Here is a 288,358-nt window from a genome sequence, read left to right as displayed (position 1 = left end):
AAAGTAACAAGACATGTAAAAACCAGGAAAGTATGCCACATACCCAGGGAAAAATGCAGCCCACAGAAAGTGACCCTGAGACTAAAAAGGCAAAGACTTTATACCACTTATTATAAATATATTCAAGGAACTGAAAAAACTAAATCCAAAGAATTAAAGAAAAACATTATAATGATATCTCTCCAAGAAGAAAATATTAATAAATATGTAGAAACTGTAAGAGAGAATCAATAGAAATTATAAAATGAGTTGAAAAGTACAATAACTGAAATAAAAAATGACTAAAGGGTCTTAACAGATTTGCGTTGGTGGAAGAAACAATTAGAAAATGTAGATGAGTTAATAAAAATTTACCCAGTTTCAGGAGCAGAAAGGAAATAGAATGAAGAAAAATAAACAGAAACTCAGAGACCTGTGGTACCAACTCATGCATCATGGAAATCCCAGAATGATCTTTTACAACTTAAAAAAATCAAATTAAAAAAAAATGGGCAAATCATTTGAATAGACATTCCCCCAAAGAAAATATACAAATGGCCAATAAGCCATTAGGAAAATATGATCAAAACCACCATGAGATATTCCTCCAGACCACTAGGGTGGCTAAAATAAAAGGGCAGACAATAATAAGTAGAGACAGGAAAGTGGAGAATCTGGACCCCCCAACACTGCCGATGGGAATGTAAAGTGTCAGAGCCTCTTGGGAGACAGTGGAGCAGCTCCTCAAAATGCCAGCCGTGAAGTTACTGTGTGAGTAATCAATCCCACCCCTAAGTGTTTATCTAAGAGAACTGAACACGTATGCTCACACCAGAGCTTGAGCGCGCATGTTCAGAGCCGCGCTCTTCATAGCAGCCAAAAAGTGGAAGTAGCTTTGATGCTCGTCAGCTGACGAACGGATGAATGAAATGAGATCTATCCCAACAATGCAATAGCTTGATCAATGAAAAGAAGGTCCTGACACTTGCTACGGCATGGATAAGCCTGGAAGACATTTCGGTAAGTAAAAGAAGCCCGTCACAACAGCCAACACTTGAAATGGCTGATTTTTATGGTATGTAAAATATATCTCAATGAAGTTCTAAAACAACATGAGAAAAGTATTTAGTCATTTCTCTGTTAAGTTACTCCAGATTACTGTGACATATAACATGCTTTTACTAAGACATTGAGTTATTGGAAAGAATAATGTAAGATAATCCAATAAACCAAGGGAAATAGCTAAACAAACCAAATAAGATCTTTTACTTGCCTCTAAATAATACAGTATGTAAGAGGTAAAAAAAAAAAAAAAATCAGTTAAAAGTTAGTTTAGGCATGACCCATTAAAATTAAAATTGGGGATTTCTTTAGAGTTATTAACTAAATAAACCTTTGTAATATCTTCCAAATATCTCATGATAAAAAGGAGTATTATAAGAACTATTTTTCTTTTTTTTTTGCTAAACCTACCCTACGGTTATCAACCACTGAGACTTGGATGATCAATCAATTCTAAAAATTGGGTTTAGAGCTAAAGTGCCTCTAGTGCCAAGCACCTAGAGCTTGGATGGTGAACGAGGTACACACATCTGTCTCTAGCTTAGAGTCCAAGTCGCTTTTTCTGTTTCTAGTTTCCTATTATCACTATAAACATCATCAATAAATCAGAAACCTGTCTCCTTCCTCAGTCTCATGCTGCCCTTCCATCTGTCTACAGATCTTGTCTTTCAATTTCTACTGCAACTGCTTCCCTTCAACTCTTAGCTTGATAATTTGGTAGCTCCTCCAGTGAACCTTTTACACTTTAACCAGAGTTATTTTTCTAAGACAGCAGTCTCAGTACGTTATTACCGGCTTTAATAATTTCAATGGTTCCCTGCACGCAATAAACTACATCAAAAAATCTACAGTCAACCCATAACAATAGGGGAGCCCACAGTTGCAGACTCCGCTGCCGGATTGCAGCCCTGTTTCTCCAGGGGTACCACCACCACAATCTTGGGAAAGTTACCTCACCTTTCTGAGTCTGTTTTCTTCTTTATGAGACTGGGATAATGACACCTAAGTAGAAGATTCAAATTAGATAATGCAGAGTATCTAACAGATTCTCAATTATTCTCTAAAATATTAATATGATCACAGCATTCATAGGCTTCCAGGATTTAACCAATTTCCATTCTCATGAATTTCACTTCATGAAGTGTAGGTTTCCCCATAGTGGAGTCCTGACATTTCTTTTACACTGCAAGTTTCTGGTAATCAAATTGGGGAAAATGGGATTAATTGATTAGAGAATAGAACCAGCATTCAATAGTCATCTCTGTTTGCCTGGGAGGTTCATGGTTTAGGCCTGTTGTCCCAGAGTAATATTCCTTTTTCCATTCTCAAAAGTGCCCTTGGGCTTCCCTGGTGGCGCAGTGGTTGAGAGTCCGCCTGCTGATGCAGGGGACGCGGGTTCGTGTCCCGGTCTGGGAGGATCCCACATGCAGGGGAGCGGCTGGGCCGGTGAGCCATGGCCCCTGAGCCTGCGCGTCCAGAGCCTGTGCTCCGCAACGGGAGAGGCCACAACAGTGAGAGGCCCGCGTACCGAAAAAAAAAAAAAAGTGCCCTAGTTTGGACCAAAAAAAAATTATATGGTTGCTTGGTAAAAACACGATTGTGATAGACATCAGCAAGAAAATCAAAGGAAGCTCGGGTGAGAAGGCAGTGTTCACAGAGCTGCTTTATTTAAGGACCTGGCTATCTGACACCATCTGTTTCTCCTCTTCTGTGTTTATCACTTGAATTCGTGAATTCTTCCACAGTACATTGTCAAGGTCAAGGTCAAAAATAGCAGAGGAGGGCTTCCCTGGTGGCGCAGTGGTTGAGAGTCCACCTGCCGATGCAGGGGACACGGGTTCGTGCCCCGGTCTGGGAGCATCCCGCGTGCCACGGAGCGGCTGGGCCCGTGAGCCATGGCCTCTGAGCTTGCGCGTCCGGAGCCTGTGCTCCGCAACGGGAGAGGCCACGACAGTGAGAGGCCCGCGTACCGCAAAAAAAAAAAAAAAAAAAAAAAAGTCTGAGCAGTGCTGGCATGATAAAATCCCCATCTTTAAGAGGCGTCTGGGAGTATGTGTGTACAGGAGAGCTAGGAGGGGTAAGAGGCAGGCGGAATCGCTAGGAATCTGTTAAAACAGTCTCGTCCTTGAGGTGTCAGTTGATTGAAATGTGCTTTAGATGATTTGTAAAAGCGTAAATTTAAACGTGTGGATCTATACCTACATCATAAAGATATTAGTAAATGCTATGCATCGAAAACATTTTAGAAATCAATGAATTTAATTAGCACCAAATCCAAAGACGAACTCATTAACTATGTTTATTGTTTTAAGTAATATTCATAAAAGGGTTTAGTTAGGGCAAAGTGGTAATAAAACATAGCCTAAGGAAATTAAAGTTGAAGCATATTTTACAGAAAGCTTTCAGAGTTAGCACAAAGACATGCACACACACAGAGGTTCTTAGAATCTCTCTCTGTCTCTACCCATCTATCAAATTGTCTGTCATCTCTCTGTATATCTATCATCTGTGTATATGTATATCAAAACATCACCCATCATGTACATCCTAAGAACACTAAATGAAAGGTCACCCATTGGAGAAAGACCCTCGGCCCTCTGAACACCAGCTCAATTGCATTCATGTTAAGCTACCTGCAGTCACCTTTTCCAAAGGGCGAATGAGAACCCGGGTGTCAGGTACCAAGGGTGTCCCCTGGTACCGATCAGGTACCTGTTGCCTTGGAGAAGCTCATTGGTTTACTGCCCACTTCACCTGCACGAGGCCACTTCATCAAGGCAAATTCAAGGATGATTTCTGGGATGCGCTTCACGATAATCCAGCGGTAGGTGGGACAGTGGCAGGGGTGCTGGAGCAAATGGCCTCACGTCCGTAATCATTACAACCACGTGCTGGGTCCTTGGGGTTCATTGTATTACTGGGTTCCCTGGTCCGTGTGTTTGGAAGTTTTGAAAATAATCAGCTCAGATTAAGGGGGGAAGCGTGGAGGTGAGAAGGAAGGAGAGAAAGAGAGGGGGGAACTGCCAGACTCCTGCACCGAAGTGGTAACTTACACACCCTCAGGGAAGGTTAGGGCAGCAGAGGAAAGTTTATGTCCTTGGTTTAATAATAAATTGAGTGTGTTTGTCACTGGGTACTGGAAAAGCCTACAGTAGTTTATGATCTAATGTCCTCCTCTGGAGAGGTACAACGGTTCCTCACAGGCCATATTTCAGGGTGTTTCCGTGAGGATGCTCTGATGTCTAAACTTTTCACTTAATAGAATATTCATAAGGATGTTCCTACAATGTTAGAATTTCTTTGTACACACCGACTTTAATATTTACACTCTTCCATCATAAGCCTATAGTATAATTTATATAATATTCTGCTAATTTAGGCATTTACTTTCTTTCAAAATTAGTTCAATGATAAATAATGTTGTAATATACATATGAGTGTATACACATGTTTTTCTTCATTTATTAGTATTTCATTTGGATAGCTTCCTAGAAGTGGAATTATTCGGTCAAAGAATATGACTATTTTAATGAAAATGAACACATATTATCAAATTATTTTCCCAAAAGAGTATGTTAAGTTTTCCACTAGAAGAATGGAGAAGGGCCTGTCTCACCATGCGCACACCAGCCGTGAGGGACACAACTTTTCAATCATCTGCTCACTTCATAGGTAAAGACAGTATTAGATTGCATTTTTCTGCACATTTTGCTATGAATTTTGTAGTTTTTAGCCATTTTAAGTTGTTCATGTCCTTTTCTGTGAATATTTTATTCATGTCATTTGTCAACTTTTAATGTAATTTTACTGTCCTTATTGGTTGTTATATGTTACTTAGTTAGGTATAGTTGAAAATTATTTCTAGTTATTGTTTGATAACAAACTTAATTTGTTTCATAAAGTTTAAATATATAAGCTTTTTGTTTATAAAATTAAATTGACCAGTATTTCTCTTACTATTCCTTGAGTTTATTTTTGGGAGGTTCTTATGCATCTTGATTTAAGATTATTATTCTCCCACATATGTGTCCAGTTCTTCAAAGGTTTTCCTTGTGGTCTGGTTTTCAATTTATTTTGAAAAATGTCATTTAAAATAGTTAAAATTTATTTTTGTATAAACAGCCATTTTTTTTCTCAGCATGATTTCTTGAGTAATCCTTTCCTGACTCTTCCAAGTGAAATATAATAATTCTTTTACATATGAAAATCATGTCTGTATGTATGAAGTGCTATTCACTTTTTTGTGCTCCAAACTGTAATATGTCCCAAACTTACTATCATAACTGTCATCACCGTTTTGGAATTCTGAGCAATGTGGAGCCATAGTTAGACAAGTCAACAGCATCGTCCCTAAGCCTTCGTCATTCTTTGATTGTCAGCGTAGCTACTTCGTGTGTACGAGATCAAGTATTCTCTTTATAGTGTAAGGTGTTGTTTTTCACTAGTCAAATGACTGTAAGGCAGATGTTTTCTTCCCCACCCTCTGCCCCACGTCTCAGAAATATGGATGAGGTCACTGCCCAGGACTGGGCAAACGGCAGACTTTCCAACACCACTTGTTCATCAGATATTTATCAAGTTCCTGTTTCACGAAGGCCGCACTGCAGACATAGAGGATCCAGCGGTGGACAAAACACACAAAGATCTATCTATTCCACGGACCCGAAATGAATTAAGTAAAATGTGCACAGTGGTGGAGGGTGATAGGCAGAGCTGCAGCTGAGGTCCTGGCTCAGCACTGGTGAATGTGCGAATTTCTCCCAACTTAGTGATCAGTGACGTCACGGTAACAGGTGAAATGAATAAATCTGAGGTCTGTTGTGGGAGAGTGTTTACGGAAGGAAACACAAGTTCTACAAATCAAGGCTGTTTTGTTTTGTTTTGTTTTGTTTTGTTTTGGGACAGGGAGAGCTGATTTACCAGCACAGCATTGGTGATAAGGACTAAAGAGAAATGTAAGCAGGGAGAGGGTGTAGGGCAGGCTGGGGATGGGGGCTGCATTTCAGTGTCAAATATGGGGCTCAGGAGGGTGGGTGCATTGCAGATGAGCCATTGGTATCAGGACCCACAGGAGTGAGGGGATAGTCCATGCAGGTGTCGGCGGGAAGAGGACCCAGTGCAGGAAGGACACCTGCAAAGGCGCTGGATAGGCGTGTCTGGTGTGTAAAAAGGGGCCAGCGTGTCTGGAGCAGAGGGAACAAGGTCAGAGAATGAAGAGGGCCCTTGGGGGTCTTCAATGACCTTGGGTTTCTGCCAGCACAAGGGTGGGAGCCAGTGGAATGTACCATGGTTGTTAGCACCCAAGACAGCCCCTGGTGGTCTCAAGTCTTGTATTTCTTCCCTTTTGCAGGTCCCATCCTGTGGAATCAGGGCTGGCCCGGGCCACCAAACTGGTGGTGTGTGCATTGTAAGACTTGCAGTTTCCACCTGGGTCTGCTGGACGCTCTCTGCAGGAAGCCAGCCACCACATCAGGAGGACACTCGAGCAGCCCATGCAGAGGCTGGTTCCTCTGGAGCGGAACCAGCTGGACTCTTTTTTTTTTTTCCAATTTTATGTTGATTTTATTACTAGAATTTGGAAAGAAGCCTTGTGACTGTACTAAGCTAATGTTGTAATGGGTGAAATGAAAGAGACAATTAGAACCTTGGTAGCTGGACTCCTGAATGACCTACCTCGAGGGGCATCTGCCACCCCAGACGACCCTGCCGATGACTGCGGCCCCAGACAGACCCCGAGCCTGCACCCCCGAGCAAGCTGCTTCCATGTTCCTTGCCCGCAGAAAAGGAGAGACAGTGAACTACTACCATTGCTTTGAGCTATTACGTCTGGGCTATTTGTTACGCAGCACGACGTAGCTAGCACAGACGCTGCTCAAGTCAGCCTCGCTGAGTCGCTTGCAGTTTCAGGGTGCCCACGGGTGCCTGCGTGTGTGGAGCCGCAGTGCTGGCTGCAAGTTTAGTTGCTTTTGGTTTGTTTGTTTGTTTGTTTTCTCCTGAAAGAACCAAAGCTTTGGGGTTGGGCAGACCGAAGATTGAGCCCTTCTTGTCCTTAGGTTGGTTATTTAAGCAAAACTGAAGGCAGTAATACCTATCTTGTATGATTGTTTAGAGGGTTAAATTAGATAATGTATGCAAAGTTCCTAGCGCATGGTCGGTGACCACTAAATGCAGGTTTTCCTTTCTCTCCAAGGAATTTTTTCTGTCTTGAAAATAATGGACTGAAGCAACTTGCATAAAAACAATTTTTAACATCAGAGCAGCTCGATTCTTCGCTGGAACGTAAGGTTCTCGGGACCAAGGACTGGATCCCCTTTGTACACATATTCCCGACAGCCTCTCCACCCCCAGGACAGACGGTCCACAGTGCTGGCTTCACGATGCACATGTCCAGGGACTGGCCCTGAATGGCCCTTGTTAGGGGTCCGCACCTGGGCACGTGCCCTCTTTCCCCCAGGACCGACTCAGAGCATCACTAAAGCCTCCAGACTAACACCGGACAATCCAAGTTCAGGGAACTTTCACTGCATTTGTTGAGCCAGAAACAACTGGACAGGCCCACTGGAAATGCCATCCTTCCCGCAGATGGGAAGATGTCTGTTCACAGGATCTTCACAGCCCCCTTTGGGGCTTGGGGATGAAGCGTCTGAAAGTCCACAGATTTGAAAGAGGCTCCTGAAGTATGTTTATGGTTTCAGCCAGAAGCTGGATAGTGTAAGAAGCCAAAAAGTTCCGAGTTACCTGAGGCTCTGGCCACAATGCATCCTCTTGTGTGAGAAATCCCGCTTCTTCTCCTGAACCAGGCAGCGGGGGACAAGAAGGCCTTTGTCTGCTGCTCCCTTAAGAAACCTGGACTCGGGTTTACGTGCGTGTGATGTGCATTATTATATGTAATGTTAATCATTATGAGATGGATATTGTATCAATTAAATAACCAATATGTTGTACAGGTATTAATATAACATTAATTAATATATTACAGGATTGTATACAGCCCATTAATAATTAATAAAGTACATAGTATATTTGTAGATCATATATTAATGTACTTTATAATTGTTACACTAGGCTAATTAAAGTTATACTAATGGTTAATTAATAGAGCATTAATGTATCAAACACAATTTGGCTTCATCTTTTCCATTTGGCAAATCTCTTTATCTGGAACCATTGTACCTCTCAGCAATGTTCAACTCTCCTCCTTGACTAGATGAGAAATGGCCACACCTTGCCATTTTAAACAACAATTTCAATCTAAAGTATTTATTTTATTGCCAGAGAAGTAAAAGTTTTCGTGTACATTTTGCTGCAAAAACACTGCCTCCATGGACCTGGCCCCAAGAAAGATCTATTTATAACGATAGGAAACCTTCTTCCTCATATATAACAAGTATCAATTTTTGTAACATTCCTGCAGTCACTTTGTAAAAAATAGCTTAGTAAATAGAAAATGTAGTAAAAGACCAGTACTCACAACTTAGTAGTAGTGAATTTTGGGTGAACCAAAGTCATCATTTTCGGAATGTGTGGTTTCAAATAAATTGAACTCAGGTGGTAAGCACGTAGACGTTGTCCTCACCTGCGCCTGAAGCCCCTCCTTTGTCCACACACACACAAGCTCCTCCCCTCAGATCTGCCTGGAAGGGCTAGCTGTGCCTGGAAAGGGTCCTGGGCGTGTCTGCCAGGCTCTCACCCTCTGGACAGGGGGTGGTGGGAGCAAACGCCTTCGCTCTCAGGCCGGTCCAGATCGGAGGAGGGGGGTGTGGGCTCCGGAAAGGAGGCTCCAGGGAGAAAAATGGAATTGGACTGTTATTTGATATGTCTGAGTCCTTGAGGAGATACTGTTGAAGAATCTGTTGGAACGTTTGGAAGGACTGATTATGAGAGAAGCAGAGAAAATAAGAAATGGAGAAACCATATTTGCTTTACATGTTAGTATCACGTGGACACGTGCGTGGCCCCATCGGATCCATTTTCAGTCGTACTCGTTGCAAAATACGTGCGTCTCCTAACTGACACGTCTAAAATAATTTGTTAAATTATACACGACACAGTCTAACTGTGATTACGCCCAGCAGAATTCATCTCGTCTTCTGCGCTTTTTGACCACTTCTCTTTAATCCTATTGACCACATTGTGCATTTTTATATTCTCTGCCAACACTTTTTCTAGATGATAGAGATGGGGTTTATGTGTATAAACTAGTTGGCACCTAGCAAAGTGTCTCGCACTTAGTAAGTGCTCAATGCTTAACTTGAATTTGATAATTCTGTCTAGAGACCATGCTTGGAAATATTTACTTTCATGCTAGCGTGTTTATTCGTATCTGCTGTTCCTGTTCTCCGTGGAGGTGACTAGCCCTCTAAGGTCCAGGATGTCTCCCCAGAAGTGTGAAAGGGGGTCAGGGGAATTGCTTGGAGAAGGCACCCGCGGGGCACAGAGGGGCAGAGACACACTGGACTTCCAAACACTGGTTTGGAAATGCAGACCATTCCAGGAAATGCAAACGGTTAGCAGGAAGTCCCTGTTGCAACGGTGCCGGAGTTAATTTCAGGAGAAGTTGCTGTGGAGGCGCGTGAGTCATGAAATCTTAGAATCAGGGTAGAAAGTCTGTCCTTCAGGGCACCCTTCCCTTACTTCCTGCCTTTTCCTCCACGTGTTCTCACCTCACCCTGCAATTATTCCGTGCAGGCTCGTCTCCAGTGGCTGACACAAAACAATGCTTCATCAGAGGTTTACTGTTACGGATAAGCATGTTTTTGGCAACATATCTGAATCGACCTTTCCTGAAAGTTCTAATTAATTTTATAAATAGAGAATTACTTATGAGTTTCTACTGAGATGCAGGGCAGAAATGCAGAGCTTGAATTCTAGAAAAAAAACAGAACTCTAAGAGTTGTCATGCAATGATGCCAGAAAAGAATGGATTTCCTTGGTCATAACCATGTCATAAATCAAAAGATGCTATTACTCTTGTCTTGGGAAGTCTGGTACTAATAGCAGAGATTAAGAGTCTGTGAGTCTGGCCGTGACCGTGACACCATCTTGTTTCCCTACCCCCTTCAAGACACTGTTGTTTTCTGCCAGCATCAGTCTGTGCTACCATCCTACACCCCATCTATGGGACTAGATTCCTGATTGTGCTCAGCACGACAAAGGATTTGGAGCTGAAACCCGGGCGTATCACTCATACCAGCTGGCCTCCCTTTCTCATATTATTAACAGAAAGTAAATGATTTCAATCTCAGCTTGTTCATAATTTCATAACTTGCTGACTCCTGGATGTAGATAAAGAATAAATACTGTTTTTCTTCTTTAAAACTGCACGACAAAAAAATAAAGAGTTTTCTATTTCGATACACACATGAATCAAAATCACTAGGAATTGGCACAGTTCATAAAACGTGCTTCACTGTTTTTCTCTTCTCCAAGGAGAATTGGTATATAAACTGAAAGCCTATCTTAAAATGTATCTACAAATAAAGTTGAAGTGGAAAATTGAGTCATTTGGTCAATTATCTATTCCAAAACAACTGCTGTGTCAGGGAAAGGCGAAGTATAGCTGGTGTTTGCAAAAGTATCTCAATGGGTCACGGAACAAGGGGACTCCCACCTTTCTGCCCGATCCCCCCACCCCTGGTTGAATGGATTTAATCCGTCTCCGAAAAGTCTGACTTCACCCAGCAGGACGTGATGACCTTGGGGGAGCAGAAATCGAGCCATTTGCGGCCCCTCCGAAGTCGGTGGTGCTGTCCCAGGGCCTGGGCTCCTGGCAGGTAGTGTTCATTTTCTGGGCTTCCTGCCTCGTTTCTTAGTCTCTAAGTCTCCGCTCACACTAATATCTTGGATGACTTTTCTCGTCCGTATAGCCTCCTTGTAGCCGTTACTCATATTCATCCCAGATATGACTCAACACACCCAGGTGTGGGTCCCCTTCTGATAAACCCATCACGATGTATTTCTCCCCTGTAACTTCTGTTTCCCGTGCCCCACCACCTCTCAGCTACCCAGTGAACTATCCTTTCTCGAAGCAAGAATTATTGAAGCACGAGCTGCTTGTACAAGCAGTTCATGCAGCTCAATAACAAAAAAAACAAACAACCCAATCCTAAAATGGGCAGAAGACCTAAATAGATACTTCTCCAAAGAAGATATACAGCTTGCCAACAAACACATGAAAGGATGCTCAACATCACTAATCATTACAGAAATGCAAATCAAAACTACAGTGAGGTTATCACCTCACACCAGTCAGAATGGCCATCATCAAAAGCTCTACAAACAATAAATGCTGGAGAGGGTGTGGAGAGAAGGGAACACTCTTGCGCTGCTGGTGGGAACGTAAATTGATACAGTCAATATGGAGAATGGTATGGAGGTTCTTAAAAAACTACAGATAGAACTACCATACGACCCAGCAATCCCACTACTGGGCACATACCCTGAGAAAACCATAACTCAAAAAGAGTCATGTACCACAATGTTCATTGCAGCTCTATTTACAATAGCCAGGACATGGAAGCAACCTAAATGCCCATTGACAGATGAATGGATAAAGAAGATGTGGCACATATATACAATGGAATATTACTCAGCCATAAAAAGAAATGAAATTGAATTATTTGTAGTGAGGTGGATGGACCTAGAGTCTGTCATACAGAGTGAAGTAAGTCAGAAAGAGAAACACAAATACCATATGCTAACACATATATATGGAATCCAAAAACAAGTGGTTCTGAAGAACCTAGGGGCAGGACAGGAATAAAGACACAGATGTAGAGAATGGACTTGAGGACACGGGGAGGGGGAAGGGTAAGCTGGGACGAAGTGAGAGAGTGGCATGGACATATATACACTACCAAACGTAAAGTAGATAGCTAGTGGGAAGCAGCCGCATAGCAGAGGGAGATCAGCTAGGTGCTTTGTGACCACCTGGAGGGGTGGGATAGGGAGGGTGGGAGGGAGGGAGACGCAAGAGGGAGGAGATATGGGGACATATGTATATGTATAACTGATTCACTTTGTTATAAAGCAGAAACTAACACACCATTGTAAAGCAATTATACTCCAATATAGATGTTAAAAAGAAAAAAAAAATTATTGAAGCAGCATAACAAGGAAACTGTCAAGTCTTGACATTTGCATTTCAAAAGCTGGATCTGCAAAGTAGGCCTCAGAAGAAGAAGAAAAGTCAGAGCAGTTTTGTTTGCGCCTCTTGGCTCGCTACAGTTCCCAGAGAATATGGGAGAAAAGGAGGGAAACCCAGAGTAAGTAAGAGAACTAAATGCTGACATGCATCCCTAAGAAGGGCCCTGGGACCCCAGGCCCAGCCTCTCCTGGTGCCATTTCTGATCAAAGAACCAGAGTCCCGGGTGGATGGAAGAGTCTGGAGACAGAACCCCTGAGCTCCCACCGCTGATTCACAGTCACCAAGAGGGACAAAGGTGATGTCCGCGGGGACGCGGTGTGACCAGAGCCTCAGAGTCGGTGGTGACCCCGCGCAGAGAGCTTCTGTGAGCTGAGAGCAGGCAGACACACAACGGCTGAGCGGGAGCAGGGCCAGCCCCGCGGTGATGCTCCTGGCCAGGCGGACCTCTCCGCAGCCTGGCATCCTGTGGGCAGGTGCATCCCGTGCAGATCATGGGCAACCGGCCATAAACTCAGACCTCGTTTCTACTGCCCTGAAACGTGTGTTCGAAATGAATTAAATTATAAAGGTTAATAAAATTAGGTTTCTTTTGTAACAAATCTGTGGCCTGAGTGTCCTAACCACCAGACTATTCCTGCCAGGAAGGTCATACTCTCGTGAGCAGACCCCAAACGTCGCCAAATCCTCTCACCCTGAACCCCTGTGAGGGCTGTTGACTGCCACCCATTCCCCATTTGTGATAGAATCTGGTCTGGTTTTCAACGTTGGATGTTGATCTGTCCAAACCACAATGTGCTAATTAAACTGAAGGTATTTCAGGTTTACAGCTCCAGTCCCTGCCCTCCCCCAGACCCAGAAGGGAAATAAGAGTTGGGATTGACACGTGTGCCAATGATTCTGCAAAGTGCGGCCTGGAGAAGCCGAGTCAGGTCTCCTCCTCCGTGTGCCGGCTGCAGCCCAGCACCGGGGGTGCACGAGGGGGAACAGATGACCAGGCCCTGAGTGGCGATGCCTCGGTGGGTTCGATCAGCTTTGGCCACCACGTTAGTAGGAAAAGTGAGTCGTCCCATTCAGATAATGCGTGGTCTTACCCCAACATACCCTCTTCAAGAGGACTCTTAAACAGCAGAATTAACTCCGCAGATGACCCAGAGATGGCTCCGGACGACATTCTTATCAGAGCCGTTTCCCATAAAGCGGTCAGCGGTGCTGCGGGTAGGACCAGCCCCACCTGTGCCCATCCCTCCGGCCGCCTGTGCAGCAGTAGCAGAGGTGGGGTGCCGTCCCTCAGCACAGCCTGGCCTTCAGACGCTGGCCCTGTGTTCAACAGTCAGCATATATTTTTTTAGAAAGAGTTCCAGCCTCTCATTATTGACATACTTAAGATTGTTTGATTCCTAAACCACAGCCCAAATATTTTCTTTTAAAATCTCTGTAAGTATCAAGACCTAGTCCACAGAAAGCGCAGTGTGTTCTGCCTGCAAACAGTTGCGCTGAAAAATACCTGCCTTGTTTTTGAGAAAAACACTTAAATCATTTCTTGAGGTCCAGCCATCGGGGCATTTAGATAGAAAATGCTTTCTGAAGAAGCAGTCCTTGTTAAATGGGTTTTTTAGAAAAATATGGTGCCTTTGCTAGGTATTTAGAAATTCCTCCTGCGGTGAAGTTACACGAGCCCTTCCAAACACCATCTCGGGTGAAAATGATTAATTACCCCTAATAGACTCTTTTAGGGCCGTGTTTATTCTGCCATGTGCAACACCGCAGGAGCCCAGAAATCGCTTCCAAGTCCCCCCAGCTTCTTCCAAGAAAATGGACGAGAAACGTTGGCCGGCACCCAGGTTGGTCCTCTGCAAGTCACTCCTAGCAATCTGTTTGCTCCAGGAGCCCAGAGAATTCGCAGTCCCGATGTCCACACAGCTCTGCATCTGTCCCTCTCTCGCTTCTGCCACTGCACACGTGTCTGACAGAGAAATCAAATTCCGATGGGAGCCCGAGGGCCGTTCAGGGGGCAAGCAGGCGCTGCAGGGCCAGGGTACCTGGGGTCAGAGATTGGCGGTACCCGGCCCACCGCAGGTGTCCTGCCAGCCAGGAGACACAGATGGGCTCTGTTTGGTGACCTCTGGCCAGGGCTGGCCGTGTGGGTTTGCACAGACTTTGGCTTGGCAGTCTCCATCACCGGTCCCTAAATCCTCCAGCTCAGCCCCAGCTCTTACGTTTTGCTCTTGGCTTGGGGGAAACTCTCTTTCTCTGGGTAATTTAAGACCCTGGGGGTGTATGTGGTGTTATTTCTCTCGTTTTGTCACCACATTCAATTTTCTGGGAAAGGCTCATAAACTAAGATGACAGCAGATCCACATAGAAACTTTAATTCTCTAATTTTACTTTCTGGAGATCCTGTCATTTATTTCACCTTGTTCTAGAACCACAGGCCTGTGTAAGATAGAACTCGGGGCGGAAGGACGCTCTGAGACAGACGAGGCTTTCCAGGTGAAACCTAAGCCGTTAAAGGCAGAAATTTCTAGAAGTCTCTCATTGTGTCAATAATCCGTAAGAACAAGGAAAAGAGAAGCTCTTCTTGGGACAATGTTTTATCTTAAGAAGGAGAAACAGAAATGTTAAGGAAAACAGAAAAGTAAAAAGAATTCTTACTGCATGAAAAACAAAAAGTCCTAGCTGCTGCTGATTTGGTACCAAAAATTCTACCAAATTTTCCTAACTGCACTGTGCTTTATCAATTTTCCAAGTTAACAGATGAAGACTTTCATGTTGATCGTAACAAAGGCTGGATGTTTGCTGGAGGAACGGGAGGCTTGTCGGGTGACTCTGGGGTGCTGATGTGAAGTCACATCACTCGGAAGCCTCTTGTGCAGGAGGAGGTCAGGGCTCCCACCAGGGCTGTCTCTCGGGTCATCAGTGATCCCCTGCTTGATGGGAGGTCTTAATCCTACCTTCCTGGGTCAACCATCTCGGTTCCTCCTGTGATGATCTGAAAATAGTATTTACTGTCATTCCAAAGTTTCTAGGAGAGCCGCACAAAGCAGACCCTTGAAATGACATTCAGAATAAGAATCAATTTAAGCAGGATGCCTGGTTCACACTTCTCAGTGTCCCACATGTGATTCCAAAGTACAGCTGGGGTTAAGAACTGCAAGTCCCGGGCCTAGTGACTCCAGAGTTACTGGGGGAGAGCAGAAACATGTACACGCACGTGTTTGGCATCAGACACCATGATTCAGACCCACGTTGTTACTGGTCATGTGGCTCCTGGCAAATCACTAAACAGTCTGACACTGGAAATTAAGTAAAGAGAGAGGAACGAGATTTTCTTCACTGGTTCACTGTGAATAGCAAAAAAGTCACAGGTATAAAATGGCTTCCACTGTGTGTGACAAATGTTAGGGGCTGCGGCCTGTGTGGCATCATGGACTGTCCCCGGCTCTGAACCCGCCTCTGCGGCTGCCCTGTCTTCACTCCTGACCCTGGCCTCCTAGTTGAAACTCTCCTGTGATCCAGGCTGGCGTGAATAATGTTTTAAAAGATATTTCTCTAAATCATGATTCTGATTAAATGTCTACCCTTTCAGAAAGATTTATATAACATTGTAAGTTAGTGAGTCTTCCACCTGTTTATTTACTTGTGCAATTAGTATTTACCGAATGTATACATTAGCCGGACAGTGATGTCACAGTAAAGAATAAAACGGAAATAGACAATGAGTGAGTCAACGAACGTGTAAGTAAAACAGTAACACGTTGATGAATGTGTAGTTGAAAAATTAAACCCAGGCCTGAGAGAAAGGGTGTGAGAAGAGTCTGCCGTGGAGAAGAGGGGAGGGGAGGTCCTCGGGGAGAAGGAAGACGTCCTCCCCGAAGCTGAGGCGTGGAATTCACCCCACAACACAGTGGCTTGAAGCAACATTTATGATCTCACAGCTGCTGGGGGCCGGGAGTCTCCACGTGGCTGTGCTGAGGCCTCTGGGTCGGGGTTTCTCACAAAGCTCTCATCAAAGCGGAGCCTGGGTCTGAGGTCCCCATGGCATCTGTGGGTGGGACGGGGTCGGCTCCGACCCCAAGCTCGCCCATGTGATCGCCTGAGGATCCTGCTTTGCCAGGACCATTGCCCGGAACCTGCCATCAGTTCCTGGCCTGTGGGTCTCTCTCAGGACAATTCCCTAAAGCAGCTGTTTTTATCAGAGGGAGCCAGTCAGCAAAGCTACAGAGAACCAGGATGGAAGTCCTGTGACTTATGGCTCTGTCACCTTCACACTCTGTCCATAAAAAGAAATGAAATTGAGTTATTTGTAGTGAGGTGGGTGGACCTAGAGTCTGTCATACAGAGTGAAGTAAGTCAGAAAGAGAAAAACAAATACCGTATGCTAACACATATATATGGAATCAAAAAAAAAAGGGTTCTGATGAACCTAGGGTCAAGACAGGAATAAAAACACAGACCTACTAGAGAACGGACTTGAGGACATGGGGAGGGGGAAGGGTAAGCTGGGACAAAGTGAGAGAGAGGCATGGACATATATCCACTACCAAACGTAAGGTAGATAGCTAGTGGGAAGCAGCCGCATAGCACAGGGAGATCAGCTCGGTGCTTTGTGACTGCCTGGAGGGGTGGGATAGGGAGGGTGGGAGGGAGGGAGACGCAAGAGGGAGGAGATATGGGAACATATGTATATGTATAACTGATTCACTTTGTTATAAAGCAGAAACTAACACACCATTGTAAAGCAATTATACTCCAATAAACATGTTTTAAAAAAAAGAAAGCAAAAGAAATAAATAAAATAAAATTTATTTTAAAATTAAAAAAAAAGCAGGGCTCCAGTTTCAACCCACACTCACATGGGCATGAGGCCAGGGGGTGGGGGGATGATTTAACAGGCAAGGAGGCTGAGTGGGGTAGGATGTCAGGGCAGGGAAGGACGGCAAGTCAGCTCTGACAGTTTCAGAGGGAAACCCTTGCTGCTGGTCATTTGGTGATGATGGATACGGGAATGGAGACTAGGAGAGAATGTCTGACCCTGGAGAAGAGATCATCAATTGAAACCTTCTTTTCCCCTGACAATCCTACTTTTTTTTTTTTTTTTTTTTTTTGTAGTACGTGAGCCTCTCACCGCTGTGGCCTCTCCCGTTGCGGAGCACAGGCTCTGGACGCCCAGGCTCAGCGGCCATGGCTCACGGGCCCAGCCGCTCCGCGGCATGTGGGATCTTCCCGGACCGGGGCACGAACGCGTGTCCCCTGCATCGGCAGGTGGACTCTCAACCACTGCGCCACCAGGGAAGGCCTCTACTTTTTTTTTTCTTTTTCTATTTGTTTTGGAGAACTGTGTTTTGACCCATTAGTTCACTACTCCTAAACACACCTGCTCGAAAGCTGTAACCCAAGATGCGTTAAATAGAGTTGATATTTGTTCAGCACTTCATAAACCCTTCATCATTTCATAACTGTTTATTAACTTTGCAGTTTTAGAGTTTACAGACTCATATACGTAAAAGAGCTGTGTCGGGGTTTTTTTGTGTGTGTGTGTGCTTTTTTCAGAACCATTAATATTAGCTAGCAGACACTCTGTTCAAACTCCACTTTTGAAATTCCCTTTCGTGTACAATTCTATAACCTTCAACAAGTGAATAGAAGTGCGTCACCACCGCTGTAGTCAGGATACGAAACAGAAACTTCACACTTCAAGAGTGGCTTTAGTCACAGATCCACTGAACTGTTGAAAACAACTATATAAACAGCTCTTATAATAACTATAAAGCACAGCTGTTATAAAAGCTTCCACATGAAACGCATAATACTATGTATGAGATAAAACAAGGAAACAGAACTTAAGTAATGGATGCATGCTGTAATGACTAAGGTCAGATAATCTACAGCATTACTACTTCTGAAGGCACACTTCTTGCTCTAAAATAATTTAGCAAGCCCTCATTCTAAAGATGTGGGATATTTCAAGTGAACAGCATTGAGCAGTTGATAATGACCCAAGCTCATGCACATCCTGATAGTTCTTCACTGTATTCCCTCTGCTACTGTAAATGGAAGAGGTCTTTCTGAACTTGGTCGAGAGAAAGTGCCCGGAGCTCCCTTGGGTGAGTCTGAGGAAGGATGCTGTGGGCAGACGCAGAGCGATTCACCAGGAGGCAAGACGCTGTGTGGCCCCGGAGCCGCGGACACAGCGGCCGAGCTCAGGACAGGAGAGCGCGCGGGTCTGGCGCTCACTCTCCTGGTGCAACGTGCTGAGGGTGCTCTGGAGTCGTGGGATGCTGGCTCTGCAGCCGCGATCCCCCCGGGTCCTGGCCTTGTGGACCCAGTAACGTGGCCTTGTGTCTCTGACCTCCCTGCCAATTCATCTGCTGCTGTGACACCTCCCTGAGCACCTTGTTAGGAGGATAAAAAGTGGCTGCAGATGTCAAGGAGCTGGCGCGGACCTAGGACAGAACGCAGGTTCAATTTCACCAGTGGAGAAAGAGGCCGAGACCCTCCAGGGGCCTCTGGAAGCAGTCACCATGCAGGGGGGCCTCTCTGCCCCCTGCCCCCTCCCTGCAGCCACACTGGCCAGTCCTTGCTGCTCTTGACGTCCCACCTCAGGAGTCCCTCCACGTGGGGAGCTCTTGCCCCAGGGACCCGCATGGCTTGCTGCTGGGGCCATTCAGCTCTCTGCTCAGATGTCTGACTGGAGAGCACCTTGGTGGAGCCCACTGTCCCCCATGCCCCGTGTCTTTCCCTGGCTTTCTGTTTCCCATGGCGCCTGGGTTGAGGCTGGGCCCTGATCATTCGACATCCTCACGTGTGTGTGCATAAGCGTGTGGGGTGGGAACACAGAAGGCCTCTGCTTTTCCCCACAGTGTAGCTTCCATAAACGTGGCCTGAGCTTTAAAGCTCTCCCGGCCCATTATGAATATGAGGTTCATTCTTGCCCACCAGACTCCGAATAAACACCAGACAGGAGTTTGGAAAGCCTGGGGGTGCAGGGAGGATTTGCAAGGACACGGTGGCGCTAGATCTGACCTGGAAGCAGAGCTGGGCCCTGGGAAGGTGTTCGTGTGGTGGGGCTGTGGCCAGGTGAGCAAATATGGACAGACTCAGAGGCCTGACAACATGCAGAAGGCGCCTTCCTGAGCAGCGGATGGCCTGGGGCAGGTTGAGCCCCCTCCCCAGGGACAGGATTCAGAGGAGAGCGAAGGGCAGAGGGCCAGTGAGGGGCCACCGTCCTGGGCATTTCATCCCAGGCCAGGCCCGTCTCTCGATCTGTGCTTGGTGCTGGGAGGCCCCATTGCTTCCCTCCTTGCTTTCATGTTGACGGAAACGTTCCATGAGGGAATTCACATTTTATATGCCCTCAGTTGAACATCCCCCGCCTCGGAGCCTCTCAGACAATCAGGACGGATGTACACCCACTTATAATGTCCACCAAGAACTGGAGAATTGCTTAGTATGAGAAGGGAAATTTTAAATTTACTTAAAATTTAAATTTACTTAAAAATAAATAAAAATGAAGACACAACATAACAAAGCTTATGAGACCAGGAAAAGCAGTGCACCTGAGGAAATTCATAGCCACTATTAAAAAAGAAGAAAGATCTCAAACCAATAACCTTAACTTCCACCATAAGACACTGGACAAAATAGAGCAAACTAAACCTAAACTAAACATAAAACATGCAGAAACAGGAAATAACAAAGATCAGGGTGGAAATAAATGAAATAGAGAATAGGAAAACAATAGAGAAAAATCAATAAAACTAAAAGTTTGTGCTTTAAAAAAATTAATAAAATTGACAAACCTGTAGCTAGACTAAGAAAAAGAAAAAAGAGAAAGTCTTGAATTGCTAAAATCATGAATGAATGAGGCAATCTAGCAACCCTACAAAGTAAAAGGAAAACAAGGGGATACTATGAACATGTGACGCAAACAAATCAGATGACTTAGATGAAATAACCAAGTATCTAAAGAGATACAAACTGCAGAGACTTACTCAAGAAGAAACACAAAGTCTGAATAATCCTAACAAAGAGATTAAATCAGTAATAAGAATTTTTTAAAAACTACCCAGAAAGAATAGCTCAGGCTCAGATGGCCTCACCACTGACCTCTACTGAACATTTAAAGAAGAATTAATACAAACTCTTCACAAACTCTTCCAGAAAATAAGAGAGGAGGGAGCACTTCTTGTGTTTTTCTTAAGGCCAATATTACCCTGAAATCAAAACCAGACAAAGACATCACAACAAAAGAAAACTACTGGCCAGTATCCTTTATGAATATGAATGCAAAAACGCACACACAAAAAGTACTAAAAAATTGAATTCAGCAATATGTAAGAATTATATACCATGACCAAGTGGCATCAGTTACAGGAATACAAGGTTAGTTCAACATCTGAAAGTTAATTGATGTAATGCATCATATCAATAGAATAAAAAACAAAAACCACATGATCATGGCAATAGATGCAGAAAAAGCATTTGACAAAAATCCAACACTCTTTCATGACTTAAAAAAATAAAAGCCACTCAAAATGCAGGGGATAGTATGAAACAACCTCAGCCTCATTAAAGGCATCCATGAAAGCCCCACAGGTAACAACGTACTTAGTGGTGAAAGTCTGGATGCTTTCACCCCAAGAGCAGGAACATGACAGGTATGTCTGATGCACCACTTCTATTTTGTGCTAGAGGTTCTAGCCAGAGCAATTAAACACATTTTAGTGGTTGTTTAGTCCTGCAGAAACATGTAAGGGAGCGGAAAAGGAAGATGATAGCTATAGAACCCGTGGTTTCCTTCTGTAATGAAAAGAAAGTTCTAAAACTGACTGGAATGGTCACACAACTCTTTAATGTAGTGAAAAACATTGAATTGTATACTTTAATTGGATGAATTGTATGACATGTGAGTTATATCTCAATAAACTATTTAAAAGTTCGTATGAATCCTCACAGATTTCAACAACCCGGCTAAAGCGAATTCATGTGATGCTATTCCCATAAAAGATGTGGATCAGAGCACTGATGTGAACAGGTGGTGGGACGCACCCTCTATAATTAACCTCTATCACGGCATGGTCCTCTCTCCCCGTCTCATTACCCTTGCTCCTTCATCTGCACTTCCTGGGGCCACATCTCACATAAATTACTGTACCCAAGTATTGTCTTGCCATTGTGCCTTGCACATAGTAGGTGTTTATCAATATTTGTTGGACAGAGGGATGAAGCAGGACAGCATTTCTGATGTTCTTACAGCCTCAGGGGCTCTAGCAGGAAGCACCTTGGAACCAGCCATATTTAGCCTCAACCTAATACTGCACCATGTGACGATTCATGTAGTTTTTTGTTTCTATTCTGCTATGACCAGCTGACTCTGATTTCAAACTTGCTTCTGATTGGTTCTTTTGTCTGTTGACTGACAAAAAAATGCACAACATAAGTTGAGAGTTATGTTTTATTTGGCAGACTTTCTTAGGACTTCAAGCCCAGAAGACAGCTCTGAGGGATGGCTGAGAAGAGGCAACGGGGGAGCCAGGATATAGAGGAGATTTTACAGCAAAGACCAGGTAGTCAGAACATCAAAGGATTACTGTTAATTAGAGAAAACCAAACACCTCAAGTTAAGGAATGTAGCGCTTTTCTATGTATGGGAAGATGCAAGAGTTTGGGCTCATTGAAATCGTTCCTTTGATACGCACCTCAGCTACCTGGGGCCAATATCCTGTGTTTTCTCATCCTGAGTTTCCTCAGGGGCACTGTCAGGGTGCTATAACGTGAAGGCTTGATGGCTGCGACACCCTTAGTTTACTGATACGGCAGGTGACATTTTAGTTCTCAGGTCTATCCCCAAACGGTTTCTGCTTACTGTCTTCTGTGTATGTCTCCCCTGTGCTGCTGACTCTTGATAGGTTCTTTCACTCAAAAGTCCTGAAAAAGAAGGATGGGTGAACCTCCCCACCATGCAGATTGAGCACCGCTGTGTGTAGAGTTCTGTCATCAGGACATTGCATGGGCCACTGGTCAAACCCGACCCCGGGCAAAGCAGCTGTGGTCAGGTGAGGGGTCAGGGGAGAGGTATGTGGATATATTGATCAGGATCGCCTAGAGAAGTGTTTTAGTCCCAGTGGCTGTTCTGAGGCAGGAATCTTGCCTGCACTTGGCAGAAATCCTGATAATACATCTAGGATGGAAACGGGTTAGATGTGGAATAGATCACACACACTACTGGGAAACACCGCAGTCTCGCTAAGTCTCACGTACTCCATCTACCAGCACAGTAAAATCTATTGGTCTGGGTGAAGCACCTTTTGAGGTTCTAAATGCATTCAATTAACTTGTGTTTCTTTTCCTTCCTGCCCTTCTGGAGCCCATCAGTGAGTGAACTAGAAGCAGAGAATGTCAAGGGCTCAGTCTCTTGCCATTCACATCTTATCTAGAGACAGAAACTACTAGAAGTCTTATAAAATATCCTCCAGATTTCTAATTTTCACAGGAGATTTGGATAACAGCCGATATTTAGAATGCATATATGGCCAAATACCTGTTAATATTCATCCCAGACTTGACATGAAGAGGATGTACAAGCGAGCATAATATCTGAGGTCAAATATCAGTGCTTTCAACATAGCCAGATGTTCATATAAACCATGTCTTCAGGGTATTATTTAGATTTGGTTTATAATAATACATCCTCTAATTTATATATGATTAATCATATTAATTTGTTAAGAACTATTTTGATGTGTCATGTTGTATTTCTTTCACTTTCACACTTGTTCTAACAAAAGACCTGAATTCTAAAGTCAGTGGCCAACCGTTATGATTTATGCTTACAGAAGAAACTTCAAGAAGTAGATTCGAAGAAAATATCATGTGAACATTTTCTCAGGTCTTTTCTCTAAACGTGAGTGTTGAATATCAGTTTGCTTTCTTCCTCTGGGAGTAGGATCCAAGCATCTTTCTAAATAAAATGCCACCTGGGACATGCCGCTCCCAACCTTCTCACAGTGTCACAGCTGCATCCCGTGCAAAGCAGCATCGTGAAGAAGACCAGTGCTTCACAAACTTTAATGTGTGATGAGTTTTGAAGCTCAGAGTCTCATGACGTAGTCTGGAGCGGGTGCGCAGATTCTGTATCTAACAAGCTCCCAGGAGCCACTGGTCCCCCGTCGTACTTCGAGTACAAGATTCTAGAGGGCAAGTTGTGTTCTGGTCTGCAGTTGGTCCTGATTCTGCAGAAGGACACCCGCTGGCGCTGTCGGCCCAAGTTCTGCCATCTTCAGGGAAAACGATTTTAGGGCTTTATCTCACGGAGAAAAACACACCTATATGTAGCAAAGCTTGTTTGGATTATAGACACCATACTCACCGTTGGCCAGACAACTGGAACATTCCAGATCGTCCAGTCATTAGGGCTTTGTGCCCCTAGAAAACTCCAAACCATTCCCATAAGGACTGGTTCTCACAGTGATTCTCTACAAGCCATGGTGACAGTGATCGGTTCCTGAGAGCTGGGGAAGGAAGCCATCCCACACACAGGGAAGCATCTGGCCAGTAAGAACGAATAAAAATCAGTTATTGGAAAAACAGAGAGCTGAGAGCAAGCTTTCTGCTCATCACGTGAACTGTGGTGTGCCTCGCCTTCCTGCTCTCCTGGTGGCATCTCTCCACTTCAGCCGTCAAAGCCAGCGATGGCTCTGGCTTGTGTTCTGGGAACAGCGCTGTGAAGGCAGGCTCATGCCTTTGCTACCCGATGCGAGAGTAGCTGGCTTTAAAGAACTTTTACAGTTCTGCAGAGTCTCATGCCTATCTGACTAGACTCAGCTGTTCACGTATGGAAATACATACCGCACATTCTCAGAACCCCTGTCAGCCACTTGTCTACCAGATAATCCCACTAAAGGCAGAATTTTCTGGAGGCACACGGCTGGTAATATTAGGACCGTGATCTAGATCCTTTTTGACATGGGTGAAAGTATACATACACTCTTAAATTCGGGGGTAACTAGCTTTCACCATAAAATGCTTTCACTCTACCTATATTTTAAAGGTTTCATCCCTTTAAAAAACTCAACAGGTACCAGTAATTTAGGGCAGAATCTGTCCATTTTGACCACAGGATTATCTTCGTCTTCTTATTTTACATAAAAGTGTAAGAGTCTAATGGGAAAGCAGAGCACACACACACACGAGCTGGGCTTTTACCACATAAATAAAAGTCATCATAATTATAAAAACGTGGTCAATGTACTTAATCCATCTGTTGAAGAACTTGTATTATTTTGCTCTCACTGAGTGGACAGTCAGCTCCTTTTCCTCAGAAATCACCAAAATGCAGCTCAAGGCTGGCGTTCCGCTAACACTAATCACTGAAAGAAAGAATTGCGTAGTTAAGAATTCTGTTTACTCCAATAATTCATAGATGCCTGAAATTACATAAATGTGCAGCCTCATCTCGTCAGGCCTCTGACAAGAAAGAGCAGGCTTACAGGCCAGCTACACCTGGGCGAAGACGGCGGAGAAGGAAAGCTCCTCGGTGACTTTCCGCCACGCAGTGTTGATCTACCCCTTATTCTCTTACAGATCAGGTCCTACATTCGCTCAATTTTTTCTTATATGTACTGACTTTGCATTCTTCAAATAACTTGTCAGCTCCCACGGATGTCTGATAAGTTCTAGCAGAGAGGGGTGTTTGTATCTCAGCTCGTTGAACCTGGGCCCAATCGCATCCTATTACGTCTCCCAGCCCTTCAAACGTTTTGTACTCAGACCCTGGCGGAGCATCTTCTCCCCTGACGAGTGAGCCCCTGTGTGTTCTACAGAAAACGCAATCCATGTGCTTCCCACACATTTACACTGGGCTCATCAAATTGTTTTCTTCGGGCTCTTTGACATCTAAGAAGTCACTTCGGCCTTTCTTCTTAGCCCTCTGGTCCCCACCAACAGCAGTTGCAAAAGGCTCTGAGTCTGATTTTCATCTCAGAAACCACATATGGTCTTAAGGAGCTTCAAATCCAAAAGGGGAAAAGAAACCTCTCCTCTTAATATAGGAAATTCTTGTATCCAGTTTTAGGAAAGGGTGTGGAAACCATGTGAAAAAAAATGCTGTATATTCAAGTATTTGGTTTGATCAAGTGCTCCTTTACATTGGATGGTTTATTCAGACTAAATATCAAACGGTATTAAGTAATTTTTTAAAGTGAAAACACACAAAATATCAAAAGTTTTCAGAAACAAAATGAACATGAGGAATATCTTGGTGGATATTAAGAGAGATGAAATTATAAAAACATACCCAAAAGAAAGTGGTCAACTCTGAGTCACGTAAACAGAGCGAGTTCCGTTGCATCCTCTCCAGTTCAACCCTGGCCAGGGCTTTGTGTCCACCCATGGGTGTTGGGTGTGAAGCGCCGTCCAAACCTACAGCGAAAGTATTGACATTTATCTAAGGCCAAGGCAAGCACTTGACAAATTCAGCCAAGTTCAACCTCATTTCTGTGCTGGGCATTTGGGTAGTTTAATTGTCAAGTTCAAGATGTTTTAGCTGTTTCCAGCATCCTTCTGGAAATGGAACACTGAGCTGGGTGATGGACACAGAGACGGCAGGATCCCTGAGGGAGCCGACCCCCCCATTCCCCAGGCCCCTGTGTGAGCATCATGGGAGGACATGGGCCCTGAATCCCCTTCTCCTCCCAGGAACACTCCAGGCACCGTGCATCAACAGAGGGATACTTCCAAATAAGCTTTCCGGTGTGGTCTCAGCTCCACGAGGACCAGGCGTGGCCTCCCCAGGCCAGAGGACTCATTCGGACTGTTGGCCCCCTGGGCTTTTAACTTTTAAATGTCCTAGGAAAATGCATAACAGGTTCACAAAACCACATTTCACTTTTTTCCTGAATAACCATCTTGTCGCATGAAGGGATTTAAATTTAACTCATTGAAGAACTGTGGAGGCAAGAAGACAGATTATTTTTTTCTTTCATCGCTAATTATTCCACTAAAATGTGTGTCTATAGCTGCTACATTTCTTCTGAGTTTTGATGGTCAAGAGAAATGACCTTTGTCTTGGAAAATGTTTTCTCATTAGTGAATTACACTAAGTCATGCTCCATCCTGTGAAACACTTCAAAATGCAGCCTGGAATAAATATTCTGACATCCCGGCGTTCCAGAGACTGGGAGCCTTTCAAAAGGGATGCTAGCTGTATTCAGTTTAAACTCTGCATTTAAAAAGAGTCAGGTTTTGCACTTGTTGTTAAGAGCTCTTATAATTTGTCCCAAACTGTAAACTGTGTTTCTAGTGCAGTCAGAGTCGTTGAGATCTGGACCGTGTCCTCCGAGATTGAAGGGCAGGAGTGGTTGCCGGCCATTCCCCTGCCAGAAAGCACCTCCACCAGAAGTGTGTCCCCGCAGGCGGGACTGGCCCAGAGGGACCTTCCCCAGAGGCCCTCCCTCCCCAGCAGTCCCCAGCCTGTCCCGCCACCATCCGGACGCCCTGGCATCCCGGGCCACCTGCACCAGGCTGCTGGCCGTTGGATCACAGTGTCCCTGCACTTGCCACAAAGCCTCCTGTGTTTCCTCTGCAATGAGTCAGTGGCAAACCTGGTCTTGAGAATACCCTGTGGCCCTTGCTCAGGGGGCCTACGTGCTCCGGGATACTTCTTCTAGGAGCATTGACAGCTCAACAGAGGAATTCTATCATTTATTTTGTTCTGATTATGAAATAGATACATATTTATCACACAAATTAGTCCATTAAGTTTAAGGAGAAAATTTCCTTTCATCTCAGCCCCCTGTGATCCCGGCTTAGTGCCATGTGTGTATTACATATGCATTTATATAAAATGTACGTTTACATTTTACATGCATACAGCTCTGCCTTCTTTCTGCAGCTCGAAGGATACTATAGCTGAAGGAGCTCCCAGCCAGGGTCCTGGGTTGTCAGCTTGTCACTCCCCATCACCCCGTCTGCCGTTGGCCTTGACACGGAGGCTGGAATCAAGAAGGAGAACACAGCGGGAAGTGAGGCCTGGGACTGTCCTTCCCACACCAAGCCCTCTAAGTACCCAGGATGAAAGGATCAGAGGGAAGGAAAAGTCCCCCTACCCATAGAGGCTGAGGGACAGAGAAGCAGCAGCCTGCCCTCCTTCAAGCTAGAGAGAATCCTCATTAGACTTGGGGCACTGTGCTAGGCGGAAGGCCAGGATTCATTCATATGTTTTCTATTCTCTTGGGACACTATATATATATATATATATATATATATATATATATATATACACACACATACACCAAGGAGGGAAATTGTTGAGTCATATGGTAAATCTATGCTTAATTTCTGAGCAACTGTCCAACTGTCTTAAACAGAGACTGCATCATTTTACATTCGCATCAACAACGTATGAGCTCCAATTTCTCCACATCCTTGCCAACCCTCGTTATTTTTCTTCTTCTTTAATTATAGCCATCCTAGTGGTGTAAGTAATATCTTACAGTGATTTTGATTTGCATTTAATGACTAATGATGTTGAGTTTCTTTTCATGAGCTTATTGGCCATTTGTGTATGTTTTTTGAAGCAATATCTATTCAAGTCCTTTGAACTATTTTCATTGGATCTCTTTATTTTTATTGTTGACTTGAAAGAGTTTTTCTCATATATTCTGGATACTAGACCCTCATCAGATAGGTGAATAGCAAATATTTTCTCCCACTGTGTGGGTTATCTTTTCATTTTCTTGATATTGTCCTTTGAAGCACAACATTTTTAATTTTGATGGGGTCCAATTTATTTCTTTGTTGCTTGTGCTTTTGATATCATATCTGAGAAACTGTTGCCTAGTCCAAGATTTTAAAAATATATCTCCAAGTTTTCTTCCAAGAGTTTTAAAATTTTAGCTCTTACATTTAGGTCTTTGATCAATTTTGAGTTAACTTTATATATGGTGTGAAAAGTGGCCCAACTTCATTCATTTGCACATGGATATTCAATTACCTCAGCACAATTTGTTGAAAAGACTATTTTCCGCCAATGAACAGTCTTGACATTGATGTTGAAAATCATTTTGCCTTAGATATATGGGTTTATTTCTGGACTCTTAACTCTATTCTATTGATCTATATGTCTAAGTTCATGCAGGTACCACACTGTCCTGATTATTTTAGCTTTATAGTAAGTTTTGGAATTGGGAAGTGTGAGTACTCTGAGTTAGTTCTTTTTTAATATTGTTTTGGCTATTCTGGGTCTCTTTAATTTCCACATTAAATTTATAATTGACTTGTACACTTCTGTAAAAAAAAAAAAGGCAGTTGGAATTTTGATATGTATCGCATTGAATCTATAGATCAGTTTGGGGATTGTTATCTTCTTAAAAAGATTAAGCCTTCCAATCCATGAACATGGGATGTCTTTTCATTTAAGTTTTAAACTTTTCTTTCAAAAATGTTTTGTAGAATTCAATATAGAAGTCTTGCACTCCTTTGGTTAAATATGTTCCTAAGTATTTTATTCTTTTTAATGCTATTTTAAATATAACTGTTCTCTTAATTTCACAATTCTGGTTTATCATTTCTAGTGTATACAAATACAACCAACATATATATTTCTCTTGTATCCTGTCACTTTGCTGAACTTATTTATTAGCTCTCATAGTGTGTGTGTGGGTGTGTGTGTGTGTGTGTGTGTGTGTGTGTGTGTAGGGTTTTCCATATACAAACTGATGTCATCTGCAAGTAGAGACAGGTTTACGTCTTCCCTTCCAATCTGGATGCTTTTTTACTCTGCCTAATTGTCCTGGCTACAACCTCGAGTATAATGTTTAATAGAGGTGACAAGTGTAGACAGCTTTGTTTTGTTTCTAATCTGAGGAAGAAAACATCCAGTTTTTCACCATTAACTATGATGTAAGCTGTGGGTGTTTCATAGATGCTCTTTATCAGGTTGAGGAAGTTTGTTTTATTCCTAGTTATGTGAGTTCTTTTATCATGAAAATGTGTAGCATTTTGTTAAATATGTTTTCTGCATGCATTGAGGTAATTATGTAGTTTTATTTCTTTATTCTATTAATATAATGTGTAATACTGATACATTTTTAGATGTCAAGCTTGCATTCCTGGGATGAATCCCAGTTGGTCATGGTGTTTAATTCTTTCTTGAGTATTGCTGGATTTGGTTTGCTAGTATTTTATTGAGGATTTCATATTCATAATTGTTATTGGTCTGTAGATTTCTTTTCTTGTTATATCTTTGCCTCATTTGGGATCTAGGTAATACTGGGCTCATAGAATGAGACCTCTTCTATTTTTTGGAAGAATTTATAAAAGATTTCTGTTTATTCTTCTAAAACATTTTGTAGACCTCACCATTAGAGCCATTTGGCTGTAATGAGATCTAATCTCTAATTTGGATTTTCTTTGTGGGAAATTTTCTGATTATAAAATTAATCTCTTACTTTTTAAAAATCTATTCAGATTTTCTATTTCTTCTTGAGTGACTTATGGTAGTTTGTGTCTGCTCTAATCTTTATTATTTCCTTCTTGAAGCTTGCTTTGTGTTTTTCTAGTTTCTTAAGGTAGGTGTTAGGTTATTTGGGATCTTTCTGCTTTGTAACAAAATTTGTTTAGCTTCTTGCATGTGTTAATGTTTTTAATCAAATTAATCAAGTTTAACTTATCAAATTAATGTTTTTCATCAAATTTGGGAGATTTTCAGTCATCATTTCTTCAAATATTGTTACTGGTGAGAAATTTGTTTCATCCTTGTCTCATTCCCCTGTACATGTTCTTTCTCTGCTACTAAGACTTTCTCTTTTTAACTGGTCTTGAGAAATTTGATTATGATGTACCTCAGTGTAGTTTTCTTCATATTTTTTGTGCTTGGGATTTGTTGAATGTCTTTGATCTGCGGGTGTATAATTTCCATTAAATTTGGAAAATTTTCAGACGTTATTTACTTAAATATTTTTTCTGCCCCCAAGCCATCTTCTTTTTTGATGACTCCAATTACATTTCTGTTAGTGTGCTTGCAGATGTCTCACAGTTCCCTTATGATCTTTCCATTTTTATTTATTATTCTTTTTTCTCTGTGTGTGTGTTTATTTTTTGGAGGGGAAAAGCAGTTTCTAACTCTTCAAGCTTACTAAATCTTTTACATTTCAATGTCTAATCTGCCATTAATCTGATCTAGTGTATTTTTCACTTCAGACATTGCATTTACCAATTCTTAAAATTTGACTTTTGTCTTTTTTATATCTTTTATGCTTCTTATTAGATTCTCAAATATTTGAATTTTATTACAGTAATTGTTTCAATGTCCTTCTCTGATAATTCTACCATCTGTGCCCATTACTGGCTAGTTTTAATTGATTAATAATTTCATTCATCATAAATCTTGTCTTTCTGTTTCTTTGCAGGCTTGGTAATCTTTGACTTGATATCAAACATTGTGTTTTTTACCTTATCAGGAGTTAGATTCTTTTTAATTCTTGTAAATATTCTTGAGCTTTGTTCTGGGTTGCAGTTAATTTACTTGCAAGCAGTTTGAGCCTTTCTACTCTCACTTTTATGATTCATTAGGTGAGTCTGAGGCAGTGTTTATTCTAAGAATAATTATTACCCACTATTGAAACAAGACTTCCCTGACTACTTTAACAAATGTCTCATGAATTATGAGCTTTTCCAGTGTGGCTGGTGGGGATAGGCACAATTTCTAGCCATGTGTGTCTTTCAACCAACTGTTTCCTCTAATCCCTTTGGATGGTTCACTCTTAACCTTGTGCATATGTACTAACTAGTCCTCTGAGGAATGCTCAAGCGGGGCCTCTGCATATCTCTGGATTCTCTCTGCATTTGTTGACTGTGTGTCTCCAGCACTGAGTCTTGTGCACTCTGGTTGCCTTGGTCTCACCAAACTGTCAACCTTTTCTCCTCAACTCAGGGGTCTTTCAGGTTTTGCCTGTTTTTTTGTTCCTGTGACACAGCTTAGAAACTCTCCCACGACAGAATTGCCTTGTTTTCAAAACATTGCCCGTTGTTTTGAAAATCATTTTTTATGTAGTTTGTCTGTCTGAATTTTTAATGGCTGTTTCAGGCAAAAGGGTAAATCCTGACCCTGTTACTCAACTCTGGCTGAAATCAGTCTAGTGATACCAATCTTAAAAAAAAATATTTCAGGAAATAGAGTAGGAGAGAATACTTCTCAACTTGTTTTATGAAGTTATCATTATCCTGATATCAAAACTAGGTGAAGATAATACAGAGAAAGAGAGAGAGGAAACTACATACTAATTGTATTCAGGAACATAAATGTGAAAAATTTTAACAAAATATCAGACAGTTAAATCCCATAGTATCTAAAATAGATAATACATCATGACCAAGTAGAGTTCATCCCAGTGAAATGTATACAAATATACACACTTGTGTAATCATCACCAAGATCAATGTATACATTTCTATTAAACCAGGACGTTTCCTTGTGCCCATTTCCATTCAAGTATACCTCCAGTGTAAACAAGTTTTATGATTTCTGTACCACAGATGAGTTTGCTCTTGAGCTGCTCAAGTCTGCTCTTGAGCTTCATATTAGCTCAGTAGTTACTCTTTTATGTCTGGATTCTTTTAATTAAATATATGATTATCTCAATAGATTCAGAGAATGCATTTGACAAAATTCAATCTATTCATGACAAAAATCCCTCAATGAAATAAAAATCGTCAATGAGAAACCTACAATCTAACGTTCTTTATTATGATTATTGTTAAAGAATAACTTTTATACAGTAATATTTACTCTGTGTATCATTCTGTGTTTTGGCAAATGATTATTGTCATTCTGCCACTATCAGAATCAAAACATCTAACAACTCCAGCACCAATGATTTATTATTACATTATAAGTTCAATAATATAAATGTGTTGCTTATAAAAATCTCAGCACACACAAACTTGAAATACAGGAAAACAATGCCAATATTATATATAAAATCAACAGGAAACCTACAACTCTTATTACGTATATTTTGTAATGGATACACTACACCATTGCATGTAATGATGAGATACTGAGTGTCTTCCTCTTAGGATCTGGGAGACAAGGATATCCTTTCTCGTCATTTTTATTCAACATTATTCTGAAAACTCTTCCTATTGAAATAAGGCAGTGAAAAAAGTTAAAAGCACAAAAATTAAAAAAGAAGAAGAAAAACTTTTATTTGAAGACGATAACACTTTATGTAGAAAATGCTAAGAATAAAATACTTAATAAAATAATAAAATACCAAGAAATCAGCAAAACATTTACTAGAATGAAACAACTTCTAAGGGGCAAAATACAATTATATTTTTAATATATTAACAGTGAAACTTTTGAAATATAAAATGAAATTAATCTCATTTACAGAGAATTTTTAAACATTGTTGAAAGAAATTAGAAGAGAACTAAATAAATGGACAGACATACCACATTCATGGATTTTCAGACTCAATATTTTTAAGATCTCAACTGTCTACAAATTGATCCATAGATTTAACACAATCCCTGGAAAAGTCTAATAGACTTTTTCAGAAATTGATAAGTTGATTCTCAATCTTATTTAGCAATTCAAAGGACATAAAATTGCCAAAGCAAACTTCAAAAAGAACTAAGTGGGGAGAGTCACACTATGTGATTTCATGACTTACTACAAAGGTGCTATATTTGAGACAATGACCATTAAAGTAGCTCGAAGGAGAAGGGGATCCATTCAACAAATTGTGTTTCACCATCTGGATGAACATGGAAAAAATTAAGCACAATGCCATCTTTAGATCCCTACAAACATGAATTCAAGATGAGTCATAAAAGCTGAAACTAAAGTTTCCAGAAGAAAAGAGAGAAATATATTTTTATCCCTCAAAGTAGTGAAGGTTCCTTAGAGCAAACTCAAAAAGCACTACACATAAAAGTAAAAGTTGGTAGATTGGACTTCATTGAAACAAAAAACTCCTGTGCATTGAATGGCATAATTAAGAAAATGAAAAAGCAAATCAAAGACTGGGAGAAAATATTTGCAAGGCATGTATCTGACAAATGTTTCATATTTAGAACATATATTGAGCTTCCAAAATAAATAATAAAAAGACCAAGAACCTTAATAAAAATGGGCAAAGGACTTGGACACTTCCCAAAGGAAGATGCAAAATTTGCCAATAAACACTTGAAAAGGGGTTCAACATCACTCATCATCAGAGAAAAAACAATTAAAATTACCATGAGATACCATTCTACTAACCTCAGTATGGCTAAAATTTAAGTCTGGCAATACCAAATGCTGACAGGGTTGTGGGGCAAGTGGAATTCTTACGCACTGCTGATGGATGTCTACAATGGTTGTACCACTTTGGAAAACTGGCAGAAATTTCACTCTTATCTTTTTTACCCAAATGAAAAAAAAAATCCATCCACAAATAAAACTTACACAAAATGGGGTTCATAATAGCCCCAAACTAGAAACAACCCTAACATCCATGAAATAGATAAGCAAGTTGTGGTATATTACACAATGGAACATGACTCAGCAATAAAAAGAATGAACCGATTCCCATAACTTCTTGTTTGAATCTCTAAAACATTATATTGAGTGGAGAAAGGCAGACACAGAAGAGTTCATACTGGATGCTTCCATTTGTATGAAGTTCAAGAGCAAGGAAACCTAATCTACAATGACAGCAGTCTGGATTGTGGATGACCATGGAGGATGGAGATGGAATTAAATTTAGGAATAAGGAATTTTCTGGGGTGATTGACAGGTTCTATATGTTGATTGGAGTAATGATTACACTAGTGTATTTGTTTGTCAAGTCCTCACTTCCCTGTATGCAAGTTTTATCTCAAAAGATAAGCTGAAGAATACAACTAAAATTGACAGAACATTACTATTTAAATTGAAGAAACACTCCAATAGTGATCTGAAGTAGAAAATGTAATGGAAAAACACCACACAAAGAAATATGACCTAGTAGAAAAGGAAGGAAAACGTTCAAGATTTTTCAGAACAACTTGGGAAACTTATTTTGTAGGAAGAAATCATACTGTGGTGATTCATGACTTTATTTTTAGAAATTTAGATGTTACTGCCACGTTGAACATTACAGGAAGAATAACATCTTAATGGAGACAAAACATCCACTGTATGCAGCTGACCCCACGGAATGGCCACAAACCATTGGGGTGGTTTGACCTTGGATGATGTAGTTGACATGAAGTGCCCGTCAGGGTTTATGAACAAACCCACAGGTATGAGGCTCTCCACTTCCTCAGTTCTGTAACTTGATTGTCCTAGTCAATTGTATCAGCCTCTTTCCACACTCCAAAAAGGAGTTTATGGTGTCTGTCTGCTGATATTCAAACCCCACTGGTTCCTGAGTCTTTTCTACACAAAACAAGGGGCCCATCAGCCACGGTCCCACCACTAAATGGGATAACTTAATCTGACACATTTATTGCTAAGTTGTGCCCTCATTGCAAGGCATTTTCTTAACACTGATTCCCACCCAGCATCATGTCGGCTCAGTCCCGTTGGAGTCTGGAACCTAACGTTAAGCCTTCGCCCAAATGATGTGGATTTTACTTGCTGCCCTCCTGTCTAGACAAGTAGACAACTGAGTTCTGCTCCTTCTGTTCCCCAGTGATGGACCTCCATCCTACGGTGAATGGGTTTCAGCCTCAGCCTCAGGCCCCCGACCTGAACTATTACCTGAACCCTCCCACTCAGATCATCTTTGATGCCATGTCCTGATGTGTCTGGGCCTTGACTCTCTCCCTGTGGATGATATTCATAACTACTCTTTTCCTCCCTTCTAACTCTTTCCATGCTTGGGCCACAACGAGTTGAAATTTCCACTTCTGGTTTCTTCCCAGGTGTGGTTTTCCCCCTTCCGCATAAAACTGGGAAACTAAAGTCCATGACCTTATTAGGCCTGAGGCTGCCTGAACCATAAATGTGCCACCCACATCCCAGTAGGTGATTCAAAGGAGCCGTAGGAGAGGGGGAAGCAGAGTCTGGTTTTTCCATCCACTGTCAAAAATATCCTCAGGTTCACATCTATACCATCAACCCCAAAAGGTCCTGAATACGGGAAAAGATGGGTGCGACCAACCTTCCTCCATCTCACTGTCTGCCTTCTGTGATTCTGTTCAAGTCTGACTAGAATTTTCTTGAAGACAAGAGAAGAGGGAGAACCAGACTACTTTGCAAATCTTCATGACAGAAGATGTTGGAGAATTCCTTAAACCTTTAAGATGCTGTGGTGGTTAATTGAGATTTTGTTTATCTACTTTTAAACACAATCCCATCTGTAGACATCATGCTGTGATCAATGGCACAATATTTATTTCCCTCATAAAGGGAGATTTATTAAGACATCTATTCCTGCGTAACTTGAAAAGTCCAGCTAAGGACTTCCCTGGTGGTCCAGTGGTAAAGGATCTGCCTATAATGCAAGAGACACGGGTTCGATCCCTGGTCAGGGAACTAAGATGCCACAGGGCAACTAAGCTCGCACACCACAACTACTGAGCTCCTGCACCTCAACTAAAGCCCGTGTGCCTCAAACTACAGAGCCCACACACTCTAGAACCCGTGCTCCACAACTGCAAAGCCCACGCGCCCTGGAGCCTCACGCCACAGTGAAGAGCCTGCATGCTGCAACTAAGACCCGACACAGCCAAAAATAAATTAAATGAATAAATAAAAAATAAATCTTAAAAAAATGTCCAGGGCTTCCCTGGTGGCACAGTGGTTGAGGGTCTGCCTGCCGATGCAGGGGGCGCAGCTTCGCGCCCCGGTCCGGGAAGATCCCACATGCCACGGAGCGGCTGGGCCCGTGAGCCATGGCCGCTGAGCCTGCGCGTCCGGAGCCTGTGCTCCGCAACGGGAGAGGCCACGACAGTGAGGCCCGCGTACCGCAAAAAAAAAGACACTGCACATCACGGCTGCATGAATGGACTCAAGGAACCAGAGCAATGACCATGATGTAAATACCCAGCCCGTGTAACTATCTTGATATTTTCAGTTACACAAGACCAAGCAGCTCAGAAGGAGAAGTAGGCCTCCAGGACACAGCAGACAAGACATCACCACCACTTTCACTGCAATTCTCTCTTGTGCTTGGCTTTCCCTCTGCAGCTCTGCTAAGCCTCATGGCTTGGAGCCCAGCCCAACCCCAGAGATATCTACACCACAGCGCTCAGCCCTGGGTCAGCGCACCCACCCAGGTGTCCAGACTTCCTACTGGGATCAGCCCAGCAAGCAACTGATGCGCAGACACGACGGATCCAGAAAGAAGACCGAGATGGTAACCTGACATCCTTTACATCAACCTGACAGTGAAGAGAGAACTAGATTACCAAGGAAAGGAAGGAACACAGTCACAATCTTGGCCATGTACAGGATTGACGGATAAGAACCCAGTCCTCTGCCGTGCTGTCCAACATGGTGGTCATGCACCACATGTGTATTTCACTTAAGTAAAATTAAATACAATTTAAAATTCAGCTCCTCAGGTACCCTGGGCACATTTCAGATGCTCAGTATGTCAGCTGTGGAGCACCTCTACCGTCCCAAAAGGGCTGCCGTACAATCCTGCCTCAGGGCTTCACAGAAGCCAGAGGCAGCCATTTCTGGCACATGTGGCTAACGTCCTAATCAAGAAGGATAAACTCAGGATTTCTGGAGGGTTTCCTAGTTCCTGCAACAGGAGACGTTTTGAGAACGCTTCCTCCCTTTTCTGGTTGACCCTACGTACAATAAACAAGCCCTTGGTGAACACTCCACGCGGGGATGGCCACAGAACATCACGTGTAGCCAGTGCAGTATTCCCAAGAGCTACAACCTCAGGTTTGTTTTTTAAAAAGGAACTTTATTTTCTTTTAAATCTGAGTGTGATTTTCAACTGAGTCACAGAATCTCTTGTGGCAGAAAATCTAACCTACTCACTTCCAAGTAAAAACTACCAAGTCATTGAACCCTGAGTCATTTCCAGTTTGAACTTAGCTGATTCAGAGACTGGCTCCTGTTTTTCCTCCCAGGGTGTGGTCTGTATGTTCCAAAGGGGCTTGTATATCTTCTGTGTGCCTTCAGTGGGGAGAAATGTCTGGTTTGCTACCATCCTGGAGCCACTGAGAGGAATTCTCACTCTGGTTTTGGTCATCTGTCTCCATTGCTGCCAAAGCTGTGAACTGTCACAAGGGGGGATTCTCCGTTGTCTCCCTCTGAGGGCCACTGCAGTAGGACCATCTCAGCTCTTCTGCCTAGACCCTGGTGTGGTCACTTCTTTGCTGTGGTCGCCACACCAAGGGGGCAGAGGCGTCTCTTCTAAGGCTTGCTTCCCGCTGCCCTGTGCTAGACGGTTTCCACCCCCCCCCCGCCTCTCTAAGGCAGGGCTCCTCTATCTAGAGTGCCATGGGGCTGGAGGTTAGACAGGGCAGGCAGGGCCACCGCTCAGGGACTCACCTGTGCCGAGCCCTCTTCCTGCCCCCAGGCCCCTCCTTCCCACTCTGGGAAGACACCTGTCCAGTGTGTGATAGCAGGATAACCTGGCTTTGCAACCTGTACAACCTACGCTCTGTGCTGAGCTTTATTCCTGGATTCACTGATGGAGTCTCAGAATGTAAAGCTCTTGCAAATTCAAGCCTGGGACTTCAGTCATTGCCCTACCACAGTTTTCAGAAGCTTATGTTGGAGCTCAAAGGGAAGAATTTGAATTCACAGCAGCCAAGACGTGGAAACAACCTAAATGCCCATCAACAGATGAATGGGTAAAGAAGATGTGTTACATATGTGTGATGGAATATTATTCAGCCATAAAAAAGAATGAAATAATGCCATTTGCAGCAACAGGGACGGACCTGGAGATAATCATACTAAGTGAAGTAATTCAGACAGAGAAAGACAAATATCATATGATATTGCTTATATGTGGAATCTAAAATAGGACGTAAATGAACCTATCTATGAAACAGAAATAGACACGCAGATATGGAGATCAGACTGATGGCTGCTGAGGGGGAAGGTGGGTGGGGGAGGGATGGATTAGGAGTTTGGGTCAGCAGATGCAAGCTATTACATATATAGATGGATAAACAACAAGGTCCTACTGTACAGCACAGGGAACTCTATTCTGTAACCTGTGATAAACCATAATGGAAAAGAATATAGAAAAGAATGTATATATATATATATATATATATATATATATATATATGTATATGTATAAAACTGAATCGCCTTGCTGTACAGCAGAAATTAACACATTGTAAATCAACTACACTTCAAAAAACAAAGTAAGAATTCGACTCAATTTTATAGTTGAGTTATACTGTGCCCTCAGTGGATGCTTCCTGAGACCCTCAGTGAAGCCCAGGGACCCGTTGAGAGAAAAGGCAATGGACGGAGAAGAGAATTCTAGGGAGTGAGTCGCAGCTGGAATGTGAGCTTCATCAGCCTTCGCGCTGCTCCCTCTTGGGCACAGATGCCAGCTTTTGTTATCGATCTCTTTGGAAGCAGATTTGTACGATAATTCTTTGCCCTGTGGCCTATGGAATGACCTGCACAGTTTGTAATTCTCCTGGATTGAGGGGTCTCTGATGGCTCCTCTGTCCTGGCCTGGAAACTCTCCTAACAGCTGGGTGATCGACTCTGCTTTTCTTTGGGTAGTTCTGCAATTTAGGCTAGAAAAGAAATTTCAGATGAGATTCAAGATATAAGGTAATTATGGGTTGAAGAGATTTAGCAAGGTGAATTATTATTAACACCTTAATATGGGTTTCAAATTCACGCATAACAGCATTATGTTGTACTCTACACATCCTCCTCGACTTCACCAGTCGTTTTCTCTACTGAAAGTCTAGTTTAGCAACTTTAAAAATGCTGACAGATCAATTTGAGTGCAAGAACTGAAAATATATAGATTCGTATATATCCATGTCTACAAAAATAGAAATATTCTGATTTCTTTCACGATGAACTGCTACCAAAGTCATAATCAATGCCTATCAAATGTCAACCTTGTTTTTGCTATATATCTTTCCAACTTGACTTTATTCCATATAAACAAGGATTATTGCTCAGATGACTTCTCAGAAATTTCAGACTCGGTAGAAATGACAACATGACTAAAATATTAGAAATGTATTTGCACAGAGTGAGAAAACTCTTTTTGAGTAAAGGCTGTCACTTGTTCCTTGTGTGAGCAGCATAGAGAAGTGAATTATTGTACACATTTTGGTTCTGGGCTGTGGGAAAAGAGGAAAAAAAAGTAAAGTGAGCCTTCTTTAATAACTAACTGGCATAAATTTCACAGTTTCCAAAAGCAATATAACTGATGCATAAATATTTTCAAAATAGGGCTTTCTGTGTTTGTTTCCAGCAGTGTAATGCAAAACATTGGGCAAGGACCATACCATCCTCTCCTACACAGCCGAGTGAAATTAAGACACCGTTAAGGCAGACTTACTAGTCACTCTTGCTTTCCTCAAAATAAACATGGAATTCTTAGTTTTATCTCCCCATTTCAGTGGTAAAATCACTAAGTCCTTGTTCAGATGCTCTCCTTTATAAGAATTAAAAAGGAAAAATATGATAAAAAGCATTTAAAGATCCTTGAGTATACCCATTTCCTATTTTTATTATTAAAATACCACTAAAAGCAGCAAAAGTGGATATAAAATGATCAAATGCTCTTACCATCTCCAAAGCTATGAACACATGCTTTTTCAAGTTGATGTAATTAGGACATATATTAACTGTATTTTGATGACAGAGATAGTTTTCTTTCTCTTCTCAGCCTGTATTTAGTGGATCATAAATTACCTGTTCTTTCTTCTTTGGATGAGAGTAAACCATTGTTATAACTTGCTTCATTTCTTTTGGATTTACATATGTTAGAGGTCAAACCATGACCTTCTAAAACATGACCTAAGGTGCTAAGGGGGTCTGTGGAGATTTTAAATGGACTCCAGTATAAATGAAGATACAATTAAATTCCATTTTACCCACGTGTCAACAAATAAAGGCTCTCATCTATGTTCTCTTTAAATTTCTATGCACGTTTCACCTTTATAGTACTTTCCTCTTTTGTGCTAAGTTTTAGGAATTTGGAAACTGGCATTTCAAAAAGACATAAAGAATATGTGTTAGTAAAATGCCTTCAGTCAACAAGGGGAACCTCATTTCATATAGTCGGTAGTTCTATTCTACACACCTAGCAGATTCGTTCTGATTTCAGGTACATAATGGACATACGGCTAAATCGCTGGGAATTTCACCATCACTGTTTGTGATACATGAAGAAACAATGTCCTCTAGGACATGTAGGGCCATTCGTACAAGAGCAGAAGATTGCCTTTGGGACCACACAAATCCGAAGTATTATAGACACATTTTTCAGGCTGAACTAGTTAACAATGAACTAATGTTAAGCCTTGATTTCATCCCAGGATGTTAATAGGTTTCAATTGAGAAATGCTGTGATTATCACGTAAGTTAGGGAATGAAGCAGTTGGTGCCATGATCATTTTTAAATAAGCTTCCAAGTCCCCCTGGCTTTCAGAAGTATACAGGCAATTTCTTCAGCCATCCCGATTATATTTCATCACTCACCTTACAATGTTTTCGTTTGTTGGTCATCGCCACAGATGATGAACCAGAGGGGATAAAAAAAGAAGCAACCGAGTCGTTTATTTGCCTCAAAATCAAACCAAATATTTGCTTGAGGTTCCAAATATTTAGATAATTTGCCCACTAATTTTTATTTTACTTCATGTTTTGCACATCCTTTTCCAGAGCCAAAATGCCCTTTATTCCACTTTATTTGTTGATTTAAATGTCTTATGCAAAAGTAAACAGTAACAGATGATTTTCTTTTTAATGAGAACACTTTGGTTCATATGTGTTTAGTGAAAAACTTTATTTTTCTCACTTTTCAAATATTTTCCTGTATGTTTAATTTTCAGCATCCCAAGTAGGTTGCATCTAGGCACGGTTTTCTTTGAGTTTATTCTGTTTGTAGTTCACTGAATTTTTGAATATATAAATTTTTGTCTTGAACCATATTTGGGAAGGTTTTAGCCATTATTCCTTCAAATAATTTTTCTCCAAGCATCACTCTTTCTGTCCCCACTCTGGCACTCCAGTGTTGTGAGTGTGAGACTTTTGATATTATTCCACAGCTTCCTAAAGCTGTGTTAATTTTTTCAATTGTTTTCTTCCTTTGTGTCATTCAGATGGAATGATTTCTATTGATCGATATTTAAGTTCTCTGACTTTTCAATCTACCATCTACATTCTACTAGCAAGCCCATCCAGGGATTTTTCAATTTTATTATATTGCATTTCTTAGTTCTAAAATTTCCATTTGGTTTTTTTTCATAGTTTCTCATTCTCTCCTGAGAACTTCACTTTTATTCATTTCAAGAGTGTTTACCTTGATCTCAAAGGGCATAGTTATGGCAGCTGACCTGAAGACCTGAATTGACCTGAATTGAAGACAAAGACCTGAAGTCTTTGTCTGACAATTCCAACATAGGGGTCACATTGAGATGGGCATCTGTTGATTGTCTTTTCCTTTGAGTATTGGTCTTAATTTTCTGGTTTATTGTATGCCAAATATTCTTGGATCGTATCCTGGACATTTTAAAATATTATGTTATGAAATTCTGGCTCCCATTAAAATCTTCTGGAAAATACTAAATGTTGTTGTCGTTGTCATCACTTTTAACAAGGAACCAACTCAGTTATGTTGAAAGTGTCTTACCTTTATGGGCAGTATCCCAGTTTCACTATCATGCCACCTTGCTACCCGGGACATGGGCTGTGGTTTACGTCATGGTTTGATGCCCAGAGTCTGGTGCTTTGTTAAGATGCTTTGGGTCTTTTCTGCACATGTTCAGTCTAGAGATGAGCCTAGGATTTGTGTCACTTCACACACAGAATTGGAGGGCTCCCTTCCCTGAGATCCTTCCCAGTTCCCAGGGCCGCACTGTGTTTTCCCTTGGGGTTGGAGGTGCCTGTGAAGGACCACTTGGTGTGCCAGAGGCAAGAGAAGGAAAAATAAATAATGAGTATTTTTCATACTCTTAAACTACTAGGTCCTTTTTATCAAGTTTATTTCCTTTGGCCAGAAAGACAAGTTTTCTCTTAAGTTTTTAGGTTCTCACGGAGCCCTGGGACTTCAACTACCAAAAGAACAGGGTCAGGAGAGAGAAGAGATAACCAAAAAAAGAAAAAAAAAAAAGAAAAGGGATTTTCTCCCACACTCTTAGTCTTGCAGGAGATCCTCTTCCTGGTCCTCAGACGGATAGATGGAGTTTGTCTAAAAATGCACTGTTTATGTCAACTGGGCAGTTCCTAGCCTGGGCAGCCTTCAGGTCAAAGCCAGGAGCTAAAAGAGGAAACTCAGCCAGCAGGAGGCTTCTTAAACTATGACTTCCCTCCTTAATGCAGCAGCTCTGGCTAAGTTCAGAGTCCTTGGTTTTAGCTGGTGTTTTTATGGTAATTGGTAGGAGAGGTTACTCCCTGGACAGCTGCAGGGGCAAAGTTTTCTCACATTTCAAACCTCTCATATAAAGACTGGGTAGTGATTATGAACTACAGTTAGGCTATGGGGTGTGGGGGGAGAGAGAGACACAGAGAGAGAGGAGGGGAAGGGAGGAAAGAAGAAGAAGGAGAAGAAGGAGAGGGAGAGGGAGAAGAAGAAGCGGAGGAGGAAAGGGAGAAGCAAGGGAAGGAGAGAAAGAAAGGAAGGAAGAGAGAGGGAAGGAGAGAGGAAGGAAGGAAGGAAGGAAGGAAGGGAGGGAGGAAGGAAGGAAGGAAAGAAGGGAGGAAGGAAGGGAGGGAGGAAGGAAGGGAGGAAGGAAGGAAGGGAGGGAGGAAGGAAGGAAGGAAGGGAGGAAGGAAGGAAGGGAGGAAGGAAGGAAGGGAGGGAGGGAGGAAGGGAGGAAGGGAACACAGCATATGCAGCTCTGGGGTAGAAGGACATGTACCCTGTCTATTCCTCTGGGCACAGGAAAGCAGGCACAGAGTCCTGTCACCCTGAAGGAAGAAGTAAAACCAAGCAAAACTGGAGTTTCTTCTTCTCGTATAAAAATAATAGGGAAAAAAACCATCAGTGTGTATGAGACACCTTCTCGGACGCTCAGTCTGTGCTGTCCTGAACCCGGAGCCTGGCCGCGGACTTGCCAGTTCCCACCAGAGGCCTGGGGCACCACGTGTCCCCTCAGAAGGTCCGTTTGCTCCTTGGTAGGACGATGATGATAAAACCACCCTCCTACTGACAGCCTGGTTGTGAGAATCGATCAAGATGCTCTTTGCCCTGCAACATGGGGTACAGAGAAGTGAGATCAGGAGTCGTGGGAATGTGCCCCGCACAGTGGAGGGCGCGTAAATAGATGCAGTGCCTCATCGCAAAGTCACGGATGGCTTCGTGAAGAAGCCTTTGCCTGCGCAGGCTGGGGGACAAAGTTTCCTCCTGCTACAATTATTAAGGTGCCTCACAGCAACATTTCCAAGGACTGAGCCTCCAGCAGAGTCCTCAGCTGGTGCCAGGAAGGGTTATTTCCTGTCTTCCTTCCATTTACAGTTAAAAGGGAGCTAATTGGAGAATGCCTACAAAACTGCAAGATGAGAGGGTGTAGCTTGCATTCCAAAAACATGGATTCTTCACGCTGCTCACAGAGCGACGGCAGTGCTTTGCTGAAGGGATTTTCATTGCGAGTCTAAGCACCAGGAGAGACAGAGAAATGCCAAGCCCAGTCACCAAATGAAGATCAGAGCAGGCAGTTCTTAAACTCCTTTCTGGGAAGATAATATTACCCAACACAAAACTAATGGTGACAACAGCTGCCTGCCCCCGTGGGAGTGTGCTGAATCCGGGCCCTTCACCTCCTTTGTGTTTGCTGCTGCTTCTGTGTGTCCAGTGGGCCCAATGGGTAGCTCTCCTGGCACCTTGGAGCTGGGAGGTGATGAGCCCCAGACAGTCAAGTAGTAAAACGCGTCTTACTTCACTTGTCGCCGTGGGACGCCACACAGATGTGCCTTCGCTGCTTTTGATATGACACCATGACTTGTTTTCACAGAAGATCTGCCTTTTTGGAAAACTAGAGTTAATGATATTTACAAGACCCACCCCCACCCCATGTTCTTTGCATAGTGAAACAAAACATCTGCCCTATGTCAATTTGGTTACTGGAAAAAATACTGCTTTGTTTTATTTTTATTTCATTTTATTTGCTGGTGAATTTTAAATGTTACTGTTCCCAGAAGATTAAAAGTGTTTGCATAATTAAATAGAAAACTTAGAGACACTATACCGCCCAAGTGAAACAGTATGCTTAATTCTGATATCAGGAAGCATATACCATCCTTCCTTTTCGATGGACTATTGACATTTATGATTAAATAATTTGTTTATTATTATACCGATTATCATTCTGTGAGTCTGCTTAAGACTGATACATGTCTTAATTAAATAAATATCCATTCCATTTAATTAAAATTCAAACTCAAAGCAGCTATTCTACCTCATTTAAAGAGTATCTATGAAGCTTGAGTTCAATTCCCAGATGTAGATAACAGTACCTATGTTTTTATGAAGCAATCACTCAAAAATCTGAGGAAAGAAGCAGATCATTTGATTTAGGGTTGAATAAAAAGCCAGAGAAAAGTATAAGAGGCTTCAAAACTATGGGGAGATGAGAAAATTGCGCTTCTCTTCAGATCATATAAAAATGAAAAGCTTCTAACAAATTTTGTAAACATCTGTCGTAACGAAACAATACCAACAAGAATTTTTCTTTTTTCAAAATGTAAAACGATTGCATTTTATAATAGGAGAGAAAGATTAAACAGATGACTACTTAAAATTATAAATTCTATTTTGATTCCTAACACAGGAGGAACACCTCTTGGTCTGTCTCACAGCTGGTTTGGGGAAGAGCAGATATTATGGAATCATGTAGTGAACAGCTCCACGATATTCGTTATGAGGGCCGTGCTCTGTGGCACATGGGCCACCCTGATAGACAAGAGCGAAGGAGGAGGGAAATGACATTTTCTGAAGACCTACCAAGTGCTGATCACGCAGACATACCTTTCTTCAATTGATTTTCAAACCAAATCTGCGAGGCAAAATAAAACCCAGAGACACTCGTGTCACATAGTAACGTACCTTAGTTCATACTGGACACTAAACGGTGGAGCCAGGATTGACAATCAATATCCCAAGTTCAAATTCACTGACTTGAACAAATAGGTGCTATTTTAATTGGTCTGTGACAAAATGAAGGCAAGAAATGCTAAATCTATTCAATGTAAAAGATTACCATTAATGTTTAGAATCCATTCCTTTTGATTTTGCCTTTAAAAAAAATGAGACAAAGATGATGATAGTAGATTATAGTAAAAATTTCTTTATAAAGTTTACTTGGCAAATACATAGAAACGTGGAATCGGCAACCGTATGTTGCCAATTTCAAATTTATTAGAAAATTCTGAGTCCATGAAATCTCTGTATTCTAACAGTATAACCTATTTCAAACTAAGGTCTGTCTCAGTTGACAATATATCATTTTAGTTAGCAAAATGCAAATGTTATAATTATTATTTCCACTGCGTTCTGTGAACTAAAAAAAATGACTATACATACATGCTTTTATACTATGATTCGGACATTTAAAAACGCAGCCCCATTCCTACATTCCTGGAACGATCTTCAAACTCTCCAGAGGAAGAGCTCCAAATCACTGCACTGGCTTTGAATCACGACCATGTTTTCCAGAAAAGTATTTTTAGCATCCTCCAAAAGATAATCACAACTTTCTTGGTAGAACCAACTTCTCCACTTACAAGAACACCACGTAACCACTAAAATTCCTAATCAGAAGATCAAACTCTTAAATCCATTTACCCATTTCTGACGGGATTATGGATTCATTAAAAAATCCTTACAATGACCTAGTTTTTTCTAAAAGGCAATTTTGATGAGTCCCTGAATCGGCATGTTATTGGATTTGTAATCTTGGCTTTTCCCCTATTTCCTTAAAGTATGAAGAAACTGCAGAGTCTCTCTTCACAGTGACAAAGCCCCATTTTACAGGGTCACCTGCAGCAGGACAGACTCCTGACCTGGCCTGGGCGCTGGTGCCATGGCCCCGAGATGGGCCGTGCATGTGGCACCCAGACGCACGGGTGAGGCCAGTCTGGGTCCCATGATTCCCTGGCTCCACGCAGACTTTGCATTAGTCATATTGTTACTTTTTAAATCCATAGAAAAACTAATAAAGGCACTGAGAAAATTTTGGGACTCTGAATGAAAGGGACGTTTTAGAATGACTCACAGTATATTTTAACTTCAGATGGAGTCTGTAAGGGCTGATCGCTGATCGCAAGCCTGCTGCCTGTGAGAACTGCACAGCTGACAAAGCGACCCCTGGCAGGCGGGCTGCGATTTCTGAGGGCCGGGGTGGCATCTGGGGAGCCTGCTCACTCTGGAGGCTGTTTCTGTGACCGCTAGGCTGGACTTCGATCTTTGCAACTTGCCGAAAGTTGTATCTCCCACGTATCTCGAGGCCTTCGAGTTTTCAAAGGATGCACTCATAGAACTTTCTGGTGTAAAAATGGAGAAATAAATTTAATTTTTTTTTTCCAAAACTTGCTCGTCTTCATTCAGCGACATCAGTTTGCTTTTGGTCGCCCGTGGAATGTAGGTTGAACTGGAAAATATTTGTGGTTAAGACAAATATGATTTTATTGGCGTAATAAACAAGCAGTCCTTCAGGAATGCTTTGGAACCATAAATGTTTAAACTGTTCTTCACTTGGCTTTTACCTACTTGAAGTTTTATCTTCCTCCTCACCCCCCTCCTCACGCCCATTATGCTGGAAGCCCTAGACTCCTTTCCATATGGTACAATTTCTCTATTCTTTGCAATAGGCGTTTGCTCGTTTAGATTAGACAGCTGGATGGCGAGCTGGATGTATATGTTATCTTAAAGAACAAACTAGCGGAATGATTTTCCTGTGTAGGGTGTCTTTCCGTTGCAGTGCGAAATGTGCAGTATCTTTCCTCTTCTCACAGGTGGAGTGGACTCCCAGCATCCCTTCGTGGACGAGAGCCGTGTTCAGGTGCACGCAGATCTGGATGGTGTTTTGGTGGAGAAGGTGGGTCTGTAAGGGGTTCTGAGTGTGTGTGGACATTCCTGTGTGAGGAGAAAGCGAGAATGCATTGCCCTTGGGGGTTGGGGTGTGAGGTGAGAAGGGGAGAATGAAGCCAAGGAAAGGAGGAATTTGCATCGTTCTTGATACAACTACTTCCTGCCCCTGCTTGAAACTGACGATGATATTTGTAACCTGCAGGAGGTTGGACAGGAAGATTTATTAATTGGGTACAAAGCAGGAGGACGGCCCAGCGTCACACCGGGGTTTGATAGACAGGGTGGCTGGAGAGAGAACGTGGGTGCCCAAGGCCCCGGGCCACCGCAGCCTGTGAAACTGGTGGTCGGAGCCAATTTCCCTCTGGTTCTGAGGGGCTGAAAGGGTGCGGTGAAGCTGTGGTTGTTGACCGACAGGACAGCAGTAGCCGGTGGCTCCCACGAGGCCGGATCTTCCCGTCAAGGTGGTCCTCTCATCAGAGGCTGCAGTCCTTCCTGCATTTGTGCCGCGCTAGGGCCAGCCCCTCCAGGGGAGCCGGTGGTCCCTCAGGGTCCGGGAGGCGCTTTGCTTTTCTCCCTAAGCTGACTCCCCGCGTTGGCGGTAGAAGCTGCTGGGGATCAGTGAACTAACACATCAAGGCTCTGACATGTTGTGGATTGAATTATGCTCCCAAAAGCCATGTTCAGGTTCTAACCCCCAGGACCTGCGACGGTGGCCTTACCTGGAAGTAGGGTCTTTGCAGATGCAAGATGAAGTCGTTGGGGCAAGCAATCAACTGGTACAACTGGTGTCTTCGTAGGAAGAGGAGATTAGGACACAGACAGGCACAGAGGGATGACAGCTGTGTGAAGACCAGGCAGACACTGGAGTGAAGGGGCCCCTGGCCGAGGGATGCCTGGGGCCACCAGAAGCTGGAAGAGGCAGGAAGTAGCTTTCCCTGGAGCCTTCGGAGGTAACGTGACACCTTAATTTCACGTCTCTCACCTCCTGAACTGCGAAGGAACAAACTTCTGTTGCTCTAAACCACCCAGTTTATGGTATTTTGTTATGGCAGCCCCAGGAAACTGTCACAGGATATAAACATTATGTAGAGGATTGTAAGGAACAGAAGTGCTCTGTTTTCCTCTTCACTAACCCGCAGAACACAATTTCCACGCTCCATACACAGAGTCATTGTACTCATCCTGAATAATTTTCAAATAGTGAAGTAATTGGTAGTTTGCTATACATATATTCACTTTTTTTTTTTTTTTTTTTTTGCGGTACGCGGGCCTCTCACTGTTGTGGCCTCTCCCGTTGCGGAGCACAGGCTCCGGACGCGCAGGCTCAGCGGCCATGGCTCACGGGCCCAGCCGCTCCGCGGCATGTGGGATCTTCCCGGACCGGGGCACAAACCCGTGTCCCCTGCATCGGCAGGCGGACTCTCAACCACTGCGCCACCAGGGAAGCCCCATATATTAACTTTTTATTCTAAATGTGCATTAAAAAGTATGTGGATTTTTCCCCACTTGATTGAATAAAATATATTGTTCTAAGAGCATTCCAGATGGCTAAAAGAAATTCTTCTTATCACTCTTTATGATGCGTCATGTAATGGTCAACCAAGGGATTTTTTTTAAAAAAACAAATTGCTAGAAATGTTTATTGAACTAGTAGAGGCTGGGGTTCTTTGGGTCCACACGTGGAGTACTTTTTGATAGGATTGGCAATTTAAGCCACCCTCCACCCTCCACCCTCCACCCCTGCCCCAGTGAAGTCAGTGAAACTGAGGATTTCTTGACTGACAGCCTCTGGGCTCCAGTGTACATGTGAGCTAAACGATTAGGCAATTGTTTTCCCCTTAGCGTTAACACTAAAGCCTAAATCAGTGTTTCTCGCTGATGAACGTGTATTTGAGGCTATGCGAGGCTTATTTCTCCTTTGAGTACATGTATCTGATGGAGATTTCTAGAATACCATGTTGTGGGGTGGATCAGCAGTGGCTGAGTTAGGATGATGTCTGGTTTCCAGTTCCAGCAGTGATCAGCGGGAAAAGGTTAACTTCTCCGCCTCTTCTTGAAATCAGTAAAATACTAACCATGAAATCTCTCCTCTTTCTCATCTCAAGACATCTCTGTACAATACATATAGCAAGTTCCCATCTCCATTAAACTCCTAAAACCCTCGGAAATGATAGAGGAGTCCTGGGATCCCACCACAGAGACGGATGAGAACTGAGCTGTCACTCAAGCTCAGCGAAGGTTGGACCAGTGCGGGCTCTGGGCCAGGCGCCCTGAGACCCACACGCGGTCGAAGCTCAGCGAAGGTCCAGCCTGAGCCGTGGGCGGGTGAGGGATGGACGGAGCTGGCTCTGAGCCCAGCAGGCCCGGTGAGGACCAGTGGCCAAGGGGAAGTGGTGAGCGCAGGACTTCTTGGCAATGGAGTGTGACCGACATGCTCCCCCAGCTGGAGCCCCGGGTGGGGCGGGCGCTGTCCTCCTGCACCTGCAGCACGGCCACACAGCGAGCTTGGCCGGAGCCGCTGACTCACAGCCTCCCAGATGGGAAACTCCTCGGGGCCGTGAAGACATGTGGCTTCTGTCTCCCGAGCGGCCTGTGCTGAGGCTTCTATCTGAAGAGAGGTGTCTCTGCCCCAACAGAGAGTCTGGGTCTCCCTCCACCTCCTCCCGCCAGATTCTCTTCTCTTTCCGTTTCCTACCAACGTGGTGGCACGCGATGGCCTTTTGCTTCTAAGAATTGGGGAATGTGTCTTCTTTTTTTATACCCTTTGAGATAATTGTAAAATTATCTTGTCAGACCTAAGCCATTCCAGAGGTTATTTCAAAATATTCTACCGCATTTTATCTCATGTTTACCTAAGACTGACGAGAGACAAAAGTAGCTACGCTCATCCAGACACCCCGGGAAGCAGCTCATTTCCTGCTGAGTTTCTAGGCACCGAGTTTGCGTTCTGTGAGTGTTTGAAGCACTCCTCCCCCTTTTCTCCCCGCTTTTCAACACATCTTTCTGATAACTGTCTGCTGTGTCACAACGGACAGAGTCAAGACCCAGTGTCACAAAAGCTGTAGTCGTAAAGGATGGCCCAGGGCAGAGCTCCACAGGGGCTCCTGATTTTTCAGGCAGAGATTCTCAAAGGATCAGGCGCCTAAACGTATCTGAAGGTTTTTAAATGCCTGGCGGTCCGAGGCAGGAGGAGAGAACTCGCGGGTCCGGCCCCAGGTGGCCTCTCAGAGCGGCAGCCAGACCAGACTGGCTGCCCCACCACCTCGGGGCCGACGCGCCCCGCTGACTCGGAACAGACGGCGCGGTGACCACAGGTCATCCGTAGTTACAGCTTTCAGGAGTAGACAGGCCTCAGTACAAGCACCTGGGTGCTGGAGGCTCAGCACGGCGTGATCCTTTCTGGAAATGCAGGAGGACAGGAACTGCTACCTCTCTCCACCCCTCCTATAGTCAGTCGTCACTCACCACTCTTTACACATGCCTGGAGGAAAGAAATGTCCTCGTGGTTGGAGAGAGAGACAAGTAGAGATAAAGGGCAAAGGAAATCACAGGAGCTGGAATTAGCGTCGCTTCTGTAAACTGATAAACATCACTGCACAACGGTGTTTCAGCCTGTTGGCTCAATGGCCGCTTCTGGCAGAGCCTCATCGTGTCCCGAAGAACTACCCGTGCATCCCCTTCCCTCCCCGCCTGGACGGGCGTGAGGACGTGCTGACCAGGCTCCCCCCTGGGTCCCTTCCACGTGGAGCCAGGGCCTCGGAGCACCAGCACCTCCTTCCTGGGGAAATCCAGTGCAGGGCCCTTCCTGGCGCAGCAGCTGCGGTACCCCCAGCCCTCCTCGGGGGCGGCCCTTCCCCATAGGCGGCCACACACCCTCCTCCCCAACCTCTTCTATTTAATACAAGCTCACCCTGTAGCCCCAGCTCCGGGTCAGCCCCTCGGCAAGCCTCTGAGCTCACGCAGGGTGCGTGGGCTCCTGGACCCCATTTCAGGGGCCCGGCACACCTATTCTTGTGTGAAGTGAGAAAATACACTTTCTCAGCACGCCCTGTAACTCTCTTCTCAACGTGATCTGCCCTAGAGATACCGCTCCCACCCCAGGCCTTCACTCCCCCGAGAGGCGGGAGTGACCATCCGTCAGGGACAAACCTCGTGACCTTCGCAAGGTCACCCAGCCTCACCAAGGCCAGGGTCTCCCTTGGTGAGCCGGGAAGGGGCCGGGCCATCCACTCAAGATGAGACCAGGCGCCAGACTCTCTCTGATGTTTATTTTTTAACAAGTTGCAGGGACCCCATTTGATGGGATAATTCTGTTTAAATGACAGATACTTGCTACTTGCAGTGTTGATTTAAAGGGAGAAGAGCCGGGAATCTGCTCTCCACGAAGCATCCGTGTGGTGCCCCCACTTCTCAGTTCAGAGCCGTTCCCTCCGGGAATGGGTCCCCCAGGGCCCCCCCCGCCCACCCAGCCTCTCCCAGGACCCCAGGTGCACTGGACCTCAACGCTCACTCACAAGCTACAGCCGGCCTTCACGGACTGTAAGTGAAAGAAGAAATATTAAGGGAGAGGAGAGAAAAGGGCTGACCACAAGGGATGTGTTTGCTTTTTCCCATTTAAATCACGTCGGGTTGAGAAAGGGCAATTATGGAAAACAGCAGGGAAAGGAGCTTTTCTTGTAGCTGTTCCCATGATTCTCTGAATCCCCTACAGGAAGCGGCGGTCCCCATGGAGGCACAGAAGCTGCTAAAATCCCGGGTGGTCCGAGCCCGGCCTCGTGGCCCCCAGCATTCTGAGAACGACTGCATGTGTGGCTGGTTCCAGCACAATTTGGGGTTTCTGTAGTGTGGTTTAATTCACAAAAGAAAATTCCTTTAATCAGGCAACAGGAATGCTGTCCTGCACTGGGTGCCCCCGGGACCCACTCTGATGAGCCTGGCCGTGTCTGGGAGGGGGCCTGGGACCCCTGCCCAGGGCCGGACTGCGCGGGCAGGGAGGCTGCTGTGGCCACCATCCTGTCATGCCTTTGTAGCTGGCCCGCCACCTAGGGTGCGCACGAGCTTCCTGCGGGAAGCGCACCTGTATGGGGGCCAGTCCCCTTCACGTGGGACTTCAGGTGGCACCTCAGTATCCCCGCTCAGGTGCCAGGATGCAAGGGGAGGTCTGCCCCGGGCCAGCACAGCGTGGGGCTCCAGCCCTAACCCCCGGCGTGCCCGGTGACGGCAGACCCCAGGCCACAGGAGCAGCGGTCACTGTCAGGTGTCCCCCGAGAACTTTATCAGGTCGCTGGTGCCAGTTTTAGACACGCCCAGGTGGAGGAAGGTTCCCCTGGCATCTGGGCTCTGACACTACGATTATCGGCATTTCAGCTGGCCGGCCCTGAAACGGGACATCTGATTAATTTAGTCGCAGGTGATGGTGTCAGGTAGGTGCTGCGCCCTTGCGTGTTCTCAGAGGGGCCGACCTCGTGCCCTCCAGAGGGAAGGCTGCCCGCACGGTCCTGGAAAGTAACTCCAGTCTGCAGGAGGCGGGCAACGCACGGCTCCTGACGATTCTCTGTCGCTCTGACGGAGGAAATGACTTCTCCAAAACCCCTGATTGGCAGGATAGAGGCAACGACCTACTTTTCCGGTAGGAAGATAATGGTGACAACAGTACAACAGCAAAAAGGAGGAAAAGTGGTTTCAGAACCGGAATCACAGAGTTCATCTGAATGCAACGTCGGTGAGCAGTGGGAAGCGGCGTGGCGGGGAGAGCATCTGGTCGCTTTGCGTCCTTCAGGCAACGCCTCCTCTTCACAGTCCCATCTGGCTGAGGGCTCGAAGGCTTGTGGACAGCTGACTTCTGGCCCCGCGGTTCATGGGAGGCGTTCCCCGGTTGTCAACGCCACAGCGATGTTGTTTAACCTCTCAAAGACGGGTTTAGGTAAAGACATTCGGAATCTGCACTGTTTTGCTTAAGAGGCTGAATTTGTAATAGAAAAGGAAACAACCCAGCTTTTTAGACTCATTCTTTTTTGGACCTACGTTGGTGATTACAGTAAGTGGCGGGAGGATGCGCAGATGCACGGACAGCACACACGAGCCTGGGCGTTCAGTGTTCCAGTCCCAGACGTGCACCTGCCCTGCAGGGGGTTGCTTTGTGCTCTCGATGGGCTCCCTGGTCGGAATACTTTGGGCCAAAACAAGCGTCCCGTGGACGAGGCACATGGTCCTTTGGTTCCCACTCCCTGTGGCCCCAGAGCTCGCTGTGCCGAGCGTCCTCCCACAAGAGCGTGAGTCCGTGCGCCATCGCTGCTGTCAGTGCCCTTTGCCTGCCCAACGGGGGGCTTGGGACCGGCGGGTGTTTTGTTTTCAGCTTGTCTCTCAGTCGTGGACCCTTGGAAATCGATTGCATACCCAGCAGGGTCTGGGATGGGTATTCGTGAAAGGAGGGTTTTCAAAGGTGTGCTGGTGGCGGGCAAGGCTGCTTGCGTGCCCATGGGAGATGAGCCAGCAGCTGCAGACACCCCGGAGGGGTAAGGCCAAGAGGGCAGATCGGGCCACAACCAGGACCTGTCCCCCGCCCTCGGGTCTCGGCGCCCGACAGCCAGGCTGGCACGGGGAGGGCCCGGGGCACCCTGTGCCGCCCTCGGAGAGCTCAGCTGGTGCAGAGCCAGCTGGGGGGCAGCCCCGTCTCTAAACACACCCACGTTCTGAGGTTCCGGGGTGAGGGCTCTGGCGGGATGGGACACACAGCCCACGGAGCAGGCGCTGTTCCACGGCCCAGGTGAGGCCTCTGCGCTCAGGGTGTTCAGGTGGAGTCCGCGGCTGACGCAGCTTGAGTAACGAACACTGTGGTGTCAGTGTTGCTGCAGGACCTACTGCTTCTAGAAGCTACGGGCTGAGTGTGTTTGCCCGTGTGCACAGAGCCAGCTCCGACCCCAGTGCATCCAGCCTCGGTGTCTGCGTTTCGTTCTCTAAAGCAGGCAGCTGCCTCGTAGGCTGCTCCGGGGGAGGGATTTCGCTGCTCCAGCCAAGGAAGGGTGGACGGACGAGCGAATGGGGCCCTTTGACGTCCGGGCCTCTGCAGCGGAGGGAGCCGTCCGCGAGGGGCGGAGACTCTCCCCGGCGGCCCAGCCTCGTCTGGGGGCGCGCGGCGGCTCCTGCGGGGCCTGAAGTCGCCTGTGCTCGTGCTGCCGGGGTGCCCTGACGACCCCCTGCACGACTGCAGACGCCCACAGACGTGTGAGGCCGCGACGGACCCGGGGCTGGGCCGGAACGCACGCGCGCGCCCGTCCGTCTCAGGGCCGCGGGGTGGGGGGCTGGGAGGACCCCCCAAGGGCCCCGCAAACACCCGCCGGGGGGCTGCCAGCGATAACAGCGGCAACAGCAGCAATAACAATAATTGCAGGTGGAGAGGTGCTTCCCCCTCCTTGAGAAAAAGTTGAAGAGGAAAGGAAGTACCTGGTAAGCCACTTCTTCCGGGACCTCCCACCCAACCTGGAGGACTCGTGCCGCAAACCGAGTGTGGGCCTGGTGGTCTAACTGGCGGCCGGAACAGCAGCAGGAGGGTCCTCGGGTTGAGTTCTGGGCCCGGACTGGACGCGGGAGCCTCCGGCGAGGCTGCGCAGGTGGAGGGGGCGGGAGGGGAAAGGGAGGGAGAGGGGGAGGCGAGGGGAGGGGGAGGGGAGGGGAAGGGGAGGGGGAGGGAGGGGAGGGGAGGGGGAGGGAGGGGAGGGGAGGGGAGGGGGAGGGGGCCTTACCCCTGCTGCAGGGACCCAGAGTCACAGCCTGAGGGCACCTGCTCTGGACCTTTCCTTCCGTCCTTCTCCCCCCGCACAAGGTTCTCCTGCCGAACTCCCGCTCTCGGAGGGGCAGCCATGCAGCCGTGAGCCCGGTGAGCCCGTGGCCCTGAGACAGCTGACCTGTCCGCACCTGGAATCCCGTGTCAGTCCAGCTGCAGGGCATGGGCCTCCGGGTCGGGGTCCACCCCAGATCACGGAAGGACCCCAGCAGGGCGGCAGTGGCTGAGGACTGTGGACCGTGGAGCCGGTGGCCCCAGCAGGTGGACCTGTCAGCCTGAGTGGCTCAGCGACGGGGACAGGCGGGCGCTCCATCGCCCTTCTCGGCAGAAAGAGTAAAGTCACCACAGGCCTCGACCTCCGATTGGGGCGCAGACAGGCCAGTCTCCCGGTCCCTGAGGTGGGACAGGAGGACTCGGAACATAATGGCAGGGAGATAAACACACCTGCCCTCCCGGCCTGCCCCGCCCCTGCGGGATCCACGGCAAGATGGACGGACGCTGGGTCTGTGGGTCTGATGTTTGTTTCACTGGGAGCCGAGAATCCTTCCTTCTCCGTCTTTGCCATGCTTGTCACTGAGCAGAACTGGAATTTATCGGAATAAAGAACCGTGTGATTCTAGCCGAGGTAGCTGCCCTTGGTAACTACAGGAAGACGTTTCCATCTCGCTGGGTCACTCCTTTCTCAGCCGACAGCCCGGAGGTCTCCACAGCGTCCTGCATGTGCCGGGGACGCTTCCCTCCCGTGAGCCTAGGTGTGTGCGCTCCTGCCGGACACGCTCTGGGGGGGACACACCCTGGGGACGCTCCGGTGCCCTCTCTCCCCCCGTGTAACCCTGGAGGGCCAGCGTCGAGCCTCTCCTGTCTGTGTCGAAGGGGTCTGAGGACTGTTTTGGAAACATGACTGAATGCATTTTCCCCTGAAGCTTCTGAGTGACGTTCATGCCCAGAGAAGGACCAGGCCTCGCAGCTCACCTGCTGCCTCAGAGCCTCCACAGTCCCAGGCAGGTCCTGGGGGAAGCAGGCCGTGCTAAATGTCAGAGAGGATAAATGCCCCTCCCTCCAGGGACTGGGATCCAGGAAGTGGCAGGGCTTTGCTGCACTAGGGTTTGGGGTGGTAAGCAAGGACCACGAACCGGGGGCCCGAGGCCGAGGTGCCCGACCCTGTAGTTTCCGCCCTCACCTCCTCCGCTTTGGGTGCTCCAGCAGCCCCGGTGCCCGCAGGGGACGCCTGACCCCAGTCTCTGCCTGTCTTCACGTGGCTTCTCCCTGGGCCTGCGTCCACATCTCCCCGGTTTACAAGGACACCAGTCGTTTTGGGTTAGGGCCGCTCTAACAACATCGCCTGCGCTTGATTCTCTCTGCAAAGGCCCCATTTCCAAACAAGGCCGGGTTCCCGGGCTCCGAGGTTCCCACCTCAGCACACCTTTCTGGGGGATGCCCAGAAGATGCCCCGATGGTCCTGCGTTCCAGCCACGATCCTAGCGAGCCTCCCGAGTCCTGCCCACGGCTCTCCCAGAGACGCCTGAACTTAAATTAAAAACAAGGAAAAATAGCACAGAAGAAAGCAGCTTTTCTTCTATAACGTTTTACCTCTAATAAACTACAAAATTGTGCAAAGTAGCTGAAATGTTCACTTTAGCAGCAATTTGTGTGAGACGTTGCCATGAGTCCAAACTCTTGTGCAAGAACCTCATATTTGTGACCTTTGACCCCATAACACTTTTAGGATTTCAAGAAAATAACCATCGAGTCAGGCAGGGGCACACAGGACTTTGCCACAGCATTCCCTGTAGTATTAAAAAATTAGGAACTTACAAGTTCAGCAGAGGAATGGGCCGCATCATTATGGGGTAACCACACATTGGACTACATTGCTCACAATGTAATAGTGAAAAACAGAGTCTCAAAGTGTATACACAGAGTTACCTCCAGAGTGTAAATATATGCACGTAAAGCCTGAAAGAAAAACATCAAGATGCTAACAGGAGTTCTCTCTGGGTGGCAGAAATACAAGTCATCTAAATTCCTTCTGTATACTCTCCTGTATTTTCTACAGTAAATAGAAATTACATTTACATAGAACAAAAAGGCAGGAACATTATTGCAAAATAAATACGGGTTATTTTCTGACAGCCACAAAACAATGGGGAACCAGTTAGAACAATTTTGGCTTTTGAGGGCTTTTCATGACACGCATGTTCTGTGACTGCCCAGGGACTGCTGGGCTCCGAACCCACGCAACTTGAGAAAAATCAGTGGAGAAAAGGACTCTGGGGCCATCTTGAAACACTTATCTGTTACGTTTCAAACGTTGCTTGAGCGATGTGAGCCTTGGGGATGTGAGTGACAATGACGCCTCCTACGGAAGATGTGACAATGCCGGGCAAGGGTCCCTCGCCCCTTCTCCGTGCGTTTCAGGAACCCACATCCCAAGGCCAGCATTGCAGCCCAGCCTGCGGGTGTTACGATGCGTGAGAGTTTATCCCATGCACACGGAGAAGGCAGAGCAACGTGGGAGTGTGGACCCTGCGCAGAGGTCCGGATGAGCAGCCTGGGGTCGTGTGAGGTGCGTGAGAAGCAGGTGTGGACAGACCGAGGGGGTGCACGCTCCCTCTGTCCACACTGGCTCTCCTCTCCCTGTGACCCTGTCCGACTCCAGGGTAACACACCTGCTTCACGCGAAGCCAGAACTTCCCCGTGAGCTCAGAGCCTGACGTCCGTCTCGGAGCACCCGGGGGGATCATCAGTCCGCAAGGGACCCCATTTACCTCTCCAGCCTTGACATCTGTGGGGTTTGGTCATTTTCCCTTTGAAGGGCTCTCCCCTCTGAACCTTTCCCTCCTATTAAAACCCTTTGTAACAGGAAAATTTTGCTATTCCTGCTTTTATGAGCTCGTCACCCCTTTACCTCTGCAGGTATGAGATGTCTTCTCCTGTAAAAGTGAACGGTGAACAGTTTGGGGGTTTCTTAGAGACATTGTTCAATCTGTCCAAAGGGTCCGATGGTCATAACACACCTGTCAGTAGAGCACCAGGTCACTCCTTGCAGCACCTGTGGGCCTCGTAGACCCAGGACGCTGAGACCAGAGCCGGCTGAGTCTGGGGGAGCTGGAGGGGGTGAAAAGGGAAGCTTTTGTCAGTGGATCGAGATCTACACGGTGGCGAAACCCTCACCACCTCACTCCATAAAGAAGAAAAATTCAAACTCTGATCTCTTTCATGCTGGCCACTTACCGCTATAGAAAAGGATTATAGATACAAATAGACAAACTATTTTTTAAATGTGAACCAATAAATCTCAGTTATTTCGAATTTTGGACTTGTTCTTAGGCTTCAGTAAGAGAAAGGTGGTTTTCTGAGATTTGAGCACTGAGAGTTGTGTGTCTAGGGCCAGGGGCCAGGGGCTTTTTCTTCAAGAGAAACCTGTCTTTGGTCTTTTTCTACCAAAATGTATTCTCTGTTCACATTTTTTTTTTTTTTTGGCTTGGCCCATTATTATTTAGAAGCATTCTCAATCACCTCTACACCAATAGGGTTAAAAAATCAAAACCTCAAAGTGAAAACTAGGGTCCTCAGTTTTAAAAATAGAATTTTATGTGCCTTCATTTTCAACATTTGATTTAAAATCGTGATCTCATACAAGGGAGTTACAAAGTCTGAAACCACAGCCAGCTAGCGCTTGGCTTCTCCAGGCTCTGCTCGTGGGCACAGCTCTCTGCAGGTCTGCAGCAGCTGGCGTCGGGGACACTGTCCCGGGGCCCCTCCGAGTGGTCCCGCGTTTGCGGCCTCCTCGTCCTCATCGCCAGCATCACCAGCACCATCGTCGTAGCGCACGTCGACTGGCTGCCCAACAAGGGCCACCACTTATTAACTAAGCCCTGCAAAGTTCTGTACAAACGCTGAAGCTTAAGTAACGTGCTGAGGTTCTGTGGCTACTAAGTCCTGGACTGTCCCACTCTGTAACCTAGAGCTGAACCGCTCCACGTCCGGCCATCTTGCAGAACGTTGCCCACAGTTGGAGGTGGAAGCCTCCTCTTTCCTTCCTGCCCTGTTTTGTGAGCACAGGGACGTATCCAAGGAAGCAGACCCCTCCTCGTGGTGGTGATTTTGTGTAGACACACAGTCACTTGGTAAGGCTGCAGTTATAGAGACGGTCTAGCGCCGACTTGAACGTTAAACTGAGCGGTAGTTGCAAACCTTGCTTTTCCAAATCCTGGGGCCACGGCGGAGCTGGGGTGTTCAGGTTGGGGGGCATCCAGACCCACTTCCCTCTTCCGGTAGTGCAGCCCAAGGGTGATACGTGTCTTCACTCCAGGCTTTCTCACTAAACTGAGTTTGGAGAAGGGATAGCATGGCTAGGATGTTTGAAAAACACTGGGACTGATGGTTTTTAAGGTTGTTTTTTTATTTGGGGATTTGATAATTTTGTAGTTTGTTTCTTAGATATTCAACGGCAAGAATGTATCATTTTGCCAACCACAAATATTTATGCCAGTTTTCAGTTGGCTAAGTGGCTATGAAGGGTCAGCCATGGGCACGGCTCTGACCTACGAGACACGGCGAGAGGGCTCAGCGGCAGAGTGGACATACCTGGCAGGTGACCTCATGGGTGACCAGGTGAGGACAGGCTGAGGCTTTAGTCATCTGGAGTAAACCTAGAGGATAGAAATAAACATTTCCCTCTAGAGAAACTGCGCAGAGAGAAAATGTAAAGCTTTGATAGCCTTTGAAATAAAAAGGTATATTTTGCGATGAAATGAGAATAAGAAGTGCAAATTTCAGAGGGAGACTAGAAACCGGTAGGAAACCACGACTCTGTGGACTCGGGCTCTTTGCTGCTCCTGGGATGGGAGACCGCTTTCTTCCAGCAGCTTGGTCGGTGAGCTGAGAGCTTTCCTCTTCCTGCTTCAGAGGGCAAGCTATTCACTAAGGGTTCCTTGGCCCTGCGGTCTCTTTCACCCGAATCTCTCCCCTCCCTGGGGACGTTGTACCGTCCCCACCTGTATGTGAACCTCCCTCTACTGACGTGACAGCTTCTACAACGAGCAGGGGTCTGTGTTCCTCGCCTCCCTGAATGCGCCCGGTGGATGCTACGAGCTGAGCTTGGCAACAACTGAACATAAATGAGGAAGGAGGTCTGTCCTCCCTACCAGGAGCTGACTGGAAAGCCTTCCGGATGTCAAGTCCCCCGAGGGCCCTGAGGCCATCTGTGACAGCTGGCTGTGGGGGTGGGTTTCCTCCCGAGGTCACAACCGTGTCTGTCTGCGTGCGTGTCCCGCAGGAACATGGCGTTTTGCTCTCAAACTCTTACCTGGAAAGACAGATGCGTACAGCAGGAGTCCAGGCGTCCACTAGGCCAGATCGGAATCCCACTCCGCCTCGACCACGATCAGGTCACCTTGTCTCTGCGACTCACTGGCCCCAGGTGTGCCCCGCCTCCTGCCCCCAGCCCCGCTGAGGCTGCCAGGAGCACAGCTGCCCACGCTGGGAAGAAGCTGCCAGGAGATAATGCACATTAAACCCCCCGTCCTTTCGTAGTTCAGATTCCTCAGGATACTTCTAACAACATCACACAGCTCCACGAAGCCTTGCTGTTTGCAAACACTGGAAGGCATTTGGAAGGGAGATATTTATCTATACTGAAATTTCAGAACATATTTATCCAAAATCTGGTGTCTTCAAGATCGCATTTCCGCGAGAAGATGAAAGCACTGGACCTCGCCCACCACTCTCCCCCAGCACACTGCATCCCCACGTGGTGCTCCCTCACGGAGAGGCGGACGGGGACCGCAGGCCTGAGGCATCTAGGGGACCGAGCAGGTGGGAAGGGCGTGGACCTCTGACCGATGTCCTGGGGGGGACCATTTCCTCCCCCCAGAAATCCACCACTGTCCGGTTGCTAAAGCCAGAACCTTCCAGAGCTTCATCTTCACTAGAGGCCCCGAGGCCCGGGTCCCTTTCTGGGTCAGCGCCTCCTTTCTCACCCCTGCTTCTGCCTCGGCCAGTCCTCCTGCAGACAAGGCCCTGCCTGCAAACCCGTCCCTCTGCTTAAGCACTGCTCACCACCCCTCGCTGACAGAGACCTCGAGGTCCCCCCGAGGCACCAGCTTGGGGCTCCGTCCCCTCCCTCACTGCTTGTCAGCCACGCGGGGCTGCTCGCTGCTTCCCAAGGGAGCCAGGCTTGCCCTGCCCCAGGGCCTTTGCATGAGCGGTCCCTGTGCCTGGCGCATGTCTCCCCCAGGAGCTGCAGGAAGTTGGATGTCGCCGCCTGGGGCGGGGATGCTGCCCTGGGCTTGTATAAAATAGCACCCTGCCCCCCACTTCCCTGACCGCTCCCCGTGGTTCTTACCAGCACTGATGTATTTTGTATGCCTTGGTTGATTGTCCTTTATTACTAGCATTTAAGGTCCCGAGGGGAGGGGAGACGAGCTCTACCCGCCCCCCCGCCCCCCCCCACACACACAGGGCAGGCATGGCAAGTGCAGGCGAGGAATTAGTCAACTCAGCAACTCAGCAGAATGCTGATGCCCTCATTTTGGTTTCCTGTGGAGCAGAAACATTTCTTCCCACTGCATATTAACTTACAGAAGAGGGGCAGGGAGAGAGAAGTTCCTAGAACTTAAAGGCACTTGATACTTTTATTATCAATAACGAGTCTAAAGTTTTCACTGTAAAAGTAAAATGTTTAGAAATGAAAGAATCCGTGTTGCAGACGGAGGGACGGCCCGTGGTAGAGGCACAAGGCAGGCAGGAGGTGCAGACACCGGTGTCCGAGCCTCACCGTCTTTGAGGAAAGGGGCGATTTATTTTTTTAATGTCAAATGATCCCACGGATCTTGGTCAAAGCTGTAATTCAACATCTGACCTTTGGAGGGTCTGAAATATTCAGAAGGACACTGTTTTTCTGCACCAGCCTCTTCTCCAAGTTTATTTTTATTTCAAAATTTTAAATTATTAAAAACAATTTAATTGCTAGATTTAATGTCTCATCTAAGCAAGTTTACTAAGTTGGAGACTAACCTTTTCCAGCCTCCCCAACCGTTTAGTTTTAAAGCACATTTGGCGCCTCTGGAGAGACATGAACTTTTCCTAGACAAGGTTTTTGTGGTTTCATTTTGTAACATTTAACTACATGCTTGATGAAGAAACCACAAAACCTCACGAACCTACACGCAATAATGTCAGATGAAATCGCTGGTTTTGCTCTGGGCTCTTCAATACTGCCAGATGACTTCAGTCAAAACCATGCAAATTAAGACAAAAACTAACCCGGGGACCAAATGAAGGGTTTGGAGACCCCACCAGCCGGTGGGTCATCCGAGTGCGGCCCGGGACCCCAGGGTGACACGGCTGCTGCTGGCACTGCCCTCTCTAGAGAGGGGCCCATCCCCAGGCTGCCCTGTGGCCCATCAGGGTGGCAGGCCGTGCTGTGAGATTAACGAAAATCATGGTTTCATAAATATTCCGAGAAGCAGGAAAACCCAGCAGGCAGCATTCCCAGGCCCAGCCAGAGTCTCCCACCCGACACGGCCCCTCCGAGACTCGCCCAGATCCCCGGGGGGTGAGGGACGCCAGCCCCACCAGCTACAGCGGAGAAGATGCCTCGACATTGTTCTCAGATACTCGGTGGACACTTTCCAAACGCTGCAGCTTCCTTGGAAAGGTCACCTTTGATTATTAAAGCTTAGTTTACCCATTCTTGTGAGGAAATGGAACTTGGATCAAAATCTGGTCTCCAAACATTTCAGCCAGACGGATTTCTGTGCGCAAAACCTCAGACACCCAGCTCGGGGGCTGTTATTAAAGCAGTAACCCTGAAAGGACTCCTGTCCCAGAGCAAGAAGGGTGAATGCAGACACGTATCGCCTGATTGAACAGGGCGTGGACGGTCCAGGCAGGGACGCGGGCTGGCTATGGGAGGAGGGGCTCCCACCTGTGTGCTGGGGCTCTGGCCTCGATGCCCCTCGCGCCCCTCCCCCAGCTCCCCTCCCACCTCCGTCCCCGCCGAAGCCCCAGGAAGATTTCCCGAAACCTCACTTTCTTGCAAGATTCAAACTTCTCCATGAGAATCATCGTCTGTCAGCTTTGCTCTCTCTCCCTGAGCTCAAAACCAAGCTCCTTAATGCCTGGACCTTTCCCAGGGCTCCCCAAAGCCCCCCCCACCCCGCTGGCCGTCCTGTCTTCCCATCTGTGATCTGGGGGTCCAGGAAGCACATCCTTCTCACATCCAGGAAGGCGGCAGGAGGGAGAGGCCGGGGGAGGGAAGGGCGAGGGGAGTGAGACAACTGATCTGAACGTGGCTGGACAGGGGAGTCATGCGCTGTGTCCTCCTTTGCATACGGGTGATCGGCTGTTTGTCTCTCAGATTTGGGGGGCTTGGGGGGCACCGTAAACCCTCCGCCTGTGCTGGGACCTGGGCCTTCAACACACGAACAATCAGGACACAACTGTCAGCCCAAATGCAAAGTCTATGGCCAGCTGAGCCCCGGCTGGAGAAGAAGGCAGGTTGTGGGCGACTCACTTAGGGGGGACAGGGAAACCGGGACTCAGAGGGACCCCAGAAGGCACCACAGGGGGAAAGCCCTCCTGGAGGTCGGGCCAGATGATGGTGGGCAGAGGTCGGAGGGTGAAGGTGGGGCGATGGCTTATCCTCCCAGTGAGTCAACCTGCCCGCTGACAGACGGTGGAGGCCTGAGTGCTAGCCAGAGCGCAGGGCTCCCATCCCCGCCTGGAGGCCTCGTCCCCTCAGGTCATCAGTGTCGGTTTCCATCGCATCTTCTCAGCCCTGCCGGAGCACCCGGGCGGTGTTCAGCCATCCTGACAGTTCCCTGCGGAGCCATGGTGGCCGTGTCCTGAGCACACACAGCATCACACGGGGTGAGGACCTTCTACTGTCCTTTCGGAAGCCCTGGGATCTGCATTCAGTGATGGGAAAGCTGTCGGGTATCACACACACATGCATGCACACGCACACGCACACACGCACGCACACACACGCACACATGCGCGCGCACACAGACCCAGTGCTCAGCAGAGCAGCCCCGACGCCGCCCACTTCTGCATCTCTCCGCAGTGCTGCGCGACCCCTTCCTCAACCTCTGTTTTCCAGGAAAACACCTGGTCCCAATAGCATTCGCCGCGGGCCCACCAGCCCCTCCACATTCACCTCCTGTCTCAGTCCGTTCACCGCCAGAGCAGGATACCACACACTGGGGGGCTTGTCTGCAGCAGACACTGGTTTCTCACAGTCCTGCAGGCTGGACGGGAGATTCAGGGTCTGGTGAGGAAGTGGGAGCCCACCTCCTGGTTCACAGACCCACATCTTCCCGCCATGTCCTCGGGTGCTGGAAGGGGCCAGGGGCTGTGTGGGGTCCCCTTGAAAGGACACTGATCTCATTCTCGGGGGGCTTTACCCTCTTGACCTCATCACCTCCCGCATTAACCGTCACCTTGGGGTTAGGGCTTCAGCACACAGGTTGTGGGGAGGGGCACAGACACTGAAACCACAGCACCTCCTTCCCTTATTCTGCCACCTACATGTTCCCCCTAAGATTTCAGCCTGGAGCTGAGTCATTACAGTGACTCATTGCTCTTGTCAGTGCCAACCTTTTTCTCCACACTTTACATCGTCACAACATTTCAGCTTGTCTCCGTGGAGCCACGATTTGCTTTCTGATTTTGAACTGATTGTGCTGTGTTTTCTTGAAATAGCAGTTGTATTTATTTATGACACGAAATGATAAGCCTAGCCTTTCAAAATAATGACGTCAAACCCGTCTTAATAAGTGTCAAAAAAGAAAATGCAGAGAACAAAACACACAGTAATTTCATTTCATAATTGCGAAAGTGCTACAAAGGTTCTGGTCTGAAAGTAATGTAACAGTCAGCCTCCCTGACCTGTGTTTATCACAAACACTGGCTTTTAGAGCTCCTCTCATGGCCCTCGATTGACCAGCATGGCTTCTTTCCCATAACAGAAATATCAAATCATAAACATAATTCCAGAGAGACATGTGGTAGATAAAAAAAAAGGTCATAGCAAGTGAAAGTAGGGGATGATTTAATGAACTGATATTATGATGAATTTTTAAATGATGGGTATAGTTAAGGAAGTGTTCTTGCTAAATTTATAACTAGATTATGTTAATATTCTAGACATTGTCAATAAAAATTGAAAAAATATTGAATGTGTACTTTAATTTTTTTCCAATTCAGATTTTACTTTTTTATGTTGAAGTATAGTTGACCTACAATATTATATAAGTTACAGGTGTACAATATAGTGATTCACAATTTTCAAGGTTATGCTCCATTTATAGTTACCATAAAATATTGGCTGTATTCGCTGTGTTGTACAATATATCTTTGTAGCTTATTTTACACATAATAGTTTGTACCTCTTAATCCCCAACCCTTCTATTGACCCTGCTCCCTTGCCTCTCCCCACTGGTGACCATTAGTTTGCTCTCTATATGCAAGAGACTGTTTCTTTTTTGTTATATTCACTAGTTTGTTGTATTTTTTAGATTCCACATGTAAGTGATATCATACAGTATTTGTCTTTCTCTCTGACTTATTTCACTTAGCATAATACCCTCCATGTGCATCCATGTTGTTGCAAATGGCATTATTTCACTCTTTTTTATGGCTGAGTAATATTCCATTATATATATATACACGCACCTTTATCCTTTTATCTGTTGATGGACTCTTAGATTGCTTCCATATCTTGGCTATTGTGAATAGTGCTGCTATGAACATTGGGACGCATGTATCTTTTTGAATTAGTGTTTTTGTTTCTTTCAGGTATGTATCCAAGAGTGGAATTCTTGGATCATATGGTAGTTCCATTTTTAGTTTTTTGAGAGACCTCCGTACTGTTCTCCACAGTGGCTGCACCAATTCACATTCCCACCAACAGTGCACGAGTGTTCCCTTTTCTCCACATCCAGGCTGACATTTGTTATTTATTGTGTTTTTGATAATAGTCATTCTCACAGGTGTGAGGTGACATCTCGGTGTGAGTTTGATCTGCATTTCCCTGATGTCTAGTCACGTGGAGAATCTTTTCACGTGCCTCTTGGCCATTTGTATGGCTTCTTTGGAAAAACGTCTATTCAGGTCTTCTGTCCATTTTTTATTTTTTATTTTTTTGATGTTGAGTTGTATGTGCTGTTTATCCATTTTGGATATTAACCCCTTATTTGTCATATCATTTGCAAATATTTTCTACATATACTCCAATTTTTATAAATCGATATTTTAAACTACAACCATAATAACTAACATTGATTGATACACTTAAACTGTGTCAGATATTCTTCTGAGTTTTACGAACGATTCAGTCTTTATTAAAATTTTAATATTACATTCTTAATTTTTAGTTGTATTTATTAACAATTTAATCTTTACATAAGCTTATGAAGCAGGCTCTGTTATGTGAAATGAACTCAGCTTCACTGGAGATATAAATTTGCTAGTGAGTTTTTTTTGGCTGAATCACTATTGTATCCTTGTACTCCATACCTAACAGCAAATAGTCTCCAATTCCCGCTTTTTCCTCACAGTGCCCCGAGACCCTTCCAGCATTTAGTTACTGAGTCACAATGTGACAAACAAAAAGGAAATTTCCAGAAAAGCTCATAGCATAAAATGTGTTTATTTTAATTATTTCCTTAATTTTGTTAAAATTATGATGCCACTGTAGTCATTTTACTACTGAGAAGTACCCTCCCCCAAATTCATTCCCGACAGAGAAGCTATACATATACTTTATTATCCAGCAAGCTTCATCATGAAAGGAACCTTGTCCTGGAAACAGGCAGGGCCTTTGAATCCAGTCTCATGGTTCTGTGCCTCGGTTCCTTTTGATCTCCTCCCATCCTATTTTGCAATGACTTGAGGGTGAGCTTAGAAACAAATTTCCTGCAACAAAGGATGGTGTTTAAATGTCTTCCTGCACCTGTCTGCCTTACTTCTAGTTAAGTCATCTTCTTGGGATCAAGATGGGATCCTATCCAGAAAGATGTTGAAGCAATAGCTTCCTGTAGGCACGTGTGCTCAGACACACAGGCCAGCGGGGAAATCTCACTTCTACCCCAGAGGACAAATACATTTTTGTTTCTAAAATGGTTGCCTTGGAGGGTAAGAAAGGGTTAAAATCTGCATCCTACTTCCAGGAATTCAAGGTGGAGGAGGTTTTATTTCATCTGAGTAAAGACAAATGAGAAGGCTCTAAACACAATCTTGCAAGTCCATGACCCTCTGAGGGACTCTCGCATTCCACGGTAATCTCGCATCTCCCCCACTCACCTGTTTGAAGATAATGGATAAGCTTGTGAGATCATTGAAACCACTTATATCACGACTAAGGAGCACGGACTCTTCCCATGGAAACTTTAACGAACACCTTTGCGACAATCTGTACATATATAAAAACAACGTTATCCATCTCAATTCTGCAATTTTGGATCTTTCTTTAAATGACAAATCCAGAATTCCCTTTATATTTATAACGTTCTGTATGCAAATGAAACTGGAGAAAATTTGCAAGTTACCAAGATCTAATGAAAGCCCTTAATGAAATTACCACTTCATGTCTCAGAAAGTAAACAGCAGCTTCTAATATAAACTCTGTTCATCATAAGCCATCAGAAAATTCTTGCCCACAGCAAGCAGCGAAACATAGGAATGTAAGTTCAAACAGACGCATAAATCACTCTAGACATATTCGCTTTCACTGTGTCTGCAAAGAGTTATTCCAGATTTGGGCTTGAAGGTCCCAGGATGCAAGGACAGACTTGGCAGGAGAAGGGCCCTCTTGAAGGAAAAGCTGCCCGAGCTGTTCCCATCAAGGGTAATTGGGGGCCCTGACATCCAGGGGACTGAGGTGGGGTGTGCACAGGACTGGGGCCCCCATCCTGGCCTGGAGAGATGATTCCAGACCCTGAACATTTGTGACAAGCCAGCTCTGTGCCATGATCTGAAGAACGTGGATCCTTGGACCTGCTGGTGCTCACGAAGGAACACTCTTTGCCTCATGGAAGTGCCCAGAACATGCCGACAGGGAACATTCCTGAACTATCGTCCTGGGTGTCTTCGTTCTCAACACACTGGTCAGGATGGAAGGAGGGTACAGGCCATTCAACGGGTCTGAGAGCATATTTTGGGAGGAATTAGACCAAGAGTTTGATAGATTTCTCCCCGTAGGACACACCCCTCCACGTCTCCAGGAGCATCCTGCTGGGTCACCGTGGCTGAGATCTCAAGACTGACCTTGACCTTTGCATCCAAAGCCACTGAGAATTTACAAAACAACAAGACTGCGCTTTCGCTCTTAACTCAACTCAACTCGTTGTTTACTGCTAGGGTCAGTCTTTGCCGAGGCTCTAGGACAGATTAGATGGGTGAATATCCTCCACACAATAATCAGAGGCATAGAGAGCGTTTTATGAAATCCCAAATGCCCACGAGCCCCAGAACACTGACTGTTCCTCAAGCAGGGGAGCGTCCCCAGAACAATCGCCCAAAATACAAACCCCGGCTCTCATTCCCCAGCCCCTGTGCTATAGGCTCGACGCCCTCCTGTCCTGTCATCCTCCTAACAGCTCTGTGATGTTCACACTTTATGGATCCGGAAGTCCAGGTCTAGAAATGCTGAGAAACCGTCCCAGGGCCCCTGGGGGGCGAAAAAAGCCAAGCGTCAACCCCAAGCTGGTCCTTCTAAGGGTTCTTGGCACAGAGCTAGCTGCCTGCTCTGGTGACATGTCTTCAACGGGCCGTGAGAATCCCCACGACCATCTGGTGATGCTATTTTTTGTTTGCTTGTTAATCTGTACCTTTTCAAAACTAACCACGGTCAGAATAAATCAGTCCTTTTCTTAGCGGCATCATGCTGGAGCAGCCCGATTATGCTTAAGATGTCCAGTTTGCAATGAGGGGAAGGTCCTCAAGGGGCAAAGGAGTGCAAAGGAGAAGTGGCTTTGAGGTCCGGTCCCTTGCATTTGGTTATTGGGACTATTTACCTGCCTTGGGGAATGATATAAATTTACATTTCTTATAGATTCTTACAGTTTTCTCATCGGCAAAACACGGACAATCATATTCATTTCTGCCCCCTCTTCAGAGGCCTCGAGGCCCTTCCCCGTGCTGGGGCTCCGGTTGCCGTCCTTAGCTGCCCTCAGGGATTCCTGCAGCAGGAGAGAATCTGTCATCCTTGCTTTTTTCTCTGTTCTTACCCCGGGTGATGGCTATTGGCAGAGGTTCTGAAATGGAGTTGAGTGGGGAGACAGGAGGTCATAATGCTGGGGTGCAGGTAGGCAGTTTGGACAAAACGTGTTAATTTGGACCAAGAAATCCCAGGGGACAATGGACTGAGTAGGGTCTGGAGTCCAGATTATTGAGAACTGGCGCTGGCTGTACTTTTCCTCCAGAACACACAAGAACAAAGTGTTTCCTCTTTCTTGGCCAACCTCATCTCTGCCCCCCAGGGTCACCACCCAGCCTGACGTCCACCTGGCTTTCCCTCCAGTGGCCATGTGGTCCCCAGGCTACCCCTCCCTCTAAACAGAAAATAGTACATGTTTGTCGTGGGTCTCGGAGACCATTAGGCAAAGTGCTCTGCGTGCCGAGTGCTGCGTGGGGCGGGGGGGGATGGGGGGGGCAGGTGCCTTAACAGAGGAGCCCACCAGGGGGTCTAGAAGAGGTCCCTGAAGGGCCTTCAGCAAAAGAATGCCTGACTGAGGGAATACTTGACTCCAGTTTCCTTCCTTCTAAATATCACTGCTGGGCTCACGGGGATCATTGTATGTAGGGCCACAGGGCAGCTTCGTGGGCTCTTGCGCTGAGACCTAAGAAGAGCTGTGGCCCAGCACAGAGGCTCCCTAACGCCGCTCTCTGGACATGCGTCCTTCCTGCCGCCTCCCCAGCACCCGGGGCCCAGCTCCTGACACCACGGACCGCGGGGTCTCCAGAGGGCCTGGTCAGAGGGTGCCAGGTGGCCCCTCACACAGCAGAGCGTCCCGGCCCGAGAGGGGGGCCCAGGCACGCGCACGCCCACTACTACTGATCCCAGTCCACACCTGCACGGACAGCTGGGTGGGGGAGAAACCAGGCCAGGGATGCCCTTGCCTGCAAACGTGCCGAGTGATGGCTCTAAAAATCAGTGAGAGTGAGGAAGACCCGGAGTGCCCGGTCCCCGACCAGCTCAGACCAGCCAACCAGGAGAAGTTCAGAAATGTGGGACTCAGCTGAAGCCGTGTTGGTGGCTTGGTGCCGACCACGGTGGGACTATTTACAGACTTCAGTAGATGCTGAAAGCTTTTGTGTGGTGTACGGGCGTGAGGGTGCCGACCGGCCCCCCACTGCTCCTGGCCCAGGTCACGGCCGCCAGGTCGTGGCCGCCTGGCCAGTCGCCTGGCCAGTCACCTGGCCCCAGGTCACTGCCGTTGCGCACCGTCGCGGAAGGTCCCCGTGCCCACCCTGGGCTCCGGCACCTTCGAGGCTCAGAGGGGGTGTTGAGCTACCGGTTTGCAGACTGAAGGCTACTGCCTCGTGCTTCATCACCCAAGTACTTTAGAAATAAAAAGGTATCCCAAATTACTCTACCCGAGAGCCAAACGTCCATGCTCACTGTGGACGGAGGCGCGGGGAGTGAGCCTGTCGGTGGGTCCAGCCCCAGCACATGCACTCAGCAGGGTGGGTCCCGGTAGGTGGGCTGAGTCAGCCCTGGGGTGTTGCTGCTTCGCCACACACCTTGCGGGTACCCCCCTCGGGAGCGAAGACGCCCACCGTGGCTGGCGCCGGGCTCCAAGCTGCCCCTGCAGCCAAGGCCGTGTTAGCAGATGCAGCACAGCAGAGGTTTGAGATGCACCTGCTCACCCGTCCGTCCTCCTCCTGTCCGGATGGGGACACGACCTGTGGTGCCCGCTCACCTGCCGGAGCCGAGAGCCCACGCTCTGCTCGTCCTGTCAGGGGACGCCCTCCTTCAGCCCACAGCCCGACAGCCCGGTGGTGAGCACGTCCCACCAGCTGCCCCACGAGCCTGGGCGGTCATTCCCGTGGTCCAGTGTCACCGAGTCGTGGTTGTACTTCTAGGGGCCGTGGGCGGCTTACACTGTAGGACTTTGCACAGCCTTCAGTGCTGATTAAAGCCCACCCAGTGCTTTGACCATTTTTAAAGGTGATGCTGACTTTTTAAAAATAGCTGCATAAATTGGGTTATCTCATGCTTATTCCCACGATGCCTCGGCTTCCCATACTGGAGCCATCCTAAAAATAACCGCTTCACTTCCCATCTGCTTCTCTCCTCCCTGCATTACAATTTGTCTCTTTCTTACTCTTTTTGCTCTTATTCTGTTAACTTTAGTTGAATTATTTTTGCTTCTTTTTTTACCTTTCCCCCAGGGTGGACTGGGTAGCACTGTAGCCTGCTTCTTGGTCCCTCGCCTACATCCCAGGAGCACCCACGCACCATCACCTCCGTGTCTGGATTCCGTGAAGGCTGCAGGCTCCCTCTGCACTGAGCCCCAGAGCCAGCATCTGTTCCCTCTGATTTCTATTCTCAGGAAGAAAACCCTACATAAATCTCATCCCGTACCCGAACCCGCCTCTTCAGTGAGAAAAATAACACTCGCACTAAAGTGCTGTTTGCAGCAAATACCAATCACACCGGGGAATCTGTAGGAGGCCTGGAAGGGCCGAGGGTCTCATCCGATCACTCAATCCACAGTCACTTCAGATCAGAGCCAAAGGGATGAGAGATTAAGTGCCGTATGAAAGTTGCTCCTACCTCGTAAATGAGAGCACAGCTCTGCCACCTGCGCAGCCCCATTACAGAGGCGCAAAGGTAGACGCCAGCGTCCGACACGAAGCACGACTCCAGGTGAAGGTCACTCCCAGGCCAAGCAGACAAAGAAGGCCTTGGGAAGGGGTGACAAGCTCAGGCCTCCTTTGGTGACTTCAGATGCACAGCAAGCCGGTTTTGTATGTGAGAGCAGAGAATAAAAACCCAAACAGGGGAAGTAACTGACCAGTGTGAGAACTAGTTTTCCACCAGACTCTTCATCAAAAGCCCGTAGGTTCTCAAATAATTGGGTGAGTTTTAATTTCTTTCTCTAAAAAAAATTTAGGTAGAATTCTCTCAGCTGGTTGTCAGTGGTACAGGCTGAGTAATGTTTATTTGTGGGGGGGGGGGATGATGAATAGTTTAATCAACACAAAATATATTCAAGAAGAAGAAAAGTACTTGCAAAAATCAGAGACTGCAAAGCCACGTGGAGTTGGCATTGCACCCACATGGGTGATCAATGCCACATGCGCTTTCCCACATCACAGGTGTGCATTACACACCATCAGACTTAGAGAGGTCGGGGGGTCTTCTAGCATGTTGCAGAGTCTTAAATATTCACTACTGTCTCTCAATGCTTCAAAACTTGAACATTTTCAAATATTTTTACAGGTTGAAATACTAAGCTTGTTCACTTGGCACCTACAACAATATAAAAATAGATGAGAATTTCTAGTGAGTAACTTGACCAATTCTGGTGAAGACCTGCAACGATTCTCAATCGACAAATCCCTTGATTTTCCAAGGCAGGCCCTCCACCTTCACTCCCCAGACTCTCATTCTCTAAAAGCAAATAAAGAAGCAAACCTCAGCCTCAGAAGTTTTGACGCTGGAACAAGTCACTCAGCCTAGATTTTCACGAGGTCTCTGCTGCCCCCAGGCTCAGGAGCTGCCAGCTCTTCCCCGCGTGCAAAGAATGTTGTGGGATCCAAGTAGCAATGCACAGTCTGCTAAGAAATATTACAGTTTTACCACGTCTGGAAACAGATGGCGAAAAGTGGTGGATTCCGCTGGACGCGGCGGGGCTGACGGGCTGCAGGGAGCCGGCCCCTCAGACCGAGGCAGCGTGTTCCTTGGCTAAACAGCAGCAGAGAACTCGTGCTTCAGTGTCCAGAGCAGAGACTTTCAGGTCACATTCAAAACGCAGGTCCCTCCGTGAAGTGAGGCACCAACCTCTGCGTTTGTGTGTCGCAGAAGTTCGTGGAGTTTGTCTCATTTACTCATCCGATGAGAGCCGCCCTTGGTGAGTGGCTATAAGCTGGGTAATCGCATCAGGTAACAGGATTCATTGAAAAGGTAAACTAGTTATGTTGTCGAGGTTTATTAAGTCCTAAAGATATTTTTTCAGCAATCTCTTTTACCTTTTGAAACTTCTTAAATGGAATTGTATCTTAAAAAAAAAAGAAGTTGAGAATCCATAAACAAAGTATTTTACCCATAAGCAAAGCATATTGTTTTCAGAAAGATGATCTGTGTTTTGATTTCTCATCAGCAGGTCATGTTAGTCAGCTGTGAACAATCTGAGGAAACTCATACCAAGATCAAGAAATAACTATGCTCAACGTTAAAGAAACAAATTTACAACAAGGACTGAAAGCTCGTGTAAATGTGTCTGCTCAGCTCGCAAACTCACATCTTTGGAATTCGAAGGAAAGGAAGGACCTTTTGTTTGCCAGGGAGAAAACGAAGGAAAAAAAGTAGTTTTTAAGTTCCAAAATGAAATGAAACATGTTTTGATTTAGGAGTTTAGAACCTATCAATTCGCAGAGCATAGAAAATCTAAGAAAATGTGCTAATATAAAGATGGAGAAAGGATGTGCGGAACCTTAAGAGATGGCTTGAAAGTTTTGGATTCCTGGTTCTATTAAGAGCCATACTTGAAATCAGATCAATGAGTGACTGATTCCCTTTGCCTTTTATTACTATTATTATGATTTTGTTAGGGTATAGTTGCTCTACAATGTTGTGTCAGTTTCCACGGCACAGTGAAGTAGATCAGCTATATGGATTCATATATCCCCTCTTTTTTGGATTTCCTTCCCATTTGGGTCACCACAAATGGTCTATTTCCAGACTATCTCATGACTAAACTCAACAAGGTTCATTAGAATCCGCAGGGAGGAGGCCCCACCTGTCCCCAACCTGAGGACAGGGGACCGCGTGAAGCATGGGGAGGACGGGTCATCGCTGCTCGCGAAACAGGCGACCAGACAGACAGCCACCCGCCCCCTGCGCTTGTCGGCCGAGGGAGAAGCTGCTTCCCCTTGAGCCGCTGGCCTCCTCCTCTGAGATGCTGCGTGGACTCTTTGCTGCTTCGCCGGCCACACTATCCCTGCCGTCCCGGGACCTCGACAATCGCGGTGGACAAGGTGCCCAGAGGAACCTGCCTTCCCCCTCCCCTCTCCTGGCTTCATTATCCCACCTCCTTGTCTCACCGGCCCTGTCTGACTTCCCTCTGCCTTTTGCTCAAAACACACTTTTGTGTCGTGTTCCTCTGGGTCCAGCATCCTCTGAAGGATGGTGTCCATAGCAGGAATGGAAAAACTCACAGTGTGCCCACAGAGGCACCCTGGGAAAACAAAAGTATTCCCACCCTCCTTCTAGATACACGTATAGAGTGAATACACACACACACGCAAAATGAGGGTTTTGGAACCAAAACATGAGGCAGGCATTTTCATTCAGCCACACGGAAGTTGAAATAAAATCATAACTAAGTTGTAAATGTAAAACGTACCCAGTGTGAGTGTAGATTTGAGCTACACTGAACGCACTTTCCTGGCCCACGCCTGTCAGGGAGGGACCCCCCTCACCAGGAGGACTGCTCGGCTCAGAGCGAGATGCCCGCGACCCGTCTCTACCGCTGCCGGGCATCGACCCTGACTCTGATCACTCCCGGAACAAGGCCTGGACGTGACATCGTCTCTCGCTCTACAGCAGGACCGTATCATGGTTTTCATGGATTCTGAGCCTGTATATTTGATTTCTCCACTTTTAAGCGTGTCTTGAAGACCAGCTGAATTGATCTGAAGCCCTTAAAATGCTGTTAAAACCGATCTGGACCCTCTGTCGGTGGTGGCCTGAGCTGGAGCACTTCATCAGTCATGTACCTGACTGATTAGTAACCTGCCTGATTACCGGGAATACACATTTGAAAAAGACAGAGGCCCTGCCTTCAAGGAATTTGTCTTCTGGGGGAGACCGATCTCTATCTGGACCACAAAGAGAGCCGAAGTGCTCTCACCCAGACCTGCAGAGCAGAAGCAACACCGAGGTGGGCACAGTTCATTGTTTCATAGCACATTGCAGGGTAGATTTACAGTTCCCATCAAAAACTGAAAATAAATGGCATTTTAATTTCTCATTTTATATGAATTTTAAAAATACTAAACATTTTTTAAATCGCAATGAAAGGAACGAGCAAAATATTCTGCCGTAGCTCCTAATAAAACCCTCTCCTTGAAAACCAAGGAGCACAGTGAGGGCAAGGTCCCCAGGGTCTCCGAAAGCCAAGAGCAGAACAAAAAGATGCATTTATTCGAGCTCAGCGCCTGCGGCATGTCCAGGGAGGCCACCTGCAGCAGAGCCCCCAGAGCCTCATACACAGATGCTGAGTGTACGTCAAGTGCTTTCGCATTCTTGGGAAATTGTCAAGGGCTGATTGAGCTGCGAGTCCCCATACTTCTAACCCAAGAGAAACACTGAGCCTGTATTCACCTCCTGTGTGCAAACGCACAGCCGTGGCAAATCACACCTACCGAGGGTGTGGGAGTTCTTTTCCCGAATTAAAAGAAAAGAGGGGACCAAAACTTATCGTGAACTGGCCACCTATTGAATATTTAGTGCCCTTTGCTATTTTTATAAAGTAACTGCCTTTGTGAATACTCCCTTTGAATAGAAAAGAAACATAGCTTTCTTTACCATCTTGTTTGCTTCGCATCAGTCCGTCTGCTGGGCAACTGTGTGGCTTAACTGTGTCATCTTCCTCTGGGGGAGGCGCAGAGACTCTGGGCAGTTTGCTCTGGCTGCCTCCGGAGAAGCGCGGGGGACCTTCCAGGGTAGCCCCAGTCACCAGCGCAAGGTCTGGGTCCCCTCCTGGGTATTCTGACCCCACGTCTCCTTCAGGTCAGGGCTCCGATTCCCTGGATGGAGAAGCATGACCAGTGAGGCTGCCAGATATCGCTGGAAACAGGTTTGAGGATGTGATAACCTCTCCGCAGAAGGTCCTTATTCTGGAAGTGTTGTACCCTTGATCCTGCATTGATCCTGGAATTTGGAGTCTGAGCCGCTGCTGGCTCCCTGTGTGGCTACAGGAACCGTTTTCTGATGGAAGGGATTCTATCTGTTACACTGCAGCCTCCGTGTGATGCCACCCGCAGGGTCATCACTGGGTCATGTTCTCTAGAGAAGAGTCCGGTGCCATCAGTAACACACAGATAAGTGATGCTGGGCGGGGGTTGGAGAGTGTCTTTGGAAAATTGAGGCTAGGAAGTGCTCTGTGTGAACTAGAGGAAAAGACACTCTGGTTCCCAGCTGACTACTATGAATAGACGTTGCTCTAGGAGCATCCGTATTCCTCACCTTCTTTCAGTACAATAGTTCTGACTGCGGCGTCGTGATTTGCGAAAATGCCCACTTTACTGCAAGATATTGGCTTAAGGAGGATAAATCACTTGCTCAAAATCACACGAATGGCAAGTGACAGGTCTCAGGTTTCCACGTGGATGGTGACGTTAAAAATAAACGTGAACATTTTTATCTGAAAATTGTAACGCTGAACTTACCAACTAAGTCATTTTAGGTCTCTTCATTCTGCCGCTATCATGTATCTGGCAAGTATCTACCTGGATCAACAAGGCAAGCTGACTCCTTTGGGATACACAGATTTCCTCTGAAGAAGCAGGTTATATTTTCGGGAATGTCGTCAGGAAGAAAAGTTATTTAGATGGGGGCCCCTAAGAAGGTCCTGTGGACAGTGAATTCCTACAAGATGCGCAAATCCAGTCTGCTGGCTTAGGGACCTTTTAGCCACATTGACCCAGACTGACGCCCGAAAGAAAGGATTGGACAGTTAGGCCTCCTACCCATAGTCTGAGAGGTCAGTGTGCAGACAACAGTGTATGAAGTCTTCTGAGTACGTTGAACTAACGCTACTTGGTGTAACATACCCATCGGTGGCTCTTTCCCCTTTCCTCATTAGTGTTGAAGTGTTTTACAGCCCACCCTATAATTCTATGAATTTACATAGAGCACAGAAGTCTTAAGCAAAACAAAGGAAAGAAAATGCATACAAAGATCTTTGGAGCGAAAGACTAAGTGAGTTATAGCGTTAATGGTTAATGCGTCTATTGAATCGCTCATTCTTTTGAACTAAGCTTTCTTGAAACAATGAGAAAGGAAATATCTTTACTGAGACAGGTGGCGATGCATGAAAGACAGACAGGAAATGCTTCCTCATTGTGAAGCCAACCTCACGCTCCTGCTTGCACCTCCAGTAGGTTTCAGTATTATTTTAATTAATGAAAACATGTAATATTAATAGTTATTATTTTTTGGTGCTGATGGTTGACAGTTATTCCATATTTCCCTCACTTTATGGAAGAGTTAATGGAAGAACATTTCTAAAACCAGAGGACAAAAGGGGTTAATGTTACTGTAAAATTACTTTATAGATATATGTGTGTGTGTGTGTATATGTACACATACACACACACTATATGTACATTACATATATTATACACATATACCGTTATCCCCTTCTGAGTGCAAAGATGTTCATTCTTCTAAAAATGTAAAAAAAAAAAAAAATCCCCTTTCTTCCCCTCAAGTCCACTTTTGTGCTCCAGAAAATTTTCTATTAAAAAGCACAAACAAAGACTCCCCTGCATTTTCCCTCTGGTGAAGTGATCGGTTCCATCCTGGGAGAGGAAGGCGTCACGCTCTGTGCCCAGGAGACAGCAGGTTACGGGGCTGCTATTTTTGTGGATGTGACTTTCAGAGAACCTACCTAGACGTGTTTCCAATACTCAGGAACTCTAGATGACACAGAAAAATATACTGAACACGGTCTCACTCACGACCAACATCCATATCCCCCCAGGGACTGGCCGAGTTCTCCGCCCCCCATGGGCTGTGGGACCGGGAGCTACAGGGACTCAGGGGTCCAGCAAGGCGATGATCTGAAACAGGGGCTCAGGAAGGAGGCTCCACCTGAAGGCTGAGAGAAGCAGCACCTGGGGAGGGAAGCAAAGGGTCTCCAGAGACAGCAGACACGGCTCAGCAACCAGAAGGCAGCACAGACCCAAGGAGGCTGACACGGCAACATCCCGCAGGGATGACGGTCCTCCGACCACGATACAAGCCTGTGGACAAAGGAGGTGAGGGAGGGAGGGAGGGAGGGACTCCGGAGAGGTGAGACGCGACAGAATCTCAAAATGCAGACCCCCAATAACACCATGAAGGTCAACTTGAAAAAAAACTAAATATTCACTAGGAAGTTTATAAACAAAATTTTTTGTAAACAATCTGAAAAGGATTTAAAACTATGTATGTTTAAGATCTTCAAAGAGGCCTGGTAGGAAGGGCGTAGCCTAGAACACACACGAGGTCCCCAGACGAGGGGACACATTAGTGTCTGAGTGTCTGTCCCTCACTTGAAGAAGTAAATGTTGGCAGGAGGCTGGGGAGCCATGTTTGCACCAGAAGGATGCGTCCAGCCTAGAATTTTATACCCACCTAAAGGTCCACGTATCCCCATGTCATAAGGACACCCGTCACACTTCATTTTAACCTGATTACCTCCGTTAAACACTTATGTCCAAATTATACAATATTTGAAAATAATAAAAAGAAAATATTTCCACTTTCTGAGGTATGGGGGTTAGGATTTCAGCATCTCATTTTGGGGAGGACACAGTTCAACCCCTCGCACCCTCTTTGTCTGCTTCTTGATTTTGCTTATATTTTACTTAACATTATTATTGCTGTAGCACAGTCTTGTTATAGTTTTCCTTCCTCTTAGTTTCCAATTATTTTGTGTTTCTTTATCTTATTAATGTCCCTTGTCCCTCATGAACCACCTAAAGCTGCATTTTCCATTCAAATTTTATAAGGGCGTAATTCAATCGTTCAAAGCGCTTCTCTGTATTGTAGAGGTAAGACAGCTCCATTTATACTTGTTGGAGTTACTGGTGCAATTAGAGAAATCTTATTTTACATTTTACACTTGCCTCCTTTCTCCTCCTTCTGGACCATGCTGGGATGGAGAGTTCCTTTCTCCAGACACTACTGACAAAGTACCACGTCTCCCTCTTTGCCTTGGTTGCTAGAAAGACCACGTTTATAGCTGTTTTCCCACCAGGATGGTCCACTCTGTGTGTGTTTGGTTCAACAACTTCGTCTGAAGCTTTAATTTTATTTCTTTTAAAAGTATATTCTGTTTGCACTGATATTCTAATGTATCCATTTTTTCCTCATATAATAGATGTATTTTGTAAGCTGTGAAACAGTTTTATATTGGACTGCCTTTACTGAGGAAAAAAATGAGCCTTTGACAGAAGGAAAAGTACCCCATAAATATTTATTAAATCTAAATTAGCCACGCTAATTTGTCAGGGAATGATAAAAGAGCCTGCCGCGCTATTTTTCATTCTTTAGCTATGAGCACCTTTAATCACTAACTCTGAGACTCTGAATATAACTTTTCTAACTGGAAATCTGAAAAGTCGTGTGAAGGTAGCACAAATCAGATTTTCATGGTTCATTTTGGCCCGAGTTAAGTAACACTAAGTCATGAATAACTTGTAAGAACTCTCTAAACACTGCTCTATTTGCATGGCCTAAACGGCGTTGAGTAAAGGCAGTAACTATTTTCCTCCCTAAATGTCTTCGTTATGTTTTAAATATTCTGGATTTACTAAGTACTTGAACACATTTGGTTAATCAGTATCTCTCTGCCCCTTAATCTTTAAATGAAAGTGGGGTTTAAAGGAAATTATGACTCATATGTTTCTAATTCCTTTAGTCTTACTGAAACTTATCTAAACGTTGCTTTGTAATACTTATCTGATGTTCAAGAGTTTTTGAACTTTTAACTGTTTTCCCAAAGTCAAGATCTTATGTTTGTAAAAACAATTAGCTCGAAACCCTACATATTTCAAATCTGAACTCATAAGGTTTGAAACGACTTTTATACATGAGCAAGTGTTATTCTCGACAAATGGCTGGGGATTAAATCATTGAATTCCATTTTCCCTGTGGCAGTAGGTAAGGACCAAGGAGATTTGTGGGAGCAGAAGGGATGGCAGCTTTGTGCTGAGACTTTGGGACAGCATTTGAGGAGACACGACAGTGAAACTGGCACCCCTCCACCCGGCCTCTCCGGGCCCTGGATTGGTGGCCGGTGGGGTCCAGGCGGTGCTGGGCCCGGGAGCGGCCTGGACTGGTGTTTGGACTGGATCTCTGCAGGGTGACGGCCCTTCCAAATGTCTTCGTGTTGGGTTTGGAGGAGAGATGCTGTTTTTCTGGAAGTGAGAGGTCAGGGTCGACAAAGACTTGCGGAGAATTATGAAGACTGAGGGTGTTTCCTCCCCTTACAGGAGAGGGCATGTTACTAGTTTCTTCCCAAATGTGAAGAAGGAAAGCAAGCTCAGGGACTGGAAGTACTTCAAAGGCTTTTTCTCTTCAGTTGCCCTGAAACTAGAATTCCTCAGGGATACCTGGGTTTAGAAGCAGAAAATTGATGTAATAAATAATGTAGATAAAGGTGACCCGCATGGAGAGAGGAGCTTTTTCTCTTCCTCTTTATCTCTTTCACAAAAAAGAATCTTTTACTTCAAATAAAGAATCTGGCCAGTTTATCTCTCCGATCCCCGCAGGGGGTCTTGCTAGCACTGTGTCTGTCTCCACGGCAAACTGTCCTTAATGATACGTCCTTCCAGGTGGGCTGCCGAGGAGCTCCGTCTACAAAGGTGGAGACGGTGGATGGAGACCCAGCCTCCCAGGCTGCTGTGTCTGTGTCACCCTGGACACCCAGAGGCAGAGGGTGTCAGGAAAGACAACTTGGGTTTGAGTCCTAGATCCCACGATGTGTAACTCTGTGACCTTGGGCAAACAAATCAAACTTACAAGCCCTGCCTCTCCTCGTTTGAAATATGCAAATAATAATACTTAGCTGGTCTGTTTCAGGATTGACTTTGATGAGTATTTGCAAAAGGAAGTCATAGACTCAAGGGCTCCGCCAGTGCCAAGGGATGCGTCGTTTTTGTCATCCGTGTGCACCACTCCCACGGCCCTGCCCCCGCCCACCTGCCCACCCACATAATCCCATTGGTCTGGATGGGGGTAGAGGTCATCTCTGCGGCTCCAAAGGGTGCTTTGCGTCAGAGCTGCCATGAGGGCACGTGGTACCACGCCTGTAGGTGGAGCGTCCACTCATCCATTGATCCATTTAAGCTCATTGATTTTTGAAAACGTACTGGTCAGAGGCAGCGTTGAGTCTTCCCCACCAGAATATGACCGGGATGCTTAGAAGCGGAAGTACTAGTGCAGCTGTAGACAAAGGCCCTGTGTATGGGGCCGCGAGCACCACTGTCGCTGAGCCAACTGCTACTCCCCTTCCTGCACAGCACACACTTTCCTGGACCCCAAGGACAAGGACAGCTGGACGCCCCTCCCCCAGCAGAGTCACGAGCGCAAACGCCACACAGGACGTGCTCTGTGCTTCCTTAAGACACAACCTTGGGACCTGTAAGGTGATCACGAGAGACCAGATCACGGAGGTCAACCAGAAGTTTCAATCAAGATAGTGTCACAGAGGCTTCCCTGGTGGCGCAGTGGTTGAGAGTCCGCCTGCCGATGCAGGGGACGCGGGTTCGTGCCCTGGTCCGGGAAGATCCCACGTGCCGCGGAGCGGCTGGGCCCGTGAGCCATGGCCGCTGAGCCTGCGCGTCCGGAGCCTGTGCTCCGCAGCGGGAGAGGCCACAACAGTGAGAAGCCCGCGTACCGCGAAAAAAAAAAAAAAGATAGTGTCACAGCCCAGCCAGTTCTCAGAGGAGTAATACAGAATTTGACGCAGCACTACTCTTTGATGTTTCAGATACGACTGAATTTCCAAGGCATAGTTAAAATTCTCTGAATGAGCAAGCATGGCCAGCCAGCTTCACACCTGGACCTGGGGGGGGAAGGAACAACCAGCACTTCTCTTCACGGAGTAGAGGACCCACTGCCTGCTGGACCGAGTTCATAAGTGTTTACTTCAGTTCCCCCCAAACCCCTCCCCAGCCATAAACGCTGGGCAGCCTTCAGTGCTTTTAAAGAAGATCTGAAGACGCAGCAGCATCGAAACTGGGAACATCCTGAGCAGTTTGAGTGAAAATCTCACTGTGGAGGAAGGCTTGGGACCGCGCACACGGGGTTAGGAACCTGACCGGCATTAACGCAGCGGGTGGGCCAGCCCTGGGGCGAGGTCACCTTGTAGAAGACGTGTGACACCCACAGCTAAACAGTCACCAAAACCACGGCAGCCGGAGTCGAGAAGCTTCCAGCCGTGAGGCTCACACGTCAGTCCCAGAAGCAATCGTGAATGACGGCGCACTTTAGGGTCACTACGTGTTTTCTTTTTTTCCTTAAGTTTCTACGTTCAGCTGGAAATAAATCCCTCAAGCAGTGTTCCTCACATGCTGGTGCCTCACCCACAGAGGGGTTGTGTGTGACTGTGCAAAACGCTGGAAGTACCCTTGGGTTAAAAGTCATTTCCCTCTACAGTGGCCTTAAAGGGGGTTTGGAGAAGAAAAGGGCAGAAGAGAGAGAGTTTGGACTTGTTTCCCTGGAGGCTGCAGCTCCTTCCTGTTGTGCTCCCACGCCATCCGGAGACCACCCCTCCCTGTGAAGATGGGCCGTCGGAGCCCAGAGACGGCAGGGAGATGATGAGTCGATGAGCCCAGAGTTGTCCCTGAGCTGCGAGTGTCGCTCGTGTTGGCCGGGAGCCGCCAGCTCCCCGCTTCAAGGCAGAGGAAGCCGCAGGTGCCACCTGGGCCCCAAATGGCCCACCTTGGATTTCTTCAGTGACCCGGGGGTCTGAGGGGTGTGTGGGCTGCGAGTTTGAACACGGGGACCAGGTCCAGGTGCCCAGACCCACTGAGGGCACAGCCAGTCAATCACAAATTCACCCTCGAGATGCAGGAAGTGTGAACCACATCCTGCCAGGGTTCCCTTACAGCCGTCTCCTGGTGGAAGAGTCCAGAACAGTGGTGCAAGTGTGAAATGCCTGAAAACATCTTCCTCTCTGGACGCGGGACGCCTGGGCTTCCATGAGGGATCGCAGATTACGAGCGTGCAGCTCGGGCAGGACATGCACCCTGGCTGGATGGACACAAAGCCACTGTTTTCCCTGGCTCTCAGCTCCGTGGTCCCATTGTCATTACTGGTGACATCAGTGCAGTGGGTGCCTTTAGCTGGGAGAAGCCGAATGAGCTGACAGAAAGATCACGTGCCTTTTGGCAAAGCCAGTCCCTCTGTTTCCTGATGGAGCTCAATGTGGTGAGGGCTCAGTGCCTGGTCAATGGGTAAAAGGGTGTGAGGTGAATTTCATGTGTCAGGTTGGCCAGGCCATGTTACCCAATTTTGGGTCAAACAGGAGCCGAGATGTCGATGTGAAGGTATTTTTAGATGAGACTAACATTTAAGCCAGTTGACTTTGATAAAGCAGACGACCCTATAAGGTGGGTGGGCCGCATCCAAGCAGTTGAAGACACTAAGAGAAAAGACGGACGTTCCCTAAAGCGGAAGGAATTCTGCCAGCAGACGGCCTTCCGACGCTCAGTTCTTCCCCGAGTCTCCAGCTACGCACACACACACACAATAGGTCTGTTTCTCTGGAGAACGGTGACTGACACAATAAGAAATCAGTTAAAATCTCCACCGCGGGGAAGATGGCTCCGGCCTGCCCAGCCACAGGCCCGCTCGCTGGAGTCGATCGTGACCGGTACACAGCAGAGACTTGAGGTACACTTGTTGACTGAACGAGAGGACAAAGTGCAGATCCCGCAGCCTTCATCTGTGGTCCTCGAAGCAGACCAAGGAGGAAGGATGTGGGGCAGGTAATCAACTTGAGGAGGCAGCATTTAGTTCCAAGGACCCTCTGAGGGATCTTGTAAAATGTTCCTCAAAATCACTCCGCTTTGAGTTGTGGAAGGTGGGCGTTGATCCAGCCACCTCTGCCCTTCCCGGCTCCGGGGTTATCCCACCGCAGCCTTGGTCTGCCTCTCGAGGGGCCGGGCATTATCGTGGACCGTGAGGCCGGCCTGTGGCAGAGAAGCAGGAGGCCCCTCACTTGTGGGAAGCCGGGAGCTTGAAGGGTCCCAGCCCTGCTCGGACGAGCTCAGCTGTGGGCCAGGGGGACACGGGACACGATCAACAGCGGCTGCTTCATTGACCCCCGCGAGCCCGGTGTCCACGGCAACTCCCTGCTTTGAAATGTGGAAGAACATGACACAAAAGTGTAGAAATATAGAGGAGTGCCAACCTTCCTACACTCATGAAGACCTTCGAGAGTTATTCCATCACTTCATTTCTGAGCACAGTTTTCTGATTGAATACGTAACCGTACACAGCATTTAACCCCATACATCCTAAGCCTGGCTCAGGTACATGACAGGTCCAGACAGTCTTTATGGGTAAACAGCACAACAACAGACGAAAGGGCAAAATTACCTAATAGGCCCTTTCCATCACCAATTCCTTTCATCTCTTTAAAAGAAACGGATCGCCACCTCGACTCTTGCCATCTGATGGGAATTCCGTATCCCAAGCGTGTGGAGTCTGTACGAGAAACCAGTTAAAAAGTGAAACCTTTTAGCTTTGTTTGCCGTCAGCCTAGCTAACGTGTCTGGCTCCAAGCTTTTTGCAAGACTTGTCATGCCTTCCACGTAAATGTTTCAATAAAATGTCAAGGCAACAGAGAGGCCATTATTATTATTTCACCTCTGGATCTATAGCAGGGCATGAGAGCATTTGAACATGAAAATAGACCTAAGAAAAATACACATTAACGCTCATGTGATAATTTGAGCCGTATGCTGCGTGTTTTACATATACGATTGATGCTAACCCAAGGCAAAGTTCCGTTTAAAACAGTCACAGCTGTCAATGGGCCCTCATTTCACATTTGCATGTTTTAAAGGATTCCAGGGCAGTGAAATATGGAACTCATTGTCTTGTAACCATTTTCTCTTGTGATCCCAGAATGCTCTTAGCGTTTGAAATAACCCACAAGAGTGAGTGTGCCTTGGGATGACTCACCCTGGCCTTCAGGCTTGCATTCGACGGGCTGTTTTCGTCGGGGTATTTCTGAGTCACAATGGAATTACATGAATTGTATCTGGGGAAGCCTCCCGGGACCACGAGAAAGTCAGAGCCTGAGACCGATTATTATCTCCAGAGCGGAGAGGAGGGAAGACCGTTACGAATCTGCGATGAGCTGATACCCTTGATGGGTCGCCCCGTTTAACCAGAGACAGACGGCGTCGCTCGAGTCAGCTCAGGATGGGGGGCACCATCCACGCGGGATGCTGGGGGCCTCGCAGATCCTGAGGGCCTTGCGGGTCCTGGGACGGCTGAGGGCTTCTGGCCTCGCGTGGCCTCGGAGGCGCAGGGACCCAGAGGGCCGTGCCCCCGGGCACAGGACCCAGGCATAGAGGGGACCCGGACACGCACGTCCCCAGGGGCACACGGCTCCTGGATTGACCAGAGATACGTGCCTCTCTGATCGTCTCCTTGGAAACCGGGCCACACTCAGCTGGGAAAAGTCGTGCCTGTCTTTGCTTCTGTGCCCAGAATTCTGCCAGCTGACCTCCGATGTAGCTTCCTAGCCCGGCACAGTGATGAAACAAGAAAGACCCATGTTCCTCAGCTGAAATGAAATAATACACAGAGGGAGGGAACCGGAGTTTCATTAGGAAACGCTTTTGTGTTTTGCTAGGAAATATGAATCATTCACAATGGTTGAAAGACGAATGAGAGACTAGGAACTGCAGGGGCAACAGTTGGGGTTCAGACGTGTGTGAAGGAAACTGAGCAAGAAGGCCGTGGCGGTCGTGGCTGAGCAGTGAGTCCTTTCCTGCAGAACGGTTTTCTGATGCAAACACAGACCTCTGTCGTCCTGAACTGTCCTGTTGCAGTGACAGGACAGGCACCTGGGCACGAGGGGGACGGCATGGTGGGCAGGCCACCTCCCGCCCTCGTACTCAGCTCGGGCCAGGACTCACGGGACTGTTGTCCTGCACGCAGTGCTGGCTGAGGTGTGGCCTTGTCTACAGCAGACGCGGGCAGGGCCTAGGGGCCTCAGGGTGAGTGAGACAGAAAAACCGAGACAGGTCCAGGCCAAGGAAAGAAAGGAGACAGTGCATCCCCTCCCAGGAGGGCCCAGGCCGGTGTCTCCAGAAAAAGGCGCCACGCTGGGGTCCGCTTGAACAAGCAGGGTCCTAGGAGATTTCCAAGGAGAACACGGCCTCTGCATCTGTGGGAAGCCGGGAAACCAGGGGAGACAAGAGAGACTCAGGCACCCAGAGGTGAGACCCTGCAGGACAGCAGATGCTCGGCCGGCATCTCTCACCTGTTTCTGCCTCGGTTTCCCCTACTGCTCGATTCCGCGGTGTCCGAAGGCTTCTTGCATCTCTCGCTTCTTCTGGGCCATCCCCTCCTCTCTTCCTCTGCAGTCTGAGCCCGCTCCTTCCTTCTTCCTTCCTTGGTTTATTTTCTATTTGGGAAACTAAGATTTTCCCAGGACCACAGGCCGTTTGCACTGCCGGGGGGGCGGACGCTGCTCCACCTTTTCCCGAGTTGGTCGAACCCCGTCTGGCGCAGGTCCAGCAGCCGTGAGCCCCCGTGGACCTTTGGGGCAGCTGAGAAACTGGGTCTCCTGGGAATGGCCCTGCAGTTCAGGTGACCACATGGAGGTAGTGGCCTGGGGCAGCTGAGTCCTGATTAGCAGGGCACATCCGCAGTACCCCCAGCTCCGGGTAAGCCCTCCCTGTGTGAGTTTGTGGACGCCACAGTCCCTGAGTTCATTGGTCCCCTGAGGCCTCAAGGCTTTGCACTGCAAGTTTATTGTGAGCATTTGGACAATGTATAATCTGAGAGTGAAAAATGGTGAGCCAGCTGCAGGTGTAATTCACAGTAGCCGTTTTTAATGGAGTAGTTAGTCGGTGCCCGTTGTGTCACTAAATGCTGTATATATATCACATCCCACTGAATCACCCGGAACCCCCCTGATCGTGGCTCAGTTTCCAGATGCAGAAACTGAAGCTCAGACTCAGAACAGTGTGATTCCAGAAAAGGACGGAGCCTCTCAGGCTTCAGTGTCTGAGCTTTGGTGTTGACTCTGAAGGAAGGCAGGGATTCGAATGGGCAGAGGAAAGAAGATTAGGGAAAAATTATCAACACAGGTATCATCTTGCTCTTGCAGTTTCCAAGACTCTCAGGTATCGGGCGTCTCAAGCACGGTAGGGTGTTGGTAATACGGCCGTTCAATTCCAACAAGGCTCCAGTAGAAAGGACCTCTAATGGGATGTCTTCGACAAAAATGAGTTATGCAGGAACTTCTGCTTTTAAGAAATAATTATTTTTTTTAACTACGACAGACCAAAGACTTCTGGGAACCACCAAAAAAAAGTTAAAATAAACACTTGGCTATTTCCATCATCATCAATAGGTTTACAAAACAAATAAATAAAATTACTCTATCAGCCAAACATTCAAAAGATCTATTGTTATAGGAAATGGAATTTAAAAATATATTATGGAATTAGGTTTTGCTTAAACCCTTAGTATATAAAACTTACAAAGAGAAATTCACCTCTGCTGTGGTTCAGATCCCCTCATCCTGCTGGAATCTGCTGTTGACTTTTTGCAAACATACGTTGGTGTCTTCTTTAGCTTTTCATATTGAACTTTACCTATCCTGCACGTGTACATCATGGGGGCTGGGAGCTGGCCTTCAATGTAGATGGTTTGTCCCTGTGGAGGGCAAGAGTCAAGGTAGGTTCGTTGAGGAGGGTCTTGAATCCTTAAGACTGTGTGACAGGCAGTGGGCGGGGTTCAATGCAGGCGCTGGTTCTGGTCACACTCGACCTCGCGTAGTTTGCCGTCCATCCTTCTCCTGTCTGCTCCCCCTCCAGGATTCCCCACTGCCCCTCTCATCCGTCATTGTCACTATGTGCAAACCCCGCTCACCTGCCTGCTTCAGTTTATATCTGCTTCTTCTGCAACATTTCACCCAAGGGTTTCACCTGCCCCCCGCAAGTTTACTTACGTCTCTCACTGCTTGGTGAGTTGACATACAAACAGTCCATTTAGAGAATCTGTCATGGATTGAATGTTCGTGCCCACCCCACCCCCCCAATTTCCTATTTTGAAGCCCTAACCCCCAGTGTGAGAGTATCGGGAGGTCTCAGCTAACTGAAGGTAGTGTCAGACCTGAACTGAACTGTAGGACACCCAGGTGGGTCCAGAGCACTGAAGCCTTTGTTAGTGTCGGTAAAACACCATATGCTTGGCGTCAGAAGTGTTGTGAGTAGTGACAGCACAGAACCAGATATGTATTTTCTATTTGTTTTGTATTTTCCCATATCATCTATGATAATACAGGGATGCATGAAAAAGAACAGGCCAGAGAGGAGAAGAGGAACAGTCAAGGGCTAAAACCGGGGTGTAGGTGATCAGACTGCCCCAGACAGCTGCAGAAATAGAGACCCCTGTGCCTAAGTTGTGGGGCGACGGGGGCAGGTATGGATTTTCTTTGTAAGGACAGAGATGCTCATCTCAGGATGAGAGAACCAAGTGGACAAGGAAATAGCGTTGTGTGATAAGGACGATTTTTCACGGTAATGTTGGGGCTGCACAGGCACTATGCTCACCCACTCAACCAGCCAAGCAAGTGAACAGGTCCCAGACACCCCAAAACATTCACCCAGTGCCCACCACACGCCAGCCTCTGCGTCTGGAGCTGGAAACTCATGAGCGAGACGGGGAGAAGCTCTGCCCTCCTGGACTTCTGGACGGGCGTCGGAAGAGGACAAAAGGAATAAACAAATGAGTTGGCACACATACGCCCCATCCAGAGGAGGGTGCAGCTCCAGGGCCCACGATGCTGGAAATGGGAGGGTCACTGAATCAAGGGGTTAAAAATGTCTGCTCCTGGAGATGGCCGTTCACAACACCTGATGCCTCTGAAGGACCGAGGTGACTCCGGGGGGACGATGTGAATGGCAGGAGAAGTGGCCACAGGGAAGTCCCCCGCCCAGAGTCGGTGTGACAGCTGGACCAGAGTGGCTTCACCCAGGATCGGAGTCTCTGCATGGAGTGTTTGGGTTTGGGATCGAAGCCGCGGGACCTGCTGGCAGAGTGTGTGAGGGCTTGTTTCTCAGGCCTGGCCTGAGGAGGTCTGGACTGTGCCCGGGGCTGGAGGAAATGAAGCTCACAGAAAAAGTCAGGCCAGTCCCGGGCCATACAAATACAGCCGACACTGAGAAAATGGTGTTTCCTGGGTTCCATTCTGATTCTGCCATGGAGGCCCAGGGAGAGAGAAAGGGACACCCATGGGGGCTGGGAGGGCAGAAAACACCCCGGCCACCAGCTGGGGCCTCAGGCCAGAGAGACCCACCGGACACACCGCCCTCCTCAGCCCGTCCCCCTGTCCTGCCGGAGCGTGACTGAGAGCATCCCCGCCTCTGAGTCGAGAGGTCTGTTCACAAGGACTTGCCCAGGAGAGGATCAAGAGAGGCTTTTTTCAGCTGGGAGACCTGAGAGCAGAATGAGAAGAGGGCCCACCATGAGAGGAGGAAGCCAGGTGACAGGTGTGGAGGGAGGGACGCCCCCGAGCAGGCGAGGGTGCCGCCCACCGGGGGAGGAGGGGGCCAGCCCACCCCACAGAGCGGGGAGAAGGACGTCAGCCCGGAGATCTGAGCGATGGAGGAGAGGAAGTCTCCCAGCCACAGCCTTGAAGGGAGGAAGTGCCCTGCCGGAGGCGCACAGGAAGCGCTGGGGGGCGGGGAAGGAGCAGAGAAGGTGGACCCAGGAAAAGGTGTAAAATCATCCTGGAGGAGATGCGACGCAGAGTTGAGTCGGAACAGTCCAGTGCCATCAGAGGATGATGCTACGTGGAGTGATTTTCTGAGTCTTCCCCGGCCATGCCTCGCCGCCTGGGCATCAGGGTGCAGGTGCAGCACATCTGGGTTTGCTCAGCACTGGGGCTCTGCCTGGCTGGTTCACAGAGGATGCTGCAAAGGTTGAGGACATTTGCAAAGGGGAAGTTCTAAGGACAAGCCAGAGACTCTGCCCTGAGCAGAGAGGAAAGCTAAGGTCCAAGTGGGGACACACCGAATGAGTCCGCACAGGCTGGGCAGGATCTGCTCATGGGATTGGAAGGGTTCCCTCGATTTGGAAGGAGCAGAAGCTGTGGGAGTGGGCACGTGGATTTAGGGATGTGGAAGCAAGCCGTCGGTAGGCACAGCAGGTCTATGGAGGAGGACGAGCAGAAACGTTCGTGGCAGAAAATACCCAACGAGAACCCAGGCGTGGAGGGAACTGGCTGCAGGGGAGACGGTGGGCCCGAGGCTAAAACGGTCAAGGAAGGCACAGGGTGACCAGGAAGAGGCTGGCGTCCGCTGGGGGATGCGGAGGGGGGACCCGATGGTAGAATCCTCAGGGCTTCCTTGCTAAGGGGGTTGAGTGGAAGGCTGTGGACATGTCGTGGAGGACAACACTGGCCTTCCATGGGAGAGGGTCGTCTGTAACACCGTGGGACAGACATTAATGTTCTCCTTCTCCAGGGAGGACACGGAAATTCAGAGAGGCTAGAAGTTCTGCCCAAGACCACAAACTACTAGAGCAAATGCAGGTTAAACAGCCCCCTCCCAGGCCAGCGGTCCGCCTGCAGGAAGGGGTCAGACTTCCACGGCCTTCTTTTAGAAAAAGGCAGTATTCACTCAGTAGCCCTTGACACACATGAACAGAGCCTTCCGTGCCATCTCGCGATACTAGAAATGCTTCAAAGAAGAAAATGTTACGACTGATGAGAGAAAGGCAGAGGCCGGGGCACACCCAGTCCTGGGGCGCTCACAGGAGCCCTGGGAGCAGCCCTGGGGTCCGGGGGCCGTATGACTGGGGTCCACCTCGCTCTCAGCATGTGTGGATCTGTCTCAGAAGAGAAAGTGTCCAAACCGAACACATTTTAATTGATTTAAAATGCATCCAATTTATAATCAAATAAGGGCCCTTTGGGCCCACTGCCCTAGGATAGCCATCTACGGGGCGTTTCAGCACCCTAGAGGTAACCAGCTGGGATTGGTGAAAGGTCTCCTTTCCAAGTTTTATTTACGTGAACGATTTTCTTTTTAATAGTCAACGTGCGTTTCATCAACAAGATGGAATACAGCCTCCAAGCCTCACTCTCCAAAGGGGAAGCTCTGGAAAATTTGTATGTTTAGCATTTAACAAAAAGATAAGTTGTTGTACATTTTTTTCAGGCATGAAATACTAAATAACATGAAAAATAGCGAGCCCACTGCAAATGTATTAAATAGCATTTTTGTGCCTCAGGAAGAATATGAAAAACAGAAAAATCAAAAGAAAACAATTGCTGTTAACTAAGAGAAGGTAAGTGACGATAACGGAAACAAACTTACTGAGAAGAAAATATTCATTTAATCATGAAGCAGGTCTTGATTTGATGTGAACTGCGACCTACAGACAATTCTTTGCTGAATCTGAGGTTTTCAAAACAGTGGGCATCGTGACCTGATTTAATGACATAACTGATGTTGTTACAAACATGATCTATGGTATCTAGAACTATATTCTTCAGTTGGCACATGGATTTTCAAACTTAAAAGGAGAAATAACAGACGGATGTATTCATCTCAAAATTTGCAGGTAAAGGAATTCTCGACAGCCCTGAGGGAGCTACAGTGAATTACAACTCAGCTCCCCCGGTACAAAACAGCACGCTTTGGAATGAATGTTTCGGGTATGGGGGAAAGAGTGAAATTGTTCACATTTGGGTGACAAGTAGTCAAACTGACTGACCAACGTGGAGAACCGCCTCCGAGATCAGCCTTTATGCCATAACCTGTGGAACCTGTGACAGAGATGGCTGGTCTGAGTTACGGAAGCTGGAGTTACAGCAACAAGCACTTCTCGCTGTGCTGGGGGTCCGCCGATCTCCGAAAAGCTTCACCACCAAAGTTGCCAACTACCTTCTGCTATTATTTTCCTTTCTCTTTCCTTTCTCTGTCTTGATAGAAGTAACGAATGAAAGGATATAACTCATTTCTCAAGATTTCTTTGGATACACGTATCTTCCAGGCAAATATATTAGGAAAAGTAAAAAGTAACAGTAACTAAAGCTAGACAGAAGGGGATAAAATGGAAGACAGAATCTTACTATAAAATCTATTTATTATTTTAAATGTTCATGGCATAATGGGACCATTTTCATCCATCCAAAAAGTAGTTATTGAGCCTTTCATGTGATTACTGCGCGTTGTGGGGAATAGAAATGTCTGAGTCAGAGGCTCTGCTTCAGGGACCTGACAACATACAAGTGCACATTTAGGGAGGATTCTATGACCAGGGTGCAGTGTTTCTGGTTTGTTGCAAACTGGGAAATGGTAAGTGCTGCACAACCACCAGAAAGAGCAGCCTTTCGTTACAGGTTTGAACATCAGAATTGATAGGTTCTGCGTTTATTTTATTCCTCTCTCCCAAGCCAGGGGAGGACTTGAATTTAAGGTTCAGAGAGTATAGAGTCAGTGTCAGAAAGTCTAGAAGTTGTCTGCAGAAACCTCTTAGGACCACCAACCAAACCAACATCCTAAACTTATTTCAAAACACATTTAAATTATTTACTTTATCTTACTTCTAGAAATATGTTTATTTTATTATAACAGGGCTCAGTTAATAAAATTGCTTACCAAATTAGAAAGACCATTTTCTTGGATGAAAAAGCAAAGAGTTTGACATAGTCTGAGTAATAAAACTTAGCTTCTCTGTTCTAATACTCAGAGCATCATGAATATGTAAATTTAAACTGAAACATCCAAAGTGGTTCCCCCGGGCACACTTACAAGATCTTAGGAAGCGATAAAAAGGCACCTCTCCTCTGAACTACAGCAGCCATAGAAGACTGGAAACGCACCACGTAGGCAGGCTGGTCAGGAGTATGAAAATCCATCTTTTATTAACAAAGAAGCCATCTACTGACTGAGCATAATTTCAGCTTTAACTGAAAGAAACCAAATGTTTGTTCTAAAGGTAAAATATTAACAACAAGGTGTATGAAACCTTTCCGCTATGAAACACACGTGGATTGAGTTAACCGGCCAGCTTTATCAGAAAAGAGCAAGCGTTCAGATGCCCAGGGAAACTAGGCAGAAAGAAGACATTTATTTCACATAAAATGTGGAAGACGGAGTAAACGCCACGTGCCCTGAATGCACTGTTAAGTGGCAGAGAGTGGGCGTGTCTCATGGCAATGCCCCCTCCTGCTTCTTGGGTGGCCAGCCCTCTGTCTCACCCCATCCTGGGCAGCAAGTGCACAGTTAAAGCTCTGAAGCTGGAGATGCAAAGAAGAGATGTCGGTGGCCAAGGAAATTCAGCAGACACCTGCTAAATGCGGCTCAGGACAAATGAAACATGACATGTGCCACATGCCGCTGGCCTCTTGTCTTGGCCCGAGGCCCTCCACCACGTCCGGTCCCTGATGAAGACACTTGCCCCTCCAGCCAGTGCCCGGGACAAGGCCTCGCTCTAAAGACGGCAGAACAAACCCAAGGGGCCTGGGAGGCCAAGGCCCGGGGCGCTGGCTGCCTCCACCCTGAGCTGACTGAGTCCTGTCTGTCTGCTTCCTGAGTGAGAAAAATGGCTCTTTGCCACCGTGACGTGGCTTCCTATTTTCTCTTTCTCATAACTGGAGTCAATTCCCCACGATAGAGGAGTCTGAATAAACTTCCATCCCTGCCATGCGTAGCGTCTCCTCCTTTACGGAAAGGCCTGCAGGCTTCATCCTGAGCTGCAGGCTTCAGGGTTTTGGATTCAAGCCTTCCCGTCCTTTGACTCTTTGAAGAGGAAGATTCAGAACCACGTGATACAGAGCTGTTCTGACACACGTGTGACTCCACAACGCCACTGTGGAATGCCTGTCTATACAGCGGGCTGCGTGCATGACCTATGCTGGTTGCACAGCCCTGAGAGGGAGGGCTGGAAACCTCTTTCTATGGGTGGGAGGCCCAGTTCCCTCCGCCTCCCCGCACGACCCCTGCTTCCTCCCGTCCGAGGCGGCGTGCCGATGTGCACCCCTTCCTTCCATCTGCACCACCACGCGTGGAGCTTTGCTGCCCCAGGTTCAGGATGTGCTTGACTGCAGGCGGGCACGATCTCCAACACTCAACAGCGTCTACGTCCACGAGTTACCAGGGCCTCCAGGGGGCGGTGTGTGCTTCCCTGCCCACGACCTGCTCGGAGCCCCGTGATGGTCCACAGACGTGAGCAGACAGGTTACGAGCTAAAGCTTAAAATGCGCTCATGCAGTTGGGCGCCTCACCCTGTGCTTTGGCCATGACGACAGAGATACGCCCCAAAGGCCCACTCGTCCAGGGCCGGGTGTGAGGCATGGGGACACGTCCAGCCAAGCCCAGACAACCCAGCCAACACACACAGGGTGACAAGAATAAACAGGGTGGTTTTAGGCCATGGAGCTTTGGGGCGGCTTGTTCACCGCTTGATAGTAAATGAAGAATGAAGCTTTTTAGAATGAAGAAATATCAAAAGTGTCTAAATATCTAATGAGTCAAAAATCTTTACAAATTTTGGCCCATGTAGTAGTATATGGTATTAGGGAGAAAATCATCACCACCATCACCACCACCACTCACCATCACCATCATTATCACCATCATCACCATCATCACCATCACCATCATTATCACCATCATCACCATCACCACCATCACCACCACCACTCACCATCACCATCATTATCATCACCATCATCACCACCATCACCATCATTATCACCATCACCATCATCACCATCATCACCACCACCACCATCACCACCATCACCATCACTATCACCATCATCACCATCATCACACTCATCGTCACAACCATCACCATCACCACCATCACGACCACCATCATCATCACCATCATCAGCCCCATCACCACCACCACCATCATCAGCATCGTCGTCATTGTCATCGTCATGATTACCACCATTTCAACTACCACCATCACCATCACCACAGACCGCTGAGCTGAGCGCTGTCTACATTCTTACTCTCTCTGCAGTAGCTCTGTTGTTTACATGATTCGGTGTCCACTTGGCAGTTTATGATTATGTCGGTCATTTCTGCACGTTGATTACAAAAACTGACACCTTTCATCTCGACAACTTAAAAAAATTCTGGATGTGACGTTCACGGGCACGATTTATGAGTTGGTCAGTGCACTTCTAAATAATGTCCCACTTGGAGATTTCTGACAAGGATGCAGGAGAGCATTTTTAAACATGAGAAGGAGGCAAGGGGAGGTTTGTGAGGAGGCAACTATCCCTGAAAACAGCTACACCAGGAACGTAAGGGAAACAATTTCTGTTTCGGCTTTGAAATCTTAACACTTCGCCGTAAGAGCCACCTGCTCCGGCCCCGGCGCACCGGCCGCTGCCTCCACGGGCTCCGTGCCCTCTCCCGTCTGCTCCAGAAGCAGTCCAACCTCCACCCCGTCGGGAGCGCTCCCTCTTAATTCCTTTCCAGCAACATCTTGACTGCACGATTGAAATGCTAAGGTTTTACAAAGATCACACTTTTCTGAGTAGAGAAAAAAATAGTGTGGGGCACAGGGAGATTTACCAGGAAGGAATAGAGAGTCCTGGAGGAAACAAGACCAGCTAAGAAGCTGCTGCTGTGACCACACCATGACCGACCATAGTTAATGCTGCTGTTTGGTGTATTTGAAAACTACTAAGAAAGTAGATCCTAAAAGTTCTCATCACCAGGAAAAAAAAACAACTTTTTTTTTTTGTATCTATGTGAAGTGCTGGGTGTTATCTAAACTTATTGTGACAACCGTTTCACAGTATATGGAAGTCAAAGCGTCATGCCGTGCACCTTACCCTGACACAGTGGCGTGTGTCAATTACATCTCAACAAAACTGAGGGAAGCAGCAGCTGCTGCAATGGTGCAGGTGAGATACAATGAGAGTCTAACCAAGGGCGGACACGGGGTCTGGAGACTGGGGCTGGGGACCGAGAGACGTGGCCTGACGGGGTCTCTGGCGGTGTCACTTGTGAACCGCATCAGCTTTAACCACAATAAGAACCTTTTCTGTCTCTTCCTTGGTCCACACAGCTTCCGGCAGGACGGGAAGTCCTCCCAGCCTTTGGTACCTAGTGAGTAGACGGCTGCTCCCATCACGAGGGCAAACGCTTGCACCCTCTGTGCCAGGCCCTCACCCTTTACACACATGGATACACGTAACCTTCACCCAGGGGTGCATGCCACTGTCGTCCCTGTTGATAGAGCAGAAGACTGAAGCCCCCAAAGGCTAAGTAACTTGTCCCAAGTCCCACGGCCAGAGGGGCAGAACCAGGGTTCCTTTCACTCCAGCCCAGGGCCCCTGCCTTGCTTCCCAATGGTAAACACCCTCAGAATGAAGCCAGAGGCCAAGTACGGTTTTGATAGCATATTTTATTTTAATCTAAGAAAAAGGATTAAATTCAAAGTTCAGAAATATAAAAGATCATCCAATAAATTTAGGATCCTAACTGTTTCTTACACAATGGTGATACACACTGGAGCTGGGTTTGTGTTTCCAAAGTTTCCGTTTTGACTTCCGCACGGTTTAAATGAGACGCCTCTTGAAACGTCTTCATGCAAATTCAAGATCGTTTGACATGTGTTGGGGGGTCTGGGGCCGTGAAGATTTTTTTCCCAAACCAAAAGCTAGAGCCGAGACAGCGTCACAGCGTGTCACCCCAGCTCCGGGCCTGTCCCCTAAATGCTTCATGGAGCCCACGGGCACCTTTGCGGAAGCCGGGGTCCAGCTCTGAGATGGGGAGCCGGCTGCCCCGAGGGCCCGCTCTGATGCTCACAGGGGGGCATTCAGCTCCTCACGCGCCCCTCTCAAGTCCCATTTGGATGAATTTCCCATCGGCAAACCCTTGAGCCCTTGAGGCCTCCAGGAAAGAAGGGAAGGTGGGGGACCCACAAGCCTTTGTCTCCGGCTGCCGAGGTCAAGACCCAGGCACTGCTTCGCCTGGCTGTGCCTTCTTTAAGGGGACTCTTCATAATTTGTTCAGGGGACAGTTTTACCTTCCGGGGGGCCCCTGGGTGGGCCACGGTCGGATGGGTAGGGGCCAGGTGTAAGAGAAAAAGCAGGCTGACACACGTGTTTAGCCGGCTTGGTCAGGTCATGACGAAATTTACTTTTCTGAACGATGGACCCCTTCACGCTGCCTCAGAAAGGCAGAAAGAATTCTCTAGCATTTGCTGCATGAATGCTCTGAGCCCAAGGCAGAACTCAAACAGAAGCTTGCAATGGAAAAAGCAGGCACATCCAAAAGGGCTTGCAAAACGTTCTTTTCTACCAGGGCACTACCTGTAAAGAGGGCTTCAGTGGTTGGGTAACTCATTGCGTGAGCGAGAACTCTGGAAGGAAAACCAACAAGCTAACACGAGATCCCAAGAAACAAGAAGACCCGTGCGCTCATTAACTGCATGACGGAGACAGCCGTTGATTACAAACTTCCACGGCGCCATGAAGCTTCCAACATGGACTCAGCGATGCTGCCAGGGCAGTCGATTTCCAACGACGCCAACCTGGCGAGGCTGTTAGTAACGGCCCTGGTGAGGAGATACGGGCCTGGAGCCAGAGCGCCTTAGGCCAAGGCTGCTGCCAGGTTAACATGCGTGGGAGAAAGAAACTAAGCTTAAATCCACTCAAAATACATCTCCACCAACTACAGATTTTGAAGGTCAAAGAAGGACACATACATTGTATGTGATTACTTTTCCGAAGCCAGCCTTCCCATTTTCACAGATTAAAGCCATCTGTTTAAATATCTCATTTCTACAAAGTGAATTTACAGTTAAAGTACAAAGTGCAATATACTATGTTTGTTTGGGGTTTTTTAATTGCTTTTTGGTGAGGGAGCCGGCCACGTGTCTAGGACCCGCCGTGGATGTGTCAGTCGTTTATCCTTGCTTCCTTGGCTGAAAAAAAGACAGAAAAGAGATGTATTTAGACATTTGCATCACTCATCTCTGAAGACGAAGACTTGCCTTTTAGGAATAAAATAAACCCAGCTGGTAACAACAAGGGAAAAAAAGCAATATTTTTAAATAGATGTGAAAGGAAGAGTGCTTTACTTGGGGGGTAAGAATTTTAAAAAATAATAAAAACATTGTGGACACTTCTCAACTTCTAGCACTTTCCTCCCACTCAATGATCAGAAATATCAGGAAAAATATATCAGTTGAGAAAGCATTTATTTCAAGGATTGTAAGTGTGTTCAATATATTAAACATTGTGCAGAATCTCCAATCACCATGGATTTATCATATAAAAATACTTTTAATACTAATTTATGCTTCAAATTTGATAAAGGCATGTGTTTTTTTAACAGTTTTCTTTTCATCCTTTCCATTCACTATTTGACCTCTCTAAGAAATACAACTTGAAAAGTTTTGTTTCCTAAATCACTGGAATTCTGCACTGTGCCAATTAAAAATAATATAGAATGAAAAAGAGAAGCAAAGTACAATCTTCCAGGTTTACTTCTCCACATAGACACATTCCGACCAGTACAAGTTGGTCTATTTAAAATAATTACACTTGAACGTTCAGGAGGCTTCTGTGTTGGCTTTTATTCCCCAGATAAACATATGAACAGGGGACGAGAAGAGGGACTATATCTCCTGCATTAAGTGAGTAAGAAGTTTTGTTTTAATTAGCTGAGGATAAAGATAAGCCATCAATGTATTTTACCAGCAACTAAAGCTGGTCAGACTTGCTGGGGGAGGGGTGGCACTAACGCTTTAAGCTACGTCAGCAGTGGCTGGTAGCACTGCTCTGATCACTGCTGAGCTGTGATGGAACCTGGAGAAGATACCGAGAAAGACAGCTCACTTTTCGATTAAATCTAAGCTCATGCATCCTACTTGCTGCCCTTCATTTCATAGTTCTTGGGTTGGGTTATTCATATAGTGAAAGATTTTGGTGGTTGGGACTCTGATTCTTCAAAGAAATCTGTATGGTCTTCAATCACTTTATCATGTGCCGACCACTGCAGGGCATCACCCCAGGATCACAGGTTGCAGTGATAAACGCCATCAAAAGAGCTGGGGAAACCGCTCTGGATTCCGCTGAGTGAGTCTTGTGTTTGGAACAGAGTTTATTTCAGGCTGAGGCAGCTCCCATGTGGCCGTCATTGGCGTTATCTTAGGAAAACAACCGTTTGGAAGTCTTCGGAGCTCAGCCCAGGTCATTGCTTTCAGACCAGCCCTGTTCTAGAGCACAAGTGGTTTGCAGTGGGATTTTAAAAGTTGAAACCATAAACACTTGCTGAACAAAGAAGACCGACCGTATCACACATCTTTCCTAATGAAATGGTTTTAAATTGCATCCAAGGTGCGCGTGGAAGGTCTCCACTTCAAGCCCACCACAAACACGGGGGCCTGCCTTAGGGACCAGAGACCTGGAATCAAGCAGGTGAAGACAAAATACATAACAAATTGACAAGTGGTCTTAAGAAAGGAGGATGTAGGGGCTTCCTTGGTGGCACAGTGGTTGCGAGTTCGCCTGCCGATGCAGGGGACACGGGTTCGTGCCCCGGTCCAGGAAGATCCCACAATGCCACAGAGCGGCTGGGCCCGTGAGCCATGGCCGCTGAGCCTGCGCGTCCGGAGCCTGTGCTTCGCAACGGGAGAAGCCACAACAGTGAGAGGCCCACGTACCGCAAAAAAAAAAAAAAAAAAAAAAGGAGGATGTAGCCCTGGCTTTGAGAGAGGGAGAAATGAATTGTTCGTGTTCATCTTCTGGAAAATATGCTAGACTTTGGAGAGCTTGTGGCCTGGGATGCTGCGGAGGGACACCACAATCATCTCCTTTAATTGCACAGCAGGAATACAGATTCAGAAGCATAGAAGTGTGTTCATGAGCACGCACGGCAGGCAGTGAAAAACCCCTCTGGAGCTGCCACTTGTCTCGCTCGGATCCCTAGATGCAAAAAGAAGACTCCCCGTTCCTGCAATCTCCTTAGCCAAGCGTAAGGAATACATTACAAATCCACAGCCTGCAGAGCTATTTAAAAGTAAATATTTCCAAAAATAAGGGGACTCAGAAATTTTTCTAAAAATAATAAAATAATTGAAATTTCAAGTAGCAAGAAAATAATAATTAGGGCAAAATGTTGATGTTTCAGCAAGTTGGTAATTTCTGACAGAATCTTGCATGGCTATTTGGGGCCTCACAGGGGTGTAGACACGATAAGTTGCTTCTTTTCTTGGAAGGAACTTCACTTTACAAATTGACAGAACCTCAACTTTTATTGCCTATAATTAAAACAGTAAATGATTAAGGCTACAATGTAGACATACTCACCTGCCTATTAGAAGTGCTTTCAGCATTACCTCTAGGGGCTAACAGGGAAAGAAAAAGAAAGATTAAAAACCAAATATTCTTTATTTAGTAAAAGGTTAAATAGAATGTTTCAGGAAGAAACGCACATCACTGTAGGAAAGCGTCGTCCACTGGCAGACTTGTTTACATGAGAAAATACGCATCTGCACATACGCTGAGCATAGATTATAAATAGTGGATCATAAAAGTCACGCTGTAAACAGTTCCCAGCAATACAAATGCTCTGGCCCAACTTTAGAAGACGGTTCCATTTTACCGAAAACTCCAAAGGCGTGTCCACTAGCCGTGGAGACCTCCTTCCCCGAGTTTTCAAACTCTCCCAGGGAGAGAGGACCCAGGCAGCTGGAAGGCTAGGAACCAGCACCGGGTCTTTGAAATCTTTTGGTTTTATGGTTAAATCACGAGAATCATTGAACTTGTTTGGATCAAAGTAACTGTTCCCAAATCCTGCTTGGTTCCGTCTGTGCCTCCTTAAAGACTGGGACCTGGGACATCACCTGTGGAGGCACTTTTCCCGCCCCAAATCTCCACCTGAAGTTCAGCCCTGCCCCTCCCCTCCCCCCACACCACCTTAGCTAGCATCACCCATCACACAGTGCATTTTTCTTATTTATCTCATTTCTTGCATCCACACTAAAATGTAAGCTCTAGAAAGATGTGAACTCTTGTCTGTTTTATTTACTGTGATTTTGCCAATGTTTAGAGCAGGGAGCACCTGTAAATATCTTTCGAATGAATCAGCAGACGGAGGGCAGCATCCCTCATTCCAAATGCCTTAACTGTTGATGTCTATCCATTCAATTAAAAAGATAAAGAGCAAAATTATTCTGTGTTCAAACTTCTTCTCTTGCTATATTCAAGCAAACAGAAATAGAGCACGAAAATTTGAAACACAAACATATTAAGTAAATTGCAAAAATATTAAATAAATGGTAGCTAAATGGACTATCTCTTTCCATTGTAGTTTGAATGATCCAGGGATCGGGATAATTTCTGTTGTCGCTCTCCGCTTTGCTTTGTCTGAAATGAGTACTTTACAGAGAAAGCAGGCTTTCGCGCCCTTGGTTCAAATTTAAAGAATTTTAAACTGATACTTTGAATCTAATCTAAACCAATTGCACTATCAACAATTCCCAGATTTTTCTTGGTTTCTTTTATGGCAAACATCAGACTACTGGTCACTGGAGGTAGCTACACATTAAAGTTAGGTTACAGCAAGAAAAGTTAACGTTTTTTGGTGTTTAGAACTTTGCTATGTAGATGAAAAGAGTATAAATTTCATTAATGACACTGGATGGAATATTCCACTCAAGAAGGAGTAGGGAAAAGTTCCATTTAAAATATGTGAAGGGCAGAAAAATAATAAACTGTTAGTTAATTTGAATGAAACAGAATGTACATCATCAAAATAAATACGAAGCCACGCCACATCAATCAAAATACTTCTCGGTGAGAAAATGAGTATGTATTTCCCAGCTCCTACCACAGAGCTCAGCGATGGGTGTGTGTGCGTGGCGGGAAGGGGGGCTTCCTCGGTATCGAATGATAGTGATTGTTTCCAGGTGACACGGCAAACGGCAATTTGGCTGTAAGGCAATATGTCTGAGAGAATGTAGCTGGCATGGCAGTCTGGCTGAAAAAGATAATTTGGTCAAAAGTGAATATTTCCTAATTGCTGATTTTCTGCACAATGGTCATTTTGGAGAATCATGAGGGCATGGTATCATCTTTTGTGAACTTTTTTTCTGAATTCTTCAGAAATTTTTTTTTCTAGGCTCTATCAGTTCTCAATATTTTCAGGGTTTTTTTTCATTTTTGCATTTTTTGTAATGGTGAAAATTGAGATCAAGCTCCCAATAACATGTCTTAGTTGCAAAACTTTAAATGCAAAATCTTGTGTACTTGCTTAAAACAAGTGTGATTAATGAAGTATGTACATTATGACACCATTTTGTAGTGAAAATCATAGTACATAAACACGTATGTATGTGTGCATAGAAATATTTTCTGGAAAGCTATAGATCTGGTCTGATTTTGTCTCAGAATAAAAGGTCATGTGTTATTTATGTTCTTTATTTAATTTCTCATATTTTTTAGAATAAAAAATGTATTGTTCACTACCAAACGTAAGGTAGATAGCTAGTGGGAAGCAGCCGCATAGCACAGGGAGATCAGCTCGGTGCTTTGTGACCGCCTGGAGGGGTGGGATAGGGAGGGTGGGAGGGAGGGAGATGCAAGCGGGAAGAGATATGGGAATATATGTATATATATAACTGATTCATTTTGTTGTGAAGCTGAAACTAACATACCATTGTAAAGCAATTATACTCCAATAAAGATGTTAAAAAAAAATGTATTGTTAACTAGTGAGCAAAAATAAAGAAAACAAAAGAAACTGGCAGCCAATTGGATATTTAGACTGTCCCAACTAACCCCTTCCTGAATACTTAGGTTTTTCTGACTTTTCACTATTTCAAATTACACAGGGTAGTAAAAAATAAATGATAATAAAGTTGAAAAACTCTTAGAGAAATTCTGCAAGATAAAAAAAAAAAGGGCTGCAAGATCAGCTAATAATGTGTCTAAATCCCCAATGCTCATTTTTGACCAAATTGCCACTTTTACCAAATGCAGCTTCTCCGGGGGAAGAGAGGGGGTCACACGCGCTATCTTCCCGGTTACTAGCGAGACAACAAAATTCAGACACGTCGGTTTAGTCAGAGGCACGTAAAGAAGATGACTGATAACTCAAGATTCTGCAGTAATGTAAACATTTCTACTAAATGATGATGACACCAAGGTGTTATGCTCTGTTACTCGCTCCCCTGATAGCAGGGTTACACACCCGCCCTCTCCGTGTCCCCTTGTAGGGCTGTGCGGAGACCCTGGACCCCTCTCGGCAAGAGGACGTGGCCTGCACCCCTTCTGCGCATCCGCTCTGCCCGCGAACCTGTTCTCTGTTCCCCTCGTGCGTTCTGTCCTCTGTGAGAACGCAGCCCCGGCCCCGAGGAGAGGTGTGGAGACGCCCCCACTCCGCCCCCCACCCAGGGGCAGAGGGCAGCATCCTGCAGCCCGAGAGCAGCTGGGGCCGGGGGAGTGCACTTCCTCTGTGGGCACCATCTTCTCCACAGCACTGGCTCCTGATCTGTTGGACTGGCCACACCTCAAGTTTTCCATTATCTAACCAGATTAAAAAACAACAGGGCGTGTGATCGGCTAAGGCCCTGGAGCCAACTCAGAGGTCCAACGCTGGTGCTGACAGGGAGCTGGGGTTTTGAGACAGTTTTGTTTACAACAGGGTAGGTGTCCAGGATCGTGACCCAGAAGGTGCTGGATTCACATCAGCTTCCTGAGGCCTCAGCGTGCGGGGTGAGAGCTGCCATGGTGTCCCCAGAGCAGAGCAAGACCGACCGACCTTCAGAGTTTCCAGGAAGACCAGCTTCCGATCCCGTTTCTCCCGCGAGGGTACCCTTGGCTGGCAGACGCCTGACCAGGAACCCCTTCTCACGGTCCCTGGGCTCTCCGACGAGGCTGTCCTCGGGTGTCACGCAGTTACCCCTCATGCCTCGGGCTCTGACTGGGCGGTGTTGAGGCTTTGCCTCGGAGATGCTCCAGGGGAGGCACCAGTGTCCCAGTGCTTGGCACAGGGGCTGGGCCGTCCCGTCCATCCTTTTGGCCCCGTGACGCTTTCCCGAGTCCTCGAGCTGGGAGCTGCCTCCTCAGGGCCTGGGCAGCAGCCTACTCACACCCACGCCTTACGCGCGGGCCGTTCTAGGGCTTTTCTATCTTCCCTACAAACTGCGGAGCTTCTGAGACTCAGCTCCCACCTCCGCCCCGTGATTCACGGCAGATCCTCGACGTTTGTGTTGAGCGAATGAATGACTAAGAGAGCTGAGCACTTCGTTAGCCACAAAGTCAGAAGTCCTGTACCTGACCGAGGGCTGGGATTTGCACACCCTTCTCAGCATGATCTGTACCTTCTGCAGAAGCTCAGGACTCACCCATGAGCGCAGTGGTTCCTGACGCCCCGGAACCCGTGGGCTCAACACAGGCTACGTGGTACCAATTCACACCAAGTGCTGGTGTTTAAACAACACACCCACTCGTGGTTAACGCTTCTGGAAATGACCCATCCACACTGTGGACTGAGCCACGAAGAGTGGGGGCGGGTGGAGAGCGCGGCCTTCTCTGTAAAACAGAGGGCTGGGTCAGGCGGTGGTATCCAGGAGAGTAGTTTCCCCACTGCTCAGAATTCATCTTGAAACTACTGGAGGGATCCCGTTCCATCTCAAAATGCCTCACGCTCGCCGCTGCTCTGAGGCCAATGATGCTCCTGGCAAAGCCGCCACGCACTGGGCCTCCACCCCCACCCCCACCCCACCCCCGCCCGCTCTCCCTGCCCAGCACCTCCATTTGCTGACTTCCTTTGTATTTAGTAAACACGCAGAAAGGACCGTGCCCCTGGCGAGGGACGCCCCTCAGGCACGCGGACGAGGCTCGGGGGTCTGGGTGCTCACCAAGAGGGGATCCTTGCAAACAATGGACTGGCCTGGGCGCTTCAGAAAGGGGTGATGATTAAAGATTAAAAGAGCAGATTCTACACACGGTTGAGCCTGCACTTAATTTGCTCATTGAAACCACAAAACTGGACTCTTTCACAAGTTCAAGGCTGGGTTCTGGAACGGAGGAAGGGCCACCACGGCCCCAAGCCAACCTGGCAACAGCTGAAACGAGTCACTGGGTCAGCGTTCATCCCCCTCCCCGGCAATCATCAGAGCCCCAGGGCCGGGGGAGCTACAGTCCCCCGGCCTCCAGCTAGCCGGCCACTGGCTCCCCGCTGGCTCCCATGGTGATCCCCTGGGCCTCCGAGACGCCGGGCTGCCAGGAATTCTGCCTAAAACTGCAATAGGTCACTTGTCTCTCGGGACCCTATGGGGGACCAAAATCGAAAAAAAAAGCATAGGGTGAGTGAGAACGTCTGTCCAGGTCCAAGAATCACAGGCAGTGTCAGACAGCGGCAGACAGCGACCCTAAGCCCCAACAAAGGAGAGCAAGGGCGGGGACGACTGCCTGGACTGGAAACGTCCAAGGCCCCCCCGGGGGCTGCAGGGCAGGGCTGCGCGGGGTTGAGGAAACCCCGACAGAAGCTGCAGCCCAGCAGGTGCCGGTTTCCTGCGGGCGGACCCGTGCGCTTGGGCCGCTGTTCAGGGTGGACCCGCCGCACGCCTTGGGTGGCTGTAGGGCTTGGAAGCCACACGGCGCTCCTGGGTTTCTCATCTGCAAGTGAGAATGAGGGCAGCCTCACCCCATCCCCGGCCTGGCTGGGAGAAAAGAAGGGGCCATGGGGACCGTGAGGCAGGATGGTGATGGGAGCCGGTCACCCCCTGACCCGCCAGCTCGGCCCCCCCACACCCCGCCTGCAGACACACGCTGCACACAATGTTTCCACAGCGAGAGCCTTCTGAGTCTGACCCCCATCAGAGGGCAGCAAGGACCCACATCCTGCCAGGAAATGTCGTCCTCACCCCACAAGGTCAGCAAAGTGGGCGGCCACGTATTTTTACCACTGTTTGCAGTCTGGACATGTCCGGGGCAACATGAAGTGCACTTAGCTTCCGAGACCCCATACAGAGGTCTTCAAAATAAAACTCAACTCTTCCAGGAGTAACTTCTCACAGGAAAATTAGCAAGAGTCCTTTCACAATTACAGGGATCTAGCCTGGAACCAAGTTCGGCTGAATCATACGGAATGACTGTCATGACGAGTGCTCGGGACACAGAAACTGATAAGACAGATGCAGTCCTTTCCCGAAGCCCACAGTCGAGGTCAGCGGCCAGGACTTCCGCGTCCCAGCTGAGCTGCAACTACGAGGACGTGTAAAGACCACCATCTACCGATGCTCGGGAACCTACTCTCAAACTTGCTTCATGTTTCAAATATGCTACAAGTTTGGTAACAGAATAACGGAATCATAAATTAGCAGAGATGGCAGAGGTCTCTGCAAACCATCAAATCCGCACACGGCCCCTGGGCTGCTGACAGCGTCTGGGTTCAAGGAAGAGATACACACATCTGGTAACGCAGCTGAAACACTGTTTCAACCATTGAAATACCTGGTTTGGAAACAGGAATTACTGAACTGCTAATAAACCGGGCTGAATGTTTGGTCGGGCTCATGCGTGGAGTTCCCGAGTTACTCCCAAGGGTGCCCAGTTTGCTGTTCAGCATCAGAAGGCGCCCCTGGAGAAGGGCACCCCCTACCCGTGCCCCCCGGACGGAACAGTGAGACTTGTCTCCAGACACCACTCAGCTCCCACCTTTCCCACCCGGCTTCCCCTTGACCGCTTACGACGGTCTGTGAGTGCTTCCACGGACGGTGACCTACAGTCATGTGACACATCAGACTTCCCTCCACCCTCAGACTGCAAGGACAGTCTCTACATCGTAAGACTCAACAGACGTCGTCGAGAGTGGACACACGTGGGAGCAAAATAATGAGAAAGGCTCTTACTGTGCCGTTTCCTCGTGTTAGTTTCACCTTCTTCTCTGGTCACGCCCAGGCAGCCCATCAACTCTTGCAGGGAAATGGACTTGTCGTTATTCACATCACAGTATTCAACAAACTTCTTCACGCATTTTTTGGGTTTGGACTTCTTCCGAAGGAATCTCTTGAAGGGCTTGATTTCCTTTTTGCCGATGTCCCCACTGGAGTTTTTATCCAGCAGTTTGAAATACCAGTGGACCACTCTCTCCTCCAGCGTGTGGCTGGGGTCAGGTTCCGAGAGCCTGGAAGACACACGGGTGGTCAGGGGCCCCCGGCAGCCTGGCTGCCTCCCCACCCGGCCCTGGTCCCTCCAGCGAGGGCCCCCGTGCTCTGACTTTCCTGGAAGGAGGGCCTAAGGCTGCGTGGCTTTGCCATTTGATATAATGATTTTTAAAAATAACTTAGAAATAGAAATTTGGCAAAAAATTTTCAAGTTGGTTTCAAAATGGCAAAGGGCACAGTGAACTTGTGCAGGCCAGTCACGCGCTGGGCGTTGGCAAGTCATGCGGACAAAGCCCCATGGGGATGGCCCATCGGCCCACACATCGCACACCTGCTCAACCTGGGACCCGGAGGATCTCTGCTCCTTTAATTGTGACTCACGGGCAGGTTGTTTATGCCACGGATAAATTAAAGGTGCAAAACAACATATATCTTAAAGTGGTAACCAGACATCTTTCCCTGGATTAAAAAAAACAAAAGGTTGATGCTTTAAGATACAAGTAAAAAACTCTTCTAGAAGGCCTGGCTTTGAGGCTGATCTTGGAGCCATCCCAGATGTTACACTGGGCCTTCTCACCACGTGGAAGGTGCAGCAGGTGCTCACCTAGTCCCTGGTCCTTCCTTCCTTGTCTGGCTGTTGGTCTCTGCGTTTCCATGGGCATAAAGAGTGAGTCAGACACCAAAAGTTCCCAGGTATTAGGGCTTTCTGATGCTATTAGTTATTTCCCAAATTTTCAGAGGACCTTCTAGGATGGAAATTCATTTACTGCTTTCAGTTTTAGTTTTACAGAGAAGATCTATCTTTCCAAGAATATAAGAGGTCAATTTGAAAGTTGGGTGATTATTTTTTTTTTTTTTGCTTCATCATTTAATTTACTACTGAATTCATTAGCATGCCTGTTTTTCTTCTGCAGTCTTACTCTTAAACAGAGACAGAGAGAGGCGGGCTTTGAGCTGAAGAAGACCAGGAAGCTTTAGATCATCTAGAATAGGTGACATAATCAAGGTTTGGGGCAGGCACGGAAGAAGGCCAGTGCTCTAAGGAAATAAAGACAGCGAGATTCCCAATCAGAAAATGTGCTTTAAAATAGAGAGATTAATTATTACTAATTAACAGGGGAGATCCAGCACTTGAAACACTATATCCATTAAACACTGCAAACTGCCCTCCTAGGGACGTCACCCACAGAGACGAACGGCTTCGGGGAATTAACAGTCTCTCCGGAAGCGAAGCTCAAAGCCTCAGCCCCAGAACTGCAGAATTTCCACCAGGAACACAGAGCAAGTTTCCAGAGTTTCAGAAGTCAGATTTTGAACATTTTGTTAATGTAATTAATGCCACTGAATTGCAGCCTTGAAAATGGTTGTGATGGTAAATTTTATGTCATATATATTTTATTGTAAAGAAATCCTATTTTGAGAATTTTAATTTGAACATTTTAATTCAGAGTATTTAAAATCCAGTCAATAGCTCTAAAATGTGATTCCAAAGCGGGAAGCCCTCTGGACCAGGGTCCTCCCATCCCCTCCCCTCCCCCCACCCCCGCCCCCGTCCCTGCCTGAAGGAACCTGGGAAAATCCCAAGGTCTGGGCCTTGTCCCTGATGGCAACATCCTCCCTGGGTTGATCGCATTACAAGAGAACCTGCTAAACAAATGTCCTCCAGATAAAGGAAGTGACCTCAGGTTTGGGGAGGGGACTTCTTTCCTGCAGGCCCTGCCGTGTCCGCTAAGTTGATCAGGCCTCAGATGCCAGTGTCTGGGCTCTGCCCTCCAGCTTCTGAGAGTTCCCTGAATGCCGGGCGTCTTCCCAGCCTCCTGCTCTGCAGTTGAGCGCACGCACCTGCCCGGGGAGGAGGGGTCGGAGACGGCATGGACCATGTCTGTGGACAGCGCGTCCAGCACACTCGTCAGAAACTCGTTCTTTTTGGCACCAGGACAGCCTGAAAGAAATCAAGTATGGACATCTTTTCATATTTCCCAGAACTCCAAGAGTACAGCAGATTTTTCTCTGTAATGGGAAGAAAGGCTTATGTAGGATTCGGAAATCAGTGTGTTGCTTCTGAGCATATACCCTGAGAAAAACCTAATTCAGAAAGAGACATGCACCCCAGTGTTCACTGCAGCACTGTTTACAATAGCCGGGACATGGGAGCAACCTAGATGTCCACTGACAGATGAATGGATAAAGAGGATGTGGTGCGTATATGCAGTGAATCTACTCGGCCATAAAGAAGAAGGAAATCATGCCACCTGCAGCAACATGGAGGGACCCAGAGATCACCATACTAAGTGAGGTCAGACAGAGAAAGACAAATATCATAAGTGATAGCACTTACATGTGGAATCTAAAATATGACACAAACGAACTCATCTGTGAAACAGGGACAGACTCACAGACATAGAGAACAGACTTAGGATTACCAAAGGGGAAAGGTGGGGCGGGGGGAATAAATTAAGAGTTTGGGATTAACACATACACACTACTAAATATAAAATAGATAATCAACAAGGATCTACTGTAGAGCACAGGGCACTCTACTCAATATTCTGTAATAACCTATATGAGAAAAGAATCTGAAAAATAATAGGTACATGTATATGTATAACTGAATCACTTCGCTGTACACCTGAAACTAACACAACATTGTAAATCAACTATACTCCGATATAAAATAAAAATTAAATAAACAATCAGTGTGTCGGGCGCCCTGTACCAATGAGCTCATCTGAACACTTATAAGCATGCTGCAATCCATATATGTTGATTTTAAACAGTTTCTGTGAATTACAATCGCTAAGATTTATTGAATTATTACTATGTGAGACTAAGAGATTCCCAGGCATTACCATCTCATTGGTCCCAAAGCTGCAATCTCAGTACGTAGCATCACTGCCCCACATTACGTAGGAGGCCCCGGATGCTGCAAAACACCCCAAGCTCACGTGGCTGGAGAAGACACGGCCCCAGAGTCCTGTCAAGGGAGCCTGAGTCCGAAGGCAGTGGAGGGCCTTCGAGTAATTCTGTAATTGAGTTTACTGGAAGCTCAACATTCTACAATACACTTTACCTACAAGTTAACTATCCCTAAACCCCCCTCCACCCTCCTCGCCGTTTCGGGATAAAGAGATGCAGCTTGACATGTCTTCCTGGAGTCTGGGAAGCAGGAGGAACATTCCACGCGGATCGGATGGTGGCGCTGTGTTACGACGGCCAAGTCGTTCAAAGACCAACGTGTTTATTCAGTTAGAGAACTCTGGGTTTCATAAATTTCCTTTTGACACAAGTTTTTGTTATTATTATTCAAGCACATGTTAATTGCCTAGAGCAGGAATCCATTTACACCAGTTTCCACTTCGTTAAATACACATATCAGAAAACAGATGCAAATCCCTAAGGGTCGGGGAAGGGCGAACATAGAGCTGTGTTATTCCCCTTTTCCCTTTGAACGCAACTGGAAAGGTAGATTATAATCTATAGGGAAACCCCCAGGACCACTGCAAGAATGTTACTTTTCAAGAAAAAAATAATTATCTCATTAACTATTCCGTGGGGAGGCAATGGCAGACTTGAGGCTGCAGGCGTGTCTGGGGCCGTTGGGGACCTGGGGGACTTCCTGCAGCCCTGTCAGCGCCAGCTCTGAGACAGGGCAGCGCCCTTTGCCCTTTGTCACAGTAATGAATGCTTCTGAGAGCAGCTCGCCTGACCACCAAGAGGAACAGAGAACAGCAGGCAGGCAGGCAGGGATGTGTCAGGGGGTGGGCATAACCCGCCCCGGTCCCAGCTGCCCCCGTGAAGTCCCATACCCCGGCTGGCGTCAAGATACCCCGGGAGGGCTGTGGTGCAGGTAGGAAACACGCAGGTGTCTGGGAAAAGGCTGAGCTGATGAGAAACTGCTCAGGGCTGTGAACAGCTGTAAGAAAGCGTTATGCTTGTGCTCTGTGCGGTGAGCATGACTTCAGTGGGACGCACCCCGGTTATTTTGTTGCTGTTAATTTTATCATTTCCCCCCAAAGGAGGTAAAGCAATGCAAGATTTTTAATTAGAAAGTGATGTATATGCATCAGAAAACACAAGACTAACAGCACCTAAAAGCTTCAGAAGGCTTTAACACAACAAGCAGTTCAATTTAATCGACTTCTAAACCAATATCAAATCAATCCTGCTATAGCATGTTTCTAACGTGGTATAAGCTACAGACGGCGAAGCGCACAGATCTTTCTGCTAAGGATCATATTTCGCAGTTGAGAGCTACTTTAGTCCAACAGAGAATACTTGTCATATTTATTTGCAAAGACACTGAACTTCACTTAAGTAAAGGCAAGAGAAAAATGGTTTAGGTTCAGCGAGGCAGAGCTGCTGCATCCTGAGACCAGCCTCCAGGTGATGTCCGCCCCGTGCTCCGTGCTCACACGAAGTCGACTTGCTGATGGGAAAGCCCGCTCGGAGTGAACGCTTGTTGCGACCCAGGCGGAGGTCTGGGGTCCGGGGGTGAGCAATCTTCCCAGACCCGTCAGATCCCGGTTCTCGGGGCCGAGGTCCTCACCTGGCTTGACGGGGAGACGGAGACGGAGGGTGACCTCGCACTGTGAGAAGTGCGGTTCCTGATTTTCAGGACAACCACTCAGGAAATAGCAACAGCAGCGCCGTTTGCAAGTAAGCGCGTGGATACACAGGGATGGGGCGGCACCCAGGGTGACGCGCACTCCGGGAAGACAGTCCCTGCGCGTCCAGGGTCGGGCGGGGTCGACGGCCGACCAGACTGAGGACAGAGAGGTGAAAGGGCCTCGGCCTTCGCTCGCTAGCTGTACTTCAGCTCACGTGCCTTTACTCAGATATCTTGAGAGGGTGCTTCCTCAGGGGCACACGAGAGCCCCAGGCACGCTCATCCCAGCACAGTGTTTGTAAAAATGAGAAGAACTCAGAATGAAAAATTAGCACATTATTAAGAAGTGAATTTTCATCGTATGAGAAATGACATAAGCACCATGAAATCCAAATTTCACCCCCGTGAAATGGACGAGGCCTCGAAACGGAACAACGGGGCTGGCGGTGAAAGGGACGCGCCCCCCAAACCGCCGGGCTCCCTGCAAGGCACAGAGCAGCGCTCTCAGCTCCTCCACAGTCACTCCCTCGGGCCACGGTGACGACCGCGGAGATCTGGGTCCTGCCGCAGACCATGCTTGTGGCCACGCAGCCTCCCGTGTCCTGGGCTCAGCTCATCGAGCTGTCCCCCCGGGGACGTCAAGCGCCCAGGGACCTCCGACCTCCTCCCAGCAGCTCACCTCCCCTTCCGCCTGCACGGCCTCCATGCGGCCAGAAGCGCCCATAAATCTTGTGTCCTTGAAACCACAGCCTGCAGGCTCCGTGACAGGACACCTAGTCACTGTTTATTTGTGTCCACCCACAAGCTTGTTCCCTGCGGGAGTGGAGTAGAGCTCAGAAGGCTTGGGTCAGGGGAGACGCAGGGCAGGGACGGCCCCGTGCCAGGAACTTCCATGGAGCACTGACAGCCAGTTAAAGAAACATTTGTAGAGAGAGGAAACCAGACTGTCCTTTGCAAAGCTAGAAGCAGAATGACTGCAACCATTTGTTTACAAATCTGAGGCAAAATAAAACAGCCAGCTTGTGTTGAAGATGCTCAGCTGATTTCATGCATCTGTGGAGTCCAAGGAAAATACTCGGCATCCTGTCGCATTTCTGTGCAAACACTTGGGTTCTGGTCCTGGTTTGTCCCCCAGTAAGCTGGCGGCCCCGTCCCAGGGCAGCCCCCCACCCGCCTGTCCCCGTCCTCAACCCCGGCTGCCTGTTAGCAATGAGCCGACTGGCTGCTAGCTCCCGAGATGCCAGGCGCCACTCGGCCCCAGGGAAACTGGGTCATATGTGATGCCTTAAAAACTTACTTTACTTGATATCTCTTAAAATGAATGTGTTCTACACTGCCTACAAAACATCCTTATTTTAAAAAAGCCAAAGTTTTTGGTATAGAAATGACTGATTTCAGCAAATTTACTTATACAGTTTTGTCTTTTCCCTTTTTTTTTAAAGTACAGATTGAAACATTTTCAGGACTGCTACCTGGACCACATCATGAAACCCCACTCCATATGGTGACTAGTGAGCACTCAGGATCACCCCCTAAAGGAAACCCGACACCAGAGGAAGGGAAGTCGGAGGGTGGCAATGTCCTCCTGCAAGTACCAAGAGAAGGCATGAAGCGGTGGCAATCCGTAGTTTTGCACCCATGTCAGCCAGCATCGGTCCCTAACTGTAGTCTGAGCATCACCCAGCAGGTGAGGTCTGTGGGCTGCTGGGCAGGGAAACCGGGAGGGAGGGATCCCACTAGATGACCAGGTGACTGGATGGGATGAAAAGTGTCACAGGACAGTGACACTAATTAATCTGGCTTTCAAGCATCTAACAGTGGGCAGCTTAAAATCTCCATCTGGCTGGTATATTATTTCAAATGTCTAGAAAACTAATAGGTGAGAAATAAAATGAAATGGAAACAAAAATCACACCCTTCTCTGATTTTTTTCATATCTGTCTGAGGAGCTGTGTGTGTGTGTGTGTGTGTGTGTGTGTGTCTGTATTATACCTGCACACTTATTAACTCCATTATAATTACTTACTTTTCTGTTTATAGGTTTAGCTCCTCAAATTTGGAAGTCAACCAATGGGGAACAAATTTCTCTAAGTTTTTATCAGGTATGTGTCACGTCTGTCAAAGAACTCTGGCATGGCGTCTTAGGATTCCCGGTGAGGAGGCAGTAGGGAGCCACATGGATGGGGGAGGTAGGGATCCAGGAGGTGAGATGCAGGAGGTGAGATGCAGGAGGTGAGACGCAGGCATCCCTTCTCCCTTGGCCCATGGCTGTGACAACAGGGCTGAGCAGAAGCCTGGAAGTGTTGGATTTTTCTGGACTTGGTCAGAACTTTAATGGAGGAACTAGACATTCCCAAAGGCCTGTATAGTGTCTTCAGTGAAAAAAACCAGAGAGAAGAACTTGGGCAGGTAGAAAATTCTCCTTGCAACACCACATCCCTGAAGATCGAAGTTTTGTGGTAATAAAGCCGGGATGTAAAACACACGTAAGGCTTGTCTTTCTCCCAAAGTTTTAAGAATGTATCAGAGCAATTTTCAGGGAAGCCCAGTTTTGTGCAATTTCCCCCAGAGTAATATGAATGCATTTTACCTGTAGGGTGTGGGTCAGAATTGAGACCCGCCATTCGCTGCCTTCAAGGGTTGTGAGAAATGGGAATAAAGTTACACCCGCTCCTCTAGAAACATGAAGAAAAGCACTGATAACTGTCTCTTTGCAACGGCTTAGAGCCACTCTTGCCTGAAGACTAACACAGTCTTAAGGTTGCTAACTCTACGTGAACTTTAGGCACCAGATTTTAAATCCCTTTATTTAATGTGCAATATTTTGAACTACATAAAAGCAGCTGGGTGGTGTGTCGTTTCTTTCTCAATTACCTTTACCTGAAAGTAAGTGTAAACACAGGATGAACCGTGCTGCGCTCCTCCTGGACCCTGGATACTGCCTGGGTCTGCGCGTGCAGACACGGTGGGTCTGTTCCCTGGTGGAAGACTCTCCTCGTGCAGCTGAGGAGGGGAAAGTGAGGCATCAAATAAAACCATCCACGGGGTTGATCATCTCGAGAAACAGGAAATAAAGCTGCTGTGACGCTCATCGCCACCGTTTACGGCACAACAATCCGGTGAAGAGAAAGACAAGCTCCACAGAATCTGCCACGAAGTCAAGGGCCTCTGAGACCCAGAGACAGAGGTGCAGAGGGACTCTCTGGCCCAGTAGCACCGTGACCCCCGCTCTGCTCCGCGGCGGGCTCTGACAGAGCTCAACTGCAGAAGCCTGCTTGACCCTGCCGACAGCCCACAAGCACGGCAGCCCTGCGTCTTCCCTCGGCCGAAACGCTGGCCTCCTTCTGAGTCCACATTCTCCTCAATTAAACACGGAGCTCGTGGGTTGTTTCCCAAGCACTGACTTCCCTTAAACACGTACAACACGCCCATCTCGGGCCATGGGGTCCACGCATCCCACCTGGGGCCCCCAGGGTCCACGGAGGGGGGTCCCCGCACCTGGGGTCTGCGCTATTCCACCGACTTGCATCTTCCAGCCCCCACGCTTCCGCCTCAGGACAACCTGCCAAACTGGGGATCACGGCGAGGTTCTGCCAAGGAAGGAGGAGGGGCGGGGGAAGGGAAGGGAGGAGGCGGTCAGAGGAAGACCGAGGTTCTGGCTGAGCTGGAGAACCGGAACCCCGGGGGGAGGGCCCTGCGTCGCCCTCACTGATCAGGAGTTCAGAGGCTGCCAGGCTGTAGTCGCTGTGTTGGGGCAGAGGGGCACAAACAGTCCAGGGCCCTGCCCTCTCCTGCGGGTGGACGGTGACATCAGACAAATTAACATCTCCCTGCTGAGGACCCGGACCCTGAAGCGTGGAGCAAGCCCTTCTAAACAGGCAGAAGGAGAAGCTCGCCTAAAGGCCCCGGGGCTGGGGGCAAGGCGTGCTGAGGGGCTGTGAGGAAGCCCGGGCGCGTGGGACAAGACGGGAAAGGACGGCGGGAGTGAGAAGTGGGGTGCAGGCGCCGTGGGGTCCCGGAGCCACAGAAAGGAGCTGGGGCTTGATCTGGAGGGAAATCGCAGCCCTTGGAAGATACGGACGGGCCGCACCATGTGATTAATGAGTGGCACGGAGCCCACTCTGTGGGTTTTCGATGGACAGTGGGGTCCCCGGGAGCCCAGGTTGAGGCTGTGGCCTGTGGTCCAGGGACAAGATTGCTGAGACCAAGGTCAGAGTGGAGCCCAGAGACCTGAGAAGCGGGTTCAGGGGAAATCAGGGGTTGGAGGGGGCAGCGCTCCAGGGCTGGGGCTACGGCCAGGTCACACAGCCTCCCGAACACGACAAGGACAGAGGACATTCTCAGCAGAGGGTGCACTTGGATTCAGTCCCCAGATCCGTTCTTATAAAGTTGCTCACGCCGAGCTTCCTACGGGCACGAGTGAAAGATGACGTGTCCTGTTACTCTTTCTCTGTGAAACATTTTATGTCCCTCCCTTAATTTAATAAGTGTCTTTTTCTTAATTTTTAACTTTATATGCATTTTAAACGTTTAAAAAAGTTAAAGAGATAATTAGAAAAGTTTCTTTGGTCATGCTTATTGTAAGATCCATAAAATATCTGTAGCGAATAAAAGGCACATAAAGTGTATCTTCATAAATCCTCCCTGCAACTTGGAACTGTTTGGGTGTCATGGTCAAGATGACGGTGTTAGAACCAGGTGGCCCCTGCGTGGCAGGAAAGCACATAGTCAGGACGCCTATTCATCCTTTAAAACATCTACATGGGAGACAGTGAGGAAAATTCATCCTCAAAAAACGCCCTAGGGCTTCCCTGGTGGCGCAGTGGTTGAGAGTCCGCCTGCCGATGCAGGGGACGCGGGTTCGTTCCCCGGTCCGGGAAGATCCCACATGCCGTGGAGCGGCTGGGCCCGTGAGCCGTGGCCGCTGAGCCTGCGCGTCCGGAGCCTGTGCTCCGCAATGGGAGGGGCCACAGCAGTGACAGGCCCGCGTACCGCAAAAAAAAAAAAAAAAAAAAAACCCTAAAGAAAAAGCACTAAACTTTCCACTCTTAAGATAAAATCAAAATCACTACTCTTATGTATTAACTCTAATTTGTTAAATCTTCTCTATATTTACATATTTTATATACTGTATTTATTTTTTCGTATTTTCAACACAGCTTTTCATTATTCTAAACAAAGAGGTTTGTAGCTTGAGGTTGTGCTTTGATTACTTAACATTTAGTAATATCGGAGTTGGGTTAAAGTCGATGCCTCAAGGGACCCCAGAAATGATTCCCGTGGAGATGCGGTCAGAGAGAGCCGGGGCTCAGAGAATCCGCCTTCTCATTCACTAAATGCTCTGTTCGAGACACTCTTTGCCTTTGATTTTATTTCTCTCTTGGGTGGGTCATCTGAGTCCAGCATGTGCACTAGGAATTCGGAATAGCTGATAAGTTAACTGTGATATTTGTCTCAGAGACAGTGTTTATGTTTCCCGAGTCTCCCTACATTTCTCAAGGACGATATTATGTCCTTCAAACATTCGTTTGATAGTTACTTATTAACCACATGCTGGGTGGAAAGCACCGCTTGTACCCTTAAGGAGCTTATAAAGTAAAATACTGGTGACAAGAGAGGAGGGTTTATGGTGATAAAGACAGACAGATGTCAGTTCTGTGGGAAGCACAGACTTTCCGGAGGTCTCCTGTCGGCCGAGGAACAGGAAGCATTTGAGGACACGGGTCCACGTCGTAATGAGGTGTTTTGACCAGCAGATGCTGTCGGCAGTATTAGGGTTACTTCTGACCATCCCTTCAAGGCTTTCCTGAGTCAGGCGGCTTCCCTCCCTCTCACTGTCACTCAGAGCAACAAAACAACTACGTTTGCTTGGACTTTCTCCAGAGCACAACATTTTGAATGTTACCAAACTGACAGTGAAATGCTTAGGTGGTGCATCTTCAAGACCACGGAGAAGGGATAAGCGTGGACTGTCTTCTCTCGGAAGGTTGGACGCCCCGGCCCTTCGGGAAGCCATCCTCACTCTAGTAGTTGTGACCTGACGTTGTGCAGGCACCTCCCTCAACACAACTCCGCAAAACAGAGGACGGAGCCACGAAGGGGAGAGCGCATCCTTATGCAGAGGGGAGGCTCCTGTGGAGACACGTCGGGTCCACGTGGCGCCAAGGACCACGGGAGGAGCTCTGCCTGTGCTCAGCGTCCCAGCATCCCTCGGAAAACCGAGGTCACTGTGCCCAAGAACTGCGTGTGTGCATGTGAAACTCGGGAGAGAGCTGTGATGCTGTGCTGTGTATGGAAGCATCGCTTCCCGTTTGTTTATTCTCTGCCCTGCCGTCCACCAATGGACCCAGCAGTGTGGGTGTGTGTTTCTGAGAGGATTTCTGAAATATTTCCCGAGACAATGGACCACCTTCCTGTGGGAGCTGAGCCGGGCTGTCCCTGTAAGGACAGCTGCTAATTACCACGCGTTCTAGGCCTGGGAAAACAGAAACAGCAGCACGGTTCCTGCTCCAGCCCCAGGGAGGACAGCCACGCGGCCGGTGGGCATGCACGCTTGCACTGCCCACGGCACCTGCAGCCGAGGGAGTGGCCACACCTGTGCCCTGACCAGCGGGATCTAACCTGATGTCCGACGGATGGATGAGGAACATCGGATGGAATCTCGGGCTGCATAACCAGACAGAGGCCTGGCCAGGCACAGGTGAGCGGGTCCGGGCGGTGCAGGCAGCTCTCCTCTATTCCAGGAGCTCAGCGTGGGAACCCTGGTGGGCGCAGTGCCCCTCACCCTGCAGCCCAGCATCAGCCTGGCCCGGCCGCGAGGAAAGAACAAGCAGGTGGTTTGGGCCCAGCGACGGGACCGGACGTGTCTCCCCAGCACACAGGCTGGAAGGACCGGACTCAGGCCAGGTGTTCAGACAGGCTGGTTGCTTTCTCTCTGCTTTCCACTTCAGTGGAGAAACCTTTCTTTCCAAACTCCTAGTTCATTTACTTTTACTTTTGATAGTTTGCTCTACAATACAGGCCCTTTCATATCCTTTACGAGGAATCCAGGAAGGAACACGGGCTTAACAACCAGATAGACGGCTCAAACCACACACTTGTAAAAAGTCATTCACCTCTGTCATAAAAAAATAAGTTTCTGCTCTACGATGTGCTTGCAAATTATACTTTATAGCACCCGCGACTTTGACTGGATTTCAAGTGAGGTTGCACTTTACTAAACTTTAAAATATTAAGAGTGAACAAGTGTTTTTGTGGCCATCCCACAATGGGATGGGTGACCTCTGCTGCTTCCCTAACTGCCAGCCAGCACGTGAGTCACCGCAGCCCCGAGACGGAGCCCTGGGCTCGGCCGCCGGCGCCCCCGGCGTCAGTGGAGGCCCCGCGCCTGCCCTGTCTTCGCTCTCTTCCTCCCCCCACACCCCCCCGCCCCGTTGAGCTGGCCGGTCAGATGCCCCATCCCCAGCAAACCCTACCATGGACACGGGGAGGCGATCCCCGTTGGGAACCACATACCAACAGCAGCAATGAAACTACGTTGACGGTCCCTGATGAACTAGAGAAAACAGGAGGCGAGGGACAGCGCCGTTGACGGCCAGCGACCAGCAACCAATCTCTGGGGCCATCTGGGGTTTTAATCACCCCAGTGCATGCCGCAATCACCTCCTCAGAGCCCCAGACACAGAAACAAAGCCAAGGTGATGACAGAGGGGGATTCTTGTGCTGCCGCCGGGGAGGGAAATGGTCCCCGTGAGCCGAGGGCTTTCCACGTGGGCTGGGGCTGCCCCCGCTCACGTTTCCAGGGACCCCGCCCCGGGCATCAAGTAGAACAGGGACCTGGGCCATCTCTGCAAGCTCTGTAATCTCATGATTTGGGGGGAATTTTAAACAGACGTGAGGGACAAGAGGTAGAAACGACACCACCTCTGAGGAAATGGCCTCGTCAGCCTCTGTGCCGGTTAATGGCCCTGCAGACTCTCTGCTCAGCCGGATCAGAGAGCGGACCCATCCCAGGAATTTGCTAGAATGTCTGCATCTTAGGAACAAGTCCCAATTTTAGTCAATTTGCAATGCAAAGGTTATTGTAAACCTTCACAGATAAATACAGTAAGAAACGGCTGTCTCAAGGATTTTTCTTTTTCTTCCCTGTGGAATGGAAGCAGTTACACACTTGGCAGAATTGGGGCAGATCACTGAAGGTGGGGTCTTGCAGAAGCAGAAGGTCTGGCCACATTTTGGAAGCAACAAGTTGTTGTTGTTTTTTTTCTCTACGTCTAGACCAGCTACGCAGAGCCAAAAATGGTGAATTCAGTTGACAATTTGATGAATGAGATGAGAAACTACGGCTGGATCTAAACAAAGAATACTCTATCCTGAAAGTGTCAACTTCTGAAACATTTCTAGGGCAATGGAGCCAAGCCCAAGGTCTGCCGGGTCCAACTCCCAGTAAATGTGTACAAACAAGAGCACACAGGAGTCGCTTTCTCTTTTTCAAAAAAAAGTCTGTTTCTTCCTCATATCACTTAATCTTTGCCTAAATTTCTAATTCTTTTCTTTGTTTGAGTCACAGATAGAATGATAACAAAACAACACTGCAGACTTCGAAGTCGTTCTGATGCTGTGACCTGAACTGTTGCAGACCCTACACTTTTCACCAGACTCACTCTCTCGCCCAACCATCATCGTCTTCCTGGCATCGTGTCAGTGAGGAGATGGGTAGCGTGCGGCTCAGGACCACATTGATTCCAACGTGCCCTCCTGATGGAAACTCTCCACTTTCATCACCAGCCCTGCAGCTCCACAGCCGCCCTCTGCTTCATTCCTTTGCACACAGGGTCCTCTGTGCCCACCTACCCCCCCAACACTGAAGCCTCCCTCCAGGGCTCTCCTCCCACCATGTCTGCCCAGGACCCTCCAAGCTGGAATCCCCACCCTTCCTCCAAGCTCCCAACAAAAACAAAGAAGGACTGTTACTGTAAAATAGAGCACTTGAGTACCCCTGCCACGAGAAACACTGAAAAAACGTATTTAATTCAGGTCTAACTCAGTGACAGGCACTTTTTAAAGCTATAGTCCAACAATATGGGGCTTTCTGGGGTTGACAAGGCGTGACAGAGCTGGCTTCTGGGAGTGAACACAAAGTCAAAAGGGGTCTGTGCTCATACTTTGCTTCTGTCATAAAATGCATAACGCCATTCAAAGGCAGCATCATTTCTCTTGGGACTAAAGTCTGTTGTCCCGTAAGTGTCCACACGGAAGGTCCCGAAGGGTCCAGGGGTCTCGGTCAGGTGGAATCTGGTGGAGCCGCACGCTCCTTCCGGGCAGCGGGGGCAGGGGTGTGGCTGGGAGCAGGACACCCACGCTGGGCGCTGAAACTCACCCGCGACTGCAGAGCTGACGACCCACCCTCTGGGGTTTGGTGTGGCTGCACCGGAACCATGGACCACGTGTCACGTGGACAAATTCAGCTGAGGTTCCCGGTGAGGCGCCCTGGCACAGACATCGTCCCGGATCTGTGTGTCCGGGCAGAGTCCACGCCCAGGGTTCCCTGCCAGCTGTCCCTTCTACGTAACACTGCTTTCAAATTAGGATACGCCTTAATTAGGGAGCAAATGTTTGTATTTATTCTCCCGTACCTCCTGGAAAGACTTGAAGCAGAAACCCTGGGCCTATCTCACCAAAAACTGTCTGTTAAACCAGTGAACATTATATGTAGAAGATTTGTGCTTTCAAAGCTGCCTTAAAACAGATGAACTCACACCACAACTACCTCCAAAAATAGAGAGAGAGAGAGTTTTAACACAAAACACTGATAAAAATGAAGGCTTACAAAATGAAATGCTGACCGGGAGGGCTGGATGGCCAGAGAGGGCGGTCCAGGGGATGCGGTGAGCTGAGGGGCTCTTTGCCCTGGAACCCCACCCAGCCCAGAACTCCAAATCCCCACAGGCTTTGCTTCAGCACCACGCCCGCTGGCTCTGCCCAGCTTGGCGACATGTCTTCTGAGTGACCTTCTTCACCACGCAGGGCCTGGATGCCATCGGAAGAGCAGGGTAACATTCTTCATGGAGTCTGAGTACCACCTGCACCCCAGGGAAACAGCTCTGAAGGCTGGCCTGAAGGCCTTCGCGGGGCTTCTCCCCGGGGCATTGAGGGGAACCCCCCCCCCCCGACGGCAGCTCTCTGGGGGCCGCCTTCTGGCTCCAGGGCAACTGCTCTGCCCTCCTCCACTCAGGACCTTCACTTCCCAGCCCGTGGAGCAGGCCGTGCCTCTAAGTCGCTCTCGCGTGAGCATCTGAAAAGCGGACAGCAATGGACCCCTGAGTCAAACATCACATGAAGTCATGTTGGATAATGCTCACAGACTGACCCAGGGCCACACACACGTCTTCTAACGAGAGGAGGGAACCGGGAGGGAAGCCGACAGCGTTGACGTCTCTGCTGTGCCTGAGGTCTAGCAGGCGCCACACACTAAGGCCCAAGATGGCCCCCATCCCCGACGCCGCGTAAGGCGTAAAGGGCACAACTGCCGCAAGGAAGCTCCCCAAACGATGGGGTGCTCAGAGGTCGACCAGTCTTCAGTCTAGGAGCCTAACCCTTGAGAACCAGCTGCAAATGCTCACCTCCCATTTCAGTTACAGGCCTCTCTGAGAACCGTATATTCTGAATACTTGCAAAACGATGATTCCTTGTAGGTTGGTGCAGCCGCTATGGAAACAGTACGGAGGTTCCTCAAAAAATTAAGAACAGAATTACCATACGACCCAGCAATCCTACTTCTGGGTATTTAGCCAAAGAAAATGAAAACTCTAATTCGAAAAGATACCTGCACCCCAATGTTCACAGCAGCACTATTTACAAGAGCCAAGACATGGACACAACCTAAATGTCCATCGATACATGAATGGATAAAGAAGATGTAGTGTACACACACACACACACACACACACACACACACACGCACACACACACGAATATTATGCAGCCATAAAAAAGAATGAAATCTTGCCATTTGCAGCAACATGGATGGAATAAGAAGGTATTATGCTTAGTGAAATAAGTCAGAAAGAGAAAGTCAAATAGCATATAATTTCACTCATATGTGGAATCTAAAAAACAAACAAAAACCAAACAAAATAAATGAACAAACAAAACAAAACAAAAACCAACACCCAGATACAGAGAACAGGTTACCAGAGGGGAAGGGAGGAAGGAGAGGAGAAACAGGTAAAGGGATCAACTGCGTGGTGACAGTTGGAAACTCACTTTTGGTGGGAGCACGAGGTCGTGTAGACAGAAGTAGAAATATAATGTTGAACACGTGAAACTTATGTAACGTTATAATCCAATGGGACCCCCGAATTTCTTTCTTTAATTAAAAAAAATAAAACCAGGATTTTTTTGGTGACAGCTAAGTATTGGAGATGTCCATTACAGCCTGGGCAGTAAGTGGCGGGGTCCTGGGGTCTCCTGCCCACCTGTCAGCCTACAGGGTCCCTGAGAGGAAAGTCCCCGTGAAGGTGGCCAGCAGCTCATTTCAGCCAACGTGCAGTATTACAGGCACTGAGCCGGTGCTGAGCAAACCTACGACCTGGGCTCAGCTCCACCTGCAGGAGCCCTGGGGGGCAGGTGTGCATCACCCCCTTTTCTCTGATGAGCAGACAGAGACTCAGAAGGGAGCGATTACAGGACACACTGCTGGACAGTGGCCGCACCAGGCTCCCCAAATCCACACAGACGAGGGCAGTGTGTCTATGTCCTCTTACCCCTGGTCTACGTCACGGCACGCCTGCACCCATCACTTAACCGAGGACACCATCCTGGGCTCACCTTCCCATCATTTCTGAGATGGGGGTGTTTGTCCCAGAAATGAAGAAATAGGGAAAATGTATTTCAAACCTCTGGGGAGGAAGCAAGTCTGATATGGTTTCTGAAGGTTTCAAATATCAAAAGGTTTCTTACATATGCATTTCTCAATGTCCACGTGATTATCTGAATATACCAAATTTCCCAAAGTTCATTTTCCAGGTCATCCAGACCCCTGCTTATTCTGGGCAGAAGAAACACAAAGGAGACTATCCAGAGAGGAAGCACGAAGGTATTTTAGTTCACATTCTTATGAGAGAAGAGGGAATTGGATTGGTCTGCTTTCTCACCCACACTTTGAACGTGAGAGAGAGGGAATGAACTCCTTGCGGTTTGGAGCAGACTCGTTCCAAGGGGACGTGCATCCAAATGGACGGGACCTCCCAGGCTTCACCTCTGACCACCTGTTACGTCTCCTCGGAGACAGAGGTCAGTGGACTTGCCTCTGGTTCAAAGGCTTCAGGAACAAGGTGTTAAGTCAATGGAATAGCAGTGATCTCTAGGGAGCTTCTTGAGGAAGGGCCGCGAGGTCCTGCCTTTGGTTTTCTCATTTTCAAAAAATCTATGCAATGTCGTGGGTGGAGAAGACTTTAATGCTCTCATATCGAGCTTGGAACGAGCACATAAATGAGGATAGACTATAATAGGCTGCAGAGCAGAAGTTGAAAAATCATGATTCAAGACGATCATGGCGGCTGGACGTTGAGCCACTATCAAGATGAAATATAACCAAGGAAGTTGGAGTCCCGCACTTCGATTGTGCAAGTTCAGGATGTACAGTGTTTTACACAACAGATAATCACTGGTTTTTAACATCCAGCAAGAGACAAGTGCCTGGACAATCTGATCCGCTACGCAGCATGGAAGAACCTTCGGATCCAGCAGGAAACAAAGGGAAGGGTTAGGAACGAGTGATCGTTTCCATGCCTGGTTTTGGTTTTGTACCTTTAAAAACAATGTCTCACAAATAAGTTGTCAAGAAATAGAAAAGTTATTGACGTCTGGCATAAGTATATTGTGAAAAATCTGTCCTAGTACTGTGTAAGGCTAGAAATAGATTTGGGAAATTCAAAGGTAACATAGTATGGAAAAACCAGAACGAACTTTCTGGCAGCCCAATAATTAAGGACGCACGGGCTATTGGTGTGGAATATTAATATGGGATGTTACTTCTTTTGTTCCTGAGTTAAATCATTAACTATTAACCAACCAACCCAGTTAACATTAATCAACTAGGTGTTAAACAGCCTCCTGTCATCTGAAAGATTCAAATGAAGATGTCTTTAAGATTCTGGAATTATTCCATCTCATGCTTACAAAGCATCAAGTCTGGAAATGCTAGATGAGAGGAACGGTGGTCGTTCGGGACCGTTACGATGGGCATCGATCTCCTACAACTACATTTGCAACCCAGATTCCATTTTGCTAACTGGTTAAACAGAGAGCAGCTCTCTCCTTCTCCTGTTCTGTCAGCATCGCCCAGACCATAGACAAGTATGCGCCTGACCCAGGAAGCCACGGCTCCAGTGTAGGGTTTCAGGTAAAGGGCAGGATCCTTGAAGAAAAGACGACATATTTGCTTTTCACTTGGATCTTCGATCGATGACTGGAACTGGAAATCCTATCCTCTTTGGAAAAATATAACGATATGATTCGATGCGAAAACAAAACCGAAGACACAGCATCCCCCTCCCCCTGGAATCTAAGCTCTTCCCAACATGCTCTTAGGTTTATTAATCGCATAGCTCTTACCTCTGCTTTATGCCCAAGTGTTTCTTACACCTGAAACGTCATCCATTCTCTGCCCTCTTGTATCTTTCTCATTCTTAATAAATTAGCTCAAAGCCCACTTTCTCCAGGACCACCCACTGCCTAGCCCAGCGGGCATGGACCCTCTTCTCCTCCGACATCCCGACACCACCAGCAACCTCATACATCCCGGAACCGAGCTCAGTGCCAGATGCTTTCCACGGGTCATCTCCAAGGCTACAGAGGTCAGTTTTGTTAGCACAGGTTTTTGTCAAGTTTAGGGAATCAGACCAAGCTGTGTATATTTCATCTTTCTACCCTACAAATCTTTGACTAGGACGGCTATTGAAGGGAAGAGAGCCCTGAGCTGGAGAGGAATAAGACAGTGCAGCTGGCGAGAGGTTTACCCGGCTTCCTGACCCAGGGGGCCCTGAGCAGTGAGGTTTCACTGCAGAACAAGCACAGGAGTCCTACCTTCTCACAGCGTAATTATTGTTTCCCAAAAGTCGACCTCTGCCGGGTCACTTGCCTGTTTCAAGCAAATGAGTAAAAGCTTTGAAAGGACCAGCAAGTCAGCCGCATAAGCACTGGGAACACCTGCTCTTCAGCAGGGCTTTAAAAATTACTGACATCAAACTACGGGAACGACGACGGACATTCAAGCACGTGACACGGCACACACGAAAGAAAGCTTCTGGACCTACTTTGTCTTCCACGGCTCCACCTACTCACCCGTTCACACGTCCAGCTGCCCACTCGGCAGTGCGTCTGTTTAACAAAAGGTCTGAACGATCGACTGACCTTGATGACGCTCAGGTGCCCAGGGTTGTAACACAGAGCAGTGCTGTTAACCCTAAAAGCGGGTGTATAGGTAAAGGCATCCCTTCTTGTGGAAAGTCTGGCCGAATGATTTGTGTACCATAAGCCAGGCTGGACAAAACGCCAATTTAATTATATCCTCAGAAAGCAGGGCTCAGGTAGTCCACGCCTCCCAGATCAGCCCAAACCCTCTGAGGACACGACGTCCAGCAATCATATAGCCACCCGAGTGCAGAGGCACTGACAGCAAGGGATGCTGGGAAGAAAGTGATCCAGGGGCGTCTCCAGGTGTCCGGTTCCTGCTGGGTTTTTACAGGGGAAGAACCAAGAGAAAGCATGAGTGGGCGACCAGAGGGATAGCAGAAAGCAGGAAGTGAGGGCTTAAGCTAAGCCTGGGTGAGAGGCTCCCCCCACTGTGCCTGTTCCCAGAGTATGAACGAGATCAGACGCCGAGTACACGAAGCTCGAGGGACGCCCAGCGAGCCGCACGCTGCTCTAGGAACGGAGGACACTCCTCTCACGGCAGCGAGCTGGGCTGTGAGAAGACGTTTACCGTGGAAAAAGGGGGTACAGAGATGGTCCAACGCCCTTCCCCATCCCCTGGCCCAGGCCGGGACAGACATCCCTGCACGGGGCTTGTCCTGGGCCCTCACTGACCTTCACCTCAGCGATGGACCTGCTTCCCTCCCACCTACCCTGATCGGCCACAGGGGGTCAGGAGGCTGCCCTCCCCCGAGGAGCAGGCTGCCCAGTGGTGCAGCCCCGGATGGACCAGCCACGATGGGGAAGCAGTGCCCACGAGCCCTATCGCAGATTCCAGAGGCATCTGTGACCTGCAGGTGACCCCAGTCGGCCTGACCCCGTTCGGAGCTCTGCTCGTAGCTCAGTGATCTGTCCGCAAACCCTCTGGAAACCCCACCAAGTGAACACCCAGGGGTGAGGAAACTCAGATGACAGGAGGAACGTGGCTCGCCATGCTGGGAACACCACTGGTCTCACGTGTCCAGACGCAGACCCACTTCTCTAAACTACACACTCGATTTCTTTCTGAACATTGCATCTGGGTTTATTATCTCCTACAGATGTTCTGCAGGCCCAGCCCGCTCCCGAGACTGTTTAAACAGCTTGTCACAGACTGTCACTGACATGGAGAAACAGACATCCAGTGTCACTCTGGAATGGAATGCTTTGACTCAACGTTTCAATGTCTATTTATAGTTTTTCAGGTTCTGTGAAAGCAGAAATATTTTCTACAAACCAATGTTTTTACTGGGGAGACGGCCACAGAACAGCTAACTGTCCTCCAGGGGGTCACAGGATCGTGTTGTTCTCTTTCTAAGAACTTCTGTGTCCTCAGCACGACGGTGCCGAGGCCGGAACAGGTCCTGGAACACGCCCCCTCTAGCGTTGGGCTAATCACACCCCGTCTCCACTGGGGGTACGACGGAGCCTGCCGCGCCCCCCACCCCACTAGAACACAGGCTCTTAGGAGCTGGAGGGTCTTTGAACCTGAACAGGACCAAGAAATTTAAATCTCCTGCCTCTTGGGATTTGGTCACGTAGAGCAACCATCAGCGTCACTGGCTTCTGTATGTGCCAGTCGCCTTGTCAGGAAGAAACACGTTTTTCCTTCTCAGTGTCCTGCCCACAAATTGTGACACAACCAACCACCCTTGGTGAAGCCTGTCTCCTTGTGACTTCGCTGTGGCCTCAGCCTACACTCTGCACGTCTTCACTGGTAAACGGGCAGATTCAGCAGAGAGCAGTCGTGCTTTCTAGGTGCCGTGCAGACGCGAGTATTTACTTAACTCCAGGAGGACGGCAAAGTACGTGCCTGCTTCAGAATAAAGTTAAATTTAATAAACGGGAAGGATATCGACACTGAGACAAAATAAGGGTAAAGACAGTGGAGCGTGGGAGTGAGGTTAAACTCAACGCGCCCTTGGTGTAGACGGCCCTCGTGTCTGCGGGGAGGGGAAGCCCATCAAAAGAAAAGCACCGAGTGGACTGAACTGGACAGAGATAAGGGCCACTTCTTGATCCTGAAACAAGAGAGAACCCGTCCTCGTGGCCCTAACCACAGCCGTGCAGGTGGGCCGACAGTACACGCACCTGTATCTTGGCAAACAACAGTCTGCAGGGGGCTAATTTTATAAGATACGTCCAGTGTAGGCCTGCGGCACAGCCCTGAAGTGGACGGAATCACTCAGTAGAGGAGAGGCCGGTGGTCTGTGTACTCTCACCTCCAGCTAACCCAAAGAGAAGGCGCTAGAAGACCAAGAGTGGGGGGCAATTCTTTCATGCAAATCGTCTATGCTTTTCTCAGATTTTGATAAAAATTGAGCTCCTCCCAGACCCTGGGGGCCTGGAGTGTATCTCTTTCTCTGAAGCTGGTGACATGAGGAGCTGTTGGCCTTGAGAATCACATGAAATAAGACGCCTAATAATAAGGCACCGGATAGAAGGATGTCCCCTTTTTACAGAGATGGCGGGACGGGGCTCTCCTCAAGAAGCAGTTGGGCTCCACTCAACCACACAGAGAACTGGGCAAGAAGGTCCTGAGTTTCCACAACCGTATTTTCAGCCTAACAGACTTTAAGCGGGTGTAGCCAAACGCCTCCTTCAGCCGTCGCCTCCAAGGCTAGGAAGGATCCCCGATTCCAAGCGACGTGGCCTCCCCGTGGACCCTCCAAGGTAAGCAGGTTGGAAAACACATGCCTAGGTACCAGATGGAGTAAGTTTCTCTGTAGGTTTGCTAACTATACACCAGTAAATGATCACGTTTAGCTGTAGGAGGATTGGCCCAGAGCCCGTCTCTGGAGGCAATATTTAGAGAGCAGGGACATTGTCTTCTATGGCCAAGAGATGCAAGACTGTGGTAGAACGTTGCAGCCAACAGAGGTGAGACCCAAGTGGCCGCAGGCATGCTGTGGGGATATCATGGCTAAGCTCCCCCGTTAACTGTGTCAACACTGACTTTGCTAGAACACACATAAAAGGGCAGCTCCCTCCTAGACTTTTCCTGGCCATCTCAAGTCGTCTGAGCTTTGTCTGCGGAAATCTTGCACACGTGGCCAATCCTTTCCAAAGAGGAAACACCTCAGGGGCCAAAAGAAGGATTCAGAGGGCTCCGTCTCCAGCACCCCGAGCTGCAGTGGCCTTGCCTCCACACCTGAGGCAGAAATGGCGAGTCCGGTCCAGGCCCCTGAGCAGAGCATCGTGCTGTGTGGGGCGGCCTAGACCGAGCTGGCGGTAGGCTCGTATCACCTACGCTTGAGGAGAATAACTGCTTATGGGATCCAGATTCCTTTCTAACCAGTGGAGGGACCCCGCTTCTTTAATGCACCAGGATCTCTCCACGTCACATACTCAGAACCTGACCCTGGTCGGGCTGAGAGGCTTCTGCAATCACCAAAGCCGCAGACTGATGATTCTTCGTTTTCTTTGTCAGGCAGCTCTTATCTCAGCAGTTACCTGGCTCACGCGGACTATGAAAGCCAGATCGGTGTCTTCACTGTGGCGTCTGGGAAGGTGTGTGACAGGCTGTAAACACAGACTCACTCCCTCCTTCAGTGGTGAGAAAGTCCAAAGACCTCCGTTTGTCTTCTCTGGGCCGCGAGCTGCTTTCCTGACGGCGGGACTGCAGTGGGCGCTCCGCACGGGGCAGGCAGACACGCAAGGCCACGTCCATCTGCCAGGCCCAGGAGTCCTAGATGACCCTCCCCTTGCCCGCCCGCCTTTGCTGCGAAGACACCCTCACAGCGTCCAGGATGAAAATCACACTTTCCAGGAGAGGGTGCACAAAAGCTAATGGCCAACTTAGAACAAGGTAACTGCTTCCTAGACTTGAACCTATCCTACTTATTCTTGATAGGAGGAAAGCGCGTGAAAAATAGAACCCCCAGAGCCCGAGGCCGAGATGGAAGAAACAATGCCTAAGAACACCCGCGTGAGAGCAGGACCGACTTGTAGTCTAAAATCCCACACTGGCTGCCGCCTCGTGCAGACCCTCCCTTCAGGGTGCAGAGTGGGGTCTGTTCCCCAGCCCATCCTCAGCTCCAGCCCCTCACGTTCTAGTTCCTGTCTCTGTCGGTCTGGTGAGGCCTCCTGGAGAATCCCCTTCTAGTATCATCCCTCCCTACGTGTCCTCATCCTAAGCGCCGTCCCAGACACCTGAGCCAGACCGAGGGGGAACCAGGTCAGACCCCTTCGCATCTCCCATGGCCAGGGGCACAGGCATCCGGGGGCCTCCAGGAGCAAACCCTGTGCAGGGACCTCTGGAAGAAAAGCAAGAGCCCAGCTTCACAGATCTAAGGAACGAGGAGGGGTGGAGAGAGATTCCAATCATTTCTATTAATTTTGGTAAATTAAGCCTCATTCAGACTGGACACAAAGGGTGTCTGTGGTGGGTGGGTGTGTCTGTGTGCATATGTGTGTGTCTCTGTCTGTGTTCCATGAGGAAGCACAACTTTATAACAAGTTTCTTCTGGTTCCTTTAACACTAAATCACAGAGGCGTTCAATACAGTCCACCTTATAACGAGAGCCATACTATAGAGAATTTGGGTCCAATAAGATTCATGTAAATATGTGTGTGTGTGTGTGTGTGTGTGTAACTCTGATTGGCTTCAACATGATTTCTCTAGCTTAAATAGGTGTCACCTATGGAATTTAGGTATCGCTGTGGTGACACCTCAGTGACATAGACCTGGTCTATTTAATATCAACATGCTCATCTATAGAGCCAGAGAAAATAACCCTTCCTCAGAGCTGCAATGAAGATTAACTGTAATACTGTGTGTAAAGGTTCAAGACCAATACCTTGTAAGTTCTCAATAAATCCTTGCCAGTGAGAATGCTGCTGTGGTTCTCGGTGCTACTGCTGGTTTGTCCTGGGCACTTCTGACCCGTCAACCACAAACCTGTCAGTGGCTTTTTAAAATTAAAAAATGAATTCTCCACCTCTCAGGCAACATTGCTGCAGGATATAGTCCACACTCCTTAATGGGTGTGGTCTCAATCTCACCAAGCCTCCAGCCTGTCTTCGCTTATTGTACGGTGACCTCGGTTTGCAGCATGAGTCTCTACTGGCCTCTTTGGTTTCAGATATTTAAAGAATTTCTATAGAAATGCTCTGGAGGGTAGAGCTAGAAGATAATCAAAGAGATCATTTCATCCATATTCATTTATGTGAAAATAGAGCAAAGTGACTGTCAGATAGATGCACTATGAATTTAAACCTTCTCCCTAGAGAGGGGCTTCCAAAAAAGATGGCTCTCCAGCGTTTGCTGAGGTGACTGCCAGGAAGCTCAGGCACACAACTCTGCTTGGTCAGAGGTGAAGGGTGCACGTCATGGGCGCTTCCCATGTCACATCCTCACCACTTCCTCGACTAGGGTATAAAAGCAACCCACTTCTGCCCTAAGGTGTTTTGTATCTCAGCTTCTCCTTAGCGGAGAAGACTCTCTGCAGAGTTGTTGACATGAGAAACAGCGTCACACGGTGGAAGGGGCTTTGGATTAGTGGTGGGAAGACAAGCATAGCAGCCACGCCGGGACACGGGGCAACCTCCTCACCTCTACTGAGTTAGGTGTTAAGTGGTCAATCAGACATCATGCAGAAGTGGACTCTAGTCCACGGGTGCATTCTGGGGAAACAGGATGGGCAAAAAGAGTTGGTTCACTCAACAATAAAGAGTGAGGTCAACAAATGACATGGCACAACTAGGAAAAAGGGAGGGTTACTGGGAATGGGGGCATGCACAGCTATCCCTTTGTATTTCTGGTATCTATTTTGCTCCTTTCTTTTCTTCAAAACTTTTTTTCCATTAGAGAAATTACAAAGATAAAATTCCTATTCTGCTGCATTTGAATAAGCAAATTTATCCTTCTGTAAGATAACAAGTGGGGATCATTTAACAGGGCAAAGTATTCAACAAAACCTTGACTTCAACCACACTTTCTAGAGCCTGTCAAGAGGTGCTCCCCAAAGCGCTGTTTCATGACAGACAATGCATGTTTCTCAGGAGATTTTTTAAAAATCAGAAATCTGACACTTCCTGAATTTAAGGAATCTCTGATGACAATACCGTTCTGCATCAATTGTCAGATTCTGGGATGTCTGACTCTGAACAGAGGGAGGTGCCTCAGGTTCTCTGTAAATAAGGACAATATACATCTTAAATAAGTTAACTAACTCAATAAGCAAAAGCACAGAGAAAAGACGGGTAAGTGGGATGAGAGCTCATAACCCCAAACTCTTCTGCTGGAAATCACTCTTGAACAGTTTGTCTCAGGAATTTCTAAAAGTTAATTAACAGCCAAAGCGCAGTCAATTTATCTTTTTCCCTCAGAGGGAGAAACCCTTGACTTTTCTGAAAAATTGTTCTCGATTTGACAAGTCAGAAGAGAGCGAAGAAAAAAATTAAATCATCCTGTCAGTGAAAACATTCTAGAAGTTTCCATGGACTGCTGGTATTCATTATAAACCAGGTTTTGAGGAGTTTCCACCATCATTGGTCACTGGGGAGTGTCCAACAGCCCAACACACGGCTTATGTATTCGAGCCCTGTGGTCTTGGCTGGTCCAATTAAATTTGCAGGGAATTAAGTTATCAAGAAGAATAGAACTCAATTTCTACCATCACTGGGCCATTTTCATTAGTCCTGCGTCTATTCTAAGAGTAATAACCCCAGTGCTCTGGCCAATATCCAACCCGGATAATGGGATTTTGCCTGTCTCCACTCCCTTCAGAATTTCTGCAGGAGTGATTTTTAACTCTCACTCCCCAGGACTGTGCAGCGTTGGGGTGACCGCAGACGGCCAAGAGAGTCCTAACCCAAAAAGTGCTATCTAGGGGGCGGGCAAGTAGTCCTGACGTTGGCACAAAATCTGGAAAAGAGGTTTAAGAATGGTAACATGACGTTTTCAGATAGAAGGGGAAACTTTCCTTGTGCACCAGTCTCCATCTCCCTGATTTTTCTAACTGTTACAGCGTTGCTGTCTTGTTTAAGAGCACCAGTCCTGGGATCATAAAACTGCGATCTTCTCCTCCGGAGGGGATTGGCACTGGGTTTTGAGGAGCTCTGCGTCCCCCAAAGCATCTGGCCTTGGGCCAGCTGCTCCATAGACTTGAGTTTATAAAGAAGGAATCCTAAGTTAACAACAGGAAGATACAACAGAGAAGGTAAGTGCGGTTGCAGGGTTCAGACCAGTTCTGGATTTAAAACACGGGATAACCAGGAGGATAATGGGACCGATGAGAATGATTCAGCAAAGGGCTGGAGTACAGACAGCACGAGGGCAACAGACGGGGTCTGAACCGCTTCGTTCGGTGATGAGGAGGGACCAGGGAACACTTTCTTTCGGGCCCGTGTGCCCACCGGGCCTGGGGGGTCTGCAGATCGCGGGCTGTAACCTCGGAGCCCAGAGCCTATCCAAGATCAAGGCCAAATCAGGAATGGTTACGTGTGCTGAGAAAAGGCTCGGAAGACAGCGCGTTTACAGTGAAGGGAACAAAGATGCAGAAAACGCAAAGAACTTTCCAACAAGGCCGACGGTTATGAAGGGCCAGTCACTGAGAGAGAACTGGGCCTCTGGACGCACGCATCCCTTTTCTGGAGCAGACGAGTGGCTGGGCTGAGATGTGGGTTCCACGGTGGGGAGAAGAGGCAAGGGGTGAGGGTGAAGCGCGACGGCCTCATCCAAGCTTTGACTTCATCTGGCAGCGACGGCCGCTACCATCAGGATGGACGCCTGGCCGGCCCGCGCCTCCTAAGAGGCTTCTGCTGCGGGTGTGGATGAGGGATCAGAAATCCGCTCAGCACCTGTCTGGGAACTTGGCTGGAGGGAGTCAGTGCCGCCGGCAACAAAGAGAGAGAATACGAAGCTGAAAAGAGCAGGCTGCCCACCAGCTGTGGGCACAGGACAAGTGCGTAAACTGTTTTTAGTGAATTCGACTTGTAGATTTCACTTGAAAGAGTATGAAGGAAACAGATGGTCTCTCCCTTCTCCTGCCCCTTTTAAAGCACATTTCTACCTAATACCGAAGACTTCCATGAGTTTAGACTTCTCAGCTCCCCGTGCAGGTACATCCTAAAGGGTAAGGATGCTCCTCTTGGGTTCATTCAGAAAACTCAAGAAATAACCTCAACACTCACTTTTCTCCATTCAGCTCAGCCTTGATAAATGGAAGAAGCGCCCGACGCCTTTTTGTAAGTCACTTAACATTTTCAGTTGACCTTTATTTTTCTTTCCTCTTCATGTTAAGAAAAAAAAATAGCCTTTGTTTCCTCAACTTGCCTTTATTTGTTCTTACTTTATTGCGAATGAGTAATTCCCATGATCTCCTCCAAGCCTTCTCCAATTTCTCCTATTCTCTTAAAAATGGAGAAAAATATCAACTGAACTAAATATTCTAATAAAAACCTAAGGCGTCTGCCAAGTACAATGGTTACGTTTTAGTTCTCGTCTTCTGGATGCCTCTGCACATCCTAGCATCTTATCGACTTTTTTTTTTTTTTAAAGAAACAGCTAAGTACCAAATAAAGGATTTGTTTCACACATGTTCCCTCGTGTCTGATCAGGCTTGTCCCAGCTCCTTGTGAGTGATTCTCTGTGACATCTGAGACAGAGCCCGCGTCTCAGGACACCCCTGCAGGATACTGCATGTTCCCAAGCCCTGGACTCCCCTGGCTTCCCTCGTTCCTGGATTCCTGTCTTATGGGTCTCTAGGATGGAAATTACACATGTGCTTTTAACTGAGTTTCTACTTGTAACATCCTGTCCTCAGGGAAACTGGATTTAACGGTCCCTTTCTTTGTCGTGCTTTCTACAAAATGCAGTTTTCTTCTAGCGGATTAGTCATCTTATTCAGGTACAGATTTATAGTTTAAATTTCACACTTAATCACCAAGCTCACCAGTCGAAAAATAAAATAACGGAGCTCAGTCCCTGTCCCAAGCACTGCAGAACAGTCCCTTCCACGCCGGAATCCAACCCACACTTGGACACCGAGTGAACCAGCAATGATGTTTAGCTATAAAGTCATCAGACAGCTCTTAAGAGCAAAACGCTGTTTAAAACCCTCTCCTACACACAGCACACCTGTCCTCACCTCCGCGAGGCTTCGTGCTGGGAGACAGGTACCAGGAAGCCTCTCCCAGCTGGGGGTGTGAGGAGCTCACTGCGGGTGCAGAGCACATGGAGGGTCCCCAGCGAGCATGCTCCCAGCCCAGCTCAAAGCATTACTGTCTGTGAAGTCAGTACCTGATGTGACACGGAACCACAGACGCTGACATTTCTAACGGCTGAAATACTGACATCTCCTATTATCTCTGAAAGAGCCTCAAAGGCCCAGGCCACTTTGGAGGAGAGTAAACACCGGCCCCTGAGTGCCATGCAGTCCTCGGCACAGATGCCAGGTTCAGGGTCTAATTACCTCTGGGAAGGTATCTTCGGGCAACGTAAGGATCATTTTATGCTGCCTCAGGAAATCATAATTAATTCTGAAAACATTTAGAGTTGTGCTAAAATATTGCTTGGAAAATCCGGGTGGCGCTTTGAGGGCTTCTAATGGAATCAAAGACCCTACTGTGCCCGCAATCACTAAGGCCCTGAGAAGAGAGATTTTCATGGCTGTTGACTTCAAAAGGCTCTGTGTGGTGGCTGAACTCTCCCTCAGAGGGGCTTTTAGGTTAGGGAGGGGGCTTTGACCGCTGTTGATTGCTGTGAGGTCCACAGAGCTGCTGGAGATGCTATGGACGGGGCTGTTTAATCAAAATAAACACACGTGGCAGATCTGGGTGCCAGCATGCAGGAGAGTTGTGGGGCAGGGGACAGTCGATGGCTCTGGTTTGGGGGATGAAGCAGTAAAGTAAGGAGGCCATTTTCTGGTACCAGAAAACCTCAGACACTTTTCACCACCCTCTTGTTGGTCCTGGGGCTATACCACTAACACTCTGAAGCCCCAGGAGGACGTCAGAGCTTCCCCCAAAACTGATGGAGGAAAGAAGGGCTAGGAGTAGGGAATGAGGTTTCTCCCTGTGGACTCACCTGCTCTCAGAACTCTTTCTACCTGCCCTCCTATCTTTGGGTTCTTCCGTATCAAATGCCTACAAGTATTTGATTGTGTTGCACTGTAACTGATGACTAACAAAACCAGTGACCGCTCCATCGGAAGAGACTAAATGAAGCAGAAGCCCAGAGGAGACTGAAAGCCTGTTGATCCCGCTAAAATCGCACCTCAGAATGACAGTCAGACAACAAAATGTATTTAAGTGTAAAGACACAAATCGTCTGATCGGTCCAGGTTAGAGGAGGTCATAAACTCTAAGCCATGAAGCTTACTTATTTTGACTTTACTTGTAAGAATCTCTCCCTCATCAATCTTTCCCACCAGCTCCCTCCAGAACCAGTTCCTCTACGGGGATGGGGGACCCAGGTCCGTGGATGGGCTGCTCTCTGGGCGCCAAGTGCAGGCACATCGCCATCTGCCGTGGCCTCTGCCTGCATCTCGTCTCTGCAATGGTCGCATGTGTGGCCTCCCGTGGCCTTTAGCTGCCACACGTGGGTGTGCAAGGCTCTCCGCCACGGAGAGGGAACAGGGTGGGCTCTCCCCCTTCTCCTGGTCAGAGAGCACCCTGACGCCAAATCGGAACAATGAACTCTGCCTATCAGGTCACCCTCTTCCCACACAGAAATCCCACTCGTTGAAGACTCATGCTCTGTGCCCTTTAAGTCAGGAAAACCACTAGGTAAATCTAAGTCTACCAGTTATCACTCAATACAGAAGAGTCAGAAAGGCTCAGAATAGGAAAAGAAACCCTGCCTAGTGCCCTTAATTCGCAAACTCTTTTCCAGGCGTCCAGGGCCTCCTGGGTGCCCCTTGCTGTGCTGGCTGGTGCGCGTCCCAGGGGTCAGCCCATCTCTCAGGAGAACCACGTGGCACACAGGGTGGAGCCTGTAACTCAACACCTGCAAAGCAGCATCAGGTACCCTGGATGCAGTGGGAGCACACACAGTTGGTGTCAGCCAGGGGTAGCCTCCCCAAGAAGCCGGGTCCTGCAGGGTGCCCAGAGGACCGGGAAAGGTGCAGAAGGGGGTGATGGGCAAGGTCCTGGCGACGGAGACTCCCCGTAGCTGTGAGGAGCCCTGTAGCTGAGACAAGAGAAGGCGGAAGGGGATGAAGGAAGTGACGGGCAGGCCTGGGAGCAGGGCACCTAGGTTGGTTCAAAAGCCGCTGAGATTAAGAGATGCCAGTGCAAAATGAGGCAGGGCAGGTTTGCAGAGGGAGAAAGTGTGGTCTGACGCCTTGGTATGAGTCGTGTGAGGAAAGTTACAGAAGAAACGAAGCATCTTCGAGAGCCAAAATCATGACCCATTTCTCAGGAAGCGACCCCTCAGGCTGGGGCTTGATCTGTCCATGGGGTAAAAGGTTAAATGCTTTTTAATGCCTCCGAAGATTAAATGCTCATTTTCCCTCAGTTAGTGTGAGCCGGGGAATCGCGCACTCCCCTACACAGCATGTAGATAAACATCTGGCATCAACAAAGCCCCGAAAAGGCGAATTGTGTGTGAGGATATTATCAGCCTGCCTTGAAAAATAAAGGGCCCTTATTGGCCGAAACTTAGAAAAACTGCTTAAAATGAAAACCATCCCTTTTTAGAAGAAGACGCATTGGCACGTGACTTAACAAGTGTCTGCCTACCCACCACGGTGCTGTGTTATCCTGGAAATTGTTTTCTCCTCTCCATAAGAACAGCCTCGATCCAGGAGTTATTTTAAGACCTGCTTGTTTTTCCCTAATAAGGATAATTATCTCCAAAAAAGCAAAATGATTAAGTGGTCATGAATGGTACACTCCCAAACATCTACAATTGCAAAACAAGCTGACCTTTACCGAGCTTGTGGAAGATGGTTTTCGTGCCTGGGGACTTGGGCTTCTCTGAAGGTGGGGGAAGCAAAGGGCACCTTTGTGCTCAGCCTAACCGACCTCCTCTCCGACGGGGTGTGGTTTCTGTAGCTCTGAGGTGCACCTCTTCACACGGTGTTCCCTGAAGTGCCAGATGCTCTTTCTCTAAATGGCCCATCTGACTCCCAGACGAGCCAGGAGTGATGTCACATGGTACTTCTCAATATCCAGGGTCAGCGCTTCCCAGAAGATGAGTGACCACTGCAGCCTTTAAATCCAGAGTCCCAGCCCAGGGTTCCACGTGCTGGATTCCACCATGAACGCACATTCCTTCCTAGCCAAGCACACCCACCAACAGGAGATGGGATGGGCTGTGTTCTGTCTGTCGTAGCATCTCTAACTAGTGAAGAGCAGAGCCTGACCACACATTCATTAATGACATTCATGTTATATGTGCAAAAACCACATGCAGCTCAATTTAGAAGTAATGCAGTTTTGGATTATCAAAAAAAAAAAAAAATTGAGGGAACAGTGGTTGACTTCGCCTTCCAATGCAGGGGGTGCAGGTTCGACCCCTGGTCAGGGAGCTAAGATCCCACATGCCTCGTGGCCAAAAAACCAAAACAGAAAACAGAAGCAATAGTGTAACAAATTCAATAAAGACTTTTAAAATGGTTCACATCAAAAACATCTTAAAAAAAAAAAATCGAGAGTCTTGGAACCTCAGAGACAAAGAACAGATTGCCTGAAGTTTCTGTGGCACGGCTAAGACTAGCTAAAAGGAGCAAACATTCACTGGGGTCTTGCCATGGACCAAGCATATGCTAAATTCATTCTTCCCTGTTAAGAAAACTATTGTCCACCGGTGTTAAAACCTGACTGCAGAGGCAAGAGATTGTACCAGACAAGGGAGGGAGAGAGCGCCCTTCTGACTGGAGGACACCACTCGGGGAGCTCCAGGATCCAGAAAGCAGCCTGATGCATGAACGTAAACCCCACTGACCACGCACACAGAGAGACATCGTGCGATGATCACAATCATGTCAGAGATTCCTCCACCTGCGTCGAAAGGAAGGTGTGGAGAGGGGAAACAGCGGAAGACCCACGACAAATGTCTCAGAACAAGCATGGGGCAGCAGAGTGGTTTTGACAGCATGGCTGTGCTCTGCTCCCCCCGCCCCCAGACCAGGTCCTGCCTTCTCCGCTCCTTCTGTGTCCAGTGCCTTCGTTCCAGGTATGGCTGGGGGGATACGGAGGTGGATGGGTGACCCTCTAGTCTTCTCTACCTCTGCTCACAGCAGAGAAACATCTTTACCTTTCGGACTGTAAAACCCTCTTTATCATTGACAGTACAAATCATGCAAGGACCACAGAACTTTTCTAAACAGGAAATTATCCAGACTCTGTGTAAGACCAAGATCCACCACTCGCGCTAGAAGAAAGACGTTAGAGAATGGTTTTCATGGTCTCTGAGGCTGTGGCTACGTGGACACAATCTGGAGGCATTTAAAGGAAAGAAAGAGGACGGAAATGCAGCCAAATAGCCACCAGCTCTGCCGCATCCCACCGATGCCGCTGAAACCGCCATGATGCAGGAGTCACGTCCCTACCCTGCGATCTCATCAGATAACTGCAAGCTTTGCCGCCTCCCACCAATGCCGCTGAAACCGCCACGATGCGGGAGTCACGTCCCTACCCTGCGATCTCATCAGATAACTGCAAGCTTTGCCGCCTCCCACCGATGCCGCTGAAACCGCCATGATGCAGGAGTCACGTCCCTACCCTGCGATCTCATCAGATAACTGCAACCCGGCGGGGGTCGGCCGGCGCGGGGCTCACGCCACACGACCAAGTTCAACCTCACATAAATTCCTGGAAGACGCTGGGTCCAGGCGGGGCTTGAGGTTTAACTGTTGGAATCATCATTTTTGGTGTATCACAAACACTTACGGGCTTTCTGATGAAAGAGAACATCCATGAAACATTTCTGGGAATGTATTTTCAATAATCGTAAGGTTAAACTCACTGCCTCTGTTACTTTGAAATCATTCTTTGCAACTAAATTCGCTTGAGATCCTTCCTCATCCTGAATCTGCAAGAAAACTCGAAGCGGCCGCTGGCGCGTCCGACCGAACCCGTCGCTCCACTCACCCTGCAGCTGGCGGCCCCTGTACAAATCCCTTGTTTTGGTCGGATGAGCCCTGGCCGTGTTGTCACATTTCGGCTGCTCGTACCTAGGAGGAGGGGAAGGAAAGAGATAAGAGCCAGTTAGAGACATCGAGATGGGCGCTGCCTTCCACACCCGAGTGTTCACACCGCAGGCTTCCTCGGTCCCCGGGACACACGGGCATCTCTTCCTCACGTTACGGTGCTCGGGATGTGGGACCTTTGGTGACCTTTGTGGCAATTTAGTACGTTCTTCACAGTCAGTAGGAAGCAGCAGGACGCACAGGGCTCTGTCCCTCCATCCAGTTTCTGAAACACAACCTGTAGAGTGGCTGCCGAACGCCCCTGCCTAGGACGGGATCTTGATACGGTTCAGCGTGGGGGGAGGGGCTGAGGAGGGGAAATGCAAGCGCAAGCAGTACGTGAGGGCAGGGTCACAGCCCCCGGGAAAGAGCGCAAAGTCTCAGAGAGGACCTCAGAATTCTTGACTGCTACATTACTCAAAGACCAACGAATTCAAAATCTAACTCCCGAAGCTACAAAAGGTTGTCTCAGGGTTCAAAGAATAAAGAGTATGTTCTGAGGGGCTTCCCTGGTGGCGCAGCGGTTGAGAGTCTGCCTGCCGATGCAGGGGACACGCGTTCGTGCCCCGGTCCGGGAAGATCCCACATGCCGTGGAGCGGCTGGGCCCGTGAGCCATGGCCGCTGAGCCTGCGCGTCCGGAGCCTGCGCTCCGCAACGGGAGAGGCCACAACAGTGAGAGGCCCGTGAACCGCAAAAAAATAAAATAAAATAAAATAAAGAGCATGTTCTGGGCCCGCGGAGTCCACAGGAACAGGGTGGCCCTTGGTACCTGAGTAGGCGGGGCCGGGTGCCTGCGGCTACTTCACTTCGGGGATACCAGTATTGACAGCAATTCTGGATGGATCTGCCGGCTGGGCTCCAGATCCAGGCCCAGGTGGACAGCTTGCCCAGCAGAGCCTCCTTCAAGGCTCTTTATAAAGCCCCTTGGGCGGGATACGTGGAGAGACTCCCAGCACCTGCCCCTCTGCTGGGAGACACAGGGAGATGCACATCCCCTGGGGGCAAGCGCCCAGTCTTACGGGGACGTCGACAATTCAGTAGCGGGCCTGGCAGCTGTGAGAACCTGCCCTTAGGGCTCTTAATGCAGTCTCAGGGGTCAGGAAGGATTCTTGGCAAATGGGAACGACAGTCAGAGCCGGTCGGGGGCGGCGCAGGAGGGACGGTCAGGCCCGGGGGCTGCTGATTCCCAGGATATGAACGACGTCCCCTCGAGGCCTCACCCTCTCTCGCTGCCCGTTTCCTTTTCACTCTCTCAGAAAGAGATACGAGATCAGGTTTACTGCATAGGGATCGTTTCTGATTCTTATTTTTCATTATTTCTTGCTTTCCCACCCGAGAAAATAGAAGAATGAAATTCCTCGCTGAAGGGATCCTTTCTCAGCATCCCTCCCTGGCGCCCGGGGAGCCGGGGCCGGTCTTGGAGGGTCGGGTCCAGCGCGGTTGAAACACAGCCAGGGCACCACGAGCTCCTCCAGCCACTCACATCCTGAATAGCCTCTTTGATACCAGAAAACTTAACACCCCACTCACACAAACTTAATATGCCTCTTTGAAATGTTGTTTTTGAAATTAAAGAGTCCCTGACACACTCCGGCTAACGGCTAAGCTATCACATTTTCGCCAAAAGCCAGTAACTCATATCCTTTGAAATGCAGTGGAGTTCAGTGCAGATGGCATTGGAACCACGGTCACAGGAATGAACGGGGGTGAAGGGACCTCTTACCCACCTGGTGTCTCCTCTCCCACCTGGGACTGAGACAGGTAGGTAAGGAGCCAGAAATTCCCTAGGGGAACATTCGGGAGAGAAGCCAGGTAACGGAGAGACGGCTAAGAGCTCGTTGCTACTCACGCTTGTTAAATCTGGGGAAACGGAGCACATGCTCAGGACTGAAAACTCCTCGTTTCAGACTCTAGATCAGCGTCCGTGGGGCTGGGGAGGTTGGAAATGGTACCCACGCTACAGCTGACACCTTCACAGCCAGCAGCCCGTGAAATGTGAGCTGTGAAAGAACAAGCGAAGTCCCAGGTCCTAAGCGAGCAGGTACAGCTAGGGACGGGGCTCCCGGGGAGGCCGGACGGCCCAGCCACCCCTGGGATGCTGGATCTGTGAGAACGTCAGCCACCGGCTGTTCTGTCACGGTAAGAAGTTGGACCGTTAGTATGAGCTCTGTGTACAGCCTGTCAAAGGCGTGGAGTCAACGCCGGTACCCCCACGTGGTGATAAGAAACCACAGAACTGCCAACCCCATCCTGAATCTGCGAAGCCGCCTGGAAATTAACCTTACTGCGTGATCATCCCGGTTTTGCTCCATTATCGGGGCTGTAGATGTCTCAAGAATCCCAGCACTGATGTTGATACAAAAATGTACGTTTAAATGGCAACATTCTGCTCCTTGTAAGGAATACTGTGACTTGCGGAAATGACAATCTCGAGAAACAGAATCAGTGCCTTTGAAGATAAAGCCGTTTAAATTGTGCTGACATCTGTCAGCATCCTTTCCAATAGTGTTTATTTTAACTTATTTGTATAAGATAAAAAAGCACATCTCTTAATCATCTGGTTGCCCATCAGATACCAGGCTCTCTGCCAGGGAGAAATTCGATTTCATGCTCACACGGCCAGCAAGCCGCGTGGGCTCCACACGCTGGGAACGGGATCCTCGTGCCAGGTCAGAGCAGCCTGCAGCCTGGTGGCAGGTGGACAAACCCTCATTGGCCAACAAGAAAGTGAAAGAGAAATCCCTCCGTTCTGGGCGCTAATGTAGCAGCTGGCGGTCAGCCTGATCCACGCTTAACCCGATAGCTCACACCAGCTCTCCCCTCCATGAATCAGCGACCAGGCTGGAACCTGCCCCCCTCCTCCCAGGTCCTGTCCCACCACGCGTGGCCTGGGCTCCGGCCTGCAGGGGCTCTGAATACCTTGGCTAAGATGTCAGTTTTGACTCAAAAAGGCAGGGAGACCAGCAGATGCATCAGCACGCGGTCCAACTCATGTTTCTACCTGACGACCAGCCCACCTAGAAATTCTGCCCCGTAGCTGCTCTCTGCCTCTGTGCGTTTATTGTCTTTGGCACAAGCCTGTATCGAAACGTGTGCTTTGTAATTACGTTTCCTGATGACACAGGAAAGGAGGACTAGCTTCTAATGAGGATGCTTTTATATTTATGTCATCTCACTGTTCTTGGATTTTTAAATTATGCTTCCCCATCAGAAAATATAGAGAACGATTGTGGGGGGGACTTGAACTGTCTACCCAAATATAAATCAAAACTATAAAGCATCTCCCTGGAACGGCTTATTTCAGAAAAATCGCAAGAAAGTAGCATTTATGCACCAGAAAGTATGTAAGCAATAATGCAGAAGACTTTCTGTGACGTTGCTCCTCAGTCACAGCAGAAGCAGGGGTAAGTGAGGGCTGGTGACGCCGGCCAGCGTCTCATAAGATATGCCTTAAACTTGACGATTTTGACTGATTTCCCAGTATCCACGTAGAAATCTGTTTAAACCAATTCCATTTTTCTTGCCAGTGATGGGTTCAGCTGTAGTCATATGATCCAATTACGGCCAATAGTCCATGACTTAAGTCAGCTAGGGGACTTTTAGGAAAGGTTGTTTGGTTCCTAAGAAAGAGAGAGATGGGCTGTGTGTCCTCTGAGCATGTGGTGTCTGAATGAGATGCCCGGATCCCTGAAGCCATCTTGTGACCATGAGGGGAGTCTGTCCAAGGGCAAAGGCAACACATGAGGATGTCAGAGGAAAGACTTGGGAGACCCTATGTCCTCAGTGACATCACCAAGTCACAGCATCCATTGAAAGGGAACTCCTTCCATCTCTGCACCCCTTCCTTAGGTTACATAGTCCCTCCCTGTTTATGCCCATTTTTCAGGTTTACCACTAACAGAAGTGAAGAGTTTCCTAATCGATACATCCTCCCTTTTGACCAAAACATAACTAGATTCTAGCTCTGGGACCTACGCTGTCGGGGGCCACATTCCCCCCTCCATCTGGACTGCCCCCTGCAGACATCATCGGCTTGCTCCCCAGATCCTTCTGGACCTGCGTCCGACCTCATCATTTTGGGAGCCTCCGGCCATCCAGCTGAAGCTGCCCCTCCGTTCCCTATTTCCTGTGTGTCGTCCTCCACTGCAGCTATCACAAGCCGGCGTGTGACCTCACGTTCAGCTTTTCTGCTTCTGCGGTTTGCTCTGTGTCCCTTTCCCCCCACGGAACATAAGCTCCATGGAGACACAGGGTTCTGTCCGCTTTGTTCCCTGAATACCCCCAACCCCTAGAGCGGCACCTTCAACATTGAGGGATTTCAAACGTTTAGTGAATAAAAAGAGAACCTCTGGGTGGCAGGGAGGGGAGTGTTTCTCGGAGCTTTAAGAGATCGTATCCCTTCTGTGTAAACTCTGCCACACGTAGAACCTGCTCCGTGTGGCCTCGGGGGCCCAGGGGTGGCCCCGTCCACGCCTGGGTGCTGAATGATGGGGCCCAGGGCCCTCCCTGACGGGAGGTAGCCTGGTCGGAGGGTGACATTCTGGCCAGTTAGAGCGAGGGGAGGCCCACCGAGGGTCCATGGGGAAGGCCTTTCTTGCTGTCAGAAAAGCCATATTATGTCGTCACGGCCGTGTGGTGCTTCTAGAAGCCAGGACAGGAATCAGGCCAGAGCATGCTTGTGTGCTGAAGATGCAGAGCAGGGAGAACAATAACGGCTCATGAAAAGCACGTCCATTAACCGCGGAAATAATCGGAGTCTCTGTCCCCGAGAGCACTGGGTGCGGCCACGTTTAAGACTGGTGGGCCGTAAGGACAGCTCAGCCTCGATGGACGGAGCCCTGAGGGAAACGTGCGGGTTCTGACACCCCCCTCGCTACTAGCCTCAGTTCTGATGGTGTCGGGGTCATGACAGTCAGCATCGGAGAGGATGAACAGAGGAATGAACGAATGAGAGAAAAGTACAGCTCGAGTCTGAGGGGTCTCCTCCCCTGGGTCTAATTGAAGTCTGTTTCTTGAAACTCAAAGAAGACGGAGTCCCTCCCTCCTATACAAAAAATAGGGAAAATGAGAACTTGGTACTCTGTTCCAAAAAAGTCTGGACAGAATGAAATCAGGACGGACAGGAGGGAGGAGGGCTTCTTGTGTTTCTCGTCTGACTGTAAGATAAAAATGTTTATAGGTTCTACAGGGACAACGTGATAAAGCGGATCTCAGCATCTGAGCCAGTCTGCGGAGCCTGGCTCTGACAGCGTGAGGACTTTTGCTGGCCGGAGCTATGAGATCGTTCTGAGCGCCCCTGCAGCTGGGCCTGGGGTCCACAAGCCTGAGTTTGAAGTAATGGAAATGTCATTTCCCAAGAAAGGTTTCTTAGAAAAGATCACTCCCTACATACAGATGCATTCAGGAATGAGCAAAGCAATTTCTCACACAAAACCCTGGGAAGATTTATGTTCTCTTTATGTTTGAAACAATCTCCTACGACCACCCACAGAGGGAACCTCAGTCTCTGGCCTGGACACCCCGTCGACGTCCAGGGCGGCCGGGGCCTGGGGTTCCCATCCCCAAGGAGCCTGGTCTCCCAAATGAGCCAGATGGGGTGTGGCTGGACTTTCTCATGAGGAAAAGTCAGCTGGTTACCTGTCCTTCCAGCTCCCAGAATCTACATGGGTGCATTTCCCCTTCTACACGCACCATGGTCACCCTTGAGAAATTGGGGAAAGTATCTTAGGAGGCATCAAGGTGCTCATGCCTCAGTGCTGCAGCGGGAACCAGGGCTTAAACTGGATCACATGTGAGAGGTAATAGTGTCCTTCACCTGTAAACTACTTTTATACCAATCTCTGAAAAACCAAAGGTCAATTCATATGACCAAGAGTCGCAAAAACATCCTTTTACTTGTTCACACTATTTCCAGGAACAAATATCAGGTCTTCTCCCAGTGCTATTATAAAATGACTTGCTTTGGGCTTCCCTGGTGGCGCAGTGGTTGAGAGTCCGCCTGCCGATGCAGGGGACACGGGTTCGTGCCCCGGTCCGGGAGGTTCCCACATGCCGCGGAGTGGCTGGGCCCGTGAGCCATGGCCGCTGAGCCTGTGCGTCCGGAGCCTGTGCTCCGCAACGGGAGAGGCCACAACAGTGAGAGGCCTGCGTACCAAAAAAAAAAAAAAAAAAAAAAAAAAAAAAGACTTTCTTTGCTCGGACTCGCACAAAACATGAATGAATGGGTTGGTTTGTATTTCAGACCCTGAGTAACTACTGTTGCCCCTGACCTCAGTACTCTCTTTCTTTTTCAGTGGCAATTTCAGGAGACAGGTATCTCTGGACTACAGAGAGTTGTCCTGGGCAATCGGTTCCTGTGAAATGCGAGGTTCCCTTTGCCAACACCGGGGACAAAAGAAGCTGAGGTGATAGATGATACATTCTAGGTGCCCACCCCAGCCTGGATACCAGAGCCATTTTTCAAACTTCCAGCCTGCGTGAATACAGATAGGAGCAAAATTGCCTAAAAAGTCTGTCTTCAACACCCTCGTGCCATCGCTGGCATCGCCAGCTCCTGGTGACGTCAGGGAGATGGGCTCCTGCCGGCACCGGCGTTAACTCCGCACTGAGAAGTGGGGTGAGGTCCGGGGCACGGGCATCGCATCTGCAGCGGGTGGGAACCATGGGGGCTCTGCGTTCCGGGGTCTCCCGGCCCCACGGAGACTTACCTGGTGGACGTGCCCGGGATGGGGCGGCCGGTGTCCACCAGGACGCACCAGCAGTAGCCCGTGGAGGGGTGGCACTGCACCGGCTTGTAGAGGCCGCCGTGGGCGCACTCGGGGATGACCACGTTGTCGTTCTTGGGCTGTCTGGCCTCCTCCAGGGCTGACTGCTGCTCCTGGTCACACGAGGACACTGCAGCGAGAAAGAGACACGCGTGAGGCCGCGGCGGGTCACCCGGGGAGCCTACAGGGGATGAGACTGAACAGGAAACGGAGGGGCCGGCGAGGAGGGTCAGGGCGGGCGGTCAGCGTCCACAGGTGGATCTGACGCCCCGTGGATGCCCGGAGGCCACAGGTGGGACCCAGGCCCCAGGGACGGCCACGGTCCTCTGCTCTGGGTCCCCGTCAGGGGCCCGGGCCAGCAGGCACGTGGTCCAGTCCCAGCGAGTCCTGGCGGCCCCTCCCGCTGCAGCCGCGATGTGCTGACACCACTACCCACACCCCCCAGGAGGGTCCTGGAAGAGCAGCCCCCCACTCGCCCCGAGGGCTGACTGAGGCTGAGTCTGGAAATCCCAGCTGCAGTATTTCCGAAACAGCCTGCGTTTCTGGAAATTAGTCAAGAAGAAGACGAGGGGCTTTTTTTTTTAAAGCTGTGTCCAGGGCTTAGCGCTGAAACTCATCCACACGAAAACTAAGCGATCACTTAAAAAACTTCCAGGGCCGGGTATTTCCATGTATGAAGCCTTATGTCTTTTTATGTTAATAAATTCAGTTTCTTTTTTGCGTTTGGACATGAGCTTACTTAGATCCACCTTCTGCCCCAAAGAGACCGAGAATGCCTTAGAGCCATATAAACGAGTCCATCCTACTCAGTGATCCTCAGATGGGGATGAATCTGAGTCAAATGAAGGTGAAGACCACGTTATCCCTCACTAGAGATTCACAAGAGCTTCAAAATATAATCCAGAAAACATTGGGCACAGAATATTCCAAATGTTCCTGTTCTGCATCCTTCCAGCCCAAATACATGGCATTAAAAATTCACAGCAGCGAACTAAACCTCCTCCTCACCCGTGTTAAAGAATTCCAGGGGCTTCCCTGGTGGCGCAGTGGTTGGGAGTCCGCCTGCCGATGCAGGGGACGCGGGTTTGTGCCCCGGTCCGCGAAGATCCCACATGCCACGGAGCGGCTGGGCCCACGAGCCATGGCCGCTGAGCCTGCACGTCCGGAGCCTGTGCTCCGCAACGGGAGAGGCCACAACAGTGAGAGGCCCGCGTACAGCAAAAAAAAAAAAAAGAATTCCAAATGTGGGCGCTTGTTTCCAGTTTCCGCCCTTGGAGTGGGGTTTCTCTGGCTTGGCCTCTGCACCGAATCAGAGCCAGCGCGAACAAACAGCCCACCGCAAGACCTCTCACCCTCGGACAGGGCTGTCTCAGAACAGGCTCTCCCTCACCTGAGCTGTCTTTTGGGATCTAAAGATTCTTTTGTTTTCATATTTCCCCGTAAAAGGGAAAAGAAAACAGACAACATATTGGACGAATATATTTTAAATAAAATCTTTAGAGCAATTTCCTGCTTAGAAAGTAATTTTCCACAGATTACGTTTTAGCCTGCTTTGAAACGAACTAACTACAGTTTACAGGGAGGTTATAACTGTAGAGGTGACACCGCACAGGTGGGGAACCCCCGAAAGCTGGGAAGGGGTGTGCTTCTGTGTCAGTGCCGCTGTGGCTGGCGATGGGGGTATGGCACTTAGGAGTTAGGCACCTGACGCAGGTGACGACACAGGTGACCAGACTGAAGGAGGCTCCCCATGCAGTGTGTCACAGAAACCGTGTTTCATAAGGGTTAGCTCTCATTTTCATTATTTTTCCAGCACTGAAAAAATGCCTGAAAATAATTTTTTTTTAATGGCTGGCACCCCAATAAAGAGGTTAAAAACAAATAAATTTAAAAAAGAAAAAATAATGCCTGGCATATCACAGGCACTCAATAAATCTGTTTTGAGATAACTCACAGTCCTGGCATTAACAGTTACAAAACCACCTAGATTTTCTTTCCCTAGTAATTCCATTTGCAATCTGAGGATAGTCGCATGTACATTTAATGCTGGGATGAGTTCATCTACTGACTGTGTTATCAGATGCTGCTATCGTGTGGGCATAGCATCCCTGCACACGTCCTGGAAGAACACAAAGGGACGGGGCGCCTGGGATTCGCCCCTCACTCCGACTCAGAAGACACTCACAGTGCTTCCTCCTTGGCTGACCTCAGCCTCCTGAAAATGGACGAGGAGGGTGGAAGCTGTAATGCTGTGTGTCCAGACTGACGTCTTGTAGGATAATCTCGAAGCCCAGGTTGGTTCAAATCTCACAGTCATTCTACATTGTTTAATGAACACGAGAGAAGAAGGAAGAAATGGCCCTTGAGCCACGCCATGCGGTTCTGTTCCTAACAGCGAGCACCCTGGTCCCTGCTACAGAGACAGCCCTGCACCCTCAGCTTCCGCCCCCTTTAGGAAGGAATGTGGTCTGTGAGCATGTGGACCAGGTCCCGAGCCCACTCCGGGACCCTGAGCTGTCTGAGCTGCCCTCTGCTCTCCGAGGCATCCGTGCAATTCCATTAAATTCCCTGTGGCTTTCATTTCCAGAAGTGGATCTTTTTTGGGGGGGTCGGGGCCGTCTGCAAGTTAAGAATTTTAAATAGCAAAGTCATGATTCTAAATCAGCCCAACCTCCGGATCGGGCACTTGGTTTCCACCAGTAGTCACACTGTACTGACTGGTGCACTCAACAAACACTGCACCAGGCACTGCTCTGGGCGGCAACAGGGTACCCGGGTACGGGCTTTCTAATACACGGCTCATCTCTAATACACACAAAAAATGGATGGCGCTGCATTTCTTATAAAAGCACCACCCAAGTTTTTAAAAATTCATACTGATCGTTTCCTTTAAGTTCTGTACTTTTCTGAGCACTCTAGATTTTGCTCAGCAAATAGGCAGATACATAAATCAAACCGACCCCCTGTGTTACAGGGTTAATTTAACGAGGATTTCGCTCCAACTGTGACTAGGAAACTGGCTTGGAATCAAAATGACAATGACTCACGTTTCTTTCTGAAGTGACCGATTCGTTACTTTAGATCATGGGGGCAACCTAAGGAGGACGGAGGCTGGGCTACACGGCTTCAGAGGCAACTGGTTCCTGTCTTTTGAAACCCTCAAGGTAGCTGGTCCGGCCCTCACTGGAGTTCCACATGCAGGCGGCTCAGCTGATGGCGGGACCTGCTCCAGGAAGCTCTCCTGGAGACACGTTGCTTACTTTCCTGTGCACTTGGCCCTTTTTCAGAAGCTTTACTAGTGAACAGAATTTATGGTGTGATTATCTGGGCACAAAATGCTTTCCATGCTCTATCCAAGAACATACTGATCTATAGAAATAGTTCTGGAAAATTCCTGAAATGGCCCTTTTGAGGATTGTACATCATATTTGAAGGCTCACCATAAGCAAGGTAGTATTGATTAAGTCAACCACCTCTTAAAATTTGCTGAGAATGTTGTAAAATATGGCAGACATCGTTGCCAAGTCAGAAGAGAGTCCGTGTTTGTTTATATAAACATCCTGGCTGAAGTTAGAGCCGTTCACTTATGCAACTTTATTTGGTAAACCTGGCTCCGTGTGGGGAATTCAGTTTCTCTTACGGGAGAAATGCAATTACATTTTACATTTTAGGGCCATATGGAAGGAAGTGGATCTTCTTTAAACAAATTCATGATGGTCCAAGGGAACAGAGGCTAAGGGGCTGTCCCATCTGTCTAACAGTCACCCTCCTGAGACAGCTGAGCTCTGCCCCATCCCGCCGGGGCCAAAACGAGATGGCTGAGGGGAAAAGCTCCTGGAGCGGGATTATCTCCAGCAAAGACGCCCCTGCTCTGTGCAGGATGTTAATCGCGCCTGGAAAAGGAGATGAACGGCCAACAAGTCGCATTTCATCGCACTGGAAACTCACCCCATCACTGAGACACACGGGAACGGGACTCCAAAAAGACAAGTCCCAACCACGTTTTAGAAAAATGTCAGTGAGATCTCATCACATGGTGGGAAAGAGCACAGAAAAAGGGACTCTTGAGAGAAAGTAAAAATGGAGAGGGCCAAACAACGATGGTGGAAATAGGCGAGAGGGAAGGAGGGACGGTTGGAAGGCGCTTGTGAAGTTCTGGTCAGGACTGGCTGAGGACCAGGTGAAAGTGTGTGTGCCAGTGGAGACGCCTGCAGCTGGCTGGTGGGTCAGCGTCGCAAAGGGTACCAAAGCTGGAGTTTTACAGTAACTATCTCATGAAAAGCTAGGTTTGAAACCATTCCAAAAGAATGTCCTCCAATGGATAAATATGAAGTTTGGGATTCTGGAAATAATTCAGCATGAAAATAAAATAACTAATGCTCACAAAATTCAAATTATACCGCCCACTTTCATAGGTCAGATGAAAATATTTACGTTTTCTTTCCTATTCAGACGAGATCAGGCACGTGCAGGGTGGTACGACCGACCGTGACTTCTTTCCTATTCAGAAGGGCTTTAACTACATAATTTTCTCTTATACTGAATGTTGGGGAGTTAATGTGTGAAAGAAGAAGAATTGAAAGAGAAAAAATGAACAGAAGGAATTTTAATGTGAGGGCGTCCAAAGGAAGGTGAGCTGTGTCGAAAGAAGCCACTGAATTTGTCCAAGAAAAACCACCCAAAGACAGTCCCCACTTGAGGAATACGTTGCGGGCAAAGGAAACGTTGAGAGATGATTTAGAATTGATGATTGGGTTGACTAATTGGGTTGAATAAAGCCTGAAGCATTTTTATAGGCAGCAATAACATATCGTATCCATTCTAAAAACATGGTCTGCAGACTTGGCCGCATTTCAGAAGGATGCCCATGGCAGCTATCAGTTTTGTGGTCAGCTCTCCCTCTGAAGGGCTTCCCATGAATACTGGGGGGTTTACGGCAGACACAGAAAACCCCACCCACAAAATGAAAAATCTGGTAACCTGGATGCTATTAATACATTTTAGAACTTACACTCACCAAAAGACACTATTGAGAAAGTGAAAAGGCGAGCCCCAGACGGGGAGAAAATGTTCGTAACACACACACCTGACAAAGATTCGGGTTATGTCAATAACCCCTACGAATCAATAAAAAGGACAAATAATCTAATTTAAATTGGGCAAATCTGAACAGACAATTCAAAAGGAAAGGTATGTGACTCCACAATAAGCAGTGAGAAAACCGCCGGGCGTCCCCAGTCCCCAGGGAAATGCAAAGCAAACCCACAGGACGTGCCTCCGTGGGCCTGCGGGAGGGGCCCCGAGGACCCACTCCAGAGGCCCCCGAGGCTGGCGACGATGTGGTGCAGTGCGGACCCTCCTGCGTTCCTCACACAAGTGTGACGTCTACACCAGGTGTTTACCCAAGAGTAATTAGAACACACATCCACAGAGCGATGGGTGCAGAATGCACACGGCAGCTTTGCTCATCACAGCCCCCAAACGGAAACAACCAGAAGAGCCATTTACTGGAAAACGCCCAGATCGTGGTATACGCATACAATGTACAACTGTGCATATAAACTAGAGAATAAATGGGAAACAAATAAGACCCACAAGAGTGAATCTACAAACTATTATAATGAGTGAGAAAGGCAGAAACCAGGACTTATATGATGCCATCATTCCACTTATACAAAACTCTAGCCCAGGTAAAAGGATCGTCGAGTGATGGAAACCTAAGCGGAGGTGGCCTCCGAGCACCCTGGCCCGGGAGAGCCTGAGAGCATCGGCGGTGGTGAAGACCTCCTGCCCTGGGGGACACACACGCTGCAGCCCACCTCACTGTGCACACGTTCCTGATAGACAATCGACACCTAAATGATGCGTAAAAAGTTCTCTTAATAAAAATAAAATAGGGATCCTAAGATATGAGAAAATAGCGACCACAGTTTAATGGGCAATATATTTATTTTCCTTTTTGGTCTATCTGAAGATGGACAGTATCTCGGATTCAGTGATACACCAAATACACGTGCGAGTCCATCTCTGGCTCCCAGGAACAGTACTTAACAAACGCTTAGTCTTCTCTTTCTTTTTGTCCACCAGGATGTGGTGTTCCATTACCCACTAAACAAACACAGCAGGCTTGACGTTACACCAGTATGGCCAGTCTTGTTCATAATAGGCTCTTGGTAAATGAGGACATTGGGATTGACATATACACACCACTACATATAAGACAGATAACCAATGAGGACTTACTGTAGAGCACAGGGAACTCTACTCAATGTTCTGTAATAACCTATATGGGAAAAGAATCTGAACTGGAAGGGACATATGTATACGTATAACTCATTCACTCTGTAGTACGCTGGAAACTAACACGACATTGTAAATCGACTGGACTCCAACGATGATAATAATAGTCATAATAATAAGGCCCTCGGGCCTCTAAGTACTGGCTTAATTGGGTGAGGACAGTTTTTGCTATGAGAACGTGCAGAATCTGCTCAGGTCCCATGTCCAGTGGGCATGAGTCTGCCCTGCAGGAACATCTAAGCTACGGGCAGTTTTCACATCCAGCGGAATCTGCTGCAGAAATGACCAGGTGAGTCCATCTGTCCCCCTGCTCTCCTCCCAGCTTTCTGGGTGCAGTCCCTGTGTTCTGCCTCAGTGTCCTCTGCTGGCCGGGATCCTGTTGCTCTGGCCACCCTGCTGCACTGCCAGGACCTGCGTGGACTAGTTTGTTTATCTTCGAAGGCCTTGGCCAAGTCCAGTTGCCATGGCAGCCACCAGCTGGACGGCTCAGAAATGCATCGTTTCCCCATCCAACACTCACGGCCATCCGGATGGTGCTCTGCTGGGCCCTCAATCCCCACCCCCTCAGCTTCTCTCACTCGGGATGATTATGTACTGATTTCCAGGAATAAGTGATGACACGTTGGCCCAATCCGTCTTCTCTCCCCTTCACCAGGGGTTTTGCGGCTCCCCCAGACACTGGCAGGGTGTCTCCCCTGTCCTGTGACATTGGGCTCAGACGTGGGAACTACACTGCTCGTGGGGTGTCTGCAGGCTGGGGCTGGACACCTGTATGCGTGTGGGCCACTCTCCTGCCCTTAGGTGTTGCCAGGAGCAGGGCATCCTCTGGTCTCCTCACTCACATCCTCCTCACTCACGCAGAGGAGAGATGTATGGGACAGACCCAGACCCACATGCAGCCTGGAGCCTCCCAGCAGAGCCCCATGATCAGCAGATGCATGAGAAATGAACACTTGTCGCTGATCACAGCTAACATCCTGGGGCTATTTGTTATGAAGCAGTAGCTGTCAGATACAATAGGCATTCTGGTGTCAGCTTCAGAGGGCAAAAATCAGCATCTTCTATTTTCTTTGCATTTCCTTATAGTATTTTCAGAATTCTCTCAAAAACTACACCTAGTTAAACCACCAAATATCTTGCTTCTCCTGGCATTTTGCCACTTGCCCTTATCAGTACACGGCTCCTGCCTTTCACATGCATAAGGTCAATGGCACGTTCACATGTGCTCAGCAAATACGGTGGATGCGGGGCTGGCCTTCCCACAAGGAAGCAGGGTTTCAGAGGGAGGGTCCACGGCAAGCGGTGGGCTGCCGGGCAGCAGGAGCCAGAGTGGGGGCTCTGGAGGAGGTAAAGCAATTTCCACAAGCAGCGGAACGCCTTGCAAGGAGGAGTGCCAGGATCATGTTTGTGTTTTAAACCCTGCTGGCAAAGCTTGCAGACAAAAGGCCAGTTCAAGGCTGTCCTTAGTCCCTACAAGGGATAACGAGGGCTTAATCCGAGGCCACCAGACACACATGACAGAAAATAACAAACCTGGAACGTTAGTAAACGCAGATTGAGATGCACAGGTAACTCGGCACAAAGTAATGACGAGTACCAAATTAAAGGCGGGACCACCATGCCCCTGTGGACCAAGGATGCTGTCACCTCCAGAGCCCTCACACGGACACGCATACTAACCTCGTCAGGACACTGAATCAACAGGAAGACTCGCACCCTCGCTCTGTCTTAAAATGTATATGACGGCTTTTGGGGCTCCTAAAGTGGACATTATTTTCTTTAGTACAGATACCTAACTGCTGTGTGTGGTTATACATTGCTTAGCTGGTGGATACTAAAAGCTTAACTGCTACATGGAATGGAGGTCTGTGAAGTATTCTGAGGTTTACAAAGGACTTCACATATAAAAATATTTCGGGGATAAAATAATAAACAATCTGTCCAGTAGGATTCACTTATAAAACGCATATGAGGGACTTTCCCGGTGGTCCAGTGGTTGAGACTTCACCTTCCAATGCAGGGGGTGCAGGTTCGATCCTTGGTCAGGGAGCTGGGATCCCGCATGCCTTACAGCCAAAAGGCCAAAGCACGGAACGGGGGCAGTGTTGTAATGAATTCAATAAAGACGTTAAAAATGGTCCACATCAAAGAAATCTTTGAAAAGAAAAAGAAAGCATAGGAGTTTCACACACAGCAGAGATCGGAGAGTGATACTCGATAACATTTAGTGGGTTCTTATGACTACCTGCTTTTCAGGTATTAATTTGCTTGATCACACCATAATGGAAAAGAATGTATAAAAAAAATATGTATAACTGAATCACTTTGCTATAATTCTGTGAGGTGGGATTATTGTTATCATTTTGCAAGTTCTGTGATTGAATCAGAGAAGGTAAAGACAGAGTGTCAGAGACAGGGTTTAAACTGAGCCATCCTGGCCTCGAAGTCCTGGTCTGAGGCCAGGCCCGCTCTCTTAGAATCCATTACTTAATTTTTACATATGTTGTCTTCATCAGTCATGGAATTGTCTGTGGTTTTCTTTTTAATTGCACAACACAGATGATCAAAGAAGGAAAAAAAAAAAAGAGAGTTGCCCCTGTAGAATTTGATTTTCTAGAAATGGCAGAGTGGGTGGGGGGAGACCTTGAAACTTACAGTTTTGATGGAATATAATTACTCACATGTCCACTTTCAGTAAAATATCAAACTGGGATTCATGGCGCTAAGGCTTTGCGCGTAAGTGACACATGTTTACGATCAATTGTATAATTTAATTCCAAAGGAAGAGTTTTAAGATTAGCTTTTAAATCCAGGATTGTTGCCGTAACATTTACAGGCATGCGGGCAGGGAACCCAGCTACATGCATATTCTCCTTTAATCCTGGTAATAACAGACCGAGGTATACGTATTACCACGTGTATTTTACCAGGGAGGAAACACGGGCTCTGAAAAGTTTTATATCTCACTCAGGATGGCAGAGTCAGGCGAAGCTGGGTGAGAGTTCACACTCACACCAAGGCAAACACGCCACATCCCACACACGGCACCCCTGCCCCTCTGCCCTTGGAAGCCACATACCAGTCCTGTCTAGAAACATCCCCAAAATGGTATAAACAGGTAACACGGGAAGCCCACAGTCAAACGTATATTTCCCAAAAAATAAAGATCTGGATGTAATTCACAGATACAGTTTCTTTGGAAAGAAAAGAGTGACCCCGGGTGTCCATTCTAATTGCTTTCTTCCCATGTTTATTCCTGTAGCAACAGACCTAAGTAACCGTTTCTAGTCTGAACCCGAGTCCCAGACAGGGGAGAGAAGCGACCCAGCGCCGTGAGCCCCGGAGAAGACCACCCACCCCAGAAGGACCTCAGAGCCCCTGACAGAGAATGGCCCAAACCACACCCGCTTCCATCCTAACCTCTCTCTGTATCTTCTAGATTGTTTTATCAGTGACAGTCTCACCAACATCACTCTTGAAAACCTGAATCCGGGTCCCTTTTATTCCGCTCTTTCCTCTGCATGGACCCTAATTCTCCAGGGTGCTCCCTGGACCCCTGGCCTGTCCCCACCCTCACTGCATTGGCCTCAGCGAGTCTCACCAAGGCCTCCACCGCGGGAGCCTCTCCTGCCGCTGCTCAAGGACCCCGAGACCTGGGTCATCCCTAGCACAGCACCCCTCTCTCTCCAGGACAACAGACAGCTGCCGCGTCCTTTTCTCACTCACAGAGCTGTGGGCAGTCAGCGAGGGGTAAACACATCATTGCACCGAAAATGTGCCCTAGAAATGTTACCTGTTTTTCCCTTTAAGTTCTGCAGAGTCAGGAGACACGACAAAAGGAAGGTAAGAAAAGCAGGATGATTTTATATTTAGATGCCTTACAAAAGAAATCAGAATATTTCCCATTGTCCAGAAGGTCTCATGTTAAGCTCAGTGGTTTAAGCTAACGCAGCTGATTGCAACCTATTTTAAAAAACACTGTATACAGAGGTGGCCACATTTCTCCAAACTCGTTCTCTTTGCAAGCGGACAAACCAAAGAGGGCTTTACAAAACCGAGATGAGAAAGAGAAAACACAAAGCAACATTCTGACCCAAGCGATACTGCCTCTGGTGCACTGCCCACCCTGGTGTCCTGGACACACCGCGGCCCGGGAAGAATGCCAACCCAGGCTCCGGTACTCACTCACCGAGTGTTCTGGGGGTCTCCCCATCTACAGGGTGAGGAGAACGGGGCCCATCTGCATCGCCCCTGGGAGTGCTGGATTCAGCAAGGTGCACACAGTCCTGGCACACAGTGCCCCACCCTCTGAGCGTGGCATCCCTTTCTCCCCGGCGGGGCAGGATTGATAAGTAAGGGCCCAGACGACTAGCGCAGCAGAGATGCCTGCTCAGAGGAGGTGACCCTGCAAACAAGCGTCTTACTTCAGGATGAGAGGCCCTGTGCTGGAAGATCTTTAACCCTCATAACCAGGAAGAAATGACAGGCCAACTCTTGCGAGTCAGGGTGGAAAATTAAGTGACTTTCCTAAGGCCTCACAACAGTTACAGTAGAAGCAGGACACAAGCCAGGTCTCCAACCCTGAGTCGATGCTACGGAGCCCCAAACAGAAAAGCCTGAGGCAGTGGGGTCAGCCGTGACCACGGCGGGTCTCCCGGGGGCAACATCCCCGCCCTGGCTCAGCTCCCAGGCCACGCAGGAACCAACCCATCACGGGAGGCACCGTGCCGTCACAGCCTCACCTTTGTCCAGCCTTCGGTCAACGCTCCACCTGAAGGCGCCCGTACCTGACCCAGGTCTGAGGGGAAGCAAGACGCTCCTGGAAAGGAACAGGGCTCCAGGCACCACTGCTGGGATGGCTGCCGGACAGCGACGCCCTCACCTCCATCAGCCACTGGGGATCTTAGTGAGGCCGGTCCCGCGGGTAAGTGTTTCCCCCGGGACTGCCCACAGCGAGGAATTCTGATACTCTCCAGTTCCTCTCCATCTAATCACTGGACCCGAAATACCCATCCCAAAGGAAACCAGAACCATCAGGCATAATCGGGGTGGGAGGGAAAGAGAGAAGGTCATGAGTCCAAGTTCCGGCAAACCCTGGAACTGGGAGCACACAGACCTCACGCACGATAAGTGCCCCGACCGAAGTTCGGCCTTAAGACTTTTCTTTGATGAAATGTGGGCAGATTTCAATGGGCAAACAGCCATTTGAAACCCACGAGTGTCTCCAAGGACAGAGCGGCGTGAGTTCACCTTCTGGGGGGGGGGTCTTTCTTCTAAGGAAACCTTCAGAAAGGATGCTTCATGCCCCACATAGCGTGAACTTCCACACTTGCTTTGGGAGAAGAATCTGCATCACCTGGAGGTCGACGTCTGGGGCTGGGCAGCAAAGTGTTCCGATTAGGGATGGAAGTCCTCGTGCTGTCTGGATCCAAGACTGGTCTCAGGCTGGAGAGGCCTGACCACAAAACGTCCGTCCCCCATCTGCAGTGACACTTCCCCATCGGTCCACCAGCAAGGGGTTCACGCTGTTGTCGAATCTCCACGGCGCTTCGCTTGTCCCTTTATTTCTCAGCCGTCCTGGATGACTCTGTAGAGCTGGGGTTTCCCTCTTTGCTCTGAGGCGTCTGTCTTATTGGCACTCCGACCAGTGGTCCTCAGAGGACGGCCCCAGGACCCCTTCCCAGGAGGCCCCCGAGGTCAGAACTATTTCTGTAAATACTGAGGTGCCCTTTGTCTTCTCAGGCTCACAAGGGACTCATGATGACACCTAAGGGAGCGTGTATTAAAAAGTTCCCAGTTTTGATACTAAGCATAAATACTGATGAATATAAACCATGTTTAAAAAGCCCTTTGGGGGCCTCAGTCAGTTCTAGGAGCATAAAGGGAGTCTTAGACCAGAGGGTTTGCGAGCTGCCGACGTAGACCATAAACTTGAATTATTTGAGCCTAAGAACCTTGTGCTATACGTTCATTTTCTAAGGGAGCACGTAGTAGGCCCTCCTGATGGCAGCAGACCCGCGTAAGGCCCCGTCTCCACGTCTCCTCCGTCTGCACACGGCTCTGCCCGCCGGACAGCTGAGGAAAGAAACGTCAGGAAGACAACACCCCGACCCCAAGCAGGCCGGCCGGGGAGGAGCCCGGTCTAGGGCCTGCAGGACCGGCTGCCTCGGCTGTGTGGCCAACAGATGTGGACAGCCCGACTTAGCGCTGGGCAGCTGTGAGAGCCTTGAAATCCGGGAAGTCTCATGCTCAGGGAGGATCTGACCTCACAGATGAGTGACGCAAAGAAGAGAGGCCGTCCACCCCGAGGGGTGGGGACACCCGGAGGGGGCATCTGAGGAGCCGCTGAACTGGCAGAGCTGAGCGTCCTCGAAGGAGAACCAGGCAGGGGGGCTGGTCCCAGGCCCGGGGCAGTTTCCTGCAGCTGCCGTGATGGTTTCACACTGTTTGGGGGAGTTCATTTTCAGATGTTTGCAGCTGGCTCAAACGGTTCTGTTTGCGTTTTCTTTCCTCAGTCAAGCCAGACCCTTGGCGTACCGCGCCTCCTTCAAGAAGACGCCCACACCTGTGCGGGACTTTCATCTTCCGCCAAGACACAAAGAGCAAAGGGAGGCTTCCCTCTGTCTCCGAGCGCCTCGTCCCGGCCGCTGGCGGGATCCCCACGCCCTGGTCAGGGGGCTCTGTGCCCACCGCCGTGCAGTGAAGGACGAAGTGTATGTCTCCCAGCAGGATGAGAATAGGATGCTGGACGGAACACTAAGGAGGGCAGGTCTTACTGAAGTGTGTCGTGCCCATTTCATAATCTGGGTGTTAAGTCCCACAATAACTGTATTTAAATGTGCAGCCGTGAGAAGCAGTAGCTGAGTGGAGACCGGTCCCCGTGATGACGGGCCCTGGGTTCCGGACGGTTCCGGACACCACGCTGCCCGGAGCTTCGCCTCATCCCACTGGTGGCCCTGATGGCCAAACATTCCCCAGAAGCCCTTCCTTTCTCAAGGGAGGAAATCTGAAGACACGTTTTGGCGGAAGTGTTCAAACAGAGCAGGTCACCAGCCAAGCCCCAGCCAACAGCGCGCCTGGTACCACGTTACCTACTAAGGCCACGTTTGGGCCCAGTGTACGCAGAGGGGCCCCTGCCATCCCACAGGCTGGCTGAGAGCCTGCAGTACCTGCAAGAGAAGAGCCTTCCGGCTGTCGGGACCAAGTGGGGGACAGAGTGTGACCTCCACAGAGGTCAGCAAGGCCAGACCCAGGTCGGCAGTGAAAGAAAAGCCGCTCTGTCACATGGCACACACGCCGGACGCCAGACCTCAGCCCAGATGGCTGCCCGCAAGATTGAAGCAGAAAACAGGTGCTCCAGATGCCAGCTGACTCTCCAGGGAAAGGTGTGCTCCCCTGCCCCACCCCACCCCACGCAGGCCCCGCTCCGAGCCACCCTTTCCTGGACCTCCTCCAGCCTGCGAGGCCCCGGGCTCCCAGGTTCACGGTGACCTCCGGCCTGGGACACAGGGTCCAGGCTCAGGGCACCTCGTCTTCACACTGCAAGGCCCCACGGACCGGCTCGTCTTCCCTCCCTGCCACACCTTCTGTGTCACTGGGGCCCGGACACCCCATGTAACCAACCTTCATCCCCCCACCGACCCCAGCACGGACACTCCCAGCACCAGGCAACCCCCAGCATCCTCCACCCGCTTCCTGCCCCGCTTCTGCCGTTCTGAGGGCCAGGCACAAAGCCCGCCCACAAAGTGGGGTGTTCAGCCACAGAAACTGTGTCCCTGGAGGAGAGGGCCGTGGGGACACCGGCTACAGGCTGGCTCGGCTGTCTTTCCCAGGCACTTGGAAAAGATGAAGGGATGAAAAGTGAAAAGAAGAAAAAGTTTCATAAAATACGCTGCCAAAAATAAATAAAGCAGAAATAAATGCAACGAAGGATTAGAGATGTTCCCACCAAGAATACCTGTCTTACACTTTCCAACCACAGAAGAGCATTTCAAATACACTTCTTAGTAATTAAAATTATGTTATCTTGAATTCTTCCCAATACCCAAGTTTTCTTTTCAAATATCTCCCAAGTCCCAGGGAGCCTCTCTCCCAGGCTCGTGAATGTGTCTTCTCCGAAACAGATGTTATTTCAAGCTCTCGTCTCCCAGAACGTCTTTCAGCACCGCTGTTCAAAGCGGCAGCAATAGGGCCCACGGGCGGCCTCGAGCACAGGGAGAGCTGCTTCCTTCTGGCTGAGACTGAGGCCGAGGGTCCACGGCACAGACCTGGGTCACGGAGACGGGGAAGCAGCCCCCGAGTGAGACCAGCTCTGACAGCTGTCGAGACTCCCCTGGTTGTTCCCAGAAAGACTTGGCCGAGAACCTGCATCTTTTCCATATCCTCCTGTACAACATCTAAACTCTCATTTCTTTGCTTTTAGACCTTATTTCTGGTCTCTATTCCCAGTCATCGCCCCATCCACAGCCAATTACTGAATATCTTTAAGTCTTAACACTGTTTCAGAGCCATAAATAGACCCACACAAATATAATTAGCTGATCTTTGACAAAGGAGCAAAGACATTTCAATGGTATAAGGATAGTCTTCTCAACAAATGGTGATGGAGCAAGAGGACGTCCAAGTGCCAAAAAACGAATCTAGATACAGACATCACACCCTTCACAGAAATTAACTCATAATGGATTATAGGCCTAAATGGTGAATGAAAAACTATAAAACTTCTAGAAGGTGGCATAGGAGAAAAGCTAGGTGAACTTGGGTTTAGTGATGACGTTTTAGATACAACACCGAAGGCAATGACCCATGAAAAAAATAATTGATAAGTTGGACTTTATCAAGATAGAAAACTTATATTCTGCAAAAGACACTGTCAATAGAATGAAAAGATAAGCCCCTGACGGGAAGAGGATATCTGCAAAACACATGTCTGCAAAAGACTTACATCAAAAATACACAAAGAGCAGTTAAAATTCAAAAATAAGAAAACAATGCAAGGGAAAAATAGACAGAAGACCTTCACCAAAGAAGACCCACAGATGTCAAGTAAGTACATGAAAAGATACTCAGTATAATACGTCACCAGGGGACTTCAAATAAAAGCAATAATGAGCTACCACTACACACCCATTAGCGTGGATAAAATCCAAAAAAAATCACCCAAAACGGACAACACCAAATGCTGGTGAGGATGCAGAGCAACAGGAACTCTCACACGTTGCTGACGGGGGTGCAGACGGCATGGCCACCCTGGAAAACAGTGTGGCAAGTTTGTGACAAAACTCAACATGCCCTCACCATATGAGCCAGCAATCACACTCCTTGGTATTTACCCAAGTGAGTTCCCTATGCTCGCGGGAACTCGGTGCTTTCTGTAAACCTGAAAGCACTGTAAAAATAAAGTATGTTAAAAATAAAATAATTAAAATACTGTTCCACATCTGAAAAGATGTGAGTGTGAAATTCTAACAACAGGAACTGACTCCCCCACAGTCTTTGAGCGGCTTCTCACTTACGCCCACGGGACTGGTTCCCGACCCAATCAAGACCCCCAGTCATCCTGGGTCCTCACTACCATCTTATTGGCTCAAAACTCTAATCTCCACCTTATGTCACATCTAAAATGTTACAAGTCACCATAGGAAATTCACAGGCATTCAGTACTGACTTAATCATCTATTAGACGTCCACTGTGGCCTTACAAATTATAAAAAGGCACAACAAGGAAATAGCAGGCAGTAATTTTTAAACAGAGGCAAGACATGAAACAAGGAGAAATATCCTCAATAATTTATTAACATCTGCTTCAACCCGTAAGTCCTCTTCTTCCTAGGCAGTTTGGTCATAACATGTTGTTATTTCAAAAGTTAAAGCAATGGCTTTAGATAAAACAGTCCAGTGATCATGAGAACACATAATGATTGGAAAACACTTACAATGTTTTTTAAAAACTCTTCAGTTAATGAAAACTCTCTTCCCAAGCAGAATTTTAGAGGAATTTTTCTTTCTTTTCCTCTCTTTTAGTTTTAAAAACTGACTTCTAAAATGAAGAAAGAACCCATCTTTCTCTCGATCCAGAATCACACCAAAACAGAAAAACAAAGTATTTCCAAGTGTCCAACAAAAGAAAGCATGCCTTTCAGCTGAGGCTAATGTTGGACAATGTGTTTCTCAAGTTAAGTTCCAAAAGTCATGAGCAATATAAACAGGGGGTCAGAGGGAGTGCTTCTTGGCATTCCTAGTCAAGGGAGCAGCTGTAGATAAAGACGCTGGACCACCCCCCTCGGCCGGTGTGCTGTCCAGGCTTCTCTACACATCTTCCCAGCTACTCATCTAATAGGTGTGCGTCCTCCAGCACAACCGAATGTGCCACACACTGTGATCTGCAAAATCTGCTCTATGAAGTCCACAGGCGTACAAAGTAAGGCAGTCGTCCATTACAAGAGGCTATAAAGCCTCGCACGTTGCGTTTATAATATCCATTACGGCATGAAGATCACGTATTTCTTAAGAACCTGCACAGCTGTGTGAACACTCGGGGTGGCCTCAGAGGGCACAGAGAATATTGGAAACAAACATCCCTGCTGGCAGGAGCGGCAGACACTGAGGCGGCCTCATAAAATACAGGACACCTCTTCTTAGTTAATGTAAAGCTGTACTCGGCTGGTTTTCAAAAAAATAGTAAAAAAGCATCACAATGAAGAATACCCGTTTATGCAAATCAAAACTACAATGAGACATCACCTCACACTAGTCAGAGTGGCTATCGTTAAAAAATCTGCAAATAACAAATGCCGGAGAGGCTGTGGAGAAAAGGGAGCCCCTCCTACACTGTTGGTAGCGATGTAAATTGGTGCAGTCACTGTGGAGGACAGTACGCAGGTTCCTTAGAAAAGTAAAAATAGAATTGCTGTATGACCCAGCAATCCCACTCCTAGGCACATATCTAGAGAAAACCATAATTCAAAAAGATGAATGCACCTCTATGTTCACAGCAGCACTATTTGGGGACTTCCCGGTGGTCCAGTGGTTAAGACTCTGCGCTTCCATCACAGGGGGCATGGGTTTGATCCCTCATCAGGGAATTAAGATCCCACGGAAAAAAAAAAAAGGTCATAGCAGTGCTATTCACAATAGCCAAGACATGGAAACAGCCTAAATGTCTATCGACAGATGAATGGATAAAGAAGATGTGGTACATATATACAATGGAATATTACTCAGCCATAAAAAGAGTGCAATCATGCCATTTGCAGCAACACGGATGGACCTAGAGATGATGATACTAAGTGAAGTAAGTCAGACAGAGAAATATAAATACCATATGATATCACTTATATGTGGACTCTAAAACACAACACAAATGAACTTATCTATGAAACAGAAACAGACTCACAGACATAGAGAACAAACTTGTGGTTGCCAAGTTGGGGGGGGGGACAGGTGGGGGAGGGATGGATTGGGAGTTTGGGATTAGCAGATGCAAACTATTACATATAGGATGGGTAAACAGCAAGGTCCTACTGTACAGCACAGGGAACTATATTCAGTCTCCTGGGATAAACCATAAGGGCAAAGAATATATATATATATGTATAATGTGTATAATCATATAATATATATGTGTATAATATGTATCTATATATGTCTAATCACTTTGCTGTATAGCAGAAATTAAACACAACATTGTAAATCAACTCGGCCTCAATAAAAATGTTCAAACAGAAGAATGTCCACTTGATATAAGATATTTGTGGCCATTGAAGCCATACTGAGTTTGGAGGAAATTCTCAATTTTGTCTTCAGCCAACATTTGATACACTGGAATAAATTTCAATCTAGTGAAACATGGAAACTTTTATCAAAGGTTGATGAGAAATTACCCAGATAGCGTTCATGAGTATTACACTTCTTTAACCAAATACAAAATCATTCCTGTTGTAGGGGACTTTTCAAGAGAAAGATGCCTGGAGCCCAGGGTGACTGCAGAAAAGAAGGATGCAGAAGGGGGGCTGGAGGTGTACACAAAGGGGGCACACCAACAGCCCCTTTACCTCCACGCTGAGCCGTTTTCCTGATAGGTTGTGCTTTCAGTGCAAACACCCAAAGCCAAGCACAGTAAAATCACTCTGTTCCGTATGTTACGGACTGAGCTGTTTTCCTCCAAAACCCACAGGGTAAAGCCCTAACTAACCCTCAATATGCCTGTATTTGCAGACAGGGCTCTTAAGAAGGTGATTAAGGTTAAATGTGGTCATAAAGGTCACGGGACCCAAGTCCTTACAAGAGGAAGCACAGACACCAGGACTGCGAGAGCCCATAGCAGAGGCCATGTGAGGACACAGAGAAGACGCAGCTGTCTGCAGGCCAGGAAGAGCCTTCTCACCAGGACCCATCCTGCTGGCACCTCTGCTCGGACTCCCAGCCTCCAGCACCAGAAATAAACAGCTCCCCGCCCCAGTCTGTGGTGTTTTGTTAAGACAGCCCTAGCAGACAAATACATTGTACGAAAACTCGATTTTTTGAAGAAAGCCCAAGGAACCTTTCTCTGCTGAAGATTAGCCCAACAGGGGTTGAAAACAGGGAAGTGTGTTCATTGACAGGCAGGGTTGCCAGACAAAATACAGGATACCAGGTGAAATGAGAATTTCAGATAAATGAAGAATAGTTTTAGTGTAAGTATATCCCATGCAAGTTTTATACTTTTTTCTTTCATAACATTTTCTCCTATCCCTTCCCCACTCAGACCTGCTGTTGATGTAACTGTTGGCCAACTTCACCAGCTGAAAGAAGAAAATTCAAGTTAGAGGGAGGAAATTTTCCAGCAGGATTAACACCAAATTCCACCCTCAAAGTTCAGGCTAGTCTATGGAAGAGGACGGTATAAGGGCGTATTTTTGCAAAGCAGGAAGACCGCTGGCTTTGGGGGCACGAAGGCCTCCGTGAGGCTCTGTGGGCGGCGGCAGCAGCTCCCTGCCTTACCCAAAAGGGGGTCTCAACTCTGGGCGACAAAGGGAGACCTTGGTTAGGCAACAAAATCATGAGCGACAAAAGAGAAATAGATAAATTGGATTTCATCAAAATTAAAACCCCTTGTGATTCAAAGGGCATTATCAAAAAAGTGAAAAGATAACACACAGGATGGAACAAAATACTTGCAAATCACATATTGGATAAGGGATCTGTATCTAGCATACATAAAGTCTAACAACTCCAGAACTAAAGGCAGATAACCAAACAATAAAATGTGCACAGGATTTGAACAGACATGTCTCCAAAGAAGATTTACAAGTAAGCACCTGAAAAGGTGCTAAACGTCCTTAGTCATCAGGGAAATGCAAGGCAAAACCACAAGGAGACTCGACTCCACACTTCCCAGAACGACTGTGATCCGAAAAATGGAAAATGACAAGTGCTGGAGAGGATGTGGAGAAATCGGCATCCTTGTGCGTTGCTGATGAGGACGCAAAATGGTACATCCACTTTGGAAAACAGTTTGTCAGCCCCTAAACATGTTAAATGTCGAGTTACGATGTGACCCAGCAATTCAACTGCTGGAGCAGTTATGAACCCAAGAGAAAACGTATGTCCGCACAAAAACTTGTGTGGGAATGTTCATAGCAGCACTATTCGTAATAGCTGACAAGTGGAAACGACCCAGATGTCCATCAGCTGATGAACAGATAAATAAAATGTGGTCCATACATACGAGGGAACGTTACTGAGGCGTAAAAAGGGATGAGGTCCTGAGACGCACGCTGCCACATGGATGACCCGTATGAGCATAATGGTAAGTGAGAGAAGCCAGTCACCAAGACGCCATATGGTAAGATTCTACGTACCTGAAATGACAGAACAAGTCCATCTACAGCGCCTGAAGCAGATTTGTGGTCACCAAGGGCTGGGGGCTGTCAATGGGGACCGATTGCTAATGAATATGGGGTTTGGGTTTCTGGAGAGATGAAATGTTCTAAAACTAGGTTGTGGTGGTATCGCACAACTCTGTAACTTTACCAAAACTTCTGACTTGCACACTTCAAACTGGTCAATTGTACGGTATGTGAATCCCATCTCAATAAAGCTGCTTAAGGAAAACACACAGCATGGAGTGTGGATGGGCGGAGGTGGCTTAAGAGGTTGTAGAACGGGCGGCCACCTGGAGGCCACCAGAGGCCCTAGCAGGCACCCGGCCTTATGGCGAGGTGACCCAGGGAGCCGCTGCAGAACTCTGAACAGAGACGTGGCTCTTGCTTTAAAAGCTCAATGTCGAGAAAGCTGCAGTGGGGAGAAAGACCGAAGCAGAAACACAGATGGGGAGGCCTGGAGACCCTCAGAGCCCAAGCGCTGACCCAAGCCAAGCGAAGCTCAGATGCCTCAGTGGGCCCGGCGCTGTGGGCCTGGAGGGAAGCGGACGACGTGACACACCTCAGAGGCAGGGCAGAATGGAGGTGTGAAAGGAAGGGGCACACAGCATGAGGACAACTGATACCTGTGTGGCCTTGGCCTAGTCCTCCGATGCCTTCCAGAAACAGTGCTTTGTTTTACATACATGTGTAATTACAAGAAAACACTTAAAGATGGCCAAAACCCTGCTGATAATGGTTAACACGTGTTTGCAGTGGGACCCAAATGTTCACAGAAATGAAAATCACCAGAGAAGCTGCTTAAGAGGCAGCTGCAGAAGCCCCACCCCAGAGGCCCCAGCGTTCTGATCGAGGGCGAGATGAGGAATGTGCATTTTAATCAGGATTCTAGGTCTGGTGGCGCAAGTTTCAACAGGCAGCACCGTGCTGTGGGAAGCACAGGCAACCAGCAAGTACGAAGCAGCACTGAGCTTCCCGGGGCGTGAGCACAGGGCTGGGGAGACGGGACCCAAGCACACACCCAGCCGCAGCAGAACGTGAACGTATGTATACATAACATGAATACACACTCACAGGGGTGTGTGTGCGTGTGTGTGTGCAACCATACGAATGACGCAAAAGGAAACAAGCCAACCAGTGAGACAATCACAGGACCTAATCACGCAGGGAAGCTATAGCATATTTACTGTTTTCCTAGAGGCTGTAACCAGGGCTCAACCAGCACCTGACACGCAGAGACCTTGGACAAGAGACCGGCTTCCGGCAGCAGGACGGAGGGAGCAGAGGCGGCGGGTCCAAGGCCAGGCTGGACCTGCAGGAGGGGTCTCTGCCCTCCGTGTGGCTCTCCCCTTCCTGAAACTGATCCACGGATGAGGCCACAGAGCCCAGGAGAGAAGGCCCCTGGGTCCCCGCACGGCCGCAGAGAGGGGCTCCCCCGGGATGGTCCCCAGAGCAAGGGTGAACCTGTGAGCTTCCTGTCTAGACACGGAATTGCGGGTGCCTTTCTTCCAACATTTACACCTACCCTTCCTGATAAACCCCGGTGTGTCATTTAGAAACCTATGCCCCCATGATGATCATACAAAGTAAACCGGAACATTAAGCGAATCACCTGGATTTGCTGCTTAGGTAAATTTTTGCACTTTTTGTATGTCTGGGGTAAGATAGGCTGGTACAAAGGACCTAAGTAGTTTGAGAAACTACTAATATCTTCAGGTCTACGTCTTAGTACACAGAACCGTAATATTACTTAGATAGTCTGCGTTTTGATGCAGATGTTTTATTAAATATATAACTTAAACGAGATCTTTTTTAACAGGCTTTTTCATCTGAAACGCAATAGCCTGACGTATGCTGGCTTTAGCCACTAATGTGATTTTCAGGCAAAACCAGAGGAACGCTTCCAGACCAGGGCTTATCTGAGAGAGAAACTCAGGATGCAAGCAAAGAGGAGAAAGATGATAACTATGAAGACGAATGAAGGTAAGGGGAAAGGTTGCATCTGTTGGGAAACAAAGGTAATTTTTTGATAGAAAATAAGTACTTCATACATGCTCGATCGTACACAGACACTTGCACACGCCACACCATTCCCGGGACTGAATCAAAATCCTTAACAACTGATGAACGTTTTCCAAACTCGCCGGCCGCACAGCCAGGTCACGCAGGGCCTTGTCACCGGCCATGCACCATGCTTGGGCAAGAGCCGGGCCTCAGTCAGCAGTCTAAACGGCGAGGATGACAAGACAGGGCCCACTGAGAAGAGGCGGCCATCGGCGGAATAGCCGTCCACTGCCCTTGCGGGCGAGGCGGGAATTCTAGTCTGGGTTTCACCGTGTGAGTCGTTTCCAAAAAGACCCTCCACTGTTTATGAGCCGCATCAGTCCCGATTTAGTCTCTAATCCAGCTGATGGGAAGACCACAGAACGAGGACCACGGCGATACCTGGTCTATTAACGTTCTGGTCACACGTGTGAAGAGCAAAGAAGAGATGTCGCGTCTGGTTCACGCAGCAAAGCAGCCCAGTACAGGACACAAGCCTATGAGCCTCACCGCCACAGAGAAACCTTTCCTCAGCACTGCCAGTCCCATCATACACTTTCTAGAACCTGAATTCTCCAAAGCAGGTATCCAGTAATCTCTGTAGTGAACACACACACGCGCGAGTGACAGAGATTCTCAAGAAACGTCCTCTTGTTATCTGCAAAGTCCAGGCCTGAGCTCGCATGTGAACAAGTGGATATTAACCCCAGTCCTATTTACACACTGGACTCTGATGGCCCCGCTGGACGCCAGGGCTCCCTGGGACACGCCCCGATTCCCGTGAGGTCAGCTCACCGTTGCCGTGGAGATGAGGTGCTGAACTGGTGCTCAGAGAGGCTGATCGGGGCCGCCGTGCCGTGTGGGAGCCCAGCTCAGCCCCTGCCCTTCCCGAGGCCCCAGGGGCTCCGAGCTGTAGCAGCCATAACTCTAGTCAGAAGGAAGCCTGAGCTAGACCCAGGGGCTCGGGGAAAGGGACGGCTGGGCCCACAGCAGCTCAGCTCACTCTGTCCCGTGCCGTGAGCGGTCCCCTGTGCTCCATCCCACGTGAAGAGGGGCTTCGTGTGCGGCGCCCCTTCTGCCTGCCTGAGAGCAGTTCTGCCCAGGGTCACCTCCCATCACGTCCCTTCTGGACCCACCGCCCTCCCCAGAGGACAGCCTGGCCAGGCGAGAACTGCCAGAACCCATCCAGGTGCTTCCGGGGCGAGGCGGGCTCCTCCCATCCAGGTGCTTCCGGGGCGAGGCGGGCTCCTAACCCACCGTCAACAACAGAGGCACCTCGGGAAACTTGGACCAAAGTCACATCACAGCAAGGTGGTTGGCTTTGAAAGGGACGCGAGTCTGACACGCAGTCACAGATCTGGGCTAGACCCCTGCCAGCCACCTGGAGACTCTGAAAGGCGTTCTCACCCACAGGACGGGGAGAGGTGGGCTATATTAAATCACAGAGGGCTCTGCCTGATGCAAAGTAAGCTTTCCACGACTTGTAGGCTGTGGTTACACAAAGGGCACCGTTTAACCTCAGTAACTCAACGATGGGCTGAATCTCATTCATCCAGAGGATAAAGAGGTCGAGCGCCCTTTTTGTTTTCACACAGTGAGGGTGCAGGTGTCTGTGTGTACAGAGGCTGGTGTGTGTTTTCAAGCAGCTCAGATACAATTTGCTTACTTGCATTACTTTTTTCTGTACTTACGCTGAAATGCTGCATCCTGATTATCTAACCAGAGTTTGGATACTGAAATCTAAGAATTAAATAAGATTGGAATTAAAACTCCCTTTTATAGTTAGGAAACTTGGATAAATTGTCTTGTACATTTTTAGGTAGCTTCATTAATATCGGTAAACAACACACGTTTACAGTGCCCGTTTAAAAGGAGCTATTTGATTTATTTTAATCTCTTCAAGGGACCAACACTTTATAAGAATGTAGTTGGCACCTTGATGTTTTGTAATGTCATGTTTGAAGAATGGAATAGAAAGGGAAATGAGGAACTAATACTTTAAGGCTTTAAAAGGAAGAAAGAAAATAGAACTGGTGTTCTGTTCCCCCAGGGAGTGCAATTTACCATGATTTAGAGCAGAATCAAAAGACAATCATCTTTTGGCAATAAGTTTAATAGGTGCAATAAAACAAAACTATCAATCCCGAATAAAACAGAAAAATGTTTCCACCGAGGGGGTCCCATAAAATTGTGGAACATCCTGAGATACAGAACATCTCTTGGATATAAAACAGAGCTATTTTTAATGGTTTAGGGAGGAAAACATATTTTTCTTCCAAGTGGGAGGAGGGTTTCAGAGATGGCAAAACCGGGGCCTCTAGGTTTTCTCCAGTTCACATGCAAACCTTAAAAAGACCGCAAACCGGAAGACCACTAAAGCCAAGGGCTTGTTTATCAGAGCCGGCTGAGCGGCTTGCGTGTGCCCTGGGTCTGCAGCCATCCGCAGCGCCTTGGAACTCAGGGCCCACCTCTGGAGGCCTCCGAGGGCCCATCTCCTTGGCTCGACCACAGGCAGAGAGAGAAAGCAGACATGCTCCCCTGCCAGCTTGGGATCTGAATAAGTAATGAAACCAAACGCCCGATGATGCCCCAGTTCGCGCTCTTGGTCTTCAGGAAGCACCACCCGCTCTGAAGCCGCTGGGAGCGGGCGCTAGTGCCCCCCGCCAGTGCCCACCTCCTAGCTGGCCAGGCTGGGCCTTGCGGAGGCACCGTGACCCCAGATGGTGACAGTGGCCGGAGTAGGGTGGGGAAGACCCTCAGCCTTCCCAAACTGCAGATTCCTAAAGCAAATGGACGAGGCGGTTCCCATGCATCACGGCTGAGGCCAACAAGGGTGTTTCCAAGGGGGACTGTCACACAGCACACGTCAAAGGACAACCCACTCCGGGACCTTAGAGCTCACGTTTCCGGGGGCAACCGTTGGAGGTGTGGGGCAAAGCCAGAACGCATCTCTTTCCCCAGAGCAGGGCAGAGACGCCGATGCAGGACCCATCTTGCACGCTGCCCGCCCGTGGACCCCAGCGAAGCCCTGGGTCCCCGCAGAGCCCTGCACGCCTGGTGCACTGCAGTGTCTGCACTGGAGAACAGGGGCCCACTCAGCGGATAAATTGTTTATGTGAAATAAACAATGAGACAACAGAGAGCCCTCTGTGCTCTCCTGATGGAAAAGATAAACAGAGTCCGCCTGCCCATGCCACGCCCCACGGGCCGTCATGGGGGCCCCTCCTGCTGGGTGAGCAAGCCGAAGGGTGGAGGGGAACCCCCTTTACTCAAAGTCACCCATCTAAACGGCGCTCTCTTCTACAAAATGCCTTCACGGGAACATCTGTGCTTGACCGAGAGACTGGGGGCCACGGCTCGGCCGGTGACGCGCAGTCGGGACCTGCTGGATGGGTTATTGACCCAGCTCATGAAGAGCTAGCGAGCCGGGGAAACGGACTGCACGGGAGCCTCCGTCCCAAGTCTAGAAGGGATAGCTCCCTGGAACGCGGCCCCTCCACTCCCTGAAGGGCTGAGGGAGGAGCCCCCCGCCCTGCCCTGGGGACCTGCGGGCGTGGACTGCACGCTTGGGGTCTGTGTGCTGGGTCCTGTCACGAGGGCGGAGCTAAGCGTGCAAAACGAGCCCGGAGCAGACGGGAGGAGTGACACTGAGCGTGCGCGCAGAGGGAGGGCGTCGGGGGGCGCGTGCAGGTGGGTGTGCGCAGAGGGCCGAGACGAGGCCGTCTGCGCGCCAGGAGCTGGGCCCCCAGCAGACCCAGCAGTGACCGAGAGTTGAGAATATTTGAAAAGCAAAGTGTGCCTTCCCAGGAGCAGGGATAGGAAATAAGAATGTAGGTAAGACAGTGCGCGGTTTGCTCGGGGAACAGTCTGAGGTCTGAGGACGAGGGCCAGGAAGAAGGGTCTTCGGGGAAATGAGAGAGGGGACGAGCGGCAGGGTCAGGCTGGAAGACACAAGAGGGTCCATCCGCATCGCTCGTCCGCAGCCACCGTGGGAAACGCCCTTGTGTCCCCACTCCTCCAGCTTTCTCTGCCCCGTCCCCTCAGTGTGATGAAGGATTCGAACTGAAGGTTTAACGGCCGACAATGGCTGTAGGCAGCACAGGTGCATTTTAACAGGGGCCCGGCTGCGTCACCAGGTGAGCACGGACAGCGATGCCAGGCGCCCCCATGTCTCAGTGGGGCAGAGGAGGTCCCCTCTCTGAAGGACAGTGGTGAGGATCACGGCCGGGGTCGGGTGGTCAGGTGGCATTGCAGTTCCCATCCTCAGAGACCCTGCCCATTGCCGTCTGGGCTTGGCTGTAACTGCCTTCTCCTCCTCTGAGATTCGGGGATGGGAAGTGCAGCAGCCCCACTGGCTTGCTGTGTCGGCGGAGCAGGACAGAGGGGCAACGAGGCATGTGAGGTACCAGCACGTCGTAAGCACGAGAAACGTTAGCCGCTCTATTATCACTGTTGCTCCAACTAACAAAGAAAGTGCATTCTTTAGTATTCTAGATTGGTTTAAAGGAAATCAGGCAGAAATCTAGAAGGTACTTAACGTACCGCAGGGCAAGAGGATCAGTTTAATAAACAGATATAAATTAATTTGATATAATTAAACTGTCACAAAATCTCTTATCTGGTAAAATCTCGTAATCAATTTTTATAACTTCCATAAATGGAATGATAAAGTTGAATATAATAAGATGATGCAAGAACATAAAGAAACAGACACTGTCGATTATATATTAATAGAAAAAAACCGAGTCACGCATTCTTAAGTAAAATGCAGTTTTAGGTTTTGGTCACTCACTCAATGTATATTGAACCATGTAATGAAAATGATGCTTTTCCTGCATAATGAACCAACAGAAGAATATTCCATTTATATTTATATTGAACTTCAATTACTAAAAGTCTAGCAGTGAAACTGTCATGGTATGTACATTAGATCAAACTTTTAGTTATTTATGTATTTATTCTTTGTTTCGTTTAGTTTGCTCTAGATAAGAATGCAGTGACACCATCAAAGTGGCCGTGGAGCACATGGAGCAAATGAAACAGGTACTGAGTGCCTCGCACGTGTAAATTTTCATAGACTCGGATTATTTTGTTTCCTTTACAGGGAGGTCCCTTCTGAAAACGACTATCACTCTATGCTCCAAAGTACATTTGCCCATATACGCACACGGCCTCCCTCACTACGCACGGCAATCATACTCCCCAAGTTTGGTCACGTAAGTAATATTATGTTATCTTAGTGCAAACTTGGGGGGGGGGGGTACGGGGGATAGGACTTTTAACTGATATGAAGAAACACCAGAGAAAAAAAGCAATGCATTCTCAGTTTGGCTTCTTCTATAAAGGAACATGAAAGCGTACCAACAAACAAGGTAAATTTTTAAAAACACAGAATAACAAAAAGTCACAACTTATTTATGTTTTGTTAAATAAACGTGTCTACTTCTACCGAAAAAGATTATTACTAAAAGTATCTTTTAAAAATAAAATTTAAGTACAAAGGAAACTCTTCCGACATTGAAATCTCAGTGACAATGGTGGTCATTCTGTAAAATCTATGATTGTTTGCCATTTTATCACTAAACTTAATAAAGTAAATACTATATTTAACATCTTAAAATACTCACTAGGGCTGACTTTCTTTGGACCCTCAGAAAGAGCATGTATCTGAACAACTGGCATTAAATAGAGGTATAACCTCATAATTTCATGCCCCATGTCCTCAAGTCAACTCAATGTCACCTTTTTGTGTTCTACACATGTAGGCTGATTTAAATCAAATTACAGTGTAGGGTAACTTACGTAAACTGGAATTTCCTGAAGCGTTATTTTCAGTCCCACTAAGTACTGCAAGTCTGCACTGTTTTTATTAGTTAATTATAATTGACAGGTCATGTAAGGCCTGAAAATCTGGTAACAGAAAGTAATGGGTGAAATACAGACGTACTTGTTCTGTGAACTTATACGGAACTAACTCTGTCAAACCCTGAATAGCTTCCTACTGACAATTAGAACTGCTTTTTAAAACAATGTACATTTCCAATGACATTTTTACAATAATTTTATATTTGTTTCTCAAATTAACTTGGAGTACTGCCACACTGATGTTCCCCTGGGCATCAGTGAAATCCCCTGGATTTCAAGGTCCCCCAATAAATCTGAAACATTCAATGTTTGAACCAGTTTCCCATGTACTAGTCTATATGGTACAGAAGCAAACCAAATTAGGCAAGTTTGGAAATACGGTGACAAGACTGAACAAAACTAACTTGGTTTCTAAAGTTCATAAGAGAAATGTACAGGTTAATGTCTCTATGCAAGAGGAAAACGTATCCATAATGATAATTTCTGAGCAAAAAATGTTAACTATTCTATAATATGTTCTATAACTTACCATATTTAATAAAACACTCAGATTTGAACTGTATTCTGGTGGGCAAGCCACGGCATTAGTTGCGTGACTCATTGGTAGCCAGGGAAAAAGATGTGCTCTGCACGTAACTTCCAGAAAACAAGACCACTTTCCAGGTCCATTAACTAAGTCACACTGGGCTCCTTTTTACCTGAATTCTTATTGGTTTTGTTCTGTCGACTTTTAACTTGTTCAGTCCAAAGCGTGGGGTATCGTGATGCAATATCTAATGAACCAAGATAAAATGATGATTATTTTAATTCATCATGAAAACACAAAGTCTCTCAATTAAAGATTTCAGCAGGCAGTCGAAAAGCCCCCAAAATCAATACGATCAGTAAACACACATTGTAGAGATTTTTAAAAAATAATAAAATGATTGTGTGCAGGAAACAAAAGGGAATGACAACATACATTTTTAAAAACTTTAGCATATGCCTTTTTCTTTCTTTCTTCGTCCCAAAGTATAAATAAAAGTGATATGAGTCCAGACAGGCTCCACTGGAAAGAACAGGTTTTGGCAAAAAGTCCCAAAGTATCGAAACATACCCTTGTGTGGTAAAGATGGATATTCATGTAACACACGGGGTCGTCACTCAGTGGAAAGATTCAACACAAAGTGCAGAATGTAAAGCGTAACTTCTGCCTACAGCATTCTGGGAGCAGATGTTTGGCAGTAATATTAACAAATGTAACTGAATATTTACGGTGCGATCAGTACACCACGTGCCCGAGAGCCACACTGAGGCCGACCGGCTGGTCACACGTGCCTTTGTCCCCTATCGGCTTTGTGACGTCGGACACGCTCTCATCTGTGATACGACGTCCTGAGGGCTCAGTGGGCTCAAGTAACAGAGTCCATGGCATTTAGTACCAAGCAAAAGTTAGTTGTCATGATTGTCCTTGTTATTATTATTTTCAAGGCACGATGTCATCCTACCCTCTGATCTTTGATTTATTTATTATGAGCACTCCTTACACTTGGTCTTCAAACCTGACCCCCCTTTCGACCCGAGAATTGGTCATACAGTGGCAAATACCTACAACAATGTGTTAAAGGCCAAGAGGAGGCAATCCATCCTTCTCGCAACCGCAACGTTCAGTAAAAGCCTCTGAAACATCTCCATACATGTGACTTCACAAAACTGGTCTTTGTGAGGGTGGTGATCACATGACATGAAGAGTGGGCGGGGGAAATGGCACATGCTAGCGCACCCTCTGGAAACATATATTTCATGTTATCCAGGTAAAATCTCAACTCAGAGACTTGCACTTAAAGAGAGGCCTCTGCGTGTGCTGTGTGAAAGCACCGCGGCAACACTCAGGGGCCCTCAGGAGGGACGGCGGGGCCTCATAAAGGTGGAAAAGGCCAACCCAGCCCGTCCTGAGCACAGTCCTCGCAAGAGGACGTGGCTGCACCCCCAGGCCCGCGCCCCACCCCCAACACAACTCCCCACCGACACTCACCTTCCTCATCTCCTTGAGGCTGAGTCTCCAACGCTGGAGCTGAGGCATCATCTGAATTCAGAACGGAAAAGATTTGCAAGGAGACTACAATTATGAGAGTAAGTGAAGTAAGTGTGCATACAGGATGGACCCTAAGGCTTGCATACACCCCCACGATCCACCAAACCACAACCCGGCACTCAGCAAACCCTACAGAGGCTCAAAGCTCCAAACAGACCCCACGGGGACGGGGTAGGTGTGACGTAAGGCATCGGAGCCAAGCGGACGGATGAGGGAGGGTCCGCAGGAATGGGGGGCTGGGGGGCTGGGGGGCTGGCCTCCCTGCTGTGCCCCTGCTTTCCAGAGTGGAAGGCAGGGATGGAGACCCAGGCCCTGGGCTGTGCCCCGTGGGTCTCTCGACCCCTCAGCCCTCCTGTGTCGACACGTGAGAGGCTGGTGGGGAACCCGGGGAGAGCGTCAGAGGACAGAGGGACGAGCGTGGAGTAGAAAGCTCTACGCCATTTCACTGAAAACATTATTCCAAGGACACAGTCTTTATTGACTTAGTTGAAAAACACTCGTTGGCTCCCTGGTAAGCAAGCCTCTAGAAGCCCCCCAGGCAAGGGGGCCCCAGCCAGGGCCGCTGTTACAAGGCACACTGCGGGGGGCTCTCGAGAACCAGCCTAGTGTTTTTATTCATGTGATTTTTTTTTTTTTTTAACAATTTCGGGATCAAAATACAGCAAGCAGTGGTAGAGGGAAGGGGCAGCCACGTGGCTAATGTAGTTAACTGTGGCCCATTACTATCCCAGCTCTCTGAAGAATAAAAATGAAGTTCTTTTCAGGGGAAAACGAAAAAGAATATTTTTAAAATTCTTGAACATTTAACCATCTCCAGAAAAGAAGCTTGTTATCTGTCGAAATACTGACAAAACGTAGCATCATTTATCTGAAATAGGCAAGTCTAATAGTGATAGTAGCAATAAACCGGAAGTATTTCGCTATCGAATATTCTATCATCTTCTTCCAAGAACGAAACGGGGAACATATTTAAAACATATCTGAAAGTCTTCACAGAACACACTGAGAAAAGTCTTAGCATATTTAAACACCCTTTGGAATGACAAGCAGAAAGTGCACGGTTAACGTTGCACGTTTCTGCTGAGGCCTGAGCAGGCCACCGCGCTGGCGCCAGCAGCCCCCGTCTGACCCCTGCGTCCGGGCCAGTCTGAGTTCTCAGCCGAGCTAACCAGGGCGAGAGGTGACGGCGGGCGGGGGGCGTCCCTGAGGGACAATGAAGGTGCCGGCCCCCACTCCTGTCCCTCCCCCGCCCCTAACGCCAGCACCAGGGGCCCCTACGTTCCTGCCTTGGCCACAGGTCCCTGGGCAGCGTGGTCCTCCTAACCCACCACCAGGCTCTGGCCCCCGGAGAGTCTGTCCCGGTGCAACTAGCCCACTGGCACCTACTGGGCTCAGCCTCAGAAAACGAAGCCAAACCACGGGCAGCTGGGTGCCTTTCACTTTCCCTCCGGGGAGTTTGTTAAATGTCTCTTTTTCCCGGTCACCCAGCTTCGTTACTTATTCTCAGGTATTTCCTCTGACAGGCACGTCTGGAGATCAAGGGGCTTCAGTAGAAGGAATGTGTTCTTCCCTTAAATCCACTTCTGAGCCCACGTGCCAATTCCCTGGGGATGTTTTAAAACTTTTTCCCGTGGATTCGACCTGTATCACCATGAACAGATTGGGTGCGGGCGCCTGAAAGAGTGTTTCCCTCCGTCTCCCTTTCAGCCTTTGACTCCTGTTTCTCACCACGAACATGTATACTTCCTCTCCTCTAAAACGTACCAGAACGCTCACCCCATCTTCATCTCCCCCTTCCCAAACGGAAACCCTCGTCCGAGCCAGGGTCCTGACCCCACCTGCCGGTCCCTCTCTCGCCTACAAACTGGGCTCTTCTCCCCACCTGGGAGGGTCTCTGCCCAGGTCACACCTGTCCCAGCTTTCACACCCACCGTGCTCCACTCACCTCCTCCTCTGTGAAACCGCTGCAATTCCGCCCTCGTCTGCGCCCGCCCTGCGTGCTGTCTACACAGCTGACATTTACTCGTGTGCCAATCTGTGTGGACCTCATGGATTTCTCTTAATGATACAAAGACTCTACAGTCTTTCCAGGGCAAGGACAGGGGCCACCGTGACTTCAATGCACACTTGAAAGACCTGGGCTGAATAAAACTGGGGTCTTTTGACTCCGTATCACTTTTCTCTATTACTGGTTCATATACTATAACCTACCTCAGGGAAAAAAAGTACTTAAGATGTTGGTACATTATTTTTATTTCATCTTAAAAATAAATTCTGACTTCACGGGTTGATATAAAGACAGAAAATGTGTCATTGGGACCAACGGGTGACAGCTGAGGAAAGGGCAAAGGGGTCACGGTGGGCTTGCGGTGGCCAGCGGAGATGCTCCAGGAGCTGTGGGATGATTTCCAAAGGAAATGCTCCCTGCTCCGTCAGGTTCCTGTGGGTACTGGTCCCAGAAGGAGTGACTGTCATAGATGGAAACAGCCGCCTCTTTCTCATGAGGAGAGCTCCATTAGTGACCTCCGACAACTGCTATGCTAGAGGCTCGTGCCAGCCCTGGAGTCCCCTGCACAGATATGGACCCGGGATGAGCCTAACACTGTCCACAGGCGGTCCCAACACAAGCCACGTCTAAGAAGCCCTGACGCGGACACGAGTGGGTTACCCAGCAGGTCACGTGCCCGGCACCTGCCTGGTCCCAACAACCCTAAGGGTCGAATAAACGTTTGCTGAATGAATGAATAATTAACAAAGAGCTTCCGCTCTCATTACCATCACTGATATACACTGACATTTTAACTTGAGAAGTTATTTTAAGGCATAGATTGGATTAGCTGTAGTAATATATCAAGGAAGTTCATTTTAAGATAGTTACCTGTTTTCCCTGTGCCTTCCCGTTGGGGTAACTTTTCATTTACGGAACCTAAAAGAGGAAAATAAGGGATAAAATTATTCTTGGCTCCCAAATGGTCATCACTAATTGTTACACAAACATTTTATTCCATTTTGACTAAATCACAGGGCTTTGTCACTTTCTAGTTAAATTACACAAGCTACCTAGTGCCCTGGGGTGACTCTGTCATCTGAAATCACAAGCCCAAAACTAGGAAATGTAAGATTAACTCCCATTTCTCTGGCCGCCTGGCCTGTGACGTACATGAGAGCCTCTAGGGTACAAAATATAGCGGTTTCTCCGCATGAAAAATATGATACTAACCTTTTAAACGTACATCACTATGTGGGGATGCTTGAGTGAATTAGATTTTTTTTAAACTTTTAAAATGTTTTAAACTTTTTAAAAAGTAACAAAAAGTTATTCAACTAAAGATAAATAAAAATCCTGGTTTCAGCTGAATTCTGACTTATGGAAAACTGAGGAACCATCTTTTTGTAAGGGGAGTACAGCAAATACGCTAAGGTTCACGCATCTATAATAAAATTTTAACAATTATATTACACTGAAAGGTTTATATTACATATAGGAGGCACTGCTCTGCCTTCCCCATAGACTGAAACCGTCACGGCAGCAACATTTTCCTCACCGTTATCACACCTACTCACAGGAATAAGCAAATTCTGTTCAGCATTAATCTGGAGTTTATCTGCCCGTCCAGTTCAGAATATTCCATCCAGGATTCATTTAGAATTCCCCTAGTCATATGCTAGCAAGACTCCACAGCTAAAACATCTCATGAAATAAAACTTGAAATTCATTGCTTGTTTTTTCAATTTCGAATATCACATTGAAATACAGACTTGTATTTATACTAAAGAGATAAACTTTAGGACCGTTTGAGAATGTTTATCTTGTCTTGGAAATATCACGGTTCTAGAGCAAGAACTGTACGAGCAGATCGTTGTAGACTCAATCCTGAAGGACGGGGCAGACAGCGTAAGTCAGGGATGCTGTGCATACTCTCGAAGGGTTGACAGTAATGATGCTGAGGGCGTGGGTTCCCCTACACTCAGCCCAGGGGTTACAGGAAGGAGCAAGATACAACAGCAAACACTAGGTGGCCCGAGCGCGGTTCTGCAGAAGACACCGCCTGTCCTCCCCGCCAGCTGTTGTCTGAAATACCTGAATCATAGGCATCTGGACATGCAGTTCGGTCAATAGATGGAAAGGACCAGATTTTCCAAAGCAGCTATTGGTTATTTCCCAGCTGTGGCCGGTACCATGCAGTGAAATGCTACATGCTTTCCAGCGTCAAAACACAGGGTTTTACTTCTGGTGAGAATTCCCAGGGATATAAAGGGAGCTCGTTGTGTGGCCTTCTGACAAAGCTTTCAGGATCCTACTTTGCTCATTTCTCCCTTTGTAGCATCTCTTTACAAATCCAGATTTCTTAAAGGGCTTAAGTTTCTTAGTCATCGGTTTATTTTTATCATGTGTTTCTGCAGTGAGTCAAAAAATGTTTTCTATTTTGACTGGGAAATGACAATATTTCAGTAATATTTCTGAATACGACTATGTAGGTTTTAGTCTTCTGAGCTAAATGCAAACATCCCAAATAATAATTAGAAGCCCCCACCCCAAGAGAGCTTCTCAATTGAATCAAGATAATATTTTGTAACCTAGGGTCTGAAGTCTCCAAGCTGCTGGTTCACGCTTTGATTAGCGGCTGAGGTCTGAAGACAACATTTAGAAAGTATCTACGTACTCCCTTGGCTCCCTTTCTGCCTCTGAACCAACCAATGTCGTGGCTTGCTCATCAACCACACCCCATCCAATCAGTGTTCACTTAAATAAACCTGCACGAAATTAATTCCATCTTGTTCCTAAGATGTAGAAATAATTTTAACATAGAACCAAGCGTCCCTGGATAACCTGCTCCAAATATTTTGCTGCACAGAACTGGCGGGGTGGGGTGGGGGGCAATCCCAACAGCGTGTGTACTTCCTCATCCAACTGCCTCTGGACCAGAAGCCCCTCCATGCCTTCCTGCCCCAGCTTCCCCCAGCACCCTGTCCTCAAGGGCTCGGGAGACAGGTAAGCATCACTTTCCACACAGCAGTGCCACTGGGCCAAGTAGAATCCAGGAACCCAGAACCACGACGCCACTCTTGTTCTTTCATTACGTCTTTCTGGAGGTAAGAATTCGCTGAAGAACTCCCAAGAGTTGGAGCAGGTGAGATTCCAGGATGTAAGTGCAGAAAGGGAGCCTAGAAATAGGAGTGTGGATGGCAGTAAACAGCTCTGCAGACCATGGGCTGGTTGGCTGAAGCTTCAGACAGGCACACTCTGCCCCTCAGATTCCTATTTCAAAGGACACATTTGAATTCCTTCCATTTGTGAGATCGCATCCCATTTAAACGCTACTTTAAAAGGGTGGCTTTTTTAGCAATTAAGGTATGCATTTCTGGTGGAGGAAACCACAGAAAGACAATGTGAGGAGACTGTCTACAGTCAAGGGGAAGAATAATGAGCCCTGTAGTCCTGAGTCCTTGGTTCAAATCCAGCTACACTCACAACGCCAGCTTGCTGCCAGAACAGCGCCAAGCAGGGTGCAGCGTTTGCTGAAAGGGTAGGTGGTCTAAGAGGGGCCCTTTTCACAAGCACTCGATGTACTTTAGAAATGACTAAGGGGCAGAGGGGCTGCAACGTGTGCAGCCAGAGGAGGTCAGCTCCCCGCAGGCAGGCGCCTGCTTAGCAAGTACACTGATGGTCCTTCAGAGCACAGCTCAACAAGCTGCAGTGATCCATTCCTTTCTGGAATCTCATGTCCAGGAGCAGATTCGCAATGTCACGTGGCTTTGCTTCAGCCAGAGGGGGAGAGAGAAGGGAGGGAGGGAGGAAGGAAGGAAGGGAGAAAGAAAGAGAGGGCAAGAACGAAAGAAAGAAAGAAAGAGAGAAAGAAAAAGAAAGGAAGGAAAGAAAGAAAGGAGGGAGGGAGGGAGGGAGGAAGAAGGAGAGAAAGAGAAAGAGAAAGAAAGAAAGAGGGAAAGGAAGGAAGGAAGGAAGGAAACAAAGAAAGAGAGGGAAAGAAAGAAAGAGAGAAAAAGAAAGAAAGAGAGAGGGAAAGAAAGAACAAAAGAGAGAAAGAAAGGAAGAAAGAAAGAAAGAGAGAAAAAGAAAGAAAGAAGGAAGGAAAGAAAGAAAGAAGGAAGGAAAGGAAGAAAGAAAGAGAAAGAAAGAAAGAGGGAAAGAAAAGAAGAAAGGAGGAAAGAAGGAATGAAAGAAAGAAAGGAAGGAAGGAGGAAGGAGGAAGGAAAGGAGTAGAAGCAGAGAGGCTACAGTCCACCATATCTTCTGGACGAGCATTTCTCTCCCTGCTCCTTTGAGCTAGGTCACTAGACTGTTGACCCTGGGCTCTGAAAGCAGAGGTCCCACAGAGCTCCGCACCTAAACCAGGTCTCACCATCCTTCTAGGCTCTTCCTCCAGGGTAAGGACTAACCAGGTCTCACCATCCTTCTAGGCTCTTCCTCCAGGGTGAGGACTAACCAGGTCTCACCATCCTTCTAGGCTCTTCCTCCAGGGTGAGGACTAACCAGGTCTCACCATCCTTCTAGGCTCTTCTTCCAGGGTGAGGACTAACCAGGTCTCACCATCCTTCTAGGCTCTTCCTCCAGGGTGAGGACTAACCAGGTCTCACCATCCTTCTAGGCTCTTCTTCCAGGGTGAGGACTAACCAGGTCTCACCATCCTTCTAGGCTCTTCCTCCAGGGTGAGGACTAACCAGGTCTCACCATCCTTCTAGGCTCTTCCTCCAGGGTGAGGACTAACCAGGTCTCACCATCCTTCTAGGCTCTTCTTCCAGGGTGAGGACTAACCAGGTCTCACCATCCTTCTAGGCTCTTCCTCCAGGGTGAGGACTAACCAGGTCTCACCATCCTTCTAGGCTCTTCCTCCAGGGTGAGGACTAACCAGGTCTCACCATCCTTCTAGGCTCTTCTTCCAGGGTGAGGACTAACCAGGTCTCACCATCCTTCTAGGCTCTTCCTCCAGGGTGAGGACTAACCAGGTCTCACCATCCTTCTAGGCTCTTCCTCCAGGGTGAGGACTAACCAGGTCTCACCATCCTTCTAGGCTCTTCCTCCAGGGTAAGGACTTCTGGCTTTTCTCAGGAGCTGTCTGGCTGCTCTGCCTCGTACTTTCTGGTCAGGACCATGTGTGGATGACGTGGATAAGCACGGCGACTGTGTGTTGTGCGAAGAGGGCAGAACGTGGGTGACAGAACGAACATCACTACCTACCAGCTCTGTGCCCTGGGCAGGTGCCCTCACCTGCCCGAAGCCCAGTTCCCTCATCCGGAAAATGGCAGTGTGGGGACCTCCCTCACAGGCTGGAAGAAGCCAGAGGAGAGAGCAACACATAAGAGGCCACAGTGGATTTTCACTTAAAATATTTCAGGACACTCAGGTATTTGCGTGTCGTTTATTCCTCCTGTAGCCTGTCTCTTCACGCAGGTATATTTTATAGGTCAAGAGGGTAACAGCCGCTTGCAGCAAAGAGCAATGCTGTCTCCACTCAGGAGCAAATGGTTAAGATGTGCAGCCGCTGGCAGGACACCTGCGTGGCATCGGTCCCTCTGTGGCCACTTGCTCTCATTCACTCATTCATTCAACATGTTCACGGGATACAGCAAGAAAGAGTTCCATCTACTTTGGAGTGGTAGGCATTAAACAGAAATTATTCAAATAATTCATATTACAACTGTGTGCAGAGTCTATACAGTTCCTTCTGTGTGCTGGTCATCATTCTACGCACAGCACATACATTAAGTCATCTAACGATGGCAGCAACCCTGAAGTAGGTGCCACTGTTATACCCACTAGACAGATGAGGAGACTGAGACCCAGAGAGACGCGTAACAGCCCAAGGTCACTTGGCCAGTAAGTGGCAGACCCAGGGTCCATGCCTGTGCCTTTAGCCCGCAGGGGAACTAACTTGGTCTGAGCAGTCAGGGTGGCCTCCCCAAGGAGGCTGGCAGGAGGACACCCATGAGGCGGAAAGGACAGCAGAGGGGAGCCAAGAGCACAGGCTGGCAGTGAGAGGAGCACAGCAGGTCTTAGAGCACAGCCAGCGAGCGGGCTCCAGGTGTCTCTCTGGAAACACCATGTCTGTGTCCTTCTACACACATCCTCTGTCTGCAAGGACACAGGCAGGCTCTCCTCTCACCTCGGCCTCTGCAGAGACCAGAGCGTGGGGCCCGCGTGTGGAAGGCCTGGGCGTAACCTGAAGGTTAAGGCGACCCTGGCCATTCCTGACGGCATTGCTTGACTTCAGACGTGCTCACGCACTCCTGGCTGTGGACAGGCCCAGGGACTACAGAGCAGAGGCAGAAACGGGCCCTGCCTGGAACACGTGCTGGGGATGCGAGGGCCAGGCGCCGAGTCCACGTTGGAGCCAGAGTTCCTGAAAACAGCCCAGGCCCAGGCCCTGCTGTCGGTGCCGGGGGCGGCCCTAGAGTTGAACCAGCAGGTACAGTGGGAGCCGCTGGGGTGACTTTTAATGCATCAGTATGGCGTTACGTCCCACAGTTGACTCCCAAAGTTGATGCGGATGCAACTCAGCTAACGTTTGGGTCAAAGCAGTTGAAAACCTGGGAAGTCCGAGCACCACGCGGGCCATTCCATTGGCCTTCAGAACGGCACCAGGGCAGCCCCGGCCCCTCCCCAGCTGGACCCCGCTGGCCGAGTAAAGTGAGGCACCGCCCGTGACCTTGGGCGCCTCAGCCCACTTCTCAGCCACCTTCATCGTTCACTCCCATCCTCGCCAGCCTCCCCCTCGGCAGAAACCTCCCACAAAGCCAGAGCTTTTTACCCAGGGCTTCTGACACAAGAGAGGGCCTTCCCTCTGCAGTCAAAACCCTTGAGGACACACTCCAGTGACCAGGCCGTGACCAGGGCCCTCCCTGGGCTGCCCTGCGAGGCCAGAGGCCGGGGGACGGGCTCCAGGAAGGTGGGCCCAGCCGGGCAGGGGGTGAGGCAGCCTGACCTACAGGGCAGCAAAGACAGGATCATCTGCATTGGGCGCCGGGGCCCCTGGTCCCTCTGCCTCCAGTGGAGCGAACGGCCCAGGGGGCGGGCAGTGGTCCCCCTGAGCTGCACGGGCATCCTCTGGGGCACAGCCGGCCGGCCCAGGAGCAAAGGCGCGTGCCTCTCCGGAGCTGACGCTGGGGCTCTCAGGCCAGGTCCCCTCCAGACTGCCCACCCAGCCCTGTGCCGGGGAGGCCTCGGGCATCCTTCCGAGACCTGGGTGCCCCGGGGGAAGCTCTGCCCGCGGCCCCTGGAGGACCCCTGCGGCCACACCCACCTTCTCAGCATCCAGGCACACCTGCCGAAGCGCATCTTCCTCCACCAGATGCCCAAGGGGCTCGGACCAGACGCTCCTACTCAGCTCAGGTGACGTCCGGGTGGTGTGACCGAGCTAGGACCCCAGCCGGCTGGTCAGGCCACTTGGAGGAGAGACAGAGCCAGGCCCTGTGTCCCTCGCCCAGGGATGGCCAGGCGCTGACACTGGAGACGGGCCACTGCAGGCAGGGGCTCTCGGCCACCCCTCTGCCCAGGAGCAGCAGCGTCCTCACTGGGAAACTTGTCAGAAAAGCGAGACCTCAGGCCTCCCTCCAGACCCATGGAATCAGAAATTCCGGGGTGGGAAGTAGGAATCTGTGTTGTCAAGCCCTTTGTGGACCAAAGTTTGGGCACCAGAGCTCTAAGGAAAAGGGCTTGGCCTGTGCTCTCTGCCGTGAGTATTATTATTGTATTCTTTTCGTTATTATGAACTTGTCTATGTCTTGTCTGTCAAGCCCCAGCGGCCCCCTCAGACCCACCACGATGTCTCCTGTTTTCCTACTTTTATATTTCTGTGGGCCCAGAAACCAAACAAAGTCGGCTCGTCTGCCCGCACTGAGCCTCTGCACAACTGATGGGCTGGAAGAAGGCCCGCCCCGTCCGAAGGACAGGGGGTGTCACCTTGGGTTTACTCTCCCTGCGCCTTTTTTCTTACCTAGTGATTCTGCCTTTGGATAGCTGGGATTCCTGGCTAGACGGGCATCAGACAAAAGGGATGTTCAGACTTCATTCACCCTGAGCTGAGCACCCTGACTGTCCCACATCTGAGAAACCCCTTCTCAAGATGGTAAGAGAAGAAATAAGTAAATCACCAATTTTGCTTTAAAAAATTGAGAGATTATTTCTGGATCTACTTTCCATCAGTGTCCACTTTAATGTCTTTGTTTTATATTTTTTACTTTAATGTCTGCATGGTCACGTATTTCAATGGCCAGAGAAAACAAACATCACTATCATTCTTGCAACAGGGTCGCTCACAGCCCATAGTTTCATGGATCTTCCCAACGTTTGACCATGGCAGTTGCACATTTAAAAAGGTGCCCTAGGGCCTCCCTGGTGGCGCAGTGGTTGAGAGTCCGCCTGCCGATGCAGGGGACGCGGGTTCGAGCCCCGGTCCGGGAAGATCCCACATGCCGCGGAGCGGCTGGGCCCGTGAGCCATGGCCGCTGAGCCTGCGCGTCCGGAGCCTGTGCCCCGCAACGGGAGAGGCCACGACAGCGAGAGGCCCGTGTACCGCAAAAAAAAAAAAAAAAAAGGTGCCGTAAAAAATTGTTCTGTTTGTTTAAAAAAAATAAGGAAAATACATAGACTTGTTTTTAAATGCGGAGATGTGGGATACCTCCGGAAGAGATTAGCCATTGTTATTTATATAGAGTTACATGTTCTGGGACCATTTACTTCTAAAAGACCTTTTAATTTATTCTATGAAGTTTTGTTAAATATTAGAAAATATGAGAAGAAAGCTATTTATGGCTTAAGTGTGGAAGAGGACCCTTTTAAAGTCATGAAAGATGCGGCTATGAAGCCGCCACCAAATTAAACGTATCGTGGAGTAAAGTAACAGAGCAGGCGATGATGTAAAGCAACCGTCAGACACCAGAAAGTACTCTTTCCAGAAAGGGAAACTAACAACACCAACATGTTGCCCATCAGGTAAATAAATAATCCAAAAGAAGTCCAAACTGAAAAGGAAAAGACAGACAGACAGACAGCTGTGGCTCCGGGCGCAGACACGCCCCCGCCCCACAGCCAGGCAAGGGCCGAGGGAGAACCTGGCTCCTGGCTGCTGCTGGTCAGACGGGGTCATCAGGGGTCCTTAACGCTGATTCCAAACAGGCTTCTAAGTCTTGTTGAGCACAGTAACCGCACCTCGTGGTCTCTTCCTTGAATATTTGACTTAATTTTTAAAAATCTTTCAGTGTCAATTAAACACCTTCTGAAATTTCCACAGTGTGGAACTTTTATCAGAAATTTTACATATCCCGTGTTGGCTGTATCAAATGACTATTTTTTCTCATCATGGATGTAAAATGAATTTCCTCAATACTTCAAAAATCGTCATAACAGTAGGTGTTAGACAGTAATATAATGTATATTTTTCTCTGAAAAATCACTTCGCTAGAGAAGTTTGCACTGAAGGCTGGCAGCAAAGCTGACCCCTCCCCCGGGGCTCACCTCCATCTGAAACGCGGGCTCCGTTCAGTGCGTTTTCTACGTCTTGTTACAGTTGTTTGTTTTCACATTTCCTCGCCAATAGGTACTCAAATGTTTTATTTTAACAAATACCGTTATTTGTTAGGAGAGAATTGTTAAGCCTGAAGAAAAAACCATTTTGGCGGGAAAAAAATGTTCCCTCTGACCTGTAACCTTTCCCATCAAGCAAAAGACTCTGAACGTGCATTTGAATAATTCTCATAAAGAGGTACTTCAGAGGCACAGCTGTGTTGCTGATTTCAATATTTGGGAATTCAGTCGTTCTGGATGTTTCTTTCAAGTTCCTCAGCTCTGGAGGACCCTTAACTTATTACCAGGGAAATTCACTGGTGAAAAAAACAGCTTCTCTTTATAAAGTGAAAATTTTCAGAAATCATAAGGATATTCATACAAACACGGAGTTCCACCATTTCAGGTAGAGGCCAAAACTTTAGGCATGGTAGGAAAATGCAAAGCTCATCGTTCAATTAATGCAAATAACATATAGAAAAGTGATTCAGTCTAATCCAAGCTTCTCTGTCATTTATAACCAGGTCTTCCAAAACCCCAATTTAGAAGTTGGTCCAAGAAGCTGTCATCAGAATGCATGAGCTGAGTAAACTCCCAGAAACGACCACCGATTTGCTCATTCCTGCAAAGCTTTCCATCATTAAAGTCAAAGAGCAGATCGTATTCTACACTTTGAGAAGGAACTCCTCAAACACTTGATGTGGCCACGGCCGGTTGAACAAGAGTTCCACTCCTTCCCCGGAAATGTTGTCCTTACGACTGGCCTTGGTTTAAAGAGGGGTGCGTGGAGGTGCGGGCAGAATCTCAAGCCGCAGTTGTGGGTGTCGCTCGTCTCTTCTATAACCCGAGGTCTGCAGCTTACTTCAAACGCATACCTCAAGCTGAGTTACATATGAAGATCCTTTGGATATCGTAATATTAAGGGTTCCTGCATGGAGGCTCGGCTTACAATGTCTTCGACTGCTTTGTACTCACGCCAGGAATGAACTCTTGGCTACGGTGCACGGTAACAGAGGGAGATGAGATTAAAACCCCGAAGCTCTTTCCAATTCATCGAGAATGGGCCAGCGACAGAAATCCTCCCTCGGAAAAAAGTCCTTTGTTTTTAAGCTCTCCTCCCGCCCCCAGCAATGTCAGTCTTCAAATCTTTAGAAAGAAGAACAAGAGAAAATCCCTGCAGAATAAATATAAATCAGCTGTGCCCGGATGGAGACCTGCGGACCCGGCCCCTCAGCAGCAAGACGGACGGAGGGAAGACCCTCCTGGGCATCCCTGGTGCAAGTGAAGAGCGCCCTCCCCGCAGCAGACCCGGGTCTAGACCAGCAGGGCTGGGGGCATAATCTCCAGGAACGCCTGCTCTCAGGCAGGGCAGGGCTGGGAGTGGATTTAGCTCAAAGAGCAGCTGTTTGGTGCTGAATAATGTCTCAGGGCAACATGCTACTGCTTCCCCAGAAGAGGGAAAGGCCTTCCAGCCCCTGCTCACCCCCGCACCGGACTTGCTAAGGGGAAGAGCAGACCCAGGGCCCCCTGAGACGAAGCAGTGGAAGGAGACAGTTCTGCCCTCTTCTTTGGGAACTGTCTCCTCCAGATGCCTCCCTGCGTTCTCTGGATGGTGAGTCGCCCCTCTCTGGGGGCCCGCGGCTTCCGCAGGGAACTCCCAGGTCCTCGACGGCTGTGTCCGGCTGTGGGCGCCTGGCCCGGCAAAGGTTCGGTAAGCGCTGCTGGTGGAGATGCTCGTTAACGAGAAATGACGGGTGGGTTTCTAGGGAGGGAAGGTGAAGCAGCCACGAGGATGAGCGTCATGGGGCCTGGCCGCTCCCGCTCACTAAAGGGACAGCTTTGATCCCATTCTCAGGGTCCTCGCCATGTGGGAATGATCCCGTCACCAGGAAGCAGGGGCCAACAGGGGCCAAAGGGGCTGATTTCTGACCGAAGCTCCCTGCCCCCTAAGGCTTGAGCTCCACTGAGAGTCATGAGTCTGAGTCCGTGGCCGGAAGGACAGACAAGGCAGATCCTCCCCTCGTTGTGCAAATCTGTGCGATTACCTGTCAGCCCCCGAGCAAGTGGTCCAGGAAGTGCGCTGACTTGGTGGAAGCTGCGTAAAGCAGGTGGCGGGCTCCAGGGTCACCGAGGAGTCACTGCAGAGGGTGGGGAGTGGCGCGCCTTGTCATTCAGGCACCTCGCTGGCGCCTGGACAACACGGCCCCGTGGTCATGGAGCTCAGAGCTGGGAGCTACACATATTCCAACTCATTATTTCTTATAAATAAGGAATTCAAGGCCCATGAAGTCACATTATGGTATCTGGCAGAAAATGTGGGCAATGGGGACAAAAGCATAGATTTAAATCCCAGCCCCGTCACTTACATGCACAGGGGCCTCGGGTCAGGCTCTCACCTGTGAATAGAAGGTGAGACCACGTCTACCTCGGGGGCGTGACGCTGACACACGACAGCCCCGTGAGCGTGAGCCCGGCCACCGTCGGCCCTGGCATGGGCTCCCAGCCTGCTCTCCCCGCTCGTCCCACACATCCCCTGGCAGATGCTGACCCTGACACCGGTCTTCCCCAAACCCTCCTACAGTCTCTTTCCTGCCATCCCTCCCCTGCAGGGAAGCGGCCGTCCTGACCCCACCTCCCCTTCTGACGCTTCCTAGACATCCAACACCTTCCCTCTGTCAAAATCCTCGGGAAAGGATGTCAGATAACTTATAACCTCGGGGAGAATTTAAATCAGTGTGTTACCCCTTCCATGGGCTTTCCAACTTTAACGTTCTGAACCTGTGAAACACCACACTCACACACGACGTGCACCAACACAAACGCACAGCCCACTGACTTATCACCCTAGGTCCAGGGAAACAGTGCCCCGGCAGGGGGAGGAGCCCCCAGGCCCCACCCTCTCTCCCGTCACAAAGTTCCCCCCCTTCCACACCTCACCGCCGCCCTGAGAGTCTGAAGCTGAGTTTTGCCTGGTTTTTGAATTTTAAACGGGCTGCGGTGTTCCGGGCTCCGCCCCCTCACGCAGACACACTCGCTGGAGCCGCGTTTCGCTGCAGCAGCTCCTCTGTGTTCTCGCCGTGGCCAGGCGAGCACGTGATCTCTCCCTCAGACACCAGTGGACGCTCGTTGACTTCCAGGATCTGGTCATCACCACCAGCATGCCATGCACACTCTCTCACACGCCTCCCGCTCCAAAGAGGGCCCGTCTGCAGGGGCAAGCGGATGGCACGTCGGGGGCCCCCCGGGGTTCACCGCTGCTGCCCCTCCCCTGGGTGTCCGGGAGTCTCCCTGGGAGGCTGGTTTGCATGTCCCTGCTACCGATGAGCACAAGCGCCTTTTCCTATGTGCACTGGTCCCTGGGATGTCCTCACTTATAAAATGCTGCCCGTTCACGACTTTTGTCTTTCTCTGCTAGATGGCCTCATTATCCCATTCTTCTTACTGATCCACAGGAGTGTGGTGCTTTGCATTAATGGCTTAAAAACACGTGACTGTGAAATAAAAGAATCCTTCCCTTTGAAGGTCTTTCTGGGAGGAGTGGGCGGGGGGACGTGGATGCGGGGGCCCCTCTGTTCCACTGAAATCAGCTGTGAGCGGACGTCCCCCGCGCTCCCCAGGGGCTGTTGCAACGTGTGTCTGCACCAGTTCATAATAAACACACACATGCATTCTAAGTGACCGGTATTGTTTATTGCTAAGTTTTAATGTGTGTCTGCACCAGTTCATAATAAACACACACATGCATTCTAAGTGACTGTTACTGTTTATTGCTAAGTTTTAATATCTTTTTCTGATTTTCAAATTTCTATAGAATGTGCTTGTATGGTCAGCTCCGAGCGACCCAGGAGCCAAAGACCACTGCTGACTGCTGATGTTAATCATTTGTAATAAACTAGATGGAAATCACTCCCGCTCTACAGAGAGTAGACAAAGCTATCAGCCCCAGCAGGTGTCAGCCAGGGTCCCAGGGAAGGGAGGAGGATGCCCCTGGGGGTTTGCAGATGGAAACTGACCAGCTGACATGCACAGTTATCAACCACAATCTCTCCAAGGTGATGCTCATTGCCACACTCTTGCACGAGATTGGGGAGGGTGTGTCAATATCTGGGAAGAAGTTACGTTACATTGTGTTACAAAAGTCTATCATAAACACTGTGTGTGCCGTGCACTCAGTTCTCCCAACACTCTCCCTTTAAATACCAAGATTCTCTCAACAACGCCCTGCAAGCCACAGTTTCCACACGTGTTCCGAGCACAGGCACCTGCTCTCCCCCACCCATATCTCTGCAGAATAAAAGCATGAATACAGCTGGGGATTCACAGAATTTTCCCATAACTCTGGCCAAGCTGCAAAAGCAAGCCACAGGGGTGAAAAGGGAGGCACTCCTACAGGGAGCCCGGTCTCGGTCTGGGAGGGAGCCTGCCCTGCCCACACCACAAGTGTCCTCAGAGACACGCCCTCCCCGCCCCCGCTGGCATTTTCCATGCAATAAACACCAGATTCTAAGCAAAGGGGAAGAATACTCTTCTTTCCATAACCCATCACTTGAAACAAAAAAATCCACATGGGCAGTGAAAAAAATGGAGCATTTCTATACAGCAAAATATTGCTGCTACCTGGTTGGAAAAAATAATGTGAGTGAACGGTACAGTGGTTTGATTCTAGAAACGAAGTGTTACAGGGAAGTTATAAGAAATCCAGCCAACTTTGCTCATGGTTTTCTAAGAAAGTTCTTTCAGACACTACTTAATTTCTCAAAAGGTGTCACTAAAATCACGGAAATAGGTATCTCCTCTGCTGTCTCCTTCATAAAATAAGGCTCAGCTTGACTCAAAATGCTGTTACTTGGTTGAAATAAGCATTTGCAAGTAACTTTCAGAGTGAGGGACACACACAGAGGCCAACTCATTATGCTAATTTTTTCTCTTTCATTTACTCCATGAGTTTGTAAAAGAATTATTAGGTGCAAATGTAAGCTCACTAAAAATATATTTACAGCAATTTTTAGATCTTGGATGACAAAACAGTTTTAAAAATATTTTAATTCCACATTATGCACACCCCCTGGCTTTTAAGTGATGACCAGTCACTTAAAATTAGGTTTTGTGTTACTGCTAATTACGTACGTATATCATCATTCTGAGGCAGTTATGAGTTCTGACCTGTGCCTTGGCTCCTGGTATAAATGTCTGAATCATGAAAAGAATTTCTAATTATAAGATGCCTGTTCTTGAAACAGAAAAGGGGTCTAAAAGTAAACTGTCAATACACGTTTCAATATTTTGCATGAAAATTCAGGAAGATGTTTTGTATTGTTACATAACAGTATGTTTTTCTTAATCTAGTGATTGTGACACAAAGATCATGAAATTTCTTCATAAATGGTCTGATAGGTCTCCCTCACCAATTAATCAAAACTCAAGCTGCAGACCATTTTCAAATAAAAATGATCTGAATCTTTTATAACATTTTTGGTAAAATATTAATGGAAAACAGACCATTTTATAGATTCTTCTCCTGCCAATATTATTACCTTCAGTACATGAGGCCCTCTTATGAGTAATAAAATAACACAAATAAACCATCTGGAAAGGGATCTGTGACGAATGAGCCACTTTTTCTTTGCAAATATATACATACAAACGCAGAAATGTTTGCTTTTCTCGGCCAATGAAAGCATTTGGTCATTTCCACTGATGACCACGGTCTCTGTGGTTATTTCTAACCATTAAGAGCCCCGAATTGCCATAACCTACTGTGGTTCAGACCCAGATCCTCCATTCCTAAGCTCTCTTAGAAACAAAGTTTTCAGGCTTCCCTGGTGGCTCAGTGGCTGGGAGTCCGCCTGCCGATGCAGGGGACACGGGTTCGTGCCCCAGTCCAGGAGGATCCCACATGCCGTGGAGCGGCTGGGCCCGTGAGCCATGGCCGCTGAGCCTGCGCGTCCGGAGCCTGTGCCCCACAACGGGAGAGGCCACAGCAGTGAGAGGCCCGCGTACCGCAAAAAAAAAAAAAAAGTTTTCATAATACTTTGGGCTTTGTCCAGTGCCTCAAATCCATTCCCAACATTCCTCATAATTCCACCTAAACTGAATTTCTTTTCAGTTATGAGCAAACATTTGGAAGATGATCAGAAAGCAGCCAATAATGTCAGTAGCAGTTTCACCTCGTAAATTCAGTTGGACCTACCGGGACACCTGGGCGTCTTGTGGGCCACGGCGGTGCCGCTGATGGGTCTCCCGTTGGGTGTGACGCACCAGCAGTACCCCGTGTAGCTGTGGCACTGGACCTGCAGGAGGGACGGCATGGGACGGGGCAGTCAGTGCGAGTGGCGCCCGCCCTCCGTGAGGCCCCCTCCACCACCTGCAGCCCAGCCTCAGTTCCAGTGCAGGTCCAGGAGGCCTGGTGCTTCCTGAGTCCTTGCGTTTGAACACCCGGCAAACAACCTGGGGTGCTCTGGAACCTGGGATCTTAGGGACAAAAGGGACCAGAGGTGTTGTACTGTGAACGCCGGTGGGCGCCAGCCCGTAACTGTTCAGTATCTACTCCTTCATCTTTGCGATGGGGCCCGAGCCCACATCTCAACAAGAGGGAAACCCAGGCACCCAGGAGTCAGGACAGACAGGAGACTGCGGTCCGGCTGCCGGTGGGATGTCCCTTCACTGCCCCAGCTCCCCCCACCGCCAGCCAGCCAGCGTGGACACCACCCACGGCTCCAGCTTCTCTCTGTCTCTCTCTCTCCTTCCTGAGTCTTTCAAAGGTCAAATGATTGTTGTAAAAATACACAGAGCTCACATCAGTATTGGACGGCTCACAGCAGATCCTGTCTTGTGTGTGGGTTTTTTTTTTTCCTACCAAAAGCTATGTCAGTTAGCGTAGTATTTCAGGAATTTGTTTCCCTTAATAAGAAATCATAGTATTGGCAATAACAATATTGACACACTCCAGATAGAGCACTGGGTGATTAGACGCCTCCACTGACTAACGAGGTGACCCCAGAAACCAGATGTGACCTTGGCGTCTTCTCCTCCGCAACTAACAGCGAATCGGAGTTGGAGGCTCAGCCGTGAGCCGGCCGAGAGGAAGCTGTGCGGTCCGTCTCCCAGCAGTGAGGGGGGACGGCACGGCCATGACAGGAGCACGTGCTCCGGGGAAGGACTCGCCCTGTTTGTGACAGCGACCCCCTCGGGAGGAACCACTCTGAGATAGGAAGGAAGACCCCTGCCCCGTGAGAGGCCCGCCACCCCGCCCCGGGTTGCACACCTGGCTGTAGGTGCCGTCGTCGCTGCACTCGGGGACGAACACCTGCTGCAGCTCCTTCCGGGCTTGTTCCTGGGTGTACTTCCTCTCGGCCACGCACCTGGACACGTCTGCGGGGAGGCACAGGGCGAGGGCAGCAGTCAGGCCGCGGGATGCACTGCAGAGGCACCGCCCGCGCGAGGGGCTGGGGCCAGAGGGGCCCGGCGCGGAGGCTGGCTGCCCCGCGGGCGCCCGGCCAGCAAGCAGGATCCCCGTGGGGAGGCCGGGCCTCGGCGGGAAGGGACGCTCTTCTCCCAGAAGCCGCGGCTCTGAAAGGCCACTCGGCTTGCCTGTGGCGAAATGTGGACTCTGCTTCCCAGACCATGCAAGACGGGCAGTAGCCCCGCCGGTCACAGACAGACTCTCAGATCCTAGGAGGTCCTTCGGAGCACAGGGGCCAGGCCATGCGCCAAGTGGGTACCGGGTCCAGGAGCCACGGTGAAACTCAGCACAAAGGCACTGCCCTGGAGGGAGGGGGGCAGGTGGGCACCCTGGGGGCACGTGCCTTCCTGCCCTCGGCTGCAGCCCAGGGACCCGTCCCATCTGTGGTCCACCCTCGTCCACCCGGCAGCCTCTTTCCTCTGCATCTGAGTTTCTTAGGACGTCAGAGTGATACCAGGCTCCTGCGCTTCTCACCTCAAGAGGCAAGTCCAACAGTAAATCAGATTAAAGGTCAAATACCTTTATCAGTCCTCGCGCTGAGCACAAATTTCCACACATTCACGTGAAAATACTACAACGTGATGATTTGATACAAAACACGATGTTCCTACTGTTCCTTAGGAAGAGATCCCCTGGGACACCGTAAACTAGTAGAAAAGGGAAAGACTGAACCAGTCAAGCCCATCTAACCCAGCTCTGGATGGCAGGAATGAGGAAACAGACACCGAGACCCACCGTGGAGACCTGCGATGGTGGGAAGGCAGGGCCTGGGAGCCGCCAGCCTGCTCCATCTGAAGTGGTACCAGAGCCTGTTCACTCCTGCTGCTCGTCTCAGGACCCGGGAGGAGTTACACAGGTGGGCCAGCCCCGATAGGGGCCCCTCTTCTCACGACCACAGGCCAATAAAACATGTTCTGCAGAATCTGCGTCCACCGTGGGGAAGCGCGTCCCCAGGGCTGCCACCGCTAGCCTCACGCCCTCGGGCGGCACCCCAGGCACACGCCTTAGTTCTTTAGACCCGTCATCTGATGTAGCCCCTTGGAATTTTAGAAGTTGCAAAGAATGGCTTGCCCCAGTTTTCTTAAGTGTTTCCAGATCTAAATTACAAGTTGTCTGGATTTGGAAGGCCCTCTGGACACTGAGATGCTGCTTCAAACGTGTCCACTGCCCAGCATTTTTAGATGGTGACTTTCTGACTGCTTGGTAGTAAAATGTCTTAGCTACAACGAAATGCCATCTGGGCGCGAGCTCCAGGGCTCGGGGCTGCCTGTCCTGCTGCGACCATGTCTGAATACTGACTCTGCTGCCGGAAACCCTTATCTTGGACCCTGTGGAAGCCCCGTGGCAGCCGCCTCCCGCGAGATGGGCCTGCGCATCAGGAGGGACACGTCCAGGCAGGCTCAGGCCTCACATCTTGATCTGCATTTTTGCCAGCACTCGGCAACATGTGGTTTTAATGTAGCCTGTGTTTTAGCTGAGGAGAAATCACTGCTCTGCTGGACTTCTGTCCTCATTTTTTTAGCATAACCTGTGGTTTGACTGTGTCTAAAAGGAAAAGTGACATGAGTTCTCAGCTTGCGAGGTCCCCACGAGGGTACAGACGGGGTTACAAATTACTTCTAACATTTGAACTATTGTGGAACACGCCAAAAACGCAGACATTTCCCAAACCACCTACGGGCCCCGTTCCGGGCTCCAGGCTTCTGGAAAAGACTCCGCATTTGCCACTGGCGGGAGAGCTCTCAAACCTCTCACACGGACGGCACGTTCAGGTTTACGTCTGGCACGTGGCTGAGGACTCAGCCACAGGAAACCAGGAAGACTTTGCAGCAGGAACTGCAGGGCCCGTGTCAAGCATCCCTGAGAGCAAGTCTGTAGCCACCGACTAGGCAGGAGCGCTCTGTGCCTCACACCAACTGCCTGTTACTCCCTGATCCCGGAAAGCGTGAGTCAGGGGCAGGGCCCTCGCTCCTGAGAAGAGGTCCAAGAGCGTCCTCCACATCCATCCTACGGAAATACAGAAACATGCTAGGGAGTTCGCCCCCAATGAGTAACATCTCCTAGTGTTCTTTCTACTTTGTTTTTTATTTTATTCTGGTTAGGGCACTTAACATGAGGCTGACCCTTTCAGAAAGTTTCTGCACTGTCGTTAACACGCCCTTGTGCTGTGTCCCCCGGCCGAGGTCCGGGACGGCTCATCCTGAGCAGCTGGAACGCTCCCCTGTGCCCTTAACATCGCTGTAAACCATATGTGGTTCACAGATACACTCTGGAGGCTAAATTCAATGCCCTTCTTTGTAGAAATCAAAATATGAAGCAGAGCCTCAGAGCTATATTATTCTCAGTTTTTCCAATTTGTCCATCACTTTTAAGTGGAACAGAAAGGTTCAACAGTCTTGGAGCTGAATTTACAGGTGATACATTTCTTCCCCAATTATATTTTCTCTCTTTACGCTTCCTGTGGTGAGATTAAAAATTAAGCAGGGGGCTTCTCTGGTGGTGCAGTGGTTGAGAGTCCGCCTGACGATGCAGGGGACACGGGTTCGTGCCCCGGTCCGGGAAGATCCCACATGTCGCGGAGCGGCTGGGCCCGTGAGCCATGGCCGCTGAGCCTGCGCATCCGGAGCCTGTGCTCCGCAACGGGAGAGGCCACAGCAGTGAGAGGCCCGCGTACCGCAAAAAAAAAAAAAAAAAAAAAAAAAAAAAATTAAGCAGGTGCTTAACTGTTCAGGGGCCTTGTTGAGATTTTACTCTGGACGCTTTATTTTTAACTGTTTGAGAATTAAAGCCTCAAAACGTGGGCACGATAATTTGCCCTTACTGTGGGGCCACTACACAAAACATAAAAGTGTACAATTCAGTGGCGTTTAGTGCATCCGAAATGTTGTGTAACCACCGCTTCTACCTGGCTCCAGGACATGCTCATCTCCACAGGGAAGCCCATCGCCCTCCCTCCCCGGCGACAGCACTCTGCTCTCCGTCCCTGTGCATTTGCCTGTTTTGGACATTTCATATAAAAGGAATCAAAGCGTGTGACAGTGTGTTTTCAATGTCCATCCACGGCGTTACCTGTGCCAGCATTTCTTTCCTCCTTAGGGCTGAGGAATGTCCATCGTACGGACACACCGCAGCGTGTGTATCTGCTCTAGTACTGATGGACAGTTGGGCTCTTTCCACCTTTTGGTGATTATGAGTAACGCTGCTCCGGGCACTCACGTACAGACTTTTGTTTGAACCTCTGTTTTCAAGTCTTACGGATATATATACCTGGAGGGGAATTTCTCGGTCCTATGATAATTCTGTGTCCAATTTATAGAGAAAACACCAAACTGTTTTTCACAGTGTATGAACCATTTTACATTCCTGCCCCAAAATGGACAAGCGTTCCAATGTATCCACATTCCCACCAATAATGATTTTCTGTGTTTTTCATTTTTAATTGTGATAGCCATCCTAGTGGGTATGAAGTGGTATCACGTAACTTTTTGGTTCATAGTAATTTTTAAAGTATGATCAATTTTTACCTCATAGGAAAATCCAGCTTAACTGAAAATTATAATATTTTAATTAAATCAAAGCATTAAGCTCTTTCTAATCAAGGATTTCAATCATTTTACTAGACCAAAGAAAAACTTTTGCTTTGATGCAAATTTGATCATATTTTTTAGAAAGTTTTTGTTATCTGAAAGAGCAGAGACTTTACAAATAATTTCTTCCCTGTGTTTAGCAAGGCATTGCTAGCAACAGGTTTTTAATAAAAATTTTGGGATGAGTTTTTTGTTAGTAATAATGAGTTTTATAAGCAATTTATTTACCTAGTTGTTAATTGTTTTCTCTCAACTGCAAAGTGAAAGAGATTCCTTTTCCAAGGGGATCACAAAACGTGTCTATGCGTCAAGATACGTCAGTCACGGAAACTATCGAGATGCACTGCTTGCTCTAAACTAGAAATAAACGGCCATGTTTTATAGTGGTTGTTTCTAATGATGGTTTTCATTTAAACAGGAAGCAAATCATTTCCTACTTTGCTAACATCACTCACAACAGGTTTAAGCAATTATTGGAAGAGACAGATTTGCTGCACGTTTTATGCAGAAGAATTTTGGAGAAGAAGAGTTAAAAAGCCGTGAGGAGGCCCAGCCAGAACAAGGTCATGGAGCACTGATGTTTACAGGCGGTCCCGACCCTGACCGCCCCCGAGCCCGGGAGCTCTTCTTGTGGGGTCCTCTGTCCATCACACACAGGATGACATGGAAACATTACCCAGAAGAAAGTGGATCGCGTGTCCTTTAACTCTTCCTGTGTGAGTCCTCACCCCAGAGACAGAGCCACTCAGCAAGCTCCTTACTGAGGCAGAAACCCTTGCGGATATGGAATTATTTCAGAGTCCCATTATGAAACGTACAATAAAGGGCCACACTGGGTATTTTTCAGGTCAACAGACCTACTGACCCTGGACCTAGCAGGGCGACTACATGGTGATGGTTTTGAGCACGGTGGTGTCAACTCTCTGGGGACACAGTTCTCACTGCTGGGTCCCCGTGGCCAGCACGGGGGCTGCTCAGACAAGGCTGGGGTCAGAACAAACAAAGCTGACGAGGAAGCCAGCTCCCCCTTAGTAGTGGCTGCAGAAACGATAGCCCGAGGGCGACAGGCCTTTAGTTTTATTGGCATCGAATGAAGGCAGACCCTGTGTTTCAAAAGTTGGAATACTGTACCCACCCGTAATTTTGAAGGGCAGCCTCCGAGGAAAATGAGGAATTCTGTGCTGCAATGTTCTTTGGCATAAATGATACAGAAGGCTGTGCTCTGATAAAGGACCAGTGGGACTCCAAGGAAGGCTCCCCGTCCACCCACCTGCAGCGGCCCAGCTCAGGCAGAGCCACGGCAAGGGTCCAAACTGTCCCTTGACCAGAGGGAGCATCTTAGAGCCGAGGAGAAAGAAACTGAGTTTTCATCGTAAGTATTATCATTGTAAACGCATCAAGACAGAAACAAATTAGAACAGGAAAAGCCAGGGTACATAATCGGGGTGGCCAAGTCCTAAAGGAGAAAGAGTAAGATAAAGTACAACTGACTGCAAGAATATATAGAAGTGTTCCAAAGTTTCTTACAAAATTTGTCCGGGGAACAACTGATCAGAAGCGGCTCTATGACGACTGATCGCCACAGCGTCATCAACGCATCCCCCCAGGTCCCCGTGCAAGCGATCCCAGGGTCCTTTTGTGTGAAGTCTGGCTACAGACCTTCACAGGGCAGACTGACTGAGGCCGCGCTGTGCCTGCCCCAGCGCCTCCGATGAACTAACCTTGGAGGATGCAGGGTTGCTAAAGAGAACAGAGAAAAGACTTTTTTCACGAACATTTCAAAAAGTTCTGTTGTGTTCCTGACCCTGGCTTGAACGTGAGAGCACTGGCGCTGCCTCTCACTGTGTCTGCTTCGGTCTATAACGAGGGCGCTTCTAACATCAGACCTGTTAGAACAGCATGAAGGAGTTAAGGTCAACAAGACTGGGGTAGGGTTTCCGCAAGGGACAAGCGCCGGCAAGGTTAAAACGTCCTGGAACCACACATGCAAAGGGCACTTCCGAGCCGGCCTGTGGGCGAAAGGAGGCTGATGAGACATGGCAGGAAGCAGGGACACAGACCCCCGAGAGGACCAGGCAGAAGACACAGGCGCGCGCATACGTGTACATAGGTACACGCACGGGACACACATACACACCCATACACGCAGGTGCGTGCCCACACACACACATGCACGTGTACCTGTGCACACGTGCCACACACCCTGCATAGACTCCTCTCATGGAAACACCTGTTTCATTGAAGAAAATGATGGCAGGTTAACTGATTTCCAGCAACCAAGCCGAACCCCGGCCCTCGGCGCGCTGTGGGTTAACAAAGCCTCCAGGTGGCGCTACGTGGGAGCGTCCAGGTGCTCTGCCTCCTTCAAAGGCAGTGTCGTCCGAAGCCTGAGGAAAACGGCCAGTGACGAAGCCTCCAGCCCACCTCCTGGCTCTCCAAGTAAAGGCTTTGCGGGGAGCACACGTTTACGATCAGAAGACTCTTCGGAGGGAAGGAACTCCTCGTGTTCATCTGACCCGGCCGCCCTGTTTCAGAGGCAGGTGGAGCCCTCCTGGCCTGGCCCCTTACCGCTGGTTCCATGGTCCCCCGACCCCTGGGAGCTTGCGAGGTGCAGAGGCCAAGACCTCGCCCTCCCGACCCCATCTCTGCCCCTCGTGGAGATCCACGGCCAGCTGCCTGCCTGGCCACACCAGTAGCATCAGAGGTACTGCGGCTGGGCTGCGGGCCCCACCGCCGTCAGGTTTTACATCATGTGTTTTAATAAAATTAAAGTACACAGAGCACTTCAGAGAGGGCGGTACTGCACCGACGGGAGGTGACAAGCACCCTCCGGCCTCGCAGAAATTCTGCTTGAAAACCTCGGTACTTTCAGGGGCGACAGTCCTGCTGACCACATGTGTGGTTTACGCCTTCCTCGGAATTTCCAGAAATGCAGTGCTGGGAGCCTGAGCTCTCTCCACGCAGGGCTCAGCGGAGTGCACACCGAGCCCAGGACAGCAGGATGCCCCCTGCAAGTGGCCTGGGTCACACACAGGGAAGAGGACGGTCACGCGGTCCTGAGGGCCAGGCCTGCCCAGCGAGCGCTAAGGTAACGCCTGGTCACAGCAGCCCAGCAGGGAGAGAGGGCCCGGAAGGCACGCCGAGGCTTCTAGGCCAGTGGTCGCTATGTGTCCAGAGTGAAAGCCCAGGGTATTCACAGGGAGAGAACAAGGGCTCTGGAAACTCGCCATAACCGCAATATTAATAATAACCCCCGTCGAGGGGCAGGGGTCTGTCTCCTCGACTTTGTGGACCCCTGTGCACTCGTATGCCGGCCACACTGTGACCCACAGAGACCCCAACGCTGCCAGGGGTTCGCTCTGCAATGACGAGCAGGACGGTGGCCACAAGACTCGGGCTGCGAATGAGAAAGGGGACGACGGGTATCAGGAAGCACTTTGTAACCACGTTTCTTTTCTTATTCACTGGTCACTAAAAAGCCAGGTCTCGGAAATCTCCAGGAAGTTGTTTCTGTCAGATATCCTTTATAATTCTGTTTCCAGAAATCTCAAAATAGTTCCAAGAACCACCGGCATCTAGACTTTTCTTCTTCTTCTTCTTCTTTTCCGTCTTCTCCCTTTTTTTTTTTTTTGGCTTTTTTATTCAATGTCAGAGATTTTTCTTGAAAAGAAAGGCCCAGTGGTCTCAGATCAAAAGAAAAATATTAATGTGTTTGCTGAGTTCTAAAAACACAAACTCCACAAATTTCTAAGAAAATATGAGAAAAATCCATCAGTGTAAACCAGTGTACTTCCGTTCAAGGTCAATAGTTAAGAGCAGGGTTTCCCTGGTGGCACAGTGGTTGAGAGTCCGCCTGCCGATGCATGGGACACGGGTTCGTGCCCCGGTCCGGGAAGACCCCACATGCCGCAGAGCGGCTGGGCCCGTGAGCCATGGCCGCCGAGCCTGCACATCCAGAGCCCGCAACGGGTGAGGCCCGCGTACCGCAAAAAATATATATATATATATATATGCAGCTTCACGCTTGCCAAGTTGATACTACGATACACCAGCCAATTTCAAAACCGGGAATAATTTAGAGCAAATGCGGATGAATATGCGTATTCCGTGCAGTGGGAGTGCCATTTCAATCTCCTTCCCCCGCTCTCACCTTCACAGCAGAAAGCTCTCGACCTGGGTGTGGTGCGGAATTAGCAGTGGTTGTGCCCTTGGGGACAGAGGGATGTAACAGCAGCACCTGCCCGGGGAGCCAGGACACCTGTCTCTGGTCCATCAGCACCAGGGTCCCCTCCCATTCACCGTGAACCCTTCCTGCCACGTGGTCCCGGGGCAGGCTGGGGGGTGTTAAATGCTGGACACAGGGGGACAGGGTGGGGAAACGAGGCAAAGTAAATCAGCTGGAATGAAGGAGCCGCTCCTGTCTGAGGAGGGTCCGCTCCCGTTCAGAGCTCGGCTCCAGGGAAAGGCTGCGTCTGTGGGAAAAGACGGTCTGCAGACCGGGAAGCCCTTCTCCGGGCAGCCCCAGCGTGGACCAGACTCAGATCACCCACAGAAGAGGACTGAAAGCAGACGCATCAGAGCTCCAACTCCCCCAAACCTACAGTGTCAGAGGTACCTGATGCCCAGTTATCTCAAACTATGTTGTACAACTAACAATGTCTCTTTAAAGTAACTTTAATATTTGCTACCCTTGGCAACCGAAGCACCAGATAACCTTGACCTTGACGTGTACAGGTACCTTCGCATTCTTTTTATTTTAATCCTTTTGATTTAAACTAAACTTGTTTTTAGGAAATAAGTTTAGTTTTTACCTACTTCTTCCTTAGCACATTTTTTAAAGATTTTTTTTTTGATGTGGACCATTTTTAAAGTCTTTTATTGAATTTGTTACAATATTGTTTCTGGCCTATGCCTTGGTTTTTTGGCCATGGGGCACGTGGGACCCCAGCTCCCCAAGCAGGGATGGAACCTGCACCCCCTGCATTGGAAGGCGAAGTCCCAACCACTGGAACGCCAGGGAGGTCCCATCCCTTATCACACTTTTTGTGTCACAAATTTATGGTCTGAAACTTCTTCAGTGAGGTGTGAGAATCCCAACCAAGGGAATTTTCCAGAAAAAAATGAGGCTGGATCCAAACACAAATAAGCTAACAGTGACATCCCCAAAAGGCCATCTGCGCTTAACTCCAGTTTACCGTCCCTGTGCAAAAGCAACCCACCGTGGACTCTGCAGAGCTCGAAGTGGGAGGCCCGGGAGAGCGACCTCAACTGTGGGACACAGAGGCCTCTGGTGTCAACGTCCACCCAGACAGATGGACGGCCTCTGGCCTCTGTCTAATGAACCCACCACAGACGCCCACGGAGACTATGGCCAACACAGAGGCTTCATATAGCGGCTTCCTCATCGTCCTCCGACAGAGTGTTTGACGGGAATTATCCTCCTAAAGGGCATTTGCGGGGGTTCTCTAAAGGAACGTCACCAAAGAGGATCGTAAAACTCAAACTTTACCGCCACCTCCACAGCACCTGTTCTCACAAGCTAAGTCAGCATAGGCCATTGTTTCTAGAAGGTTCTCTAAAAGGTGGATCACCTGATACTTGAATTCATTCTTAGGTCACTTCTCATTTCTCAGCACAGACACCCGAGGTGTGTAACAACAACCAAGGCATAAAGTTACATCCAAACTTTTCTCCGAGGGACGTGTTTAGGGCACACAAATCAGACGCGCGTGGGAGGTGAGTGCTGGGCTGCCCCGACGCCTGTGGTCAGAGCGTCCTGCGGGGTGTCAGCGGGAGTGGCGCCCACGTCCAAGGACCGGCAAAACTCTGTCTTTGTCACGTAGAGCAGTGGCCCCAACCTGTTTACTTAGGATGTGTCGCATTATGAAAGGAAGAGCAAATTACTCAAAACCTGGCCAAGCACGGAGTTGAGACAGTAGCTCTTCTTCCTTTGGGCAGATTGTTGGCGCTAACAGCTAAACACCGCAGAACACTGTCTCAAGGGTGTTTTAGCCTGTGTGGCTTTTTTTCCTAGATAATAAGAAAAAGAAGGTTAAATCTCTTTCTGAAATTGTCTCTATTTGTGCTTGAAACATCAGCGTGTTTTGCTGAGTCAAGCCCTTCATTAACGTGGGAAGCATTTCAATGTTTTGCTCTAAGCGTGCTTGTTAACTCCAAATCTGCTTCTTAGATCAGGAAAATTGAATATTACAAGTGTGAAATCAGCACCCCCCCCAAAAAAAAAAATCACTGAAAACGGCACAGGTGCTATTACACACTCCCCACAGGCTGAAAGGTGAAATGAGAAGGAGTTGGAAGAACCAATAAAAAAAAACTGGTGAGAATAATTTTAAGACACTTTGGAAACATTCTGTGAAACCCTTGGATAAATTTGTGTCATAAAACATTCTAAGAAAAGAGAGCATTCAACAAGAAAAAAATGATTCAGAAATGACTCTTCTTGCTACGTGCTCTCAACATAAACCCTTGACATTTTACGTAGAAAACCTTAGCCAAATGAAAATAAAGCACATGGGTGTACACTTCAGTGACTGATTCTTGAACAAATGATCGAAAGCAACTTACCTTTGCAGTTTCCACGGTAAGCAATCTCTAGCCGGGGGTCTTTGCACTTGGCGCGCTGAAATTCACAGCGAGACAGGAAGGTCCTCCCGTCCGAGGCGCAGAGGGGTTTCTGGGTGGGACCCCCGCAGTCCAAGCTGCAGTCCTTGTCCTTGTCTTGGTCGACTCTCAAAAACTTGGAGGAGCAAAGAAAAAAGAAGCCAGACATCTCAAAGAGTGTTCGATGGAAAGCATAAGGCTATCTAAGGCCACTTAGTGCCAGGGGATGTCCCAGACACATGTGGGAAGCTCTGAAAACTCCGACCTCCATCCGTTTCACACATCTGGATAACGGGTAACTTCTCTGCCCGGCATCTGGTGGCTGGACCCCTGAAGGCCCCACCACTGGCCTGGGACGCCGTCCAGGTCTGCACGGGGGTGCACGTGTTCTGCGTACCTTTAACACTCTGAACAGCAATGTTTCTCTTTGAGTTTGTGAATTCAGTGCCTGGTTGACTCCTGCATTCACCAGGTTTGGCGATCACCTTGGAAGTCGTGGGCATCAGAAGTGCCCTGCCGGCCTGGAACTGGGGGGCAGTCTCTCCTTGTTGGACAGTTCCACACAATCTCACCTCCGTCCCGGGACCCAGGGCTGCTGGGGTGGTGTGAGCACGGAGCCCCTGCCCCAGGGTCCCCTCCGTGCAGTCCCCGTTGACCGCTCTGGGGTCCCCATCCTCTGACGGCCCGGACACAGGGCTTCAGAGCTCGCAGCATCTCCTAGTGGGGCTTAGATCCGGCCACCTGCTCCCACACCTGTCCTCCTGGGACCGCTGATGGTGCGCCCTGCCCACCCCCCGGGCTTCCCAACCCCCCGTGCGTCCCACCGTCTGTCCTGCGTAGGCCTCCTCAACCCAGACAAGCAACAAACACGAAGATGAATCCAATAAAGCTTCAAGCTCTGGGGAGTGGCGCCATCGCGAGCCTTTGGTCGCTGGAATGTCACCTGCCCTTCACAGCGATTTATTAAAGGAAAGAGAGAAACCCCGAGCTGCGGCTGCTACTCAATACTCCACAGCAGTGTGTAGCCCTGGGCTCTGTGTGCGTCTGAACAGGTTTATTTGGCATGTTTGCCCTGGCGATATCTACAGGGGCAGAGCTCTACTCACAGCAGCCCCTCCCCTGTCCCAGTCTGAGCTGGAGGAAGAGAGGGAATGGACTTTAGCAAAATTGCAGGGACCTCATCAACTTGTTCCCTCATCAGGAAGAGACAGAAAGGACGTTCTCAAACTCAGGGTGCTTCGCTCCTTCAAGAGATACCCACACTCTCCCCTTGCGTCTCTGAGTGTCCTAGCTGGCGATGTGGAAAGACCTACCGAAGCTGAGATGAAGCCACAGGGGGAGGAAGGCCCCATGGGGGCACCATTGTCCAGGGAGCCACATCGCTCCCGGGGTCCAGGCGGGGTCCTCACAGCCCCACCTGGGGTCCTGGGGAGGAAGGACTGCAAGTGCACCGTGGCAGGGAGGGTGTGAGGGACAATCCCTCGGCGTGTTTGGTTGGGAGCTGAGGTCCCTGGCCATTTCCCGGATTTCTGGAGAAAGGCTCCAGCCAGGAGGCAGGTCATGGGTGTCTGAGGGGGGACGGTTCTTTGTTCAGTGGGGCCCCGGGACACAGGAGAGACATTCTGCAGGCTCTCATTTTTCCTAAGAAGTTCACTTGCTAAAATGATCTGTGCTTGTTTTAACCAAGAGGCAAGTGAAAACAGATCATTACCTTCCCAAGATTTCGCAGCAACAACAGAAGTGTTCTTTTACTAAAAATGGGTAAAGCAAGGCCATAAGCACATTTGATTGAATTCTGTCACTGAGGGGTTTCAACCCCTTGTTTCTCTTTCCCCGAAACTGATTCATGAGAATCAACTCTCCGGCCACGATGGTACACCCCAGGCAGCAGCAGCTCCCAGGAGACAGGAGCGCCCAGAGCACCGCACCTGAGGAACTCCATCCGCGCGAAACGCTGCTCCCTTACAAAGTCACTGCCTCACCTCGTTCCTCTCCTCACAAGCATTTGAGTTTTCGTAGACTTGTTCTTATGACTCGCAGCTGGCCTGGAACAGAGCGGTTTTGTGCAAGAGAAAGAAAGATAGAGAGACAGAGACAGAGGCCACCAGGGGAGCAAACTTGACCGTGCAACATCTCGGGACCTCCGCAGGCCCAGTGCACACAGGGGCCCGCCCAGAAGCAGCTCCCTTCTACTTTAGATGACAACCTGAAATAACCTAAATCCTGCTAATGTTTGTGTTTAAGAGGTGGTCTATTTGTATTCCTGAAACCCCAAGCGAGGAAATGCGGATGACTTAGGAAAGACGGCGTAATTATCGTTTCCTCTAAATGCAGAGACGCAGCCTCTATTTTTTATTTTTTTAAAAAGCTGAGCATTCAGGCGCTTGCAATGTGACCATAACTCTCAGTAATTTAATGATGTAGAACAAACAGTGGAACTGCTCCTTCTCAGAAATGAGGGGATTCACACCTTCTGCAGGTTTCTGCCCCTCCCCGTTTTTAACAGCAATTCAGTTCCAGGGGAGACAGTGTACAGAGGAAAATGAGCTTTTAAGGGAGCTGGATTCCTTGCTAAACAAAGCGCTGGAGGGAAAATAAAATAGTCCTATTCTACAGAATTTAGTGTTCACTAAAGAACTGGGTTGAGGGTCTTCAAACTAGTTCAGATAAAAGGCACTTTGTCAAATTTAGAAGGAAATCAATTACACCTTGAACAACACTATTAAAACAACGACCTCAGCGTCCCAGGGCCCCGTCTCCTTTGCTTTCACGAAGCAGGGCTGTCTGCACAGGTGCCTTGCGGGGGAGGGGCAGAAGGAAGCTAAGGGGGTGCATGTGCAGTGCCTGCCTGGAGGTCATGCGACTCCTGCAGTGGAAACAGTAAGTCAAGTGCAAACGGATTAAAGATGTGATCGTCTTCTGCTTAATAAATGCATGGGTTTAAGCCAGAGGAAAAGTGGGAACAAAATGAAAACATGTAAGAAATGGGTTAAAACACTCTTAATACGGATGAATTTCCTCACTGTGATACTGATATCTGATTAGAATATGGGATAACACATGGTATGGGTTCACATTAAGAAAAACACTTCTGAATTACATAATCCGGCAGCTGTAAGATTCCCCAAAGCGAGAACCTTCTAAATAATGAGCCACCGGGAAATGAACGTAGCTTCCAAGTAAGTGTGTTAGCGTGACGCGAGGACGAGGCTCATACGCTGGGGGTGAGATGGGTTAGAACCGCGAGGGCGTCTGGGGCGTGGGTGAGTCTGGGGGGTTCGAGAGAGTAAGTGATCTGTACCACGGGGGGAAGGTGGGGACACCGGGGACACGGTTATAAACACACCTGCTAAAGGGCAACTTCTCCACTTTAGAGGCTAAGCTTTCGCTGATTTCAGGAAAGAGTTCCCTACTTTCTAGTGGAACAGAGAACCCGAACCTATGACACAAACGTGGAGATGGTGTTCTAGAGCCTCGAGCCTGAAGCTGAGATGTTGGAGTGAAACACAGCTGTTGCCCCAAGTTCTCCCCCAGGGAGACAGCCACTCACTCATTCATTCATTCACTCATTCATTCACTCGCTCACTCATTCATTCACTCATTCAACCATTCATTCATTCCCTCACTCATCCATTTGCTCATTCATTCCCTCACTCATCAATTCATTCACGCATTCATTCATTCCCTCACTCATTCATTCGCTCATTCATTCCCTCACTCATCAATTCATTCATTCGTTTGCTGGAACCAACAAAAGCCAATCGTGCGTGTTTTACAAACGCTCTCCTGCAGTATTTTAATTGTCTGCCTCTTTTTCACACCCTTTAAGGACGTTGTATTTCTAAGGTAGATCAAAAGTCAGGTCCAGCTTGAACTGAACTTGCTCAGTAAGTGTTGAGGGACAGCCCTCTGCCAGGCTTTTTCCTGGACTCCAGGAGGGGCGTGGGGTAGGGTTCAAAGGCGGTCCTGTCCTCACAGAGCTTAAGCTCCGGAGGGCAGCAAACACAGCGCCACAAAGCATCACGACAGCATCTGGGCCAACGAATAACTACCGTGCGGTGCGGGACGACGCACGATCACCGGGTCACACGAGGCAGAACAGTGTCCGAGAGCCCTGCGCGAGAGCCTGCTGAATCTGGTGTGGGCTGTGAAAACGCTCCTCAGAGAGACCATCTGAGAAGACTGGAAAAGCCCAGGAATGAGACGGGATGTGGCCTGGAATCCCAGGGCACAGATCACCAGAAGCAAATCAGGAACAGTGACGTCATGCAGGTCTGCTGTGGGGTCAGTCTGGCGACGGGCCTACAGACCAACGAGCTGGGAGGCACCCTGAGGACCGGGGAGGCTCAGGGGTGCCAGGGGTCCGGGTAGCTGGTCCCCTTCCTGCCGCCAGAACACTCCCAACCCTGTGTTCCCCTTGTTACACACAGATGGCACCAGCGGACGGAGTCTTACAGAAAGCAACCCACTTAGTACGGTTCTCCAGTCCTCTGTAATTAACTCGACCCAGTTGCAGCGTTCATGGTGCTAAGTGTAAACCAATGAAAACTGGATTCTGCCACTGCTCGATGCTACTCAGGACGTTTAGCAAACGTCAAAATTACAAGAGTGTGGTGTCCACTCGGTCTGTTTGTCTTAAAACGGGAGCAATAATACTTTCTCTGCCGACTTTGAGGCAGCTGTGAGAATAAAATAACGGGGTTTACACTGTGGAGAACAGGATGAAGACAAGCGCGGGTGGGAAGGGCGTCTGTCCCCCAAGGGAGCTGCCTCCTTTGCGAGGCAGGCGTGGCACCAGGAGGATCGGACCCCAACAGAGACGGTGGGATCGGCTCTCCCTTAGGTGCCTGTCCCCGCCCCTGCCTTCCCGACTTGAAAAACAAGCCAGCAACGTGAAGTGAAGACAACAGACTGTGGGCCTGCAAAGGGGGCTCTGTCGTAGCAAGTTTAAGACCCTGAGTGAAATAACGCAGTGAGATAGCAACGTAGTGATAACGTGTGTCACCACCATCACTTTGGGCCTCTTTGGGCCTTTTCGTTGTATTTATGGGACATCTGTAGGAATTTAAAAACCAAGGGCAAACTATTGGGATGAATTTGTTTAGGTTTTATGACTAGATTAAAGCTATAAACCCAATAAAGAGACAGAGAGTGGCCAACAGTCTGTGCTGGAAAATGCCAGCGTGTGTGGCAGGTGGTCTGCACCGCAGGGCTCAGTGGTCAAAGAAATGGCCTTGACTTTGGAGACGGGCAGCTGGCTGTGTGACCTGGGACGGTCGTCCTTTTAGCCCAATAATCCTTGGCTTCTTCATTTGTGAAATGGAGGTGGTAACACTGTTGCCTGTTGGGAAAGTGAAATGAAATAGTGCAGGAGAGATGCTTGGAGAAGGCACGCAGATGTCGCTTGAAATAAGCTCTCCCAAGCAGGTATTCAAACACAGGGCGAGTTCGCCCTGGTAAACCTTTACACGGTCGTAAAGGTTTCGAGTCCACGGTAGGAGCATCAAGTGACCCTCCCATCTATGGTCATTTTCAAAACGAAACTTCGGAGCATGAAGTAGAAAGGGAGCTCAGTTAGGTGGTCAGGACCAAGAAGCAGGTTTTGCAGGACGATGCACAGAGCGAGGGAGGTGGGCTCCACACGCAGGGTCCATGGGAAGCGGGTGCCCGTGCCCGGAGAGGGGGCCTGGCAGACGGGCCGCAGCAAAGGCTGCAGGGACCCCACGGAGGACCGGACACAGGAGAGTCGTCCACCGCGTGTAGGGCACAAAGACAGCCCTCCCAGGACTGAGAAAACCCAGAGAAATGCAGCGCCAACAGCCTGGCAGGGAGTGACCCCCGGGGCACACAGGCCGTTGCGACTGTTTTCTTTATCTCTGGGCTGCCTTCGCATTTTGTTTGAGTGGACATGAGACTTTTTATAAGTGTTTTCAGGGAGTCCTTGCTCGCTTCGGGTCCCAGACCCAGCCTCTCTCTGGTGCTCTGGCCCCCGGTCACCGTTCGCACGGCGGGCTTTAGTTCCTGGTCCCACAACCAGGGGCAGATGCTCGGCGGTACCTCCTGCTCTGCAAACCTCGGCTCTTTCCCCCAAACCTTTCTTTTTTATTTACTTTCCTTCCCTGTCTCCACATCAATGTTAATTTCAATGATGAAAGCAGATCTTTTTTCTCCTTGTTAGTACATCTTGGAGATAATTCAAGAAACTCCTGGGTTTTGATTGCTCCGGACTTAAGTTTATCGGAGAGTCAGTAGGAACGTCGTTGTTCTAAAATTCTTCTTAATAAAATACCACGTGGATAGCGCTACCTTAGTGCAAGAATTATCTTTGATCCTCACTTGAAAATTACGTGACAACATTCAACCGTTACTTTTACAGTTCGGAGGTGATTCGTCTGCAGAAAGTGGATTCTACAAATGCCTTAAAAACTCTGCAGTGGAGCTGAACCTCTGCTCATACAAGCCATGCCAGTTCTGAAGGTGTCACCACCCTTTTGATGACTTGAAGATGTGTAAGGAAGGTTCACAGGACTTGGGGCAGGCACTATCTTCATGAGTTTACCTACAATTAAGTGCCCGTTCTCACCCAGGACCCCCAAAAGAACCAGGGAATAGGCAAAATGGACGTTTAACAGCTCCATGTCTTTCTCAGGCTACAGCTCTGTGAGACAACGCACATTGGGGATGTGGGAGAACATTACAGTGGCCCCTCGACCGACCGCGTTAGAGCACCTGGGACCACAACTCCTTCAGGGTAGAGAGGGCGTGTGCTCATCCACGAGGCCTCGCGCCCCATCACCGCGTCTGGTCTACAGTCGGTGCTCAATAAATGTTCATTGTCCGAGGAGCTGTCATAACATGACCAGGTGGGACCGCTATGGAGTTACCAGGGCACGTGGCAGGGAAAAGAAGATGTTTGAACTAACAGGTGTAGGGATTCGGGACTAGTAAACAGCAGAGGCCACGACAGACACTGAAACTTCAGGACAGACATCGAAACGCTGGCATTCTCACTCTAAGTGTGTTGGGAGGGACACACCTGGCCTACCACCTGAAAGGCCCGTCCCCCATCGCCACCCCCTGCGCGGGCGCCGCTCTCAGGTCTGTTTCAAACACCCCCGGGCTGAAGTACACAGAGATCATACAGACGCCCTGTATGACCTGTATACGCCCTGTATACAGACGTCTGTGTCTAAAAGCAAAAGCGTAAATCAACCAGGAAAATAAGTATTAAGCTCGTGTCTGACTCCATTTTCCAAAGCCTCCACTCTACACACTGCAGTTGGCCACGTCACCGTCGGCTGGGGGTCAGCCCCAGGGTCGCTAGTCTCCACCCCAGATACGGTGCCTGGTACATCTGTGCACACGGACAGGGCGTGGGGATGCCTGGGGCCCTACCGTGCTCTGCGCACCAGCCCTTGGAGAGGGGCCTGCAGGTGGCATCGCTGACACGTGGCCGGATGACAGGGAGAGAGACGCAGAGCTGGCGCCTCCGTGTGTCCGGACGTGGCCAATCCTTTGTGTTCTGTCACGACACGTCGCTCATAAATCCCCTGACAGCCTCCCCGTCTCTGGAGCAGTGAAACGCACCGCGCGCGGTCCCCAGCCCCTCCCTGCTATCCTTCCCTTGGAAGATCAACGCGCTCCTTGATGAGGTGACGTTTCCAAAGGCATTCAGCCAGGGTGTCTTTTTTAAGGCTCCTTCTCATTTCAAAGCATTTAGAGCAAATTACACTAAAGTACATGTTAGAGAATATTAAAGAGACCTGCAAAGCAGGGGCAATTCATCCGAAAGCAGGGACACCAGATAGCTGGCTTCTCAGCCAAACCTCAGGAGACGATGAGCTACAGGGTGGAACCGTTTCCACTGAGGACAGAACGAAAGGAGTAAAGCGGGAACCAGAAGGACAAACCCCACTGGAAACAACAGGTGAAAATGTCGCAGTGAGACGGTCTCGTCTGCTGGCCAAGCAGGTAGAGAGAAACTGCTCCCTGGGCGAGGAACCGGGACGCGCCACCCAGTCTCCAGCGCGCTCACGCCATTTCTACACTTTAAAAGTGAGAATGAACACATCGCATGAGGCCAGGGGCCTCTGATCTCCCAATAGAGACCAGGCGGAGTTCAGTTCCAAGTCTACATCCAAGCTCTGATGAGACCTGCACAGCATCCGAAACCTCGTCTGCATCCTCAACCACACCCCAACCTCATCTTTCTTCCTGTGTTCGTGATCTTGCCCTTTCTGGGGTGAAACGTATACCCGAGCACGGCGTCGAAAGCAAGGATGTTTAGCTGCACGCCGGGGTCGTGAGAATCAGGACGGTCACTGGTCTGGTTCCTGCAGGGTTTCCCCACGGGTCCAAGCACAAAGCAGGTTCCTAACAAGGGTCTGCTGAGTGAAGGAGCAGAAGGGAATGAGCCCTGAGAGCCCTCTGTATCTGGAGGCTGGACTACCTCACCGTCCAGCACTGAGGGACGTGCACGCTCCGTGCTGGGCCAGGCAGAGAGGGGTCCCCAGGGAACGAGGAGGCACAGAGAAGACCCTCCCTCCCCCATGTGCCCCTCCATCCGTCCACACAGCCACAGCCCCAAGGAGAAAGAAACCCATGGCAGGAAGTCTGACTCCCTTTCTCTGTGGAGATAAGAGCCGGGTGCCTTTGGTCCACACGCCCTGGGGGCAAGGGCAGAGGATGCCCCTTTAGCATGGAGTGTCGTCAGGGCACCGATAAAGACACGGAGGGTCCCAGAGGACACCAGCCCCGCTGCCTCATTTGACCAAAGAAGAGGTGGAGGCTCGCCGTGGAGGTCACCCAGCTCGTCCAGGACAAACTAAAACCGAGTCCAGGGCTTCGGGCCCGGGTCCCTGCTGTTCACTCCAGTCATGCACGGCTGTGAACACGACCCGGGGGTCAGGGCTGTGTCTTCCTGCCCCAGGGCACCCGCTCCAAAGGCTTCAACCTGCACCCACGCACAGGACCCAGTTCTGAAAAGCAGCCTTGGAAAGGCGCACGGAAGAGGGGCTGGAGGGGTGCCGTGGGCACGCCCCCTTCTGCCCTCTCGTCTCTTTCTCAGGTTTCCACCCCCTCCGGGCCTGCGGGTGGTTCACGTCAGCATCTGCACAAGTGGAAAATGGCCTATTCCCCCATCACCTCGGTTTACACGTTACAACAGATTCTTCACATTTTTAAGAGGCCCTGTTTATGTTAGGAGATAGCCAAGGCATGGGGCCTTCGAGGGGAATTCTCTTCCCAGGTTTCTGAAACGGACCATCTGCATCTCCCGATGCTGGTACATCACTGCTCAAAGCTGTCATCGTCACTGAAGTGCACGAGCACAGTCTCGGAGACTGGCAGGAACGGGCTGCCGGCGCTCCTGGGGTCCATCACCCGACGCCCTCGGCGGGTGTCTGCATCGCCCTCTCCCAGGTGCTAACGCGGGGGGGACAGCTCTCACCCTCATCTGTGTGCGTCACCCAGACACAAGGTATTTCGCTGGTAGGACTTGAAGTCCAGCGTCAGGTAGCTCACAACTTGCCCTACGTTCAGTTCAACCCGAACCTTGGAACGTGGGGCACCGTCCACGCGGAGACCGCCAGTCACACACAGCTGCTTGCCCTGAAATTAATTCAAGTGAAAAGGAATTTAAAATGCAGCTGCTAGGCCGCACTGGCTGCGTGCACGCTCTCAGCACCCCCTGGAGCCCGGCGCCGGGCAGTGTGAGCACACGCCTGTCATCACCGGCGGCTCTTAGACGCTGCTCTGGAAGCAGTGAGGAAGGGTAGTTCACTTCCTAAACCCCAATTTTTAAGTGACCAGTGGCAGAAAGACAAGTCAACATGCATTCCAGGCTACAGTATTAATGAGGCAAATACAAAATGCTGAGAAAAGAACCGTTTTTTTGAAAAAGTCATCCTGGAATTCACACCTTTAATTAGAGAGGAAAGATAAATAAGGACAGGAGGAGGAGAAACTTGGAGGGAAGAGAGAGGATTTTGAGGGACCTGAGAGGTACAAGAAGATGGTGGTAAAGAGCGGTGGGGAGGGGCGGGCCGGCAGTCGGGGGGTGGGGATGTGTGACCCTCACACAGGCCTGAGCTCCCCTCCCCCTGGGGGGACAAATTATTGCCCAGGAAAAGCCCAAACTGGGGAGGGGGTGACGGAGGGGGCAGGGGGAGGGGAAGGGTGACGTGAGAGGGGCCCTGTCCTCGGGGAGGCTGACCCCTGCCATGAATAATGGGTGCGGGGACGCCGGGGTGAGGTCGGGGATCAAGGGGGAAGAGACCACCCTCTGTCCCAGGAGGCCCCTCGGCCTTTTCCAAACTGGTGTTCCCGACGGCCACCTTAGCCCATCACAAATGTCTGCACCGCGCTCCACGAGGTGCTCAAAGCATCCCATGCTTTCCAGAGAATTAAACGTTCCCAGGAGACAGGATGACAAACGGGCGGTTTTCAGAGGAGAACTCAGAGCCCTGGGAGGGACCCCAGCCATGCGCCTAGGGTCAGGTGAAGACAGCCCGGAAGGGCGAGGCCACCAGCAGATGCCAGACAGAGAAAAGGGCCTGGCTGCTTCCCCGAGGTCACTGCAGCCAAGGTCGCAGCCGTGGGCTCCCTTCCAGGGACGGGAACCTGCAGAAAGAGGGGCCAGGAAAACAGGGGGCAGCGCTGGTCCTTCCCTTCACTGCAGCATCCTGGATTCCGGGGTCCATTCAGAGCAACAGAAATCCCTCCCTGCCTGACGGGAGCCTGTGTCACACACGCAGGCCCGGCTCACACACACACACACGCCGGCTGCTGATTTGGGGGTCCCGGAACCAGTGCCCCCATTCTGGCGGGGCTGACCCCTCTCCTCCACCCCTGCTGGCTCTGTCCCGGGAAGGGCTGCTCCAGCCTGGAGCTCCACCGCCTTTGGGGGAAAGAATCACCGAATATCAGTGTCAGGAAGCTACATTTGTCTATTTATGTCTTCCCCGGGAAGATCTGTTGAGCTCTGAGCAGAACACGTCAGAGGCACTGCTAATCTCCGGTGTACTCATAAGGTTTTCCCACCTTTCTGACAGTGAGGACGTGTTCACTGACCAAAAGGATTCAGATGGGTTCTCTGACCCTTGCAAAGTGCTTCAAGGAAAATCCAGAGAAATGTTCTCTAGGTGTTCAATTCAGAAAAAGAGTAGAGGGAAGAAATGAAGAGACCCACTATTTTTATGTATTTCTAAGTGAATTAGCACTCTGTACCCCTAAAATCTCCTAATTAGAACGAGAGACAGGATTACCCTGGTGCCTTACTCCCTGCTGTCCAGCTGCCCGGTTCCAGACCCCGGACTTGACCGTTCCACAAAGAATAAATTCACTCAGAATGCTTAAGTGGAAAAGCTACTCTTAATAACATCTGGTATAACTATTGAACAAACTCGCCAAGATTTCAACCAACATGACTGGAATAAACTCAAACCAAGAAAACAATGAGGTTTATAATGGAAACAGAAACAAAACTTTAATTTAGGATTGTTCCAAAGGCATGAGAATGACTGCACACTGCTAATACTCTGAAGTTACTGAGTCCACATGCTGTTGACATGCAAAATTCCAGAAAGGGGCTACTGCACAGGATCCAATTCCTTCAGGAGTTCTCGTCAGAAAACACAGAGGGGCAAGAACCAGCGGAAACAGCAGCAGCACAAAGACAGCTTAAAACCAGAAGACACGTCTGATGAAAGAGCCGGTTGAAATAGATTTCCTTAGCTGCCGTTTAACCAGAAAAAGGAAACTAGGATTTATATATTTTTTTGAAAATAAATTATATCCACATTGGCAACTTGCTCATCTAAAGCTAATTTTAATGAGCCAGGATTTAATATACCTGGAAATTTGATATTAATATATCAAACTATTATCAGTTTAAATTGTAACACTAATACAGGACCAAATCTTATCATAACGGGGTCCGTGCGACAGATACCTTGGCCTTCATATTTTGAATGCCATTTTCTGAACAGGACTTTTCCTTTGGTTCTGGAAACCTGTCACTTACTTTCAAGTTTGTACACCATTCACCAAACATTTCCCTCCGTCACTGTGCAAAGCTACACCACTTCTTGCACAAGGTAAGATTATGAAGTAAAGGGAATTGGATTTTTAACAAATCTGTACCAATAAGGATGAAAGTTCAAGCCCGTTGTCCTTCAAAGAGGTCACTTCTGAGCACATCCAAATCTCCCACTGGTTTAGTTTTTGTTCGAATCTGTGAAGTCTTCCTTCAAAACTACCTTCACGCAAAGTTATGAAGGACTCAGGAAGATTTCATGCCAAAACACAGAGAATTTTCTCCTAAATAGTCTCATTGGAAACTAACAAGCCCTCAACAAGCAAATCAAGAAACCTCCCCTCACTGTGCAGGTGGCGACACTGAACCAGAGAAAGATGATGCCGTGAGGACACTGTTTCGTGTAGGGAGGAGGGAAGGCCAGAACACACGGCTGCCTCTCGCACTGTCCACGTTTTGTCCTACGAGACAATGTTATCCCTCAAAGTGTCACTGACCCCACAGCCACCATGGTCACCTCGTAACCAAGAGAGAAGTTCATTTAGATAAACCAACTTTGCTGTTTAGTAACATCATCCCACACTGCGGTTACAATGAAACGTGTAACTGATGTCCAGGCTTGCACTTCGGCCATGTGGTTTCATCCCCATCAGTGGCCTGTGTCACGGGCTTGACAACCCAGAAGGGGGAACATGCCAGGTTCGGATTAACCGCATTTGATGGGCCAGTCGCTGGAGAACCTGACCACTGGCGCCGCTGCTGGTCGTGGGGATGAGGGTCTCCCTTGACGCCTCTGATAGTTCTTGCCTCTAAAATGTAAGATGAACTAAAGGGGATGCAGAGTAGGGAAAATGAAAGTCTTGTGAATTAAAAATAAACATCACGCACGCACGCGCATGCGGGTGCGTGTGTGTGTGTGTGTGTGTGTGTGTGTGTGTGTACCTTTAAGAGGATTGGCTCCAGGCCAAGAGTATTCTCCCCTGAACAGCAGATTGAAGCTTTCATTTTAAGTACAGTTGAGTTTTTCGGGTTAGATAGGGAAGGCTCCTTATTTTTGCCTCTGCAAGAAATGTTCTCTTCAAATACAACCTGTCATTTTTCACGTGCAAGTAAAAAAATGGGGGAGACATTATTTTGTTTAAATAAATTCACTGGTAATTCCAGAAGCAAATTCAAAACTAATTAAAATTCAAAGAGATTGATTAATTAAAAGGTATTCAATAAATTAGAAGACTCGCTTCTAAAGTGAGGAAATTAGGTTCATCAAAGAAAGAGAACTGAGGGAGGATGAGTGGGCGGCCCTAAAATGGTTAAAAGCAGTGTCTCAATTTCCTAACAAAATAAAATTACAATTAAGTCAATGCAAACAGCTCTTCTGCATCTATGTCCATCTGATAAGATTAAAACATTCCTGCAGCTCCTATGTGCAGATAGTTTAATGCAAGTACAGAATTAATGTTTTGGCTTAAGTTTTCATTAAGCATTTTATTGTTATTAGTAATAATAATGTTGATCTTTAGATAGTCACTTGGAGCTCGGCCTGACTCTGGCGGAAGTCGTCCGTGAGTGTTTTAGGGTTAACTGACCTTGTTTTGAAAGACAGGTGCTGTGGACGATCTCATCGCAAGACTCTAAACCAGAGGAGCCTCCACCTTCCAGAACCTTCTCAGCCTGTCCGGGTCTCAGGAGCATCCTTTCCCAGTTCTCGCCCTTTACTCTCATCCCACCCTTCAAACATTCTGGAAATAGCTTTTCTACATTATCTGGGCATCCATAACTTCACGTGCACAAGTTCACTTGTGATTTTAATAAAGTCAATTTTCTGTCCAGTATTGTCTGTCTCTGGCCTCTTTGGAATTCAGACTCAACCAGCTTCAACTGGACTCAGATGAAAAGCCCTGCATTACGCAGAAACACGATAAGGATGGCCTGATAGGAGAAAGAGATGCGATGGATTGGGCCGACCCACTGTAAATTATACACGATGATCCAGAAATATGTCCTGTTGTCAGAGGTCAACTGCCCAGAATCACACAGGGTCACCCTTCGTAAGGGAAGGCGTGTTCCCCACTCTAAGTGGCCCGTGAACATGCCCAAGCCGAGGCAGCAGGCTCCCCACCATGTCCCACCTACTCAGTCTGAGCAGGGAGTTCAAATCCCAAATACAGCCTCAGCCCAGACCCTGCTGCCACGGTCACAGTGAAGCCGTGGCCACAACACATGGCACTGAGAACCGTGGATGTGGGGTGAAGTGAGGCAGGACCAGCCCTGTACAGCCTGGCATCCGTGCTTACCGACCTGCAGTCTCAAAGCTCCCGGGCCAGTGCCTGGTGACCCAGGTGACAGTTCTCCCTAATTCAAAGCTGATTTCAGCTTTTATAAAATGGGGGCTTGCATCGAGTGATTTCTCGGGTTCCATCAAGTTCACCAGAGTGCCCCCCCCATGAACCGTAGAGGAGGTGGCATGAAGGAAGCTCTCTGCGGGGCATCAGCCCTGGAAAGGGGTCACCCTCCACCCTGGAGCCCATCTCCTTCTGGTCCACAGCAGTTACCTCTATACACGTTACCATGGCCTTCAAAGGAAGCTCTGCTGGTTCCCGGTGCCACCCCCCAATATTTTTTACTCTAAAACAGAGTTTTACTGGGAGGGGCTGGGATGACTTGGTTGAGAACCTTATTTCCTCCCCCTACAAGAACATTCAGAAAGCTAAGACTGTCGCCTCGGCAAGGCTGAGAGTTTGAAAGCTAAGGGAAGGGAGTACGTTGTGTAGGTATTATTGTGGATTGAAAGGTGCCCCCCCAAAAAATATGTTCAATCTGAACCCCTAGTACCTGTGAATATGACCTTGTTTGGAAACAAGGGTTTTGCACATAGAATCAATTTAAGATGAGGTTATACTCAATGAGAGTGGACCTCAAACCCACTGACACTGTAGGTTGAATTGTGTTCCCCGGAAAATTTATATGTGAGATGCTAATTCCCATCCCCTCAAGATACGACCTTATTTGGAAATAAGGTCATTCCAGATGCAATCAGCTAAGTTAAACTGAGTCACGCTGAAGGAAGATGAATGAGCCTTTAATCCAGTATGACTGGTGTCCTTATAAAATGGGGAAATTTGGACACAGACATGAGCACGGGGAGATGCCATATAAAGATGGAGGCAGAGATGGGGTGATACACCTACAGGCCTGAGAAGATCAAAGATGCCAATGAACCACCAGAGCCGGAGGGAGACCTGGGTCAGATTCTCCCTCGCGGCCACCGAAGGAACGAACCCTGCAGACACCTTGATCTCAGACTGCTCCACCGGCAGGAAAGGAAAAGGCAGAGACAAATGGCAATGAGTCTGCTACGCGTGGCAGAAATCAGTGAGCAGCTGAGGTGGAGAGAAGGGCAGGCGTGCCCAGGAGAGGGGACAGGATGCATCCGGGACAGAGACTGCTGCTCAGGGACAAGGCGGATGCCACCTACAGTCTTCTCACAGCCCAGCACAAGCATGATGCCTCCTGCAGGGGGAACGTGCCCACACGGCGGGGGCAGCAGCGGCAGGGAGTTGTCTAAGGGCCCCATGCCCTGGCCGGCAGCGTCCTCTGACCTTCTCAGCCCCCAGCCCCAGCTGCCCACCTTCTATCTGCTCCTATGTGGTACAAAAAGGGTAAACCAAAAATGAATGAATGAATGAATGAGTGACCTAAACACTAAAAAGACAAACACTCACTCTCCAGTACCTGCACCTCCCTGGCCTGGTCACAGCCACATCCAAAGCTGGCCAGGACCTCAGGGCACAGAGCCGCCCTGGACGAGGCCCTACACACACGGACGCACCCTGCGGGGTGGTGGAATCAATGCCTTTGTTTATGCTTCTTTTCCAGGAAAAGGCAGCTCTGTGCAGGCTGAGGTCTCACCCTGGACCTTGACTCTGTAATGAAATGTTACAAGCTGTGGATTTGGATGGCAGAGAGTTGGAACCAGGACTGTTGTTTTTGTAAAACAGTGCAGAACCACAATAGAATCTGAACGAGCTCAACAGGGAATCAGATAGGTTTTCATGGATCAGCCTCCAAAACGCTGTTCCTGATTCATGGTGAATCACGATGGGTTTGGATGTGCTCGCAGCCAATACCGCTCTGGGGAAGGAAGCCACGGGCGCAACTCGGGGATGAACTTGATAGAGAACAGCCCTTTAAGCCTAACAGTATGCCAATCAAACTGTGATCTCAGCGACACTGCTCACTGCTAGTCTTTGAATAAGGAGCAAAGACACAGTGCAGTTCTTTTCCTTAAGTTGTCTTTTTTTTCCCCCTCTCTTTTGCTCCACGGCACAGAGACTGGGGGACTGCAGGCCTCCCATCACACAGAACACAAACAGAAGGTGACGGGGCGTAAAATCTATGAATCCTGTCCCATGCGGTTGAGGATCAAGACACCGGATGCTTGAGTTCTGCAATTCGGTTGGTTTCAGGGACTTTGGGAATGAAACCCTTTCACTCATTGGATGAGTCCAGTCCACAGTGAGTGAGCCAGAAACGGCTGGACCAGAGCTGCCAAAACAATAGCACCCACAGGAAGAAGTAAGGAGATCAAGGGGAGGGGATAAATTAGGAGGTTGGGATTAGCAGATACACACTACCATACGTAAAACAGATAATGAACAAGGACCTACTGTATAGCACAGGGAACTCTACTCAGTGTTCTGTAATAACCTATCAGGGAAAAGAATCTAAAAACGAATAGATATACGGGGCTTCCCTGGTGGCGCAGTGGTTGAGAGTCCACCTGCCGATGCGGGGGACGTGGGTTCGTGCCCTGGTCCGGGAGGATCCCACATGCCGCGGAGCGGCTGGGCCCGTGAGCCGTGGCCACTGAGCCTGCGGGTCCGGAGGCTGTGCTCCGCAACGGGAGAGGCCACAGGAGGGAGAGGTCCGTGTACCGCAAGAAAAATAAATAATAATAATAGATATATGTGTATGTGTATGTGTGTATATATATATATATATACCTGAATCACTTTGCTGTACACCTAAAACTAACACAACATTGTAAATCAACTGTACTTCAATTTAAAAGAAAAAGAAAGAACTACAGGCACATAGAGAAAGGAAGAAGTAAGAAGGTCAGTTATGATAACATCCGAGGCAGGAGCCGCCCAGAATAATCAGGAAGGAGCTTCCTCACTCTTGCCCCAACTGTCCACGTGTTCTGGGGCTCAGTCGTGTGGGCTTCGGATCGCTCAGAATATTAGAAAATCATTCTATTATGCGGAGTACTCTTGAATTTGATGAAGAGTCGCATTGCCTTTCGAACTTTATTGCTAATACACGGAAACCACGAGCACTTTTAATTTATTGACTCTTCACCCTATGGAAGAGAGGTGTCTTAAAATGTAGTCGATAAATACATTTTAATATGTCTATAAATGATCAGCTATACATAATAGTATTGCCAGGACTCGCAAATATAAATCAGGTATTGTATCTTAAACTGCAAATTAATGGCAACACCATTTATAAACCAGGGCTGCTCAAAACCAGACGCTGCACTTCCTCAGATGCTCCTGACACCCGTCTCTGGGCTCCGATGGACAGAGACACGCTCAACGTGGCAGCACCTGAAACTCCAGTGGGGCGGGGTGTCGAGGAAAAGCTCTCTGCCTCAGGTGAACCCCCTTCCCCGTCTGCCTCGCCAGTCGCAGCACCGGACTAGGAGACCCCATTCAGCACATGGCCCTCGACCCTCCTTCAGAAACACTCATTTTAAAACCACTTTCCCACCACGTCACGATGCCATGCTGGCCGCTTCTGCAAGGGAAGATCCTGCACTTCTCTGGGGACTCACTCAGACTCAGGCTACCCTAGCCACGGTCACGTCCCCAGCTACAATATCCTTTATCCCACACAACCCATCTCTCCAGCACATCGGTACAACTGGTGCTCTGGCCTCTACCCTTGTCCCTGTGCTCCCAACTGGCCTGAACCCCGGAGGCCAGGAACTGTGGTGGGTGACTCTTGGACGTCACCCCAATATCCGTCAATGGGTGGGCATGCGGCCGCTGTCGAGGGCCCCACTTTGCTTCGCGGGTCTTACAGGCCATCAGAGGCATGGCAGGCCTGAGATCCACTCAGCAAAGACTCACGCGTTCCCACGTGCTCAGTTATTCTGGGGAGAAACTGGGAGAAGCTGGAACAGTAACACATGGTCACTGCGTCCTGAGAAGGTCCACCTGGGGTGGGGCGCGTTGCAGAACATGCAATGCTGGAGACTGTCAGGCAGCTCTGGTGTGTGTTCTGGGTTTCATTGGGAGTAGATCCCAAAAAGGCAAGTATATTTGGAGATAAGTCTTTAGAACAACACAGGAAAGTACTTTCCCCGAGTTCCCTCCCAACACCTTCACACACACACACACTTCCACCAGCTGCCACCCAACCTCAAACAGCCAGGACTCACAGACAATATGCAAAACGACTCTTCATCACTTCTTGTCCCATCACCTTCTTCCTTTCGGGCCTCGAGGTATCCCAGAAGAAAGCCCAAAGCTTCCAAACGTGCTTGTCCATTCTCGCAGCAGAAAAAGGAAGTTAGAAAAATACCAACTGGTCAAACTTTCCAGGGGAGAGAAACAGATGACTGGAAGTCCAGCTAAGCACACGTCTAATAATAAGGATCGTGTGACAAGCCCAAAGTATGCATTTCCAGGCTCCGCAAATTGAAAAGGTGACGAGCAGTGACTTGGAGGCTTGGCGGGGGAAGGGCAGGGTGGGCTGTGGTCGGTGATCTCAGAGGTGGTCACACATGTGCTTGAGGTCTGGCCATCGAGCCGAGCGATTCCGTTCCGCCGTGGAGCTGGAGCGTCCACAGGAAAGACGGTCCTTCCAGGATCTGGGCTCATCTGCTCCTAGGCCACACGAGGATTCGAAAAGTGCAGAATCACAGGAAAATGAAACTGCCGAGCCCGGAGCCTTTAAAGTGAACCAACCTTAACTGAGACTCGACACGCATCTAATGTAATGCAACTCTGGTTAAAGGTCTGGAGTCGTCAGTGTTATTGCAAACAGAAGTCTATAATGAACATAGATTCTTAGATCAAAACCGAGGGAAATCAAGCTGCTGATTCCGAACTTTCAGGAGTGCTTTGCTTCGGGCCGGCCCATCGGTGCCAAACGTTCCATCTCACAGAAACCCTGGCTAGTTCTACGCTCTGTACTAGAGACCTTTACAATCCTGAAGCCCAGGAATCCCACGTCCAAAGTATATGTGATGCAAAACACCAGAAGAGCACAGAACTATGCATGCACAGCACTGCTCACCGCAATACTATTTTAATAGCAAAATAAATCGGAAGGAAATGAAATATTCAACGATAGAGGTTTGGATAAACAAGTTACTCTAAAGCCATACAACAGAAATGTGTTGATCCATTAAAAATCATATAAAAGAGGTAGAACATATTTTTAAACAAAATTATTTAAAATGGAAATGTAGAACACGATCCCACGTTTACATACACACACACACATACATATATACCATATCCAGCACACACACACACACACACACACACACACACACACAGCCTAGAGGAAAGATTGCAAAATGTCAGTACTGCAAAGTTGTATCACTGTTTAATTTCTAGGCAACAGTATTACAGGAAACTGGTACTTTCCTCATGTGCTCTTTTATTTTCAAATTTCTATAGTGGACCTGAGCTACTTTTTGAAAAATTACGTTTTATGTATTTTATTTTTAACTTATAAAACACTTAAAACCTACTGAAAATGTATAACTATATGCCCATCACCCAAATAGACACGTCAATAGTAAAGAAAGAAAAAAGAATGAATTATGAAAAACAATAGCAGAAAGTAAATACCCCAAACACCTAACAAGACACAGAAAACGTGTTCTATGCCCCTCGGACAAGCTTAGATGTCACTTTCTCGTCTAATGAGTGACTGATCACATATAACGAAAACCGGGGATCGAAAACAAATTTCCACTGTGACTATCACCACCGTGTCTGTGTTGACTCCCCCGATTCTGAAATGTAGTCAAGACTCTCATGTACTTCCAGCTGCCCTCTGCACAGTTTAGGACAGCTAAAAACAAAATAAAACAGTTTGGATCAGAAATACTTAAATTCCTGGACTTCCCACCTGTGTGTCTTGCATCCCTAAAACTGAAACAACAATCCCTTCTCCAGGGCACTGGCAGGAGGTTTAAGGACACCAAACCTGTGAAGGGTCAATGTGCACGGTCACTCAGCAGACAACAGTCATCACATCCTGACACCTCAAGGTCACCCTGTCCCAAACCTCCCCTCCTCCCACCTGTCCACCTGGTCAAGGGCCCCAGCCCCACCATGGATGACCTCTACGTGCCTGGAGGGACCAACGCCCCGACCCCTTTGCCCCCACCCTCTCCAAGCCCACCCCCCCTCTCTCCTGCCTGCGCCTCACCCCTCTGGTCGGTACAGGCAGACTGTGGTTTACTGTGCCGTGTGGATGCCGCAATTTTGATAAATTGAGGGTTTGAGGAAACCCTGCATCAGGAAAGGCTATCAGCGCCATTCTTCCAACAACATTTTCTCACTTTGTGTCTCTGCGTCAGTTTGGTAATTCTCGAAATATTTCAAACTTTGCCGTTAGCATCATATTTGTTGTGTTTCTGTGATCAGTGATCGTTGATGCTGCTACTGCAACTCCCTGAAGGCTCAGACGATGGTTCGTATTTTTTTAGCAATAAAGTATTTTCATGAGAGTGCACATGTTGCCTTTTTAGATGTACTACTACTTCACACTTAACAGGCTACAGCGTAGGGTAAACATCACTTCTATATGTGCCTCACTTTGTCGTGATAGTCGCCTTATTGTGGCGGCCTGGACCTGAACTGCAGCACCTCTGAGGTGTATCTTCTCCTCCCGGCCCGGCCACTGTCCTTCCCGCGCCGAGCCTCCCAGCCCGGGTGGCTGTGTGCGGCGGGTCTGGGAGCCTCCCGGGGTTCTCCCCGCCCCCCACGTAACCTCAGCCTCCTGCCCATCCCCTTCCCAGCAGGCTCCTCGTCTCCTCTCCCCAAGGCTTCCCTGGACCTCTTACAGGACTGGCCACTGGTTTGCACATCCGACTGGTGGGTGGGACAGCGGGCACTCCCCTGAGAGCCACAGGCTGGAGCCAGATGGGCGGAGCCTATCCATCCGGCAATTCTGCGTGCGCCGGGCACGTGGCGGTCGTTTCACAGGCGTCTCAGGAATAAACAAGTAAACGAGTGACCGTCATCCACGTCTGGAGGGGCGAAAAGGCTTTCCCGGGGGCCATCCCTGGAGCTTCCCCGGAACCTGCCCAGAGCAGCATCGCATTCATGGTGGTGACCAAGAGCTAAGAGGCTAACGGGCCAAAGTCACCCAGCGACAGAGCCAGGATGTGACCTTTCCGATTCCAGTCTCTCTGGGGTTTCTTACACGGGAAACTATCGGATGAAATTCTGTACCATGAGTGTCGACTCAACATAAAGTAAGCGAATCTGAAATTACAGTTACATCTATCCTACATTCTCTTTTCTTTAAAGATGTATCTGAATCCTTAGTCCTATGGCTAGAAGCTAGTTTTCTATCATTTAAAAGTAACACTTTAATACATCCCAGCAACGTAAGAAGCCGCACTCCACAGCCTGAGCCTCTTCAGACACGTCCATGGCCAAGTGCTGAGAGTTAAGATGCCCCCGGAGCTGAGCTGCGTAGCTGATACCCGGTCACTTGCTCCACGTTTTCTAAATCCAACAACAGCGCCGATAACTAATGCTTTCTGGGCCGTGACCCTAGGCTGGTCACATGCTTTGTCACACATACGCATGACGCCCGCAGACTTGTGCAGTGCGCAGCCTGTGTGACTGTGCACGGCGGCCTCAGCCACGCAGAGACCAGGGAGACAGTGGGACTACGTCTGGAGTTTGGCTGGACAGAGACACTTGGAAACACCTGGAGTGCAGGTGGTATTAAACGGCACGTGTGGTGCGGCTTTACCAGGAGGCAGGGTGTGGGGAGGCCAGAGGGCCCCGCCCAGCACCAGGCAGACAGACAGAGAGAGCTCAGCATGGGAGGGGAGGACACAAAAGACCAGGCAGCGCTGGGACACAATCCAGGAGCGGGTGGCGGCCACGGCGGCCAGCAGGATGTTTGGTGACAAGGAAACTGTGCACTCATCCAAGGCGCCCCAAAGCCCCCCTAACTCAGGACCGGGGCCCAGGGGGCCGTTAGCATCACCCTCCCCTGGGCACAGACGCACAGAGCCAACGCTCAGGAAGGGCGGCACAGTGGCCCAGCCGGGCCGCCCTCCTCCCGGCCACCTGCTGCCCCTCCCCATGCCGCTAGGTGCCCATGCGTGGGAAGGAGGCCTCAGCCAATCCAGGGGTGTGGACACGGTGCGGGGGGCACACGCGGCACCCCGATCCTGACGAGGCCTGGGCTGTAAGTGTGTGTGGTGCTCAGACACAGACACACACACTCACTGGGGTGCACTCACCCCGTTACAGGACACTCCCTACCTACAGCATGAACTGGTGAAGGACCATCAGCCGGGCACGGCCCCCACCGCCCAGTTCCCAGGGGGCGGGGCTGGACACGCCACACCCACCTCCCAGCTGCCCTGCTGTCCCCTGAGCGCCAGGGTCCTGGGCCCGCCGCATGGCCCCTACCGCACAGCTCTGCGAACTTCCAAAGGTTGCGCAATCCAGCCAGCCGGCGCCTGGGGGCCGCTTCAGGGAGACTCGGGGTCTACGTAGCATTCTCCTTCGAGAGAACCGCGAGAGGCCTAGGCCGTCCTCTCCACCTGGGAGAGGAGGCGGGAAGGGTTGGTGCTGAGCCCCCAGACTCACTAAAGGGACCCAAATATCAAGAAGGGCTGTGATGCAGGACAGGAGCCCAGCCGGTCAGCAAGGAATCACATCGCTGTGACTGTGGGCCCTGACCTCTGAACCCACGATCTCACTGTCCAGGTGAGAGCGCAGGACTTCACATCTCGGACACCGCCCCCCCCAGCACCTGCTCAGCAGGCCGCCATCCTTGGCCCCCGCCCCGCCCCCCAGAACCTGGCAGCACCTGGACTATAGTCACGTTGAGGTGTCGAGATTGGACTGACAACCCCACACGCCAAAGCACGTTTCCGCCAGAAGACAGAGAGTCCTGCCGTCTTGGGCAAGAGCCGGGGGGGAGTTGAAGCCTGTCTGGGTGCACGAGTCACTGCCTGCCCAGGTGCCCTGAGGTCACCCGCCCGCCTGCCCGTGATGCTCACAGGACAGAGGAGACCGTCTGGGGCAGAGCAGAGGCGAGGGAACCGCTTCCCAACACACAACACACACTCCGGTCCTGGCCTTCTGAATAAGCTGTGAGGACTTCTCCACTGACCCTACAGTAGCTGTGAGAAATGGGATGTGGAAAACTGGCTTTGTTCCTAGGACAGTGACCTCCTTCTGCAGCCTGGCCTCATTCAAACCTTGGAGGGCAGGATGCCTGTATGTCTGCTGTCTCATGAGCGACGAGATCTATGATGATATCTGTTTGGCAAAAGGCTTATACTGTTAGTAGCAAATCAAGATGCCCGAAGGCAAAATCACCTTGATGTGGAAACTTCCTTGCACACGAACAGGAGGCAGGGTTACCCTGAACAGCCCACACCCAGGATCCAAGGTGGGAGTCTGTGGTCCACCCTACAACATGCATCACATATCTTCAAGGTTTTTAAGGATGATCTGTAAAGTGGAAATCACAGTATTATTATAAAATAAAGTAGATACAGCAGAATGTATATATGATGAACTCTCAGCATCTCACATTTGGTATTTTTCTTTTTTGATATTCTGGTAAAAATTATCCCGGAAGTGCCTCAAACGGCCACGGAAGAGAAAATTCAGACTCCTCGCTAATTTTCAGGGTCTTGGCCTCTGTGTCCTCAGAGGCAACAACTATGGCTTCATTAAGAAATAAAAGGTCAGAGAAACACTTTATCGGATACTGGAAGAGAAACATCTTTCCAAGTTTGGCCATCCCCGTTCAACGTAAAATAAAGTCATGCCACAGGTGGCCAAGTTTAAAAATCGGATTTTTTTTAAACAATAAACTATACAGATACGGCAAAACCGGTTAACAGGCAGATCATTTTCCTTGAAAAAGAAAAGATGCCATACATCTAGAAGACTTTCCACAGAACTAAGGTAAGTCGGTGATTCTCAAACTTTGGTGGCCTTAAGGATCATTGGAGATTCTGCTTCAAACAGAGCATGTCTCTACCCTGCAGACCTTCACTCGGGACCAAGAGCGGGTGCAAATCCACAGTTCTGCCTGGCACAGTGGGTGGTCAGCCTTGACTCGCACTATGAGAGATTCTGCACGAAATCACACACACGGTCACTGAGAAAGGCCAATTTTGAGAAAATGAATATATTTAAAATTCCGTATGTATTTCCTATGAACAGATCAAGCTCAGAGAAAATTATTGTTTCTAATTTAGTCCTCCATCCCAAAGACAAGGAGAAGAGACATAAGCACAATTTCATTGAATGAACTGGAAATTTCCATTCAATTTTCTTGAAGAGATGAGAAAGCATTTCTAATGAGACTGCACATTGGGAATCTTGGCAACATTCAAATGTGGTAAACGGTCTTTGTCTTTGAAATGCCATCTGCAGTGGCCAGCGAAGCCAGTAGGGACCAAGTGCCCTGCTTATTTTTACCACAAAGGCATGCGAGTTGGCTTTTGGTACCGGTCTGAACTTGCGTATGCTCTGAATTGCTAGTTTATTGATTTCAGGACACGGTTTACAAAAAGAAAGGTCTAGAAAATTGCTTCTGTATTCAAATCCTGACCCTTAGAATCCTACTGCTCTTCTACGCTCAACCAACCAAATCTTCATGTTTATATAAACTAGTGACCCAGGACCTGTTTACAAAACACGCTCAATTACCCCTCGCAAAACCTGCCTGCTGTCGGTCTTGCCAAATGTGCCTCACTGGGGAATGCTCTGCTCTGGGATTTCCGAGAGAATAAGGCAGGGCGTAAGCAGAGACAAACCCTGGAAGGCACAGCTCTTACCCCGGGATAAGATCCTTCTGGCAGTCGGCCGCAGAAGAGCCAGCCCACAGTTAGGGAGAGGAAGCGTGGCCCCTGGGAGGCCTGGGGGCTGCCCTGGCCCTGCTCTGGTCCTGGAGCAGCGGAAGCCCGAGCCCAGGGATGAGCAGGGCCACCAGGGAAGGGCAGCCAGACCCGCATTATGCGATCAGCACAAAACGCTAACTTCTAAGACTCTATTGACTACGTGAGACACGGGAGAGCAGAATCATCAATAAAACTGCTTGACTTGTTAAAATATTAATACAGCACTTGGGACACATGTAGCCTGTGATGCAGACGTGAGCTTTGCGGTTAGAAAACTTCATCATCAGCACCAACGCTCAGTGATTTTAGTGGCGTCCCTCCCTGCAGGACCTCGGCTCCCAGAATCACGGCAGGACCCTCAGGGCCCTGACCTCACACGCTCCGTATCTGCTCTCAGCCTCTGGGACGTGAAAGCCCCAGAGCTTCTCATTTATCTGCCTGGAGACAAACACGGGTCAGTATTCCAAGCACTTTGTTCCCAGCTCCTCATTTTCTTCTGTGTTGTTGATACTGATTCAGGGAGTGTCTTAGTTAAGCCAGGAAATGTCAAAGGCTGCAAACCTACCAGCTTCCTGGAGTGGTTTTCAGGAATAATTACCAATGAAATGCATCCATTAAACGACAAAAAAACATAATTAGTGGCGCTTCGTCAGAAACACAGACTAGCTTACAACCTTCTGCCGTCGTTTCATCACAGACACAGTAAACCCTTTCACATAACAGGCGTCACATTGAATTTAAGCAAAGTCTAAATAAGAATAATACCATGCTCAGCAGATCAAAAGGAAAAGCAGCCCTGGTCCACAGGAAAGGTCCGGATAAACTCAGGAGGGGGGCATCTGACAGTAAGACTCAACTGTTCACAACAAGGTGAGCTAAGCCTAGTTCACCTGCCATGAGACGCGCGGACGAGACGTAAGTCCTATTCGGTTTGAACCTTTGGCTCAGGACGGAAGGCTGCAGCCGCAGGGGGTTGTAGGAGCCTCACCCACACAGGGGTGAACAGGGCATGTGCGCCCGCATCCAGGGGTGAAGAGTCCATCCTTGGGACAACGGCCGGAAGCACACGCAGGGCGTGTGCACAGGACCCGAAAACGTGCTTTCTCCTCCAGACCTCGGTTCCCTGACTCTGAATGAGAAAAGTGGCCTCTTGGTTCACAGATCCAGCAGGTGGCGACCCAGCCACGGTCACGTTCACCCTTCCCTCCAACGCTGCCCAGAGGTCCTTTCAGCCCCTCCCCACCAACACCACAGGCCCCGAATTCAGCCCAGGCGGCTGGCTTCGGGGGACACCCCACTTTCCCAAGGACCCCAACTTCATCTCATTTCATATCAGGCTTCACAAAACATGTCCTTTGAACAGAGAATGTCGAGGTGAGAAACGAGTGCGGTTTTTACAGCTCACAGAGCCATGAGGTCACCGGTCCACCGGCAGCCGAGTGACCCTCTGCCCCAGGTGGCACTGACCACAAACCCTCTTTCAGCTGACGGCCCAGCAGCGTCTGCACCTTGACAACTGGAGCACATCTCTCCACGGGGAGCCCAGCACTTCTGCGGGGGGACTCAGAAGTGTCCGGAAGTTAAGAGCAAGCTGGCCTTCGGTCTGGAACCAAAAGAATTTTTTAACAAAGACTCCGCAAAGTGACAGCTGCCGGATTTATGCCCGCTTGTTCCTGAGTAGAAAGTATATAAACCCATGGGGAAAATCATTTTTACTAAAAATAGAAAAGAATGAGCATGTTGAAGCTTTGGCAAATAGCTTACTTTTTTGCAGAATAAATGAAGCGGCAAGACACTGGCAAGCTAGTGATGGGGGCGGGCAGCTAGCGCTGATAAATGCAGTGATGGGGAGGGCATCTTCCAGACATAAGCAGCCCACCCTTCGGGCCGGGCTTTCTTGTGGGCTGGGGAGCCCTCGCCCTCCTCAGAGCACTGGTCCCGTCTACGCAGACCATAGCACCCTTGGGGTCCGGGTGACCTGACCGCACGACGGCAGCTAATCCACCTTGGGATTAGCTTGAAGGGACTTCAGGCTTCTGGGGAGCTTATCTGCAATTTCGCTCTCTGGTACTTTCATGCTCTTTATTCTTTTCCCAAACGATTTTCTTTAACACAAAGTTATCCCAGAGATACCTTTTCTATGATGGTAGAGTAAAGTTAACTAGTACGGTCTGGAGGGAAATCTGGAAACCTGCAACATAGGACTACTTACAAGTTCAATAATCAACGTGTAACAGTCTGTTACACATTGGATACAGGATATCTGCAGGGCCGTCTACTTGTGGCTGGTGGGTACATCGTGCCAGTGGTATCTGGCACTTGGGTTTCTGAACCTTACATGGAACAGGTAGGTTAGAAAACAGTGGGAACGGAATATTCACAGAACTGATTATGTCTGAGCCGGTCACGTGCTAATCACCCCCAAGTGTTGGTTTCCTTCTTGGAGAACCTGTCTATTGCTCCACAATGACAATAACACACCCAGACGGCCCTGGACAGCGGCCCTGTGGGTGGATTTTGGACATATGACAGTTAATTGTCTAGGAAGGAATTAACTGCAGGGCCAGCTCCCAGAGCTGTTATCAACGTGGAAGCAGATTTTAACACCAGAGATAAACTGCCGCACGGCAGAGCCCAATCCCAGCTCTGTTTCGCCGGCCCCACCAGGGGAAGTCTCCGTCCCCACCCTCGTGCCACCCCGTCGGGTGATGCCATCTGAGCACACGCCCTGGGGCCCCGCCTGGCCCTCTACCGTGTCCTGAGGTCGTCTGAAAAGTGTTAGGAAAGACAAAAGGTTTCAGCTCGGTGCCTTCCCAGAGTGCAGGGTATTACCCAGCAGGACATTAATCTTCTTCGTGCCTGTCCACTTCATTTCATCAAATGAAGGTGCCTGTCCGCCTCACTTCATTTCATCAAATTTACCTCCTTCTGGGGCCACGTTCCTTCCCCAAGTCCTCACGTCCCTTCATATTCTGATATCAGATGCCTTCAGCCCTCTACATGCATCAAATGGAAAAATCAAACTACCGGACTTTAGGAACCTCTCAACCACTCGAAATCACGGCTTTTCCCTTTAGATCACTAGGGAACACTCTTCCCGTCTGCTAGAACGCAGAACCGTCAACAGACGCCACCTCAACCACCGACCCTGTTTCACTCTGCCGAGAACTGCAAAAGCACCTCAGCTTGATGTCTTCACGACGAACGTGTCCATGTGCTAAGATGAGATTATCCTTACGGTAAATATAGGGGGAGAAAAGGGGCGCGTTATTTAATATTATGCAGGCCATTTCCCCCTGCATTTTGATATTTTCTGTTTTCTGGTTTGGGTCAGTGGAGTATTTTAAGGCAGAGAACCTGAGGCCTGGGTAGACGGGGAGGGCGGTGGTGACCCCCTGAGGACACAAGGACTCAGAAGCACATGTCCCTGGGGTCCCACGTCTGTTTTCCGCAGGAATGGGACTCAAAGAGCACCCTCAGATGAACATGGGGACCTTTGTACCAGCGGCTTTGTACTATTACAGGTAACCTGCAATGAGGTCATCTGAATCTGGCTACTGCAGGAAGATCAGTTTCTCCTACTTCCCCATCACCCACCTGGCCCTTCTCCAAGGGTACTTCCTGTTCTCAGTGCCTCGCAGTGTCAGGACACCACAGCCTGGGTGCACAAGACAGCCGGGGAGCACCTGAGCTCAGGTCTGTCCCACACTGGTGCCTCTTCAGTGAGCCTTTCCCCCCATGTCCTCTGAGCCCACCATGCACTCCTCTCCCCTACCGTCCCTGGTGGGCACTGGAGTCGGTCATCAGAGCCCCAGTGGGAGCCTCACGTGTGTCCAGCACCATGACTGGACGGGGCAGGCGAGGCCTGGGCCACGAGGGACCCGCTGGGAGGGAGGACAGGGCCCAGCCCTAGCTTGAGGAGCCCCAAACCTTCAAACCAAGGCCACCTGGGCAAGGCCTGGGACAGAGGGAGCACGTCTCGCAGAGGAAGGACCGTTCAATCCGCAGACATCAGTGCATTCCTGACTCACGGCAAAGCCAAGCTTCCCCGAGGACAACCTATCGTAGGTCGATCGGCACGAACTTCATTACACTTCAGGGCACTGGATCCCTAGGTTACCCAAGAAGCAGGCTACCCTGATGGGCTCTGGGGACCCGTGTCACTCAGGCCTACAGTGAAGGGGGGAATCAGAGGATGAGTGGGTGTGGGCAGGGCACAGCTCAGGCCTCTTGGTCAACTGGACAAAACCTGCCATGGGACCGCCTGTAAGGGAAGCCGTGCCCAGGCGAGAGAAAGCAGGGGTGGGTGGTGGCCAACAGGACCACCCTTCTGAGAAACCAATGTGTCATCTCAATGCCTATCACGTCCTGGACCTGGAACATCACAGCTTCAAGTACCAGCACCTAGAAAACAGCAGGACGGCCTGAGCACCCTATACACATGCGGAGAGCCGACGTCATGGGAGGGGGCGTGTTTCCAACACCTCTTGCCAAGCTTCCCATTGGACGTGTCTATTATTTGCTAATTTAACGATGAGAACTGTAGGTCTCCATGTAAAGATGGATTCTGTGGAATTAAAGGTGCAGATTCTACTGCATGAAAGGTGCTACTATAGCAAAGATTTTAGTTAACATCCAAAATGCTTCCAGTTGCACCGAAACTCAACATCAGGTTCTTACTAAATATCGAAAGGAAGCATTAGACGTGGAGCACAACAGCCAAATGAAAAGCCACCAGATCAACCCTTCCTTTGCCTCCAGTGAAGGGGAGACACACCCGCAAGTTACCCTGCATACCTTGCTCTTAGGTCTTCTCTAAAAAGCGCCTAAGATCTTACAAGAAATTCTTTGAAATTCACAGTGGGCTCAACACCATCGGGGATGCAATTAGGTTTTCCTTATCCTTTCAACCACACACCGCGTAAGGCATCTTGGGGACACGTGCAGGGCTCGTAGAGTCGGAACCAGGGTCCGAGGGGCTCCTCCAGCCCCTCCTTACGTCCTCCAGGGCACAGGTCACTACTTTGTCACGTACCCAACGTTTCTCCAAAGAAGAGCCACAATGACATTCACAAAATCTTGCATCTGTTAATTTCAAGCAGTAGTGTCACTGTCTATTACCACGTTTCCACCAAAATCAGTTCTTTATAATAATGAATGTAGGACACGAGGAAGATTTAGATGCTGAAATCATTTTTGTTAAAATCTGGCATTAAATTTCACGTTAAACATTCAGCCAGCGGAGGCAGGTGTCAGAAATCGGGGGACGCGGAGTCCAGACACCTGGGCTGCACACCTGGCTACCCCCAGCCGCCAGGGGCCTCAGGGCTCTCCTTATAAAAGGAAGGGGCTGATGAACAGATCACCAGAAGCTCCCTCTAATTCCCCAGTCTCCTGAGAAGGAGATCCAGTCATTTCTTCCTAAGAAACTGCTTGGGGGACTGGAGTTTAGGGGTTATTCCATTTGAGGAGCCCTAGGGTGTTTCACTGTACGCGTCTCAAGCACGCATCGCATGGGTGTAGCCTTGTAAGTATGAGGCACGTTAAGTGCACCTGAGAAAATCTTCTGTGCTATCAGTAAACCAGAGTGAACTTTATCTTATTTACAATTAATTAAAAGGTATCTTCAAAGGGTCTCTAAACAGTTTAAAATCTCAGCGAGAGAAACATGGATCAATCAGGACAATAAAAGCCAAACACCTGCTATTTGAAAGCTACGTGTGACTCAGACACCAGGAAACGAAAGGACTGGGAGGAACAGCCCGGGAGACTCGGGGCTGCTCCCGCCAGGACACCCCCTAGGCAAACACCCAGGCAGCAAACAGCCCGACCCAGGGCCCAGCCACAGGTCCACGGCGCCCACGGCCCTCCCTGGGGTCGTCCGACATGTGACTAATTCCAAGAACTTATCTTCCAAGGATCCCTTTGGGGAATGTTCCCTGCAGACGCCGCAGCAAGCTTCCCACCCATGACCCAGAGTCCTCGTCCGAGGACCCAGTGGAATCAGCCACACACACTCTGGCCGTGGCTGGCCAGGCTCAAGCCTCTGGCCTGAGTGCCTCACTCAACAGAACCTGAGCTGAGAGCACCTTCTTACATGAGCCCTCGTGCCAGGAGCCAACCCGGCCCAGGCAGGTTGGCTTAATCACCCGTGTCCCAAGTTCCTCATCTGCAAAATGGGAAGAACTGAGCGCCCACTGCATGGGGAGCGGAGGGGCGGGAGTCAGCACGGGGCAGGGGGGTGTCACTGCGAACGAGGTCTTGGACGCAGGAAACGTCACCTCCACCCTGACCTCCATGCTACCAACCACAGCAGCGGGAGCCCTTCACAAGCTCCCTAAGTTAAACCGCTGCATCGTGCTGACCCCCGAGCTGCACCCAACAAACGAGCTCTTAGTTATAAGAGGAGAAGGGTAATAAGAACACACAACTACACAGCAGTTGTATATTGTGTATACAACACTGTATACACAGTTGTATATTGTGTATGGGGAATGCATACAATATGCAACACTGTATACACAATATACAACTGAAGACCCCTAGCTTTCTGCTCCTGCATGTGGAGTTGGCCTGACCGACCACAGGGTCAGGAAGGCCTCCTGGGGAAAGAGCTGGTGTTTGTGGAGAGCGAGGGGCAGAAGAGAGCAAAGGCCCGCAAAGCACAGGCTCGCTGCAGGCGTCAGGCGAGGCTGCAGCAGAAGGGACGGCACGCGGCGCCTCCACGCCGAGAAGAGCCAGGCGGGGGGAGGGCTCCTGGGGGTGCTGGTCCAGCCCGGGGCCTTGCTTCCCTCCCCGGAGCCGGACTCTCTGCCAGAGCCCCAGGGGGGACAAGGTGACCAGGGCAGCCTGGGTCACCCATGTGGTGACAGAAAAGGACAGTCCGCCTCCTGCAGCACTGGAGGCCGAGCCTGTGGCTCACCCAACGCTCCAGAATCCGCAAATCCAGGAACCACAGCCGGAGTGGTGGCCCCTGAGCCCCAGACCCCCAGGATGGGTGGGCACCGTGAGACCACCGCCCCCGGGGAGGCCGGCCAAGTCCTCCTGCCGTGACCACTAGTCACCTCTGAGGACCAGAGACGGGGCCGCAGCGAGGCGTCCTCCTGCACCAGAGCCGCGACGTCCTGTCTTTGGGACACACATGCAGGATCTCATCATCACAAGGTCCCTCCAGTCTTTTCCAAACAAGTCCTAGAGGCCCGAGTTGTCCTAAATCCCACATCCGAGTGTATCTCATGACAGGACCTACAGTGTCTATCAGAGAAGGACAGCAAACCCGAGGCAAGGGAGCCAGGAACAGCTACAATGAGAGACGAAACAGATCGGGGATGCTCCTCTTAGACTAAAGGGAAGAGAAGGAGAGAGCTTCTGGAAAACCAAAGCTTCTGGAAAAGCCAGCGCCTTCCCTCCGCCGGGCCTACTGTCCAGACGGAGTCCCGGCAAGACCCTGAGGGAATTCGGGCTGCGGGAGCAGAGGCCAGACTGCCATCCCACCCCCCGGCCCGCAGGGCTCTCCGAGGCGGCTGGGAGACGTGTCCTCGGCCACCGCAATGCTGTGAGAGGATGATTTCAACCACATACGTGAGACTGGAATCCAGCATCCTGCATCTCTACAAACGGTGTCTCCGGGTCACTTCATAATTCAGAGGCAAACACAGGGAATGAATCACTGTCATTTAGCGAGTCCCACAGGAGGGCCACTGTCACCGCCTGTCACGGTCCCCAGGCCTCCAGGCTCACCCAGGACGCGGCTTCCCTGAAAGACAGGCCGTGGAGGCGGCGGCCACGCGGTGGCTACGTTTGCTCTGAGGTTTTGGTTCCTGGGATGCAGTTAACCCGAAGTCTCGCGTGCTTTGGTTCAAAGTATTTAAGCATCGACCCCACTTGACAGTCCACGGGAGAGCCCAGGTTACCACAGCTCGCAAGTGGGGCTGAGTGACGGGAAACCTCAGGAGACCAAGGCCGTCCAGGAGGGGCACCACTCTTCCGAATTTCGTACCGTTTGCCCAGATGAAACAATTCCAGCATGACGTGGAAAAGTAGCCACGTTACGTTCACGTGCGTAATCGTGCCCCTGGCCAGGTCTTCTTACAAGTCCTGTTGCCTCAGTTTCACTTTTATTTCCCTGAGCGCACATCTCGCGGGCACAACTGTGAAGACAGCGCTCGTTAACCTGACCTCGTGATGAGCTCCCTGCCTGGTCCCCACGTGGGCTGTTAAAGCCCCCTCTGCTTCTCGCCAGCTCCTCCCCAGGGCCCAGCCGTTCCCACCACTCTCAGGGGACCTAATCTCTGCTCTTCTCCCAGGAGAAGAAGGCTCACCCTTCCTCTGACCAACTGCACCTGTCGCCCGAGACTCCAAGGCACTGTCCTGAAAAGGTGATGGGGCTTCTCTCTCCCATCTCACCTTGATCTGGCACCAGGCTGCACGGCTTTGCTGCCAGTTCAAACGAGGCCAACCCGACGGAGGTCAGCACACGGAGGACGTCACCGGCAGGAAGCACGGCCACTGCCCTGGGTCCCTCCGCTGGGTGGGACGCCCGTCGGACCTTCCAGGGCTGACAGGCTCCCGGCACTGCCACTCCTTCTCAGGGGGAGACTGCCGCCTGTCACAAAGCTCGCCGTGTACTTCTTTCACTTTTTAAGGAAAACTCATATTCCAGCCCCAAGCCAGCTGCCCCGTTCCCGTCCAGGGTGTGGGTGGAGGAGAGAACATGGCCTTGCAGTGAAGACGAGTCAGCGGAACAGCTGGAAAGGCCGAGGGCCTCCTCGCCCAGCATCACACCTGCACCACCAGCCTGGCCCCCGCCCAGCATCAGGGCTGCTCCAGGAGCCTGCCTGCACCTCTGCTCTGACACCTGGGAAGGCTCCTCTTGGCTGAGCAGCCCTCCTCAGGGCCCTTCATGCTCCGCTCACCCCCTGCATCCTTCCAGGGCCCCAAATGAGGCCCCCACCCGTCTGTTGGGTGGTCCTCTGCACAGGATGCTCCCAGCCCCCTCCCACCCCCCTGGCTGCCTCCCAGACCCTCAGGGCTCAGCTGAGAGCCACCTTCTGGGCCACATTTCTGACAGTGACATCTGGACACTGGCCCCAACCCTTGTCCATTGCTGTGTCTGCTGGACAAAAGGCCGCATGACGCTGGACAGTGACCTGTTTGCCAGCGACAGGCACCCGGCTGAGAGGTCAGGTCCATCACTCCTCCGAGCACGTCCAGACACAGCCCGAGTGCCATTCGGTGATTTTACCTACACGTTTCACGGTGCTCTTGCTCACCTTTTCTCCATCAAAGCCCCTCCACTCCCCAGGATGTGCGTTAAGGGAATCCCAAAAGCAAACTGATGGAGCGCTGGGCTGAAGGATGAGGCAGTTACCTGCACCCGTCCTCAGGCACAGCTGGGTGCCCCACTGGCAGACCTCCAACCCCCGTCCCCTGCTCTACCTTGGGAATTCCGAGACAGCGAGGGATGCTGAGTCCTAAGAGCTTGGATCTCACTGCTGCAAAGGTACAGAGGGCTGTTCTGAGCGCTCAGTGAAACTGGAAAACCCAGAAAGTAGTATTAAAGGAGAAAAAGTGAAAAAAAAACACCATTTGTAATTTTTTTTTAAAAAGTTAGAATTTGGTTTTGAGTCAAGTTCTGGGTTAATTTACATATTTTCTCAGACCCTCCACTTCACTGAGCCCCAGTCCTCGGGCCTGTCTGTCCTCCCTGCCCTGACCGGAGACCCGAGCTCCCTGGTGTGGGCAGGAGGCAGCCTGGCAGGGTCACAGCGCAGACGAAGAGCGAGGCCGGCTGGAAGTGACCACGTGCACACGGTGCAAGACTGCAGAAAGCCCGAGGGCTGGAGAGAGACAGAGACAGAGACACACAGAGAAAGAGGGACACAGAGGTTAACTAACTCTCTACCATGTCTTGGCCAATGAAATTCTTGTACCCTTTTGTGTTAAATTAGGGGGTTGGATAAGAAGAGCACCAGGGCTAACGTGGCAACAGTCCCCAGGAAGAAAGGCCTGAGGGGGCCCCTCCCCAGGCCTAAGCCCACAGCCCACTTCCTGACCTCAGCACTCGGGGGACGCTGCACGTGCGCCCACACCGAGGATTCCACACTCGTACAGGACAGAGCGTCCGGGGCGTGTCCACACCACTGCGCTGCCATCTGGGGGCAGAGGGGCGATGCCGGGCGTCCAGGCCCCCCGGAGTCTCAGGAAGCCTCTGGGACCCAGCATCACCTGCCGGCTCCCCGAGTCCCCCTCATAGACACGGGGACCACGGCGAGGCCGGGCTGAGCCTGGAAATAAGCCAGGTTCTGAAGAGGTCACAGCTGCGAAGGGACCTCAGAACACGGGCATGGCCCCTCCGCCCAACGTCTGCGGTACGACCTGCGGCCACGGCTGCAGGCAGTGAGGCTGGCCTTCCTCTGTCATGTAAAAAACGAACAAGGGAAGAAAACGGCGGCCGAGAGGAGGCAAGGGGAGGGAACATTGGTGAGAATTTGAATGGGGCCAATTAGGACTTTTTAAACCACCTTCAGATCTTTGGATGCAAAGAAATGTAACTGGTTTCTGGCCAGAGGTCGGTAAGAAAGTGTCTGAGGGAAGCGGGGCCGGGGCGCACCTCCCCCGAGCCTTCCCCCAACAAAGCGAGTTTGCAGATTTTATTGGGAAAAGGCTCGGCTGGAAGACAGGCTTTGAAAGCCTGAGCACAGACTGTTGATTTTCTGCAGTTAATGTTCTTTCGGGTTAAAATCCATCATAAAATGGACACGTCTAAGAACGTCCACCCCCAAAGAACGCTGAAATACAATATTAATTTAGCCTGCAAGTAAGGGAAGCCACTGCTCTGAATAAAATCCATTCACTAAGTGACCAGATCTTGCGGCAGAAAGGAAACTGCATCTGCCGGCAGCCGGGCCCAGCAGACAGCCCACTGGGGCATCTCTCCTGGCTTCATTTATTAAAGCCAAAATCCTGCCTCGGGTACACAGCACTCTTACCTGGTATTTGAGTAATCGCCCTGAACTTAACCTGCATATCCCAGACTTCCAAAGAAAGTTGCTGGAAACCTCAAATAAAAACGTCCCTTGGTTGTTAATTCCCTAATTTAGTGTCCCTGCATCATGAGTCAAACCTCTAAAACTGGAAAGTTGAACGTGGCGCCTGAACCCAGGCTAGGTGACGACCCAAGTCGCCAAGTGGCAGAAGCTTTGCGGGGGGTGGAGCCCGAGCCCACCCGCGGACCCCTGCCCGCCCGCCCCGGCGGAGCAGGCTGCTCTCGGGCGCCCTCGTGTGGCCGGCGACGGAACAGTACGAAGAGGCGCTTCCCCTGGAGCCGCACCTGCGTCTCAAGCCGGGTGTAAACGGCGGAGAGATGCCACGGGCGCAGGGAAAGGGATTCGTGACTCCACCTGGATTATATCTCCGAGTGAAAAGAAAGATCTCGCTTTGGCAACTCCCTCCAAAAGATAAACCTCTGAAGAATGAAGACCTGATGAGCACGAGCCCATCATGTGTGGATCCTGCAAAGCTACAAGCTTAGTCGACGTGTACGTTCAGGTCAGAGCTGTTACTCACTTTCCTTGCCCTGAGGTGTTTGCAAAAATTTAAAACACACGCACCCACGAAAGGAACAGGGCGGCTTGGCAGGGCTGTTACCAGCACCGGAAACCGGCTCTCTCTACTTTACAAGAGAAAAGTGCAGGCTGTAAAGACCGTTTACTGCGTTACACTGAAGTTTCGGTCCGCGTGCGGGATGTTCTCACGCCGGTGCTGGGAGAGCAAGTCGGTGTGCCCAGGAGACGGCAGCCCTGCGCGGTGCAGCACGGGTGGAGACCAGCGCTGCCTGAGTACTCGCAGCGGGTCCAACACCTTCCTTCACAAAGTGTCCATACCGGGCCTGAGTAAGAGTCACAGGACGCGTACTTGGGAGTCCAAGTTAGTGTTTGATGATTTGTAAGTCACCGATTCTTTCCGGAGCACGTACCCAAATCCCCTGGGGATATTTCCTGGTGCAGGGAATCGTTGCAGCAGAGACAAAAGGCCCTGGGTCTCATCTCCTGGGAGTGAGTCCCAGCCCATCCCTCAATGTCCCCAGGCCAACCCATTTACAGGAAGGTGGAGGAGTGCTTAGCCGATTTACGAGAGCCTGAGGGGCTAGTTCCAACCTGGTAACGGGGTCAGGACGCAAATCTAGTTTTAACAGGAATAACGTATACACCACTTACGGGTTCAAAACGTTCAAAGAAACAGTGCTGCGGGGGTGGGGGGGGGAACTGGCTTAACGGAACCTCAGATTCAGAAAGTGACTTGGGCAAGTGGGCCAACCACACCCCAGTGTCATCAAGCAAGGTTATGCTCCTCTGTTGAGATCTCGTGTCTGGTCCCGAGGGCTCATCAAAGGGTGTGGACCAACCAGAGCTCAGAGCAGAGCTTGGTTCAGAAAGCAGAGGGGGAACCTGCGGGGATGCCTTAGAAGGGAGGGTGGGAAGTGGGAGCAGGTGGGCATGGATGTCCGTAACGCACCTCACTTTCCAAGTTCCTCCAACACGGGAAGACGGAACCGGGCCTGGGAGGAAAGGGTCGGGACAGGAAGATACAGAAGAGGCACGGAGGGCATCTGGGCTTCAAAGACCTAGTGATCTTCCTTAAATACCTAAGTACGTGGCCCAAGGAAAGCACATGATGTGAACTGTTGATTCATCAGTAGATGACAATTTTAAAGATTATGTGATTCTCAGCCTGTATTAAAAGCAAGGTCCTCCAGGGTACCCAGGTCCAAGGAGAACCCTCCTGATGACAGGTTTTATTCCACAGTCAACGGCGTTAGTGCAGAATTTCTCCTTACCTCTCTTTTTAATGTTTAAAACTTTCCACGTATCTGTTTCCCAAGGACAAAGGTCTTCCTGGCCTAGACTTTCCTTGGCGAGGGCCCTGATGTCACGGTCAGTTTGGTGCCACGGGAGAAACGGACCTTCCTCTCCTCCTCCTCTGACACAAGCACGTGCAACGCAACAGCCACAGTGGCCTGGCCGACAGCTCCTGCCCCTCTGGCACCGACGGGCCTGGCCCTGAGAGCAGAGCCCTGACCAGCGGTGGACATGACAGGAACTGAGCTCCGTCTGTCTGCCCCCGACTCGACCACCTCCCTGTGAAGAAGGTGACAGTCCCTTAAAACAGGGGCAGCAAACACTTAAGTGGCTGATCTCTGAGAAGGAGTGAGGGAAACCTTCACATGTATCTCCTGCTGTATAAAGCTGATGTCATGTCACAGAAAGGGCTCCGGGCGCCATGCTGCCCAGAACCCTGACCCCAAGGCTGGCCATGAAATTCCCAAATGCCACTCACTCGGCCGTCGTAAGCCTGCAGCCACCACAAAACTGCAGGACAGTCATTTCTGTCTTTCAAAGGTCAAGTTTTTAAATTAATTTTAAATGTACTTATTTTTTTTAAGTCTTGATGACACAGACCCAAGTCCTCTGCGGAATGAATTGATAGACAACTGAAAACAGACAATGCGCTAGATTCCGCTAGATACCTTCGTTCAGACCTCTTGAATTGTTTTTTAAAATGATAAGCATAAACGGAATTATTCTATTTTTATTTTGTACTCTCTGCTCCATACTTAAGAGTGTTTCTCATCAATGGCGTGACTGTATCTTATGACGTCTCTTTATGTGACTCTGATGTGTCATGTAGGGAACGACCCCACAGTGACGTCCGAAACTGAGGAAGTGACCCAGAGCGGCTCTGTGATGTGTCTTTGCATTTGTCTCTTTTTCTCAACGTTATAAGAAAAACTATCGTAGCGCAAGGAAAGTGCAATTATGTGGATGGAGTTCATGTGAAGAGAGATGAACCTGTGCCTGAGTTAGTTATGTGAGTAACCAGAAACGGTTAACCAGATACGAGGAGGAAAAGGCAAGTCTACGCTATGTTCTTCTGAAGATGAAGTTGGGCCCCAGAAGCACTTAGACATGAGCAAAGAAAGGGAGAAAAGAGCAATTACACGTCAAAACCTCAACACTAGGGTTCAGTCGTGAGTTACGCGTCAGAGCGACAACACCTAACACGGGTCAGCCACGCCAGAGGTAACCATGGCAACCACACATCTCACCGTCCTCAACGGACAAGGTGCCCTAAGAAATTAAAATCAACAGTCTTCCCACTGGGCAATGTACTTTTTCATCATTCCTCAGAGTAATAAAAAAAACATTTCTTATGCACTTTTCATTGAAACGGAGAAATGTGGCTCCCTGGCAGGAGTAAGGGGTCCACTGCCCAGCAGTCAGCACTCACGTCTGGATCAGACGAGAGCCAGTGCCACCTTCTTCCGAGGCCCCGAGGCCCCGAGGCCCCACCTCACAAGCCACCGTGGCCTGAGCTAGGGAAGCGTCTGTCTTTTTCAGTCCACTGGGGGCTGGTATGGGATAGACCTGACCAGGACAGGCAAAGCCATAGGAAATGAGACAGATTTTCTTAATCCCAGGAAGGAAATCTCGTGTCTGCCATGCTGTCATCTCGTAGGTAAGCTGGACCCATTTGCTCCTGGAGCCTTGATTATACGGAACAGAGTCAAAGATAAATACACAAAACAACCCACCTTGGGCAAGAACCACCTATAGACTAGAGCATTTGGGGGCTAACAAGGTGACGAACTTGTTCTTTCAGCAGTGACTAAAACCCAACAGATGTGAGAACATCCCAAATGAAATGGACCTAATAGATTCTGCCGTGCATCCTGAAGTGTTCTGGACCAAACATCAAACACACACAGACAAAAAAAAAAAAAAAACCACACACAGACGACCGTGTGCATCTAAACTCGTCATGCTTTCTGGAACTTCACTATTATTGGAAGACTCTTTGCCAGCAACCTCAAATGCTAAGAGTTGGCTTACCCCGTGACAAAAACATTTTAAAACTCTGCCGTCGGCATGGGCTTGCTGATGGACAGGGCCGGTAACACGATGCTGGGGATAAAGTGACTGCAGTGGCCGACCCACAGCACCAGGCCGGAGCACGGTAGAGGGGCCTACAGATGCTCTTAGGGGCAAGAGTATGAGGGGAAGAAACTAGAAAACCTCTTACGGATCTCAGCTAGCGCTAAAAAAGAAACAGTAACATTAATGGTCATAGGAGAAGCAAAGGGAGTTCATTGTAATTTGGGCAGAGGCCTAAAAGATACAGAAAAAAGATGACCAGGGAAAAGAAGAAAGTGAAAAGAGGGAAGATATGTGTTGAAGGAAGAAAAAGTTCACTTACTGTACTGACATTGCACCTTCCCTTAACCGCCAGTTTAATCGGTTAATATCGCACATCATGCCATACGTAATAAAAACCGGAATATAATTACAGTGTTACTAGACATCCCGAGAGGGCCTCCCTGTTGAAAATTCTGATGAAATCTGGACAGCTAGTACAAGTTTCCGGTTATAATTTCTTGTTTCTCAATCACGACAATATAAACGTGAGGGACCATTTCACTGGCCTCTATTTATTTGCGTCTTATTACAAATCCTTGCTCTTTGGTCTTCGGCCTGGGACTACAGAACCACACAAGACTGCCTATGATTATCCCTTTAGAATAACTTCTTCTTAGCCCATATGAAACTAAGATTTCATTTTCTGAAACCTTTCCTCTCTGGGGCTTCAGTTAAATACTCAATATATTATGGGTTACTTAAGCTCTAGAGATGTACAAATATTAATAGGGGGATCTTGTGCCATGACCAACACCATCAACTGGGGAAACATAAAGGTGACCGTTCTAGTTTCCTATAAATGAACTCAGAAAATTATCTCTTACTTTTTCTTCTCCAATTCCAAAATCTACCTGGAAGTCCATCACTCTGAGGCTATGACTCGTATGTGCGGAATAGTGTACCTTTTAATTCAAACATATGAAACGTTACCCTTGCCCTCCACGCCAGTGTTCCACTGCCCGTCTTAATAACAGCCTCATTCTAAATTCCTAGACTCTCAGGAAGGCTCATTTTGATATAGAATTACTTAGAAATCTGCTCTGTTCTGAACCATTGCGACCTGTGTTGGTTAGATCAATGCCCGTTTACTGCACAGTCTTGTTATAGCCTGAAGTTGCTTATACTTTTATTTATGGTCTTGATTTCAAATCAAAATTAAAGTTACTCCTCCAGATGTTTGGGTTTGTAGTCGCCATGTAAATGGGCTTCTAGGTTGGAAAATTTTGATGATGTTTAGTTTCCTTTTCCTTAACCACCTCCGTGGTCCGTCTTCTGCTGATGAATGAAACACAGCCTTCCCAGAGCAGCAAATGTACTCAGCCCATTTGCAGCGGGAGAAGAAAGAAACCATAATCGTTCCCTGAGAGCCTGGGCAGCGAGTGAGAACAGCGTCAAGCAGGATGGTCCACAGTCGCCCGGAGCTGGCGGGGCCACGCCAACATCCCAGCAGCATCAACATTAGACCCTCTCGGGCCAATAATGACACACGGTCACATGTACATGGGAGCAAACCCTGCCTTCCCAACTCCTTCCTTCTCTTTCAAAGCAAACAGATACACACAGGGGTGGAAAACAGCCACTTCAACTCTGTCGGTACACGTCTCCCCGACCGACAAGTCCTTTGCCCTCGCCGTGCGCTGGAGGCCAGCCAGGCTGGGAGGGAAGGGGCAGGGTCGAGCTGGACCATTCTCACAGGAGACCCAGCAGCAAACAGTGCAGGGAAGCCCTCCACCCTGCCTAGGGAAGAAAAACAACCTCGGGTTGAATTTCTAAGCATCTGGATCAGGGCAGTGTCCGGGGCTCCAACAGGGCCTCTGGAATATGGACACGGCAGAGCCCTGCTGGTTAGGCTGCTGGGAGATCAACGAGAAAACACACACAACGTGCCCTGGGAGCAAAGAAAGCTCAGTGGTGGACAGGAACCGGGGGAGCACCGTCACGGGTGGCCAGAAGCCACATGAGAAGGGGGCCTGTCGGCCTCTGCGTCCTCAGTGTGGGCAGAGTTCCCCTCAGGCAGCTCTAAAATCAATCCACTTGCCCCCCGCAAACACTCCGGGGAAGGGGTCACGGGGCACATTGTGCCTCACAGCCCGGAAGGAAACACCCAGGGCCGGGCTACTGGCTGTCTAAGTCCGTATAGCCGCCCCTATGATGCGATCATCTTTGAGGAGTAGAATGATGTGTAACCAGACCACTCACACTGGCAGGTATTCCCTAGTCTCGGCCATGAGCAGAAATTTTTTAAAAAGTCAACCATTCTCAGGAAAAAATGGACATGATCCGGCCTTAGAAGAAGAAGGAAGAAACAAAGGGACCAAGATTCGGGAAGGGTCGATACACTTCACAGCACCGTCTGCTGATTGGAAACAACACGGGGCTCACGGATGACCAGGCGATTATGCAAACCCTCAGAAAGTCCTAGGAAAACACACAAAGGTGCCATTTCTGAAGAATAACTTTGGTGGGAAAAAAAGACAATTATCAAGCAAAGCAGATTCTCTTAGTCTTAAACAGCAAGTAGCAGAGGTGATCAAACCCACTGACACATCCGGCAACACTGTCCCCCAACTAAGACCTTTCACTACAGGGAGAGGAAAACAAAGGCGTCATCCAGGGAAAACAGCAACAAGCTTCTAACCCCCAGAGGCAGCGCCTCTTCCTGTCTCTACGTGAGAAGAAAGGGTGGTACAGAAGGGGGCAGACGGGCGAGTTTTCTCACTTGCCCGTCCACGCGGACACCATTCACCTCAGTAAAGCTCATATTCATCCAGAGCAAAGCCCTGTGCTCCACACACACGCCCCTGACAGACAGAACCCCCGTGAGGCCAGTGTCCCCACATCTGAATGACACAGACCCCTGTGAAAACTATGGCATCGGGCCCAGCGGCATGGCTGCTGTCAGGAATAAGGTGAATTACAGAGCAGACACATGCCGGGTACGTGCACAAACGCCTTACCTTTAATCCCGGCAACGTGCTGAACACGGGGTATTGCTTCATCCCCACTTTACAGATAGGAACACTGAAAATGAAGAAAGCTAAGTAACTCGCCTCGGGTCACACATCCAGACGACTTCTAGTGGTCACTCCCAGTCTCCCAGGGACGGGCACTGTCTCTCTGATTTATTAAAGACCAGAAGTAAATCTTGCAGAGAGAAAGCCATTGCTCTGGAAACAAGAGATCCCCCAATACTGGGAAACGATCTGAAAAGAGATGAGCACCACAGAAAATCCAGCACCTCCGACATTCCCTCACGGCCCATCAGCAAAACTTCTTGATGTCTTAGATAGCGGGGGGCGGGGGGAGTTTGCCAAAATATGTCGTGGCTTTAAGCTTTTCTCCTGGGCGCGAAAGCAGCACAGCGCTTTTCTGCAAAAGCAGTTTTAAGGCAGAAGGTTTCCTCAGGAAGTACAGTCAAAGGGGGCCACATATGTACCATTTCTGCACAAGAATCCCACCTGTAGCTGGCATCACTGCCACCCGGGAACTCCTGAGAGCAGCCTTGGGAAGGCAAAGTACGAGGGGCTTAAAGTAAATGCTTAACTAAGAAGAGTGGAGGGCAGAAAAGAGAAGAAAACCTGTAGAGATTTCAGTTATTCCAATAACTAACGCCCTATTCTGCTTTTCCAACCCAGGAGGTTCCCTCAGGGGAGCACCCAGATGACGTGTACCCTGGGCACTTTCAGGAAATCTGTGGCCACCATAGACAACCTGCTGCTTCATCTCTGGAAGAAGCGTGGGGTCTCATCTTGAGACTTGGTCTGTTTCTCTGCGGCCTTGCATGCGCTGTGGCGGGGGAGGGCGTCTAAGCGCCTGTGTGTGTGTAGATGGATAGACACACGGATACATCGAGCAAGGCTTGCTCCACCGCCCCTCTGCGGAGATAAAGGCTCTACAGGGAAAGTCGAGCGTGTGAAAACCTCCTTCAAGCTCCAGTTAGCAGTTTCTAATCTACAAGTCATTTGTGAGACACAAGGCAGGGACCCCAGAAGAATTTTAGGTATGAACCGTGAACTCACTAACTCCCTCCTGGTACTGCTCGAAAGGAAAGAAAAAAAAAATGAAAAAGAGGCTCGGGGGCTGCTTGAGCGTTGCTGAAAAGCAGAAGCCGACTGCAGCCCATCTCACCCGTCGGTATTTTCGATACAATAAACGCCTTCAGGACGAGCCCCCGGCCACTGAAAAGCATCTCCCCACCAGAGGTGTTCTCTCTCCCTTCGTGTTTTCTCAAGCACTTGTTCAAAAACACATTTAAGTGGAATGTTTTCGTTTCTGCAGATTGCACTAATTATGGGTTTGCAAGCCCACGAGGTCTGCCCGAGCCGGGGGCTGGGACACCAGGGACCAGCCGGCGGCCGGCGGCTTGGCTCGGCCCCTGCGCGGAGCTCCGCGCTTGGCACTGCGCGCCGGGCGGCCGGGCCCCGCCGAGAAGTCGCAGCTAAGAAAGCAAAAGCCGCCGCGGTCGGCGCGGTGACCCTGGCGCTCGGTACACCCGGCGCGGGGCCCCGGGGCCGGGGAGCGCAGGACGCGGAGCCCCCGGGGGCCCCCAATTTCTGCCTGCTCTAAGCAGGAAGGAAGACAATGTTCACTTGTCGTGTCATCTGCTTCCTCCAAGTTCACGTAGGGAGGGTCTCCGGGAGGGTCAGGCGAAACTTGCGTGGCCCACGAGCAGGGCCCCCTCGGCAGGCAAGCGCCACGCGGTCCGCGCGGCCGCGCGCCGAGAGCCGAGCCCGGGACACACCGGGCCGGGTGGGTGCCGAGGCCCCGCCGGGGCCGCCCTCGGACAATCCGCCGGGCGGCGCCCTCGTCCCGAGACCTGGTTTCCGCGCGAGGCCCTGCCCACCCCCCGTGGCTGGGGCGGCACGGGACCCCCGGCCCGTCACCCGTGCCGGGGGGACCCCAGCAGACCCGCGCGCGCACGCCGCCGAACCGCCCAGGCCCCACCTGTTTCGGCCGCGCGGGCGGAAGGAGGCGCCACCTCCCCGAGGGTCACCTGCTCCCCGTGCCTGGGCGCTTCGGCCTAAGGGGACCGCGGGGACCCCGCCGGACCCTGGCAGGAGGCGGCACGGCGCCACCGCCAGGTCCCCGCGGGCTGGGACTCACCGTGAGCGCCGAGAACTTCTGCGCGGGCGCCTGCGGGAGCAGCCCCGCGAGCAGCGGCAGCCAGCAGAGCCGGGGGAGCAGCATGGTGACCGGGCGCGGGGCCGGCGGGGCTCTCGGCCCCGGAGGGCGAGGGCGGCGCTCGGAGCAGCGGCCGCGCCCTGCGCGCTGGCACGGCGGCCGGGGAGCCGGCGGAGGGGCTGCTCGGGGTCCTCTTCCCCAGCGCTCCGGGAGGCCCGGACTCAACCAGCTGCCCTCCCGGCACCCGGCGCTCCTCCGCGCCCTCTGCGGCTTCCCTGGCTCCTGTCAAATAACTGCCGAGCTTCCCGGATCCTCCTCCCGCCCGCCCGCCCGCCCTCCTCCCTCCCCCCCGTCCCCCAGCCCCACCCCCCGCGCCCGCCGCCGCGCCCCGCTCGCTGAGCTTGGACGCCCGCTCTGCCGAGGGGCCGCCCCGGCGCGGGTCTGCGGCAGCAGGAGATGGAGAGGGGGCCCCCAGGGCTGTGCTGTATCCCGCGGGTGCTGCGTGCGCCTGCCTCCTTCCCTGCACGTGCGCACACACACGCACACGCGTGTACACACGCACACAAATGCACACGCGCGGACACGCACACGCGTGCCCACGCCAACGCGCGCGCACCCTGGGAGGGCCCCGGGCACGACCACAAGATGCGCATCGCCCTCCTCCCATCCCAGGGCCCTGACCCGGTCCGCGCAAGAACGGCTCTAGTGACCGGTGCATCCCACAGAGTTAACTCGAAGCCTAGGTCAGTCCCCGGCCATCCTTGGTCTCCTGGAACTCTGGGCTCTAATGCTACCTCGTCCAGCCCAGATTGTCGCCTCTCAAATTTGCTGAGTGATTAGCTGGCTCTCCAGTAAGGGCAGCTGTCAGCACAACACGCAACACCACCCAAAAGGTTCAAGGAGCGTGGCGCACCTACAGCATTTTTCTGCAGGTGAATCCACTCGGGGGCTTTTAGGGACCTAAAGATCTCGGGTCTGACTTGCACGTAGCAGTGACCTGGGGCAAGTGTGGCTGGCGGGAGCGTGCCTGCTTTGAAAGCGTTTCAGGTGTTTCTGCAGCGAGCACGGGGGGGGGGGGGGGGGGGGGGGTGGGTAGAGGTTGCAGACTCGTCGGTGGAGACCGGTGGGAAACCAAGAGAATTCTGCGCTCTGGACAGTATCCATTGCAGACAACATTGCTGAAATAGTTTCTCCTTGGCTTACGGCTTTACAGGAAAGAGCCCTAATTCTAGCTCCCACAGAAAACCAGAGGAGTGAAGATTTGCAAGAACAATGCTTCGATTGACTCGTCAGGGGCACTGAGAAAAAGAACAAAACAGAAAATCCAAATCGGATTTTTTAACCCCATGTTTAATCCGAAGCTTTGGCAATGAGTTGGGGGGTGGGCAGGGCTGTATCCGAAGATTTGGGGCCTGGCTGTTGAGACAAAGGCAGGGCTGTTCCAACCACTGGGTCCCACACAGGGGAGGGAGGTAGAGATCTTGGTATTTTCAGGAGGAAAGCGACACACAGAGCCATGGAAAGATGGGGAAGAAAATATCTCCTCTTGAAAGAGGGCGGCTCTGTGAATTCTCCTTCAAATTCCAGAAAATCTATTAAGTACTTAAACACATTCCTCCTGGCTTGAGAAGGAAATTATAATAAAACTGGGACTGCTCTTGGGTCTGAGAAACAGGTGAGCAGAGCAGCTGTAGATGGCGAAGTAACTGAGGAATACTGGTAGGAAACGTTCATCAAAAATCGAGGTAAAAATACAAAGGAAATACTGCATACCGCTAATTCTAAGACCATCCAAAGAGGAAAATGTGCATGTGAAACCTTTCAAAACATTCGCCGCTAAAAATTTTGGTTTTCCTTTCTGCTTTATTGAGAGAACTACAAGCCGATAGCCGCAATACTTATTTGCTATTGTGCACTTTTCTGTAGAAGTCAGAAGATTGAAAGCATGTTCATTCATTCACCCTCACAACTTCAAGATGAAGAACAAAGCAAAGGAGGGCAGATGTCTTAGCCGGAGCACATGAGCAACAAAGGCAGGACCAGACCCCAGATGCCAAAACTTGCCATTCTGGCTTTTCTACTGCACCTCCTCTGAGGTAGGGAGAAGCGGGGGGGGGCAGAAGAAACCCCCGTGGCTCTCTAGGTTCTTATTCAAGAAGCTCAACACATCTCTCACGTATTAACAACAAAACCTCAGGAAGTCCGGAAAGATAAATGAAATGTATCATCCAAAGAGCCAAAGACTGTCGGTTCAGGCCGGAGGTGCTCACAGGGGCCTGGATGCCAAGTGCTAGCTTCTGAGAGAAGCTGGAAGTAGAGTTGGGAGACAAGCAGTTTCCATTTTTACGGAGAAAAATAATACATTTATTAAAAACACTGGGAAATAGTTATGTCTGTCTGTCATTCTTACGTCTCCAGGAAAGTTATTACTGGCATGGATACCAGATGGGTGCAGTGTTAGAAAGAATACATTCACTTAGTTCAAAATTAAGACAGGAAATAATCAGCTCAGTGTTTTCCAAACAGTCCCTACAGGACAGACAAGCCTGTTGAAGAAGTTCCCTTCTCTTGGAAATGTGAAGATAAGGGTCCATTCTAAATCATGGGTGATGGATTCAGAATTTAAATTTTTGTCACTGATGAACCTTATGATAAAGAGAAACTAATGACCCGCCACTCCAGCCGTCCTCGCATTGCTGAACTGACTTTCCCTCTTAGGCCATTAGCAAAATGCTGTATAAGGCGTACTGGCTTACTTTTTTATTTATTTTACTATGCTAAAATTGCAAAAGGATTCTTTTTCTTGCTGTGGGCATGATATAATTTAATTATTATTTCTGGCTAATTCGTGTTTGGCCAGAAAATTTTTCTCAGCTCATTTTCCCGCCTCAATAGGCAAAGCATGAGATCTTTAACCAAATGTCCCTGCTGATTCGGTGTCTCACAGAACTTACCTGGGAGTCACTCATCCTGAGGGTCAGCTGAGTGGGCATGGGCAAGCCCTGGCCAGTGTGTGTGCCCCGGATGTCACCCCACCCGCCAATCACCGTCAATCACTTATTAATATGTTCTCCCAGTTTCTGCTTAACTCTGGCAAGAAGAGTCTTTGAGGTTCACTCTCTTTCCCCTGGGTAAATTCTGGATAATTGTCCCCTCTGTGTCCTTGTGTGTCCTGTCAGCTCTCAGAATTACCCCCAGAGTTTACCTCTGTACAAGAGAATTGGCCATTTCGGGTGGTTTCTGGAGTCTCTGGCCTCTTCTTTGCCTCTTCACCTGGATGAGCTGTGTCTTCCCTTAAGTTTGTTCTCTTCAGCCCATGACCCTCACATCAGTCCTGGGCTTTTAGCCCAAGCCCCCAGCTCCAGAAACCCGAGTGCCGAAGAGGGGGTCACAGACAGACAGAGCTGACTGTGGTCTGACACAGTTCGACAGTGCTCGGGGAGCTGGCCTTCACCGTGACCATGAGACTAAGTCAGCGGGAGAGGTTCTGTTAAGGCACAGACTGGGTGGACCCTTAGCCTGACCCAAGCCTCTTGTCCCTATCTGTAGACATTTAAGTAACAGATAACTTGAATCTGTCTCTGTTCTCAATAAAATCATGTGGACAAATTTCTTCTGCCGCGTCTCACGGTGCCTTATGATATGTATCATGACCACAGTTTTCAGGCACTTTATGGAAATTTTTAATAGATTGGAATGTGCTGGGTGTTTGATACAAGTCATCTAATTAACTCGACGGAAAGTCAGCAAAGCCCATATATTACAGATGATAAAAATAAGGCCAAGGTGATTACAGGGCCAGCCCAGGTTTGTAGGAGTAGTAAGTGGTAGGAGAAGGACCCTAGCCCAGCTTTGACCCCGCAGTGCCGGATCCTTCCTCCACACCGTCCACACCTTCGAGCCACAGAGACGCCATCACCGCCTGGCGCCGCTTGGCATGTTGCTTCAGATCCACCACCAAACAGGTAACCAGAAAGCACTTTGCAGTTGTTTTTGATTCACTGGTGATGCTGCAATCCCACTGCAGTGTTTTCCAAGGTAAGGCTTAACGTTTTCAAAGAAAGTTCTGTTTCGCAAAACCAAATACAAAATTGCTACTTTTACGGCGAGCATGTTCCCTCTAAAGTTGATGGGACACGACTGCATCATTCCAAAAGGATGTATTTCTGCAGCCAGAGACAAACCCAGTCTAAGGAACCAACCTTCCATCAGGTCAAACATGGCACAGCTACCGAGAGCCAGCACAGGCTCCTTGAAATCTGTTTGTGTCCAGAACGTCCAGAAGCGGTTTTTGCCTTTTCATTCATGAAATCACATGTATTAGTATATGAAATGTATAGAATATAACAGCTACAGAGCTAAAGTAATAATAATTGAAAGAGCCCATCACTACCAAGACTAATGACGGCAGGCGTGTGACAGTGGAGAGATGCAGAGCTAGTCAGATGGATAGCAGCCGAACTCCTAACTCAGATGACCCAAACTACCTTTGGAGTCTCCCTCCTTATTAACCACAATGGAGGCATCTTTTCTTTTTGTGAGACCTGCCTTTAGGGGGAAGGAAAAAGGTTTTAAATGGCAACTGAAATATGACTTGCCAGGAACACTCCATGGCCTGTGGACCACACAGATGTGAGCTATAGCAACAGAAAGCAGTGTAAGAAGATACTCCAATTAAGAAACATTTCAATTACCTTCGGAAACCCCTCACCCTTCCTTAGCCTAGTGCACACGCCAGGATGGTATTCCATTAAAACCCTCCTCTCCCCCCTCTAAGCTGAATATTAAAATGCAGCCACCCAAAATCAGTGGAAGGAAGGAAATAACAAAGAGTAGAAATCAATGAACTAGAGTCTAAAGAGACAATAGAAATGGTCGACGAAACTAAGAGCTGGTTCTCTGAAAAGATAAACTAAATTGGCAAACCTTTAGCTAGTCCCACCAAAAGGAAAGACAGAGCACTCAAATAAATAAAATCAGAAATAAAAGAGAAGTTACAGCTGATACCATAGAAACACAACGTGTCATAAGAGATTACTATGACCAATTATATGCCAAATTGGACAACCTAGAAGAAATGGATAAATTCCTAGAAACATACAACCTACAAAAGCTGAATCATGAAGAAATAGAAAATCTTACTAGCAAGGGCATTTAACCAGTAAATAAAAACTTCCCAGCAAACAAAATCCAGGACCAGCTGGCTTCATTGGTGAATTCTACCAAACGTTCAGAGAAGAATTAATACTAATCCTCATCAAACTCTTCCAAAAATTAGAATAGGAGGGAACACTTCCAAACTCATTTTACCAGGCAAGCATCATCCTGATATGAAACCAGACAAGGATGCCACCAGGAAAGGAAATTACAGGCGAATATCCCTGATGAACATAGATGCAAAAATCCAGAACAAAATGTTAGCAAACCTAATTCAACCATACATTAAAAGGGCCATGCATCATGACCAAGTGGGATTTATTCCAGGGATGCAAGGATGGTTCAACATCCCTAAATCAATCAACATGATACACCATTTTAACAAAATGAAAGATAAAAATTACATGATCATCTCAATAGATGCAGAAAATGCTTTGACAAAATTCAACACCCATTTATGGTAAAAACTCTCAACAAAGTAGGTATAGAGGGAACATACCTCAACATAATAAAGGTCATATATGACAAGCCCACAGCTAACATCATACTCAGTGGTGAAAAGCCAAAAGCTTTTCGTCTAAGATCAAGAACAAGACAAAGATGTCTACTCTCACCACTTTTATTCAACACAGTACTGGAAGTCTTAGCCACAGCAATTAGGCAAGAAAAAGAAATAAAAGTCATCCATATTGGAAAGGAAGAAGTAAGTTGCCACTATTTGCGGATGACATAATATTATATATAGAAAACCCTAAGGATTCCATCAAAAGCTATTAGAACTAATCAATGATTCAGTAACATTGCAGAATACAAAATCAATATGCAAAAACCTGTTGCCTTTGTTTACACTAATATCAAACTATCAGAAAGAGAATTAAGAAAACATTCTCATTACAATTGTATCCAAAAGAATAAAATACCTAGACACAGACTTAACCAAGGAGGTGAAAGATCTATATGTTGAAAACAAGACATTAATGAAAGAAATTGAAGAAAGCACAAACAAGTGGAAAGATATTTTGTGTTTATTAACTGGAAGAATTCATATTATTAAAAAGTCCATACTATCCAAAGCAATGTACAGATTCAATGCAATCCCTATCAAAATTCCAATGGTATTTTTCACAGAAATAGAACAATTCTAAAATCTGCACAGACCCATAAAAGACCCCAAACAGCCAAAGCAATATTGAGAAAGAAGAATGAAGCTGGAGGCATCATACTTCTTGATTCCAAACTATATTACAAACCTATAGTAATTAAAACAGTATGGTATTGCATGCAAACAGACACGTAGATTAATGGAACAGAATAAAGAGCCCAGAAATAAACCTATGCATATATGGTCAATTAATTTATGACAAAGGATCTAAAAATATACAATGGGGAAAAGACGGTCTCTTCAACAAATGGTGTTGGGAAAGCTGGACAGCCACATGAAAAAGAATGACTCTGGCCCCCTATCTTACACTTTCCACAAAAATTAACTCCAAATGGATTAAAGACTTGAAGATAAAACCTGAAACCCTAAAACTCCTAGAAGAAAACAGATGGTAAGCTGCTTGACATGGGTTCTTGGTTATGAGATGTTCAACATAAGAAGATGTGCAACATAAGAAGATATGCGTCATTCAGTTTCACAGGAGACCTCCCTCTCCCTCTCTCTCTCTCTCTCCCTCTCTCTCTCTCTCTCTCTCTCTCTCTCTCCCTCTCCCTCTCTCTCTCTCTCTCTCTCTCTCTCTCTCTCTCTCTCTCTCTCTCTCTCTCTATATATATATATATATATATATATATCTCCATGGAAACTATTTCCATGGAAACACATCTTGATTTACTAGGAGAGAATCTTGACTATTCAGATTGAATCTGTTATCTAGAAGGAGGTTCAAGGATACTAAAGGAATCTGCTTTAATCAGACAATGCAACTAATATTACAATCTCTTAAACATCCACTTAATGTTTAATTAAGGGAGAGTTTGTAAATGCTGGAGCTTCTGAAGAACATCATTTGGAATGCTGGTCAGCATGAAAGTATGCCTGAAAAGATGCAGCCAAAACAGAATGTCCTCAAATTTTATTTTTTTGTTTATTATTTAGTGTTGGTGATGGGGATCATCAGGGGCTGTTTCTAGTCCTTTATTTATTTGTAGAATTGTTTTGTCATTTTAAGAATTTGTCAGGTTATTTTATAACTCTTCAGTATTTTTTTACATTCTTAATTTATTTTCCACCTATAAAATATTGGAACATAGAAAACACAGTCAATAGGAAGCATGCTGTTATTTTTTCTACCACTATGAAGGGAAAAAATGTTTCCAGTTAAGTCATGACACAACACAGTCTTACAAATGGTTTAGGATCCATCCCCGTCAGAGATGCCCAGATGTATAAAATCGGGTGTCTGCTCTCTGCTGTTGGAACAGTGGCGATAGCTAATGATGGGTTTGTTTTATATTTAGGTTTATCAATTTTGGTCAAAATAAGAGAAATACATACCCGTTAGAGCAAAGAGAAAAAAAAGAAACCAACAAAAGAGCATCCCACTCCACAGCCCAAGTTCACTCAGCGACCGTGGTCGGGACTTCCTTCCTCTCTACAGAAATCCCTCCAAAGAGACGGCAGTAGAGTTTCTGAAGCCACAAATTTACAAGGGAAAAGAGAGCAGAAAAGGAGGCGACGTGGGGGAAGATTGCAAAAGTGGGAAGGCAAATGCCCATGTGAAAATGACCTGACTGATGGCAGAGGGCAAGGCCAGGGGAGCTTCGGGACGCTGGAGTCTGCAGAGAAAGCTCTGGGCCTAGCTGAAATCTCACAGGCCCAAGAAGCCCATCCTCTCCCGCAGAAGAGCGAACCTATTCCTCCTCAAGGCACGGGACCAGGGCTTGGGGACTGCTGTGTGCCTGACACTGTCCACAGCAGGGGATGGCGGGCAGGGTCACACGGCGAAGGCTGACCACCTCTGCTCTTGCCCCACGGCCCGGGCACAGAGGCCTCGCCTGGCCCCCAGGAGGTGGGTCGGGGGATGGCAGTGGGGGAGCTGAGGGCAGGACCCACCTGGAATTCCTAACTGGTCCTGAGAGCAAACGCTGTCCCCTCCATCCCGGGGCCAGGAGGTGAGCTGGCTAGGGAGGCAAACCTCCTTCCTCTGTCCCCCACTGGGTGGGAATCTGGGGTAGTCGCAATAGAGAGCCCCCCCCCCCCCGCCTTCACCACAGCAACCAGGGAGCACATTCTGCGGGGCTCCTCCAGGAAGGAGGCTTCCCGGGAACCTCAGCCCACCAAGATTTGCAGAAAGGCAGGCACTCTGAGGCCAGGAGCTGAAAGGATGCTCCCGCTTCCCCAGCCCCCAGACCAAGTTGGAGAAGTGAACAGGATGGAGGCCCCCTCTTCCGGCCTCCTCAGCCCTCAGGAGTGAGCCCCAGCCTCTACAGGGCGCCACAGCCTCTACAGGGCGCCCCAGGGGCAGGCTGAGCCCAGCGCCTCCTCCTGTAACTGCTGCACTCCTTGCCCAACGTCCCTCCGGTGCACTCACAACAGGCATCCTGCTGCCCAAATGGCATGAATTGATGTACCCAAGTCTGACTTGCTTGCTAGTATATTTACGGACACAAAACTAGGTCCTTCACAGTCAGAGGGACAAGAAGATTGTCGCCACCAAAGATACTTTTGTAAAAGTAGCAGCAGAGGTAACCTCCTTCCTGGTTTCCCTCCAGCTGTGCCCCACCCCGACCTGTTGAGGGGAGTGTGGGGTGGAGGGGTGCCCTTGGGGCCACACTGTGGGCAGTGGGTGGGCAGGAAGGAGAAGCGGGGGATGCTGGGATCTTCAAAGATTCCTTAGAAACCAGGATCTTGGGATGGGGTTGCTGAGGAAAGCAGTGATTCTGTCATTTAAATAAAATTTAATTTTAAATACATTTTAAATTTAAATAAGGAAATGGAAACAAATGCCCAGCTGCAGAGAGAGTGGCTCGCCCACCTGCTCCCCCAGCCCTTGGTGCTGAACATCCTTCCCAGGAAACAGAGTGGACAAAAGGGACCCCTCCAAACTGCTAACAGGACAGGTGCTCTGCACACTCTCCTGGGGACCCCCAAACACGTTCTGAGATTGCAAGGACCTCCAAGGGCTCGAAAAATGAAGGAAAAGAGTCTGAAAATTCAAGCCTATCCCCAGGAGCCAGCAGAGCAGACAAACAAGGACACAGCCCCTCAGACAGCCATAAGGAAAAGGAGATTTTATACAGGGAAGCACCAGTCAGGCTGGTCTCGGGCTGCCCAGCCATGCAAGAGTAATGAGAGATAAGAGAGTTACACACGCACACGCATACACACGCGCACACACATATAGACACACAAACATGCACACATGCCTGTATGCACACTTACACACACACACATAGACACACAAAAGAGCATAAACGTGCACACATGCCTGCGTGGACACACACAGACACACGTATAGACACACAAAAGTGCACAAGCAGGCATGCATGCTTGCACACACACACACACACACACACACACACTGTGTCTCCACCAGGTTGCTCTGAGAATGTCACACGTCCAGCATGCTGGGTAGTCCCAGAGTGTCATTGCCTCTGTCCCTAACCAGCGCTGTCCCCACCCCACGGGGTCCCTTGCAAGGACTCCCACTGCACAGAATTCAGACAAGGAAATGAGAGGGCAACCTTGCTGGGCACAAGTGTCGGGGGGGGGAAAGGATTTTAAATAACTTTCCACAGAATCGGGGGCAGGATAAAAAGCGCCTGGTTAGAAACAGAGACTGACTGAGACACTGTGAGGATAAAATGACTGGTCAGTTGGTCTCTCGCAGGGAGAGGAAAGGAAAGGAGAATAGGGGTCCCAGCTCATGACGGCTGACAGGGCACGGCTGCTCCCCAGGTTGTTAAATCTTGCACAGGACCAGTGACTGCTCTGCTGGGTGCTGGCTGTGACAGGGACAGCCGTGCCCACACTGCACCTGGCCCCCGCTCGTGGGCTCAGCACACAGACATCCGGAGCACACGACGTTCCTTCGGCTCAGGGCTGCCTGTGCAAGTGAGGTAGTCACAAATACCATCGCATCTGCAGTTGGGCATCCGTCTAGAATTTACATATCCCTCCGGGGTTCAGTTTCTGGCCCTCATTTCCTGTCTGCATCCCTGCTCAAAGGGACAGTTCTTCTTGTGGGCCTGCCTGGTCTCACTGTCAGCCTGGGCTGAGCTCCTCAGGCATCCATGTCCCTGGGAGAAGGGTCTTTGGCTGACCAGATGGAAGATCAGGTCCTTTGCGTGTTTCCAAGTTGTCTAGGCACTCATCGAACTTGACACCCAGCTGCATTTCCCCAGAATGTCTCTGACTAACACAACTGCTCTTCTGGTTCCCAGCTGGTCCCCTTCTTCTCCAGGCCTGGGCCGAAGGCCAGCCCCTCACACCCCTCCTGCCCCCCAGCAGCTCATCTTTTTGTCCCCTGCCCCCTGCCACTCCATCCCACCTCATTATAGCACAAGCTTTCTTCTATGCTGGGAGGCTATGACAGACACTGTGTCTTTGTGTCCCCACCAGGCACACACGAGGTTTCTCTGGGAGTGATTATTGGATTATAAAGGGAGGACTGGGGTTTCCCTGGTGGCGCAGTGGTTAAGAATCCACCTGTCAATGAAGGAGACACGGGTTCGAGCCCTGGTCCGGGAAGATCCCGCATGCAGCGGAGCAACTAAGCCTGTGAGCCACAACTACTGAGCCCGTGCGCCACAACTACTAAGCCTGCGCTCTAGAGCCCATGAGCCACAACTACTGAAGCCCGCATGCCTAGAGCCCGTGCTCTGCAACAAGAGAAGCCACCGCAGTGAGAAGCCTGCGTCCCGCAACAAAGAGTAGCCCCGGCTCACCACAATTAGACAAAGCCCGTGTGCAGCAACGAAGACCCAGCACAGCCAAAAATAAATAAATAAAATAAATAAATTTATTATTTTTTTAAAAAAAGGGAGGAATGGAAGGTGGTACCATTGTGGATTAAGCTAGATACAGTCACAGAGGGCATGGAACTTGAACTAACTTTAAAGGGTGCAGAGAATTTTTTTTTTACTTTATTTTTTATTGAAGTAGTTGATTTACAATGTTGTGTTAGTTTCAGGTGTACAGCAAAGTGATTCCGTTTTATATAGATATATAGATACATATATATATATACACACACACACATTCTTTTTCAGATTCTTTTCCATTATAAGTTATTACAAGGTAGTGAATATAGTTCCCTGTGCTGTACGGTAGGTCCTTGATGTGTATCTATTTTATATGTAGTGTGTGTGTGTCTGTTAATCCCAGACCCCAATTTATCCCCCCCCCACGTTCCCCTTGGGTAACTGTAAGTTTGTTTTCTGTGTCTGTGAGTCTAATTCTGTTTTGTAAATAAGCCATTTGTATCATTTTTTTTAGATTCCGCATACAAGTGATAGCATGGGATATTTGTCTGACTTACTTCACTTAGTGATAATCTCTAGGTCCATCCATGTTGCTGCAAATGGCATTATTTCATTCTTTTTTATGGCTGAGCAATATTCCATTGTATATATGTACCACATCTTCTTTATCCATTCATCTGTCAAGGGACACTTAGGCTGCTTCCGCGTCTTGGCTATTGTGAATAGGGCTGCTATGAACACTGGGGTGCATGTATCTTTTTGAATTACAGATTTTGTCTTTTTGGGATATATGTCCAGGAGTGGGATTGCTGGATCATATGGTAGCTCTATTTTTAGTTTTTAGATAAGAAAAGAGAGGTATTCCCATCAGCAGGAAAACGGTTCATGAAAGTATGAGCTGATCGTGGTTCCATGACCAGATAGAAGAATTCATGCAAGGCTAGCGGTCAATCAAGTTCCTTGTCCAAGGTCAGACCCAACTGTGGTGAGCCTTGCATCTCAGGAAGACAATCCTGTATTTTTGTAGCAGGCAGTAGAGAGTCACTGTGCGGGCAGACCTCGTTTCATCGTGCTTACTTATGGCGCTTTGCAGATACTGCATTTTTACGAATTGGAGGTTGCGGCAACCCTGCCTCAAGCAAGTCTATCGGGGCCATTTTTCCAAACACATTTGCTATCTTTGTATCTCTGTGTCACATTTTGGTAATTCTCGCACTATTTCAACCACTTTCATTGTCATATTTGTTATAGTGATCCATGGTCAGTGATACTTGATGTTCCTGTTGTAATCGCTTCGGGGCGCCATGCACGGCCCCCATATAAGATGGTGAACATAACCGATAACGTTGTGTGTGTTCTGACCGCTCCACGGACCAGCCGTTCCCCCATCTCTCCCTCTCCCCGGGCCTCCTTGTTCCCTGAGACATGACTATATTGAAATTAGACCCACTAACAACCCTACAGTGCCCCCTAAGTGTTCTAGAAAGGGAGGGTCAACCTGTGCAGCAAACTCCACTCTTGTCCTACTTTACAAAGTTGCCGCGGCTGCCCCAGCCTTCGGCAACCACGACCCTGACCAGGCAGCAGCCTCAACATCGAGGCCAGACCCTCCCGCAGCACAGAGATGCCGACTCTCTGAAGGCTCACGTGACGGTTGGCATTTTTTAGCAATAAAGTATTTTTATATTGAGGTATAAAAATTGTTTTTTATACATAATGCTATCGTACACGCAGTAGACTACAGTATAGTGTAAACATAACTTCTATATGACCTGGGAAACCAAAAAGTTCTCATGACCTGCTTTATCGTGATATTGGCTTTAACGCAGTGGTCTGGAACTGAACCTGTCCTATCTCTGAGGTCTGCCTGTGTTAATTGGGATTCTCCAGAGAAACAGAACATATACATACGCTCATATATATATATATATATATATATATATATATATATATATATATATATACATATATATGGGGAGAGAGAGAGAGAGATCGATTGATTTGGAGGAATTGGCTGACATGATCGTGGGCGTTGGCACATCTGAACTCTGCAGGGCAGACCAGCAGGCAGAGACCTAGGAAGAGCAGATGCTGCAGCTGAGTCTGGAGGAGAATTCCTTCCTCCTTGGGGACTTCAGTCTCTTCTCTTAGTGTCTTCAACTGCTTGGACGTGGCCCACCCACGTTATGGCAGGTCCTCTGCTTTATTCAAAGTCGACTGATTTAAATGTTAATCTCATCTAGAAATAGCTTCACAACAACATCCAACAACATCTAGATTGCTGTTTGCCCAAGCCCTGGGCTCCATGGCCCAGCCAAGTGGACCTGTAAAGTTCACCATCCCAGTCACCATACGTCCTTGAGGTGGAAGTGACAACAACTATAAAATCATAGACTGGCACAGAGTGAAAGTGGTTCTTTAGGAAGGGCTCTCTGACGGAACAGAGTTTTATCAACAGCACCGTAAACAAACACAATAAAAGGACCACTATGTTTTTGGCACTGCACGAGGCCCTTGCCCCAAGGGAGATCCCGCCTGCAAAGGAACGCTGGAGCAGATAAGACAATCCCGTCCTTAGAAGTCGGAGTGGACAGCTCGCTCTGAGAATTGTCTGCATCCTCTGCTCTTTCCTCGTTCTGATGTTTCCTGCTTCTTAATAGGGTCGACAGGCAGGACAGGGAATAAAAGGATTTCATCAAGGGAGGAGCCCTATGGGTCCCGTCAGAGGTACAGGCAATGAAAGCCTTGACCAGGTGAAAAAGAGAATTGAAGTTTCGACTAGCTCATTATTGATGGTAGCACCCACTCTGCATTATTTTATAACTCGTAAGTAGGTTTGGCTGTAGTAGCAAAGAACAGTCAATGTAAGTACTAACATACATTGTTTTAAGTGTATAAAACTGAAGACCGGGCTTCCCTGGTGGCGCAGTGGTTGAGACTCCGCCTGCCGATGCAAGGGACGCGGGTTTGTGCCCCGGTCCGGGAAGATGCCACATACCGTGGAGTGGCTGGGCCGTGAGCCATGGCCGCTGAGCCTGCGCGTCCGGAGCCTGTGCTCCGCAACGGGAGAGGCCACAGCAGTGAGAGACCCGCGTACCGAAAAAAAAAGAAAAAAAAAAAGCGAAGGCCATGAAACTAAGCTGCGTGGCCTAAGGTCGTATTTAGAGAAGCACAGGGCAGTGCTGGCCAGAGACTTGGCAATGCTGTCCTCTCCCGGGGCAGGGCTCGCTGGGGGCTGGGAGGGTGTCTTTCTCCGGGTCTTGGTTGGGTACAAGTTCATCACACGTTGAACGCTATGCATATACTCATAATTTACCACTGCCCTTCCATTCACATTTCCCTTCAGGGTTTGGGTTTCTGGTCCCAGTGCAATCTCTGTGTCTTGTCCGAAAGCGCCATGTTTACTCCAAAATCTGGGGAGCCAAGCCTTGCCTGAGAGCTGCTCAACAACCAGCACGGGGCTGTTCACATCTACACGCTGCTCAACAACCAGCACGGGGCTGTTCACATCTACACGCTGCTCAACAACCAGCACGGGGCTGTTCACATCTACACGCTGCTCAACAACCAGCACGGGGCTTTTCACATCTACACGCTACGTGATAGACGATTTCAGCCAGCCACATGCCGTATGTGTGCGATTCGTACAGACTTTCAAATCACTCGTGTCCATTTATCAACTGAAATTTTGTTTAGTCTGTGAATGTTTGTTGAAATGTATAATGAATAGGATGTCGCACTGGTGGTAATTCATCATGGAGCAAAAGAGTTAACTCGACCCCCCGAAAATATTTACAAATCACATATCCAACAAAGGAAAAGACTTGTAACCAGAATATGCAAAGAACTGTCAAAAGAACCATTTAAAAAATCCAGTGAAGAGATAAGCAAAAGACATGAGCTGATGTTTCACCCAAGAGGATACGCTAGACCCATGCAAATAAGCACATGGAAAGATGTCCTGTGCCATCTGCCAGCAGGGAAACGCCAGTTAAAACCAGCCGAGATAACAGTACACCATCAAGAGGGATAAAAGATAAAGACAGTGACAGGGTGCAGGCAGTGCGCACGGGGAGGAGGAGGGTGGCCAGTCACCGCCGCTGGGAGGGGCAGACAGTGGACACGCTGGAAAACCGATTGAGGTGGAGGGGAGATGTGACAGTTCACCTGCCCCCAGTCTCCCTCCCTGGCTCTGCAGGGCACAGGATCAAATCTGAGATTCCTGCCTCCAGAAACTTTGAAAATTTCCTTCATTAACTTGACTGCTGACGCCTGATGCTCTAAAGACACAGAGTCAGCTCAGCGCCAGCCGTCTCCTCCCGGACCCTCTCCAGGCCCCACGAATCAAGCTCACTCCCCTCTGTATTTCCCCTGCCTTTTTTCACTTTAAGGTCACCGGCGGGTGTCCCACGCCACACCCTATATCCAGCCGCTGTAGGGAACTTGAACTGTCCTGTCCGCCAGCTCCTCCGTCTGTCCCACCGCACAGACTGTGTCCCCCGCCTGGTGCTCCTTCCTCTGAGTCGGTTCCCTCTCCATCAGCTGAGGCCCAGGTTGGAGGCCCACCCTGGGGTGCACCGCATGGAGAGAGGCCTGCAGGCACCATGCACAGTACTGCATCTCTAGGGAGTTAAAGGAAGAGCGGAGGCTGATTCTCACTGTTTACCGTGGTGCCTCTGTCCTTTTTCACATTTCATTATTTTCTCGTTTCAGCTCTGGTGTCTTGTAGATTGCATGGTACAAAATCCAAAGTCCCAGTGTTTTGCATGAGCGTCAGTCCCCAGCGACAGATCACCTTGTTCTCCCTCTGCCCCGTCTCCCAGTGGGTCAGTTTCCCCCCACATACTCGCCATAGTTTTCAGCAGACGGTAGCATCCGGTACACGTCGTCCTGGAAACGGCTTGGTTCACTCTGTATCTTGGGGATGCTCTCAGAGGGGAGAGGAGCTTTAGTTAAGGGAAGTCTTAGTTAGGGTGGGGCGGGTTGCTTAGTAACCAGAAACCCCAGAAATCATCGGCTTAAAGAATAAAGGTGTCATTTCCACTGGGCCTCTTTAATACTTGTACCATGCATGTATATTACCCATTCAAAACCAAAAAATAAGCTAATTGTGTATCAGATTTGGGGGAGCGATCCGTGGTCGCTCCTCTCGAGGGGCTCACGTGGCTGGAGACTCTGGGACTCAAGCCGGTTGCTTTCTGGGCTTGCCCGCCCCTGGGCACCTGCCACAGCCCCACACACAGCGGTCTGCTCCTCCGGTCCTCAGCTACCCCTGTGATGCTGTCCCACCTCTGGGAGGAGGTATTTTGTGAAAATGCATCTTCCTTAGTATCCTTCCCTTCTCTGAGCCCATAGAGGAGCGGCTCCCAGCTTTCAGCCTGTGTCCGGTCCATCTGGACGGCTGGCCCGCGTTCCAGGGCCCTGGGAACCATCCACAGAGTTGGCTCCGGTTCAGTTGATCTGGGCTGAGCAAGGCATCTTCGTCTGGAACAAGCATCCCCATGGGGACTGCGGTACAGACGCCCCCTGAGAAGCCCCGCCCACGCTGGGGGGCCCAGCGGACGCACAGGGAGGCCAGCTCTGGGCTGGGAGGGGGTTCTGCCTGGGCGGGCCCCTGATGGTCCCAGCTCTTGGAATCACATGCTGCAGACACTCAGAAAGTGTTTGTAAGATGGATTAGTAAAGTAGAAGGGGATCATTAGCAAAGACACACAACCTCAGCCTCCGAGTTTTAGGGAATTCCAGGAGAGAAGATGTCCAGGACGGATGGTGTCCGGCGGGTGCACGGGAGTCGACGCCCTGTACGTTTGTGTGTGTGCTTACAAGAGGGCATCCACGCCCCTGTTGGTGTGGGGTGAACGTGGCCTGAGGTGACAGCGAGCGAATACATCAGGACGAGCAGGAGTTTCCTGGTGGATAAAGTGAGGAAGGACGTTCCAGGCAGAGGGAGACGCGTGGGCCAGGTGTGCACGAACAGCTCTGACTCTCGTGCTGAAGTTACACACACCCACTGTGGCTCAAGTCCAGTAATGCAGAGCCTCTGGGCCCCTCTGGGAACAGGATGCTCGGGGAACCCACGGTGCAGGTGAACAGATGCCCATGACCGCAAGGTCACCGTGGAGAGTCCACGCCCTGCGCTGACGGCCTCCGCTCTTTGCCCACCCCGGAGCCCTGCAGTCCTTGCAAATGCATTCCCAAGGCCTCATGAAGTCTCGCTGGGGACAGGAGGAAGTGCAGGTCGCCTGGGGGCCGGGCCCTCACGCACTGAATCACCTGTGTCACGTGGAAGGGCGGGTTCCAGAGTCTGCAGCCTCACACCCCCTCACTGGGCCCCCTGACTTGCCTACTTGCCGCCTCTCTCCTCCCAGGCCCTGCACTTTTAAGACTTTAAGGATGCTGGCCCTTCCCTGTCTTTTTCTGTTTGGAATCCTATTGCCTTGGGGTCTCATGGGCTTTTGTGTCCCTCCTGCCACAGGAGGGGAGGGTCCCTCTGAGCCCCGATGTGGGCTGGAGGCTGTGGGGTTGGGAGGGACTTCACTCCAGGTCGTCACTGTTCATCTTAAATTATGAAGCCAAGCACACCATGTTACTCCAAGGATTCATTTCCCCAAAGGCCTTATGAGAAATGTGCCACCGTGAATATCACATCAGCCTTGTTATGGACTGAATGTCTGAGTCCCTCCAGAATTCACACATTGAAGCCCAACCCCCAATGTGATGGTGTCAGGAGGTGGGGCCTCTGGGGGGTGATGAGGTCAGGAGGGTGGGGCCCCCATGAATGAGATTAGTGCCCTTATAAGAGCCTCCTCACCCCTTCCTTCATGCGAGGACACTGCAAGAGAACAGCTGTCCGGGACCCAGGAGGCAGGGAGGCCGCACCAGACATGGAATCTGCTGGCACCTTCATCTTGGGCTTCCAGCCTCTGGAACTGCAAGAAATAAATGTCTGTTGTTTAAGCCCCCTGTCTCTGGTTATTTTTGTTTCATCAGCCTAAAATGACTAAGACAGCCCAGTTCTTAGAACCAAGGAGGCATCTGACTCTTCCTTGTCCTGTGACTGTCGCATTGCATCACAGCCCCAGTGTTTTCCCCAGACATTGGGAGTTTGTTGTAAAGGGGAGAAAATGCAGGCAAAATTCATTCTCTCTGCCGTACCACAGAATTTGTGTCAGTCTGACCAGGTTTTTCCCACTTTTTTCTCTTTAGAGCATCAGTCTTGCAGATACACTGGAATACAAATGCCAGGTGCCTGCAAGGTCGCCCCTGAGCTCCTGCTGCATCTCCTCTGCCTCTAAAGGGGAACACATTCATGACTTGGATGCCAAGGAGGCCGTCAGCTTGCAGAGCCCAGGGTTAAGCTTCAGGAATCTTGTGAGCTGGTCCTTGAACGCAGCGGCGGGGCACTTTCACCTGGTCCCCAGGCTACACCAAATATCCCTGGGCAGCATCCAAGTGGGGCTCCAGCTGAGCTCAGCGGGAGCCCCCAGCAATGAAGGTCACCTTCGTTGGGACCTGAGCCTGATGCTTCCTGCAGCTGTCCGGCTCTTTCTCCGGTCTCTCCTCCATGTGGATGCCTTTCCTTCCTCTCACATCCTCTCGGAAGGCTCCCGGGCACGTCTTGGTTGTAGGCGACAAAAGACTTTAGAAGATGTTTATTCTCTCTAAAATATTAGCAATCTGGTCGGAGTCGGCAAGGACTCCCTGGGACCGGATTGCCTGCAGCCCAGGCTCAGAGCACATCCAGAGAAGGTGGAAATGAGGTCTGCTCAGCCAGATGTGAATAGCGTTTCTGTTCGAGCCCAGCACAGCAAATGTATTTAGAAAAGGCCGGAGAAAACCAGCTCTTCGCTGGCTCCGCTGCACGGCAAGGGCCAGGTGCATAATCTTGCCTTTCATCAACAAATGAAAACTTGTGGCTCGTTTTATGCCAATTCTGCCGCTTCTTTGGCCCACCTGGAATGTGTACAGCTTTTGACATATCTTAAGGAAAGTTTGCTTTGCGAGATGGAGGGGAATTTAGGAGGAGAAAGACAGGATTCATGAGAGCTCATTGTACACCGGGGCTCCCTGAGTCCACAGAGCTGAGCTCGGGGGTGGAGCCACGGGGCACTGGCCCTCGGCCCGCCAGACCTGCTGTCCACACTGCAGCCTGCCCCACGTGTGCACCAGGGGAACAGAACACTCTCAGGCTACCGTTTCTGCACCAGCCACGGTGTCTCCTGCTGCCTGAAATTCTAACATGGTCCCAGGGAAAACTCACTGAGTGTCTCTGGCAACACGCAGTCTCCGCGTTTTCATAGAACCTTTCCAAAGTCAGTGTTGAGTTAATCCTCAGCAGAGGCCTAACATCTCTTCCTCTAAAGATACACTGGGGTGGGGCAGGGGAAGTTGAGAGGAAACGGAGAAATCTACCCAAATGGTGCAACTACGTGTTAGCATGTTTGACTCCCATGGGCACTTAAGTTGATTTCTTTCTCTTAAGGACACTTGACGTCCTCCTGGCCAGCTCAGCTTCTCCACGTGGAGAAAGCCCTGCCCTCCATCCTTCCAGCCAAGCGTACTTCCTGACACTGGAAACAGGCTCGGGGCCCGCAGTCCACGCAGATTGCAGGGACCAGACCCCGGCATCTTCCGAAGCTGAACAGACGTCACGGGAGGATACGTGACACCGGACGTGGGCACGTGTGAGAGTGAGCTCGGGCGCTCGCTCGCCGGCGACGTGGGCTGTGGGCAAAGTCATCTCAGACCCGTCCTGTGAGTTCTTCCTTTCCTCCGGCTGTAAGGAAGCCTCCTGGTAAATCACATGTTGTTTCAAGCCAACTTTTAACATACCTGATAAATATCTAAGGAAGAGGTCACGTGCCAGAAAACCCTTTGTGCTTTTATTATAAAGATGTGTTTCTTCTTCGCTAGGGCCTTGCCGCGTAACCCCAAACTGAGGTCTCTGAGGGGGTGCTGCTGAGTCACCTGGGGGCTGCCAGGAGCAGCTGGGGGCCGGGAATGGGGCCAGGTGTGAGCGAGGGTATCCGGGTCCGGCTCTCAGCACGGGGAGGAGAGGCAGGCCGAGGCATCTGACTTGGAGGCCCGCCGTGTGCATCGAACCATGCCATCCCGGAGCTGCTTCCATCGGCCAAACGCCTCCCTCGGTCCACCCTGGGTCCCTGAGGTGAGCACAGAGAATTAGGGCAGAGCGGGGGCCAGGGCCATCATCGTGAAGGGCAGCCCTGACCCCTCGCAGGCAGCTTCGGGCAGCGGTTTGAAGCCACGCAAAACGCCCTCCAGATTGGACGCTGCAGGCGACACCAGTCTCCCCCCGTATAAAGTAAGGAGGCTGCACCCTCCTGAAGCAGCTTGTGAAGACGAAATGTGATCCCCCAAAGTCCCGGGCAGGGCGCAGCCCCTCAGCTCCCTCCTCCCTGCTGAGTTTATGTTTCCCTGACCTCCAGAGGTCTGCTGGGTCTGGCCCGGGCTCACCAGAGCCCACAGTGGAAGGACGAGGCATGTGTCAGGGCAGGAGGCATGGCCCCGCCTTGGCTTCTGACTACAGTTCACTATTAGGCTTTTACGGCCCCCCGTCCAAGCCCCAGGACCTCCTGACCTTCGCCTGGGGGCTCACACCCACAGCGCCCTTCTCTCAGCACCAACGAACCCAGCCCCGCCTGCAGAAGCCACCGCGGTCCCATCGCGCTGCCCACTGGGCTCGCTGGGGCATCTCCTGGAAAAGCCCCGCTTTCCCTCTTGGGACGCTGTTGCCGCCACTGTTACTTGTTCTCACCTCGCAGGAGCTGCCCCGGGGAGCTGGCGGCACATCTGGACGCCGCCCGCAGCTGGTTTAGGCATCGGGAGCCCTTGTCTTCAGAGCCCGTCATCAGCTCTGTGGGAAAGACACAAGGACCCCAGAGATGAGTCTGAGTCTGATTAAAGCTCAGAACGCCTGTGGACGTGTGAGAAAACATTTACAAGACAATATGTCAGCAGCTGCAAGATGAGACGGTAGAAAGCCAGCCTGTCGCTGAGGGTGTGTGGGTATGAACGGGCCCGGTGAGGGTGATGAACCTGCGAAGCGTCCTGAAGGAGCTGAACCTGGAGCTGGGTCTTCAGGCAACAGGCGGGACCTGGCAAAGCCAGGAGCAGAAGGTGCCGCGGGCCAAGATACACACAAGCCCTGAGCGAGCAGTAGTTTCACAGAATCTCTATGCTCTGCGCACGTGTGACGTCGCGCACGAGACAGGATACTGTGGCGCACTCAGGTTTACGCACAGACTCTCATTATGACCCCATACACGTGACTCATGACTTTCTGAAAACTTTCTGGCTGACACCGTTTAGTCTTGTTTTTTTTTCCTCCGAAGAGGCGATTTTGTGTGAGTGCCTGAGACTGAACAACAATTGTGTTTTAGTTTTGAGTCATGAGAGAGCATTTTAGAAAATAGTCTTCTTTGCCCTCCAACATAATTTCTAAGTGGTGGAGACAAATTATTTAGGTTTCATTTGCTTCTGGAGCAGGTCTGGGCTCTCCCAGCGACTGGCCTGGTTTATTTGCGGACACGGGCTTTCTTTATATCTACCAAAGGGCTACAGATCCGTTCTTCCTCTCCCCAAAATACTGCTGGTGTTCCTCAAATACCAGAGCCTCTTCGCGTTTCCGAGGAAGAAAACGCCAGAAGGAAGAGCTGAACTGGACGCTGAGAGGCTCTCGTGTGAAAGTCAGGAGGGACAGGCCGTCCCCTAAGGCAGCCTCGTCAGCACAGCCGCCCATGTGTGGGGACAGAGGGCAGCCCATCTGACCACGCAGCGGCACTCAGGACGCTTCTCTGGGCCTTCCTTTGCCTTCCGCACACAGAGATCAGCTGGCAGGGCGGGGCGGGGCTGGGGGTGGTCGGCTGCACAGCCCAAGGAGGGTAACCCCAGTAAAGGACGGAGTCCTTGGCCCAGGTTGGGGGAGGGAAGTCCAAGGAGACACACCACAGCAGGGGTCCTGCTCACGTCTAGCGCCTTTGTTATGGGCTGAACTGGGCCCCCAAAATTCTCGCATTGAAGCCCCGCCCCCATCGTGGCTGTATTTGGAGCTGGGTCTTCAGGAGGTAAGTAGGTTAAGTGAGGTCATGAGGGTGGGGCCCCAGTCCAATAGAACTGGTGTCCCCGTGAGAAGAAGGGAGACCCTGAGCCCCCTCCACCGAGGATCTCTCTCTCTCTCTGCACACAGAGGAGAGGCCACGTGAGGACACAGCCGGCAGGCAGCCTCTGCAGGCCGGAAGGAGGGCCCCACCAGAAACCACCCCTGCGGACCTTAGTCTTGGACGTCTCGGACATCCCGCCTCCAGGATGTGGGGGGAATATTGTCTGTCGCGGGAGCCGCCCATCTGTGGAATTCTGCTTTGGAGCCGAGCAGAGGCGCCGTGTCGCTTAGAGGGCGGGTGGCCTTTGTGAGCAGTGACCCAGGAGTCACATTTTGGCCCAATTGTCCAGCACCTGGCTTGGGATTAGCCCTGAAGATGCTCCTAGTGTAGTTCCCTGCATTTTCCAGAGTCCAGGCTGTTTCAAGTACCATTTATCTTTCTGTCAGAATCCAGGAAAACCACAAAATCTCGTCTCACTGCGCACATAGAAGGAATCATTCTGAAACAGACGTTTCATAGGAGGAACTGCTCGCTATTTAATGCAGAGACAGAAGGACCGAGACAGAGAAAGGCAGTGCGTGGCACGGCAGGCACCTCGCGGTCTGAACCTCACACGGCCGCTGCTGAGGGCTGGAGAATCGTGTGAGCATCTTCCCAGACTTGTGAGGGGGACAGGTCGGCACCCTGGGGATCCCTGGTTCCTCCCCCAGGAGACACAGAAGCGAGAGTTGCGGGGAGGTTTCTCCGTTCGCGCTCCTGGCTGAATATCAGAACCACACGGCAGCTAGAGCCTATTTTTAGCTTTTCTCATAAATATTTGAGTTAAGTCTTTATTAAATTGCATATGATTCATTCCGTAATTATGGTTCAGTTTTCTCAGTGAATCGTTTAGTGTTTAATATTTTCTGGACGTAAAAGAGAACCTTCAGGTAAAATCAGGAGCAGTGCCTACAATAGAGAGACCTGAACCACCGTGAAATCGCACTGCCCAGCCCGGGTGGGGCTGGCCGGGCGCTGCTCTCCCCTGGGGTCCCTGGGACCCTGTGTACCCCCTCCTCCTGCTTCTTCACACGAAGATCACACCCCCAGCCCTCTCCGTGGGAAGGGGAAGCAGTTTTCTGAGCAGATTAGGAAAGGCAGGCATATGTTTATAATATAACTAGAAAGAAAAGCCAGGTGGATCCTGTTTTCCCCAGGTTTAAGGGCTGATGCTCTCCAGAGACCCCCACTTGGGGAGAGAAGGCCCAGCTCAAACCCCGACCCAGCCAGGCCCGCCAGCCGGAGGGATGCCTGTGAGGGAACCCGGGTCCCCTTCCCCCAGCTTCCCAGTGCGAGGAAGGCCGCTCTGCCCACCTCAGCTCTCCAGGCTTCCTGGTCTGAACGATGCTTCCCGTGTGCACCGCCCTCCCCTGCAGCTCAGCAGAGGCCTGGCTGTGTCGTGTCTGTGACCAGGACCGGCTGTGACCCGAGGAGGATGGAGGTGGGGCGAGGGGCAGAGGACGGACACACACAGCCCACTGCACACTCGGTACTGCTGGGTTATTGCTGCTGGTGTCGGCGGCCTGTGGGCATTAGCAGTGGTTTTGAGCATTCTGTCTGCATTGAAATTTATTTCATCCTCAAAACAGAATCATGATGTGAAAGACAGAGCTAGCCTTTTATGGAGAAAACTTTGCCTGCTTCACACAGAGTCAAACCCAGGCCCTTGGGACCACAGCAGGGGTCCTGCTCACGCCTAGCGCCTTTGTTATGGGCTGAACTGGGCCCCCAAAATTCTCGCATTGAAGCCCCGCCCCCATCGTGGCTGTATTTGGAGCTGGGTCTTCAGGAGGCAAGTAGGTTAAGTGAGGTCATGAGGGTGGGACCCTGGTCCAGTAGGACTGGTGTCCCCGTGAGAAGAAGGGAGACCCTGAGCCCCCCCCCAGGACCTCTCTGCACACAGAGGAGAGGCCACGTGAGGACACAGCCAGCAGGCGGCCTTTGCAAGCCGGAAGGAGGGCCCCACCAGAAGCCACCCTGCGGACCTTAGTCTTGGACGTCCAGCCTGACTCACTGTGAGCAAATTTACATCCCCACACAGCCTCACCTCCAGGGAGCAGAGTGAGGGCCTCTCCCCTCCGAAGGATCCAGGGGAGCACCACGAGGTCCTTCTGCCCCATCATCCTGGGGTCTCCTCCCCGAGGCCTAGGTGCTCCCCAGGGCCCCTCATCCCAAGCCCCACAGAGTTTCTCTGACTCTGAGGCCGACTCCCAGCCCCAATCAACCTCACTAGCCACTCGCGGTCTATAGTCACTAGTTTACCTTTTCAGTTTCCTCTGAAATCAAGCAGAGCTAAGGCATTCACACACAGTAGGTGCGCAATGAAGTTCTCCGGGTGCCAGGAATTCATCGTGCAACCGAGAAAACAAACAGTGGATTACATAGCCCTGTTTTCTTGCAACTCTAAGTTTTTAAAATTATGCAAGTAATAATGAACACAGAATAAGAAAATTTCATCACGTGCAAAAGGCACCAGACGGGAAGCAGGCGTCCCTCCCTCTTTCTTGACACACCCAGTTGCCCAGGGATATTTCTCCCTGCGTGTCTATCGGCACCGCAGACCCAACCTGTGATCCCCCTCACCCCCCATGCTGCTCCTCCCATGGTTTAACCCACCTCATCCATGGACAGCTCCATCATCGGGGACAGCTCCATCATCTGTGGACAGCCCCATCATCCGTGGACAGCTCCATCATCTGTGGACAGCTCCATCATCTGTGGACAGTTTCATCATCCGCAGACAGCTCCATCATCCGTGGACAGCTCCATCATCTGTGGACAGCACCATCATCTGGGACAGCTCCATCATCTGTGGACAGCTCCATCATCCGTGGACAGCTCCATCATCTGCGGACGGCTCCATCCTTCCCGTTGTTTAAGTCAAGAATCTCAGAGTTACTCATGATTCCTTGCTGTGTCTTATATCTCACACCCCATCAGTTAGGATGCTCTCTTAGCTCGGCCTTGAACCTTGATCCAGGCTTTAACCAGTACTCACACCTTCACTGCCACGTTGCCCTGAGCCACAGGATTGTCGAGACTACATCTTAGCCAGCTGCTTCTACCTGTGCCCGTGCTCTGTACCCATGACCCCGGTCTGTCCACACAGCAGGACACAAGTCTCCTAATGTCAGTCCCCTGGTCAAACCCTTCAGTGGCTCCAGTGCTGTCAGGATGAAGGTCCACATCTCTGGTGTGGCCTCAGGAGCCTGAGTGCTCTGCACCCTGGCCACCAGCCACCACGGCTCCTGTCACTCACTGGCCCCTCTCTCTCTTTCTCTTCCTCCTTCCCTCCTCCCTCCCTCCCTGATTTTTCTAATTATACAGATAGAAATCCAGGGAACATGTGGATAATGGTGGAAAAAACACAAAGTTAAATCCGGCCGAATTCATGGATAAGGGCCCACTGAGCAGAGAGTACATTCCACGCCACAGCTCAGGGAGCTCGGAAGGACTCTGAGAGCGTGCTGGGTGAGTTGTGACTAAAACGTGGACCAAAAGGTGGCCCACCGTGAGCGAACTGGAAAGGCACACCCGCCTTGGCTTCACATAGAGAAAGGGATTCCAAGGCGGGGGTAGGGGGTCCTGCTCTCTCTCTCTGGGGATGCATAACACGGCACTCCACAGAAAGTCTGGGGGTCGGTCCCTGGGTTAAAGCATAAAGTGGAGTGTCAGCTGTTTCGAGTAGGCGAATCAGCATGTACTCATTTCCTGTAACATCTTGAATGCATTGCAGAAGGACGATGGATTCCCTCTGTTCCCCAGCTGACTCTTCTGACCCCAGTCAGTCACCTGGAAAACGCATTTCATTGACCACAAGAGACGTAAGATGTGAACATGAAGATGGATTAACACGTCCACTTCTGCTCTTGGATGAAACTCGGGGAGCGCGTGCCCGTACGATGATGCATCTGCACTGGCCTAACGAGGACACATCTGTTTGCGAGCTGCAAGGCTGCTGCCTTCACCCACGGGCGTAGTGAGAACACGTTTGCCCCTCTGCGTCCTCTGCGTATCTGGTTGCCCAGGTTACTGCCATCAGACACACTCAGAAGGCACCCGGCTTTGCTGGGAGGCGACTGGGGAGACTGGAGAAGCAGGTCACGGTCCGTCGCGCAGTCTATGCTCCCCTGGCAGCAATGCGTCCTGGCTGGGCCTGCTCTCCTCCATCCAAAATTCCATCCACTCGGAGACACGGCCCCCCAGGAACCAGTTATCAGCTTCAGCAATGTCTTCTGTTTGCTCAACTGAATCTGTTCCACATCCCAGGGTTTTTATTTAACAGGAAATATCCGGGGCCTGATCTCAACGGGACCGGAAAGACCACGGGGAAATTTTCCCACGCAGGCGGCCCGCAAGCTCTGTTTGAAGGACCTTTCGTGCGTCATCTATACAACAAGGTCTCTCTACATTCCTCGTCTCCTCGCAGGCCTCTCGGTTTTCAATAGATTCATTTCAGCGTGATGACACATGTGTTCCCGCTGATCTGTTTATCTTTATATTCAAGTCCTAGCCCCTGATTGCATTTTTATTTCCACGGCTGTACGGTCTGGGAATAACCATGTTGTCAAGAATTTCTTAAGCCCCTGAGGAGGAAATTGCAAGTCCAGTTATCGGACCTCAGATTAAAAGAGTTCCTTCCAGTTCCTTCTGCTCTCGGCTCCATCAGGCATGTGGCCTAAAGCTTTGGATGTTCGCGGTAGAAACCCAGCCATGTGGCCTCAGAGTCTCTGTGCCAATGACCAGCTTCCAGACCTGAGTGCTTCTCTGAGAGAATCGCTTATATTCCTGGGTTCAGAACAGAAGTAAAGAGTGTATATCCACTATCTCAAGAAATGCTTGGAACTGTCTCGTGCGTTAGTTTATTTATCTTTTCAGAGGAAGAAACTGACGACTGGAGGGCGTTGCGGGATGAACTGTGTCCCCCCAGATAGGAAGCACGGGGCTTCTGACCCCAGCCTGCTCCTGGCACTGTGAGCTTACCTGGGCCCAGGGCCTGTCTGAGGCATCACGTCAGAACAAGGCCGTTAGGGCCCTAATCCTACACAACCAGGGTTCTTATGCAGACACAGGGTGCGCGCCCCGTGGACGCTGGAGGGTGTGGCCGCCAACCCAGCAGGACCCAGCACGGCCCGGGGCACCCTCTTGGGCCCACCCACACCCGCATCTCGGACTCGAAGCCTCCAGATCCGCAGGAGGGGACGTTTCTGTTGTTTCCTTTGTTCGTCATTTGAGGTACTTCGACGGGCAGCCGGGCAAACTCACAGGGGAGGCGACTTGCCTGAGGTCTCAGGGGGCTTAGATGACAGCGGTGCAAGTCCAGAGCCTGCCGCCCCTGCAGGGCTCGGGGTGAAGTCCCTCTGAGAGGTGACGGCCCTGGTCCTGGGGACTCGCCTCCAGGCCCATCCCAGACCTCCCGATGGCCGCTCTCTGGCTCTGGAGGCCCTGCCAGGCACTCGAATGAGCAGCCCAGCTAGGCCCTCGGAGCTGGAGCCAGGGCGGCACCAGCACACCCACCAGTGCCCGGAAGGCCCGTGTGTTTGCGGGACGGTCGGGCTTGGAGCGAGGGGTGAGGACCCTCGTAACGACTAAACTAGACTCCAGCCTGAAAGTGAGAGGCCACGTCGTGGTGGGAGCCAAAGAAGAAATACCTCCTGCAGAGCTTGGACCAGATTCACAACTGAGCGGACGAGGCTCTGAGGATGTAAGATGTTGGCAGGTGGAGAAGAAGAAAGAGATCTAGAATCGTCATGAGGGCAAACCAGGGACCATGTGCCGAAGGGTGTGGACAGCAACGCAACGTGGAGCTGACGGAGGGGGTGTCAGGCTGCCCGGCTCCCCTGCAGCGGGGGGCCCTCTCCTTCCCAGTCCGAGAGCGGATGCAGCAGTGGGACCCCGTCCCAAGACCCGGGGGTGGGGTCTGCCTCTCTCCGGGTCTGGGGCCGCCAGGCCCGCACCTCTGCCCTACCGCCGCAGGCGAACCTCTTCACCTCATCAGGACTCTGGCCACCTTGGGTCAGGCCTCCCCACCCCAGCAGGACCTGTGCTATCTAGTTACATCTGAAATGGCCCTCTCCCCAGATCTGGCCACTTTTGGAGGGACAGGGTCTCTGGAGTCGGGGCAGGGAAGGGGGTGATGGAGCCGGCCTGGCATGTGCAGGTTAAACCCAGAGTTTGAAACTTCCAACTGCTTCTGGCCAGGACATAGCACGAGGCCGGCCCTTCACTTTCCTTTCTGTCAGTGGAGAAAATGGATCCCCCAATGCCACGTCCCGTCCGAGGGCCGCATGTCCACATGCCCAGCCAGCCCCGGGCCCCTCCACCTGCCGGCCCGAGGGACAGGTGCTCTGTCCGGGCCCCATACTCCCTGCTTCTCATGAGGACACACAAGAACCCAGGACATGGAGCCCCAGGGCCTTGGCCTGCCCAGGCAGCAGAGCTGCGGGACCCTTGGGCAGCTGCAGGGGCTGCCCTGTCGAGCCCTGGGGCCCGTGGCTCGACCCAGCCCACGTCACTTTCTCCAGGTTCCCGGAGCCAAGACAGGAGGACAGGATGGCCTCAGGGCCCCTGCGCGTCCACGCTGTCCTTCAGGCAGGGCTCCAATGGACACACGTCCTCGCCAGGCAAGCAGAGGCAAAGAGGAAGGTGAGGCCGGCACCTGCCCTGGGAACGTTTGGGGTCACCCTGGGCCCCTCCCTCTGGGCGGCTGTGTTCCTGGTTTGCAGGCGGCACTCAAACCACAGCATCTGGGGAGAGCAAGGCGCCTTGGAACCGCTGAGATGCCTCGTCTGACGGATGAGGAAACAGGTAAGGACGAGACAGGGAGAAACCTTCACAGCAACAGCCTGTACTTTTCCTCACAAACACCAGTCCCTTCTGAGCATTAAACACGACAAACGCGGGCAATTTGTAAGTCACCACTCTTAGATGCTTAAAGCCCCGGGGCCAAGTGAACCAGAGACGTTGCAGCCTGCACGGCGGCCTCCTACGGCCCCGGGCCAGGGGCCAGCCTGCCCCTGTCACGGCCCCGCCAGGCACACTGCCCTCACCCTTGTGTCCCCAGCGGGTGTCACCATTCCAGACACTTTCTCATCTCCAAATCTCACATGGTCACCTGCACCCCGGCTACTCCCTGTATTTTTACCTGAGTTTATTTTCTTCACAACCTTTTTAAGATCCACCATGGCATCTTTTCTGCTGTGTCTTCCTGCTAGATTGCAAGCCCCGTGAGGACGCAGGCTTCTGTCTCCTCACCTGGAGCCTGAGCTCGAGTTACCTGCCCCGCGTAATGGCCACCAGCATCATCTCACGGTTTCTGTGATCAGGAGGCTGGTGACGTCAGGTGCTCCAACCAGGTGTCACCAGGATGAGGTCAAGGGGTCGCTGGGCTCAGGTCTCCTCAGAGGATGGAGGTTCTGGTCCACACCCCTCAGGTGCTGGCAGAACCTGGGTCTTTTTCTGGCTGGTTTCACGTCCTGGGGTTGCATGCTCCCTGTCATGGGGCCCCATTGGGGGTTCACACAGGGACCTGGGCTTCCTTCCAGGCCAGTTGGGTGGGTCTTCCCAGCATTCTCCACTCTGACCTCCAGATCCTCCCTTGAGGGGCTGTCAGATCAGGTCAGACCCCCGCGAGATGCCCTGTGGACTGAGTCTCCTGATTGAGGACCTAACCACGGGAGTCCTGTCTGTCACATGCCATGTCTGCAGGTCCTGCCCTCACCCAAGTGGAGGGGCTTATCCGAGAGGGAGACCCCCCAGGTCATCTTAGAATTCACCCACCAGCATCTGGCACAGAGTAAATATTTTTTGAATGAAAGAATTTGTGATAATTTTCAAGGACTCAAAGATATTTTGGACCTCAAACTTCCTTCCTTCCTCAGGAAGAGTTAACCCTAAAAGAACACCCATTAGGGCAGCGGTTCTTAAATGTTACTGGGTCCATCACCTAGGAGACATGTTAAAAATGCCATTTCTGGACCCCAGCCCCCGAGACTCTGACAGCAGGTGGGGAGTGGGCAGGCAGCTGAGACCCCAGAGTCTGACAAAGACCCAGGTGTTCTGAGTGGGCCACAGTGAGGAGCCCTGACTGTGGCCACGAAGACCGGATGCACCATGTGGAACATGAGCTACTTATCGTCAGAGACGCCCTCCTTCCCACCTAAGAATTTTTAAATAATTTTTTAAAATGTATCTCTTTTATTTATTTAGTTTTGACTGCATTGGGTCTTCGTTGCTGCACGCGGGCTTTCTCTAGTTGCGGCGAGCGGGGGCTACTCTTTGTTGCAGTGCAGGGACTTCTCACTGCAGTGATTTCTCTTGTTACAGAGCACGGGCTTTAGGCACACAGGCTTCAGTAGTTGTGGCACGAGGGCTCACTAGTTGTGGCTCATGGGCTCTAGAGCGCAGGCTCAGTAGTTGTGGCACATGGGCTCAGTTGCTCCGCGGCACGTGGGATCTTCCCGGACCAGGGCTCGAACCCGTGTCCCCTGCACTGGCAGGCGGATTCTTAACCACTGCGCCACCAGGGAAGCCCTCCACCTAAGATTTTTCACATATTTTTTTTAATGACTGAACAATAATACTGCAAAGTAGGTTCACTCAAAGAAAAAATATTCAGTTTGCAACAAAACTGAAAATTCGGTTTCCATGAGGAAGGGAGAGCATCTCATCCCTTGAATGGGCTTCAGGTGGAAGAAGGTCCGTCCTTCACGTGGCTGCTGCTGGTGCCACCAGGAGGGCTGTTCCGGGAGAGACGTAGTGTGGCTTCGCTGTCCCCAGAGTCACGTCGAAAACCTGTATGGAACTGTAGGAACACGTATCTCCTCCTGACGACAGAGGACATAGGATGTAGATGCAGGGCTCACCTGGGGGCCTTGGGACCTCGGCACGTTTTTGACCGCGTGCTCAGCCCTTGAATGTTTTGACCGCGTGCTCAGCCCTTGAATGTTTAAGGTAGATCCGATGGGAGCCTCACGTCTGATTCCAATTTATTTGCATTTACCTCCTTGAAATATTAAAGTTATTTAACGTTAAAGAGGCCTCTTAATGGCCTTTTAATCCTTTTCTCTTCAAAGCAGAACCTCGTGATTTGCCTAGAATGCACAAACACAAAACATCAAACATGTCCAAGTTTGGCCCCAAACCAAGTCTGCAGTGATTACGGGGGATTACAGATGTGGCGCGTGTGTTCCCTGTTCCAATTTCCCAGCAGAGCCCGTGGGATGCAGGGCGGAGACCGGCCTGACGTGTGCCTTTCTGACAGTCACCTGGATGGTCCTTTGTGGAGAGGTCCCAGCTCAGAGGTGACAGGCACACAGCGCCCCGTGCACATGCACACACGCTCACATATCGCACCGCCCCACACATGCACATTGACAAGGAGGAACCCTCCAAACTCAGATTCTGAAGCAGACCTGGGCAGCTGCTTTGTCAGTTGTGCTCCCGACGAGGACCTCGGGAAACACAAACGCACACAGCTGCTCTGTTCCAGGGCCCACGGCTGCACCCCAAGCCCCTCGCCCAAAGTCTCTTCAGGACCTGGCCATGCCGTCCTCTCCTTGTGGGACTGCGGCCCACGGGGGCGGTGAAGGATGAGCGGCTGAAAGGAGGGGCAAGTGCATTTGGGGGGTCAGGTTGGCAGGGGAGGGCCTAGTGTCGACCCCCCTGTGCAGCCCAGGGGGTTAGGTGAGTCCTCACTGGGTAACCATTCCTGCTTTTCTTCCAGGGACAGGGACGCTGTGCTGGTGGCTGGGCAGGAGGAGATGGCATGTGGAGAACTCGGGTTCCATCCAAATGTGCGCCGCCCGGACCTTAAGCCCGAGGGGCCCGGCCTGCTGACTCAGAGCCCCCCGAGCGCCCCGACCAGCACAGCCAGCTGGGGTCTCCGCAGCTTGGCTGTCGGACGGAGACCCTCACGCCTCCTGCACGGGGGCACCAAGCCCAGCCTCAATCTCATCACCAGCACAGCCAGGTGTCGCAAGCTGGTGGCCCGTGCACGGAGTTGTGGTTCTGGTGAGAAGGAGACGGGAGCGGGTGGACGGGGCCAAGAGACTGAGGACGTGATGCAGGCCGTCCTCCCCCTGGACAGAGGAGGACCGGGTCAGTGCACATCCCCGCAGCTGAAGGCCCTGTTGTCGGAGCAAGGCCACACACTGGAGCCCGGCCTGAAGTCCACTTCTTGCTGAGGCCACTGGACCGGATGGATGACAACCTCGGGTGTCCCTGCCCACGCGCCCTCGGGAGTGGCCGGAGACACCCACGCTGTCCCTGAGGGGGGCTTTCAGGGAAGCCCCCAAGCTCTACTCACACAGAAGATTAGGAAGAGATACACGTCAGGGCAGCCGTCCGGGCGACCTTCGAACACAGTGCTGGGGCAGGCGGCCCCGGCCGTCCCGCAGGTGCGGCTGCAGCATGTTCACCGTGAAAGCAGGCAGCCCGGGGCTCCCTTCACGTCGCTTCTCTCCCACATTTTCAACAGCGCCCTGGCGTCATTACCGTTATGACCACCCCATCTTCAAACTGCAGAACGGAGTAGAGAAAGTGCACTTTCCTCTGAGGCTTGAATTCAGCCCATTTGGCCACAGAACACAAGTGTGCTCGCGTGTGTGGGCCTGCCGTGTGCACGTGCAGGTGTGCACGTGGTGTAGGAAATGCGCTGAAATGTTCAGAAACTTCCGTGTCCGGATTACAGGAGTTTCCTCCTTCCTGCTGTACTCCCCACGCCCTCGTTTCCCTAAGCGAACATGCTAGGTTTGTAACCAGACACAAGGCCGGTGACAGGGAGGGCCTGACGGCAGAGTCTTTAATCCCAGCCCCAGAGACGGGGGAGGCTGGCGGACTGGGGCGGGGTGGGCAGAGCACTCTGTCAGCTGGCTTCAACCCCCACCAGAGGGTCAGCTCAGACCTCCGGCTCCGGAGGATCCTGCCGAAGTGACCAGTGAGGTCAGAGGCCGATAGCTGCCCAGTGAGTACCCCAGGGTCCCCCTGACTCGTGGTCTGTGGCCCCGACGACCGGGTGGGGAACAGGCTCTCAGGTCAGGAGAGGACCCTGCGCCTGGATCAGTTCTCCACACCCCCCCCCGGGGCCTCAGCTCCCCGCCGGCCAGGGAGGCACCCAGACACCCCCAAGCCTCTTCTCATCCTGGAACCTCACGCTGTGGATGGCGTCGGCAGCGTGTCCAGCAGTGCATCTGGCAGCGTGTCTGGCGGGGCGTCCAGCTGAGGTGCCCGTGCAGAAGGAGCGAGAGCCCGGCGGCGAGCGCGGCCCCCGCACAGCCCAGCCCCACACACCGGGACCCCAGAGTCACTCCGATTACACTCTGAAGTGGGACGCGCAGTCCTCAGCCTCAGAGAGCGGGCGCGGTGCTGCCGGGACCGGCCGTCCGGCAGGCCTGGGCCGGGGCTGTGCTGTCTGTGCCCACTCTGCTGCCTGCTGTGCGTTTGTGCCAACAGTGAGGGGCTCTGTGCCCCCGGCTTTCATGCCTGCGTGTCTTCCTCAACCAGGGGTTCAGGGAGAGCCAAATGGGGGTGTGGGGCAGTAAGGGGGCCTCAAACCCCAGCCCACGGGAGCCAGGGCAGAAGACGCCCCAAGAGCTGCCCCAGCAGGGCTGAGCGGGCCGGGGTTTGCAGACCGGCCACTCACGGGCCAGGGGCCAATGCCCAGCACTGCCGGCCCAGACGAGCAGCCTCGGCCCGACGGGCGGCCCAGACTCTGCTGCTGGGGGACCGGAGGCCAGCGTGTCACCCACACCCGTCACAAAATGCACAGCAGAGGGAGGGAAGCCCTCAGAAAGAATGTTACTGTGTGATAACTGCTGGCGACAACTTACTTTTCAGATGCATTCAGGGCATGCAATTATAGGAGATTAGAACATTTTAAAGAATAGAATATTATTCAATGTTGTTTCAAGGGCAGAGACCAAAACTGTTTGCGATTTGTGTTGCCAGCAAAGCCCACCTGTGATGGGCATTTTTAAAGAGGGTGGTACGGTTGAAGGTGCCCATGTTTGTGTTTCTCTGTCAGGGTCTACGGTAATATTTTAGGTTAGTATGGCTTTCAAGTTTGGGGTTTTTTCAACTCAAAACTCACTTCTTGGGCAAAGTGCCCCGAGGCCACATCAATTCTCTGGCAGCCGTGCAACCTCGGGCTGGACACCCCCTCGAGGCCCACAGCTGTCAGAGGACGAGCGGTCACTTGGTGTGTGTGCAGCTGACGTGCAGCAGACAGCGCTTGCTTTAGCACAGCAAGTGCACAGCGTCATCTGAGATCTAAAGCGGGGTTTCCTGCACATCTTCAGCCTCAGAATCAGATTGTTTTCTCCAAAGGAATCCAGCCTAGAAGTGGAAACAAATGGAACAGAGAAAGCGGGGCTGCGCCGTCTGGAGCCCGGGCTCACCCACACGCTCTCCTCGGGGACCTCCCGGCTGGCGAGCCCCGCAGGGGCTGTGCAGACCACAAGCTCTGAGAACCCTGCGGGGCGGCCGTGACGCCAGCGCGCCTCAAGGGAAAGCGCGGGCTCGGCCGGTGTTGGGAAATGTACCGCCGCGCCTCCGGGGTCCCCTGCCTGCCGTGTCCACCAGCTCCTCTCGCTGCCAAGGGCCCTGCGAGCCATGGAGAACAGAAAGGGAAGCGGCTGAAGTCTGCTCGACAACTTCCTGTCCCACCGGCCCTGGGGACAGGGTGGCATACCCCGATGTCCATCACAGCGGCACCCCCTTCCTGAGCATTTGTCCACGAAAGAAGAAACGCTCGGGAACACAGCCAACCTCTGTACCATGTCACCCTGACATAAGCTCTGAATCCGAACTCGGAACGGGAACATTTAAAATGACACTTAAGTTCCAGGTGCCGTGGGCGGGACCCTCCCCTCCCTCTTCCCCCTCCCCCATCCCCTCCCCTCCCTCTTCCCCCTCCCCCCTCCCCCAAACGTGCTGGTTGCGGGGATGGGACGGGTGGGCAGGGAGAAGAGCAGAAGCAACCAGGCCTGGTGTGGCTCAGACCAAACTATGCCTGCACTTGTGCTGTTTTCTAAACATAGGCTTCACAAGTTAAAGCCGGACAAAAACCGCTTCAGGCTGCCCTGCTCCAGAAAGCCCGCGAAGCGAGGCATGGAAGCCCCCGTAGATGAGCACAACAGGGCCGTCCCCACGGGTGCAGGAGTGAGGGGCCCATCTCTGCGCACCCCGTATTTCCTCCGGCCTGCGCTGAATTATGTGTTCGCATCCACGGAACTACTTTGAGATTCTGGGAACCCACGAAGCAGAAGGAAGGTCTGCAGAAAGCTCACCTGGTTTTCAGTCACACCCGTCTTTTCTCCCGGCCTCACCCCGCCCCTTGATAGAAGAGACCAGAAGCCTGTGGAGCACAGGGCTCCCCTCAGAGCCGGAATCAGCCCAGGGCTGCGCCCAGCAGACAGCTTTCTGGAAACGCCGCCAGCCGGAGGCAGAGGGTCCCTGAAAGCCTGCCCGACCAGCCTCTGAGAGCGTCTGACTGAGGTGAGGATTCTGCCGGCAAAGCCGGCCGAACGCCGGCAGGACCACACGGCTCCCGCCAAGTCTGGGATCTCTCAGCCTGACGGCAAGAATTCTGCCGGTTTCTGAGAGGGCAGCTGTGAGCCGCTAGGCCACCTCCAGGGACACGTGTGCCCTGGCCCGCACGCTCACACACGCGTGCAGACACACGGCTCTCTGGCCGTTCCCACGAGGATTACAGCTCCTCTGACCGTGAACGGGTGACGGCTCCCGGTTTCGGGGCCTGGAGCTGTTTGTCCGCGTCAGTTTCCAGCCAGGCGGGAGAACTGGCATGAGGGCTGCACACCTGGCCTGGCGCACCTGGCCTGGCACGTCCTCCTCGCCACCTCGGCCAAAGGTCTCTGTGCGTCTGGGCGGCAGCCTCCCCGCTTCCTGGGTCTGCGGCTGAACTGGCAGAACCGTCTCCTGCTGGCTGGGGCCGGGGGGTTGTTAAATGAGTTTTCCTCCCAGAGGTTCTTATCGCTCCGAACATGAATCAGGGGACGTGCCCTGTTTCCCTGCAGGGTGTTGCAGGGATGCAAACTACCCTTCCACGGTCATTTTATAGCAGTTCCG

The 288,358-nt window shown here is 49.6% G+C and overlaps 1 protein-coding gene across 1 annotated transcript; it reads right to left on the bottom strand.

Moving 5' to 3' along the window:
- Positions 1-96,728: 96,728 nt before the first annotated feature.
- SMOC2 (SPARC related modular calcium binding 2) lies at positions 96,729-252,304 on the bottom strand. The gene is made up of 13 exons (XM_079938949.1): positions 252,015-252,304; positions 206,723-206,894; positions 196,353-196,459; positions 195,279-195,378; positions 180,446-180,493; positions 177,508-177,558; positions 176,192-176,266; positions 147,367-147,553; positions 140,561-140,643; positions 109,303-109,402; positions 107,206-107,480; positions 100,655-100,692; positions 96,729-98,265 (listed from the first exon to the last, which is right to left on the bottom strand). The coding sequence occupies exons 1-13, from the start codon at positions 252,096-252,098 to the stop codon at positions 98,248-98,250; spliced, it is 1,338 nt and encodes a 445-aa protein (XP_079795075.1). The 5' UTR covers positions 252,099-252,304; the 3' UTR covers positions 96,729-98,247.
- Positions 252,305-288,358: the final 36,054 nt, after the last annotated feature.

This window comes from Stenella coeruleoalba (genome assembly GCF_951394435.1).
Source record: "Stenella coeruleoalba genome assembly, chromosome: 12".
In the NCBI taxonomy this organism is placed as follows: Eukaryota; Metazoa; Chordata; class Mammalia; order Artiodactyla; family Delphinidae; genus Stenella; species Stenella coeruleoalba.
This window is presented reverse-complemented; position numbering and strand designations above follow the sequence as displayed.

Bases quoted from the DNA above. Each gene is read 5' to 3' on its own strand.
- SMOC2 (XM_079938949.1), bottom strand. From the start codon at position 252,098: ATGCTGCTCCCCCGGCTCTGCTGGCTGCCGCTGCTCGCGGGGCTGCTC. The intron at 176,267-177,507 runs GTGAGTGTCGGT...TTGGTTCATTAG, and splicing joins GCCTCAAGGAGATGAGGAAG to ATATTGCATCACGATACCCC. The intron at 107,481-109,302 runs GTGCGTGCGCTC...TGTGTCTTCCAG, and splicing joins GACCCCTCCTCCCCGGGCAG to GCTCTCGGAACCTGACCCCA.